Consider the following 243,793-nt stretch of genomic DNA (forward strand, 5'->3'; position numbering starts at 1 on the left):
GCCGCTGAGCTGTTACACAGCTGTTTAACCATCACATAGATCCAGATACTGTTACTGTATGTGCATGAAAAGAATCACAGTCCCTAGGTTTGTTGATACAAACCTGAATGTAGGTAAATAATGACCACTGAACTGAGGATAGGGTGTCATTGATGTGTATGTATGGCATTTTGAGGACAACTCAACATGAAAACGAAAGCATTTACACTCCAATTAGTATTTCAGGGCCCCATCCTGAATGAAAACGCCTTAAACACTGATTTAATGTATGTAATGAGTCTTTGAGCCAGGGCTTTGACTTGACCCACTCTGTCATTGTCTTGTCTACTGAGTGCCTGAGTCACATTCAAATAGCTCCCAGTTCAGAGACATTGATAAAGGCCTGTGTGACGCACAGAGGCTAATTCCAAGAGCTGGTGTAAAGTAGTTCAGTGGCTGTCCATCACCTCCCATGTTTTTGCATTGGCTTTAGCATTAGATCAATGAAAGTTCAAAGTGAGTTTTCCACATGAGTTAGACAAAGCCCTATTTCATTCACTATAGGAGCTGGTTTATACACTGTTTATATATGTTCCTGTAGGAGTAAGTCTTTAGAAATGCAAAATTCTGGACTGTTCCTGTACTGCGTGTTGGTGAAGGGCAAGGCTGGATCCGTGTAGTTTTGGGGGAGTTTGCACATTTTCTTAAATAGAATTAGATTAGATGAACAGATCAAATAATGATTAGTATCTGATATAATTTATAGATATGATGAAAAAGCAATTCTTAGCGCAGGGATAGTCTCTCAAAAACCTACAGGACTATTTGTGAATGTTTTCTTCCTAGCTTTTAAGAAGTTTAGAAATGTTTTTCAGCCTCATCTCTTTTTGTCCATTTCCCCTCCCTCCCTCCTTTGCCTCCATGGTGTTTCTGCATGCACGCTCCCTCAGCTTCACACAGCCTGCCACTGCCTCCCAATGCAACCAGTTCTGGTTGATGATTTACTGCAAAATTGCTTATAAAGGAGTAGACATTTTTTTGCAGACCTGGCAGCTTTCAAGACATTCTCCCATTTGTCACCCAGAATTTATTTTTGTAAATAGTACAGGAATTATTTACCCTACTCTGTGGGAAAGGTTTACAGCAATCATTTATGGAAGATGGGTTTCATCGGAAAACAGCCATACTGGACCAAATAGTTTCATATCCAACTCTTTCTGGATCTCTGTGCTTCCTTATCTGCATATTCGTGTTTATTCTGTTCTTTTTCCAATCCTGGCTCTACTTGTAGAAAACAGACTACCTGGGTAAATGAAGCTTCTTTTAAACAATGTAGAAGCTGAATCAATATCTACAAGATCAGAGTGATCCAAGAATTCTATATAACAGAATCAAATATAATAGCATAGTATAATTTCAAAACACAAAATCACTACTAGAAAGAAACACCACTGCATTCAATTGTGAAGGATCATTCTTCTGCCGATAAAAAACCAAGTCACAACTTGGTAAGCCCTAACCTTTGAATCTCGAGGCATGTTTCTAATTGAGATTTTTAATCAACAGTGTTTAAAGCCAATTTCAGTGCATTGTTTTATTGTTTATGTGTCTTACACTGCAAACATTTACATTTGACAGTGTTACACGTGGCTACAATTGCACACAAATTATGCAATTATTGCTTTCTCTTACTATGGGACTTAAAATGTCTGACAAGGATTGAATTGGCTGAAAGTTGTTTCCATGTGTTTTACAAACAGCAAACTAGATTCCACCACATAGACTGTAAAACAAAGTATTTTTGGAAGAGAAGATGACGATGATGCCAATATATGTTCTTGACTTGACAAACTGGCTTTGACAGCTATAGTTTGAGTAACATTAATGACCAATGAAATGTCCAATGAAATGTCCAATCAGAATCACGTGTGGTTGTTTTCCTGCCATGGAATTCATATTGCGTGTTCTATGGAGGCTGAATGGCTAAAAACAGGAGTAATCTTTTCTTTTTCATAGGTTACCTTGGAGTATACCTTTAATAAAGAGGAAAATACTTTCTGTTCCTACCAGAAGATGTTTTCATCAGCATCACTGCGGTTATACAAATTGCATATTCGCTCACACACAAGTCACTTACTGGGCATGTCTGTGCCCTTTCAAAGGGTAGCAGGAAAACACGAATCACAGACGCATTTTGTTTGTGGCTTTTGATTAACTTAGGCGAGTTAATGCATTTCTTAATAAGCTCAATACACATATTTAATTTAATAATAATAATAATATGTTTTTCCTGTTGTCATATTCCATGTGCTGTGTGTGTTCTGTTATTCAGTCCCTGTTCTCTGCAACAAAAACAGTAATTTCATTGGGTTGTAAATAGGTGGTGTAGAAGAGAGGTGAAAGGACAAGGGGCCAGGACAATGCCCTTTTGGAATGGGGAAATAAAAAAAAGCCAATTAATTGAAGTCCAAGTTAAGTCACAAGTCATGGATGCTTATATCAATGTTGAGTAGATATTTGCAAGTTGCGAAATTTGTTTTGGAACTATCCACAGCTCTGATAGTCAGCATTTAATCCTTATCAGTTAGATGGGAACATGCTTGTAGATGTTCTCGAGTTATACATTGGTGCTATTGAGTAGTTTGCGGTGTTGTTTTGAATTGAGAGCTGTGTTATTCAAATACATTGAAACATGGATACATTGTTTCAGTATTGACCACAAGAGATACAAATGTGTTTTTGTCTTACAGAAACATCATGATATTTTCATTGATTCTGTTCTGTAGAATATTGTGATCATGCTGTGATACTGAAAAGATGGATTCAGCTTTGATCTAAATTAATTAAACAAGCATAATTTGCCTGTAGTCCGTGCTCTAAACATTGGAAAGTTATGGTAATGTGTTTATTTCCCTCTAAAGTCTGACCCAGCAAAAAGAAAAGGTTCACCTTGACCTTGAGCACCTCATCTCCCGCTAGAATTTGCATGTGTACATACGGATGCGCCCAAGTGGGCTCCAGGACCTCTGCTCATTGGTGCTCCGTGAGCCATAGTGGGAGGTGTTTGGGATCAATGGTGGATAATTGGGTCTCCACGCAACATAATCTCACATTAGCAGAGCCAGCTGTGCGGTGAGCGTGCCCACATCCCTGTTTACTGGGGGGAGGGGATAGGGGGTTACACAGCTGAGTATGTTTGTCCACTGCCCAGGTAGGACACACACACACACACACACTAGGTGGATGGAGAGGTGTGTGTGTACGTGTGTATGAGTGTGTCTGGCTGTGTGATTTCATACTGATGGTGTTCTGATGAAGACCTAGTCAGTGACCACATGGAGTCTAGATGACTCATTGGAAACTCCTCATGTTCACACTTAACTGGGTCACGACGGTACCCCGTTTTCTAAAACCTCTGTACTCTATCTAGTTTGGATATTTTAGAATACTGTACAATCTTCCATGTTCCCCCCCGATCTTCATAAATAGATTTTGCACCCATAAGCCCGCCCATACAAAATCACTCATGCCGCCTTTGTAATCAATGCCCACAGAAATGGGATTCCTTTCGGCCGCCGGCAATTAATACATTTTTGTCCTTTTTTAACACTAGTGAGCTGAGCTTGAAATGACTAGTGACTGGCTTCAGCTCATTTGCATATTTATTGCAGCGGATGAGGGGCGGGAGGGTGGAAGGATGTGGAGGGGAGAAACTGGGGGCGAATGATTGATGTGGAGCTCGCCTCCTGCATCCAAAACACACCATTATTATAGAGAGAGAGAGAGAGAGAGAGAGAGAGCGAGAAAGAGAGAGAGAGAAAGAAAGAGGGAGAAAGTGAGAGGCCAACATACAGCTGATTAAAGTTGAAGACAGTAGCGTCAATTGGCGATGGAGGTTTTTGTTTCCCCTTCACCTCCCTCCTGCATTTCTGCTCCATATCTTTTAAAGATGGGCGCCGGGTCCTGAGAATTAAAAACATACTTTAATAGATGTTGACAAGAAGTGGACCAACAAAAGCCAAAGCAAAGGATTTGCTTGAAAAGATTAAATCAAACGTGTTTTGCCGGGATTAATTGCAGGCTGAGGTGGAGTGGTTGGGGGAGGAGGTGTGGGGTGAAGGATGCGGCAGAGGTGTGAATGAGTGTGATTGTTTCGGGGGTCACCCCCAGTGCCTCCCTCTGTCATTTTGAGCGATAGTTCGAAAATGTCCTTTGAATGATGCTAAAGAGCGAGCCCCTCCCCCTCCCTTCGAATTATGAGTATTATTTGCAGGAGGTGGTGGGATGTGGCGGCCAATGGGACAAGTCTAAACTGGTTTGATTGTATGTGCCCGCTTCCTCCTCCTTTACCAAACCTAAGCTACTGAGAGTACGAGTGATGACTGGTGTGTGGATGTGTGTGTATGCATTCGTGTATGAGTACAGACAAGCGTGCCCTACGCCAGTTAGGACTCAAAATGACCTCAAAACCTCACACCCAAAAAACTATAGGTGACGTACATACAACGTTTGACAATTTGGTTGAGCTGCTGCCCTTTGCCTACGAGGCAGGATCCCGGTATCTTCTTTTGGCAGGTGTACCCTTGGGCAACCCGCTGTAACGTACCACCAGACTGCCACATTCCGTGAGGGTGACACGGGTGACATGGCTGCTGTGTTAATGGGGGGTGGGGGGGGGGGGGGGGTGGTGTTTGGTGGGGTGCGTAGATGGGAAGCTTTAGCAGACTGGGACAAATGCCCCTCCCCCGAACACGGCTCTCCACCTCTCAAACGTAAACTTCCTCAAAAGTGAGCCACAAAGTCGGCTTTGGCGGAAGGAGTGCGCACGCAGCAAATTGGCAGCTCCATCAAATTATTCCGGCATTAAGGGGGGCCGTTAGGCATAATCCTCCCACCCCCGAAGCTAGCCAGCCCCTCCCTCCGACGTGTAACTTTTGTCGACGTGAACACCGCATTTCATGCTCTGCCATTAATCTGTCGGATTACAGGATGGTAGCGGTTCGTTGAGGGGGGGGGGGGTGGGGGTGAAGGGGGGGGGGGGTTTAGATTTGTAATTAATTCCTCCCATCTTTGCTTAACTCTGGGGTGGGTATACCCCACCCATCACCAGGTTAGTGAGACAGGACCTCCCCCACCCCCCACCCCCCATTTTGGGTGGGTTGTCATGAGACCTCACTCTCATGGGGGGAGCGGGTGTTGGAGGGAGGCTGACTGTGAAGCTAGCACACACCGAGCGATTGATCTAACTCCCGGGGAGTTGGAGAGACTTTGAAGGGTTGTCACCGAGGGGTACTGGTCTCCTTCTCCCTGGGAAAGGGGAAGGATTGGAGAGGATGTGTGACTGTCTGCCAGAGGACCATCTCTGTCCCACCAGGGGTCTGGTCTCACTCCTTGGGGGCTGGAGGTACACGAGAGGCTGTCATACAGCCAGGACAGCTCCCTATCTCTCCCCTTCTTTCTCCCTGCTCTTCTCTCTCTCTCTGACTGTCTCCTGGGGAGGTTGCACTGAGTCTGAGGGTTGTCATGCTGTGGGACTGTCTCTCTTCGCGGTGCTGACGTCCCGTTCCTGATGTCGAGATGCACCCATGCTCGGGGAATGAATTGAACGTCTCGGAGAACGGCGTTTATAAAAACAAGACAAATAATGAATGACCCTGCTCGTCCAAGTTCCCTCCCTCTGCACTCCCCACCATCCTACCCATTTTCTATCTCCCCCCAAACCCCCCACCCCTCCCCCCCGTCGTGCTCCCCATCTTCTGTCTTCAATGTCTCTATTATTCTCTGCCTTTCTCCATCGCTCTCTTTCCTTTCCGGTCTCTCTCTGTCTTCCCTCCCTCTCCATTTCCTGCTATCTATGCACAGATGTGTGTTCCTCTTTCATGCCTGAACCCGCGCACTCCTCTTTATCTTGGTGCTGTCACTGTGAACAGGATGCTCCTGCTCCCTCCCAACTGTTATTAGGTGGCGAAAACACTCATTCCCCTGGCTGGAGATGTATAATCTTCTGCTGCTCCGTGTCAGTGGGGACCAGACCTCTATCTCCCTACTGTAATACCTGTATATTGTCTTTCTGTGACTGGATTGTTGGAGCTGCAGAAAGATTGTTAGGGCAAATTAGGGTATGGACAGCGTCTACATGGAATTCAAACGGAGGTAATGGGTTTGTCAATAACGTAGGTTTTCTAATAGCATGACGCCGACTGTTATCGGGGTGGTTGACGAGGTGCGGAGAGGAGGGAAGCTCTGCTCCACATCTGGAAGGTTTCAGGAAGAAGGAGGTCAGAAATGACAGGGGTTTGCTTTGCATTAAGTCCGACAGCAACATGAAAACGGTAATGTCATGAAACAGATGACTTTAGAGAAAAAGGTTTGTCCAAACCTGAACCATGAAATGTTGTCTGTCGAACAAAAATTCTCCCTCCCTGTGTGGCTTTATCTGTTTGTTTAGATTTTCTTTGATGGTGTTGATGCACATTATGGGGCAATTGTGATATAATGAGGTCATTTTGTGTTCAGAATAGAAGAATGAAATAAATTGCATTAAAAAATAAATGATAGAGGTTAGGGTTAGGGTACTGAATGAAACAGGGAACTCAAGTCCATAAGACACCATTGTCCTTTCCCATCTGTAGCCAATGTACTGTATAACTGTTAAACTTCATCTACAATAATATATTACAGTATATTATATATATATTATTATTCATAGTAAGAAACATAGATTGGCAGACCTTTGTTCCTTCAAGAAATGTTTGTCATTGTCACCTCCTAACAAACATTCCATGCTTTTTCAAGGACATCCTGTATTTCTTGGGGATTCCTATTTTTCCCAGGAACGTTGTTCAAGTTGTTGAAGCCTTGTGTCGAAGCTCTGAAGATCCATGGCCATTCTCGCTGGGAGCACGGAACTCAACACGGAGGGAAAGTAAAGTAGGGCCTCCGGCCCTGGATAGTGAATTTGCATGCATGGAACAAGTCCTGGCTACTTAAATCCCCTTTGATCTCTGTTTCCTGAAGAGGGGATTGTCTGCTTGGTCCTGTGGTTAGACTTTTGTCAGAGTCAGTGCTCCGTACATCATCCTCCCTGTGAACAACTCAGGCTTTGCCTTTTTTCCTCCCTCTTCTCTCTATCCCTATCTGTCCCCTTTGACTTGGTACGGCCTCTAATTCCCTTTCTTCAAGGACAAGCATCTGCAGCACATCATCTGAATAAGACGCAGAGTCTGTGGCCTCCCAGGGCTTAATTCCACAGAGCCCTTCCCTCCACAGATCCACTTTTCAAATTCCTGTTCTAACACCAGGCTGCCACTGTAAATACACAGTGTATTAGCATACAGAGGGAAGAAGATAGTCTTGTCACGTGTCTATGCGAACGGCTCTCTGGGGACCCGGCGAGGCGGTCGTTGTGATGCGGACCAAGTTCGCAATGACAACTCTCTGCGTTAGTCTTGTTGTAACAAGGATAGCGAACACACATGACGTCACGGCTCCAGTTGCCTTTAACACTCACGCAGGCACAATATACAAATGAATGTATAGCCGATGAAAGGTTTGAGGAGAAATGAAGCCAGCAGTAAGCTGTGGTCCCCAGGATCAAGCTAAGGAGATACCCTCCTCTACAGTGTTCTGCCTAGCCCCTGTCATAGCAGCAGCAGCGTAATCAGCAACAGCGGCAGGGCTAGGATTGTCCCTCTCCTTCCCTGGTTTCCAGCTCAGCTCCACCCCTAAACCCAGATTCATTACCAGCAGTTGCAGGGGTATTAAGATACGGCTGCATTAACAAAGTTGTCCTGTATCTTAATTGAATCTACCCCCGGAGAGCAGAATCTGGATTATGTTTACCTGAAATATAAGCAGCTCGCTTTGCGCTGGAACATGGTCCTACTGATAAAACACTAGGTTATTCCTCCCAATCCTAATCCCAACTGTAATTTGTTCCCCCCGATGGATGTGGCCAGCGCGATGGAAAGCCGAGATTGGGATTCCAAAACTGGTAAGCTTTTCTGGTAGATGAATGTATTACAAAGTAATGAGCAGGAAAAGGAATGTGGCTATACAGTCTATTTGTCCGCTGAGTTAGGAAATGCCACCTTGACCAGACAGGCAGGGTTTATCATTGCATTTTTCTAAATGAACTCTGTGTGTTTTCACTAGAGACGACCTGCTTTTACTTGCTGTGATGCAATTCACTGTTTCTACAGGTCTAAGATATTTGCCTATCCAGTGGACAGGTGCTCTGTGCAAGTCCAGTTTGTCAGATCTGAAAGGATGCCAAAAAGTTACTTTTAACAAAACCAAAAAATTATATCTGAAAATATTTGGACACCCACTTTCAGTTAAGTTACGAATCTCACGAATACATACGTCTTGTCAGCTGTTTTGTCCAAATGTAACCTGTATAAATGTGTTCTTGAACCAGTACAAAAATGTATGGATGCATTTCCACGTCATCTTAAAAGCCGAGCTTACTAGAATGGCTGTAGCCAAATGCTGTAACCATTTAATCAGAAACACACGGAATTCTACTGTCTATGCTGTTGTATTTCCAATAGTAAGAATTTGGGGCTGAGGGGATGCATTGCAGTTGAAGCACCTTGCTCAAGGGCATACCCCACCTAGGGTATGTTCCCTCACCTGTCACCCCTCACCCCAGCCAGTGCCCAGACCCTCTGCTCTGAGACTCTGGTACCCAGCCAGACTGTGCAGGGAGCTGGAGGGTTAGGTGGGGTTAGGTCAGGGACAATCCTGAAGGATGGTATATGAGGGATGGCTCTGTGTGAAGACAGGAGGCAGGGGTCCAGGTCCCCAACCCTTCTGTCCTTCACAGGACATCGTACCCTTCCACACCCTGCCACAGTTTCACCGCTCAACTTTCGGTATGGTCATCACTAGCTTCTGCAGCCACAAAGCCATTATCGCTAATCTATTTCTCCCTAAATGTTGCTTTGGAATCCTAACCAAACCTTAAACCCAACCACAACTTGTCTCTTACCATAAAATTAAACAAATACAAAAAATAAAAAACGTGTCTCCAAAAAATCTGTCTTCATAAATGTTTCCAATCTAGCCAATTATGACGTAGCTGTTGAATCTAATGTCACCCTGGAGGGAGGAAGGGAGAAGACGTGGATGAAAGGGAGGACAACAGCGTAGTGAGTTAACAGTGTGGTGTGTGTGTGTGTGTGTCCCACTAGTGTGCATGAGGGATTTGAGAGGCTAAAATGCTTGTGTAGGGCTGTGGGAGGTCTAGGGTGAAACACTCCAAACACCAGATTCAGAGGAGCCAGGCTGAACAAATATACCGCCCCATTTGTCCAGGGCAGGTCTACGGTACTGTACCTGTCTACCAGCCTAGGAGTGAGAATGAGAGGACAGCTGCAGTAACAGGCTCTCCCTCCTCCACCGTGGTGCCTCCGGGCTACAAAACCCACCAGGTTCTGGACCTCTTCTCCTGTATCTGGAGAAGGGAGGCTTAAGATATAAACCACAGTATAATTATCACCATCTCACAATCTCCCTCGCACCCCACCGTCTCTCCCCCCCCCCCCCCCCCCCCCCCCCCCCCCCCCCCGCTGACCCGGGCTGAGCCATCTGGAGCAGTGCTCAGGGAGAACGTACCAAGAGAAAGCCTCCCCTCGGGGCCGCATGGAGAGCCTGGCACAGTCGGCGTGAGCTCAGTGTGATGTCCGCGTCTCTCCCTCTCTCCAGTGACAAGGAATCCGGTGATGCCGTCTGCAGTCCCGCTGCGCCCCACTCTCCTCGCTTGGCTCGCTCCGCCCCAGCCCGGTCCCCTGGAACAGATGCTGGGAGTGCTGCGCGGACCTGCAAGGGGGAGGAGGGTTAATTGGGGTAGTAGTGGGGGTTAATTTAAATTAAAATTTCAACTAATAGAGGTCAGGGAAGCATCTGCAAATACCTGACTAAAACAAATGGTCCTGCCTGTCAAAACTTTATCTTGGTCAGCCCCCAGCGGAGTGTCCGTGGGGAGAGAAAAGAGAAAGACTGGGGGCGTGGAGGAAAAGAGGATATGACTAATGCGGAAGGAGGGGGGCACTTGTTAGTGTAGCGATTTCAGGAAGAAGAGAGGGTTAATAATGTCCTTATCCATCTCCATCTGTGTGTGTACAGTTGAGGGGAGTAACTACTGTTATCCTTGCAGGAACTGAGGCTTGCTGCGCCACCCCGCTGCTACTCTGCTCCGCTACGAGTGCCACCGCAGTGCCCAACATCTGGCGCGGGCCCTCCAGGAAAGCGCTGGGGCCCCTGGGGCCCCGCCGCGGCTAAATACGGCACGGGGTTATGCTATGTGTCCCTAATCACTTAGCCGCTCCATGGCAGCCGCCACATGGCCGCTCCCTCTCTCTCTTGGACTCCCCCTGCCGTATGCTGCTGCCTTCCTGCCTCGTACATCACCAGCAGACATCTGCAGGCCCGCCAGGCATCTCTCTTTCTTTCCTCACTCCATCGCTTTCTTGTTCTACTGCCTCTCTCCCCCTCTGTTTCTTACCAGCTTCCCTTCTCCCTCTTTCTTCCATCACCTCTCCCTTTCCCTGATTATTCTGTTCCTTAGTTGCTCAGTCGCTCTTTCCACTCTCTCTTCATCTCTCCCTCACTTGCATAACTGCTTTCTGACTCGGTTTTTTATTTCTGCCTTTCACTCCCTGTCTTTCTTTTCTTTCCATCTCCCTCGCATTGTTTTCCTGACCCTCCTCTGCTCCATGTCTCCTCTCCTCTCCCTCTCTCCTCCTTCTCCCTTTCTCTTCCCATCTAACTCCCTCCTCCCATGTACTGTGCTCCTGTCTCCTCTCTGTTTGAATACAATGGCCCGTAAAAATGACTTGACTACCTCGTTGTATGGTAGTAATTGTTGGTACTCTGTCTGAGACAGTGGTTAGCCTGTCACCTGAGAGATTGTCCCTTCAGATGGGCTGCCGTCACATGGAGGCTCACAGGATTACATTACCCTGTGGAAAGTCCAAGGTGTAATAGATTTTCATATTAACATGGTTCTCTGCCTAGCAACCATTACGATTTACATGATTGTACACAGAAACACATACAATTTATGTTTTACCACCCAAACAAATATCCCCTTTCAACTTGTTCTCTAACCACTTTCCCTTACCCCCCAAATATAACCTCAACCTAACCATGACCCTTATTTTACCCCTTTCACAACCTGTAGATGTACCTAAAACCCAAAGCTGAAAATGTTCCTGTTCCCTTACGGGGGCTGGTTTTAACATCCCACTAAAACAGTGTAGTAAAACCTGTGCACACAAACACATCCACACCAACACGTTGCACCACGGCCCCAGCGGTGCCCACTAAACCAGGGCTCTCCATGAGAAGCAGCAGCTTTGTAGAGCTTGGCCCCAGGCAGCCCCTGTTAACCCCATACACACGGCTCGCCCACGCTTTACAACACCACAGACGTGTATGTGTGTCCGCATGTGTGTGTGTGCGCGGGATTTGGAGGCTTGTATTTAGCTGCCAGGAGTGACGGTGATGAAGTAGCAGTGATAAACTGATAGATGGGCTGCCAACGCCATTTTGGAGGGAAGGAGGGGGAGTGGGGGTCAGATAAACATGGCAGCGGAAAAGGCTCGCTGTGTTCTGGCGATAAAAAACTTGTCGTTCGCCGTCGACTGCATTACACTCCAGACCTGAGAAAATTCCAGAAGAGAGGGACAGAGACACACACACACAACCTGAGTCACCTCCTATCCACTCCTCCATTCATTTAGTTTTTATTTTCATGGAAATGTATGGGGTGCAATTTATTTCAACATTTGGTGTCTGCCACAATCCATGCTCATGTTTAATACAAAGCTGTGAATATATAAAAACATTTCCCTAAATCTGTACAAATAATCCACACGTATTTACCATGCTGAAATTAAATTGAGGGTTCCCTAAATCTATGTATACATATTTTTTTTTATAATTAATTTGATAATCTGTACACCATATTCTAAACAACAACAAATTAGGTCAACTTCCCTCAAAATCAGTTTGATATAATTTCTTGTTGAAAAAAAAAACTATGTTTTTAGTCTCTTAGGTCTAGTTAAAGAAAGGAATTAGGCAGAGGGCCTTGTAACCCCAAAGGGTGTCTTATCCCATGTTACCCTACTAACTATAAATTGGAAGACCCCAGTAGTCACTGATGCTGTGACAGTACCTTTCTTCAGTTGTAGTGTAAATGCTGGTTATGTAAGAATTAATGCTACAAACATGGTTGTGATGACAAATGTTTTATTAGAAGTCTCTCTCTTCTGAATGAATCAACAAGCACCAATATCTTCTTTATGGTCTTCTGGGAAAGAGTGGGCACTTTTTGTATAATTCACAGAAAGGTATGCTACAAAAAGCTTTGTTTTTACATTCGATTTCCAAACACAACAAACATGGGTAATATGTCTTCATCTACCTTGGTTAGGTTCATAGGTTTACACAATAAGGATGCATATTGGTTTAGTTCCAATTATCCATATTGGAGCAAGTATACTTTACCTGCTCATATTCAGTCTTGGAGATGACCAACATTAAACCACATTGAAGTGAACATCTGATAGAAGTCACATTTTAAAATATCCGACGACTTAGGTCCCGGAGACAAAACGTTTGTTTACCAAAAGGAAGACACATAGTTACAAAGTTTTGAGTCTCTAAGTCCAAGCTGGCAATGGGTATGTGCATTTAAATAAGAATGTTTATAACAGCGCCACCTATAGCCCAACTGTCATTCTGTTTGACTAGGTCAGTCATGAGCCACTTTCAGGCTGTAAACCCAGCAAAGTGCAGTGCTTTGCTAATTTTAAAATAGTATTGTTAAACTAGTGCTGTACCTTGAAGCCACCTTGGAGCGATGCCCTGATAAAAGTCAATAAAGAGGGCCTTATTCTTTTTCTATGAGAATGTTAAGTCATTTTTTATATTAATGACTTTGTTTTCTCCTTTTGAGTCCTTTCCAATTATTGTGTCAAACAGAGGATGGATGACCTAATGATGGTATGATCTGTGCTGAAATCAGCTAAATATGCATATTTATTGAAAATTACATTGTATTTTTAGCTTTAAAGAGGTCTCTTCTGACACCAAATGCTATAGCAAGAGTTAGTTTTAGGTTCACTATGTGCTTTAAAAGTTTAGTGTATCACTGAAGTGCGTTTTGAATATATAATATAATCTGATTCTATTGAATTTTCTAATCCTGTCCATGTCAACATGCAGTAATAATTTCTATTAAAAGACTGAAACAATCTGTAAAAATATGTATTAATTCTAGATGTATTGTGAATAAATGTATTCTACAGTTATAAGAACATTCTATGTTCTTATAACTACAGACCTTATTCTATTAGGTCTGTGGTTCAACAAAATGTCCTCTTTGAACTCCTGGGTTAGATCAAATTCATGGAAGTGTTGGGGGTCACAGAAAGCTGGGGACACAAAGTGGTGAACATGTTCTTTCACCGAGCAATACAAACCTGATTATGAGATTATTTCAATGAACTGTGTAGTCATTCTGCTAAATATTCCCCCTTGTGGTCTGCTTTACGACACTTGACCAGTGGGGAATAGGGTCCACAAGCAGCTGGTCAGTGGTAAAATAGGCCAAGACAGATTAGGGTTCTAAGCGAACTTAAAATTGACAGCTCTTGGGGAACAGCGGAAGTAGAAAAACAATGTTGAGGTAGGTGTCACCTGGCTAGCATGCTAATAACAGGTTATTTTTTGGGGTGGGGGCGGTGGATGGGGGTGGCACTGGTAGCATGTGTTTGCAAGCTATCCGCTCATCAGAGTGTTCATCTGTGCAAGCAATGCCACCTGATATAACGGGTTGGTAGGTGGGTGAAAAAGGGCTACTGGCTCCAGGCCTCCCTGCGCACTCCTGCCAGTCTCCTCAGTGTTCATGCCTCTGCCTCACGGTGCCTCATGTGTTGGCACAGGTGGCACTCTGTGTGTGTGTGTGTGTGTATACCCTCATCCCTACCTCCCTGTGTTTGACAACACTTGGTTCAATGGTACATAACCGCGTGTGTCCTCACCTCTAAATCTGTACAGTCATATATGCTCCTTCCACCCATGCAAGTGGCTGTTTCTGTCTGTCTGTGTCCACGAGCTGCTCGGTGTCAGGTGGCTCCCGTCCCACACACTGCACCGCTGAGCACTGGGGGCCCGGGGGGCCTGGCCATCTGCCACTGTGTGACTGGGGCCACAGGCAGAGACAGGAGCCTTGCGGACCCCCTGTGGTCTAGTGACACACAACACACTGTGCCTGTGTGTGTATAGAGGGTGGGGGGTGGCGGTGGTGGGGTATCTACTGAACAAACCTGCGAGTCGGTCCACGCAAAGCACGTTCAGTGTATTTATACATAACTATGAGCTACGTGCCCCTGAGACAAAGCTGATAGTTAAATATTTATTGCAAGACAGCTATCTTGCAGTACTATCGTACATTGACACGTGTACTAATGTGCATTGGAGCCTGTGGACATTTGTTAAATATCTCCTGTGACATATGAACATATGAACACTGTGGCTTGACTCTATTAGATCAGGTGGTTATCAGTCTCATACAGTATACAGTAGCCAATGCTGTACTTACTGCCCTCATGTGATTGGCTCTTAAATGTCACCCATGCGGGCTGTTCATTCATTCCACAAAACCCATTCTGTACAGACTGAGTATAAGTGTATTTAAAAGGCACAAGCATCCAGAAAGAACCTTATTATCCTCCTGTTTCTGTTCCCAGGAGCAAGAGGTGCTCTTTTAATGTCCCTTCCAGAAAGGTCAGACACTGTGTTTTCCCTCTCTGCCTTAATTGATTCTTTAAATGCAGTGTGCAGAGTGATGGGGAGACTGGGGAGAAAAGGGTGAGATGGGGAGGGGGAGAAGGGGGTGAGATGGGGAGGGGGAGAAGGGGGTGATGGGCGGATGAGGAGGAACATTTGGGATTTAGGTAGAGGAAGTTAAGAAGTTCGACATAACCCCCTTCAGCTATGGTAAAAGCCCTTTAAAACTGGAAAGGCCCAATATTAATTTAATCTAAAGTTGAAATATCTGTGCCATTTTAAGAAGTCAGGCTCCCTCTGTCCTTGACCTTTCCTAATTAAATCTGTTAAACATGTTCCATTTTTGATTTCTTTAACATCATTAGTGTTTTAAGCTGTTTATCAAGGAAATCAAAAAGTCATAATTTTTCTGTTGCACATTCAAATTTATTTTTCATCAGATGGCATCCGCTCTGCAGACTTTACCACCCTCTGGAGGGACTTGCGGTCTGCAGCGGAGCAGCTGCCATACCAGGCAGTAATGCAGCCTGAGTGGATGCTTTACATGGTGCACCTGTAGAAGTTGGTGAGGGTTTTTGTAGACATGCCAAATGTCTTGAGTCTCCTCAGGAAGTATAGTCGTTTTTGGGCAGTTTCCACTGCCGAGTTTGCTTGTCTGGACCAGTTGAGGTCAACCTTAGGGAGAAACCTGAATTCGGAGACTCTCTCTACTTCAGCTCCATCAATGTGTCTGCAGGTCCCTCTGCTGCTTCCTGAAATCCACGATCATCTCTTTAGTCTTGCAGACGTTGAGAGAGAGGTTGTTGTCCTGGTACCATGTAGCCAGGTTCCTTACCTCTTCTCTGTAAGCGGTCTCATCGTTGTTGGAGATGAGACCCAGGATGGTGGAGACATCCGCGAATTTGAGGATGATGTTGGAGCTGTTTGTGGCCACGCAGTCGTGTGAACAGGGAGCACAGGAGGGGACTGAGTACGCAGCACTGTGGGGTCAGTGTAGAGGAGGGGAGGATGCCCATTCTCTTCTCTAACCGTCAGGAAGTACAGGATCCAATTGCAGAGGGAGGTGTTAAGTCCCAGAGACCTGAGCTTAGGAACAAGCTTGGCGGGCACAATAGAGTTGAATGCACAAACAGCATCCTCACGTGTTACCCTTTTCCAGGTGGGAGAGTGCAATGTGTGTCGTCAGGGCGATGGCATCATCCGTAGATCTATTGGGGCGGTATTCAAATTGAAAAGGGTCTAAAGTGTCAGGAAGGGTTGAGCAGATGTGTGTTCTGACCAGCCGCTCAAAGCACTTGTTGGTCAGTGCTACAGGGCGGTAGTCGTTCAGGCAGGTGATGGAAGGTTTCTTCGGTACAGGGACGATGGTGGTCAGTGTGAAGCAGGTGGGGACTACAGACAGAGACAGGGAGAGGTTGAATATGGAGGTGAAAACCTCAGCTAGTTGGTCCGCGCATCCCCTGAGGACCTGGAATGCCTTCTGGCCCTGGTGACTTCCGAGGGTTCACTTTTTAAAAAACTCTTCTCACGTCAGCCGTGGTTAAGGACAGAGTGTAGTCGTCCTGATCCTCAGCAAGCCTCAATTGTGTTTGTCGCCTCAAACCGTGCATAGATGGAGTTAAGCTTGTCAGGGTGCCAGGCGGTGGGACGTGCATGATTGTTGTTTCTCCCTTTGTATTCTGTGATGTGTCACAGTCCCCCCCCACATGCATCTGGGGTCAGACGTGATCATTTGACTGCAATCTATTCTTGTATTCTCTTTTTCCATTCCTGATAGTCAGCCAATGATTATATCTGGATCTCCTCAAGGCCTCCAGGTCCTCAGAGCTATAGGCAGAGGACCATGCTGGTGGTATTTTGGTAAAACTTTCCTCATATCTGCTCTATTAAAATTGCCAACAACAATAGCAGCTTCCTCAGGGTGGACATCCTCTGGTCCATTTAGTACTCCATATAAGACTTCCAGTGAACACGTTTCATCTGCCTTTTGGTGTATATAGACTGCTGTGATAATAGCTGAGCTGAATTCCTGCGGAAGGTAGAAGGGCTGTTTCTTTATAGACAATAGCACTGCAACATCCGTTCCCCAGCGAGTGTTAACCATAATGCAGACCCCTCTGCCCAAAGTTTTACCTGACTCCGATGTTCTGTCCTGCCGGTGGATAGAAAAGCCAGCAGGGGTGACGCATGAGTCTGGCAACCGAAGGATCCAGCCATGATTCCACGAATGCAGCAGTTTGCAATATCCCGTTGAATGTGACTCCGTGCTTGTACTTTGTCCATTTTATTGTCCAGGGAATGAACATTCGTGGGTAGAATGGTCGGTAATGGTGGATTGCATTATCTCATCCGAGATCGACATAGGACACCGACATGTTGGCCCCTCTTCTTTCTCTTCCGTCGACGTATTGGTAAACTGATCAGCGGCTGAACAAAGTAACTGCAGCAGTCGCACCAGTGAGCAGTGTAAAAGTCTGTGTTCAATGTCGAACAATTATCCAAAAGTGCATGTTGATCATACTGTATGAGCGACGGTGCAGCATGAACAAAAATAAAAACAATAACAACAATAGTAAGCAAAACATTACTTAGTAAATGTGGAGCCATTGTCAGTGCGACCTTACTCTCTGGTGCACTGGAAGTTCCCAGACAGATGCAGAGCCAATCCAGATAGAGATGGATGGAAGGGGATTCTTCAATAAATGCATGGTTTCAATTGACAGTTTTGTCATCTGCTGCCTTCCTAGTAATGCCTGTCATGGTCTCCTCTAGCCTCAGACTATGGCCTCTACGAAATTATATTTCAGCCATTAATCCCAAGAGGGAGGTGGGATGGCATTTCCTGATGTCCACCACCACCACCACCTCTACAGTTCTGTCTGCGTTACATTCCAGCCGGACAACAAATCCACGGTACACGGATTTGTCTGTGGCTACGTAGCCCTATACGCAACAAACTGCAGTGCACTGTGTTTCCCACACCTTTCTATCAGTGCCAGCATTACGTTTTTCTTTCAGCAATTTGAGCTACAGTAGCTCATCTGTTGGATCAGACTACAGGTCTAACCTTCGCTCCCCACATGCATCAATGACAGGTCTTTTGATAGGTACTGACTGGGAACACCCCAGAAGGGCTGCAGTTTTGGAGATGCTCTGACCCAGTCGTCTAGCCATCATGGTGGGAGGGGTCAAGAGGGGTTAAGCGCAAACATCGCTGCAACATCTTTCAGGGATTGTGTCCAAAATGTGCATTTGGTGTTGGTCAGGAAGTCAGTGATCCACAGACAGTTGACACATTCTGCTGGGAGAGTTTTTTCACATATCTTCATGGCCAGGAAACTGTGCAGAGGCGACTGTGCAGAGGCGCCAGGAAACTGTGCTGATGCTGGCCTTCACTGTTGACGTTGAGACTGGTGTTTTGCGGGTACTGTTTAATTATGCTGCCAGTTGAGGACCTGTGAAACTAGAAAATCTAAAGTATTTGTCCTCTTGCTCAGTTGTGCACTGAGTCCTCCCACTCCTCTTTCTATTCTGGTTAGAGACAGTTTGTGCTGTTCTGTGAAAGGAGTAGCAGAGATAGGCAAAAATACATCAAAATGTATTATAAAATTGATTAAGCAGACAATGTTTGATTGCAATAGCTTTCTCTGCCTAATGAGTCATGCAATAAACTGACATATTCACATATCTCTGTGATCACCCAGATGATGGTTGGTTTTAAAGTAACCAAAAGTTTAATGTTTAACTAGCAGTTTGCTAATAACTCTGATCGCAACTGATGGCACACTTATTCATAGCAACAAAAAACTGTATAGAATAGTTCAGTATCTTCATCAGCGTTTGTGGGTTTGATTACAGGCTCAAAATGGCCAGAAACAAAGAACTTTCTTCTGAAACTTGTCAGTCTATTCTTATTCTGAGAAATGAGTCTATTACATGTGAGAAACTGCCAAGATATTTGTACAATGATGTGTACTACTGGGCAGTATTTATGATACATCTATTAAAAATATGTATTTCAAATAAATAAAAATGAGAATAGCCAGCTACTTGTCTAAACTCACCCTGGTAATGTTTTCCGATTACAGTACTACTAGCTGGGCTAGTAAACACAGCAAATAGCATGAACAGACGGCTACAGCTGGTAAGCTGCCGAAATGCAGCTAACATTGTCCTTGCTGGCAAGCTGACATTATTAGAAGCTGGTTGTAGCAAAACTTGCAAACAATGTCTGTTGGATAGATGTAGATTTAACAGACGAATCGCCACATCAGTGTTGACGTTTATAGCATTTTGTTCCATGAGTTCCATCCATCATGGATAGGCAGCTGCACCAACGTTCACTCCGAACGGCCTATATCTGCCTCTCTTTTACCAGATTTGCTTTCTTTTGAACTAAACCCTATTTCCTTAGGAATCGTTAGATTCTGAACTTCTTAAATTGTTTATAAAATTTGCTAGCCTCTCTCACTCCTTGATCCACAAAATGAGAGTAGCCACTTCCTTATTTTGTTCAGCCTCAGCTCTTTGTTTGATGCATCAAACGCATCACTTCCTGTTTGCAGGATAAAACATTGCGAGAGCCGACTACTTTTTTACTTACGAGCAGTGCACCATATACAGAGGTTTTTCAGATGTGGGCCTGGGACCATCTGATATGGTAGGAATTCATCCACGATCCCGATTAATAGAATAGCGATGTGTTAATGGAACACATGTACGTACTTCAGCTTTAAGATTTTGTTGATTGTGCACGAAGATACGAGAGAGGGTACGAGATTGTACCCTAATTGAAGTAGCTGTTTAGTAGAAAAATGGTTTTGCATACGATTGCATGAATGTATGCCTGACACATAATTGATTATTATATTTATGATTAACAATAAAATGATTAATTACTTAGAAAAACATTACCAGGGTGAGTTTAGACAAGTAGCTGGCTATTCTCAGTTTTGTAATCTGACGTCACACCAGCGACAGCCGAGATTTTTGGGAAAATGAGGCAGAAATACATGTTTTGAAACGTACGTCCTTCAGCTTTAACATAGGTAGAAAGTAGCAAGCTAACTTTAACTGTGAGGGCTGCAGCTCGGGTCAAATAGTTAGCTAGAACACGAGTTTGCCTAACCTATTCAAATGAAAAACAAAACTTAACATGAACAGTAAAACATTTTTTTAAATGTATGCTAAAAAGCTGGCAACATATATGTTTCTCATATTGACCTTCTTATTCTGGTATGGATTCATTTTCTGTTCTGATTCATCAACCCTATTTTGTATTTGAAATACATATTTTTAATAGATGTATCATAAATACTGTACACATCATTGTATAAATATCTTGGCAGTTTCTCACATGGAATAGACTCATTTCTCAGAATAAGAATATACTGACAAGTTTCAGAAGAAAGTTCTTTGTTTCTGGCCATTTTGAGCCTGTAATCAAACCCACAAACGCTGATGAAGATACTGAACTATTCTATAGAAGACCAGTTTTATTACTTATTTAATCTTCACAACAGTTTTCAGCTGTGCTAATATAATCACAAAAGGGTTTTCTAATGATCAGTTAGCCTTTTAAAATTATGAACTTGGATTAGCAAACACAGCGTGCCATTGGACATTTTTCTAGCAACAATAGTCATTTACAACATTAACAATGTACACACTATATTTATGATCAATTTTATGTTGTTTTAATGGACACAAATTAGCTTGTTCTTTAAAAAACAAGGACATTTCTGAATTACCCAAACTTTGCATTGGTACTGTAGTGTTCAGGGATGATGGTGTTGAACACAGAGCTTAAGTCCATGAATATCATCTCTGCATAGGTCTTTGGGTTGCTGAGGTGTTGGATGATGTAGTGGAGGCACACATTGATAGTATTGTCTTCTTAAGACTTGTATTCACTATAGACAAACTGGAGTGGGTTAATGGATGTGTCTGTACAATTTATTTTATAGGGTTCTAATTCAACAGCTATTTTCACAAAAATAATTATGGGCAAAACATGTATTGTTTTTCAGCAAGATTATTGGGTTTTGATGAAGAAATGTTTTAAGTCAAGTCAAGAATTGGCCCCTCACTGGCCAGTCAAGGTACCAATCACATTTTTAAGGGCACACCTCAAAAAATTATGCCCCTACCACCTGAGCTGAAATTAAACAGGTAAATTATCGTCCTCGCACAACAGTTAGAAATTAGACTAGCACTGGCTTTAACAACCTAGCGCTGTCTTAATGGCTGCCAAAAACTGAGCTTTTAATCTGTTTGACATGATTGTGAACACTACAGAACAGTTTGGAAGTGGAAAAGGATTGATCTGTATATCTACAAGGACTCTCTCTATGATGTACAGTGCACTTTGTCCAACATTACTTCCTTTGTTGTGCTCAGTCTGAACAGCTTCTGTCTCCATCTGTTCGCAGCTCACCAAATGTTTGTGAATTGTAATGGCTATTAATTTGGCTTTTACTGCATCTCTGTGCATAAGAGAAGCATCTGGAGCGCTCAGTCATACCAATAAAATGCGAGGTAGACAATGTGTCCCTCAAATATTGCAATAAAGTGCTTCTTTGTGGACGATGCGCTAGCTGGGTAGTCAAATACAGCCAAACCGAGATGAGTTGGCCATGAAACAACTGTCTATTGCCTTCTGCCAGGCATATAATTGTCTTTTCCCCCCCTCGCTTCCATACAACTCTATTCCTCTACTTCCATAATAGAACGCTACAGTTAACAGTGATAGGGCATTACATCTGACTTTCTTTCTACTCTTCTGTCTCTACATCTATCTGTCTTTCTCTCTCTGACTTCCTTCCTACTCTTCAATCTCTGTCTCTCTCTGTAAGTCTGTCTGTCTTTCTCTCGCTGACTTCCCTCCTACTTTCTCACTGTGTCTCTCTCCATCTCTCTCTTTTCTTTCTCTGCCATTCATCCTGTCTCTCTCTCTCTCCAACCCCATTGCCCCTTCCATAGGCTCCACCTACTCGCATGGTAAGTTGGCGAGTGTTGTAGCACCTATTGACCAGGGTTCTGTGTGAATGATGACATGTGCCAGCTAACAGATTAATAACGTTCATCAAGTGTTCTCCACCCGCTGCCACATTCTGGTATTGACCCGTTCTCCATCTCCCCTCCGACCCATCCCCCTCCATCTCCCCTTATCAGATAAACATTTGTCTCGTGCATCGGCCAAAATGCCAAATATTCCCATTGCACCTCCAGATCTGGTGCGTTCATCTACACACACACACATATGCCACAGTAATTACTGTCCCTCCAATGAACACCTCTATAGACAAGTGAAAAGTGTATACAAAATGTATCATAGAAAAAAAGAAATTGTCTGATATGCTTGAATAACATTATTGCCTCCATTATAGTGTAGCATTATAGCATATAGTATAGCAATTCACTATATGTTACCTCCACTGGTCTCCGATCAGTCTGTGTCTGAAATATGAATCAGCTGTTCCATTTTAGAATTTCCTCTCTGACACTGAGTAGACTACTAGTCGACTGCTGTCTCAGTCAGTCTCAGTGTCTGCCCAGAAGAACACACAGTCCTCCACAGGCCAACTTTCCCCAACAAACATGATATACTGCATACAAATGAGGCCTGTAATATATTCATAAATCATGGCTATTGCCTGGGCTGTCTTTAATTGTCTTTGATTAACAGTGACACGTGTTGGAGATAGGGGGATCTTCCTTTGTCTTGGATAGTTCACATTCACTTCCCAGGGAAATCAAGCATGAGAGCATAGCACTAGCGTTAGGGTAGTCACACACACACACACACACACACACACACACACACACACACAAACACACACTTGCATACACATACACTCCATATAGAGTATGTATACACACAATCATAAATAGTATGACATCCAAACACATCCATGTCTCATATTTGCAAAGAAACACAAACACCTCAAGCTCTATTTACAGAACGATGAGGACAGCAGAACCATTTACAGTGTTACACTGTCATACACGATCAAACACTCATCAAGCCATTCATCAATAAGATCGCATAACAATATGTATGCACTCTTTCAATCTGGCTGCTGTGCCAACCTATGCGTGTCCACTCAAGTACACCTTTGTCTTTCAAGCACCTCTCATTACTCTTTTGGTGCTATTCAGAGTGTAGTACATTGTTTGTGTGTGTGTGTGTGTGTCTGTCGACACAGCTTCCTGTCTTCATCAGTCCATCACATCAAAGCCAATATGAGTGTGGGCAGATGGATTAGCAAACAATGCACTCTATCGATCAAGTGTGTCTGCCACAAGTGTGTGTGTGTTAGTGTGTCTGTATGAAGTGCTATATTTATTATTATGAATTGGTTGGTTTGAACCCTGAATGCTGATTGGAAGAAAGCTTAGTTTTGACACTGTATACCATGGGTACGATAAAATAAATGTAAATAATTTTAACGGGTTTATAATAGCACCCTGAGGATTGTTTGCAATAATGCACCATGAGAAAATACCACAGCTAAGGGTTGTATCAAGGCACTATGCGTTGTGTTCTGAAAAAATTACATCCTCTGTACCCCACTCACTAGGGCGTTAGTTTTGTAAGTGCTGAAGGCCACAATAAAGCTGAAATATATGTTAATATATGTAATATATTATTGCTCTTTCTCTCCCATTGTACAGAAATATTACTGACACATTGTGCAGTCCAAAAACACATGGATATCAAAGCAAATCCTCCTTCACTAACCAGCCCATGAGTTAAGCGCTGGACTAAAATGCCTACATCTAATCACATTAATGAACATATTTTACTTGGTAGTTAAGTTTTACAGATTAAAAACAAAGTTTGGACTGGGCTTACAGTAGTTAACTTTAGTGACTGTGGATATGGGCAGAGCCCAGAAATCACTCCAGCCATCCCTATTGATGACATTGTCAAATCACTTTATCTGTACATAAGGTTGTAGGCACAGCTGGTGATGACAGTTGGAGATTTCCATCCAGGAAACTGCAAAATGTTTTTTTTTAAATCTGAAATCTATTTAGTAACAGAAACGCAATACCATCAATGCAAGCTATAAAACCACTACCAAAATGAAACACATCAACCATTAGCTATCAGTTTATTTCAAGTAATCATTTTATATTTGCAAATATCTATTGGACTACTAAAGGTAATTCAGTCATAAAGGTAAGATCTAATTTAATTCAAACAGACAAATAAGACATGTCATATAATTATCCCTATCAACTTTTGGAGTTGCAAGCAGCCTGCCTCCATAGCAGCCTAACTGTTGAAATTATACTATCAGGACATTCCTTGCATACATTTGTTTGTTGAGATTTTTCTATCCAGCTCTCCTTTGTCCCGCCTCCAGAGATCAATCAAGTGCTATACACCAAGCATGGGCTGATTCACGGACCTGTGAGGAGAAACATGCAATATGTAATATGATTCTTTTTACATGGAGACCATGCCTGTTGTCTATTTTTTGTAACACATTCTACAGTATCTAAAGATACGCTGGTTTGTGCATCTCAAAGAATAAATTCAATTATCAATTTGAGGAGGTGACAAACATGTTGTTTGATCAGTGTAAGCACGTTTTCCATTGAACCACTCATCTTGAGAGAGCATTGCTAAGGCACTTCTCTCTCATTACATCCCTATATTGATGACCAGAATGGGATTATTTCGATGAGACATTCAGGCTTTGGCACACAAACGCTCCTAGAGAGGGGAGGACGTTGTACTTGAGGTTTTTGTTGGGAATCGCCACAGGATACATGAGGGAAATCAGCAAACTTGTTTTACCTGCCGGTTCCTGCTTGATAATACTAGAATAAAAGTGTTTCCAGTTGAGCAGAGTCAGTTTTAGTCTTCAGATCAGGTCAAACGTTTGGCAGTATGGCTTTCAGATAGAAACTCTCTGAGCCTATATGCTTCAATACAGATATTAAAGTATATGTTCATACCCAGGATTTTGTTAAAGCTCTAATTTCTGGACTGCAACTTTGCAAGCTTATCCCCACTACAGCATTTATGTCTCCATCTACAGACACTGAATGGTAGGTTATGCTATTTTATATACTTAGAATGCTGCTTAAGGCACCTTTGCTATTTGTCATAACACCCTGTAGAAGAAATGGTGAAATACTATTAGTGATGGTTGTCTGTGTTAGAATATACATGCATGAAACATACATTATGGAAAGCATAACTCACTCTCAGTAAAAGAATGGACTGACAAACTTTCAGAAGGTAAGTAGGAAAGTCCATAATTGACTCCATCCAAATACATTAACATGCACTGAACATTTAGTATTTATAATCAAACATGTCTTTTTTATCATTCGATATACTATACCAATGTATCTAAAATGTTACTTGTGATACACCATGGCATTGGCTGACATTTGAGAATTCATCTGGTTTAGAAACTCTTATTTTGGTTTACCGCAGAGCACATCGCAGACCAACAGTTTTTAGAATTAATTGTATTGCATGACAGGCTATATTTGTAGGTTACCTCATGTACAGACTGAATGCAAAGCTGAACGCTTTTATTTGTGTTTCAACACAAATTATATGATTGAATCAGCTGTACAGTCAAGTCAAAAAAGTTACAAGGTTTTAATTTTTTTACAGAGAGATGGCCAATAAACCACTAACTTCCTGAGCAGGCATGGAGCTGGCTAAGCTACTCAACAGTAACATTGGCTAGCTTGAAATACTGTACATTGGCTAAATGGTCAATGGATTTACCTCTTCTGATAATTTGTGACAATTTACATTGCAACATGCTGCTTATTTCAAATGCACTGGAAAACAGATGTTTCTATAATTCATTATTTTTTAGTTAAAATTAGCGGCTAGCTGTTTCTGATCACACACAGAAAGCAACTTGCATAATAAGTCTGAAGGAGGCCTTTGGCTATGTGCCTGAGTGAAAAAAGAAATCTGTGAAATTGTTCAAGAGATGAAGGTTTCATGAATACAGGCGCTTCTGAGCTCCATCAGTAACAAATGTGCATGCAACAAATCGTAGTGCCTCAGATTAATTAATTCTACTAATCAAACATATACACACTGAATTGTTTTATATCAAAATATCGATCTTGTATTGCTTGAAGACAGCGTTTCGAGATGCATATAAAATCAAGCTTAAAAGAAGCCAGAAGAGAACCCCTCCTATATATACATTGGATGTGTCCCATGAGATGATGTTGTGTTATTAATGTATCAGTTTACTGCCCTTTAGACCAGAGCTCACTGAATGTAAGGTGTTAGAAATCCATGACGTGCATAAAATCACCTGGATTAATGCCATAATGACACAGTAAATAGAAGGGCAAGTTCAAAGAGTAATATATTAACCAGAGTTTTCTGTATCTTTTCAACCGCTACATATTTTATGTTTGTAGCTATGAATACTCTCATAAATAAATCACCCCGATTAGCAAACTTATTTCATTTGAAACTTCACATTTCTCCATAGGCTACTTATTGTAACGAACAGCCAAATGTCTTTGATAAGTGGCCTGCATGATTGACGTTGTTCATTTCGTTTTATGGTTCCAGCTCTACCACGCATCCCGCAGCCCTTCCTTTGCATGCAGACGAGAAGGGGCTCAACCCTGGAGCATAACCCTTCCCTCAGCCGCCCAGGGCCGGGTGGCTCATCTTCATAGGGATCAATAGACTACAGTAATAACGGTGATCTATGGAGACAACATCAAAGACAGCCGGTGACCTATCCAGGGGAGGGCCACATCCACTGACCTTAAGGAGTGTGATTGGAATACACGCTTTGTTGGAGGAAATCCCTCCTACATCATTTCCTTACCCCCCCCCCCCCCCCACCCCAGTGTGGATGTATATATACACACACACACTCCCACACTCTCTCCCTCATCAGCCCTCCCCGGGCTCTCCGGATCCCAACCTCCCCCAGTTCAGGCCTGTCCCTCTGGGGTCTTTATGTGCTCTGACATGGCCCACTGGCCCCATCCATGCATGTTAATGCCCAGCGGAGGGAGCCAGGGGACAGGAGGGGACTATGGTGAAGCACAGGTGCAGACAAATTCATGCACGCACACATATACACACACACACAGTCCTGCGATCATGTCTGGGATCTTTAGTCCTGATAGCACTCCGCCACTGGGCTCTGCTAAGATCCACATTCAGACTTAGGACATGTCCATCTTTCCTAAACACACCTTTAATATCCACATGTCAGTAATTGTTTTTTTGAATTATTGTATGCAGTTGCATTACCGGTTGAAAAAAAAAATGTAATGAAAAGATTTCCAAATATTCTACAAACGTGTAACGGTTAAAATTGTCATTTAAAAAGAGTATCTTGCTTAAATATTTCATGAAAAGAACAACACGGGGAACATGAATTGATTTGTTAAATCTTGCTGAGAGATGGTAATTGATTGCAATGTATAGCACATATGTTCCTGTAGGAGGAGCGTGCGGCAAGCTTCTTTCATTAAATTTTTGACTCGAAAAAGTTCCACAATCTGTGTTGTGGACATTTACTGTACAATTGTATTGCCCTCTCAGGTATACTACAAAATTTAAAGTTTTTTGATTGTACTGTATGTATGTTTACTGCTTATCATGGTCACTTCATATGTCAATCTTTTAATGACAATGTTAAACACTTATTTTAGTTTAGATTTGAGTGTCAACGTACTTCATAAGTTTTTGCCAGTTGAGCCATAGCCATGCAAGTACATAGCTAGTCCAGTCAGATGGAACATGTTTATCTGAACAAATGGCTAATTTTCAATTGTTCCAAAAGAGAGAAAGCACTTTGTTCATTAATGTCATATGTAGCACTAAACAGATATTGCTGAGAATTTCATTGAGAATGTAATACATGATAGCATGTTTATTTGTGAATATTTCTACTAATATGTGAACAAGCACAAGTTTAGTTTGTTTCTATTATGTTGCAATAAATATGGGATTTGTTAACCATAGAATGTGCCCATTAAGTACAAAAAATGAAAATGTGGTAACTTCAGACAAAGAGCATATAAATAGTTATTTAAAGAATACTGTAAGATGTTTATTTATAAAGCCAGTGCTTAATAAGTGGATGACCTATTATTTTATACAAGGAATCGACAAAGGTCTAAATTACCGATGGATGTGACTTTTTTGTAAGAAGAGGATCATTTTATGGAAACATGCTTTCATTACATTTTTGAGTTGAAAAAGACAGCTCTGTGTTCTGGTTATTTATTGTACATTTATCTTAACCTCTCAAGGGGACATTTAAAATACATTTAATTCAACTGCTGAAAACCCTTCTGCCTTGCTGACCTAACTCTCGAGCTTTCAGTGAATACGGTTTACTGTATTCTTATATATACATTTAATTTGTATTTTGTCTTAAGAATCACTGCGCTTATCAGAAGATTAATTTATTTTTTGGTAAGTGTCAATGAATCACAAAATGATGTGTGAAAATGTTTTCAAAATGATGTGTGAAAAAATATTTTCACTCATCATTGAGTATATACAGTATATCATTGATGATACAAAAAAATATATATAGTGGGTTCAATCGTCCTGAAAGTTGTGATATTGAATAGTTCAATTATTAAAAAATTGGAAAGTAAGAAAATATTACAACAGGGGTTGAATTTGGTCTGACGAGTCAACTGTAATTCTTGCCAATTATTGAAAATCTAATGAAAACATGCCAATGGGGAAAGTGTGCCAGTGTGTGATCAAGACACAATGAAGTGCAGAAACATGACCCTGGTATGGTTCAGTTTCCTTAGTGGCCTGCTCAGTACCCTGCATCTTGGGAATATATAGACACAGTGCATTACGAAGGTATTCAGACCCCTTCACGTCTTCAACATGTTGTTAAGGCGTTATTCCACAATGGATTGAATTTCATTTTCATGTTCTGCTGGCAAATGTATATAAAAATAACAATCAGAAATATTACATTTACATAAGTATTCAGACCATTTGCTATGACACAGAAAATTAAGCTCAGATGCATCCTGTTTCCATTGATCATCTTTGAGATGTTTTTACAATTTGATTAGTGTCCATCTGTGGTAAATTCAATTGTTTGGGCATGATTTGGAGAGGCACATATCTGTCTATATAGGGTTCCACAGTTAACAGAGCATGTCAGAGCAAAAACCAAGCCTTGATGTCAAAGGAATTGTCCGTATAGCTCAGAGACAGGATTATGTTAAGACAGATATGGGGAAGAGTACCCAGACAAACTCTGCAGCATTGAAGTTACAGTTAGAAACTACAAACACTTGTCCTAGAGCTGGCTGCCTGATGAAATTGAGCAATCAGGGGAGTAGAGCCTTGGTCAGAGAAGTGAAGAAGAACCCAGTCATTCTGACAAAGCTCAAGTGTTCCTGTGTGGAGATAGAAGAACCTTTCAGATGGACAACCATCTCTGCAGCACTCCACCAATAAGGCTTTTAAAGTACAGTGGCCAAATGAAAGCCACTCCTCAGTAAAAGGCACATGGCAGCTCGCTTGGAGTTTGCTAAAAGGCACCTAAAGGACTCACAGACCATGAGAAACAAGATTCTCTGGTCTGATGAAACCAAGACCTACCTAACACTTTGCCAAGAATGCCAATTGCAAAATCTGGATGAAACCAGGTACTGTTCATCAATAGTGAATGCCATCCATACAGTTAAGCAAATAGTGGTGGCAGCATAATACTGTGGGGATGTTTTGCACTGGCCGGGACTGATAGATAAGTCAGGATTGAGGGAAAGATAAATGGCGCAATGTGCAGAAATATCCTTCATGAAATCCTGCTCCAAAGTGCTCAGACTGGGCGAAGGTTCAACTACCAACAGGACAAATACCATAAGCACGCAGCCAAGACTTCTGGACATGTCTATGAATGTCCTAGTGTGGCCCAGCTTGAAAAGACCTGAAAATGGCTGTGCAGCGACATTACCCATCCAACCTGCCAGAGCTTGAGAGGATCTGTGGCGAAGAACACAAGAAACTCCCCACATCCTGGTGTGTCAAGCCTGCAGTATCATATCTAAGAATTAGGCTGTAATTGTAGCCAAAGGTGCTTCAAGAAAGTGAGGGACTACACGCACAATTTAAAAAAGAATTCGAATACATTTTAAAACATTTCTAAAATGCAGGTTTTGCCTTGTCAGTGTGGGGTTTTGTGTGTGGATTGAGAAGGAAAATAATCAATGTAATCGATTTTGGAATAAGTCTTAAAATGAACATGAGAAAATTAGGAAAATGTGAAGCGGTCTGAATACATTCTAATGCATGGTCTGTGTTTATATAAATGTAAATGGTATGAATCAAATAATTAGGTTAGGCAGTACAGAAAATTATAAGGACATACAAATTATTTGAGCATGCAATAATTATGTGATTTTCACACTGCTTTGATTTGTGGTTTCCTTGCACATAAAGGCAATGGAATTATCTGGGAATCAAGACAAATTCTGAAAAATGCTGTTGACACTTCTGTCTATTCCATCCAACACTATTCCATTTCTGTGATCTCGTTTTAAATGTTTGTCTTTAAGCAGACACTTTCATATATTCATCTTAACATAGCTTAGTAAGACAATCACATCATTCAGCCGTAGTAACACTCAGATGTCTTATATGTTATGTTCTTTGAAGAGGCATGTTTTCAGATGTCTCTGAAAGATGTGCAGGGACTCTACTGGTAATAGAACAGAGTTGTCCTCAAACATTTTGCAGCTGACTATCATATATGCTTATCAATGCTTAAGTTCAGTGTCGGAATACACATACAGAGAAAGGTGAATGAAAAAGTACGTTCCATGTATTTGGGAATATCCTCCAAACACCCACATACAAAGAGAGATGGGAAGCATTTCTCTACGGCCCCTTCACCCCTCTATCCTCCTCCTCAACCTTCACTCATCTACCCTCTCACACCTCTCCTCCTTTTAATCCTTTTCTCCTCCTTATCTTCCTCTTCTCATCCCTCTTTCCTGCCTCATCCCTCTCTCCCTATTCTCATATTTCCTCTTTGATCCCACCGTAGCTTGCCCTCTCCCCTTTCCTCTCTCTGCCCTCACTCTCCCCCATTTTCTCTCCGCCCTCACTCTCTTCTGTCATCATTCTGCCCTCATTCTCTCTCTCTGTCTCCCTCTCTCGTTGGGTATTCTGGGTGCGAGGGGAGCTTGGCGTTCCATTGGAATAAGAATGCATGCATTATTTGATAATCAGAGAGTATTGTAATCCTTGACCCTGGCCCTGCATCTCAAATAAGGATTGGGGATTAGACTGGGGACGGCGCTGCTGGCTAGTCTATCTGCTCTCTGACAGGCTGTCTGAGTCTCCTGCCTGTCTGTCTCTAGTATGTCTACCTGTCTGTCTGCCTCCTACAGGGGCCTGGATACGTTTCTGTCACAGAGCGGAGGACATGCTGTGGTGTGTAGCTGACTGTGCATGGCTGTGTGTTGGGCTGGCTGAGGGAGGTATGTGGGTGTGAGGGGCTGTTATGTAAAGCAAAACCATAATGGTTCCTGGATTTGATTGTACATGGAGCGCATCAGCTTGCCCCCTGATACACACGTGTCTATATTAGAGAGAGGAAGAGTCACAGCTACTGCTTTGTGTGTGCGTGTGTGTGTGTGTGTGTGTATATATGTGATGATTGTGCATAGCCCTTGAGCTGACCCTTGTGATGCAGAAAGAGGGAGGGGAGGTGGGAGAGAAAAAAGACAAAGGGAGGGAGAATTCAAGAGGAAAGCATATAAGCACCCCCAAATGATCAGCCATTCTGGATAAAGCAACAGCATGTACGTACATGTAAATTCAGTGAAGCGGATGTGAGGCCAAGTCTGGTCTCAGGATTCTTTTTAATATCCATCCCAGAAAATCAAGCCTTCCCAATAACTCTGACAGCGGTCCATTGATGTGTGCAGAGAGAAAGGGATAAGACTGAATGTGCTGCCCAAATGAACGGCTTGAAATAAAATGACGTACATCTCGTCAGGAGGGTTTAGCCAATGAATTATACCAAATTGTACTACTTCAATATGGAGATGGGCTCAGTGATGCTTCGCTGATACTGGAGCTCGTTGCTAAAGTGCTGACGTACCGTTGTCATTCCTTAGAGAGAGCAGTGGACGTGCGGACTGCTCAGCTTGATATCTACATTTGAGTTTAAAAATAAAATTGAAGCTAGGTTTATTTTGTTTTTTTGTGTATTTCTTTGTAATACACAAATTGGAGTAAACCAAGCTTACACTTTGGGTTCTGATGCGTACAACAGCTGAATTAATCTCATGATGCAAGTTATGTTCTCCAACAGTTAATAAAAAAAGATGTAACGGTGCCATCCTGTATCACCCCTTGGGTTATATCTCTGTTTCACACACCAATACATCTACATGCAGACCTATCTCTCGCTGAAACACACGCGTCTAACATCGCCATCTAGTGGCACTTTTCAACGACTTGCCAGACCAAACTATAGATGAACCCTATACAAACCTTCTTCTCAGACGCTCACTTTGGATGTGAATTTTGAGCTTTCAAGGACATTTATTAAATAGAGAAACATTGTGCAAAGACCATGTTTGTTGGTATGTGTGTTTTTGTAAAGCATTTATTCTGTGTCTGTCAGGAGCCTGTGAAAGTACGGAATGTACATCTTTCCCGTCATTGCTGCAAAAGCGAGACACACAGGATTCTTGCCAGAACACAGCTCATCTCAGATGGACACAGTGCAGGTTGAATTAAAGATGGACACAGTGCAGGTTGAATTAAAGATGGACACATAGCAGGTTCAATTAAAGATGGACACAGTGCAAGTTCAATTAAAGATGGACACAGTGCAGGTTCAATTAAAGATGGACACAGTGCAGGTTCAATTAAAGATGGACACAGTGCAGGTTCAATGAAAGGAAAATTGCACTATTTTGATGTGGGGTTGTTCCGCACCCTGAAAAGTAGTATGTGTCAGCAGAATGTGTAGTCTATGGTTCAGTTTTCTTAGAACAACCATTACAAACTTTATTTTACTTTAGCCACTGTTAGCTGAAAATCACTTAAGTTAGCATGTTATGTAAATATGTGTATTTATTTAAATGAGGTCAGTAATTTGTTGGATATTCCTTGAAGGTTATTTGGCAAAAGGTGTCTCTTGACTTAGTGCAGGTGACTGGCTTGCATGTATACAGTGTATACTGGCTTGCGATGTCTATCAATGTAGCACATCATGGCATTATATCATACTAGTTTGCAAATTACATTTAGCAAAAAAAGCTTGGTGTTCTAAAGCATGCGGTCACTCTCCCATTGTATTGTTGTTTAGGATGAGTAAGGCACCTTCCTAATGCAGCTGTTCCAGCCTCATTCCCTGCAATACTGCTGAAGGGGGATAGTCAGACGGCAGCCCTTGTTGATTTTCTCTGGTGGCGCGCAATTGGCTCCATCTGGTTGGCACAAGCTCAAGGGGTTTGGCTGGATGACGGAATTCCTTAGCAGAACCTCAACTGCAGTGCATTCTGTGAGTTCTACTTAGCCTTTAGCCCCCTTTGGTGCTGTCATACATACATTAGCGGTGCCGGCCCAAAAAGTTTCATTGACACTGAAAAGTCGACATGTAATGTTCAGTAACTTTCCCCTGTCCCATGGATTACTCTTTGACGTTTTGTAACTATCTAACATTAACCTGCATAAATGTTCTCCTTTTATTTATTTTATTTTTTGAGTGACTTGTTCAATTTGATAATTTGTCTGAATTGCTGGCAGCAATTATTTCTTCAACAGGATTACTGGTAGTACTCATATGCGGGCCTGTGACTCAGTGCTTCGACCAACAACTATTTGTTTCACATGCACACATGAAATAGATCGAGCTGCAGGCGGCATTAGAGCAGACATGTTTAGAACAGATGATTGGATGTTCTGAGCCAGAAAGAAGGCTGTCTAGAAACCTCACAGCACACAGAGCCTTCACTCGACAGTATGAGAACAGTATACACACATCGACCTCACAGCATTTAAGCAAATGCAGTTCACATTCAAATCCTTTTTCAGCCACAACTAGACCTAATTTAAAACATGTCAAGGAATTCTCTATATTTGTATTCCTAGCAGTCACAAATGTGGACTCTATTTTCTATTTTCCCAATCATAAAGCATTTTTAGCTAAGCACTTCATGGTAATTATCTGTTCCCTTTGCCACTCTGATCTATAACACCAAAGTCAATGTATAAAATGTATGTCTGTAGAGCCAATTTTCCCATTCATAAAGCATTTAGAAAACTTGTTTTTTTTTAAATGACATGAATGTGCTATGAGTTCTGCTTAATAATGCAGACAGAGTGATGAACATAAAGAACACCTGGCATTGAACAAGCCCTTGCCATGATTAGGTGATTAGATGAAGCTAATTTACCAATATTTCTGAAATTATATTATAATGTTTAAGTACACAGAACTCGGGCCTAAAGTGTTTTTCTTGTGTTTCATATGGTGTTCTACTAGATGTACAGTCTGATTTTATTGTACTGTTTCTCCAATTAAAAAAGGACAAAACTTTACTGCTACCATGATCCACAGTCCTGGTGTTATTATTGTCCCTGTACATACTATGTGTTGGTTCTTAGTTAGTTTGTTTGTTTGTAGTCCTAAAATGCATGGGACTACACATGTTTACTGTGGCCTTGTTTATATAGAAATTCGGTAAACACCCAAATTAAATACATGAAGCCATAAACGAGCTATACCGTGTCTGTTTGTCATTGTCTTTGGTGTCTACAGCAATAACAGGATATGGAACATGTGTGTCTACACTGCCTGTCTGCCTACCTGCTTGCCTCACAGTCAGCCAGCCACCTTGCATGCCTGCTGCCTGTGGTATTTTCCTCATATTTAAAGGGCACAGAAGATCAAGCTCCTGAGAGACACTTTAATTTACTTACTGGCCTTTAAAAAGAACCTCCGATTTGATTTGGCGTAGTAATACATTTAATGGTGTATATCTGTTAAATGGCAATCGTACGCTCGAGTATCGATCATCTCCAAGAGGGCACCTGACAGCGCAAGCAGGACATTATCCTTTTGCCACAAGAGCTGAAGAGCTTTATTTGAGTTTTCCACAGTCTGAAAGCATGTTTGGTAAATGGAAACCCATATGGTATGCCCCTTTATATTATTTCTATAGATGTAAAATACAAAAAGATGTATTCTAGGACTACATGCGTGACCTAGAGTTAGACAGCATTATTTGGAGGCCATTTTCCTATTGAGCTGCAGGCCCCACCTGTATGTGGTGAATTAACTGCAACCACGTTATGTTCATTTACTTACTGTGCCTTCAGAGATTACTCAGACCCCTTCACTTTCTTTACCTGTTGGAGTGTTGTGTCACTAGAACTTGATTGGAGTCCACCTGTGGCAAATTCTATTGATTGGACGTGATTTACTAAGGCACACGTCATGTTTGGAACAGACACACAGACCCGCCAGACAGACAGACAGAGCATACAGACAGACAGCTGGCCATTCAGCCAAACGAAGTAACTGGGCAAGAAGCGCCTTGGTCAGGGAGGTGACCTTGAACCAGATGTGCACTTGAACAGAGCATCAGAGTTTCTCTTTAGGGATGGGAGAAGTTGCAAGATGGACACCCATCTCTGCAGAACTCCAACAGTCAGGACTTTATGGAAGCATGAGGAAATGTATTCCCTGGTCGATTAGACCAAAACCGAACTATATTCCTGAAATCCAAGTGAATATCAAGCATAAAAAAGGCACCGGTCATGAACTGGCTTATACCATATCTACGGTGAAGCAGGATGGTGGAGTATCATGCATTTGGGATGTTTCTCAGCGGCAGGGACTAGTCAGAATTATGGAAAGGATGGATGGAGCAAAAAACAGAGAAGTCCTTGGAGAAAACCTGATCCAGAGTGCACAGGATCTCAGCCAACTGGCTACGAGATAAGTCTGTGATTGTCCTTGAGTGGCCCAGCCAAAGCCTGGACTTGAACCCTATTGAACATCTGTGGGTAGACTGGAAGAGACCATCCAATCTCACAGAGCTTAAAGAGGATCTACAAGGAATAATGTGAGAAAGTGCACAAATAAAAGAGGCATACCCAAGAAGACAAACAAAGTACTAAATAAAAGGGTCTGAATGCTTTCCAAAGGAATAGTATTGTATGGCATATTGTATGGTAAATTCACATGCAGACCTAAATACAAACAGCAAAACAACCAGGCAGACAAACAGAGAAAGAGCAGCAAAGTGTACACCTGGAAATCCTCAACTGAAATGCAGTGTAGAGACACACACAGATTGTACTAATAGCTGGACCAACCAGAAAGATAGACAGACTGTGTAGACAGACAGACAAACAGACCAACCAGTCAGATAAACAAGGCATACAGACAGACAAACAGACCAACCAATCAGATAGACAGACCGTACAGACAGATAAACAGACCAACCAGACAGATAGACAGACCGTACAGACAGACAAACAGACCAACCAATCAGATAGACAGACCGTACAGACAGACAAACAGACCAACCAGTCAGATAGACAGACTGTACAGACAGATAAACAGACCAACCAGTCAGATAGACAGACCGTACACACAGACAAACAGACCAACCAATCAGATAGACAGACCGTACAGACAGACAAACAGACCAACCAGTCAGATAGACGGGCCGTGCAGACAGACAAATCAACCAGACATATGGACAGACCGTACAGACAGACAGACCAACCAGTCAGATAGACAGACCGTGCAGACGGATAAATCAACCAGACAGATGGACAGACCGGACCGACAGACAAATCAACCAGACAGACACTGTTTTCCCGGGAACATGCAGTCTCAGACTCATCTACCTTCTTCCCCTGGAAAACATGCCTTCACACCTAACTGTCTCCTTCACACCCCTCCCTGATTAAAATAACTCAGCCTGCTGAGAACGAGTTGAGGTATTTAGAAATATTCCCCGGGCTAGCAGAGAGGCATGTTGGACTGACACACAGACAGACATGCAGAAGGATGGACGGAGAGACAGAGGAACAGAATGATGCACAGCTGTGGCCCAGGCCAGGCCTTATCTACCTCTCCCTTTTCCCTGCTCTTTATCACAGCCTCACACTTGTGCTCCGCTGGTAATCAGAGAGCCCTGGCCTCTTCCAGAGAGCCACGACTGCATTCTAATCTCAACTGTTGCATACTGTATCTAATACTAATTGGAATCCTGCAACTGGGTCACTGTCATTGTTTTTCAAGTACTGTCAAGGCAAGGGAAACATATGAAGCTGAAATTATACCCCTGCCCCGTGCAGGAGTGCCTTGATTGGATTCTCTCTCTGTCTGTCTGTCTTTTTCCCTCTCTCTCTCTCTCTCTCTCTCTCTCCCTCTAGATACTATCTGCAATCTGCCCTCCGATGACTGAAGGGGGCAAGCAGAGAGAGGGCAGATGATGGCCAGGCCTGCATGTGTGTCTGGCGGGTGTCTGGGTGTGTGTTGTCGGGTAGAAAAGATGTAAAATGATCTCAGAGATTAGTGTTAGGATCTACAAGATTAGTGTTAGGATGAATGATTTAGGGAAATATTGTTGATGTCCCCATTCGCATTGCTAGGTTTGACATGTGTGTGCATTGTCAGTGAGCTTGTGTGTCCATCTCCTCTCCATGGAATGCAGATGCAGTGCTTGTCCTTGAGCCTATACAGTGAGCTACAGGGTGATGGCAGTGTGTGTGTGTGTGTGTGTGTACAATATTGGCCCATATGTCTCGCTGTGACTTCATTTCTAATCTTGCCTGTACAGCAAAGACATTTTGGGGTCACATTTATAATGTTTGTTTATATCTTTAAAGTGCACAACTCACCCCCCAAAAGCAATCAGATTAGGCTATCATTCTGTTCTAAACCCTAACCCTTAGCACATCTACCATCTACTGCGTATGTTCAGATGGAATGTCTTTTGACTAGTCTTAGCTGTGCTAACTTAATGCGCTGGTGGAACATCGCCTGAAAGATGCTGAGAAGATACATAGAGATAGGGGATTATGCCTTGACGAGTGCAGATCCAAATTAACGTTCAATCCGTCACTCGGCCAAACCATACGGGGATCCTTGTTAGAAAGAAGGCTGGGCGGTTTGTGACTGCTCTCTTCATTAACGTTCAACACCCTCCTGATTGGCAGGGACAGTGTTGATATGACCGCTTGGTCAATTTGGCCACTAATTCCTACAGCAATACGGCAGGATCATCTCCCACGTCAGATTTTGTGTTCCCTTTTCTCTTCCTCTGTCTTTCCTTCCCCATTCCCTCCCTCTCTCTGTAATAGTTCATCTGCATATTCACATGAAACGCAGGACGGTGTTTAAGTTAACTATGAGGTGTTGTGTTTGATGTAAACATACAACTTTCATAATGAATGTGCAATTATGTTGGCTGAGTGCCGTTATGTTTCCTTTGATGTCTTTTTTTATTGAGTCAGATTAAAAGTGTATTAGTTCTGAAGGAAGGGCACCTCAAAGTGCGTTTGAATCTGGTTAGAGTTTGAATGTGTGTTAATGTGTTTTACATTACTAAATGTGAAGATTGCATGTTGACTGTGTAAACGACTGGCTATATTCAAATCCATTGTTAACTGATAACTAAGATGTTCTGTCACCCACTGTCTCCGCCTCTTTCAAAAAGGACACACCTCTTTGATGCTATCTTTACACAAAAAATGCATTATTGCAATTTCAAAACAAAGCAGAAAAACCATTTGACCACACATTTCCTTCCGTGTCAATTCTTTGGTTTTTCTTTTCTTTTCTGTCTATCTCAGCACGATTCTCTTCACTGTCTTGCGACTGGAAATGGTATTTGGGAGACAAACAACTTCATTCTGCCGTGCGTCAGTAATTAGCTGTGGAATTAGCGGGCTTGACGTGCCTCTACAGATCAGCCGGGCCCTCCAGGGATGCCTGCGGGTCCGGGCAAGCCGCATTTCCAATTATTGTGTTGAATTGCTAATTTAGTTATTGTGCCTGGCGTAATTGTGATGGGTATTGGGTGTGCGATTCAATTTGTTTTATATTTTTGTGGGCTGGCGGCTTGGTAATAGAGCTGACCTATCTGGTGGCACAGTGCAGTGGGGAGAGTTAGTATATGGAAAACAAAGGGAAGACACTACAAAGTGGCTTTTTTGCCACCCCCCCCCCTCGTCTCCCTCTATCTCTCTCTCCCTCTATCTCTCTCTCTCTTTCATCGCTTTAGTTTGATCTGCCTCATCCCTCTTAAGACTGTTGAAGTTAAAAAGCTTGAAATTTAGAAAAATAGCACTTTGATCATCTTCAGGGTGGAAAGCACAGCGCATTAGACGGCCAGAACATTGAGGGCTTTGGTTAGCAGATAAGCAGGGGAATGCCATTCTTTCCTAAATACTGCAGCAGGAGTATTGTGTACGTGTTGAAGGTATGCTGTGCCCTGGCCGGATTATCATGCCATTTTAGCAGGACTCCATAGACTTTGTCAAACTGCTATAAAGCAGAAGAGTGATGTGTGTCTTCCTAAAGACTACGTGGGCAACTTGACAAAGACATCTTCATAGTTGTAGTATTAGTTTACATTATTAGGTCACCAAGATTCAGTGACACTGGGGAAATGAATGTCTTGAAAGGACATACATTTTTTGAAGTGTTTGGCCTCTAGCGCTATGAAAGGTACTGTATTAATACAGTCTACAGACATACATATGTAAAGCGTTCTTTATTAACTTTGTTGCCTGAAAGTTTTGTCTCTTGACTGTAGTGAGGAAAAACATTCCTGCATTTTTCCACAATGATTACATAATTACAGACAAGACAATTGCACTTTTATGTTCTTAATCATATTATCTGCTGTGGCTTACTGCAGGTGTTTCGATGCATATGCTGGCGTGTTTTGCAAGTGTAACTTTTTCTCATGATCCCGCTGTATGTCTCTCCACATGCTATCCAATCAAGATGAGTCAGGCTTTCTGGGGGATGTAGCTTCCCAGGATCCTGCTAAACTGAATTCTAAATCTGTGCGGGAGAACAATGACATCCGCCAACCTTGCAGGAGTTTACGCCTGGTAAAGTAATCTGCTGTAAGTAATGCTGTAAATAATCTGCTGTCTTCTTTCGAAATAGTGCCAAGACACACGGAACAGCTGTTTGCCCAGTCGATGTCTGCGCTCCTTTGTACATCTCTCAAGCACCTGTTCGAATTTCGACTTGGTCCAAAATAATTTCTCCAAACAGAAAGACTGGGAACCAAGGTGAAAATCTATTTGGTCAACAAACTTATAACCAAACCTAAAATCCCCTTGTGAAATAGAGATTGGCTCTGTACACTCAGGAACTGGTTTTGCCACCTTTTGCTGCAATGACTCCAGCAAATATCTTACTTTAGTAGTTGATCAGTCTCTGGTGATCGCTGTAAAAAGAACTTTGGCCCCCTCTTCCATACAGAGCTGCTTAAACTCAATGGCATTTGTGGGTTACTGAGAACAAACTGCTCTTAAAAGGTCCTGCCACAACATCTTAATTGCATATGGATCTGAAAATTAACTAGGTCACTCCAAAACATAACTTGTTGTGCTTTTCAGGCATTCTGGTATAGACTGTCTTGTCTACTTTGGATTATTATATTTCTGCATGCAACTGGAGGGCTTTGGCTTTATCTAACAGACACCTGAGATGACAACGCCCCTCAGAATTCTCTGAAGAAGGGCATAATTCATGGTTCCTTCAATGACGGCAAGTTGGTTAACTTTGCATTTTGAAAAAAAATACCAGAAAACAATTAAATGAAAAACAGAGAAATCTGTAAAATTCCAGAAAATCTGAAGGGTGTCAATAATTTGTCATATCACTGTACTTGTGAAACTGGTACCACGCCCAGCGTACTCTTCTGAGTCCCAATCAGGGTCCCATTCAAGTGCCCTGCAGGAGCTTTTCGTTAAGCATGTCCAGAATCAAATTACAGCCAGTATGTAGAGTTATGCACCGATTTGCCTATGGGCATCTATCCGGTTTAATTCATAAGTGTATGGTAATATTAACAGTGTCCCTTTCTTATATAGGGAATGTTGTGAATTTGACTAAATCCTCTTCTGTGCCACTATGGACATGCTGGTTGATGTGTCACTAAAAGACTGCAACCCCAGGAGATCTAAAGTCTTACTTTAGCTAATTTAGCGTGGCATTTAGTGTGTACAGGGACACCCAGGGTGAAGTGGATAGCTGGGCCGAGCTCAACACTCAAAGTATCTGGCCATTATTCATGATACAGCATTCAATTAGTGGGGTACCTTGTTTTATGAGTACCAATAGCCTTCTATGTCCATTATTCCTTGGCCGCTCCTTCTGGCGAAAACTGCTGCTAATCTGGATTACTATAATATTGTTATGGATAAGGGATGCCAATCAATATATGTTTTGTAGTCCTTGCTTTACAGTAATTGCTATGTTCATTAGCACTGCTATTCCACTGTTCAGTGAACCACCACAGCCTGTACAACACTCCTGCTTCTTCGGTGAAGGGATTACATGTTCTAGCCCTGCCATCCAAGTAGTCTGAAATCTGAAATTCAAACTGAAACCATTCATTTCGCTAGGAGAATTGTATATGTGTGTGTTATGTATAATGTATTTTTTGTAGAAATAAACACTTACTACTTAAAGTAATACTGTACATCAGGCGAAAGAGGAATCATTTTAGAATTGAACTCCTCCTGGGTGTGAGCCTTTGGCTTTGCAAAATACAAGAAAGTGACATTATTAGCATATGGAGGATTGACTAGGAGTCTGTGTTCTCACACTGAAAACCTGTTTTTGCTAAAAACATGATCTGCTTTTCCAATAAAAACTAGTTTGAAATGTAAAAATGTATTACAGAAAAATGACGTGTCTGGACAATTAACCTTGCTGCCTCGTTGACATTATCAAGACACTGTAGCTATTAGATTGCTAGCTAGCTTCCCAGTGTGACATTTCCACTTTAGCACAGACATTTTGCAGTTAGCAACTTCTGCTTCTGATATAATGTGGGGGCTTTAAAATTTGTCAATGGTTTATTCTAGTTACCTAGCTACTGTACGGTTGTAGTATTAAGCTAGCATGTGTCTGGATATTAAAGTCTGAATTTCAGTATCCAAAGGTCAGCTGTTACATTGAGCTGGCCTCATAACATGATTCAAAATGATTCTCAGTTTAGCTAATTTGGAACTGCAGCAATGAAGGGCTGTGGCTCGTTAATGGTATTGTTTTGCCACTGGTACAGTATCGTTTTTTTCTATAATGATGTTGAGGAATTTTCAGCATCAGCAATATTAACTTGTTTAATTTGGGGAGATCAATGTTTTGGACCTTTATAAATAAATTTCTGAGGCCTTTAACATTTACATAAAAAAAACGCTACTCACTACTACTGTCTCCTGGCATGTGTTAGTATTGTCTTTAGTGCCCACCACTCCATAGCCTCCACATTTTCCTGATATTTTTCCATTCTACTGTTTTTATGAATTCAATCATGACACTAGCAGTGTCATTGTGATACTATTATAATGCAATAAATGGTTAAAGAAGTTGTATTGGGTTTACTGTGCGAATGATAGATTTTGTTTAAATCTCACTGTGTGATAACATGAGCTTTGATCTAACCTCACCTCCAGGCTATTTCACATTATTGCGCATACTGCCATAAGCCTGGTAGAACAACCATTCAAAGTTGGCCTCAGTGTGAGTGACCAAATTATTTTATGTTACTGACCCTACTGAGAAAAGTATGTATCATTATTTGATTATAGCTCAGCACATTACTAACAGACATGTCTCCAAATGGAGGAGTATTTTTGACTTTTAATGAAGCAAATCCAAACATATTACAAAAGAGAAGTTAGCCAGCTACTTGCTTTCAACAATAGCTGCAATGATTCCTGATTTTGATAGAAAGTTCATGTAGCAATTTGCTTAAATTAAGCAGTTAAGTCAGTGCAGTTTACAGTCAGCCACTGTGCTGTAAGTTACAACACACAATTGGTGCTTGAGTGCAGGATGAGAATCGCCTTACCACACTTACACATAGTGAAAATCGGATATGGTGCTGCTAGACAACACATAGGGAACACACCATATCTATGTAAAGTTCACATACAATATGGTGCCGCTTGTTAGTTAACAGTTTGGAGCTGGTTTGTTGTGGTGAGCGTAGTATTCTGAATCTGATGAGGGAAGAAACTCTTCAGGGGGCAGGAGTATTGGGTCAGGATTAACCTGTACTGTCTGTTTTTATAATGTTTTTAAACAGTGGGGTCAAAAGTTTTTACCAAACTTTTATCGCTGCACAGTCGAGAGCACCCGGGACCTTGTTGCACTACTCCCTTTGTACTACTCTGACACTGCCTTGTAAAGTCTGAGAATTTAAGTTTTCAGTTGTTACAGGTACATTTTTCCCTCAGGAACCTCACTGCTGCTATCCCTGCATTTCAGTTGCACATGCACCTTGGACATTCAATTAGCCTCTTTGCACATCTAGAACTGGCATTGTGCTTGTATTTTTACAGTTCTTTAAATATGCATGTCTACTTCAGGACCTCATTGCAGCAATCTCTGCATCCCAGTTGCACATGCTACCTTACTCCTTCAATTTGCCTTGATTGCACATCTAGAACTGCCATCTGTACCCGCACAACTATAATCCCAAAGTGAATTTTCTGCCCTCCTCTATTTGCCTTAATTGCACATTTAGTATTGCCATTTTACTGCATTTGCCTTCAATGCACATCTAATACATTCCACTTGTAATATGCATATACTTATTACTTGTAAACACTTGTACATTTTCTGCCCTCTTCTGTTTGCACTTCTGGTTAGATGCTAACTGCATTTTGTTGTTCTGTACTTCTACTGTTCAATGACAATAAAGTTAGATTTTATCTAAATCTAATCTAATCAATGATGCCTGCTCGGTTCCAAGCCCTACAGCTATGAAGGACCTGAATGGGGCACAGGTGTCTTCAAATGACTATTTGTTTTGCTAAACAGTGTCCTTGCATATCTCTTTGGCTAGTCGGGGTGTCGTAGGATGTAACAGTCCCATGTTGATAAAAATGTCCTTTAACCCGTTTGCTCTGTAGGGCAACTGCCCCGAGTCAAGGGGAGCAAGGGAAGTGAGCGGCTGATTAAGGGGCCAGAGTTGGTTCAGCAGTGCTGGTTCCACATCAGCAGCAGGAGCTTAGATTTGTAGGGTTTATGTTTGCACAACACACGCAGGGAAAGGTGTTTTTAGGGATGATTGGTTGACGGACTAAGCTGATTTAGCCAATGCGGGTCTAGCGGTCATATCAAAGAACTTTCTTATTTGGTAATGAAGGCCAAGTTTGATGGATTGTTCGACCAGACATTTCACACAGTTTGGTTGGAAGAATCTGGGAACAAGACATTCACCAATGAGACATTTACCAATACATTCAAAGAACCAAATGAACGTGACAGTCAAGCCCACTTGACTGTCAATAACAGGGATCCCATCATGTCGCTCACATTATAATCAGTCCAGTGGTGCTGCCTGTCTGGGATTGAATCCCTGTAATCCATGTGTTTAGCCTGATTGTCCCTGTTGTCAACACTAATACCATTAGAGAAAAAGCTACATGATAGGTAATGTTTTGCATGCATGTGTGTGACCTTTGTTAATGTATACAGCAGACAAAACAAACACATTGAAACATTTCTCCATAGCTCCTTTTTATTTCATTTATTCGCAGTAATGTAGGTCTGTATTATTTATACACAGTTTCAAATCATTTTTGGACATTTGTAAGTATACTGTTTGTTTCAACACCGTTGAAAAGGGTTATCAATCTGTCCAGTTAGGAAGCATAAGCAATTGTGAATCAATATCACCTGTTTTGGTGCAAATGAAAGTGACGACAGGTGCACACAAATTGAATAGTTTTGCAGGTAGTGGCCACAGACAATTGCTCTCTCTTTATCCATCCTGACTGATTCTTCTCTAGTTTTGCATTTTGCTAGTGGCCTTGTCACTACTTGTTGCATGAGGCAGTACCTGCAGCCCATTCAGGTTGCACAGGCTGTTCAGCTCCTTCAGGATGACACTTCCATACGTGCTGTCACAAGAATGTTTGCTGTGTCTCCCAGTACAGTCTCAACAGAATGGAGGAGATACCAGGAGATGGTCCGTTACACGAGGAGAGCTGGACAGGGCCGTAGAAGGGCATCAACCCAGCATCAAAGAAACTGAGTGATGTGCTCTGTTCTCTTGGTCCTGGTTAACATTCTAGCAGCAACATTCTGAATGAGCTGCAGCTGTTTTACAGTCTTTTTGGGGAGTCCAGTTAAGAGGCCATTACAGTAGTATACCCTACTAGAGATAAAAGGATGGATGAGCTTCTCTTGGTCTTTTTGGGAGACTAAGCCCTTGATTCTGGCCATATTTTTATGATGATAGACTGCTGTTTTGGTTACCGCTTTGATATGACTGTTAAATGTGAGGTCTGAGTCTATGAGAACACCAAGATTACTCCTTGGTTTTTAGGGCCTGAGGATCCAGCTTTACAAATACTAGTTCTCATATTTTTCTTGCCAAACACAATAATGTCAGTTTTATCTTGGTTTTATTGTAGAACATTTTTGTTCATCCAGGAACTGATGTGCTCTGTACAGTTACACAGTTTTTTTATTGAGCTGTTGTCATACAGTTTGAGAAACATATATTTCTGCACTGCATAGTATTATCTGCATAGCTATGATAGATAATGTTGTTGTTCTGTAGAATTTGGCCCAGAGGTAGCATATAGAGATTAAACAAACAAGCGGTCCGAGAACTGATCCCTGGGGAACTCCCATGTCATAGCCACCCTATCAGATTCATGATTGCCAATGGTGACAAAGTAACTCCGGGCCTCTAGATAAGATCTGAACCAATTAAGGACTGTCCTGGAGAGTCCTACCCAATTTTCCAGCCTGTCTAGAAGTGTTCTATGACCTACAGTGTCAAATGCTGCACTGAGATCTAATAGAACCAGAACTGTTATTTAACCAGAATCGGTATCCAGCTGTATATTTTTTAAACTTTTTTCAGAGCCATTTCAGTACTGTAGTGAGGTTGGAAGCCGGATTGAAATGTGTCCAAGTGACTGCTTCACAAAATTGCTGAGTTGATTGAAGACAACTTTTTCAATGATCTTGGCTATAAAGGGAGATTTGATACAGGTCTATAGTTGTTCAATATAGATGCATCCAGTTTTATATTTTTTAATGGAGGCTTAATTTAATGGCAGCTGTTTTTATAGACATTTGGAAAATGTCTGATTGCAGAGAGCCATTAACTACTTGCTGTAGATCCATTGTTATAGAGTTAAAAATAGTTCTAAAATAGTCAGATGGCAGTGTGTCGAGACAACATGTGGAAGCTTTAAGATGTCAAACTGTTTCTTCTAGGGATTTTGAATCAATTGTATTTCACTTACGTTCTGCTTTCCTACATTCTCTTTTTAGGGTGCTTACCATCATGGTGGTTCTCCATGGTGTTTTCTGTTTGCTCATAGTTTTATTTACCTTTGCCGGGGCAACATGACCCATGACATTCAATATTTTAGCACAAAAATGATCCAGGAGTACATCAGCTGTCTCTGCACTTGTTGTTGGAGAGATAGCTATGGCCTTAATGAGAGTATTTGTACTCTCATTAATGTACCTTTTCTTAACAAAAACAGAGTTTATGTGAACATTACAGGTGATCAGTGATTCAAATAAGACACAGAAATGATCAGACAGGGCCAAGTCTTTAACCATGACAGAGGAAATATCGAGACCTTTGGAGATCTAGAATGTGGCCTCAAGTGTGCATACACACTTTCACATGTTGAGTGAGATCATAAGTGTCAGGTAGTGCAAATAGTTATTTGGCATTATTGTCCGTATTGTTATCTATGTGGATGTTAAAATCCCCTGTTTTAATAAACAAGTTCTAATCCACGGATAAGAGAGCAGGTTCACACTGAGCATGTGACAGAAAAAGTCTGGAGACACCGTGGTGAACGTTATGCTGCCTGCAACATCATCCAGCATGACCGGTTTGGCGGTTGGTCAGTGATGGTCTGGGGAGGCGTATCTTTTCAAGTTCGCACAGACCTCCACTTGCTGGCCAACAATACCCTGACTGTTGTAAGGTACCGGTATGAAATCCTCAGAACCATTGTCAGACCTTATGCTTGGGCCCTGGGATCCTCCTGGTGCAGGACAATGCCCAGCCTCATGTGTAGGCAGTTCCTGGATGACGAAGGCATTGATGCCATTGACCTCATGTTTCCCTGGCCTGAATCTAATTGAGAACCTCTGGGGCTTTATGTATCGGTGCATCCGACACCACCAAGTAGCACCACAGTCTGTCCAGGAACTCATTGATGCCCTGATCCAGGTCTGGGAGGAGATCCTCTGCCGTCTCATCAGAAGCATGCCCTAATGTCAGGAGGGCATACAGGCACATGGGGGCCATACACACTACTGAGTGGCGTTATGAGTTGGAACAGCCTGTGATTTCGGTTGTTTACGTTGAGTTTGAATCCAGCCCTCAATCGGCTGGTGATTTTGGTTTCCACTGACCGTTGTTACGTCATTTTGTTCTCAATGAATTACAACATGTACATTAAAGACTTTGATCTTCAATATATTTATTTAATCGACACCCAATGTGTGATTATGGGTTCCCTTCATTTTGAGCAGTGTATATGAATTGTATGAATGATGACATGTTTACATATCTCATTGGAACTGTCAGGGTGCCGTTGGGCTGTCATCATAGTGCCCCCCCTCCCCCACCACCACCACCCAAATCACAAACTTTTTGTCATTTTTCTCTCTCAAATACTCACACTTGCTCCCACACAAAATGGTTATTTACACCTACCGCTCTTGATAATAAATTAAATGTTACTTGCTTGGGTGATTTAAATCCACTTGAATTGTTTCTCTATACCCAAGTCTGCATGTGATATCATCAGGATCTACAATTTTCATTCTAACATATAATTGATCATTGTCTGTTGCTGTTAAAGGGAGTGACCATGTATCCAAAGGGATTTTTTTTTCATTCATTAGTGACAGATTCCAAAGCTATTTGTGATGACGTTTTCTTTTTACATCTCCTAAGCTCCTGCTTCCCTCACCCTGTGTGTGTGTGTGTGTGTGTGTGTGAGAAATTCTTCGTATCTCTAGCCTGTTCAATAAAAATGTGCTAGCTAGACTTTGTGTGTAACTCTAACAATGTGAGCTACAATGGCAGGAGATTTACTTGCCAAAATTCAGCAATTCTGCCAAATCTTACTGCTAACATAGAGCAGTTATTCAATTAGTAAAAAAAAAAAAAAATAACTCATATGGTCAATTAGAAATAACACTTGGCCTGGAAAGCTTTAGACCCAAGTCATAAGGGCTTAAATTACATAGAACTGGAAGGCCTGATTGTAGAGCTGTTGAATATATAAGCAGTTTGGAAATTCTGTATCCACAATGTTACTATTCACAGCCTCTTGTTCCAATTCTACAAGGCTTTCTTTTATTTTGGGTCAATGGCTAGAAATTCAACTTTGATTGTTCAACTTCATTCACACATGCTGGCATGCATACACACAAACACACAGAACGAGCACACACCAAAACACACACACTGCTTCCAATTCTACGCACAGCACCTGGTGGGGAAGAGGTTAACTGTGGCCACCCCTACAAAGGGACTATGAAATGTCGGAATCAAAAAAGTCAACAAGTTCCACAGTGACAAAACGAACAAACGCCACAGTGATGCCTTTTGGTCTCAACTTGATAGGGCAAAATGCATATTCATGAAGTAAGCAACTTGTGATCCCAAACAAAGTAAAGCTCTGGCTTAGAGAGATTGGCCAAGCCGTAATGACTTCTTCGTTTTAAGCCTGCATAAGAAAGCCATATTCCCCGTGCTTGTAGTCCATGAGAATATTTAATACCGTTATTAATCATTTTTAATCCGTTTGCTTTTAATTAAGAAACAGCATGTTGCTGTCCTATCAGTGCGTGCCAGGGCTCAGATTAATTGTAGCTTAAGATAGCTTGCCTTGATTGGTGTAATGTATTAGCTAACAAGACGCCGGCTTCTAAAGATACTTGTACACTACCTTGGGAACTTGGCATGACTCCAGGGCCCCTCTCTCTCTCTGTCGCTCTCACACACACTCCCTGTCCCCCTCTCGCTCCCTGCTCCCTCTCTATCTCTCCTCCTGTGTGTCTGCCATTTGAAGCTGCAGTCTGGAGTCATAGCGACACCTCTGTCATCTCAGCATGGCGGTTTGTGTGTACCTGCCAGTCCCGGCTCCCCTGATGAGGCAGTGGGTTTTTAAAGGAACCTTCCCCAAACATGCCTCAAGCTCCACACTAAAACAAACGCAGGCCCTCTAACCCTTCCAGCTGGACTACATTTGGTTTTATCTTGTTTTAGCTTGGGGGTTATTCAGACTGAGGCTAGCAGGGAAGGGTGGCATTAGGTAAAATCCAGAAGAGGAGGTTGTGTTTGAGGATCTGGGACTTACTCTAGAAGCTTATAGCGCATGTTGCACTCTGTGAAGTGGCATGGATGAAAGGCTCCAGGGATGGTCAAAATAAAGGAGGCATTTGGGGGTGACAACAAGGGGAAGTTCACTTAAAGACAGGCTGCTCTGCAGGGAGGGGCTTAACCACTGGTGTGTGTGAACTGCTCCAGGGGGCAGGGGTCAGAGGGTATATGTTCCTAGATATAGTGGTGCAGTTACACTGGGTTCGTTGGTAGTTGTACTCATTATTTGACTTTGCACTCCCGAACTGAACCCATGTTTGGCCTGTACAACTGCAGTACATAGGCGAGTTCCTGCAATTCATACTTATAAAAAGCATATATATTGAATATGACCATCACGTTTTTCCTCAGTTGCTGAGTCTCCAATTATTAATTGTTCAATCAAACCAAATAAATTACAGGCAAAGTTTTGTAGCTCAATGAAATTACAATGGTCATGTGGACGAACAATGAAAGCAATGAGAACATGAAAATGTTGATAGTTGTCTTCAGTGAAGGTTTTCTATTAAAAGTATGAATTACAGGACTGCCCCTGAAATACAGCGATTGTAAAAGGAAGTGCAAGTAAAGGATTTTCAGAATTGTATGGGAGCTCAATTTTGATGCTAGCAAATCCAGAGATCAGACGAGAACATGTTGAGGATGCTCTAATGCATTCTATCCAAAGGATGCAAGCATGTCTGTGTTGGTTTGACCTTATAGTCTAGAAGAACATGTATTTTACAAGTACACTGAGCATTAAGAGTAATTTGAGTGAGAGGTGAGAGTGTATGTCTAGCAGCGTGAGCATTTGGTTGATAGCGTGAATGAATAAATAAACATTTATAAAAAACGATTTCATATCTCACATACATCTGCAGCTGTCTGAAAGACCACCTCTCTTTCTCTCGCTCACCTTTTTCTCTTTATATCTCTTTCCACTCTCCCACACAATCTCTCTCTCTCTCTCTCTCTCTCTCTCTGTCTCTCTTTCCCTCTCCGCTGTGAAGAGGTGCCCATTGTGTATGATGAGAGTTTGATTGGATGTGTCTCCAGGGGGGTGCTCTCCATTAGGTAAGGTGATCTAACAGGTAATCAGGAGATAATTAAAAGGCTTCACTTTCTGCAAGTGCTCTGCTTGGAGGGAGGTGTGTGTGTGTGTGTGTGTGTGTGTAAGGGGATGGTGGGTGTTGTGAGTCCTTTCACAAGCGGTTTCATCACGTCATCTCAGAATTGTGGCTTGAAGAGCGGCTAATAGCGGCGATTCAGTAGATATTCAGCACCACTTAAGCGTACAGCGACGTAATCGCCTACATGATCGCTACAGTTCAGCACTGCACGATGGTGGACAGCAGGTATCTCAGCAACTGTCGTTCACCATGGGGAGAATCGCCCAGGGCCTAACCAGGGATTAAGAGGCTTAGAAAGGAGCGACTACTCCTCAAACACTTTGCTAGCCTGCCTCATATAACTTCATGACCAAACTTTTGGAAATGGAAATGATAGGGAATACATAAAAACAGACAAACGAGACTGCGTGCTGTCTTGTTCAGTGACAGGTCAGGTTTTCAGCTTAGCTTGGCAGCGCTGACATATACAAACGCGTACAGCGAAGCAGGCAAGCATGGCCCCCGCACAAACACACACGTAGTGGAATTGTAAGTGCTCTGCTGAGAGCCTGCACACTGAACTCGGCCAAAGAATGTTGCCTGATGGGGCATCCAGCGATTAAGATGATATTAACAAATAGGTCAATGTCTATTTTCTGCTCAATTTAAAGCCTTCAGTAAAGATTGCCTACTCTCTTCTGAGAGCCCACAAAACACAAAAAACGGCAGAACAAATAGTGTGTATGTGTGCTTGTGTGTGTGTCAAACAGAGAAAGATCAATAACCGTCTGTGACGGACTGATTGGAGGTTCTCCTGACGTTTGCGGTAGACAAGCAGCTGTTTGCACACCTACTCGTGCGAACGCTGGCGTTTACATACACATTCCTCTGGACACTCGCAGACATCCTACATAACCCAACAGCAACACAACAAGGAGCATGAATGTTCCCCATAGTGAGTCAGAGTCAAAGTCTTTAAGAGCCCTGTCCAACATGAATCGTAATGAATAAGTACTAAGATGAGAACGGATCTCGATTCATTACGATTCGTATGTGCCTCATGAAAATTAAGCCATTCAGCCTCATGGGAAACTGATCACTGAGCATCCGTCAAAGTAACCAGGAGTCTGCCCACAGGGAACTTGTGTGCCACTATCCAGTCATTTGATTTTAAATACCAGGGAGGAAGACAATAAAAGGGAAACCACTTCAGACTGTGGAGACGCATGCGGCTGCCGTCAGCCTCCACTCCATCCGCCTTTGTTCCAGACTTGTTTTGGCCAACCAACCTCTCCACTGGGTGAGGCTGGCAGAGTCTCTGATCCTAAATGCCCTTAAGCGTTTAATCGGCTCAGTAATTACTAGGGTAGAGAGGAGCAGAGAGAAATGGTGAGTTCAGGGAGTGTGTGTGTCTACCTCTTCCCCCGCCGCCCAATATGCAGTGTTGCTCTCTTCTCCCCAGACTCTGTGCTCATCAGTGAGGAGATTGATCCCTGTCAAATCCAATCTGTCAGTCTCAACACAGATATACCAGCCCACCAGTCAGCTGACTGCAGCTCCAGGCAATCCGACATCTGCCCAGCCCTATGATCCAGTCACTGTTCCCACACTCTCATTCCTAGTCCAGCCCTATGATCCAGTCACTGTTCCCACACTCTCATTCCTAGTCCAGCCCTATGATCCAGCCACTGTTCCCACAATCCCATTCCTAGTCCATTCCTATGATCCAGTCACGGTTCCCACACTCTCATTCCTAGTCCAGCCCCATGATCCAGTCACGGTTCCCACACTCTCATTCCTAGTCCAGCCCTATGATCCAGTCACGGTTCCCACACTCTCATTCCTAGTCCAGCCCTATGATCCAGTCACTGTTCCCACACTTTCATTCCTAGTCCAGCCCTATGATCCAGTCACTGTTCCCACACTTTCATTCCTAGTCCAGCCCTATGATCCAATCACTGTTCCCACACTTTCATTCCTAGTCCAGCCCTATGATCCAGTCACTGTTCCCACACTTTCATTCCTAGTCCAGCCCTATGATCCAGTCACTGTTCCCACACTTTCATTCCTAGTCCAGCCCTATGATCCAATCACTGTTCCCACACTTTCAGTCCTAGTCCAGCCTTATGATCCAATCACTGTTCCCACACTTTCATTCCTAGTCCAGCCCTATGATCCAGTCACTGTTCCCACAGTCCTGTCCCTAGTCCAGCCTTATAATCCAGCCACTCTGCCAACACTCCCATTGGCATCCTAAACAGAAAACCCCATACTTGGCTCACTGCCGACCAACAGATGCCTATTTTCAGCTGTGAATCAAATCAATTGCTGGAGAATGAAAAGCCTAATCAGGCTCTGATTGATCTGTGGGCGCTCAGATTGACATATATCCCCAGGGGATGGAAAAGAAAGGGTTACACACATACATACACACATTCACATAGACACACACACACACACACACACACACACACACACAGACAATACAGTATCTCACAAGTGAGTACACCCCTCACAGTTTTGTAAATATTTGATTATATCTGAAGAAATGACACTTTGCTACAATGTAAAGTAGTGAGTGTTCAGCTTGTATAACAGTGTACATTTGCTGTCCCCTCAAAATAACACAACACACAGCCATTAATGCCTAAACTGCTGGCAACAGAAGTGAGTACACCCCTACGTGAAAATGTCCAAATTGGGCCCAAAGTGTCAATATTTTGTGTGGCCACCATCATTTTCCAGGACAGGCTTAACCCTCTTGAGCATAGAGTTCACCAGAGATTCACAGGTTTGCCACTGGAGTCCTCTTCTACTCCTCCATGACGACATCACAGAGCTGGTGGATGTTAGAGACCTTGCGCTCCCCACCTTCCATTTGAGGATGCCCCACAGACGCTCAATAGGGTTTAGGTCTGGAGACATGCTTGGCCAGTCCATCACCTTTACCTTCAGCTTCTTCAGCAAGGCAGTGGTCGTCTTGGAGGTGTGTTTGGGGTCGTTGTCATGTTGGAATACCAGTCTCCGAAGGGAGGGGATCATGCTCTACTTCCGTATGTCACAGTACATGTTGGCATGGTTCCCTCAATGAACTGTAGCTCCCCTGTGCCGGCAGTACTCATGCAGCCCCAGACCAAGACACCCCCACCACCATGCTTGACTGTAGGCATGACACACTTGTCTTTGTACTCCTCACCTGGTTGCCGCCACACATGCTTGACAGCATCTGTTTGCGGGCTTTCTTGTGCATCATCTTTAGAAGAGGCTTCCTTCTAGGACGACAGCCATGCAGACCAATTTGATGCAGTGTGCGGCGTATGGTCTGAGCACTGACAGGCTCACCCCCACCCCTTCAACCTCTGCAGCAATGCTGGCAACACTCATAAGTCTATTGCCCAAAGACAACCTCTGGATATGACGCTGAGCACGTGCACTCAACTTCTTTGGTCGACCATGGCGAGGCCTGTTCTGAGTGTAACCTGTCCTGTTAAACCGCTGCATGGTCTTGGCCACCTTGCTGCAGCTCAGTTTCAGGGTCTTGGCAATCTTCTTATAGCCTAGGCCATCTTTATGTAGAGCAACAATTCTTTTTTTCAGATCCTCAGAGAGTTCTTTGCCATGAGGTGCCTTGTTGAACTTCCAGTGAGGGAGTGTGAGAGCGATAACACAAAATATAACACACCTGCTCCCCATTCAAACCTGAGACCTTGTAACACTAACGAGTCACATGACACCGGAGAGGGAAAATGGCTAATTGGGCCTAATTTGGACATTTTCACTTAGCGGTGTACTCACTTTTGTTGCCAGTGGTTAAAACATTAATGGCTGTGTGTTGAGTTATTTTGAGGGGACAGCAAATTTACACTGTTAAACAAGCAGTACATTCACTATTTAAATTTCTAGCAAAGTGTCATATAATCAAATATTTACAAAAATGTGAGGGGTGTACTCACTTTTGTGAGATACTGTATATAAATATAGATAGATGTAAATACATACTGCATATTCAGAAACACAGATGTGCATCAAGACAGTTTTCAGGTAGACAGTGTACTAAGCGATTGTTTTACCCGTTCCTTAGCAAAGCGTTCGACATAAGTCATTGTGCTCCCTTTTAACCAGGTTTCGCTCTCGTTTACTAAATAATGGTGTTTTTTATTGATATTTGGGTGTGTTCATGAAAATAATCAGTAGGTGCTTGTGTGTGTGTGTGTGCGTGTTGATGTGCGCATGTCCTTTTTGTCAACACTGTGACAGTGGGCGCGGGATATGCTGCATGGGTGTTGGCCAGTGTCATGTGTGTGGATGAACGTGCGTGGATGAGCTGTGCACGTGTGTGTTTGAGCGTGTGTGTGTGCGTGTGTTTGCGCGTGCATATTGGCGAGGACCACTGTAATGAGTAAGCATTCAGTCGTCGGGACCTGATAAATGGAGGGCCCGGCACTAGTGCAGCAGTCAGCAGGAAGCGAGGCCTGGGGCTTGTTTGTGCCAAATGGAGCTCGCAAAATATCAAAGGCCAGCCATCCAGAAGACGCCCGCGTTTGACAAATTTTAAATTAGCCAGAAAGAGAGAGAGTGAGGGAGAAGACAAGGGCACGGTGGAGGGAGAGAAGAATCGGGATACATTATGCAATCCTTTGTATTGTCCGCTGAAATCCATACTCCACTCCCCTTTCTTTCGTTTTCTTTTTGGTGTTCAAGCAGGTAAGCTGAAATTGTGAACATGTGTGTGTGTGTGTGTGTGCGTGTACAGCACACACACGTAAGCCCAAACACAAACCCCCGGGTACAAAGCTAAACAGACCAGAGTAAAGGCGATTGCAATTTTTGCTTCTCTGTCTCTGTGTCAGTTTGCACACCAGCAGAGAGTGGCGAAGGTGTTTTACACAACACTTGTCATCAGCCATCCCCTGCATTCACAGATCATTTTAAATCCTCGCCATGCCACAGTGTAGATCACAACAGATCATGGGTTGTTTTAACTCCCACAATACCACAGTACAGATCACAACAGGCCAAGGGAAAGTAATAAATAAAACATGTATAAATATCACACATCTAGAAGTCCATTTTCTTTTTTTTTAACTGCTTATTGCTTATCTGCTTATCCTTTAGCCTGAAACATGAATCTATGATTGATTGATTGATTGATTTGCTTGCCATTTATTTGAAATAGTGACACATAAGCACATTCATTTTCTGTGAATCATCCAGGTTTAGACAGTGAAAAGGATTAAGCGTGCCCATTTATGGATGAAATGGTCAAGGTGATTGTCCTAATCAATGACCAGCACAGGCATCAGCTGACCAATTTATCAATGGAAAGGTTACAGCCAGAACTAGGGAAGGCAAGGATCTTGGCTCTGCCAACAAGCATTCAGGTTGTGCTGTAATGACTGTTCATTACTATATTGAGTCATTCTTAGACTATTGTTTTCATTAAAAGTAACAGACAAGAACTAGGCTTCGGTGGCAGCCAGAAACTAATTTCCGAATGGGTGTAGTGGGGTGGCTGAGCCTACGACAACGGGGGTGGGTTTACAGGAACAGCATACCAACGTAACCTGTCCACTTTGTTGTTCATTTAGTTAGTTTAGGTTAGAGGAGAAAATAACTCTCAAATATTAACGAGGGACCCTGGGCCTGAGGAAAAGAAAGGCATTTTATGTGTCTGTACTGTAGGATCAAACATATAATGAGACAAAAGTACATTACTAAAATGATTCTTCAACAATTAAAAGTAGACGAAACTAAGACGGCTCAAAATACTTAAAATGAGTCTGAAACTAAAATGTTATTTGATCAAATGGATGAGGCTATGACAAAATATAAAATAGCTGCCAAAATTAATACTGATGTATTTCAAAATAATGACATTAAATCCTGCATTATGCTCAACCTTTACGTTAGATTTAAACACACTGAATGGGATACTTCGAGACATCACCGTTTTTTTTCTGTCATCCGTGTTCTCTCCCATCCCCCTTTTTTTCCATCATTCTTTTTTACTGCCTAAATTAGAGTCTCGGGCCCGCCCAGTAAAGAGTTTTCTTTTACTAATGTCAATTTACAGCCTAGCAAGAGCTGCCTCTAATCTTTTCCTACTCATTACACACAATTTCCAAGTCGTTTGGCCGCCATGCCGATTGGCTCCTTGTGGTGTGTGCACTGAGGTGTGCCCTGATTGTTTATTATTTGTTTATTTATTTATTTACACCATATTCTCTCTCTTTCTCTTTTGCCTGCTCTCTCTCTCTCTCTCTGTCTCTCTCACACTCTTGTTCTCTTTCTCCCTTGTTCTTCTGCATTTTCCATGAATAATCAAAGTGGTGCTGAAGAAACTAGATCTGCATCCCCACTGACACACCCACTCACACGCACGGACACACACACACAGAGAACATTGTTCTTTCAGTTTTGTCATTTCATTGTTTTTTTATAATTGTGTTTATAATATTTTCAGACTTAGATTTACATTCACATTTTGTTTCTGTGTTTGAAAAATATATACATTTTGTTTATATATTATTTAGTTTTTCGTCTTAGTTTTGGTGTTGGGTTAAAAATGTAGCCAAAACATCGGAGGTTAAGAGCCATTACGTTTTGTAGGCAGTTTTTTTGTTAAGCATGTTACTTCTCAGTAGGGGAAGGTAATAAAGAACAGGATTGTCCAGGTCATGGATTTGGTTAGGTTTAAATAATAAATAAATCCTAATGGGACTTGGATTTTAAAGGATAAGTGCCTAGAATTACCCAAAAAAGGTGTGTTCCAACAGTTGTAGTACCTTTTGTATTGGCACTTTTGTGTGTGTGTGTTTCTGTTCACAGAACATTTTCAGGATCATCGTCAAGACAGCATTCCAGAATGGCTGTCGTTTGGTTTCCCAAGCCTGATGACAGATGATCACAGACTGAGAATATTCCCTCCACAAACGCTTATAATGCAGGGCCAGAAACAAGATCCAGTGCCACAGGGCACAGCTTTAGATGAACAGTGATCCAAATTCCTGCCAGAACCAGAGAGGTGACTCTGTAAACATGCCCCCTTTATCTCTTCCAAGTACTTTCGCAATGCACACAAAGCATTTCATGTCCTGCCAGGTTGATCCCCAGGCTGAACAGTCACCTCAGACACAATCTTCATTGTGAGGAAGTAGTGTGTCTGAATCTCCGTCAGCAAGATGCTCGCTGTGTTCATGGTGCTGGCAACTTCATGATTTGTTGAAATACAAAAGACTCTGCTTCCCTAATCACTGGCTCCTTCATTGTTGAATGAAGTGCCAGAGATGCATTTGGGTCCAAAAGGCAAGTTGCTCTAGGGGTTTATGGAACCAGTTCTGAATAACCTTTAATTAGTGGCCCCAACGCAACGATGATTAGGGTTAGTATCAAGTATTCATTCTAACTGGCCAAGTTAAGACCAATCAAGGCAATGTCAGATTGGATGGGGTGCGTTGTCAACCGCAATCCTCAGGTCTTCCCTCTATGTTCAATAGGGTTCGAGTCCTGGCTGGGCCACTTAAAGACATTCGCAAACTCGTCCTGAAGCCACTTTAGTGTTGCCTTGGCTGTGTGCTTCAGGGCATTGTTTTGCTGAAAAATTTGTTTCTTCAAGGATCTGATTCTTCAAGGATGACCAGTTGCCCAGTGCCTGCCGATGAAAAGCATCCCATAGCATGATGCTTCCACCATTATGCATGGTGTTAGCCAGGTGGCAAGCAGTACTTTTTTGTCGCCAGAGGTAACACTTGGCATTCAGGGGTAATAATTTGACTTTGGTCTCAGACCAGAGAATCTTTTTCCTCATGCTCTCAGTGTCTTTCAGGCAGAATGTCAGAATGTCAATTCAATTGATTGGACATGCACTGTGCATTGTGCGACTTAATATAGACAGATGTTTGCCTAAACCATTTCCACTCAATAGAATTTGCCACAGGTTGTCTCCAGTCAAGTTCTAAAGACATCTCAAGGATGATCAATGGTCACAGGATGCATCTGAGCTTAATTAATTGGCAGAAATGTTTATTGATGTTCGATTGGTCATTATGGGTCAATGTGTGTAAATAGCAAACAAAATGTACTGAATAAATTATGAATTAAGTATGAGGCTAATCTAATAACATCAAGTGAAGGGATCTGCATACTTTCCAAAGGCACTTTACAAAGCCACTGACTCAAAAGCATGCAACTTTAAGTTCACATTCTGCTGTTTTGAAATGAAAAGGAATATGTAAGCCTATGCTCCTTAGGATGGACTCAAGAATAGTTACAGCACACACATAGAACACAGACGAAGCCCAGCTCAAAGTCCTATAACCCTCCCTCAGGAATTTCATTGCTTATTTCTAACCTAAGTCATTGCGGGCCAAGAAGTGTGGATCAATTATGTGTTGTTATACAGTAAATCAGTATAAAACATGTGGTATTATAAATATATACTGTGTTTATCTCTTGCCACTAAGAATGGAAATTCACACACTCAGTTTGTGTATCTCTCAGTAACTGGGCTGTGGTTACCCAGTGGTCCATGACTATCAGAAGCTGAGCTGATGCACAGCTTGCAGTATCATAAATGTCCACCTCAGTCAACCCTTTCAACAGTGCCAAGGATGTTGCTTAGACTGAGCCCTACCCCAAGCTGGCATGGCAAAGCAATGAGCATGCAGAGCCCCTAACTGCTGGCTGAGGAAAGACTATTCTATTTTCTAGATGAATGTGACATATTGACTACTCTCAACAACTAAGTGCTTGTCCGCCGGGATGAGACTTTACAGTGTTCAAGTTTGCATACATTTTTACCAGTTTTATGTGAAATTCAAAAAGGCACTCTTACCTAAGATCAAACGTTAGGTCTCTAAAGGAAATATCAATCAGAAGGAAGGAAAAGAGAAACCAGTGCCTTGTTTTTGCTTATATAACTTTTGGTGATTTTTCTTTAAAGCTCACTGAATTTATTAAAGCTCACTTTTATCACAAAAGTGATATAAGCACTTAGTTGTTGAGAGCAGTCGATATGTCACATTCATTTCAATGTGCTGGTGTGAGGTTTCGGTTTCTTGTCTATTTTGTCATTTTGTCATAGTTCTATGTTCAGTTCGATTAACCTTTAGTCATTACTGTTTATACGTGTCTCGTTAGCTCCCTCTATATTAGTTCAGCGTTTATTTCCCCCCATAGTGAGGTATTGTTGTTCACTTTTCAAATCTTTTCAAACCCGACCAAGCCTGTGAGTACCTGTGTCTGTGTTTAGATTAACTATGTTTAGAACTTTTTTGCCTGCCTTGATAATTCTCTGCCTGCTATCCTTGTGTCTTTTTGCCTGCCTGATCTAGTTTGTATGTTTGTTTTCGAAAAGCTTTGCCCCTTTTTTGGGGAAATCTATGTTTCTACCTCTTTTCCCTGCCTTGCTTTACAAAAATATCCACATTCGCTCTGAGGCTGGGACCTGATAATTGTTTGGAGTAAATCATTATAGCTGATGTATTTTTTCCGTCTGTTTAACACGAACATAAAATAGGAATTAGGCTTGCTGGCTTGCTGGGTGGGTCATCTCCGTGACACAATATTACTCCTGATATGTACCTGAAAATGCAAAAAGTTAGATGTAATTTAGCATTGGAACTTTTGATGGGTACTGCAAGTGTCAAATAATGTTTGTATTTTTATATTTGCCGTGTGGCTGCAATAATAATTAGCATTTGCATTGTAGCCTATATCTAATAAATATGTTGATTCTAGTTATTAAAAACTCAAGAAGTATTGACATGCTTCATGAAACAGAATAAAACTGAATGCAAAAAATAAACCACTCAAACAATGAATCACATTTTGGGTTCAAATATAAAGGGGAGCCATATACTTTCATTATAACACAATCATTTCACAAACACAAAACATTTTATTGAGTAGTACTATTATTCTACAAAAGGTTATTTTTCAAAAGTATTGGCACCCCTACAAACAATATATTGTGACGCCTCTCCAGCAGGGGATAAAAGAACTGTGCCTCTTCCTGTAAAATCTTACAAGGTTGGTGCACTCTTTTGGAGAGATCTGGGACCCCTCCACCATGCAGCACATTTAAAAATCGTTGATAGTCTGAGGTTTGCACTTGTGGACTGCCCTCTTCAATTCTGACCGAAGGTTTTCAATTGGATTTAAGTCTTGAGACTCAGATGTCCATTGTAAAACATTGATTTTGTGGTCTTGCAACCATTTCTGTGTCGATTTTGATGTATGTTTGGGGTCATTATCTCTTTGAAAGGTCTATCCACAACCAAGTCTCAATCTCCTGGCTGAGGCAACCAGGTTTTGGGCTAAACTATCCTGGTACTTAGTGGAATTCATTATGCTATTGATCTTAACAAGAGCCTCTGGACCACTAGTAGCACAACAGCCCCAAAGCATCAATGAACCACCACTATATTTTATTGCGGGTATCCGCTGCTATTCCTTATATTGTATCCCCTTACATTGTGTTCCCTTCCTTATATTGTGTCACCCCAAACATGCCAATGATGTGTATAGACATAATGTTTGTCTCATAATGACCACAGCACACATTTCAAATTGTAGTTCCAATATGCTTGTCAAAATTAAATTGCTGCAATTTGTAGATTGGTCTTAGTAAGGGTTTCTTTCTTACAACCATTCAAAGGGCTTGCTGACATGTCATCTATAACAGTTAATTATGAGTCTGGAACAGAGGCTAACTAAATAGTATAGAATTTCATTACAGACATTACTTTGTTTGATTGTTTTTAAAATTGTATTAAATCAGATAGAATGTCAACCATCTGCATTTAATCTGTCTGAAAACTTACAAGCACTCATGGGATATTTCAAAAATATATTTGGTACTAGAATTCTGTCATACCATTGAAAATATGTACCAATGTGACACCTCCAAGAGTAATAATCTGATGTAATGGCAGTTGCAATTCTCCCATAATTACCATTAGTGCCCCTTGTTCTGCAGACAACCTCAGCACAAGCCCTGGCTGCCTAAATGCAATGACATGATTGCTGATTGCGTTAGCTTTTATCAGACTTCAGATTTAGTTTGGGTTTTTGAATTTAGTTAAGGGAATTTTTTTTGCTGGCAGTAATTTCTTACAAACTGGTAGAAGTTTGCAAAAACAAACATCAAGTCTCCCAAAAGCACCTGGTAAAATGTGTTATGGTCTGATGAAACCAAGGTTGAACTTTTTGGCCATAATTCCAAAAATGTTCGGTGCAAAAACAACACTGCACATCACCCAAAGAACATCATACCCACAGTGAATCATGGTGGTGGCAGCATCATGCTTTGGGGCTGTTTTTCTTCAGCTTTAGTCAGGGTGGAGGGAATTATGAACAGTTACAAATACCAGGCAATTTTGGCACAAAACCTTCAGGAGTCCATTAGAAAGCTGAAGATGAAGAGGAAGTTCACCTTTCAGTACGACACGACCAAAAGTACACATCCAAATCCACAAAAGCATGGCTTCACCAGAAGAAGTTTAACGTTTTGGAGCCCAGCCAGAGCCCAGACCTGAATCCAATTGAACATCTGTGGGGTGATCTGAAGAGGGCTGTGTACAGGAGATGTCCTTGCAATCTGAAAGATTTGGAGCACTTTTCAAAGAAGGGTGGGCAAATATTGCCATGTCAAGATGTGCTAATAGATTCCTAACCAAAAACGACTAAGTGCTGTAATAAAATTAAAAGGTGCTTCAACAAAGTATTAGTGTAAGGGTGTGCACACTTACGCAACCCGGTTATTGTGAGTTTTTATTTTTCCCCCTCAAAGGTTTCAGTTTGTTTTTTAGCTGAATTGTTCACGTTATAGGTCACATTCAAAGAGGAAAAAGTTCTGATATGATTTATCTTTGTCTCATTCTATTACATCACAAGAACCTGGCATTTTAACAAGGGTGTGTAGACTTTTTACATCCACTGTACATTCAAACTATAACATAAAACAGCTTGTAACAAAATATCATTGTTCTTTTATAATATATTTGTATAGAATAGTGGCATCATGTTCCCTAACGGAGCCTCTTTATCCCTATGCAGTACATCTGTGGTGACATATTACCATTTCTAATAACATTCTGCTTTCATTACCAACCACCTGATCAGTCACTGGACACTCCCAAAATCAGGGCCCTCTACTGCAGGCTAACTGTATCCTCAAATTTGGGTGAAAGTCTCTGTGAACAAGGTTTACCGTAGACCGACAAATGGACAGCCCGTTGATTTAATCAGCAATCACTATGATGAAACATTAGTCGACAACCATTCTTTTTCCAGAAAACACTGATGTGCATGAGACAGAATGTCAGAGGAAAATATTGAAAGAAATTCATTTTACATGTGATTAATGGGCATTCAATTAGACATGAAGCTCTGTTTTGTCCAGTCATAAGCTTGCATGCATAGCAGAATATTATACAATCCTCTCATCAGCTGATTAAGTTGAATGAGCTGACTGAGTTGATCCAAGTCTCCCATGTACACAGCTCCCTCATTCAATTCAATCGCTTGTCTCAAACTCCCTGTTGAACTAAATAAGCAGCAAGTATACTTCACCTGACTAACCTCTGCAAATCTAAATATAATATGAATCCAAAATAGTTGCCAAAATTGACAGCAACAGACAGGTAGCCAACCAGATACAGACATTGGACTGATAGTCAGTGGATAGAGGGTAGACAGACAAGCTGATTTTGTCTTCACACACACACACACATTACAACCTCTGCCCATCCCATCTCCAATCAAAGAGTTGCTGGATAATTGGGAGCTTTTTCATTAGCTGTTATATGAGAATCCAGGGAAGAAAAGAGGAAATGGCCTCATCATGTTATCTGTGTGTGTGTGTGTGTGTACTTGTCGGTGCATGTGTGTATTTATGTGTGTGACGAGCGGAATGAAGACGATCCCACTCGCACAAGGGAACAAATTGTCTGACTCTTATAACAGCAGGCCTTATTCCACCATTACCACAGAACATTGGGAGAAGGGACAGAGCCATCCCACAAGCCAAAAAAGATTGCCAGAGAGAGAGAGAGAGAGAGAGAGTTGGAAAGAAGAACAAAAAATAAGACTGGAGATGAGTAGGGGAAAATGAGAAGACGAGCCAAAAGGAGCTGATGATGATGAGGCAATCCGTTCCGTTGGTGAAATCGTCCGGGCCGGGATGAGAATAAGAAATAAGAGAGAAGCACAAATGAAAAGAGAGAGACAGAGAGTGAGGGAAAGAGATGGAGAGAGAAGGTTTCCCTGCATCGAAGGCTATTATATAAAGGGGTGTTTGTCTGAACCAGGCCTGGGCTCTGTGTGAATCAGGCCAGTGAAGCAGGAAGGTGAGAGTTTAGCGAGCGTTAATGGAGTCAGGGAAGTAAGTGGTTTTGTCAAAACAAGGAATATACTTGATGTTTCCAGTCTGTTGTATGTAATGTACATATGTGTCCTGTATATGTTTTGGAATTGTCAAACTGCATATTCAAAGGCTGAATGTCTGTCGCCGGTTGTGGACTGATGACAGTTTGTGTATCTGTGTGTGTGTGTGTGTGTGCGTGATGTGTTATCTCACACTAGGGTCAGGCGGCTGAGACAGGGATTGACGAACACACAAAAGGGCCCTCTCAGCGTTTCTATTTCTTCCATCTCTCCCTCCATCTCAGTCTCTGCAGTGTGAGCACAACAGTTCCAGAGGTTACCATTCAATTAAGCATCGGTGCTCATCTAGTCGGGGCTAGACAAAGACTCCACTCTTCCTTCTCTCTTCCCTCTATCCCTCCCTCCCTCTCTCTCTCTCTCTTTCCTCCACCAAACTTGTAATTACAATGTTCAACACTCTGCTCCTGCATGACCCACTGTAAAATATGACCATCAATTTGAACCTTATCCTTTCATCAGGCTGGCTTGGCCGATGCTGGGTGATTCTGGGTAGGCCCCCGTCCGTGCCCGACGTCAGGATGAGGAATATCGCTGGCCACTATCTCCGGTAATGAATTACTTTCACTTTTCACCTCGCCTAGATATCCGCTTGAACTTATCGCCGCAAATCATCCGTTTTTTCCCCCCCTCCACCCTCACTTTTAACCGTGTACACTAAATTAAAATATGAAGTCACTCCATTTAGAAGTTGCTGCAGCAAGCATTTTTTGTGATGGGCGATGTAGATGGATAAAGATGACCTGAAATAAAAAAGAAAGATGATTAAAAAAGAAAAATATAGATCTTTTAAAAACACAGAAAACTCCCCCTCTAATTTGAGCTCTGTAGATTGGAGGAGCTGTTAATGTGGCCGGACCGTCTCCAGCCAAAGAGAACATAAATCACACTGTGTGTGTGTGTGTGTGAGTGAGAGAGAGAGAGAGAGAGAGAGAGAGAGAGAGAGTGTCAGAGCAAGCAAGAAAGAGAGAGAGAGAGAGAGAGAGAGAGAGACTGAACAGGAGATGTACTTATACAGTAGAGTAAGGGTATAGTTTATGTCAGTGAGTGAGTGTGTGTGTGTGTGTGTAGTTATGTAGTCTGCAGGTGTATAGTTATTTATGGTTCTATTTACGTGTATGTGAAATTATTTGTTGAGGTATTTTTTCTTAGATTAATTCTATTACATTTGATCTGATCTGGTGATCTGGCTAGTGACCCTGGTCAAACTCAGTTCTATGACAAGTGACCTTAAGGCAACCAACCACAACCTCAGTCACATACCTCATTCTCCAGGACAATGCTTCTCATGGACACCTTCAGTGTGCAGGGCCTAAATCAGACTTAATGTATTTACTAAAGTGCTAAATGAACGTGGAATTACTAAACCTCTGAATCCATGCCTATTTCTTCTTTTTCTAGATACACTTCTCTTCCCTTAAATGATCGAAAACATTCTAAAAATGTTTTGAATTCTTTTTCAGAAATGTAAACTCAGTCCTGTTCAGTTTCTGGTTTCCTCTTTATAGGAGGACAGCCATGCTAAAAGCTGGACGTGTGTGTCCTTCACAACGTGTTTGGTAACAGGTCACATTTACACGTTGTACTTTGCTATAGAAATGGGGACATTCCTAACCCTAAAAACAACCAATCTAATCTTAACCAAGCCATTTCCACCTTTTTTCATTGCTATCCCCCAATCAGGGACGAATTTAGACGTGGCACACCAGGTGAGTGCAATTAAGGATAGAGGTAGAACAGAAAAACAGCAGGCTCCCGATACTGTAGTTTCAGAGTTGAATACCATTGCCCTAAACTTAACCCCTAACTCGAATTCTGTAATGTGGACCTAAGTCTTGTACAACCCCGTTTCCCAAAAAGTTGGGGTGCTGCTTAAAATGCAAATAAAAACAGAATGCAATGATGTGCAAATTATTTAATCCTTTAAATAAGAAATAGTACAAAGACAACACATCAAATGTTGAACAAGAGAAATTTTATTTTTTTTTAAAATGCATGACCATTTAAAATTTGATGCCAGCAACACTTTTCAAAAAAGTTGGGACGGGGCATGTTTAATATTGTGTTTATTATTACTCTTCTTTTAACAAGGCTCTGTAAGCATTAGGGAACTGAGACCAACTGCTGTTATTCTGAAAGTGAAATGTTTTCCTATTTTTGCTTGACACAGGATTTCAGCTGCTGAACAGTTCAGGGTCGTGCCGATTGTTTTCAATGGGTGACAGGTTTGGACTGAGGCAGGCCAGTTTAGCACCCACTCTCTTTTGTTACGGAGCCATGCTGTTGCAATACGGGCAGAATATGGTTTGGCATAAGCCATGGCTTCCCTGAAAAAAATATTGTCTGGATAGCAGCATGGTGCTCCAAAATCTGTAGCCCTACTGTATGTATTATTCAACATTAATGGTGCCTTCACAGATGTGCAAGTCACCCATGCCATGTGCACTAATGCACCCCCATACCATCAGGGATGCTGGCTTTTGAACTGTGCCCTGATTACAAGCCGGATAGTCCCTTTCCTTTTTAGCCTGACGGATGCGGCGTCCATGATCCCCAAAAATCTTTCCAAATTTGTTCCAGAGCCCATGCAGTGACTTCCACTAAAGAATTGTGTCTGTTTTTAATGCAGTGCCGCCTGTGGGCCTGAAGATCATGGCCATCCTATAGTGGCATTCGACTTTGTCCTTTGCGTACAGAGATTTCTCTGGTTTCTCTTTTAATGATATTATGTACCGTAGATGATGAGATCCCCAAACTCTTTGCAATTTTAAGTTGAGGAATGTTATTCTTATATATAATTGTTGCACTTCTTGCCAGCGCTGTCTTTCACAGAGTGGTGAACCCCTCCACATCCTCACTTCTGACAGACTCATCCTCTCTGGAATGATCATTTAATACCCAATCATGTTACTGTTGTCAATTAACCTAATTAGTTGTGTGATATTTCACCAGGTTTAGCTTTTTAGCATTACACAACTTTTCCAGTCATTAACCTCTGTCCGAACTGAACATGTTCCTGGCATCAAATTCAAAGTGGGCATACATTTTTCGAGGAACAATGAAATGTCTAATATGTTGTCGTTGTACTATTTTCTATTGAATATAGGGTTTAAATGATTTGCACACCATTGCATTCTGTTTCTATTTCCATTTTACACATCATCCCAACTTGTTTGGAAACGGGGTTATACATTCTGAGGTACAATATATTTATTAGTTGCATTTTCCTTGTTTAATATAATTACATTAAGCATACTAAACCTGTTGAAACACACACACAAACACACACACACACACACACATACACACACAAAGACAGAATATACAGTACATTTGTATGCACACACACTTAGTCATATGATCTGTTCTCAACCACACCCTCCCTGTTCCCCACTGCCGCCGCCTCTGATAACAGTAGTGACTGCCTCTGATGATACCAATTCACCAAGGCCCATTTTCATCTCTGCTGTGGAGCCCAGAACCACTGATAGTAGGGCTGTCAGGGCCCCTGCATCCCCCAACCCTCCTAATACACACTCACACTTTGTGTTAGTGGACAGTATGTGAAGCAGAGGAACGCTATGTGATGATAGACAGCAGGGAAGGGGTCTCGATGGGATGAGACTGGACCACACACACATACACAAGCCCACCCTGAGCACAGAGCAGTGGGCCAAAAATGCCAGCATTCAATCAGGTCAAATCAGGGAGTGAGGTTGACTTGGCATCTGGTTTGCTTTTGTGACATTTATGTTGTAAACAACAGAGACTAGAATGAAAGGTGAAATATTTTGGTGTCCACTGTAGTTTGCCCCCAGAGCTGTCCCCTAGCCTCAAAGTTGCATTAGTGCATCATGGTTTTGGAAACATTCACAATCGCCAAATTCTTTGTTGATTCCCACTTCTTTCTATGTGCACAGTTTCATCCTCTAAAATATACTATCTTCCTCCATCCTCCAGCCTACACTATTTTCCGCCATCTTCCAGTGTCTTCCTCCATTTTTCCATTCTACAGTATACTAAAACCTCTGTCTACAGCATCCTCCTCTATTCTTTCTACAATATCCTCCTTTATCCTCTGTCTACAGTATCCTCCTTTATACTCTGTCTACAGTATCCTCCTTAATACTCTGTTTACAGTATCCTCCTTTATACTCTGTCTACAGTATCCTCCTTTATATTTTGTCTACAGTATCCTCCTTAATCCTCTGAGTACAGCATCCTCCTTTATCCTCTTTCTACAGCATCTTCCTCTATCCTCTGTCTACAATATCCTCCTTTATACTATGTGTACAGCATCCTCCTTTATCCTCTTTCTACAGCATCCTCCTCTATCCTCTGTCTACAGTATCCTCCTTTATACTCTTTCTACAGCATCATCCTCTATCCTCTGTCTACAGTATCCTCCTTTATATTCTGTTTACAGTATCCTCCTTAATCCTCTGAGTACAGCATCCTCCTTTATCCTCTTTCTACAACATCCTCCTCTATCCTCTGTCTACAGTATCCTCCTCTATCCTCTGTCTACATTATCGTCCTATATCCTCTGTCTACAGTATCGTCCTTTGTACTCTGTCCACAGCATCCTCCTTTATCCTCTGTCTACAGCTTCCTCCTTTATTCTGTCTACAGAACCCTCCTTTATCCTCTTTTTACAGCATCCTCCTTAATCCTATGTCTACAGTACCCTCCTTTATCCTCTGTCTATAGTATCCTCCTTTATCCTCTGTCTAGAGCTTCCTCCTTTATCTTGTCTACGGTACCCTCCTATATCCTCTGTCTACAGTATCCTCCTGCATTCTATGTCTTTAGTGTCCTCCTATATCCTCTGTCTACAGTATCCTCCTATATCCTCTGTCTACAGCATCCTCCTATATCCTCTATCTACAGTATATTCCTAGATTCTCTGTCTACAGTGTCCTCCTATATCCTCTGTCTACAGCATCCTCCTCCATTCATTGTCTGTAGTGTCCTCCTATATCCTCTGTCCACAGTATCCTCCTCTATCCTCTGTCTACAGTATCCTCCTATTTCCTCTGTCTACAGCATCCTCCTCTATCCTCTGTCTACAGCATCCTCCTCTATCCTCTGTCTACAGCATCCTCCTATATTCTCTGTCTACAGTGTCCTCCTATATCCTCTGTCTACAGTGTCCTCCTCTATCCACTGTCTACAGCATCCTCCTCCATTTTTTGTAGTGTCCTCCTCCACCTCAGCATCCGTCCCTACGCTTCTCCTTTTCCCCACCTCCCTCTAATCCATTACTCCACAGGTCTAAAGAGAAGAAGAAGCAGTGTAGTAGTGTTGGTGGTCGGTCGTCTCCGTGTTGTCCTCCACTAGTGAGGCTTCCATCTGGCCCGGCATGTAATGGCCCTCGTAATCTGCCCATTATGGGTCAGGAACGAGGAACGTGTCACCAGGGGGGGTCCGAGTCCCCAAGCCCAGGGACCCCTGGATCAATAAAGGCCCCCAGAGGGACTCCCGCCTCGGGGGGACGTCAATACAGTCGATTGGGTATTAAAGAGCGGTCCGTCAAGCCGCCGTCACACCAGGTTCTGTGAGGGGGAAGGGGTGGGGGGGGGGGGTTCCTCTCCCCTAAGGGAGGCCTCGGTAACCTCCAGTGTGTATTTACACCCCAGGGGCTCCCCGTTGACATGTCATCCCTCCTGGGTATCGACAGGTCGAGTGACAAAGAGCCTCCGCTGAGACCTGGTTCTCCTCCGCACTGCGGCGCGAAGAAGCCCACATCTTTCCCTCCCGACCTATGCTCTGTCAGCCGACACAGCCACGGAAAGACCAGCAATTTCTACGATGACTTTCAGCGGGGCTTCTCTTCACCGAACCCTGCCCTCACACACAACACACCCCGCCTCAGTCCGAGCGATGCGCCGCCGCATGCAAGCTGTGCCCCTACCCGCTGGCGCCTCCCTGCCCCTCTGCCCCCCCCCGCTTGGCCGCCGCCATCTGCTCCCTGGCACCGTGCTCTGCTCTGCTGTCTCATGCAGGGCGCTGACCACCGAGCTGACACCCCTGTCGCCACGCCACCTCTCACCGGGCAGGAAGCCCACACACGCTCCTCACCTGCTGGGAGCTGTAAGCCATCCGGCCTAAACAGGAACCTTGTGCAGTCGCAGCGGAGATGACACAAATGAACAAAGAACATTAGGTGTGTGTGTGTGTGTGTGTGCCCGCGGGCGTGTGCAGAAGTGTGAACATCACATGAAGGACGGCTTCGGGGCCACTGAACTCATTTTGGTTTCTCCCACTACACCCCTGAACTCTAACCCCTAGGTCTCATTCAAACACCCGCCACCCCCTTCCCGTCAAGGTGTTCAGTGGCGGACCAGAAGAGGAGGGGGGGGATTGGAGGGACAGAAGAGGAGGAAGGAGTGGGGGCAGAAGCTCTTTGGCTAAAGGGCGAGGTGGCGGTGTCACAGACTTACCGCCTCACCCTCTTCTGTTGTAACCTCTTTACCCATCATTCCTGTTTTTTATGGCCTTCGTGGGTTAAAGCGGCGAGCTACAAATCTTGGGCATGCACCTAAAGCTGTCAGGTCTGCCCTGTGCCCCAGGCAGAAAGCGCGGTCACCTTGGACAGGAGACGCATACAGCCTCACACACACGCAGGGCCCCAGGATACACGTACACACACACACACACACACACATTCCTCTCCCTTTTCTTTCCGGAGGCTAGTTAATATTCCACAGACCCGGGGTGCTGTAAGGATTTCCTTCCTTCTCCTCTCCCTCTGTCTTTCTCTCCCACTCCTCTTCTGTTCTCCTTTCATTTGCCGTGGTAATGGCGTTGGCGGCTCAGTTGACTGGCCCTGTGGTTAATTAGGTGAATGCTTCCCTGGGCTGTGGAGGGGTGAAGTCCATGTGCTGTCGACACCCCTGCGAGGTGTGGGCAGGGCGGGGTACCCACCTCTCTGTCTGGTCTGGCCCTCTGCTCAGAGGCAGCTGGGAGCTACAGTATTTACAGAGGGGCAGGCCTTAGTTTTATGAAACCTTCGTGGACCCTGAACTCAGTCTCTCTTTCAGTCCCCTTGCGACTTCAGGTGTGCGTGTGTGACAGGGCTTAACGGCATCGCTGGGCTCTGTCGATGCAAGTGGGTCAGGGAGGTAGTGCTGGCACATTCCCTGGCAACCACGCCACACGCCCTGTCCGAGCACATCAACGGAGAGGGCACTCAAACAGCACCAGCCCAGTGCCCCAGCCCACTGCCAGCCATCCCCTGCTACCGCCACGCAGAGCCAAGTAGCACAGTGGCGAAAGTCACACCAACTCAACCAAGGGCAGCAGTTTAGGGAGGAAATGAGGACCTACTGTTATTATGGGCTTACAAATGCATTGAGGGATCGTAAATACACCGAATTCATAAGGTACTGTATACTACTAGTTAGATTACAAAAAAAGTATTAACTGTGAATACAAATATTTTTTTAAAGACAAAAAATAGCATATTTAAGGAATAACCCCTGAGATGCCTTTATGTAATTAATAACTGTTACCAAAGCAACTAGAGCAGTAAAAAGTGAGGTGATTTCATATTCCACAGCTATCAGCCAATCAACATTTGGGATACAAAACAACCAGTTTATCTTTGTTAATGTCCTATATGAAACTGGTGAAGTAGTATACAATGTGTGCAGTAGTAAAAAGCAGGAATCCGTTTTGGATGGTAAGCGTCATTGTCATAACTACTGGCAGACATGACAGAACTCCACAGCAGTTTTAAGGGGATATCCAAAATGTTTTCTTTAAACTTTCTTTTTCACTTTTTTTGTACTGCACCACACACTATTAGTGGTCCAAGTTCCATTCCTGAGCTATTTTGTCTGGCTTGGCTCTCATAAGCGATACTAGCAGCAATAGTAGAGAGATGAATAAACAAACACAGAAATGTGCTTCAAAACATCCCAATAACAAACTCTACAGCCGTCTCAGCTCTTTGTGGTCTATACATACATGCTAATATCAACCCTCTTTGGTATTTTCATTATTACAGACATTAAGGTAGATCACTTGAACTGTGTTTACATTATGTTTTGCTCTTATTAATGAACATTCCAGTTGTGAAGTACAACCTAAATCTAACTTCATGTAAAGTTTGTGTTTTATTGACTTCTGACCAATTTAAGTCTACGTATCTTGTGTCTGAATCCAGTACAGATACTGTACTGGGAATACAAATACAGTCCCATGTAATAATGAGACCTGACTGTGACAGACACTAGAGGAGGCCTACAGACACACACACACACACACACATACATCATAACCTGGTACCAGCGCAACACAAATCAAACTGCACACACCCACACTGGCCTCTAAAAGCAAATTGAAATTGACATGCTAGTGAGTGGTGTGGTTCATGCAGCGATTTGAGATGTGTCATCTAATTTCAAATCGAGCCAGGCAAATTCACTGAAAGAGAAAGGAGACGATAGGGAGGGATGGAGACTGGGAAGGGAGATGGGGAGGGACGGTGACTTGGAGGAGAGACTGGGGAGGGGGATGAGGACGGGGGAGAGGAGGGAGGGAGGGAGGAAGGAAGGGGAGTGTTGAGAAGGAGAGGGAGAAAAAAATTCAGTCTCAGCAAAAGTTTTCATTAAAATTTTAGACAAATGATCTCTGTGTCCTTCTCCCATGCTGCCTCGGGCCTCATGCTATTTCTATGCAAATAACAACCTCACGCCTTACCTCCTATTATTTCTACTGGAGCTACTACTACATGACCCGAGAGGGAGAACGGGAGGAGGAGAGAGAGCACCGCTGAGAGAGAGAGCACCACACACTAACCAGTGAGTGAGGAGAGACACAGGAAGAGAGGAAGAGAAGCAGAGAGGGAGTGTGTGTGGTGGATTCACTGAGGTGTGAAAATATATAACAGCAAGAGTGTGAGAGACAAGAACAACACAAAGACATGGCCATAATTTGTCTCTGGCTGCCTCCCATTTAATATATGACACCTCTCCACTGGCGTTTCAGTGAATCCCAGGGCACTGCTGTTTAACCGTTCTCTCACAACCACATCAAACCCTCTGTATGTCTCTCACACTCTTTCAGAATACCACATTGCACCTTCCCATAGTCTATTACAATTACAATGTTCTATAATCACATAGACTACTACAAATACCACACCGTACTTTCCCATTGTCTACCATAAATACCACACTGCACCTTCCCATTGTCTACAAATAATACCACACTGCACCTTCCCATTGTCTACAACAAATACCACACTGCACCTTCCCATTGTCTACAACAAATACCACACTGCACCTCCCCATTGTCTACAACAAATACCACACTGCACCTTCCCATTGTCTACAACAAATACCACACTGCACCTTCCCATTGTCTACAACAAATACCACACTGCACCTTCCCATTGTCTACAACAAATACCACACTGCACCTTCCCATTGTCTACAACAAATACCACACTGCACCTTCCCATTGTCTACAACAAATACCACACTGCACTTTCCCATAGTCTATTACAATTACAATGCTCTCTAATCACATAGACTACTACAAATACCACACTGCACTTTCCCATAGTTTACTACAAATACTTTACTGCACCTGCCCATAGTCTACTACAAATATCACACTGCACCTTTCCATAATCTACTACAAAAACCACACTGCACCTTCCCATTGTCTACAAATAATACCACACCGTACCTTCCCATTGTCTACAACAAATACCACACTGCACCTTCCCATTGTCTACAAACATATACCACACTGCACTTTCCCATAGTCTATTACAATTACAATGCTCTCTAATCACATAGACTACTACAAATACCACACTGCACTTTCCCATAGTTTACTACAAATACTTCACTGCACCTGCCCATAGTCTACTACAAATACCACACTGCACTTTCCCATAGTCTACTACAAATACCTCAATGCACCTGCCCATAGTCTACTACAAATATCACACTGCACCTTTCCATAATCTACTACAAATACCACACTGCACCATCCTATAGTATACTACAAATACTACATTGCACCTTCCCATAGTCAACTACAAATACCACACTGCACCTGCCCATGGTGTACTACAAATACCACACTGCACCTGCCCATGGTGTACTACAAATACCACACTGCACCTGCCCATGGTGTACTACAAATACCACACTGCACCTTCAGATAGTCTACTACAAATACCACGCTGCCTAATCTCATATTCATCTATGTATACGACTCTAACCTTGCCCATAGTCAACTACAAATACTCCACTACACCTCCCCATACTCTACTACAAATACCATGCTGTCTAATCCCATAGTCTACTACAAATGTTATGCTGTCTAATCCCATAGTCTACTACAAATACAGCACTGTCAGATCTTATAGTCTACTACTAGTATACCATACTGCCTAATTCCATGGTCTAGTACAAGTACCACACAGCCTAATCCCATACTCTATTACAAATACTGCACTACACCTTCTGATTGTTATCTAAAAATACCACACTGCTCCATTCTACAGTCAAATGCCACACTCCATCATCTCAGAATCAACTACAAATACCACACTGCATCGTCCCATTGTCTACTACAAATACCAGACTGCTTTTTCCCCAATCAGTGTTAACTCCAAATAAAAACTAATATGAAAGTGCATACAACCTCTTTAGCAAAATTCCACCAAAAATACAGGTATTTGCTGTGGGATATTCTTCAGTGCCATACTATATAAATATGAAACTCATTTGCAAATACACAATTCCCAGCACTAATTTCAACCAAATTTACAAAAGCCACTATTTATGTAATTAGTGTTGTCGTCTAGGGCAGTGGAAGGGACATTGCCCTGTTCAGGGGACCATCTTCTGGGTGTGATGTTTAAACAGGTGTCCTGACTCCCTATGGTCACATTTAATAAACATAAGGGTGTTACACATAGTATCCATCAAAACATGGCACTATTCCTATTCTTGGACCCCTAATCATCCCCCTCATTCCTAATTGGCATATATCGATCCTCAGCTGTCCACCTCGTAGTTGTTGTGTGTTGTGTGGGTGAGTGTTCTGGCACAAATCATTTGCTGTGCATCAGCTGGGTAGTTGTGACAAATTGGTGTTGGAGGAGGTAAGATTCCCCCTTACTATAAAAAGCCCTTTGAGTATCTCAGTTGCTAGAAAGGCACCAGACATCATCATAATAATCATCATCATCATACTGAATATCCAATATTAATAAACTGTTCAATATGGTATGTTATAATAATGAAGATGAATAAAACACATTTATCTCAAGGAATGAAATTGCTTGTTTGCAAAGACATATTTCTCTTTAAAAAGACAGTATACAGTGCCTTTAGACGTTATTCCCACCCATTCAATTTCCACATACCTTAATGTGTTACAGACTTAATTCATAATTGGTTTAATTATTTTGCAATCAATGTATACACAAAACCCCATAAAACAACCAAAGTATTTCGTCCCATCATTCAGTACTTTGTAGAAAAGCCTTTGGCAGCGATCACTGTGTCAATCTTCTTTGGTATGCTTTTCTACCAGCTTTGCATACCTGTATTTGGGTAATGTTTGTTTGGGCGCTGGTGTCCAAGTGAGCATTCTACTCTACAATGATGCACTGATGATGATTTGGTTTACTGAGGCTTGAAAACACTATAAGATCTCTTAGGAAGACAAATAGTTAGTAGCTAAACCATTTGTCATAATTTTAGATGCCACATAAATTAAATAGCCAGCTCAGATTGAGGAGAGTCTATTGATAACAACGTTTGCATTGCTAGCTATTTTTTTACTAGCTAATGACAATTTATCTAAAATTAATGTAATGACATGATGATGGCAAGATTGTTTTCAACTAAATATATTACTATTATACCAAAATCATAATATTTCCAAGCCTGTATTCTGTAGTGTAATTTAGATAAAACCATAAAAAGCCATTCATTTGACACTTGACACTTAATATGGCTTTAGAATGTTGCTAACAATTGCAGTGAAGCGAGCAAATTCTTGAACCAGACATCATATCATATCTAAGTGATCAGACGTAAAAAAAAAAAAAAAAAAAAAACATTATTCACCAGAAGGTATGAAAGGTAGCTAAAACGTTCTAGTAACCACTTGAGAGAAGCCTGTGATCTGTCATTTGTAATACAAATAAAATGAAATAAAATGTTACTGAACAAAATAGGTGGCCGATAACAGGCCGGGAGGTTGTATTTCTTAGCCACGTTGGTAACCAATGAGATGAAAATATTAATATTTCCACTGACATTTCAGAAATGCTAATTAATGACATGCAAGTTAACATTTGTATGTCACTAATAACCACTAAACATTGACAACTTGATCAAATGATTACTCGGTACAAGAAGATATATTTTAAAACTGCTGTTGGCTATGCCGATAACAGCGGGTTTCACGCTACATTTTGTTTAGACCTTGTTCCGTTATTGTTACCTGTGTGATCTTGGCTGTTTCCTAATAGTAGATGGCTCTTACTCTACCTATCTCTTTATTACTCTATAATGCTTGACAGTGGTATTTTGTCCAATAACAGGACATTATATAGGGACTGATATGCCCACATTTATATATGACCGAAAAAGCATTTCTTTGCTTAAATTCTATATCCTCTATATTATTTTCCCCTTTCCTCTATCTCTTTTGGTTTTATTGCCCTCTATTTTAACACTCTTTCAATCTCTTTGTGTATTTCTCTTACTGTGTCTTTCACTCTCTTTTTCTCTCACACAGTGTTAGAATTCACACTAGCCAGTGTTTAAAATGACAGTCACATATCCACTCAACTGGCAGAACCGATTAATTTGCTCCAGTGTTGTTATCAGGTGGAGGGGGACAAGTGGAGAAGGGGGAGGTTAAGGGGCAGGAGGGGTGACTGCGCAGACGCATCTCCACCTGCACAAGCGTAAACACCTCACCTGCTGCTCTGTAGGGGGCAGCTAGCTACCAAACCGGAACTGAACTGCAAAACAACTGCCGTCAAAACAACACGCTCGTTAGCCACTAATTGTGCATGTCTCCATATGGTGTGGGTTGACCCCGATACGTTCAAAGATTAAATGCACATGTGTCTTTGTGATAGAGACCCCACTAATCTAAGTGTTGGCAAAATAAATCAAAGCTCAACATCAGTGATGATACATTTAGCCGTTATTAAAAACAGAGGCAACCTTTGATTGACTTCTCACACAAACCCAATCCACACCCCTCCATTCCGTCCCTGTTTTCCCAAAGTGTACCCCCTAGTGTCACCCCGAAGGCTGTCCCCACCCCACCCCCCACCCCCTCCTTTAAGATTCTGTCGGAGTAAGGCGAAGGCACTCAATCCATCTGCTCCACATTTCATTTGCATTTCATGCCTCCCGGCTTTTTTTTGAAGTGGCAATACTTTGATGCAGTCAGAGGGACACATTATCATTATTTCAATTTCCATGGCGAGGTGTTGTGTTGGGAAATAGAGGGGACGGAGGGAGGGAGGGAGAGCGAGATAGGGAGATAGAGTCTCGGTTGGTGCATATGGGCTGGGTAGCTACGCTGTCAACCTGTCCCTGGGTCAGTGACATTTTTCTTTTTTTTTACTGCAACTGCAAATTAAGGATAAAATCTGCATTGTGTTGTGTCTATATTTCATGTTTTTGTTCTCACAAAGAAGGTTATCAATGGATTTTAATCATGAAATGATTTCTACCATGATCTAAATATTTTTCTGTTTGACGGTAAGAGATGTGATATGCTCTAGGAAATAAAATTTCATCACAATAAAACTCACAAACATTCTCATGGAAGAAGCGGGAACATTGCCTCGCTGAGTCACTAAAAGTCCTGTTGCGGACAATCCCATTAATCGAAATATAGTTTCCTCGACTCGTCATGCTCTATTGACTCCTTGTGGTGAGTTGGACACCCATGAGCTCAATCAACGCAGAAGACCTGGGAACATGTTCCCCACGGTGCATAAGGATGGTGGTCTAGACTAGGCAGGTACGTGTGCAGCGTAATAAAAACCAGAACAGATGTGTGGATGTGCATCGGAGGACACGTATTTCAACATTGACTGTCCTGGGCCTGATGCAGTGAAACAGGAACTTCGTCACAGTTCGGATGTCACAAAACTTGTGTGAAAAATAAAAGAATTAAAAAAGCTTTCCTTTCTAGATGAGATTATCATTGCGTCTCCAACTGCACCGAAAAGAATAACTTAATATGACTTGAAAAATCAGTTGACACGGTCTGACCTCTGACACCGAAAATCGACACGTCATATCAACCTGACAACCTTCCAGTGTGCTTGTGCCGTGTGGTAGAAAGAGTATCGGAGACGGAGAGATGGACAGAAAGAAGGCGATAGAAAGCAGAACAACAGAGAGAGGAAAAGAGAGGGAAAAGATGATCGAGAGGAGTGCTGTGAATTTTCCGATGGTCGTCTGTAAGCCTCTCCTACAGCGATATGCTTTTGTGCTTTGTGACGTGCCTTTATCTCTAATTCCTCCCACCCTCATTCTCCCTCCTCACTCCATCTATTCCTGAACAATGACACTGCCAGGCTAGCTCTGCAGAGAAACGCTCGCAGCACAACATCCTAAATCCCTCTAACCGCTGGACTCTACATCTCATGAAAAACAGAGAAATTAGAGCGGCTCTTTTTCAACCCAGTGTAGAATCATAAGCCTATTTAATTCTAGGTGTCCTATTTTCCAAGTGATTTGAACGTTGGCCCCACAATTTGTATTCGTATGTGTTGTGCAATAACAGACAGCCATCAGAGAAAAAACACAGAAAAAATTGGGTCGGTGGGAGAGGGAGAGGCAGACAGAGAAAAAGGAGAGGAAAGAAAGAGGAATAGACTCAATCCACAGCAGGTATGAAAAGGTAGGACACATGTTCTGATTCGGGCAAAAAATAAAAAATACACCACAATCTCTGTGGCGGCGTTCCACATAAATCCCCTCCTCTCACTCCGTAAATCCACTGTGGAAAAATGAGAACGACCGACCCTCCACCCCGCTACCAGCCCTCTGTCCCTCCCCCGTCTCCAAGGGCCAGGTGGGCACGGTGACTGGCTCTGCCTGGCCGGCCGGCTGGCTCGTCTGTGTCTGTTTCTCCGTGGGCTTAATTTAAAAGCGAGCCAGCAGGGAGCCCGTGGTAGGGAGTTGAGCAGAGTAACCATCTCTTTCTCAGTCCCAGCCTCCCACTGAGCTGGGGTGCCCCCTACTCATGTCCCAGTCCGTAACACGGCCCCAGAGGGGAGGCTCCAGAGGGCTCTAATCACGATGGAGGTCTGTGGGATGATGTGGAACCTGCGGGGGATCCCTTCAGCCAGGCCACTGTAATGTCATGTACCGTAATGCACTGCATGTCAGGATATTGGAGATGGAGCTGAAAGTATGGCCGCCGCCGCCGCCCCCCCTCCTCCCCAGAGTGCGACCGACCAAGAGGGATTTTGTTCCAGTCCTGCTCTAACGTACCTGTTTCAGCCCGTCTAAGTTGTCGTGGGTTAGAGAGGGGCCGGAGCAAAAGCCTGCGTGCGCATTCACTCGCCTGGAGCAAGCCTGGCTGCCCCTTTACACGGATTTGAGCACATTCTAGATTGGACCCTTCTTTTGCCTGGCCAGTAAAGTGTCATCATATGAACAATGTCCCACTCAGTGTGGTCATTGTCATTGCCAAGGAATAAAGTAACATTGGATTTGTATTTTCATATGCCTGGTCAAAAGTGTTTGGCATGAATTAAATAGTACACAGATACTGGGAAAATCTATGCAAACTTGACTTTTATTATATAAAATGTGTATTTAACCTAATGGGATATCATAGACATTAATGTACTGTTCATGTACTGATTCACAGATTTACAGTTATAGCACATACGTCGATGTAGAAGCAGGGCGATGAGCAAAGAATTTTGGGCGCAGTACATTGTCGCTGTTACAGGTAACAGTTTGTCCTCGGCTTGATCACAGCTCCAGTGTTTCCCAGGAGTTGATATCTCTCAGTGGACTGGCCTGGGATTGGTTGTTATTTACTGGGAATGCTGGGATCCATTAAAGAGCAAGGATTAACCCTCTGCCTTCAGCTCTCGCTGTCTGGGGTTAATGTTAATGACGGCCATAAAACGCCAGCGTTCAATCTTCCGTCACTTCCCTCTGGGTGAATGCCTTCCATACGGAATACATTACAAAAATCCCAGTGTGTGGGGCTGGCTAGAATTGTCCAGAGAGGGCTGGAGCTATCACCACGCACCCGTTTACACAAACACACTTTGTCACATCAACATTCAGCTCAAGTCCTATTTCCAAATCTCCATGTTACTGTACAGCCCAACACTATAATCCACCTGTGCTCCCGATCTTGCCGGCAAATTCCAAGGAAGTCACTAGGTGGATTTAAACAAAAGCACTTGAGACTGGCCTAGCACGCCAAAGAGGTTACAGATTTTCTTTTAAGTAGCCACAGTCTGGCAAACACGTTCACACACGTGCGCACACACGCAAGCATGCATCCACACGCATGCGCACATACGCACACACACACACGCACACGCGGTCATTTGGTCACTCTCCAAGTGCAGTGCAGAAATTTGTTTCAAGGCAAAAGCTCAGCCAGAACAAGTGCATTGGAAACTGATTTCTGAAGAAAAAGAGGGACACCTGTTGGTCAAAATCAAGAACTGCATGTCGTAGATTCTTCTTTTTTAAAACTGTTACATTTGCTTCAGTACATTCTCAGTCAGAAAAAACGAGTTTGTTATGATCACACCAAGAATGCAGAGGAAATGACAAATAATCACAGTGTTCTTTAGGAAATTTGATTTGAATGTGTTGTGTTGGAAATTACTCTCTTCCTCCATTCAGCATTCTCAGTATTTTCTAGTCTAATACATAAATTCAAACATGATTAAATGACAGGGTCTTTCAGCCACAGGACAGGTGTGGCAAATTGTTTCGCCACAGCGTCAGTCTTGCCTTGATAACTGTTAAAAAAGCCATGTGCTCTCATATGGTAACAATACGGTGGGATTTGGAACAGCGTAGGCAGTGACTGTCTGGGTCAAACACACTTAAAAGCACATAGCACGTTATAGCTTTACTTTCACATAGCACCAACTATGCAGATATAACGTCCACTGGTTGGCCTCCCCATTTTTCTGAATGAAAGAGTCCACTACCCTTAACCAATGAACTATTCCCTTATAAGTGTTCAATAAAGAAAGTTCATACAATGGGTTTTTAACTGGGTCCTTGTGAAATACTGCCTCTCTAAATATTGTAGGAATAGAGGAATTGAATACTTCCATACAGTCAGTTTGTAGTCACTATTGAAGACACTTTTCAGTTTGTTTGAACTAAAAATGCTACAAGTTTTCTCAGTCACGTCTATGCATAAACTGTACCCGATCAATGAATGATTGCATATCTGAGGCCCGACTTTTTTAGAACTAATCAACTGTTATCACTGAATAGTAAAGTGTTCACTGTAAAGTGTTTTGTTTTAAGAATATCTACACATGGTTTTCATTAGCAGAATTGTTTTGAGTAAATACTGCTGCACACGATTGTATATGGATTTATCAGCAGTAGAGATGTAGAGAGCACAGATGTGATCATCGTTGTCACATTTCATTACAGAGCTTTGCTTTCATCTGGAATGAGCTTTTAATCAGCTGTTTCACTTTATTCACCTTATTTTGGAGGATTATGTTTTTCCTTGCTCGGAAAGACTTGTGAAGTACTGAATACATGGAATTCGATTTTGCTGATTCTGATTATTGAATTTTGTACTGTGTTATGTATCTATTTGGATTTTGTCTGGAACACGTGAAATATTTCATTTCATGTGTATGAAATATGTATAAAAGGCTTTTATGATGATGTGTCCAACAGATATGTATGATTTGGCAGTTGACGATTGGTATTGCTGTACATGTTGGTCATCATGTCTACATTTCTGTACTGACCCCTTTGCCTAAAGTTATTGTACAGTTTGTTGGCGTTGTTGTTTTGCAAACACGTTCTCCTTCTGATTTTATTCTCAGTTCTTCATGGTTCATATAGCTTTGATGGAGGCACTTATGTTTTTTGAAAATGCAGATGCTGTTTGCAAATGTCACAAAGCTCTGTGTTTAAAATTGTCATTTACAACAGAGAAATGGATTGTACGCATTTTAGAAAAACTGTCATACATTCATTTTCCTTTAATGGTTGTATTGTCAATGTACTTATAAATATGCAAATAAGGCAATACTTTGAAAGTTATGAATGTCTCAAATAGATTTGTTAAAGCAGTTACAAAGCTGTAGTTTTTACAAACTAAGTCCTATATGCATTATTGCAAAGCATTTAGTTTAAATGTGTTTAATCTAAGGACCAACAAGCCCAACAATAACTATCTAATTAAAATTAGAATATCTGGGTAGCCAAAAATATGTATTAGCAATGTTATGAAACATTTAGCTTTCATGTATTAAAAATTACATTGTTATGTTTTCTTTAACTACTATTATTCCTGTGGGTTAATCATTATAAGGAGCAGATTGAAAATGTATTTTGGTTATAATGCACTTTATTTTGTTTGTTTCAATTATAAATGCACGCAAGTCAGTTAAGCCTGTAAGAAACGTAGTGGCAGTGCTACATTCAAACGCACTTGTAACAGGAACCCCAGGGATCTCCCTCCAGCCTACAGCTTAAAGAAGGACGCAGGTCCAACTAGGTTTGGGAAATACGCGTTCCTCTTCCAATCAAGCATTCAGAACAACTATTTTTCTGAGACAACTGCTTTAACTGTTCCTCAATGTGAAGAAAAGGAGAAGGCTATCAACTGCTTGAAGGATAAGGAGTTTAATAGAGATAGAGGGATGGCTGCCGGTTAGTGACTCTGGCTAAGTAAATGCTATAAAAGGCAATCACTGCTCTTAATGGGTGCCATTTCTCTGAGGGGGGGGTGAAAGTAATTATAAAGTTCATTACGTAATGAAGCTGGCATCTTTTGAGGAGCCATTGCTTGGCCTGGTCTGGCCTGTACAGAACACAAGGCCACCGTCGATCAGGACATCAGGATTGGACAGAGAGAATGACGGTGGACAGAGAGACAGAGAGACACACAGAGGACAGACAGACAAGGAGGGCATAGCAGGAGACAGACATAGAGGCAAGCAGGAGACTGAATGGGCACAAACAAGGAGGCATGCAGGAGACAGACATAGAGGCAAGCAGGAGACAGAATGGGCACAAACAAGGAGGCATGCAGGAGACAAACATACAGGAAAGCAGGAGACAGAATGGGCACAAACAAGGAGGCATGCAGGAGACAAACATAGAGGCAAGCAGGAGACAGAATGGGCACAAACAAGGAGGCATGCAGGAGACAAACATAGAGGCAAGCAGGAGACAGAATGGGCACAAACAAGGAGGCATGCAGGAGACAGAATGGGCACAAACAAGGAGGCATGCAGGAGACAAACAAGGAGACATGCAGGAGGCAGAATGGGGACAGACAAGGAGGCATGCAGGAGACATACATAGAGGCAAGTAGGAGACAGAATGGGCACAAACAAGGAGGCATGCAGGAGACAGAATGGGCACAAACAAGGAGGCATGCAGGAGACAGAATGGGCACAAACAAGGAGGCATGCAGGAGACAAACATAGAGGCAAGCAGGAGACAGAATGGGCACAAACAAGGAGGCATGCAGGAGACAGAATGGGCACAAACAAGGAGGCATGCAAGAGACAAACATGGAGGCATGCAGGAGACAGAATGGGGACAGACAAGGGACTCCTCAAAAATAACTCTTGTTACCTGTAGTATTCTACATGGTTCAGAAATGTGAGACACTTCAATAGAAATTTGACATTTATCAACAATATGAAATATCAGGTTGAATGTTCCAGGGCAGGGATATAGTATACAATCAAGTCATGGCTCTCTAGTGTCTCTTGTCTGCACTTCCCTAAATGATGGTTGTACATTGAGTTTCCTGAGTACTCTGGACACGTAGAGAGACTGCTTTATACAAACACACCACACAACTGTTATTTCAGCCAGACACCTCCTGTGTGATGGAGAGAAGACAGAATCGATCCAATGCTGTCTTACATGCAAAGCAGCCCGCTGAAGAAGACAGCAGAAAGAAGTGGGGGGAGGGTGGGAGAGAGAAAGAGATGTGAGGATAGAGAAGGGAGAGAGCAATGGGTAAGGATACAAAGAGAGGAGAGGAGAGGAGAGGAGGAGAGGAGGAGAGGGATGGGTGGGTGGGAATAGAAAGTGAGGGGAGAGGGATAGGGGAAGACGGAGACAGGAAACAGGAAAAACCAAGGGTCCGGTACAAAAAAGTCCCCAGGGATAACTCCAAACTGCGAAATTAACTAAAATGTAAATGTAAAAATGTAAATATAAAGATTCTGCAGTCGGAGAACTTTCTGCTGGTTCTTTCTAAATCAACTATTCCTTGGTTAAATGTACTTGCAAATTAGTTAACGTACTCACACCAACCGCCTCTTGTATTAGGTCAAGTCAATCTGAAATAGGGCCAGAGTGGTGGAGGGGTTCTGTGTCGGCCTTGTGTGCCTCGACAACAGGCTCCCACTGGGCACTAATCTGATCAGTGTTGTGAAAACAATCCCGATGTTGCCCTGGAATTATCCCGTCGAGGCCCCCCGCTAACCAGGAGATTGGAGAGTGATCGGGGAGAGACCTCCCCTAATGACATTGCTAACTATCCGGCAAGCCTGGGAAATTGGGTGCCTGTTACTTGGGGAGCGTTTAATGATAAACGCATCGTGAGTCAATTAGCAACTGTAAATACTGTACAGGCCGGGGGGCTTGAAATAAGTTTTTGTTCGAGCATCACAAAGTGATGTTACACGATGTTTCAATTGAAGTTGGTAACGTTAAAGTTGGTAACCAATCTCTTTTCCATCTAGAGAAATCACCGGAAGAAGAAACATGTGTAACGTAATAACTGTGGTCACCATTTATGAAATACAGTTTGATAAATGTAACACCTGCATAGTGGACTTAGATACTTAACTTTTTTCGCATTAAAATCCATAAGATACAGTATACTGTTGATTTTACTATAGTGAGTAAACTATTACATAAACGGACAGGAAGTCAATGAAAACCCAGACAGTATTCTTATCTAATTTTTCTTCTGTAAAATGAAGCATGGCAACCTTTTTAAAATTCATATTGCGATTTTGTGTTTTGATTGTATAATAATATTGAGAAAAAAAAACACAAATTTACAGATACATATGGGCATAATTTCATAAATAAGCATGAAATTATTTTCTATTTAATTAAGGTACCTCCCCCGAAAATAGATGTACTGTAGTTTCTCCCTCGAAATCTCCCATGAAACATTATTATTCATGATTGATGTCATCTAGAAAATTAAACATAAGGCAAAAATGGATTGGACCAAAAAAGCACCCTCCGATTGTACACATCCACTTATCATGTTCTATATTTATCCAATGCATATTTATTTGTCAATTTAAGAAATGTAAAAAATTGGCCTTTTGTTGACAAATAGGTTGTCTTCTTACAGTCAAATTATGCTCATAAGACACGCATTTTTAGATGGGTGTGGCTTGTGCATGCTAATCTAAGGTGGCTGTGGGAAGTGATGGGAAGTATTGCTGCTGTCTGATAAAGTCTGATGGGAAGTGTAGTCCCTAGACAACTGTCTGCAAGTTTCACAGACGTGATTGGTCTAGTGCAACGATAGTGCATCATATCAGTAGAGATGCAATTGATCTCCTACTGTATAGACACAGTAAGAGGACTGTTCAAAAACATTGTACGATCAAATGTTTCACATTTGAGTTGTTTTTTGTTTATTGCCCTTTTAGGCCCTCCATTCCATTGAGCCCATTCTGGTGGCTCCGACTATCCCCAAACTGTCTGTGCAGATGCTTCCTCTGCCTGTGTCACATGCTTTGTGCACGCCACCAAACACACATCGCATCGCCCAATGTTCGTTCCTCTTGCCGCATAAATACGGGAGCATATTTTTTTCATTGCGACACATGCCCCTCGAAAGTTGTGTGCACGGCCCTGCTTATGGGTGTTCAAACTATATATATTTTAAAAATGTATGGATTATAAATGTTTTTTGAGAAAACCCATTGGTATGTAATATTCTGAACTGCTCATTTATTTGAGGCTACAATAAAGAGTGTAAAGAGTGCTACAATACTTTGTTTTAGTTTTCCAGTTTTTCTGAAATGAAATTAAGTGATGGATTCCAAACAAATACTGTACATGTCTGTCATCTAGCAACCCCATGCCATGGATGTGCCATGACATTAAAACATGGTTGTCTGATTCACACATTCTTTAAACTGTGGGATAAAGCTAGTGTTATATTTCCAAACACATATATAGCATTTTGGAATGAAACTTCGTGTTGACCTACAGCAGGCCACTAAGATATTATTAGCAGCATTCACTGCTCACCATGTTCTGATTTGGCAGTGTCATCGTCATTGGCTACACTGCCATTTTCATTTCTGGATGGCCAGCTGTTTTACACCGTTGCACCTAGCCATTTGTATTTACAATTCAGCCAAGTGTGCCTGTCTGTGTGGACGTGTGTTCCGCATGTGTGTGTGTGTGTGTGTGTGTGTGTGTGTGCGCGCGCACACATGCCCACGAATATTCATGACTTGATTGCATACAGTCCTGTTCCGATTCGTGCATATGACTATGCGAGCGTGTGTGCATGTGTGTGTGTGTGTGTGTGTGTGTGTGTGTTTGTGGGGCTATACCATGCATCAGTGCCTCACGAAAACACCCATCTCCACTCTCTCCTCCCCTCCACCCCCCATTTGGCAGGCAAAGCATGTAGGGGGGAGTGAGTGAGTCATAATCCACTTTCCGCTGCTCTCCTCTCCTTGGATCCACACAGCCAGGGACTCTTTAAACAGAAAACAAAGCATCTATGAGAGAGCGAATAATCATTTAATAGGATTTTTATCGAGCATTGGTGGTGGGGGAGGGAGACACGGAGCCAAGCCAACGGAAGAGCGAGCCATGGCACCTCCTGCGTGAGACAGGAGCACCTGACAATTAGAGTAGGGGAAAGGAGGAGACACATGACGAGGGTGATTGCCTCCCAGGGCCAGGAAACAAACAGGACCGGGTGCAATCAAGGCACTGCCTTGTCTAATCAAATGATGCTGCAGGGCACTATAATCCTGGAATATTAGGAGGACATGAAGTCCTGTTTGTCATATAGCCACAGTCACAGTGAGAGGGGTTGGGGAGTTAAGGGTTGAAGGGTTTGTACACGTTGACACACACACACACACACACACACACAGTATATACGCTTATGCAATACTGTCATAAGTAAACCAGCTGTATGTGGTGTAAATCTGCACTTTCAATTAAAGGTGCTACATAGAAAAAATGGAAAGATGCGTGTGCTGTCTTCCCTAGTTGAGCCAGTGGAAACTGTTTTCCATAGTTGAGACAGTGGAGGCTGGTTTACATAGTTGAGACAGTTGAGGCTGGTTTACATAGTTGAGACAGTGGAGGCTGGTTTACATAGTTGAGACAGTGGAGGCTGGTTTACATAGTTGAGACAGTGGAGGCTGGTTTACATAGTTGAGACAGTGGAGGCTGATTTACATAGTTGAGACAGTGGAGGCTGGTTTACATAGTTGAGACAGTGGAGGCTGATTTACATAGTTGAGACAGTGGAGGCTGTCTGCCATAGTTGAGACAGTGGAGGCTGGTTTACATAGTTGAGACAGTGGAGGTTGGTTTACATAGTTGAGACAGTGGAGGCTGGTTTACATAGTTGAGACAGTGGAGGCTGGTTTACATAGTTGAGACAGTGGAGGCTGGTTTACATAATTGAGACAGTGGAGGCTGGTTTACAAAGTTGAGACAGTGGAGGCTGTCTGCCATAGTTGAGACAGTGGAGGCTGGTTTAGATAGTTGAGACAGTGGAGGTTGGTTTACATAGTTGAGACAGTGGAGGCTGGTTTACATAGTTGAGACAGTGGAGGCTGGTTTACATAGTTGATACAGTGGAGGCTGTTTGCCATAGTTGAGACAGTTGAGGCTGGTTTACAAAGTTGAGACAGTGGAGACTGGTTTACATAGTTGAGACAGTGGAGGCTGTCTGCCATAGTTGAGACAGAGGAGGCTGGTTTACACAGTTGATACAGTGGAGGCTGGTTTACAAAGTTGAGACAGTGGAGGCTGGTTTACATAGTTGACAGAGTGGTGGCTGGTTTACAAAGTTGAGACACTGGAGGCTGGTTTACATAGCTGATTCATGGAGGCTGTTTGCCATAGTTGTGACAGTGGAAATGGTTTTTCTATTTTGGCTGTTTTGGCTGTTTACCAAAATATAAGTCACAATTAAATAAAATCCATCAGAGAGATATTAGGAGTGGGCAAAACAAAAGGTTGGTACATTCTGGGGGGAAAAGAATGCACGGATGAGCTCTGCAACACAAAAAGGACTGGACATCCACGGAAGACAACAGTGGTGGATGATTGTAGGATCCTTTCCAAGGTAAAGAAAAACCCTTCACAACATCCCGTCAAGTGAAGAACACTCTCCATGAGGTAGGCATATCATTATCCAAGTCTACCATGAAGAGAACACTTCACGAAAGCAAATACAAAAGGGTCACCACAAGGTGCAAACCATTCATAAGCCTCAAGAATATAAAGGCCAGATTTGACTTTGCCAAAAAACATCTAAACAAGCCAGCCCAGTTCTGGAACAGCATTCTTTGGACAGATAAAACTAAGATCAACCAGTACCAGAATGATGGGAAGGAAAAAGTATTGAGAAGGCTTGGAAGTATTGAGAAGAATACCACATCATCTGTAAAACACTGTGAAGGCAGTGTGATGGTATGGGCGTGCATGACTTCCAATGGCACAGGGTCACTTCTGTTTATTGATGATGTGACAGAAGACAGAAGCTGCCGGATGAATTCTGAAATGTATAGGGATATATTGTCTGCTCTGATTCATCCAAATTCTGTGAAGTTGATTGGATAGCACTTCACTTTACAGATGGAAAGTGACCCAAAACATAATGCAAAAGCAACCCAGGAGTTATTTAAAGCAAAGTAGTGGAATATTCTGCAATGGCCGAGTCAATCATCTGATGTCAATCTGTTGCTGAAGACAAAACTGAAAGGCAGAGAGACAGAAAAACCAACAACAACAACTGACAGATGTAGTAAAGGCCTGGCAAAGCATCACAAAGGAGAAAACCCAGGGTTTGGTGATGTCCATGCAAAGGATTCTCAACAAATTATCATTTGTCTAATTACATTTGAGCCCCTGAAATTAGGGGACTGTGTATGAAAACCCTTTGAATTAAAGCTGAAAGTCTGCACTTCAACTGCATTTCAGTTGTTTCTTTTCAAATCCATTGTGGTGGTGTACAGAGCCAAAATTATGAAAATTATGTCTGTGTCCAAATATTTCTAACCGATACCTAACTGTATCTTTGATGTATCAGCGTGGTTAAATATGTCGTCCACAGCATTAACTTGTTTGAACACATACTGAAAGTCTGATTTGTCACAGTGACCCAACTAATCACTACATGTCTTTATAACACTTTTCTTCCTGGTCGTCTTAGTGGAACGTGTGCTTAACAATTTTCATGCATGGCTGAGGGAACTCACAGATGTTGTTCGTGTGGGGGACAGAGGAAGGGGTAAACATTTAAAAAAATAAACAAAAATGATTTCACCCAGATTGTGTCAATGTAACACATGTAGGATTGCCCAAAGCGAAGCTGAATACCAGTGCGATTATTTTAACTGAGTGAGTTTTCTTAGTGTGTAACATATGTTGATTTTGGCCCTGTGTGATATAACAGTCGAGTGCACCACAGTGACATTGTCCACTGACCACACCTGCACCGTAATGGAAGAAAAGACTGAGAGGAAAGAATACACCAGGAGAGGGAGGAAAAGACACTGAGAGAGATGGAGAGAGAGGAAAGAGAGAGACTGAGGGGTATTGAGAGGAAGAAAGAGGGGTCCCTCTCCAGCCTGTAGTTCACAGTTAGACAGGGACAATCTGCCTCCGAGTGTCAGATCATGAGGGGTGCTAGGGCCCCGGCTCTCCTATCCTACTGTTATCAGCCAGACAGTAGCCCTGCTGAATCAGGCAGGCGGCGTGTGTGAAGCAGGTTATCAGGGGCCGGATTAGGTCGTCCGTTACATGCACCACCTCCATCAGATCTCGCCACTGACACCAATGTTCCGGCAGTCACTCATAGAGAGACATTATCCTAATTTCCACAAAGAAACACAGTGAGGCCAGGCTAGGCTGTCTCGTGAGGCCTTGGCGTTTGAGCTCTTTCTTTCTCCTTCACGCCATCGCGCCGCTCACGCGCTACCGAGCGCATCGGCCCAGCGACTTCCCATTTTCCCATTATCATATTTTACTTCCACCTCTTCCGCTAGTCTGAGTGGCCCACTTTCTCCAGCGAGCAGGACACTTAAAAAGGAGTTTACAACCTCTCCCACAGCAGCACTGGACACAGACATCAAATAAAGCCAGAGATGTCTCACAAGTGAACGCATGGGAGAGTCTACCGGCAGACAAAACACACCACGGCACTGAGAGGTCTAAATCTGCTTTACCCTGCCTATAAATATAAAACAGCCACTGCCACATAATCATAATCAAAGTGTTCTACAGGCAGATAGTTGCTCATGTATCATAAAGCTCCAACATGGCCCGGCTACACCGGGAGGAATCAGCCCAGGCAGCCCCAGAGATCACAGCATTTGAATAATGCGAGTTGAAGGTACCTTTTCACCAGCGGAAGAGATTAAAAATGTGAAACGTGTAAACGTGGTTTAAGTAGCTGGGGCCTGGCGATAAAGCATGATGTGCTGCTTCTGAGGGAGAGAAGGAGGCGGGCAAGGCGATAGGAAAGGAGGGAAACACGTGGACTTTGGTAAATGTGGTCTCTTCAGGATGTTCTGGGCTGGGTTATACCTTCACTTTGACTGCTCCTCCTTTCTGCTTCAGCCTGTAAGCCTTCAATTAAGTGATGGCTACCTTTTTCAAGTCACTAATCCTCTTAACTCAGAGCATGTACCCTTTGCCATGCATGGCAAAGAGAAGAAAATTTCAGAGAGTAGAGTTACTCCTCTTCGGTCTCTCTATCACTGAAGTTTTCTGTACCGTTATTTTACCTTTTTTTGACCAAAGTCGGGTTTTGACCAAGCTCTCTTTTGTGAATGAGCCCTGCAGAATACATGCATCAATCCGCACATCAAAGACTAAATGCTGTGAAATGCACAGAATTTGGGTCCAGTTGGTGTGAAGCTTGGTGTGTTTCATGGTGAAAAAGACTTGGAAGGCTGCTTGGAGTGATGGGAAGTGTTGTCTTTCCAAAAGCATTTCGTTACAGTAGTTCCTAAAATAAACTCCTATTAGCTGTCAGTGGCCCCGTCAACCCTTGATCTCTCAGATAAGACAGTGAAGTCAGTGCATAATAAGTCAGTGCTTTATAATAAGACAAAAGGTCAAAGATGGAGCATTAGGTTCAGCTGCCGCGATTCTACACTTCCTAATGTCCTAGTTTTGTATCTATTCTTGAATCCAAAATCCTCACCAAAGGCCACTGAACTACATATATACTATATTGCATTGATTTTTTCTGAGGCATAATGAATTTGAGGAGGTGGTATATGAACCAGAATGAACTTCCTCAGGACTGCCAAAAAAAGAAAATGAAACACTTAACAATGGTAATTTTCCTTGGCCAAATTGGTTAAATTGCAGACGATGGGAAATTATGGGGAAGGTAATTTTGCGGGCAATGACAAAGTGCCAAAGCTCAGAATAGGCTGCATCATTCAGGTTTACATCCTATTTAGTTAAAGCAGCAAAGTAGGAGCAGGAAGGTTGGTATTGGACAGACAGGAGACAAAGGTGGCAGAGTTTCTGAGGACAGGTTTTACAGAGCACCTGATATGTGTCCCAGTGGTCATTCTACTGATGTGTTGTGTAGGCTAAAGTACTGTAAAAAACATGGGACCTAAAGTCTACAGTCTTAGAAAAAAAGGGTTCCGAAAAGGTTATTTGCTGTCCCCATAGGAGAAAGTAGTTCCTTTATGGAACTATTTTTAGATTCCAAGTAGAACCTTCCATGTAGAATCCTACTTGGAAAGGGTTCCACATGGAACCCGAAAATGGTTGTAACTAGAATCAAAAAGGATTCTCACAAGGAAACAGCTTAAAAACATTCGGAGCACTTTTATTTCTAAGAGTGCAAGTTGACTCAAATGGGCTCCACCCCAGACTAGACATTTACATCACAGAACAGTCATTTGTGTTTATATGCATCTAGGTTTTTATTGTGTTTCTAGTCCTCATGTTGTCTTATGACTCACAGAGCACACATGGAGAGCTGGGATTCAGTGGCTTTATTGATTGGTGTTGTGAACAATACCTCTTTAAGAGAGGGGGCGTTCCCACTATAATCAGACAACGTTACCTATTGATTTGCTAGTGGCAGACAAACAGAGGAAAACACAGTCACAGAGTCATGGGCAATTAATGGTCTCCGTGTGATCTCCAAGGTCTACTCTTTCTGTCTTTTTTTCTCACTCTCTCAGGCAATTAAATATTCCATTCAAGCTGGTTTATTGACATGGTAAATATGTATCTACACTTCCAGCGTGTGGGGGAGCATACATATTAGCAAACACACAAGACTGGATTGTGATGGCAAAACAAATAGAAGTGTTTCCCACTGTTCCTAAATGTCTGGTAAATCTAGATGGACAGTGGCAAGTTTTGTTGTGATGTACCTGTGCACACATAGCAGCCAACCCCCACACGGCAACACATACAAGGCATAAATAAGCTCATCCAAGAAAACATTGTCAACACAGGACAATGGAGACAGACTGGTAATGAAAATTAGGGCTCTGTAATGACCAATCAAGGCAAAGGGAAAAGCCATTATCTGTCAATATCCTCTAAGCTGCCCACCCTTCTCAGAATAGAAAATCTGCCTGCAACACGGTCAGATATCCAATATTAACACCGAGCAATACTTTTTTCTGCTTTATTACTAATGTAAACCTCTTTTGTCAATGAATCAGCTACTAAAGCTAGAATAAATCAAGAATATTTTATTCCTGTCAGAATTACTATGAAAAAGACTCATTGCTCCTGTGTTCCTGAAAGAGAGAAAAGAATGAGAACACGGAAAAGTAAAAGAATGATTGTTGTGCCATTCTTTATCTTGCTACTTACAAATGTTCCTGGTTCAAACTTTGCTGGTATAAACTATTATCTCTTGTTGTATTGTCTCAAAATGCTATATATTTAAGAAATTAAGTGTGATAGGAGATTCAATTTCTAAAAGAGTCTCTGCCAGATTTTAGTCATGGAGAGAAAAAACACAGTCCTGTTTGTGGTAGTAACATGTGTCGTTACCTTTACTCGTCAGCCAGCAAACCAAACAAAATAAATATAGATAAAAAAATGTAAATGCCAAAAAGTATCTGAAATACAAAACATTTAAATATATGTAATTAATTTAATGTCCACCCTACTGGTGTTTTACTGGAAATTAACTTCTTTAGTATTTTATCAACATTTCCCTACATTTAAGTAAATTTAAATAATCAAAATAAAGATACGTTTTGGGGATATTACAGTGCTTTTTTTGTACAGTACAAATTTTGGCTTTTAATGGTAGTAAAAGTCACACAGATAATTATATAATTGAAATAAAATTGTTAGTATATTTCGATGACCACTGTCTATAACACTTCCAAACGTAGTTCCTCTCAGCTCTCATTAGAATAAAAAAAAAAAAACACATGCCTCAAAGTGCCGCTACATCAATTAGCATCAATTAACACCGGCCCATGGAGCACCTGCGCAGCGCGCACTAGCATGTGGGCCATCTTAGCAGGAGTGTGCAGTGTGGTCTAACGCAGAGTGGCCCCAGGTGGACCCTGGCTGCTCTGCTGGTCCTTGTCTCAGCTCGCCTATCTCTCAGAGGGAAGGAACAGCCACCAGCCAGGGGTGCAAAGGACTGTGGTTTGGATGGGGCAGCATAAACAAACAAACGCGACAGAAAACTCTGGTGTGGATGTGGTAGTATAAATACCCAAATGGGACAGACACAGTTGTCTGCTAATAGTTTACAGTTTTTTTCAATTGCTTACAAGCATCGGTCAATACTGAAACCACAATAACAAGACTCTTCACACAGTGTGCATTACCAACATGCATCGTTGCAGAACAGTTAATCTCACCCCCAAAACTCACTAAAACCACCAAAACACTTCATACATGTCTCAAAACAAGCTTGTTCCACCAAAACACAGGCAACAATTCTCACTCAGAAACACACATTGTCACTCATAACACACTGACCTAAAAAACAGTAACAACAGGGAGCATTACATAAATGACAAAGTTTTATCTTGTAGGTTTTTAAAATAATTTTTCACATAACTCAGTATTTGATCATAGAATAAGAAAAACACCTCACTTTATAGTTTTTCTCGACTGCTTACAAGCATTGGTCAATACTGAAACCAAAATAACAAGACTCTTCACAGAGTGTGCATTACGAACATGCATCATTGCAAAACAGTTAATCTCACCCCCAAAACTCACTAAAACCACCAAAACACTTCATACATGTCTCAAAACAAGCTTGTTCCACCAAAACACAGGCAACCATTCTCACTCAGAAACACACACTGTCAATCATAACACACTGACCTAAAAAACAGTAACAACAGGGAGCATTACATAAATGACGTTTTAAATCATTATTTGATCATAGAATAAGAAAAACACCTCACTTTACTGTATCGACTGTACTAATGTAAATGGAACAAGAATGAATTAGAAATGCGCAATTTGAAGGAATATCCTTTATTCTTTCTATATCTTTGCATATAGTAAATTATACTTTTGAAAAATAAAAAGTTCTAACAGAAACTTGTTTCCCCAAAGTCCAGGGCAGCAATAATAACAAACAAACATCAAAAAGCCTCTCTGTATTGTAGGGGCCAATGAGTGGTTTGTGTTACAGCAAACCATCATTGACAGTGCTGCACATATTGTGATGTTAGCTCCTTTCTGGCCAGGGACATCCAGGCCAGAGACTCTTTAACCAATCACATTTGGTGACTCTTTAACCAATCATATTTCTTCCCTGGATTTTTGCAAGGTTGAATCCAGCTTCATCCACAAAGATAAATCCATAGGTTTACAGTACTTTACATTATCTGTAAATGTGTAAATACCCTGTTTGGTTATTGAACAGACATCTTACCTGGATATATTGAAACCGGAGTTCATTGGGGAATGTGTTCATTGAATGCATTTTGTGTGAAAGCAATATGAAATTATTCACAGTTTGGCTCGCATGCACTTCCATTTTGCTGACTGTGTGAAGAGTTTTGTTACTGTAACTTCTGCATTGTTCGATGCTTGTAAGCAATCGGGAAAAATTGTAAGTCCTCAGTGCAATATGGCAAAGATGGATGGGGTGGTTGATTGATGCCTATCAAATTGATTATGCCCATTCTATTTCTTTCTATATCTATTACAGCTGTCACTTCTATATCTGCCAAATCCTCCATTCGTCCAGATCAGTCCACATTTCTTTCTTTTCACTACAGCAGAAGTAATGAAAGTGCAGGGTCTGGGTCCGGGTGGAAGGAGAGACGGAGGGGGTTGAGGTTGGGGGAGGCGGGGTGGGGGGGCAGATAGGACTAGATGAAAGAAACAGCTGTATACAAATGACAGACATGCAGCACGCCCCTTCACAACCCTCCCGTGGTGAAATGCCCTGTGCGGTCATCAAGCAGCTTCAAAGAGACAGGCAGGCAACCGCTATAGAATCCTTATAGAGCCAGCCTCCATCAGACAACTGCAATCTCCTCTGTACACACACACACACACACACAAATACCCCTTCTTCACACACTGAGAGAATGTGTGTGTGTGTCTGTCTGTCTGTATGTGTGTGTCTGTATGTGTGTGTGTGTGTGTGTGTGACAGTATCCACGCAGGAACACTCACTACCAAAGCAAATGACTTAACTGAAAGTTAAGAACTTCTTGTCCTCTTTTCCCCCCAAGATATCATCCAGTGATCAACAGCCCTTTTGGAATGTGTGCACTTGGGATACGTTATGGTCAGGCGGGATGTGAGCTAAACATGGTGCTGAAGAAGTAGAGGTAACGGGGAATGCATGTGGTTGCATTATGACACCTACCTGAATGGTTGTACAACCTTCTTCTTATCGAGGCCGGACCTGAACCCTACCTTCACAGAGCTGAGCTCTGAAAAGAAAGGAAACAAATGACCCCTCTTTTTGAGAGGTTGTTTTGAAGGTATTTTTTAGGTTGATTTTATATACAGTTATTGCTCACTTGGAAACCTACCTAGTTCTCTTCATCCTTCTTGTAATTCTGCTAGGCCACAAAAGATCATGGAATGTGCAATTTCTGACATGAATCAAAAATCCTGTAGCCAACATTATAGGCCGGCTATTTGAAACACGGCCTTGATGGAGACTATGAACATCATGTTTACCCATTTATGGTGCATTGTGTTCTGTTGGATATTTCCCAAGGAAAAGCAATATCAAACATGCCAACATGACAAGCATAACCTCTTAATGTAATAGGTCTGTATCCTATCAATCAGTTTCCACAAACCATAGATGCAGTGACCTTTCAGGCCCCTCTCCCATGCCTACTGGAAATGTGAGCAGTGTGCTAATGTTAAACAGCGCTAACAAAGGACTTGACGACAGCAAACTGAACAGAACACAATCCAAGTGAATTTAAACTATCGTACTGTTGTTACAAAGGCTGAAAGTGTATGAACGGAAAGACAGTGTGTTCCATAGTTTAGCAGACTACAGTGTGTTCATATATTACCATAGTTTAGCAGACTACAGTGTGTTCATATATTACCATAGTTTAGCAGACTACAGTGTGTTCATATATTACCATAGTTTAGCAGACTACAGTGTGTTCATATATTACCATAGTTTAGCAGACTACAGTGTGTTCATATATTACCATAGTTTAGCAGACTACAGTGTGTTCATATATTACCATAGTTTAGCAGACTACAGTGTGTTCATATATTACCATAGTTTAGCAGACTACAGTGTGTTCATATATTACCATAGTTTAGCAGACTAATCGAGTGCATACATTGCCATACATAAATTGCACTGTTCCCTCAAGGTAATCAAACCCACAGCCCTGGCCTTGCAAGCGCCACGCAATGCCAACCGAGCCGTACAGGACCTGTGCATGCAGGACCTGTGGGTGGGTGTTTCACGGGGGGTCTCACTTGAGGATCATCCATGGTCAGTGTCTGACTTGGGGGCTGGTGGGGGGGTGCTTGTATAGGGGTTGGAGGGGGGTTGGTAAGGTGTGTGTGTGTGTGGGGGGGCAAGTTAGGGGGTGGTGTTACCAGGCAAAGGGATCACACCTCCACGCCAGCCCCCCCATAGTAATTACACACTCCAGTGGCTGGACTGGGAGGGAAATTGAAGGCCTGGGCAAGGAGGCCCCAGCTGCCTTCCTCTCCCTCGCCATTAGCAGAGTGGTGATTGAACCTGGCTAACACACACACGGCAAACACACACACACAGCACAGACGCACACGCGGCACACACACACACACACTCTCTCTCTCTCATACACACACATACACACACACACACACATACACACACGCTGACACACACTGAATCCTCAGAGGAAATGCTGCTTTGTGTTGCGGTAATGAGATTCTCACACACCCTGTCTTATTTACCAGCCCAGAAGGGTGAGGAGGACAGAGAGAGGAAAGTAGACAGACAGAAAAAGAGAGGGACACAGGCCAAGAAGGAGCGAGATGGAGCGAGATGGAGAAAGGAGATGGAGGGAGAGAGGGAAGGAGAGAGGGAAGGAAGGATGGAGAAAGGGAAGGAGGGGAAAGGAGACAGAATGAGATTGGATGAGAAAGCTGTGGGAAGGAGAGAGCAGGGGGACAAGGTAGACCATAGCCTGCCAGCTTCACTTCTCAAATCAAAACATCAGCCCTATCATCAAGAGAGAAAGGGCTCAGAACGAGAGCTCTGGTACAATGTTTCCTAAACAGGCCTGTTTTGACTTGGACCTCTTCTCATCGATGTGTTTATATAAAACGACAAGGGACAAATTAATATTCCTAATATCTTTGGGGTTTTTCTGTAGACCCCAAACATTAAATGACCAGTGTGTCTCCTCAGCATGGGAGGGTGGTGTGTATGTGCGTTCAAGAATGTAGCCAAGCACGTCTGTGCCCTGTGTCACCCTTGTCCTCCCTAAGCCCAGTGGGGGAACATAGTCACCATCAAGCCCTGGGACACACACACACACACACACACACAATTAAACACGTCAGCGTGAGCTAACCTACCCACACCTGCAGGGGGTGAAGACAGCAACGCCTAGGAAATACCAGACACACACACACACACACACACACAGCAGTGGAGGGGACAGGATGATTAAGAAGTAACCTGAAAAATAGCAACAAACAAAGTATAGCTTTGACCACTGCCCTCTCTGCCCATCCACTCAATACACAGTGAAGAAAATAAATCTAGATAACATTAGCACATTGCAAAAATGCCATAAATATTAACGATGTATTTTCTTATTACTTTTTTGTCCATCAAAACATTCACTAAAGATTCTGTTATGTACTAGGTTGACATACATAACCGACTGTTTGTGTTATCTGATCATTTCCTAACAGGAAATAGTAAAATCTGTACAGTTAAGGGAAGTGTTACTATACAAATGTTAATGAAAACAGGTGTTACAGTTGTTGGACTAAAAGTCCAAAGTAGTTTGCAAGTCAGTGTTTGCTTTTAGCAACAAATTGCACAAGCAGTGCTATTCTTGTTTGCTTTAGTGGCAAAGACAGAATTACCTCGATTATGTACCAAAAAAGTCAATTAAATTAACTGTGAAAGGCTATTTATTTTAACCCGAGGATATGTGTTTTTGTTGTTTTTTTCTCTTTCATAGGCATTAGAGGGGGGGAAACGCACAACACAAATATTGGCAGGAGAACAAAGAAACAATGACTTTACTGTGAGTAGCTGAGTCACACTGCCATCATATGGTCAAACAGAAGTACTGCCTGACTTCTGATTAGTTGGTGTAGGCTTACTGCATAAACCATATTATTTATCTATTAATTCCTACGAAACCCTACAGAGGCACATATTTGTGCTAGCTCAGCTATAATACAGTACATTAGACTTAGCAAAGGAGACAGTCAAACAACACCTGTGACATTGGCCACTTCTGGGCTACAAGAATGTGGAGAACTTCAGTCTGAGGTTCCACTTTATCAGCTTGGAAAGCACTTTCTCCAAACAGATACAAAGCTAAGATACAGATGCAATGTCTCCTTCCACTCTTGAATTGTAGTATCTAGTCTATAAGGAAATACAGCACATTTCTTGTAACACACAGGCCTACATACACTTTCACATACATGAGTGCAACAAATCGATTTCTGTTCCACAACTTTTTACTGCTCTTGAGTTGAATTGCCAAGTCAGCTATGCAGTAGGTCTGAAGTACCTGAAGTAAATCTATTTAGCACAAACACACACACACACACACACATACATAGAAGCAAACACACACACGAACATACAGGCAAAAACACACACAAACTCTCAGAGAGTGATACATGATCAATCAATCAAATGTATTAATAAAGCCCTTTTTACAACAGCAGTTGTCACAAAGTGTTTTTACAGAGACACCCGGCCTAAAACCCCAAGGAGCAAACAACAGTAGTGTTGAATTTCAGTGGCTAAGAAAAACTCCCTAAGAAGGCCGAATTTTAGGAAGAAACCTAGAGAGGACCCAGGCTCAGAGGGGTGACCAGTCCTCTTCTGGCTGTGCCGGGTGAGATATGAAGAGTCCAATTGGAATAATTAATAAATGCATCTGGGCTAAATCCAGAGTCTATATAAATTTAGACTAGGTCAGAAGTATGACCAGATAGACAAGGACAGGGACAGCAACGGCCCCCCAAACCAGGTACTCCGCAGGTGTGGTCCAGGACCTCATGTCCTTCTAAAGTTTAAAACGGGAGACTGGGAAAATTCAGAACGTGCATTCCTCATATCAACAACGATTTATAGTGGAGAAGGAGAACTTAGTGGGGAAGGAGAACTGACCCAATCCATCAAAATAGTATTGCAGCGTAAGACCTTGGAACTGAGACGGGGGGGTCCGGCAACACTGTGGCCCTACCCGGGGGAGGCCCCGGACAGGGCCCAACAGGCAGGAAATCAATCCACCCACAATGCCAGGCATCAACCAAAGGGACACCCACCAATCGCAACCACCCTGAATGAGGGCCGAGTATTGCCAGCAGCGTACAGCCCAATTGCACAATTGCGCAACAGAGAGACAACAACAAGCCAGTGACTCTTCCCCCGAAAGGCATTGGAGGGAGGGCATCCCAGTGGCAACGAGAGCCCACATGGCAAGACAGCAAGGGTGGACAGTATCAAGCCTACTGGCCTACATGAGAAGGAAATAAACAAAGAAATTCCTGTTGATAGACTGTGGGACTCTTTCCATCTCATTGAGTTTGAATAAATTCCCTGATCAAATGGAGAGTAATTACACACCGCCTCATGTTGAATGGTTGTTGTTGTCAGCGTGTGTGTCCTGGAATATGTACATAAGCAGATGGAGTATTAGCAATGTAGTCACTTTATTTACACATAGGTATACATACAAGCTGTTACTTTGTCGTCTGGTCACAAGGCCTTTAAGGTTGGCAATTAGTCTGTGGAAGGGACAGACATCCCACATTACAGACTAAGGACTGAACATTATAATGCAACTGACAGCTGGCTTTAGGGAGGGAGCTAAAGATCCCTGTTTTTCCACTGCTGCCATTCTGGTAAGGCGTCACCTACTCATAAGTATTCAAGCCACAGTCATAATAGGTTATCACTTGGAAATCTAGATAGAACCAAAACTACTCTCTAAGTACTCAATGGAATCTCAACATTGTATATACTAACTACCACTTATGTTTGATTTACCAGTCCAAGTCTCACCAACTTCTACACATCCTGATCAGGCCAGTGAAACGCAAGCAGCATCCAATGGGTTAACTGCCACCTCTGAAACAGTGGTTGTCAGGTGGCACTATGGAAATGAGCTTTACTTCCGTTCAAGCATGTTAATGTGGCTAATCTCCGGATTACGGGCCCATTTTAAAGGTACTATTACATCACCAAGTGTGAGGATCACCATAATAACGGCCCCTCGCTGACATTTCCACCTAATCCTGAAGCATTTTATTATCAAACCAGGTGGGATGTGGTGCCTGATCAGGAATTATGCAGGCCTTAAGGCTCTTTGTCCCCAACACAAAGAAATGGATGAAAAGCATAGCAGAATGCATAGTGCTTTTTGACACTGACATAAGACATAAGAGCTGTCTAAAACGGTGCCCTGTTACGGTAGGTCATGCTCCCATCGGGAGAACATGGCTGTGTCTCAGACTCGTGGGTGCCTCTTGTTTTGACGCTGTACTGTACCGTCATGTACAGGATGAATGACCAAACTATAGGACACAGAGATCAATTCTGTAGCACTGAGTGAACAAATAACACGACACTGTTAGACATACATCATTTATATCATGAATTAAGTTATGCAACATCCACCCCCTTACACTAAAGACCTCTTTGATCAGTCTCTCCTTTTAACTCATCTACATTTGTATAGAGAGATGAGGGTCAAGAAACAAGTTCTGGGGGACCCCAATAGTAAGAGCCAGCGGGGCAGAACAATGTAGATCCGCTTCATGTCATCTTGTATGACCAGTCCATCATGTAGGAAGGGGAGGTTTTGATGGTTCTCAGTGTTAAATGAAGAAGATCTAGTAGGATGAGAACAGAGGCTAGGTAGTCAGCTTGGGTCGGGTGAAGTTCCTGAGTGAAACAGGGGAGAGCAGTGTTGTTTAAATGACCTATCTTAAGCCTGACAGGTTAGGGCTGAGGAGATTTTCCTGAAAGAGAGAGAAATTGTTTGATTCAAGTAATATATCTGAGACACATTTCTTAATGTGTTAATATCATGATGCTATTCTTAATCTCTCTGTTGGGTATAACCTAGTGGCAACAAAAGGAATAGCAGGAACAATGTGTTTACGGTATAGAAGCTATCTACATGAAATTCCAGCAAACTTTATAGCCTATCCTGCCCATGGTGTAACTATAGCCAAGCAAACAAATGTTTTTTGTTGGTGTCCCAACTCTTGTGTAGAGAGTGACACTGGACAGAGAGATCAAAACATAGCTAAGTATAGCCTTAGCAGATAACTAGATAACAGCTTGCTAGCTTGGCAATCAAGCTAGCGGTAAATAACGTGTGGTATGAATAAATAAATGTTTTATCTATCCTGCATCTGCTATATATTTATAACCAAGCAAAAAACACATTTTGTGTGTGTCCTAAACTAGTGGTGCTGGACAGATTGATAGATGCTTAGTAGCTTGCTACTTCAAAGTGGATTTACAGTGTAGCTTAGCTGTCGAGGAGAAATATGTTCTACTCAGTCGCTTATAAAGTCCATATCAGTGGTCAATACCTGTGTATTAGTTATTGCTAGAAATTGACATGTATTTATTAAAATTCTCTCCAGGGGGTGTCGCCTCATAACACCTAAACCAAAATATGCACGACAAAATCTTTGGGGAGACGCAGAATCTACTGACCATAAATACACAGATCATTCCAAACCATTAGTAAAGTAATTAATTTCAAATAACATCTTTCCCCAATACCTTTTGTAATATAATGAGAATTTGAATGCTTTATGGTGGAAATCTTACAAATGGCTCCTTTAAAGAGGAATATCACCATCATAAAATACTTACTAATCCGATCAAAAGTTTGGACCCACCTACTCATTCAAGTGGGTTGTTTTTTGTAAAGATGTGTTTTTACATATACTGAGTTTTTCATAATCTCAGATGAATAGGTTGACAATTGAGGTAATGGATGTATCTATGAATATGGGGATTTTACGAAAAAAGGAACACTATTAAGGAAACATTTCAACAGCATTTACTTTCCCCAGCTGAAATTGTGAGAATTGTATTTGCTTTAAACACAGATGAATATTGTATTGTAACTCTAATCCCAAAGTATGTAAATTCACAGGGTGAGAGCTTGAAAGGCAACTCCTAGATTTTCCACCTCTGTACTATTTCAGCTTTACTAGTCAAAGTTGATTTGTTACTAGTATTCCATGATTGTATACAATAGATAACTAGTAACTACATGTTTCTACCAGTCAATGATCAACCTGATTCATGACTAGTGGACATAGCATTGCAGACATCCACAACTTAAGTAATTACATGTAAAATAGATAACTTTAAAACTGACAAAATCCACTAATCTCCTAAATATTCAAAACAGCATGTATTTAAAAATAACTGCTAGTTACAATATCTAAAATGACAAGCAACATTGGTAATCTGTTGTTGCTAGTCAATGTTTAATAGAAACTTTAGTAACATTTTAGATTTTGACAAGTAAGAGTTTAAATTGAACTGTCAACAAGTAATTTTGACTAGTCATCAGTAATGATATGTAAAATGTACTGATTAATAAGACAAATATTCTGATTCGTTTTTTGGAGATTGCACAACAATCATTTTACAGATCTTGGTGTTAGGTTCTGCTCCTCTTGAGTAACACACTGCCATAACATGATTGTGTACATAATATCACTAAGAAAGATATCAATACCATAATATAATTACTAGCAATCATCATAGCCAATGAGCAGGGTACAAAGTACTGATGCCCCGCATGAACAGAGGAGAGAACACCAAACATGTGGAGGAGGCAGGGGTGGTGGGAGGGTTTGCACCTGCATGCTAATGCGACCAGCGTACATCAGTACTGAGTGAGTAACCTGATGATTAAATAGTCAGTATGAAATCTGATACTGTGATAGGAGCGATCCCTGACATCAGCTGATACATCACTGACCAATGACCACTCAGGTTTCCTGTCCCCATACACATCGATGGAGCTGAAGTGGAGAGAGTCTATGATTTCAAGTTTCTAAGTGTGTTCATCAAGGATGACCTCACCTGGTCCAGACAAGCAAACTCGGCAGTGAAAACTGCCCAAAAACGACTAGACTCAAGAAGTTTGGCATGTCTGCTAAAACCCTCACCAACTTCTACAGGTGCACCATTGAGAGCATCCTCTAAGGCTGCATTACTGTCTGGTCTGGCAGCTGCTCTGCTGCACATCGCAAGTCCCTCCAGAGAGTGGTAACGTCTGCGGAGCGTGTCATCAGCTGCCATCTGCCCTCCGTGCAAGGCATCTACCATACACGTTACCTGAGTAAAGCACCAAACATCATCAAAGATCACAGCCACTCAGGCTATGGTCTGTTCACACTGCTGCCGTCTGGTAAATGCTACCTAAGCACAGGGACACAAACTTCCAGACTCAAAAAGAGTTTCATCCCTCAAGCCATAAGGCTCCTCAACCAGCAACACTGATCCATGATCATACTGATCACCAGAGATGGGCAAAGATACATCACAATGTATTTTTAAATAAGATACCAAATACTTTCATTTTAAGTGTATAAAAATAAACAAAATACAGGAGCCACACCAACGACTGTATTTTGTTATTTTAAAAATACTAAAAAGGCTTTTACAAGGGAGCATGAAATCACTTCGCAAACCTTCCATCCATCAGCCTTTTTGATCTGTCCCTTCACCAGTACACAGACTCAGTTGATTAAGTAGACAAAGTTTGATAGCAACAGACTTTCTCTGCCATACAAGTCATGCGATAAATCTGACATATGCAACCAGTTAACAGATCGAATATTTTCAAATCCCTGTGATCACCCAGATGAAGTTTAGTTTTTAAGTATCCAACAGTTTAATGTTTAACTAACAGTTTGCTAATGACTCATAACTAATTTAGTAACTTGGTGTTTGGTAATGCAAGGCCTACTTGCCATCAGCAACAATGACTCAATGACAGACAAGTCATTCATAAGAAGACAATTGATGGCACCTTTATTCATAGCAACTCATTTCTAAGTAATGAATCATTTGATTGTTAATCATAAAAATAATAATAAATTATGTGCGAGGCATTCATTCATGCAATGGTATGCAAAATCATGATCCTACAAAACAGCTAATTCAATTAGGGTACAACCATTTAGCAATCAATTATTTATTCATCAATCATTGATCACCTATTTGGAAGTTGAAAACTAATATTTTAGCACTTTGGCAACAATTATTAAATGATCGATGTTTTTATTTTAAATGTAGCCAGAAACATAATCAGAAAATAGCAACAGAACTTGTCAAGGGGTATTAAGCCAACTCAATCCACTGAATCTATTGAGAGAAGCAAAATATAGATATAGAGGACACATATGACTGTATCACCTCGCATCTCCAAATGGGACTCCTAAATGTTAGATTCCTCGCTCCAAAGGCAGTTGCAGTAAATTAATTAATCTCTGATCATAAACCAAATGTTATTGGTTTACGTGAAACGTGGCTAAAGCCTGATGAATTATTTGCCTTAAATGAGGCCTCTCCTCCATGGCTATACTAGTGGTCATATCCCTCGTGCATCCCGAAAAGGAGGGGGTGTTGCTAATATTTATGACAGTAAATATACATTTACTCTCAAACATATCACTGAGTTTCATTCTTTTGAAGTTTTACTCATGAAAGTTAACCAGGCCGATAAATCGTTTTACATAGCTACTATTTATAGGCCCCCTGGGCCATACACAATGTTCCTCAGTGAGTTTCCAGAATTCTTGTCTAACCTTGTAGTCATGGCAGATAGAATTCGAATTTTTGGCGATTTCAATATTCATATGGAAAAGTCCAAAGATCCTCTTCAAAAAGCCTTTGAAGCCATAGTTGACTCAATGGGTTTTATCCAACATGTATCAGGTCCAACACATTTGCCACAATCACACCTTAGATTTAGTCCTGTCACGAGAAATAGATATTGTAGATCTAATAATTTCCCCCCAAAATCCTGGATTATCGGATCACTGTCTTATTACATTTACCGTTAAAACAAGAAATCCACTTGAGTTTCAAAAGCCGTACTATAAAGTCTCGCACTACAAATAAATTCCTTGACATACTTCAAGTTCGCTCATTAACGACAGAGTAAATAAATCTGTAAACTATCAAATCGAGGATCTAAACTCAACACTGCGAAATACATTAGACACAGTTGCACCACTAAAAACAAAAGAAATACGAAGAAACTTGCTCCCTGGTACACAGAGCACTTAAGCAAGCCTCCGCCAAATTGGAAGTATTCAGACTAGCCTGGATAGACAGTAAACCACAATACCGAAAATCACTCACGTCTGCTCGATCAGCTTATTTCTCTTTGATTCAGTTGCAAAGTTAACAAAAAAGCAAAGCTCAACAAGTGAAGTAGCTGTAATGATTATATGAACTACTTTGATGAAATCATCACCATTAAAAAAACAAATAACTGTCCTCAAAATCTTAGTTGTCCTGAACCTCCCTGACCAGGTGTCAATGGGGACACTTGAATTTTTTGATACCGTATCGCACGACACATTTACTAAATTTGTAATGAGTTCTAAACCCACAAAATGTCAGCTAGACCTGATTCCAACAAAATTACTTAAGGAGCTATTTCCTGTGCTAGGTCAGCCAATGCTGAACATAATAAATTGATCCCTTTCCTCCGGATGTGTACCAAACTCACAAAAAATTGCGGAAATTAAGCCTCTTCTAAAAAAATCTAATCTGGATCCCGACATATTAAACAATTATAGGCCAATTTCGAACCTCCCGTTCTTCTCAAAAATCTAAGAAAATGTGTTTCCCAACACCTGATTGCCTTCCTGAAGACAAATAACATTTATGAAATGCTCCAGTCCAGATCCCATCATAGTACTGAGACTGCACTTGTGAAGGTAACAAATTACCTTCTAATGGCCTCAGACAAAGGTTCCGCATCTGTCCTGCTGCTTCTTGATCTTAGTGCTGCTTTTGACACTATTGATCACTCCCTTCTCTTAGAGAGACTGGAAACCCGTGGGCTACATGGACATGTTCTAGCCTGGTTTAAATCTTATTTATCTGAAAGATATCAGTTTGTTAGTGTGGATGGCATCCTCTGACAAGTCAAAGGTATGCTTTGGTGTTCCTCAAGGCTCGGTTCTGGGCGATGTAATCCAAAATCACAATACAGTACATTTTCACTGTTTTGCTGATGACATACAGTTATTTATTTCAATGAAGCATGGAGAAAACCCAAAATTAGCTACTTTGGAAGTATGAGTTTCAGATATTAGGAAGTGGATGACCGAGAACTTCTTGCTCTTAAACTCAAGAAAAACAGAAATGCTCGTTTTAGGACCCAAGAAACAAAGTGTTGTTAGCAGATCTCACTGTGAACCTCGACGGCTGCATGGTCGTATCCCAAAAAACTGTAAAAAACCTTGGCGTTACCCTTGACCCTGACCTCTCATTTGAAGAACAAATAAAATATGTCTCAAGAGTTGCTTATTTTCGTCTTCGAAACATTGCAAAAATCTGAAACTTTCTATCAAAAACTGATGCAGAAAAATGTATCCATGCTTTTGTTACTTCTAGACTAGATTACTGCAATGCTCTTCTATCCGGCTACCCTGACAAATCAATAAATAAACTTAAATTAGTGCTGCACACGGCTGCTAGAATCCTAACTAGAACAAAAACATTTGAACACATTACTCCCGTACTAGCATCCTTACATTGGCTGCCTGTTAGGGTTAGGGCTGATTTTAAGGTTTTATTGTTAACCTATAAATCAATATCAAGTTCAAGTTCATTTATTTATATAGCACATTTAAACAGCCACTAGACAGAACAAAGGGCTTTACAGAACAAGCATATAAAAAATAAAAGCAGCAAAACAACCCATAAACTTATAGAGAACATCTAGACTAAGATTAACTTTAAAACAAAGACACAAATGTAAAATAGTAAAAACAGCCCAAGAAAAATCATCAATATGCTAAAGAGAACAGGTATGTTTTAACCAAAGACTTAAAAGCAGAGAGGTTTGGAGCTGTTCTGATCTCTAGAGGTAGGGTGTTCCACAGACGAGGCCCTGCCACCACAAAAGCACGCTCCCCTCTACGCTTTAGTCTGACCCGAGGGACTACCAGCAGTGCCTGGTCGTGGGATCTGAGACTTCTGGACGGAATGTACGGATGAATAAGTTCAGAGAGATAAACCGGAGCTATGTTGTGTAAAGATTTGTAGACAAAGAGGAGGATTTTAAAATCTATTCTCTGCCGAACTGGTAGCCAGTGTAAAGATCTGAGGATAGGAGAGATATGATCATATTTGCGACAGTTAAGGATAAGTCTGGCCGCAGCATTTTGGACTAACTGAAGACGGGAATTTTGAGAATCTGATATACCGCAATATAGTGAGTTGCAATAGTCCAACCGACACGTGAAAGCATGAACCGCCATTTCCAGAGTTATTGGAGTGAGAAAGCTTTTGATTTTAGATAGTAAACGAAGTTGGTAGAAACCGGAACTGATTACAGATGAGATGTGTTTATCAAACTTTATCAAACTAAGGACTGGTCAACAAGAACACCTAAGTTCCGCACTCCGGTAGATTTAAAAGGAGATAGACTCTCCTAGTCTGGGCTTGTACACTGGGACCTCTCACTCGGGCTGAAAACTAATTTTGAGCCAATATCAAAAATAGCCAAAATCAATATATGGACTTGCTCCTACTTACCTTGCCATACATACCTACACGTAACCTACGATCGCAAGATGCAGGCCTTTTAATTGTACCTAGAATTTCTAAACAAACAGCCGGAGGCAGGGCCTTTTCTCATAGAGCTCCACTACTGTGGAATGATCTGCCAATTAAGGTTAGAAATGCAAACTCAGTGCAATCTTAAAAGGGTCTACTAAACACTCATCTCTACAGCACGGTTTATAATTAGGTGTTGCCTGGCCCGGGGGCGTGAAGGTGACCAGAAGGCTTGATACTGTCCACCCCTGCTGTCTTGCCAGGTGGGCTCTCGTCGCCACTGGCTTGTTGTTGTCTCTCTGTTGCGCACTTGTGCAATTGGGCTGTACTCTGCTGGCAATACTTGGCCCTCATTCAGGGTGGTTGCGGTTGGTGGGTGTCCCTTTGGTTGATGCCTGGCAATGTGGGTGGATTGATTTCCTGCCTGTTGGGCCCTGTCCGGGGCCTTCCCCGGGTAGGGCCACAGTGTCGCCGGACCCCCCCGTCTCAGTTCCAAGGTCTTACACTGCTATACTATTGTGCTGGGGGATTGGGTCAGTCCTTCCTCAGTCCTTCCTCTTTAAATAGACTCTGGATTTAGCCCAGATAAATGTATTAATTATTCCAATTGGATTCATATCTCATCCGGCACACCCAGAAGAGGACTGGTCACCCCTCTGAGCCTGGGTCCACTCTAGGTTTCTTCCTAAAATTCAGCCTTCTTAGGGAGTTTTTCCTAGCCACTGAAATTCAACACTATGTAATAAACACCGAGACCGGAGTGGTGTGGATCCAATTGCAGAAGTGCAACTGTCGATTTATTGTTGCACAGTGGATCAGGCAGGAGCAAGAACTGTAAAGACGGGCAGGTAGTTTCAGTAACCAGGAGATCAGTCCTTGAAGGCGAAGGCTCAGGCAGGAATTGACAGAGAGGAGAAAACCAAAAGCAGGCAGGCCGGTCAGGATTCCGGGTGATCAGTCCGCGAAGGCAACAATACAGGCAGGGTTAGGCAGGAGGAGAATCCAAGGGGCAGGTAGAACAGGTCAGGACGCAGGTTTCTGGATAAGGAGAATGAGAAGGAAGAAAACAACAGGCTGGGAGTCAAGAAGGCAAATACCGCGAGTTCTACAAAGGCTTGGCAGGTCCACTACGAACAATACCTCACATTGGAATGGAGGCAGAGCACAGGAAAACTGGACACAGGTGTTTAGTATTCGGGTGATTGGGATCTGGATTGCTGGATGCGTTCATGCGTATCGGGGAGTGGGAGCGTAACGGTGGTAGGTGAGGAGCGTGACGGGGAGGAGTTGGAACCGGAATGGCGTGAGACCCTCACCCACTACTGTTGTTTGCTCTTTGGGGTTTAAGGCCGGGTGTTTCTGTAAAAGAACAACTGCTGTTGTAAAAAGGGCTTTATAAATAAATTTGATTAAATTTGATTGACATACTTCATACACATAATACTACAGTATCTTTTAACTACAAAATACAAAATAATAAAGTATTTTGATAGAAAATATGAAGCCACTTTCATCAACCCTATCAAATACAAATGACAAAATTCTAAATTGTATTTTAAATATGTATTTTAAATACATAAATACTGCCCATCACTGTTTGATCTGATGTCCGTTCAGGTACCTTTAATGGGAATTAGAATATACCTTTGCATGTATCATTCATAAGCATATTACACTCATATGTATCTATAATACTCAGTACTTCCACCATACGGTTCATACTCCCATCTTACTCTTTCAAAATGTATGCTAGTTTACATTGTTATGTATATTATTGCCATACATGCCATATCTATAATTTCAATACCACTACCAATATTGCTGCTAGTTTACAGTACTCTTTTTAAACTGCTAGTGTACAGTGCTATGTATATAATAAATGTATCTGTATTTTTGCTGTGCATATTTCTTCTTCATTCTCACTATGTAGTTGTAGTGTGCTATGCCACCATTCATAAGCATATTACAGTCAATATTAAATAATTCTACCAATTGCTGCTAGTTAACACTGTTGTGTATATTACTGCCATACATGCCCTATCTATATGTTCAATAATACTGACCTTATTGCTGCTAGTTTAAAATACTATTTTTTTTAAACTGCTGCTAGTGTATTTACAATGGGGAGAACAAGTATTTGATACACTGCTGATTTTGCAGGTTTTCCCACTTACAAAGCATGTAGAAGTCTGTAATTTTTATCATAGGTACTCTTCAACTGCGAGTGACGGAATCTACAACAAAAATCCCCAAAATCACATTGTATGATTTCGAAGTAATTAATTAGCATTTTTTTGCATGACATAAGTATTTGATACATCAGAAAAGCAGAACTTAATATTTGGTACAGAAACATTTGTTTGCAATTACAGAGATCATACGTTTCCTGTAGTTCTTGACCAGGTTTGCACACACTGCAGCAGGGATTTTGGTCCACTCCTCCATATAGACCTTCTCCAGATTCTTCAGGTTTCGGGGCTGTCGCTGGGCAATATGGACTTTCAGCTCCCTCCAAAGATGTTCTATTGGATTCAGGTCTGGACACTGGCTAAGCCACTCCAGGACCTTGAGATGCTTCTTATGGAGCCACTCCTTAGTTGCCCTGGCTGTGTGTTTCGGATGGTTGTCATGCTGGAAGACCCAGCCACGACCCATCATCAATGCTCTTACTGAGGGAAGGAGGTTGTTGGCCAAGATCTTGTGATACATGACCCCATCCATCCTCCCCTCAATACGGTGCAGTCGTCCTGTCCCCTTTGCAGAAAAGCATCCCCAAAGAATGATGTTTCCACCTCCATGCTTCATGGTTAGGATGTTGTTCTTGGGGTTGTACTCATCCTTCTTCTTCCTCCAAACACGGCGAGTGGAGTTTAGACCAAAAAGCTCTATTTTCGTTTCATCAGACCACATGAACTTCTTCCATTTCTCCTCTGGATCATCCAGATGGTCATTGGCAAACTTCAGACAGGCCTGGACATGCGCTGGCTTGAGCAGGGGGACCTTGCGTGCACTGCAGGATTTTAATCCATGACGGCATAGTGTGTTACTAATGGTTTTCTTTGAGACCATTAGAAACACAGCTCTCTTCAGGTCATTGATCAGGTCCTGCCGTGTAGTTCTGGGCTGATCCCTCACCTTCCTCATGATCATTGATGCCCCACGAGGTGAGATCTTGCATGGAGCCCCAGACCGAGGGAGATTGACCGTCATCTTGAACTTCTTCCATTTTCTAATAATTGCGCCAACAGTTGTTGCCTTCTCACTAAGCTGCTTGCCTATTGTCCTGCAGCCCATCCCAGCCTTGTGCAGGTCTACAATTGTATCCCTGATGTCCTTACACAGCTCTCTGGTCTTGGCCATTGTGGAGAGGTTAGAGTCTGTTTGTTTGATTGAGTGTGTGGACAGGTGTCTTTTATACAGGTAATGAGTTCAAACAGGTGTCGTTAATACAGGTAATGAGTGGAGAACAGGAGGGCTTTTTAAAGAAAAACGAACAGGTCTGTGAGAGCCGGAATTCTTACTGGTTGGTAGGTGATCAAATACTTATGCCATGCAATAAAAAGCAAATTAATTATTTAAAAATCATACAATGTGATTTTCTGGAGTTTTGTTTTAGATTCCTTCTCTCACAGTTGAAGTGTACCTATGATAAAAATGACAGACCTCTACATGCTTTGTAAGTAGGAAAACCGGCAAAATCCGCAGTGTATCAAATACTTGTTCTCCCCACTGTATATTGTTGCTTTATTTATTTTTTGTCTGGCTATATTTTTGCTTAAATATTCTACTTCTTAACTCTCACTACGTAGTTGTTGGGTGCCATATCACAAGAATTTCATTGTGCAGGATGACGCTGTGTTGTTCAGTGCATTTGACGAATAAACCTTGAAACTTGAAACGTGTAAGTGTTGATTCACCAGTCATTTTATTAGTAAAAGTGAAAACGTTACTTGTAACAATTGGAATACTTACCAGTAACTAATGAATGTGTTGTTTAAATTGTTAGCCAGTTCCAAGGAATACATGCTGTTAAAATAACTTGCCATAATGTACATCCACCTCCATGATCAAACCCCAGAATGAGTTTACAAAATAATGCCATGTCATACCTGAATATATCCACTAGGGGGTAATGTGTACAAAGGAAAAGAAGAATGGTTCACTATTTTCTACTCCTGCTCTTACTGCTACTGCTGTAACTACATTCGTACCATCAACTAGTCAAACTGCTGTCACTGTACCTGGTACTAAAATATTAGAAGGATCTAAACATGGAATACATGGGTACACTTGTTATGCAGGACACAATGTTATGCAATGTTATAGGGTTCATGGACTGGCCTTCTATGCAATCAAAATAACATCAAAATCAACATTACAATCAGGTTCTGGCTAAAAATACTCCAGTCATAGAACCCATTCTCCTCTAACCTTGTCCCCAGGCTATTGCAAAAACATTTGGGCAGAAGTGCCTGAGTAGAAAATTACGACTCTATGGAGATAATTGGGAATATACCCAATAATTTTTCAGATTTAAATAAAAGCGGTTGCATTTCACAACCACCTAGAAAAGAAACCATTTTATATTGTAAGTAATTATAATTCCATTTTAATAGAAAGGCTTGACTATATATACAGACTCAGTCAGCATAGCTTTGCTGTTAGGGGAGGCTGCCAAAGGCATACCTGCCTCTCAAGAGAACACAGGCTATGGGCCTATTTACCTTTGATAGTTTCATTTACAACCCTATATCCAAAAAAGTTGGGATGCTGTGTAAAATGCAAATAAAAAAGAATGCAATGATGTGCAAATCTTTTATCTCTCTATTTAATTGAAAATAGTACAAAGACAACACAACAAATGTCAAAACTGAGAAATGTTATTGTCTTTGGGAAAATATATGCCAATTTTGGATTTGAAGCCAGCAACACATTTCATAAAAGTTGGGACAGGCGCATGTTTACCACTGTGTTGCATCGCCTCTTCTTTTCTGTACCCTCTCTTTTTCCCCTTATTTTCCTTTTCCCTAATACATAATTTCACACTCAATCACACAAACTCACACAAAAAAGACACAAAATACAGACAGATGAACACAATACTATGTAAGTGTTGCGTCGTTCCTTGCTTTTATATCCGGGAGACTTGTGGGCCCACACTCCAGGAAAACTACAACAAAAAATAATATATCCATTCTTTATTGACATAGGATTTAAGTCATATTTTTTGTTTCATAATGCGCCAAATGTTTTCAGTGGGTGACAGGTCTGGACTGCAGGCAGTTTAGCACCCATACTCTTTTACTACGGAGTCATGTTGTTGTAATACGTGCAGAATGTAGTTTGGCATTGTCTTGCTGAAATAAGCAATGGCCTTCCCTGAAAAAGACGTGGTATAGATGGCAGCATATGTTGCTCCAAAACCTTTATATATTGTTCAGCATTAATGGTGCCTTCACAGATGTGCAAGTCACCTATGCCATGTGCACTAACGCACCCCCATACCATCCCAGATTCTGGCTTTGCCCTAATAAGATTCTGCACTGTGCCCTAATAACAAGCTGGATGGCCCCTCTCCTCTTTAGTCCGGAGGACGCAGAGTCCATGATTCCCAAAAATAAATTATAATTTATATTGATCAGACCACAGGACAGTTTTCCACTTTGCCTCAGTCCATTTTAAATGAGCTCAGGCCCAGAGAAGGTGGCTGTGGTTCTGGATCTTTCTTTCTTTGCATGGTAGATATTTAACTTGCATTTCTAGATGCAGTGACATACTGTGGTCATTGGAAGCGTATGGTTTTTGGAAGTGTTCCTGAGACCATTCAGTGATGTCCACTTCAGAATCGTGTCTGTCTTTAATGCAGTGCCCACCTGAGAGCTCGAAGGTCACAGCCATCCAAAATTACAACATTATAATATATTATGTATTTATTGATTAATAGTCTGGCTGTCTGTCAGCATGTTTTCTTTGGAATATCTTTTTTTATCAGCTGTACTTGTTGCAGCAACTTCCGGGAGGAGGCAAATCCAAATTCATGAAAACATACGTTAGCTAATCAAGCTTTTTACTAACTTAGCTAGATGTGAGTGGATCATATTGAACAATGTGTGAGCTGTGCTGGTATCCCTAACACTATTCCCTTCGACCGGCTTACTCAGCTACATCATCAGCTAGCATGCTATCTTTCATGACTGTCTGTAAACAAACAAAATGCAGTTCATTGCTGTTGACAAAACACTATAGCTATGGAACTGTGTTTGGGTATTTGCATGTGAAAATGAACATTTCTAATAAAATTATTTCACATATCAAATAAGCTTTTCATTTGCAATGTCAAGTACCAAAACAATAGGCTGTGCGCAGTAAACCTAGGACTGCTTGCTTTAGCTTGGTACCAGCCTGAAAAATTAGCCAGTAACTGCGGTCATGTTCAATATTCTTAGGAATAATTTTGATATCCACGTGACTACAGTGAAACTAAGTCATTTCAGTTTCACATTCGATATGTGCTAGTTTGCTCCTTAAAAGCTCCTGCAAAGAAGCTTCTATAGGAACAAGACTCATTTATATCAAATCAGTTGAAGTTAGAGAGTTAGCTAAACAAATGGATTTTACCTATAATTTCTATTTTGTTTAGAAGAGCCCAAAAGATGCACTATACAGATTTAGGGTGCATCTGTGGTTTAGGGATCGTGGTTATTCTGATGATTGGTGCAATTATGTGTCAACCTTTTTGTGCTTTCCCCTCCAAATGAGGAACATTTCAATTAATTTGGCCATGCCATGATAATACCTCCACCATACTTCACAGATGGGGTGGTATGCTTTGGATCATCTGCAGTTCCTGTTTCCTCCACATTTTTACCTTTCCTATCACTTTAATAAATGTGCACCTTTGTCTCATCATCTATCTATAAACACTGTTCCAAACCATCCTAGCTGCTCAACTTGTTAGCATTTCTAATCTGGCCTTTCACTTTGTGCATCTCATCAAAGGTTTGTATTCTGCTGTGTAGCCTTGGTAATTCTGCTGCCGAAATCTTCTGCGAACAGAAGATTATGACACTTTCACCCCAACATTCTGGTGGTTGTTGCTGATTTCACTGACATTTATTTTAGGGTTGGATTTCACAGCTCTGGTCATTTATCTGTTATCAGTGGTGGTTGTTTTCATTGGCCGACCTGGTTGCCAATTGCTGAAGATTCCAGTGGTTTCTTTCTTTTTCATGACATTCTAAAATGTTGCCAACTTTTGTGCTATGGTTCTAATTGAGTTCCTCTTTTCTTTTAGGATTTAAATCGCTTGCTTTTCTTTCATAGACAGCGCCAAAGTCATCATGTTTGATTATTCATATTAGCACCAAATGCAGATAGAACTGAAACTACTCAATTACGGGTTAGGATTCTTTATCTTCTAGATTACTAAAATGTAAATATAAATGCTGTACTTAAGTCACTGGCCGTCCTTTTGTATTTATTTAATTTTACATTAATATATCCATCTTTTTGTCTACTTTTCAACGCTCACAATCCATATGAGCTGGAGATCGGTTGCAGACGTTTGTTCATTTACCCCCCTTTCAGAGGAACAGCTCTTATTTTGAAAATGCATTCAGTTAATTTATATATAAATGTTTGTCTTATTCCTGACCTGTCACTTAGTTCTCTGTCACTTCTCAACGCTGTACTTTGGACAATGGAAGCACTTACGAAAGTAGTTGCTTTATAGGTCTTTTGGATCTACACGTTTTATTTTATTTTTCCATGTATTTGTATTAAATATTGAATGGTGTGCATTTATATATGTGGTGCAACTAAATGCTAGTTGGCATAACAACTCGATATCATTTTATTTTAATTAAGATGATTGGTTTTTGCGATTCCAATTTTAAGGTTTTCCTCATTTAATGTAACGTATTTTTTTCCTCATTTAATGTAACGTATTTTTTTATATATAATGCTACGAAACGCATTCGTTTTATGGTTGCCAACAAAAAAATGTTGTTTAATTAACAGTTTAATTATTTCTCTATTAATTAACATTGGGAAAAAAATACTAGCGTATTTACGAAACCATGGAACTATGTCTTTGTGGCGGAAGATGTTGCATGTTGACGTAGTCCGCGGAGGGATATGGTATAAATGCCTGTAAATGCACCTTTATCGGCATTTGGTCTGTATTGCTACTGCTGTTAAGTAACATAGTAAACTAGATAAAACAGTACTTGGCCAACGTGATAATAAGGTGTAACGCAAAATAGTTAACGTTAAACCAAAACATTTTTGCATATTACCTTTATTAACCAAGATACATTTATTCTCGTACTGTAAAGATTAACATGATCAGTTGCTATGCAAGTGACCTAAGGATTTTCGCTCTGGCTGAGATTTGACGACGAACGCCGGCGAGTTTCGGATGAGAAGCCAGCGATTTGAATGACGTTAGTGTTAGATGTCATTTGGATTACATTGAAGAGAACTGCAAAAACGCCGATGTTTTCCAAGAGAAGAGACGTCTTCTGGAAAGAACATCTTGCCACAGATCACTATTATGACAGCTAGCTAGCTGTGACTGGTTCAAAACATATTACTATACTGCTGTTCAGGCAAATACTGTATCTATGCCTGCATTCTTTGCTTGCAATCGTATGACCATTTCTCAAATAAATTGTTATTCGATTTAGTTAGCGAGTAACATCAAGCTAACTTTAAAGCTAGTGGAGTACTGTCCCTACAAAATGTTATTCGCTAGCTAGCTAAACGATAGTGTTAGCATGGTTGTCTGTCAGGATCATACGATGCGATGGGAAACATGGAGCTTGTCACTTCATGTCACTCTCTGTTAGATAGTTGAAATGTCTGTGGGTTTTTGAAGCTTGCGATCTATTTATCCAGAATGCTTGGCATCATGTAGAATGTCAAGCGAAGCAGTTTTGAGCTAACGTAGCGTGTTTGCCAGCTAAAAACCACATCTAGCTAGCCAGGTTGAAACGCTAGCTAACTCCTCTGGTCTGGGTCAGAAAATGACAGCTGGCGGCAGGGACTGATAATTGTGTACCTTGCAGTTGTTATCCATTCTGAAAACTGACTGCCGTGTCAGATTGGGAGTTAGGGACTTGATTTAAAAATTCCACAATCTGTTGTAATTAGTAGTTGGATAACGTTAATAACAGTGAATAATTATTCCAGTACCGTACATTCGCATCTTAAACGTGATCAATTGCATCATCACCTGGCTGTTTCTGGCCATTATCAAAGGTGGACTAGAATGCAAGTGAGCGGGTCCCTGCCTTGTGTAAACTCCATAATCATCCGCTACTTAGACTAGTAATGCAACTTCTGTGTGGATACGTGGTTGTACCAGTGTTCTGATATCAAGAAAGCACTCTTCACTGTGCATCACCGAAGAAATAAACATTTTTGACGCCTACATTTGGAAGTTGCTTCTGCGATGGAGACGGTTGGAGACTTTGAGTACAGCAGAAAGGACCTGGTGGGACATGGGGCTTTCGCTGTGGTGTTCAAAGGAAGGCACAGAAAGGTAGATATTTAGGTATCTATATTTTGATAACAAACGTATTAAAAAATAATTAAACATAAATGCATTTACGTTAGTTCAGATAACCTTATTTACTGATTTGATCGTGCATGTTATTTTGCATTGTATGTATGATGTTGTGCAATATTGTGTTATGGTCTGGGACTGGGTGCATGGATGCGAGCCGTTCATTCATGGAACGGGTGACAAACAGCAGTGAATTGCTCGCTGACGTAGCCAGCTTATACATGGTGGAGAGAAAGGAGTCCGCTTGTTTTTGTCCTGTTGGTACTAGCTAGAGGTCTATATGTCTCCATCTGTGGCCACAGTGTGATCAATAATAGTTAATACATTTAATATAATGGATTGTATATCTACAATGGAAGAAGATGGTACAGTGTTCATCATATTCCCTTGATTGGTCACGTAGTGAGGAAAAAAAGCCTTTTCGCTGACCAATGCTCTCAGACCATCCAGGATGGGATTGTGAACAAAACAGTGCTCTGTTTGTATGGGGCAGTTGACCAAGGCACAGCTGAAGGACAGAGAGGAGAGAATGTGACTGAGCCTGCCCCACATCTCGCTCACTGTGTTAGGTAGCCAGGGAGAATGTTACCCTGCTGCACTGCAGACTGCGGTATGAGAGCTTTTCCCACTGTGAAGGTGTTTTCACCATACAAAAAGATGGACAGATTTATCATGGACATCTACAGTAAAGTGTTATCTGGCCTGTCATTTCTCATGTTGAGATCATATGGGCTGTAATTTTGCTATATTTGTACAGTACTTATCCCTATGAGATGTGGTTTAGCTATATTTGTACAGTGTCTAGCCCTATGAGATGTGGTTTAGCTATATTTGCACAGTACCTAGCCTTATATGCTGGTGTTTAGCTATAATTGTACAGTACATATCTAGCCCTATGAGATGGGGTGTAGCTATATTGGTACAGTACCTATCTAGCCCTATGAGATGGGGTGTAGCTATAATGGTACTGTACCTATCTAGCCCTATGAGATGGGGTTTAGCTATATTTGTGCAGTACCTATCTAGCCCTATATGCGGTTGTTTAGCTATGTGTGTACAGATTTAGCCCCTATAAGTTGTTGTTTAGCTATGTTTGTACAGTATCTAGCCCTATAAGCTGTTCTTAAGCTATATTTGTACAGTACCTATCTAGCCCTATAAGCTATTGTTTAGCTATGTTTGTACAGTACCTATCTAGCCCTATAAGCTATTGTTTAGCTATGTTTGTACAGTACCTATCTAGCCCTATAAGCTATTGTTTAGCTATGTTTGAACAGTACCTACCTAGCCCTATAAGCTGTTGTTTAGCTATGTTTGTACAGTACCTTGGCCTATGTACTAGTGTTCGGAGTAGTACTACCAAGCTTGTGGTCCAATCCATGTTTGGATGCACAGGATATGGAAATGGCAATTGTCCATGTATCGCCAACAGACTGTTTTAGTAGCTTGTATCCTGCCGCGTTAGAAGGCCTGTGAACGGCTGCCACCCCTGTCAAACCGAATCAAACCAAACGTTTTCCATGCCGTGTCTCTTATCGTGCGCACCTGTCTGTTTCATTTGAATTTGCCTACTTATTTAGCCTTCGAAATAGCCTCTGTTCTACAGAAAGTGTACGCGCAAACATCCACGTTTGTTCATTGTTTAAATGGAGGTTTGGGCGTACAAACACGAGCTTGAATATTGCCTCGGTTACTACTCGCAGGTACAAACTATGCCCATTTCATCACAACCATCAACCACACCAACAGTGTAGTCTACCGCGTGCAATGTTCTGATGTGCGGTTAAAGCAGCGCATGGTGGCACACAACAAAGCTGTTGCTAGCCAACGCCAGTAGGTCGTCGTTCTGTGAATGAAATGGATTCTACGGATTAATGAAAAAGTCTCGTTCTAGGGTTGTGATCAGAGCAGCGGCGCAGGCTACGATGTACCTTGAAGCTTTCATCATGTGCTGTCAGTGTGTCGGTCGCGTTTGTGTGACTTAATGTCCTTTCTACCGTTTGTTGAACAGGCGTGCACCAGGCATCACGGGAACAGAATATTTTTAACCCTGCATCTGCATGCCTTCTATTTATAGGATTCTTTCCACCTAGATGCAGGAGAAACGACAGGGAGGTTATTGGTGCTTGCCACGGGGCTGATGGATTGCTTCATCCTTTAAGCACTGTCAGGTGACACTGTCAGAGGCAGCCTAATGTAACCTCCTAATATAGTCACTGATGCAGTTAGCTAGGGATAGGAAGCCAAGCCCGGTGAAGAGCTAGAGTATGCTATCAAGACTGTTTTACTAAGGTATAATTACATGGATCCTCACGTTAGTTACACTTGTTTTTCAAGATACATTTCTGCTGACACGTTGACACCAATTGCCTCTCATCCATGACGTTATGGTCAAGGCCATGCATCATCCCGGTGTCATCGTGTTATCATCTGTTGTTGTCCGTGTTTTAAGGAGGTCTGTTCTTTCTCAGGCGTGTTACTCCAGTGTAAGGTGCTTATTCGGCACTAAGTTTGTCTCTCACTGTCATTATGTGTCATAATGGCAAAGATACTGGTCATGAATGAAAACAATTTGGCGAAAAACTATCTCCAGTCCCCCTGTGCTCAGCATTACAGCATCGGCCGACGTTCTCATTCTGCTGTGTGGGGAGACTGCTGCACTGCCTTGCTCCCTGTCATGGTTGGCTGTGCGTGCTGTCAGAGTGGGGATGGATACGGCTGTGCTGGCGCACACTTCCCTCTCTGCCTGCTTGCGTGCTGCCTCCCTGCGCCAGTGCCAGGCCAGCCCTGCCCTGCGGCTGAGTGAGGTGCAGCACAGAACGAGGATGCCTATTAACCTAGATACATGTGGGAAGCGGCCGTCATTGTATTCACAGAAGGTCTCTGCAGATCTCCATTGCAATGTGCCATCCATTCCACTTAGCCAAAGGAAGCCTTTTATTTTAGCTTGAGTTGTGGTCAATATAGAAACATTTTCTCTGTTGCACGAGGGGGACACTTTTATAATTTGGCTCTGATGCCTTTTTGTGCCATGTCCTTTACTGTAGGATCTTATGTCTCTAAGCAATTCACTGAAAGCCTTTTGAGGATAGAAAATTGGTCTCTTGTTTAGTTGTTAGTTGGTGTAGGCAACTCTTTCTCTTTTGGCAGATTTTTCATTCGGTGTCACACCTATTTTTTTTAAAAATACAACCAACTTGTTGGTTGGATTTCTCTTCCTGTGCGTCTCATTCTCTCACGTCTCACTCTCACAGTGATGCAAATAACACATTTAAAGGCTATTAAAGGACACACGGTAGTTTTTTTGTTTTTTTCCTTGTTGGCACCTGACCTTAACCTAACCCGAACCTCAGTTACCTGACATTTATGCCTAAACTTAACCTAGCCCTAATGCCTAACCCTAAAACCTTAAAGTAACCAACATTCTGGCCAACACTGGCCCTTTTTCTAAATTTGACCCTAAACCCAACCCTATGCCGGGAAATGTACTTGTTTTAAAAAGATCCTGATAGGGGTATTGTTTTCATGTTTCTTTTTTTATTTTGGTACCAATTCACTATGTTAAAACAAAACACACACACTCATATTAATGCCCCTGTGAGTGATGGGTGACCGAACATGTTTAAAGGGGCCTTTACTAATTGTTCCTTTATTTCCCTCCTTCCTCCATCCGTTTGCAGAAGACTGACTGGGAGGTGGCCATCAAGAGCATTAACAAGAAAAACCTCTCCAAGTCCCAGATCCTGCTTGGCAAGGAAATCAAAATACTTAAGGTGAATAGCATACTTAGGATAATTTCCTCTCTTATCATGAAAACATATTCAAACAGTGAGTTGACATTGCTCCTCCATTATTCCTCGGGTACCTGAAAGGCCTTGTTGTAATTATCAATAGGTGTCAGTTGTCATGCCAACGATACAGTCGCTAATGTTATTCATGCTTGTTTTCTCCATACCTTTCCCAGGAACTCCAACACGAGAACATTGTGGCGCTTTATGATGTCCAGGTAAGTCCTTATCTGGTGTTCCATTTACATAAGGGAAAGTTCATCTGATTGCATGCACACTGTGATTGTGTCTGCCGTCAAAATATTAAGGCTGTTGGGAAATGGTGCCACGTTATCAGGCCAGGTCACGAGTATCAACCCTTTGTTTGGGCATTGAGTTAGCCCAGCGTCACAGAAGCTAAGGGGGTGCTGATCTCCTCATACTCTTATCCGTAATCTTTTGTGTTTCTCACACTTTATACTCCTCGAATATATTTATGACCTGGAAGTGCATTTCATGGCAAACGCACATTCAGGGATCGACAATAACGATGGCCAGTAAAAAGTCAAGTCGGACTAATAAGCAAGTCACTGTCCCGATCGGGCCACCGCAAAATAAAAAATGAGATTGAAAAAAATTATAATTGGAATATACACTCAACATCCTCCAGTTGTTTTGTAATCTGGAACACGCACAAATAACTACCTTGCAACTCTCTGCGCACGCTGTTGACCAGTCAAGAGCAGTAATGACGCATGGCTGTTTGGTATTATTTTTCAATAAGATATTTAAAAACTTGCGCGAGTCACTCAAGTGAAGAAGGCGGCGAAGGATAAAAACGAGCTCAAACGAAAGCGAATATTTTTACCTGAGTGCAAAAAATAATGTACCTGTTTCGATTTAGATGGACTTCAGATGCACTGTCTCGTCTGTCGTGAGTTTCCCGCAAGAGCGGACAAATGTGGGTCTTTTGACGAAGGTATTGACAACTTTTGCAAACAGTCCTTGATGAGCGATGCTAATAGCAAACAGCACCTGGTATGCATGACAGCCATGTGGGTGGCTGACAATCCGTCTTTAGGGCCCTTGATGGTACTGGTCAGGAATTTAAATGCAGATACCCGTTAGGTGATTGCACGCCTTATAACAACCGCATACCTAGTAACTAAGACGGACCAGCCGTCACCTTGTTCCGCCACTGATGAATGAGTTAGTGTTTTGTTTAAAAGTCAAATGTTTTGTTGACTGTTATCTGTTATACATTTTTATAATTTGAAATGTGATTAAATTATTTTTTGTTTTATATATCCAGAATGCACTTCATAAAGAGTTAAACATGTTAAGTAACAAATGTATTAAAATATATGTTGTTACGCTGAAAAATTACAGATTTTGGAAGGAGGGACAGCAAAAAAATTTGGGGGACAGTAAGTTTCAAACTCACTGGCCCCAGGGTTCAATGTTAAAATTCCCTGACATTACTTATTTTCATTACCTTTATATTAACAAAACACGCTAATATGCATGGAGGCCAGCTACTTATAGTTCACAGACGGTAGGCTGTCTTGACTAAGACGGGTATAATGCTTCTCTTCTAACACTTATTCTATGCCACAACATTTGTAGAAACCTTTATTTTGTCTTCTAATTAACAGGTTGTTCAGAACACAAACCGGATTCTTAATAAACAGACTTCAACAGTTGTCTTTATAAGCTCATATCACAACCAAAAGTAGACGCTTCGTCAGCCATCGGACCGCCCACAACACAATGTCAAATAGACAAAGAAACCATATCATGGTGAAATAAGATAGCTGACTAACTACAGATTGTCGTTCCCATATGTTTGCACATGGAGAAAAATGTTTCGGTGCCCGGAGTTGCTACCTGCTGTTATTTGGTGGTCACAGCTGATTGTCATTAACCAGGAATTAAACGGTCAGCTCATACCCTGACTGGCTGGACATGTCAATTATTAACCTGGTGGGACTGTTACAGTGGTGCTTCTCAGTACATTTCCTGACAAACACAGAGCACAGTCACAGGACAACCCATGACTGGCCCTGGCTACACCAGCAGCCCACATGGTACCGGTGTGTACTTGTCCAAGACTTGTCCTGTTGCTTTGGTTCAGAGTGGAAATCACTCTAATTCTGGATCCTATTCACTGCCTAATACAAGTAGTTGAATGTCAGTAGCAATTTCAGAAAGGGGGAGTGACGGATGTAGGTGGGAGGGATATGACAGAGAGAGGGTGAGAGATGGGGTGGGGGCTGGGGAGAGATGGAACGGGGAGGAAGGGAGGGAGAGAGACATGGTGAGAAGGGTCGAGCGGGAGACTGAGGAGGTGGGGGAGGGGGAGAGAGAGAGATGGGGGAGGGGGAGAGGGCAACATAGGAAGAGATGTGGAGAGAGTGCTTTTAAAGTGCCCACACAGTGAGACACTTCCTGTATTAATGTAGCCTCACATCAAGACCCTGCTGTTCTCCCCATCTGGCCCTCCCTTCATGTAGTCCCCACCTATAGAGTCAGCCTCATTTAGTTGGTAATGTATTTAAAAATCCCTGCTTACTGGGCTGTCTGTAGGGGGTGTTAATTTCCCTATTACAGACTGTTTTCATGCTTCATGTTTATGTTTATTATTGGGGGGCCAGTGGATCTGATCCTAGTTATGTGGAAGGGAAAGGGGTAACCTCTACCTGGGAGTGAATAGCAATGACACAGAATCAGCTGCCTTAACTGAAGGCACTAGGGCATGGTCACCGGGTGAACCAGGAGCAGGGAAGTGGCAGTGTGGTCACCGGGTGAACCAGGAGCAGGGAAGTGGCAGTGTGGTCACCGGGTGAACCAGGAGCAGGGAAGTGGCAGTGTGGTCACCGGGTGAACCGGGAGCAGGGAAGTGGCAGTGTGGTCACCGGGTGAACCGGGAGCAGGGAAGTGGCAGTGTGGTCACCGGGTGAACCAGGAGCAGGGAAGTGGCAGTGTGGTCACCGGGTGAACCGGGAGCAGGGAAGTGGCAGTGTGGTCACAGGGTGAACCAGGAGCAGGGAAGTGGCAGTGTGGTCACAGGGTGAACCAGGAGCAGGGAAGTGGCAGTGTGGTCACAGGGTGAACCAGGAGCAGGGAAGTGGCAGTGTGGTCACAGGGTGAACCAGGAGCAGGGAAGTGGCAGTGTGGTCACAGGGTGAACCAGGAGCAGGGAAGTGGCAGTGTGGTCACAGGGTGAACCAGGAGCAGGGAAGTGGCAGTGTGGTCACAGGGTGAACCAGGAGCAGGGAAGTGGCAGTGTGGTCACAGGGTGAACCGGGAGCAGGCAAGTGGCAGTGTGGTCACAGAGTGGAGTCAGACCCAGTTAAGAGTTTAGCACTAGCTACTGGAATAGCCACTTACTCTTCACTACCCATTTGTAGAACCCACTTGGTTGATTAGACAGCAGTCAAGAGGGCCCTAGAGGGAGGTAAAGTTAGTCAACGATGAGTTCAAATTGTGGAATAAATGTTAAAGCTATTGTGGCTCACCTCAAAGTCAAGCACATTTATATGGCAGCATATCCTCTAAGAACAGGGCTGGGCACCCCGTTGCTGGAGATCCACCGTCTGAATGTTTTCTGCACCAGTTGTGGCTGACCTCATTTCAGTTCTTCATCTGGCTTATTATTGGAATCAAGTGTGAGTAATTGCCATTGCTGTGAACCCACCGGACTGTAGCTCTAGAGGAACGGGGTTGGGCAGCCCTGTTCAAGAACTAGCCTTCTGTAGGGCAGGTTACTTCATGGCTAAAACTTACCCTGAATGGAATGACTGGGATGTGGGTGGAGGAACAATTTAAGAAGACTCTGTATGTCTGGCAAATATTCACTACATTCAATAAATATTTGTATACTTACGATTTAGGCATGTCTAAGGACAGCCCTTAGCCCTGGCATATACCACACACTCCCATACCTTTTCACTTTAGTATAAAAATATTTCCTGAATGTACAGGAGCTCTGTAGTTAGTCTGCCACTGAAGCCCATTTTATGTCCGTCTGACAGGCTATTTCAGTCAATGAAATGGCCAAGTATCTCAACCAGTCTCAGACACCGTCAGTCTGTCCCAGTCAGAACTGTGGTCAGTTCTAGTTGGTCATTTGAGGACAGGGATTCATTGCTCTCTTGTTGTCGTTGGTTTATGTTGTATTCTAAACCAATGATTTGTTTGGATGGTGGGACTTTTCAGATTTCCCTTCTGAAGTCAGTCTCTCTGTGCTCTACCCATTGGCAGAGCAGTACTCTCTCTGGGCCTCTGTTTGCTGGCCCATTTCTCCCCTCTGCAGCTGTCGCGCTTGGCAGACAGGCAGTGGGGCTTAGAGATGCGGTCTGGAAGAGAAAAGAGGAGAGACTGCAGCTTTTGGGAGATTAAGTTAGTACTGTTGTGTTTTGGATGGGTGTTAGCCCTCTATGACCCCTTTTCTTTCTAGGCTTTCTTCTCCCTCCTTTTCTAGCTTCTTCCTTGCTACTCTCCACCAGTCTTTATCTTACCATGATGCCCCTTAATTGTAGGGGAGTCTCTCTAGTCCCAAGTTACATTCTTGGCCTTTCTCTCTGTTTGGTTGTTAGGTTATTTTGTTGTTAATTCTCCTTTCTTTGACCATCTGATTCTTATAGACAAGATGGGGTGAACACTGGCTTCTGGCCTGGTCTATTTTTTCCTCTCTTTTTCAATGAGTTTTTGTATGTATTCCTTTCCTCTCTGATCATACTCTTCTCTCACTTTTGGGCTCTCTCTTTTCTCCGTCAATTCTTTCCCTCTCCTCTCCATCTGGGCCTCTGCCCAGCCTCATCAGCTGTTCTGGCTGGCACCATGTGCTCAGTGTCACTGCGTTTACCCAGAAAGCTGTAAAGTACAGTGCTTGTGCAACAACGACCAGACACAGCTACAGAAGTGTCAAGACTGGGGCATTGGGACATTGCCCCCTCCCTTTTTGTTTCGTTACCTTTCTGTTATACAAATGCTTCTGTATTGCCGCCGTCTTTTCAGTAGATGATAGCAGGTGCTCTTGGATAATTTCCCTTAATCTGAATTCATGTTATTTAGGCATAGATGTCTGGATTTCGGTAAAACTCAAGTGTTCTTTAACTTTTCAGGCATGGGAGCTTCTGTTAACTGCAATGTTGCAAGCTATATGTACATGTTTTTGCTTTCAAAGGGCACAATCTTATCTTCTCTCCTGAGCAAATGTTTCCTATGTCCTGGGTGTACTTGGTGAAATAAGGATAATAAATTACTCAGTTATAGAATAAGTTGTTTTGTTCCAAGTTTGGATTGATTTGTAGTGGAAAAAAATAATGATTAAATCACATCAGAAGGCCTTTTTTTTAGGTTTGAAAGAAACCAGTACCTACATTTTTCTTTGCTTTAATAAGTGCATTTGCCTTATTTTCTCACAAGATGCCTGCAACTTTTCCCTGAACTTGTCTCCTTACAATACTGACTGTTGGGACCAAGCCGTTTGGGTTTCAAAACAACTAACCACCTTCAGAATAAAGCTTTTCAAACATCTGTGATGTACACTAGCTTCAGAAGAGCCACTGAAGGTAGCATGTACTGTGGTGTATCACTGCATGTGTTAAATTACTGATAAAAGCTTGAAAATAGGAACATTGTCAAACATTTAGATAATAATAAATCCAATAACTTTCAGAGATGGGATAGACTTCAACACCTTAATATTAAATGTCTGGTTAATTATTAAATTCATAAATATTTTTCTGCAATGCATAGCTGTAAAGACAATTACATTTTTAAATAATTGTACTAAGACCTTCAGAATTGTCTCCCAAGCTGCTCATGAATGTGCTGCAAGCAACTGATATCTGGTGGTTGCTCTGTTCCAAAACCCCTGCCCTAGATATAAGCTTAGCCTCCTTTTCTGGTGGTGGGCCACTAGAAGAGGTCTGTTTAGGGTTGATGATTATTAGGTGACTAGCAGATGTTCGTGGAAGGGTGCATTGGTGCCTCGTTAGGGAACGCTGACGAGGAACAAAGACCTTTTTAAGTCCCACTGCATGGTGAGGATGTACTTCAGATGTTAATGTGGGCTAAACCTAGCTTACAGACACACGTCCCATATGGTGTGATCTCAATCATTCATGTGCAGTATACAGTACACACTGTGTGGGCTATAAAATACATGTTTTTTTCTTCTTTATTTAATGCTAATCGCTGTGGAAACAATATATGACAAAATACAGCTTAAATCATTAGTTTCTCCAGAAGGTAATGGTGTTCCTAAAGCCAGGGGTGTTAGAGTAGAGCTGCCTGTCAGGTAGGCTGCAGGGCTTATTCAGGGCCTGAAGTGTCATAATTACAGGCTGGCCCTGCACCAGCTTGGTACTAGGCTACGTCTGGCCTGGTTCTTTATGGAGCTCTTCATACTTAGTAGGAGGGAGGCAGCCGTGCAATGCGGAGGACCCTAATCCCAGGGAAGACAATGTGTCTCTTTTTCTCATTTCTACATTGTACTGTACAATATAGCTCAGTACATCCCTGTTTTTCATGAAAGGAACTCTGTGAGAGAGTTGGCGAGAAAACCCCTGAATTCCATACAGCGTTTTAATGGATTGGAGTCAAATGGAGCTGGCTCCACCTGAACGATTTGTTTCCCCGTGCTGAGGCCCTCAGCAACTGGCCATCTGTCCTACCAAAACTAACAAGAATATGTTCTCCTTATCAAGCCACCTCCAAACAGCTGCAATATACTACATTCAAATCTGTGTTTGTCTCCCTGCTTGTACATAGATGTACTGTTCATCTGTTAAAGTAGCTGTAGACTGTTGTTCTCATTGTTCATATGCCATTATTATATACTTACCAACCGTTGCATGTGGTTGTATTTCAGCTTTGCGTAGATGTTGTGTATTCTGTGCCTATATGTTGCCAACCAGTAGCAGTGACATTTGCACCTAATAAATAGAACCACAGAATACACAACATAGAGAAAGACATTAACAACTTTAACGATTGCCCACTTGTATTGGGAGATGTTTTTGTCGACCTGCTCTGTTGCAGTCCACCATGTAAAACCATTAATGGCTGCTGACGAAAAAAGAATGCTGCTTGTGTTTGAGCGATATGATTTGACATTTATTCAAACACCACCATGCCCCGATACAACTTCTCCATCTGTATATGCCTGAGTTTATGCCTTTACACTAAATGAGAGATGTTCAGAGGATTTTGCAGCAGCCATCAATCTATTTGACTGAGCTTATGTATTTTAGGTCTTCAATAATGAATGTATGAGATACAGTCTGCAAAAGTTACAAACGCTACCTAGCATTCCTCCTGGCTAGCCAGTCTCATTTGAATCATTCCTCCTAGTTGGTTCCTGACCCGTTATTAGCTGACCAACAAAGTAAAAGATTAATTCAGGTGTTCTTTAGAAACCAATATCAATACACTTAATACGGAACAATGCAGTTAAATATGGCTAGGTTATTAATATTGTAATAAGCTAAAGTTGTCTAATAATACTTGAAAATTGCGAATGCATGCTAACCTAGGCCCTGCATGACCACAATGTGATTAAAAGGTCCAGATTAGTGTAAATTATGTTTAGGCCAGTAGATTTTAGGCAGTGGCTAGTAAGATTTCTTTTTTGTTTTGACATTGGATCCCAAAAAGGAAAGTTAGGAGACTGGTTTGTTTATGAACGTGAATGTGCATGTGTTGTAATTTTCCAAAACAAAACCTGAACTTCCGTTGATAGAACACTGTGTCCTAGCAGCAAAGAGGGGCCTCTTTGTGTGTGTATGCGCCAGTTGAAGTTGTTCTTTCTACATGTGGGAGCTTTCAGGAATCATTTAGATTTTTCCTAGAAATGAAACCGTCTGGCCCTCTACATGCATTCCTTCATCAAGCTTTTCTCTGCACCCAATCATACAAGTCAGAACAGAAACCCAGATTAATATACTATTTCAATTCTAGGAGTTAAGTGACCCAGCACACTAAATCTCCTATAGGGCACTGTAGGTTTTGAGAACACACTGGGATTGTTTCAGAACTGTTCTCTGAGAACAACAGTTGAAAACTGGGGTCATTGTTGGTTGTACTGGGGTGGCTTCTTAAGCTGCCTGGCAAGCTGCAACCTTTCTTTACTGGCCTGAGGAGAGAAGAGGAGCAGGACAATGCGTGCGACCTCCGGACAGACCGTGTGGAATAAAAATAACTGCACATCCTGTGCCGCCGATTAAATGTCTGTTTCCTGCCTGGCCTAAAGTTCACCCTGTCTCTGAGCCACACTAACAGGTTGATCTCTATCAGCACTGTAAAATCATCATTGTCATCACAGGATAACATGTTGTAATGGCCCGTTTCTATCCGTTTTGTACTGAGAGCACAGATCATCTTAGACTAGATTCCGGATTAGTTTGCTTGGTGCATGCATGCTGGGAGGATTTCTACGTATGACATATGACACCCCCACCCTCCTTATGTAACCATAGACCCACGGATACAACCATATGATGCAACAAGCAGGGGTGAGAAAAACACTGTTTTGGCCCAATGCTGGTGTTGACGTTCTGAACATTTCAGTGAAGGGCTGAATCAGTGGGAGATTGTGCTTGTTTACGTCGTATTGCTGGAATGCCTGGTGACTCAGTGGTTGTCCGTCTAACTAGTGGATGGGAATGAAATGCTTTTATTATTAGACTATGACTGACTGTGTGTGAGGGGGTTGGTGACGTTAGATTGCTGGTGTTGTTTTTTGGCGTTAGCAGGTCCTGTGTGACTTGAGCGTCTCCTTTCTGTAACTCCTAGCCTAATGAATGCTGTCCACTGCTGACACATCGGGTGTCTTCTCCCATTTGGTTGATGATAACTGTTCTTATTGGCCACTTAATACCACAGAAAATACATAGCCCAGATGTTGGATTTTTCACTAGGACAGCACTGAAAGTTCCTTGTCACACTGAAGAATAGCATTTAAAGGGGGGATGTTTTTTGTTAATTGGACCTCCGGTACCCTCCCCCTTAAGGCCAGTGTCCATCCAACTCCCTTCTTTTCCAGTTCTCCTTGTGGCCATCCCCCTCTTCAGGGAGCATACCAACAGGGCCTGGCAGTTGCTGGTTATGTCATCTTTACTGTATCTTGTTTGAAACCAGCCACACACAGACTTCAGGGTTTGTTGTTGGATGGGCCCCCCTCCACTGCTCCTCTCACCCATTGCCACAACCCAACAGCAGCATGAACCCTAGCCTAGCGGATGGGAGTTGCCTGGGAGGATGGCTTGTACTGCAGGCTGCAGTCAGGTGACAGGGAGGAGGTGAGGTGGAGTTAATGGGTGTCTGGTTTCTGGAAAGCAGTCAGTGGTGGAGGCTCTCTGACCTGGAGACCTTGGCTGAGAGATCATTAGATCCAGTAATGCAGTCCACTAACTGATGACTCTTGGTAGTACAGGAATAGATTCTTCTGAGGCCTGGAAAATAATGGCATTTCATTTTTTTGAATATGCTCCTTTGAAAGGACAAGAAACATTTCGTGCACATTTCTTTCACACCCAGAATCATGATAAATCATTTTTTCTCGGTCATGTCGCATGTTCAAAATCCATTCTGCATCCTATTATGGATAACCTTCTTAGAATGGTGCTGATGGGTTTGAAAATGACCTTTATGTTGCTTGTGGTTGTTTTGTTTGGAATTTGATTCACGGGTCAGATGCTTAATCTGCCATATGCTGCCGAATCTAACCCTAACATGCACATTTAACCAGCAGCATTTTTATTTGAGTATTGACCGGACCAATTAGACGTGTAACCTGATCTACCCACAATGCTCGGAATGACCAAATGTACTTTTAGAGTAATTAATCTTAACAGGGCATGTAACTCCTTTATATTCACATACCTTTGGAGTTGACCGGAGAACACCGTTCTGAGCAGCGGACCTGATGTGAGCAAAGCAGCTCTAACTCTCTCTGAAAATGAAAACTGTAAAAAGCATTGAAGCTGATGACACTGATTAGAAACATGATTTTAAATGGATTATAAACTGTTATTTCTTCACATTATATGCCCAGAAATGGGCAAACAGCAGTATCAATTAAGTGGCAGTGTTTCTTTATGCACTGAGAAATTAGTTCTGAAAAGCATGAACCACAAATGGATGGGAGTGATTTCATCTGAGAAAAGGGTTTACATCAACTAGCAGGTTTCTAATATGACTCGTACGTTGCCTTAGGCTACTGGAGAGTAAAAACATAAGTTTGTTTAAATAGCTTTAAAAATCTGAATGCCTCTGGTCAGGTGAGTGATATTGTGGTGTGGCCGGATGTCCAAAATTTGTGACTGAAGCAAGGTAGGCAGCATAATGAATTTCTATCAGCCAAAAGCCAGCATTCACAAGCTAACGGAAGCCCTGACAAACACGCGTGCTTTAAACATCCTCCCAAACACTCCCCCAGATGCATTTGCTTGCTTTACCCGGGGGCCTACTTGTCTGTCTTGGCTCTTGTCCAACGTCTTCTTACCCAAGCCAAAAAAAGCTGCATATTTAAAGAGAATCTGTTTGGAACTACTTCAGTTGTGAACTAAATAGGATTTAAATAGGATTTAAGTACTATGTAGATACTCAAGTATAATAGTGATATATGTATATTGTGATACTTCTGTTAAAATGGACCTGCTCAATTCCTGCTTAAGTATATGATTGGAAATGGCATTTTAATACGCTCAAAAGATACTTCAGAATTTATTTCAACTATATGATATCTTTGAAATACATCAGAATAATATTTTGATTGAAGGACATCTTTGCTCAAAGGAAGAATTTCTGAAGCCCTGATGGCTGTCTGCCTGGCTTCTCTTCACAACACACACGTCATGAGGACCGCAGTCATGCAAACGGGCGATCTTTAATCCTTTACGATTTAGTTTTGTCACTTCCCCCCTTCCATACGTTGATGACCCCGGTTCACAATGCTATACTGAGTGTGGGCCATGCAGCAGAAAATGTGTTCTATGTGTTCGTTGTTACATTACATTAAGTAACAACAAATGCCTTGGTAAGCCTTGTTTCCCTTCAAATGTCATTTCTTTGCTGTTCGTCTATGTAGTTGATGTGACACTAAACCCATGTTTTCTCTTCTCTTCCAGGAAACGCCCAACTCAGTGTTCCTGGTCATGGAGGTACATGGAGTAGCACACTGCACTGCATGTGACATGTTGTACCTAGCTCCCTATACCTGTTTCTTTCCTTATTCCCTCTCCTCTCCAGTCTCCCTCTCACCTGAAGTGGCCCCCTGTCAAAACACTCTAAAGTACATCCACACCCTGATTTCAAGGAACTTTCTTTCCAAGAGCAAAGCCTTGTTTGCCTTATGCAATACTTAATCTGCCCCTGCCCGTGTTGGTCCTGTTAACGGTGACCAGCTGGGGTGTGTGGAGCTGTACCTTCCTGGATAGGGTGTCAGGGGATCTGATACCTTGGCATGCCTCGGTGGGGGGTGGGTGGGTGGGGCTCGCCCTGTTATTCTGCGGCCCTGACACAAAGGACGGCCCATGAGTCTCTGAACACAGAACATCATATGGTCCTATTGCTAGGAGCCTGCTGTCAATGCCACACCTCCATTCGGTTTCGAGATGATCAATCTGCCGATGGCATTGGTTCGTACGATGCCCCTCGATTTGACGTCACCCGAACCGCCGCGATGGTCAAGGTCTCCGCCCGTAATATGTAGCGACCGATAGTGCCGTTTGAGATTTATGTTTGAGTCTTGATGCAGTTACACACCAGCGTTTTGGCACCTATTGAAACACACGGTGGAGGCATTTTCAGGGTCCCCCCCGCTCGGCCGTCCAGCTCCATTGACTGTATGCAGCAAGGTGCTCTATTTAGTGCTGTGTAAGGCCCGCCCCTACCCGTGCTTTGATGAGAGGACGCTCTGGTAACCTATATAATTAAATTGCTGGCTCATCTGACAAGTGTAGATCATGGCGGGCATGCCGTCATAGACTGGGTAGCTATGAGGTCACCTTTCTCCCGTTCTGTCTTCCCTGCTCACTCACACTGCCACGCTTAATCTCCCGTTTGACTTCAAACAGTCCCATCTGCTGCACTTTCCTCCCTGTTCCCCATGTCTAGACCAATGTGCCAGGAGGCTAACCGTACAGATAGACCACGTTCATTAGATTACTAGCCGTGCCCCATTGTTATCTGGGCTTTGTGGGAACACGCGCTATCGAGAGATGTCCTCCGCTCCGTAGCGTACATCTGCCTTGTGCCTACACAGCCTGCTGATGGAGTGGCCTTGTTCCTCTTCTCTCCACAGTACTGCAACGGTGGTGATCTGGCGGACTATCTGCAAGGTAAGCATGGTGCTGGTCTCCACACTCGTCGGGTATTATACATCCAAACAAAGTAACTGGTGGTGGGGTGCCAGCAAGTCTGTCTCCGGCTGCCGTCTGTGTGTGTGTGTGTGTGCACGTGTTTGTTCGTTCGTGTCGTGTGTTCCAATACTGCGTGTAGGAGTCTCTGCTGGTTTTCACACAATGTGTCCCTTCTTAAGAACTGAAGCCAACGCAGCTCTGACGCCGGTCCAGTAGCGAGGTGACTCAAAGGTCACTAATTTCCCATAGTGTTTCCCACGGAACAACCCAGCACTGGACGTCATCGTGCTCTGATTGTGTTTATAGGAGACTGATATGGAGGTCATCTGCATGTGAGGTTTAGTATTGTGCAACAAAACGTGGTGCCATTGACTGTCAGTTGATAGCATGGTTACGTAAAACACTCACTGGTGATTTTCTAAAACACTGGTCACGTTTGGGTATGTACATGTGACAGTCAAGAACTGTCATGGAGAAAAGTGGGAACACCCCCTGGAAAGCTGTGAAGTGAAACATTTGCTGTTTTGTTTGTTTACCAGTGATTGTGGCTGGAATTGGTTGGATTGTTTCTGGAGACCTGTCTATTACCGTGTGGGTGTGTGTTGTTCCTTGTCCATCTTGTCATGCTTTTGACCTGGATTAGGTTTTATAGACTGTGGATGCAGCCCTCATGCATTTAATTATTATTACAATTTGTACTCTTAAAATGTTCCCCTGGCACAGCCAGACGAGGACTGGTCAACACTCCGAGCCTGGTTCCTCTCTAGGTTTCTTCCTAAATTTTGGTCCCTTCTGATTTTTGTGTGTTTTCCAAGCCTCAGCACTGTTGTTGCTTGCTCCTTGGGGTTTCAGGCTGGGTGTTTTGTAAAAGCACTTTTTGACAACTGCTAATGTAGAAAGGGCTTTGAATAAATGTGATATAATTTTTTGTGTGTGTATATATATATTTATAAACTTTTCTTTATATTTACTTTTTCATGACTGGAGTTTAATGATTGGTCAGTCCCTGGCTGTTCCGGGATGGGTCAGTCCCAGCGTAGCTACATTTGTGTAACAAGGACGTCATCATGACCCTGTAAGGGTGTCAAGGGAGTCTCTAAACATACGGAGAACAACACGTACCAGTGCATCTGCTTCAATTTCTATACAGAGGAAAGCAGTTTTCACTCTGGACTCTGGCCTCCATGTCCTTTCCATTTGTTATCAGGAGAACCTTTTTATGTTGTTTTGGACACATCCTCAGCCATTGGTAGACTGTGTCTGTAGAATGTACACAGTCTATCTCTCTTTCTCTCTGTCTGTGGTGCTTTTTTTCAGTCTGTTTTTATATGCCCTCCCTCTGTCTCTCTCTGTCTCTGTCTCTCTCTCTGTAACTTGCCCTCTCTAAACCTCCTTATGTAATATCCTCACTCAACAATGTTAATTACACAACCGTGTTAGTTAAAAGAAGTGTTGTACTTCAGGCAGCGTTGTTAATCCCTGATTTAATGTGTGGAAGGCCGGTTAGATCCATACAGGATCCATTGTGATCTTAATGGTTTGTTTTACTCTTTAGAGACCTAGGAATCCTCTTAGCTAGCATTTCACTGGATTATCTCATGTGGTTGATGTTTCACTGCAGCCGTGGCCCAGGCACAATATGACTTCACTACCAAACCTGCCACGCTGATTAACATTCGCTCACTTAACGCTACATACAACAACATCCGGTTACACGGAGACTGCTCTCTCACCACGGTAACACACTAAAACGAAGGGAAGCGACATGCACTAAAGGTTTCTACTGGAAGTAGCCTAGCTATATCTTCTACGCAGACCCAACTGATTAGAGAAGTATTAGTTTGAACACCAGTGACCAAAGTAAGACGAAGGCTAATGCATTCCTCCCTTTGATATCCTAATCACTCCAATATATTCTAAGGCAGTTACCGGTCTCTGTTAATGTGGCACATCGGGGAGATGGACGCAAATGTGTGAAACTGTTGCCAAGTGTTATGAATGGAAAGGGTGTAGTTGTTGGGAAATGTAGTTTAAAGAGGGAAATGTCTGCAGCCTGGGTGAAATCGCTTTTTTCTGTGGATACATGTGGTTTGTCAGAGTGGGTGTAGTAGTCGTTTCCCCACTGCGTCCCTGCCAGACTGTTTGTTGTGCATGTTGAAGTACGGGCTGTGGACAGCGTTGTCTGCTTTCCTCTCCCAAGCCAAGGGGACGCTGCGGGAAGACACTCTTCGGGTGTTCCTGCAGCAGATCGCCGCGGCCATGAGGATCCTCAACAGTAAAGGCATCATCCACCGAGACCTCAAGCCACAGAACATCCTGCTGTCGTACACCGGCCGGAAGAGATCCAGCATCAACAGTATCCGCGTCAAAATAGGTGACGGACCAGCTCAGCCCCCTTACCCGTCAGACACAACACACAGCTCAGAATAGGCCCCCTAAACGTCACCAACATCAAGCTTATCTCATCTCTTATCTCTACACCGTGATCTGTCCTTCATAATGTTTATGGTACACAGATATAGTTGTTACAGACGTGGCTTGACTATGACCTTTTTGAGCCGTCGAGTGACTGCATCGTCTAAGCGGTGTCACACTTCTATCAAGTGTTGTGTACCGCGACCCTCCGCAGTGATGGCTTGGATCACAGGGAGTTGTTTTGACACCCACAGTTATATTTAGTTTGCTACATTGCCATTCCCGGACGGTTTGTTGTTGCAGTAGTGTCTGAGAGACTTGGAACTGGTGACTCTCGAGACAATGGTGTTGTGTTGCCGTTAGTAACCCTTTCACATGTTCCCCTGCAGCTGACTTCGGCTTTGCACGATACCTCCAGAGTAACATGATGGCCGCCACGCTGTGTGGCTCTCCCATGTACATGGTGAGTGGGCGCACGTCTGGGTTGGTTTTATGTGCCTCTGCATGTCTTGGGGTTCTGTTGTCGACGATCGCTTGTTCTTACGTGACGACAGCTCTGCTCCCTCCTCAACCTGAAACCGGAGCGGCCCTTTGAGGGCGAGCCTCTAACCGTTGTCATCTGATCTCTAACTGTAACCAGGCCCCGGAAGTGATCATGTCTCAGAACTATGATGCTAAGGCTGACCTCTGGAGCATCGGTACGGTCATCTACCAGTGTCTTGTAGGCAAGCCTCCTTTCCAGGTATGATCGATGGTGTTGATATGGGGTTACTCCTTACCCAGCGGTCTAATATCATTAGGCTGGTGGATGACAATGTGTCGATTATCTACACACTCGCCCCTTTACTTTTACACTACAGGCTACTCTGGCCAGGTTAAAAAAGTTAGTTCAGAGTTTAAAAGCTAAATATCTTTTGTTCTGGAGATGACGACTAAAGTAGCCTCAATAGTTTTACAAAATACCTTATGCAATAGAAATGTCCACTGTGGTGTGTGTTCATGAGCCTTTGTGTGTGTTTAGGCCAACAGTCCCCAAGACCTGAGGATGTTCTATGAAAAGAACAAGTCACTGCTGCCCATGTAGGTCAACAGGAATGGTTAACTATCTGTTGTAGCCATCTGGGATGAAACGTTGCGTTTTTAACAAACACATGGCGTTTGTGTGCGCTTCTGTTACCCAGCATCCCGAGGGAGACGTCTCCTCCTCTTGGCGACCTGCTACTAGGCCTGCTGCAGAGGAACCAGAAAGACCGAATGGACTTTGGTGAGTTCTGAAATAACTTCCTGTTCAGAACTTACTTTAAGAATCAATATTTACGATAACGATAAGAGTTTTCTTATCCTTACATATGACATTACTTCTCTACCAATCATGCCTACGTCTTGCTTTTGCTGCAGATGCATTCTTCAGCCATCCTTTCCTAGATCCAGCCTCTGCCATCAAAAAATGTGAGTAGAATGTTCTTCGCTAAGCAGGGACTAAGTGGTTACCTCCAGAATGATTAGCACGCTTTATAATGATGAGCCAGAAGAGGCTGTATGAAATAAACCTCACAGGTAATGAGCTATATTGTAATATAGGAACAGTACTCTTTTGAGGAATGTGGCACTGAGCATTTTCCTAGAAATCTTTGAGATTGAAGTTATATACATTCGTCATTATAGTTATAAGAATTTCTAGGTCCTTCAAATCCTTTGTTCGGTGCTTATGAACTACATTATTTTCAATTTAGAACAGAAGGTTGTTAGTGGGTTTCACATCTGCAGACTGTGATGGCCGTTGCAGAATTTTGACATAGGAACATGCAACAGCTTCCTGGCAGAAGGTTTGAGCCAATAATGTACTTGAAAGATTTCATGATGCAGTTGACTGTAACAAGTCCCCATTACCAGTAAACGCAAACCAGACCCATAATTTCAAAGATCCACAACCATATTGTACTGCAGATATTAGGTTCTTTTCAGCATACTCATTTGACGCAAATCCCACCCTGGTGTGGGTGTTCAAAGAGCCCTATTCTTATTTGATCTGGCCAAACTTCTTTAAAAGGTTCAATGTTAGAACTAATAAAACAATTTTGAATTTATATGTAAGAATTTTTAGCTTTGCTAATATTTTTTGAGGATAAAAAAAAAAGAAGACATTCTTACAGTTGGGTCCGGAAGTATTTGGACACTGACACAATGTTGGCCCTATCCACCACGTCAATGGATGTGAAAGGAAACAACCGGGATGCAGTTGAAGTGCTGATTTTCAGCTTTAATTCAAAGGGTTTAAAAAAAAAACGTTTAGGAATTGCAACCGTTTTTATACACGGCCCCCTTATTTCAGGTGCTCAAATTTAATTAGAGAAATTTAAAAATCATAAATAAAATCATTTTTAATACTTTGTTGAGAATCCTTTGCAGGCAATGACTGCTTGAAGTCTGAAACGCATGGACGTCACCAAACACTGGGTTTCCTCTTTTGTGATGCTTTGCCAGGCCTTTACTGCAGCTGTCTTCAGTTGTTGTTTGTTCAGCAAGTGTCTTCAGCAAGTGAAATGCATGCTCAATCGGCTTGAGATTACGTGATTGACTCGGCCATTGCAGAATATTCCACTCTTTGTCTTAAAAAACTCCTGAGTTGCTTTCGCAGTACATTTTGGTTCATTAACCATCTGTAAAGTCAAGCGCCGTCCAATCAACTTCCCTGAATTTGGCTGAATCTACGCTGGCAATATATCTCTATACACTTCAGAATTCATCTGGCAGCTTCTGTCTTCTGTCACATCATCAATAAACACCCAGTGCCATTGGAAGTCATGCACGCCCATACCATCACACTGCCTTCACCATGTTTTACAGATTATGTGGTATGCTTTGGATCATGAGCCGTTCCAAGCCTTCTCCATACTTTTTCCTTCCCATCATTCTGGTACAGGTTGATCTTACTTTCATCTGTCCAAATAATGTTGTTCCAGAACTGGGCTGGCTTTTTTAGATCTATTTTTGAGGCTTTTTTAGATCTTTTTTAGATCTAATCTGGCCTTTCTATTCTTGAGGCTTATGAATGATTTGCACCTTGTGGTGAACCTTTTGTATTTGCTATTGTGGAGTCTTTTCTTCATGGTAGACTTGGATAATGATATACCTACCTCCTGGAGAGTGTTCTTCACTTGGCTGGATGTTGTGAACTGATTTTCTTTACCATGGAAAGGTTCCTACGATCATCTACCATTGTTGTCTTCTGTGGACGTCCAGGCCTTTTTATGTAGTAAAGCTCACCAGTGCATTTTTTTTTTCTCAGAATGTGCCAAACTGTTGATTTGGCGATTCCTAATGTTCCTGCTGTCTCTCTGATGGAAGTGAAAGAGGATGGCCTGTTTCAATTGAGAGTTGCTTTGACCGCATGTTGTGGGTTCACTGCAACAGCTTCCAAATGTGAATGCCACACCTGGAATCAACTCCAGACCTTTTACCTGCTTAATTGATGAAGAAATAATGAAGGAATAGCCCACACCTGTCCATGAAACAGCTTTTGAGTCAATTCTCCAATTACTTTTGGTCCCTTGAAAAAGAGGTGGCTACATATTAAAGAACTGTAATTCCTAAACCCTTCCACCACTTTAGATGTGAATTCTCTCAAATTAAAACAGAGATTGCACTTTAAGGCCATATTCATTATTCAACTGTAATATATTTTGGTAAACAGCCAAAATAACAAAACCTGTGTCAGTGTCCAGTTATTTCCTGACCTATCTGTATTTAAAAACAAGCCATTGCATGACTGTAAAGTAGTATTTTTCCAATATGTTTTTTTTTGCGTGAACTGTAGGTTAATTTTTGGCTTGGCTCCTTAACTATATCAAGGGTGTCATTCATTGTGTGGGTGAGCATGTTGCAGTATCAGGACTATATTGTGAGATGGCATTGAGGTTGAGAGCTCTTTGGTGAAAATGTATACTTTTTACCAGCATGCCCTGTTCCAGTACCCAACTGCCCCAGCGCAGTGACTGACAGCACCTGTGGCAGTTCGCCCTCTGTTCGCTACAACTCTCCTCCGGTATGTTCACGTTCACTTCCTAATAATTCCATACTGTAGTTTCCACAACATGTGGGTTTGTCAGTACAGCAAGTCACAGCACCTTAATACTGGGCACACAGGAATCCAGACTTTGTCTGATGGCTTAGTGGGAAAACGGACGAGCATCGTTTCCCAGACCATGATTGCATTATTCAGCCAGGCTACATAGCCCAGTCTTGCTATAATTAAATTGTACAGACCAAGCCCTCTGTCTCTGAGATTTGATGCTTTGGTCCTGGTCTTTTTTTCTTGCCCTCCACTCCTAACACACCCACGCTTCCTTGTTCTTGCTTCAACTCACGTACGCGTTCCTTTCTGTAGTCTCTCCCAGACATGCAGATGTTACCTGAGGACTGTCTGTCGTCGCCACCCATGGGCCCCCCCAACTACCTGCAACTCTCTAAGGAGTCTGGAGGCAGCACCAGCAGCAAGAACTCCTCCTGCGACACGGATGACTTTGTGCTGGTGCCACACCTCTCCACAGAGTCCTGTGAGTGTTGAAACCAACACCCGTCGGTCCCATGGTGGAAGCCTGGTTCAGACAGTTCAGCCCTCGTGTCCCTGGTCACAGCTTCCCTCAAATGATAATGGAAAGGGAATCTCATTTTGAATATGCTCAAGTCATATCGTTTTGTATTCTATAACTGTATCTGTTATCAAATTGAGGTCTGATTTGTGTTTGTTTGAGCCAGCAATTTGAATTTCAAGCTACGAATACAAGGCAGGCAAATGCCAAATTCAACACGGGCTAACGGAACAACAACTGCACGCGTGGAGTGTCCTTTCTTAAATGGAAAAATACATTATGTTGGGTGCCAAGTACTACAAACAGTCGCTTACACCAATGAAGCAAAAACGATGTGTCTGTAATAATGGTGATGTGAATGCATAGAAAGTTTCTTCAGCTAGCTCGAGGCCACGTGAGCAGGCTGTGTCCCTCTATCTGCTTTAATCCACAATCAACGTCCCCACGTTGTGCAGCTCAAAGATCGAGGCCTGTATTTGTCATTGATGAAGATCAGATTGGAATAGCCTTTACAAGTGTTTACGGCTCTGGCTTCCCACATTCTGGAAAGTTCTCCTACATTAATCACGTGTTATGACCCACAAATACACTGAGCACCTGCTTGCAAGTGGTTGACAAAATGGTCACATAACAGCTATTCAGCAGGTGTTTTGAGTGGCAGTATAAGTAGTCTGTTAATTTGCTGATGTGCCATCTTGGCCTTTACTCTTGTAACTGACTTCCCTCTCCCTCCCCTTCCCCAGATGACCAGCCAATGGGAGCAGTAGGGCGTCGGGCGTCCGGCGAGTGGGCTGGAGGGTGAGTGTATCTGCTTCAGCTCTTAACATATGCGCATATGCATTAGAAAGGAGTATGTAAAGGTACCCCAACTGTTTCTTGTCTTTGTTAAAGCAGCCTAAGACCTGTTTTTGCCCCGCTTCTATTTACTAGTGGATAACCGAACACAAAATAACTCACTTTAGTAAAAACTCCATGACCTGGCTTCTCTGAGTCCCGTGGGGCTTAACTGTGTTATACTCTTCTCAGTGTACATCTCACTTTCACTGTCTAGTTGTTGTGGAAATGTATTTTGTCACACATTTAATGAGTCCAAAAAGTACTTGTCAAACACTTGTCACAAAATGCTTTTCAACAAACATGTCAACACAGTGGCTGTCTCAGCATGGCTGGTGACCAAACTGATAGAGAAAACATGCTCCTAATCTGACTGAATAGCTGGTGGAGATCTGAACCAGATCTGTTGTGTAATATGTTTTTTGGATTCACATACAGTATTTAGTGTGTGTGTGTGTGTGTGTGTGTGTGTGTGTGTGTGTGTGTGTGTGTGTGAGTGTGGTGGGCGTTAGTCAGGTGGGTGTGAAGAAGCTTTTTGTCAGGATACTGTCTACTCTAGAGGTCCTCGCGTATTCTGTTGTTTATGTCCTAGCCAGATTGAATCTGTGAAGTCCCCATACACACGCACAGACCCAGCCTCCTTTGTGTTTTGTTCGTCAGTGACATCCAATCTAAAATATGTACCTGGACACAGAAAGCTGTTGCAATAGGCCTGTTTCACCTGTGTCTGGTCATTTGGTTAGCCCCTGCTCATAAACACCACCCTGTTCATGTCTGAATGTCTTCCAGGTGTAACAAGCCATTTTGTTCATATTGTCTCTCAAAAGAACTGCTGCTGTGTTAACATCAGTGAGGCCATATCCCAGACTAGGCAGGCCCGTGGTATCAAAATAAATCCCTCTCGTGCGCTCACACACACACACACAGGAAATCACACTGGGCAAACATGACGGTTGTTATTGCGGCATCTCAAGTGACAGTCTCACTAATGCAAACGTACACACACACACACACACACACACACACACACCACACACACACACACACAAGAGGCAGTCACCACTCATCCCCAAATCCCCTCATTATCAACCCCACATTTTGTCTCATTCATTTGGTAAATAACCTGCAGCCTGACCAAGTCCACACCCTCATCTATGGCCTATGTTCCTCTTCCCTCTTTCTGTCTTTGTTTATCCGTTTGTAATTGCCACCAGCAATGCTGTTTGATATCAAATTCCGTTCCCTTTCATAGTTTTTTAGTTTTTTCTTTTTCTTTTCTATTTTGATTTGGTGCCCCCCCCTGTCAGTGTCTCCTCAGTCATGTTGAACCACTGCTTTCCTGCTTTGTCACTCTCTCCATGTTGATGTTTGGGGTGAAGGTTTCTCTTTGTGCCTTAACTCTGCCTCTCTTCCTTAACCCGTAGCCTGGACCTGGCCTTTCCGTTTGTTAGAGATAGCCTACCTGAATCCACTCATCAACTAATCATCAAGCCCTTGGCTACTTGATTTGGGTGGGCTAGATCAGGGCTACAAACAAATGCTGAGACCTCTGGGAGTTCATAGGAGAGGTTTGAGAAACTGGTCTTTGTGATCTGTCTCTCTGCTGCGCTAAAGTACTCTGTAAAACGTATAACTGTATCCCTATAATGGGCTTACTTGGGGGGGGGTACTTTTTTTGCTAGAACATTGCTTGGGTGATTACCCTGTACACCGCACATATGAAAAGATGGCCAAACCTTTTCTGTCTCCATCTTTATACTACTACAAACACACAAGGGTTGTGGAAACTGCAGAAAGCACAGTGCAAAGACTTGTCTCACTGGACTGTACTTACATTATCCTACTAAATGAGTGTAGATTAAACTGATTCCTGAGTCAGAGAATGGAAGGGGAGGGAGTGAGGAGAGAGGAGAGAGGAGAGAGGAGAGCCACTGCTAATGATACATATGGAGGGAGGGAGGGAGTTAGAGAGAGAGAGAGAGCAGCTGCTTAAGATGAATAAAGAGAGGGCACCGAGTGCACACAAAGCAAATGGCAAATGGGGAGTATTTAGAGAGTGAAAGGAAGAGTCCACTGACAGAAGGAGAGGGAAAAGACAGTGTTGTGTTTACTATATACCCAGAGGGGAATGGAAAGAAACAGGTCACCAGAAACGCAGTAATAGTTAACAGATTCTCATTCTTCTCAAAGAAACAGCTCATGTCTGACCTACAAACTGCCTTTTCCGCGAGTAAATCTACTGTCTCCATTAGCTGCTGTAAGAGCACATCAGCTTTTTACGAAACGCTCAAATGAACGTCTTCGAACGTTACTTGGTTTCTTCTCCTTTTTTTAAAATGCCACCAATGTGCCGTTCTGGCAAAAGCTATGCCGACGTGTGCGCTGTAAAAATGTCTCTGGCAGTGGAAAGCAAAACAAAGAAAGCCCTCTGTCTTTATCCTGCTGCGGCTGTATATCACAGACGGAAGGTGGTGTGCCTCACGTGTGTCTCTGTGTGTAGACCCTCCCCCACTAACCGCGTCATTACATAATGCTGCTAAGTCTGCCTAGTTCTCCGCCATCTCTGTTCCTTTTCCCTTCCTCTTCTTTCCCCTTTTCAAACCCCCTACCGTTGACCCATGTATGACTTCTGATCAGGGAACATGTTGTGCCCCCGCCCCCCCCCCCTCATACCCCTCTGTGTCTGTTTGGAAGGAGGCGTGCTCCGCGCGTGTTATTGGCTGAGGCCACGAACTAGTGTCTTAAGGCTCACCCATAACTCCTCCTGTTTGCACAGGCGGCTTCCCACTGATTGGTCCAACAGTGTGTTTTCGCAGTATCCCCACGCCCCCTAAGTTGGGCCAGCCCACTTCCAGCAGGGCTGAACTTTATTTCCTTATCCAGGCTCAGTTGAAAATGCTGTGTGTGTGTGTAAAAGTAAACAAAGGACTCTTGGAGGCTTAGCCTAACGACACGCTTCGTCACCAGGTGTTGAAGTGTTTTTGACATTGTGTTCTACGACCACCAGCATTAGAGAGCTGCTAACAGCCCACCCCCGTTTCCCCCCTCCAGGCAGCCGCAGACCACCGGTCAGACCCCCGTGGTTTCCCCCCGGGCAGAGACCACCCCCATCCCTGTGCCCACCCAGGTGCGGAACTACCAGCGCATCAAGCAGAACCTTTCCAGCAGCCCCACCACCACGCTGTACGGCTCTCCCAGGTAGGTGACGCTTTGGCTGGGGAAGAGGGTTTGGGTGGCGACCCGGTGCTGGGTGGTTCTCCTGATTTTAAGATTATATTCACGGGGATTGTTTGACTGTTGGGATAGACTGTTTTGTTGTTGGATCTGTGGTGACTAATCTTTGGGTGGGAACCGTGAAGTTCATCTACACCTGTCACTCAGTGAAGTTTCACTAAGTTTCATCAGCTCAGTGAGAATAATGCTTGTTCCTCGTGTTGTGGTGAGGGGAAGTGTTTCAGACCGAGGGGAGGGGATAGGAAGACTTTCATTTCACTTTGAGTTGTGTTGTTATGCTTCTGTTGACTGTTGAAGAGATTAAAATATTGCCTCAGGGAATGTGAGTTCCTTGTTCATGGCTTTGTGTAAAGTGCTAGCCAGCTGGTGCTTCATGGATTAGTGTGATGTTCCTGGAGTAGCCAAACTCCATGGTTTCCACACTGGGCCCCAAAGCCCGGGCAGCCAGTTTTCTTTTCTGCTGGATCTCACGGCCTTTGTTCACCCTGTCTCTTTAACTCAACCTGGGCTAGTTAATGCTCAGAGTCAGCTTTTTTGAAATCTAGGAATGCAGAGCTAGTATAGCAGTCGAGTGCAGACTCTCAAACTTTGTCACTCTTCCACATTTGTTGTGGAAGAGTACTCTCTGCTAACACAAAGCTTGCTTAATATTCCGACATGCTTGTTTTGTTGTGGGGATGGGCTAACAGCTGTGTTTGACGTCCTGTGCTCGCAGCATGAACAGGTTTTCTTGGCAGCAAACTGCCGGTCACTGAATAGCTCACTGAAATTAGAATTAAAAAGCACTGGTTGGATGCTGAGGTGAGGGAATGGCATCCAGCATAGTTCAATGCCAAATGGGTTTTTAAATATATCGGGCCTAATGCTTACAGATGTTTTGAAAGTTATACATTTGATTTGTCCAGGAACATGAAGTATGGACTCTAATGAAAAAGGGTTGTGGTGGTGTGGATTTTGCTCAGTTAACATCGAATATGGTTGCAGAAAAGGCTGTTTGTGTGTGTTTTTGTTTGTGTGTGTTTGTACGTCCTGGATATTTAGAATGTGTAATCCTCTGTCGTATGTGCTTGTTGTGTCTGTAGGTCTGGTACAGTAAGGCGGTCCAACACCAGTCCCATGGGTTTCCCTAAGGTGGGCTCTGGGTCCCCGAGTTCTGCAGACTGCAGCCCTCAGATGACGGGCAGACGTCTCTCCATAGGAAGCTCCCGCCCTTACTCCCCCTCACCCCTGGGTGAGAACATGTCCCAGCATGTCCTCCTCTTATTCACTACATCTGGCACCATGGCCATTTTTCATCTGATGCTTCCCGTTGACGCCTGATGCGTGTTAACGTGCCTCTGTGTTCCTCTTCTAGTGGGCACCATCCCAGAGCAGCTGGGTCACTGTTGCTGTGGACACCCTCAGGGTCATGAGTCCCGAAGCCGCAGCTCCTCAGGAGGTCAGTTCAGGACAAACGGGCGGGCAGGGCTACTTTCAAAGAGAAACGGACAAAAGGGGTCTACAGAAACGGGTTTACATTTTCTTTCCTCGTCTCCCTCTCCTGAGGCAGGCGTTTGCCATCGTTGAAAGCTGGAGTTTTAGTTTTATAACAGGTGTTCACTAGCCCTCCAGGAGGGAGGATGTGTTTATGGAAGTTGAAACCTTCCACCCACCCATACACGCAATTCTCCCAAGTGTGTCACTGTTTGTGTCAAGGGGCCTGTGTCCATGGCAACAATGGTGTCATGAGCGACTTACCTTGGGCAAAACAATGCAGATTTCTTCAGGCCTTTGGAAAACGACACATGCGTTTTGACCTAGTAAAGCAAAAACATCTTCCCAAACCTCTTGGCAGCGATACTGTGAATGAGCATTCTCATAGAAACATAACATGAACCTTTCTCTATGCTGCTATTTTTGTCTTGGATTTTCAATGGAAAAATACACAAGATTACACAAGAAAATATACCAGATTTCAGGACGGAAGTGCCATCTAGTGGTGAATATTTTTTTTTTTTAATGAATAGCAGACAACTACACTTAACATTGTTCTAATGCAACCAATGATTGCAACAACAAAAGACTGTTTTTGTATTTTGTACTTCTGGAAGCAATAAAGAAAATGCTTTTATGTCCAATAGGTTCTCCGGTGCCGTCTTCCCAGTTACTCGGTGCTCGTCTGCAAAGTGCCCCCACCCTGACAGAGGTCTACCAGACCAGACAGAAGCTCCACAAGCAGCTGTCAGACCCTATCCAGCCCACCACCTCCAACTACCCCCCCAGCCACTCTCCCCAGCTGGGTCGCCCGGGCAACCTGGGCACCTCACCCACTAAACACCTGGGCTCGTCCCCTCGCTCGTCCGACTGGCTCATGAAGTCCCCCCTGCCCACAATCATTGGCTCCCCCACAAAGGTCAGCTGACACATTTTTGTTCCAATCCGGATTCTGTTTTGCTCCTGCGTCCCCGGTAATCGTTGACCTCTGTCCATGTTCAGACCATCTCGGCCCCGTTCAAGATCCCGAAGACTCAGGCCTCGTGTAACCTGATGGCCCTGGCCGACGGTCCCACGCCCACGAAGACCTTGGCCGACACGCGGGACCTCTGTGCCCACCACTGCACCCCGTACCCCAGCGGGCGCCAGTCCGCCCCCGAGGCCAGCAGGACCACCTTTGGCAGGTGATGGTGACGGCACGGTCGCTCTCTGCTCGTAACCTCCATCCGGGGTCAAATTCTGTCTCAACCCCGTGTGTCTCTCTCTCCCCCCAGGTCTGTCAGTACTGGTCGGCTGTCCGAACAGCCAGTCAGGATCACTCTGGGGGGACAGCCTTACCAGGGCAGCACGGACAGCCTGAACACAGAGCGGCCCATGGATACAGGTAAACCCAGGCCCGGTCCTGTGTGTTGTCCTCATCGGAAACAGGCTTTTTAAACGTCCGTTAGAAAACGTGGGGAAACTCCAACAATGACTTAGCAGATACGTCTTGGACCTCCCGAAGGGCCAAACAAACACCGTAGAAACGTCGCTGGCCCCTCTGCTTCGTGGCCTCTCACCCTTGCATGAGCTACTCGTTGTTGGCTGCTTTGACCGCCGCTGTTTGTGCACTAGAGAGCTTGACCGCTGCCCTCCCCTTCCTTCCCAGCCCCGGCGGGACCTTTGGGGCTGTCTCAGCCTCAGGGCGGGGCGGCGAGCCCCCGGGCCGTTCTCTTCACCGTGGGCTCACCCCCGAACAGCAGCACCCCGCCAACCTGCAGCCACCTGGGTACCCGGCCGCGGACCACTTCAGGTGAGCCCCCTCGCTGTGTCAGCGGCTCGCCCTCTAGGCTAACCGCTCGCTGAATCCGACACACCAGGGCTAAACACTCCAAGCTAACCTGCTAATTCTAGCCGCTACGACTTCAGTAATACCTGCCTGAATTGAAGAGCTAACTGGATGATTGTTGTCCCAATGTCAAGGCCCAACGGTGCATAACTGCTGTTTACCAGTTCATCTCCTTGAGTCTCCTACTACTGTCAATAATTGCAGTTCTGTGTTTATGGAGCTGCGTTATGTCCTCTAAAATGTTTAAGACATCCCGTTATCTTGAATATTTTAGTTCCCCGAAACTCCACGTTAACCACTGAAAGTTGCAGTACAAATGTTGTGGAAGTGCGTGTGTTTTTAAATAAACAGCAAATAATAATGAATAATGACCCTTATTTACAATGTGTTTCTCATCGCTCCGCCACTCCCTCAGTGGGCTCCAACAGTTCGGCGGGGTCCCTGTGCTCCACCAGTGGTCGGGTGTATGTGGGCTCGCCTCCGGGTATGGCCATTGGGGCGTCTCCACCGGGCAGTGCCGGGGCTGAGGCGGGCCCCAGCAGCCTGCGTTACGTCCCCTACGGAACCTCCCCCCCCAGCCTGGATGGATTCATCACATTCGAGGCCCCGGAGCTGCCTGAGGAAACGCTGATGGAGGTGAGCTTGTGTGCGGGCCCATATTTGTTGGATGCCCAAATCACGTTTAATTCTTAACGGAATAGAAATTAGCCTGTGAAGTTGTGATAAAATGAAGGATGATGATGTTATCAGCCAAACCTCTGTTATATGTCATATATTTCAACTCGTCCTCCTTCACATCAGTCAGGAAATGGGTTTTGTTTTGTTCTGTACTGCTGCAGGTGCAAATGTTTGCAGATCTGTTATTGTTCCCATCCTGAATTTTGAAATGTGTTTTTTCTCTTATCTTGGGGGTTTTGTACATGAAGTTGGTTGATAGGCTACCTGTCTAGAGATCATTAGTAGGCCTGGTGAAGTGAAGATCACAACAGTTTTCTCCCACTAGACCGGCTGCAGAAATACAGCATATGTATCTTATCTAAGTTGCTTACAATGTAACTTGCAAATGCACTGTGGTGCAGTCAATTCTTTTTTTGCCAAGAGAAATTAGGCCACTGGCAAAAATCTTTAAAGAATGTTCATATATACTTTCAGGACAGATTCATTTCATTTTATATACCAGGCTGTATATACTGTAAATGACACATGTACTATCACTTTATGAAGGCCATTTGGTAAGGCACCTTCATGACAAGGATGGCTAAGTCCACTGTCACTTTTCTGTCAGACTATTTATCTGCTGTCCCTTGGATTTCCAGATTTTCCATTTATTTTGTCGGCCTTGTTGTCTGTCTGCATACGTGTGTGTGCTGACATTTCTATTTGTGTGTGTGACTACAGCGGGAGCACACAGACACTCTGATGCACCTGCGGATGATGCTGTCCTTCACTGACTGTGTGCTGGAGATCGCAGCGTTGCGTGCAGGAGGGGCAGACCTGGGCCAATCAGCTGCCTCCCTCTACCCCCCCCAAGAGAGCGTGGTGGTGGACCAGATCAGCCAGCTTAGCAAGGAGTGGGGGTAAGGGACAATCGTCATGGTATATTTAGTACTTGAATGATGAAGTAAATGCAACCGATCTACCATCCAACGCTATTTTTGCTATTAATGTATCTGACCAGAGTTAGGCATAGTAGGGAATATGCTGTGTCGCTTATACAAAATTAGCCTTTCGAAACAACTGTTTAGTTGTTTCGAAAACTATACTGGCGGTCCATAGTGTAGTAACGGTCAGCCGTTCATCAGTTTTAGTGAAGTAATGTGAGTAAATCACTTATGGATATTTTGGACTGGTCAGTTATGACTCGCTTATGTGAAGGAGGGGGGCGAAATGTATATAAATCCATTGTTAGAGGTAAGAGCTGTGGTGTCCTTTCCAGGCAGGTGGAGCAGCTGGTGCTGTACATGAAGGCTGCTCAGCTGTTGGCCTCATCCCTCCACCTTGCTAAGGCTCAGATAAAATCAGCCAAGCTCAACCCCTCCAGCGCTGTCAAGCAGGGTAAGACCCCAGGCCAGAACAATGTACTACGGTACTGATGGAGGAACGACAAATGAGGAAAAACCGCACCCTCCCTTAACACTTTAAAAATGAATAGCGTCCGTCCATAAATGGATGATTATAAAATGGCCCTGTGTCATTGTCCCTGTGCTTTTCCTCCATTTCCCCAGTGGTGAAGAGTCTGAACGAGCGCTACAAGAGCTGCATCTCCCTGTGTCGGCGGCTCACGGACAAACTGAACCACTTCTTCTCCGACAAGCAGCGCTTCGTGGATGAGATCAACAGCGTGACCGCGGAGAAGCTCATCTACAACCACGCGGTGGAGATGGTGCAGTCCGCGGCGCTGGACGAGATGTTCCAGCAGACGGAGGACATTGCCTACCGCTACAACAAGGCTGCCATGCTACTGGAAGGCCTGTCCAAGATCCTCCAGGACCCTGCAGACATCCAAAATGTGGCCAAGTGTGAGTATTCCCCCGTCGTCCCCAACAGTAGATTGGATACCTGTCTGTTACGGCCGCTCCGTTTCTATGACGTCCGTGGCCACAGCAGAAATCCACCTGATAGTCGTTCTCTCCTGGTGACGTGGTATGCGCGTCAGGTCTCAAAATGCCGGTGAATTGCCGGTGGCATCCAGCTGCAGCCATTCAAACGTTTTTCGTTTTTTGGAAAGGCCATGAAAACCCGCTTCAGTGCGACAAGCGTGTATTTCATCTATGGGAACGAGGACAGGCCGGTGGTTTTGGCTTCGCTGTCATTCAGTACACCGCTTCACAGAGGACAGCGTGTCTCTAGCTGAAGTCATGCCCCTTCTACTATATCACACATTGGCAACTCTGTGTTCTGTGTTATCAGCTGAACCCTAGCATGTTTTATGTTAGTCATGAGAGTCTATTTTGGGGATTGCTAATAAAGGGAGGATTTGTGTGCGTTTCCTAATACTCCCCACCCCTCCTGCCGCTCCTCAGCGAGATGCTCCACCAAACAAAAAGGTGTTTGAAAACAGCTGCTCTTTCTGGCCGACTAGGCTGTAGGCGTTGTGTTAAAAATAATCACCATCATGAACTCAACATCTTCAGGATTAATCCATTTAGTATCAGTTCTCATAAATAGCAATATTATTGCTGTATTTATAATGTTAGATACCCCCCCCCCCCCTTACAGGTTTACTTCTGGCTCTGCGCTGCTTTCCAACAAGGTTTGGGCTGCACCATGGTTCTCAGAGTCCTTTGGCGGGGCAGCCACGGTTTGATGACATTGGACAGTATCTCCAATCACTATCCCCTTAACTCTGGGTTTGTTTATCCTCAACAGATAAGGCCAGTGTGGACCGGAGAATCTCTGCCCTCTGCTACTGCACTGTCACACTGTACGAGTAGCAGACCACACACACACACGTGCGCACACACACACACGGACGGGCAGCTGTGACCTTCCTGTCACCCATCTCATCCCAGAGGGACCACATTCTACGCACTTGAGTGAGATTCTAACAATAGAATCTCTGGGACAAGCATGGAACCCATGTTCCCTCACGTAGCAGTCCAAGCACTTTTCCGTTTTTACTCCTTTCTTGTTCGACATCACAGCAGATAGTGTTAACCTTCTTTGGCATTGCAGACTGGACGCTGGAGTGTCTGAGACTAGATGCAGACATTCAATACCAAAGATGATCCAACGTTCTTGGGTCTGAGACAATAGTGGGGCCTGAATAAGACCCAGGCATCTTCTTGAACTGCCTGTCAACTGACTTAGCGCATGGCACTCACCATGTGATCAAACAAACTCTGACTTAGCGCATGGCACTCACCATGTGATCAAACAAACTCAACCCCGCTTTTGGTTTTCAACTTTCAGGACTTTTTATTTTGTTACCAGAAAGATTTCACACGAGGATAACTTTTTTGCCGCGTTCACTTGCTGGCTGGAACTAGAAAAATTTACTTATTTTCGGTTGTCGTTGAATGCTGCACGTGATCAATTAAAATCAATCAGCAAGTCTGAAATGTCAGTTTCCTGGTTCTGACAAGCATGTGAATGTGTGCATACTGTGGGCCCAGAGTCACTCCTGAGTCAGCTTTTAATCAGATCACAGTTATTATAATGTAAAGGGTTTTACTGTATTACAGTTGCTGTTGTGACTATTTATTGGTGTGGGATAGGAGACACTCTGGATGTCCTGGTATCCTCTTTAGTATTGAAGTGGAAGAAGTAATAGATTAGTACATGCAAAGGCAGTCGGTCTGGCCAACACTGTAACAAATACACACTCAAACGCACAATAACATTCTGAACAACACAGCAGGGGCGGGCCACTGTGCTCCTAGAGTTCTGCAGGCACTTCATTTTTGTCGTCTTTAACTTTTCGGTCAATCACTGAACTGTTCAGTTTACTCAGTTGGTCAGACGTGTAGTGCCTGGTGGCAAAACGGTATGACCTTTGCAATACATGTACATACAATAACACACACACACGCAGTTGTTACACACACGGTGGATGGAAGCCCGAAGAGCAAAGTAACCTGTCAGTTTGTAATTAGATATATTTGCTTTTGTTCATTTTATTTTATTTTTTTGCTGATGCACTTTATTGTCCAAAGTGGGGGGGGGGGACACTTTGACCTGACAGGTTTGAAAGAGGATGTGAAGGCTGCGACCCGTAGCTCAGGTGGATTACAAGGATTGGGGATGGGGGGGGGGCTCTCACCCCCCTTAGCCCAAAACCCCAACTGCCCTGCCTCAGCTCTTCCTCTCATTGCTAGGCAACCTGCTTGCATGCTCTGACTCTAACGTTTGCCGGCGGTGTTAGAGGTCATAAATGCCTGGTCTGTACCCGTCTCTACACCACGGACGGACTGTTAGAACAATAGGGCAAGACAGGAGAATATAACTACAATGGATGTTTGCTCTCCCTGTTTTTGGGATGACAGGATGGCAGGACAGGCACCTGGGGAGGAAGGGAGGGCCCCCCCCTCTAGGGTGAAATAAGAAAACAAAATCTCTAATTACTTGAGTAGTTACCTTCAGTATCATATACCTAATACAGAAACAAGTTTGTTTTTTTTATGTTCATATATGAATAACTGTACCTAATTGTCGAGGAAGTTGATGTTTTCAAAAGTAGAAATATTTGTATGTTGTGCATGTGATTTTGTTTCTTTTGTTTTCTTTCCTGAATGTGTGTGTGTGTGTGTGTGTGTGTGTGTGTGTGTGTGTGTGTGTGTGTGTGTGTGTGTGTGTGTGTGTGTGTGTGTGTGTGTGTATGTGTGTGTGTGTGTGTATGTGTGTGTGTGTGTGTGTGTGTGTGTGTGTGTGTGTGTGTGTGTGTGTGTGTGTGTGTGTGTGTGTGTGTGTGTGTGTGTGTGTGTGTGTGTGTGTGTGTGTGTGTGTGTGTGTGTGTGTGAGTGTGTGAGAGCACAGCGAGTGAGTGGGAAGTTCAGTAAATGAGACGCCACTGGATGCCCTGTCTTTCAAAGAGCACAAACCTTTTTATGTACATAAAGATTTGATAAGTCCTTTTACCAATGTCTGCCATGGGTTCAGTTCTCCCTACCTCCACTAGAGGTCCCCGGCACAGAGGAAGTAACCAACAAGGCAGCTGCTCTTAAAACAACTTCCTCTTCATTTAAAGACTGTTCATATCCTATACAGGATGGATATTTGGGAAGAGATATAATCTTCTGTGTATTGGAAGCGACAAAGGCACTGCCTAGCATCCACTCAAGTCTGCTCCATTCACTCGCCAAGCATCCGCTGTGCTCTTAATACAGGAGTGTTTGGGTATCTGCACTCGTCAAGCGTGCAAAAGACCAGTGATCATAGAACGTCCATAACAGACGAGGAGCTGCCTTATAAGCCTGTTTCAGTGGGCAGGCTCCTTTGATTTCCTGTTGTACATGTGTGAATAGACTCGTGTAAATGCATACATTTGCAAATGGTGGCCGCTAGGCCTTTTAATGATGTACTGTTGTTGTTTTTTTTCTAGACATATCTAAGTTTTGTGTGATTTTGGTCTGTTGTTCTTGGCCCTTCCGCGCCTGCTCGTGAGCACTCCGCACCACAAAAAGCCTTTACCGCAAACAGCGTGGAGGGAGAAATAAATCCACGCATTAGTCATAAACCTCAACGTACCAAATCCATGCATCATCTATATAGCTGTCGTTTTTGGCCACACTCCCTCACTATTATTGGACTAACTATGGACTGTTTTAGAGACAAGGTGTTGGTTTTAAGCACATGTTATGCCCTGTGAAGTTGTAGAGCGACTGTAATTACTCTTTCATTTGAACCTAGCTCGAGCTGAATGGATAGCCCCCCCCCCCAACCAACCGACCATGAAAATGCAACTGATTTACCACGCACCTATTTTTCAATGAGAAATGTTGATGTTTTACCAAGGGCATCTGTTTATGGATCCTCTACAAATGCAGCCTTTGTTAATTAAAAAGAAAAATTGAAACTACATTCCATGTCTGTGTTGCTCCATGAAAAGAAGTATAACAAAGAAATCATGTGATGTTATAACAGTAAAAGCCAGTAAGAACCAATATACAGCTTGAACAATATAAAATTAAATGTTTATCTAATGGACTGTCAGGCACTAGTGAAGATGGTTGTATGGGGTACTTACACTTTTTCAGCCCCATATACAGTGGGGAGAACAACTATTTGATACGCTACTGATTTTGCAGGTTTTCCTACTTACAAAGCATGTAGAGCTCTGTAATTCTTATCATAGGTACACTTCAACTGTGGGAGACGTAATCTAAATCAGAAATCCAGAAAATCACATTGTATCATTTTTTATAATTTTCATTTTATTGCATGGCATAAAATGAAAATGTTATGTATTTGATCAACTACCAACCAGTAAGAATTCCAGCTCTCACAGACCTGTTAGTTTTTTCTTTAAGAAGCCCTCCTGTTCTCTACTCAGTACCTGTATTAACTGTACCTGTTTGAACACGTTACCTGTATAAAAGACACCTGTCCACACACTCAATCAAACAGACTCCACAATGGCCAAGACCAGAGAGCTGTGTAAGGACATCAGGGATAAAATTGTAGACCTGCACAAGGCTGGGATGGGCTACAGGACAATAGGCAAGCAGCTTGGTGAGAAGGCAACAACTGTTGTCGCAATTATTAGAAAATGGAAGAAGTTCAAGATGACGGTCAATCTCCCTCGGTCTGGGGCTCCATGCAAGATCTCTCCTCGTGGGGCATCAATGATCATGAGGAAGGTGAGGGATCAGCCCAGAACTATACAGTAGGACCTGGTCAATGACCTGAAGAGAGCTGGGACCACAGTCTCAAAGAAAACCACTACGCCGTCATGGATTAAAATCCTGCAGCGCACGCAAGGTCCCCCTGCTCAAGCCAGCGCATGTCCAGGCCCATCTGTAGTTTGCCAATGACCATCTGGATGATCCAGAGGAGGAATGGGAGAAGGTCATGTGGTCTGATGAGACAAAAATAGAACTCCACTCGCCATGTTTGGAGGAAGAAGAAGGATGAGTACAACCCCAAGAATACCATCCCAACCGTGAAGCATGGAGGTGGAAACATCATTCTACACACACTGTCCGGCCTCATGTGGCCAGAGTGTGTAGGCAGTTCCTGGATGACGAAGGCTTTGATGCCATTGACTGGCCCTCATGTTCCCCAGACATGAATCCAATTGAGAACCTCTGGGATGTTATATATCGGTGCATCCGACGCCAAGTAGTGCCACAGATTGTCCAGGAATTCACTGATGCCCTGATCCAGGTCTGGGAGGAGATCCCTCTGGACACCATCCACTGTCTCATCAGGAGCATGCCCAGAGGTTGTAAGTAGTGCATACAGGCATGTGGGGGCCATACACACTACTGAGTCATTATGAGTTGCTGTGATGAAATGCATGCATGTTGGAACAGCCTGTGATTTCAATTTTCTGTGAGATTTTGGTTTCCACTGACTGTTGTTACGTACTTTTGTTCTCAACGAATTACACAATGTGCATTAAAGATTTTTTATCTTTAATACATTTCCTTCATCGAGACCTGATGTATGATTTCAGTGTCCCCTTAATTTTTGAGCAGTGTATACAGATAATTATTTAGCCAGTAGGCTACTTAAGATTTCATCCACAGCCCTAAATATCCCTACCCAGTTCTGCAAAAGTATAACCCCATTGTGTCTGAGGAGAAATTGTATAACTATAACTTTGTTTCCATCCAATTGATGGTAGATTATCAAGAATACTAAAATATGCATGAAGTAGTCAACTCAGTAAGGTGGTCGTCTTTTTGTCGGTAACAGGCTTCCCATAAAAATGCAGTCTAGGGCTTTCCAGTTAACAAAATAATGGTTTAAACCTACCATTTTCAGCAGGATGTACATTACCTTTCAAGTTTGGCGTCCTTGTTTTTGAAAGAGAAGTACAGTTTGTCCATTAAAATAACAGACTTGCAAAGAACAAGCCATATCTCATACTGGCCAATAAAAACTAAAGATTAAGATGGGCAAAAGAACACAGACACTTGACAGAGTAAAAAAGGAAGAACTCTGCCTAGAAGGCCAGCATCCCAGAGTTGCCTTTAGTGTTTTGCAGGTACTATTTATTGAAGCTGCCAGTTAAAGACCTGTGAGTCTGTTTCTCAAACTAGACACTCTAATGTACAGTATCTCACAGAAGCGAGTACGCCCCTCACATTTTTGCAAATATTTGATTGTATCTTTTCATGTGACAACACTGAGGAAAGGACACTTTGCTACAATGTAAAGTAGTGAGTGTACAGCTTGTATAACAGTGTATATTTGCTGTCCCCTCAAAATAACTCAACACGCAGCCATTAATGTTTTAACCGCTGGCAACAAAAGTGAGTAAACCCATAAGTGAAAATGTCCAAATTTGCCCCAATAAGCCATTTTCCCTCCCTGGTGTCATGTGACTTGTTAGAGTTACAAGGTCTCAGGTGTGAATGGGTGTGTTAAATTTGGTGTCATCGCTCTCACACTCTCTCATACTGGTCACTGGAAGTTCAACAGGGCACCTCATGGCAAAGGACTCGCTGAGGATCTGAAAAAAAGAATTGTTGCTCCACATAAAGATGGCCTAAGCTATAAGAAGATTGCCAAGACCCTGAAACTGAGCTGCAGCACGGTGGCCAAGACCATACAACGGTTTAACAGGACAGGTTACACTCAGAACAGGCCTCGCCATGGTCGACCAAAGAAGTTGAGTGCACGTGCTCAGCGTCATATCCAGAGGTAGTCTTTGGGCAATAGACTTATGAGTGCTCCCAGCATTGCTGCAGAGGTTGAAGGGGTGGGAGGTCAGCCTGTCAGTGCTCAGACCATACGCCGCACACTGCATCAAATTGGTCTGCATGGCTGTCATCCCAGAAGGAAGCCTCTTCTAAAGATGATGCACAAGAAAGTCTGCAAACAGTTTGCTGGAGAAAAGCAGACTAAGGAAACAGATTACTGGAACCATGTCCTGTGGTATGATGAGACCAAAATAAACGTATTTGGTTCAGATGGTGTCAAGCGTGTATGGTGGCAACCAGGTGAGGAGTACAAAGACAAGTGTGTCTTGCCTACAGTTAAGCATGGTGGTGGGAGTGTCATAGTCTGGGGCTGCAAGAGTGCTGCAGGCACTGGTGAGCTACAGTTCATTGAGGAAACCATGAATTCCAACATGTACTGTGACATACTGAAGCAGAGCATGATCCCCTCCCTTCAGAGACTGGGCTGCAGGGCAGTATTCCAACACGATAACGACCCCAAACACACCTCCAAGACGACCACTGCCTTGCTAAAGAAGCTGAGAGTAAAGGTGATGGACTGGCCAATCATGTCTCCAGACCTAAACCATATTGAGCATCTGTGGGGCATCCTCAAACAGAAGGTGGAGGAGCGCAAGGTCTCTAACATCCACCAGCTCTGTGATGTCGTCATGGAGGAGTGGAAGAGGACCCCAGTGGCAACCTGTGAAGCTCTGGTGAACTCCATGCCCAAGAGAGTTAAGGCAGTGCTGGAAAATAATGGTGGCCACACAAAATATTGACACTTTGGGCCCAATTTGGAAACGTTCACTTGTGGGGTGTACTCACTTTTGTGAGATACTCTATTTGTCCTCTTGCTCAGTTGTGCACCGGAGCCTCCCACTCCTCTTTATATTCTGCTTAGAGCCAGTTTGCACTGTTCTGTGGAGTAGTACACAGCTTTGTACAAGATCTTCCGTTTCTTTGCAAATTCTCACATGGAATATGCTTCATTTCTCAGAACAAGAATAGACTGATTAGTATCAGAAGAAAGTTATTTGTGTCTGACCATTTTGAGCCTGTAATCAAACCCACAAATGAAATTATGAACTTGGATTAGCAAACACAATGTGCCATTGGAACACAGAAGTGATGATTACTGATAATGGGCCTCTGTACATCTAGGTAGATATTCCACTTTTAAATCCAGTTGGTACATGACATAGTACACTATTTTTGGGGACCCTTTTTGGCTCGCCAGCACCACTTTTCAACTTATGGTCAAATTATTTTGTTTTTTAATTGGTTGATTTTTGTCATGTTTAAAAAAAAAACACACTACTCATTATGTGACAGTTTGTATTTGGATCTGTTATAATTGGAACTTTGAAGGGAAACAGCCGATTCCACACCAGTGGTTTTCATGGCTCAAAGGTTTATTTCACCACCCTTTGAGTTCTTACAGCTAACCTTTTTAAGCTTTATCTGATACAGTAGATGTCAAATCTTTCCTTAGAGTATGGGTTGGAAAACTAAGGCCCGTGGGCTGAATCCGGCCGCAAGGCAATTCCATCCGGCCCGCAGTATGTAATAAAATAGTTTTGAGGGGAAGTAAAATAAATATATAATGCGCCCATTCTTATACATCTGAATATGTATTTAAATTATTTAGATGTTTATAATGGACCTACTGTATAAATGTTTTAATTATTGCCCTTTTTTGGCCCTGCAAATTTATGATTAACAAATTACAAAACAAATGTGGCCCTCGATCCATGTAACCTTTAAATCCTGATGTAGCCCCTGAGCCAAAAATATTGCCCTGCCCTGCCTTAGGGACTCAAATTTCCAGTTTCTGTTGTAGCTCTGAACTAGCAATCCTGATTCATCTATGCAAGGCCTTATGTGGATTAGTTGACAAATTACATCAAGTATGCTGGACTACCTCTGGAATCGATCAAATGGGCCTGCACGAGGTCCAGGGGGAGGGGTTAGAAAACCTCAACTCCTAGCTTTCCAGAGAAGTAGTGAGAGGACCACATAATAATCATCTGACTCGATGGGATGGTCATTCTATCAAATGTGCTTATGGAATTTCCACCCAAATGTCCCAGATAATATATTGTACTCAGACAAAATAATGATTGTACAAAAGTAGGCCTTATTACTCGCACAAAAGCTGAATGGAAACGTAGTTAATACAAAACACTTAATTGCAATGCTGCTAGGACCAGTCCGGCCACGAGAGGGCGCATCGTTCCTCTATTCTGTACAAAGTTGCAAAAGCTCACAAGCTATTGGAAAAAGCTGAAGGGTGTTAGCGGAAAACCCGTGACTTCAGTGATCCGCTAAAAAAAAGTAGGTGATTTTTGTCTAGCCATCAAGACAGAATAGGTCGCATCACAGACAGCGAAAGTACCCACGAGAACTCTAACTTGTGTTAACTGCACAATGATATGGAATTTACAGCAATGGGGGCGGAGGATTGCAGCATTCCTTGGCGATGTAAAGTAGGATACACTGGATTGTCCGGGCGAGCCAACTCTCAACATTTCTATTTGATGACAAAGGTATGTTTAAAATGTGTATACGTGTAAAACTTATCTGATTACGGCATTTTCAACTTTCTTTGCATTTAAAGCCTGTGCACGAACTCAAGTGATTAGATCATTTATAAAACTTGTCATAGATAGTATATTTTAGGTTAAGTATTTAAATATATAAGTTTACAGATATTTTATATTGAAAACTCTGACACGCTTTACCAATTCACAGACCTAATCCATCAAACATGTTTGATGGATGAGCATCAGAGAAAGTGGCCATGTTCGAGACGAGAGCAGCAGTACGAGTGCGGACTGATAGATTTACAAATGTACTTTAATTGCGTTATAAATAACTACTCATTATGCGCAGTCGTTCAGTCACAATTTACCCATAATACACTGCGTTTTTATCAACTTGAACACAGACGTGACAAGTAGAGTTAAAGAGGCAGTTTGGCACTTTGACAAACTATAAACCTCCCATTTTGGGCTGGGTGTGTAACATTTTTTTAATAATATGTACATCTATAAGTACACTGACTATCATATCTCAGTTAGCAATGAAATTCCATGTTTTGACGACATGGGGTATAAATCGGCACGTACATGACATAGTACCGCATAGTACACGACATAGTACACAGGTGATCTCCGTTGATTCGACAGCGCCACTATTACAACCAGCGGGCAAATATCCCAGAATGGAGGATCAGTGCAGGATCAGTCAAGTCTACTACAGTAGATGGTGCCTATCAGATTTTATTCTCAGGTACCACATGAATAAGCTTGGCAGTCAAAAACATTGATTCCTTCAGCTTGCCTAGTGAGTTATAAAAAAAATTATCTACATTTACAGTGTTTGCATAGAAAGTTAATAAGACAATTAGCTGTCATGGTGTGTTTCCATTGAACTGTCTTGTGTTAATTAATAGTAATATTTTTGGAGATCAAATCCGCAGTGTTTTATGGGTAATTGTGAATGACTGTTCTAACAATGTTACTGAGTCATCTTTTACAATGCATGATGATTTGTAGATCATTCAGTCGTTTTTTGATCGTTATTTAGTCCAATGCTTGGCCCTTAAAAAGCTTTGGACTGAATAAAATAACACTTTATTGCAAAGACACAGAATGTGTATTAAAAAGTACTTCCATTATTGATTGTAGCACATACTGTATGTCATGTCGAGCTATCTGTTTCATATCTCAGAAAGCAATAATTGACAAATACTTGCAGTATTATAACTACTAGCCTATATCACCACATCAGTGTCATGCTAGAACTTGTACTCCTAGGTCTTACAGATCTAAAACCGTGTTTTGATATACAGTAATAGGGTTGGTTAGGTTTCCACTTGTCACTACACATGTGGAATTAAAGTTCAGTATTTTTATTGGATTGTTTAGTGCCAATAAGGTGCATTTGTTATTGGATGGTTTAGTGCCAATAAGGGGCATTGTTATTGGCCCCGCTGGGAGATAGGGGGTGATCATGAATGTCTGAATTTTGCAATGCTAGCAGTACATCACTTTCCAAAATACTGCTTTATGTTTTTTGTTTTGCAGTTTGTACAAGTTTATTATGTACATTTTCTGACGTGTGTATGTATATATATTTATTATACATACACAATATCTGTTAAGGACTCAGTGTTTTTCATATGTATCTTACATTCATGTATTAGAGTGTTATCTAGCATGATCAATTGTAATGGTCACGTTGATTCTGCTAAAATACGGTTTCCGTGCTACAGATTTATGTCCACATCCATCAACACGTTGCTCTGCACATGTGTGCGTGCGTAATAAAATCTTTAACATGTGATATGTGACAAATGATGCCTTCATGTATCAAGAAAAAATCCCAGTGGGCCTCCCTGTTCTATGTGAAATGTTTTGTTGTTACCTACTGTATGGTACAATGTTGTCTTTGAGTACACCCCAACACAGTCTATTGCCTCTGGATATACCCCAACATACATACGTGTATGATTTTTACTCCTGTAGGCCCATGTAGATGTCATCAATCTTTGGAACACTTCTTGTCAAACCCTTTTGTCCAATTAGCCAATGAAAAGGTCAATGAAAACATGCTGGCTGAAGAATGGTAGGCTACTAAACCAAACGGAGGGTTAGGTTTGCCACAGCTGCAGGAAATCTGACCCAGAACAAAGTCACGTTGCTGACTTTTCGCTCACAAAGTCCAAGACCCTCCAGTTTATGGCATGTTGCAAGTTATTACAGTTTTCATAGACAGTGTACATTTAAATTGCCTTTGAATTAGTTCTCTGAATATTTCTTTAATGGATGCAACACATTGTAGAGCAAATTAAATTGCTATACAATCATGAATATCATGCCATATTTATTTAGCAAGATGACAGCACCAACTAAAATTACATTATTGCTTATACTTTTTGTTTATTTGAGATAAGACAACTCTGTTGGTGTTCTGATGTAGCCTAGCCTATTCTCTTTTTTGTACTAATACTTATATTAAACCTGGTTCTTCTTAATATCAGGAATCAATTTAGCTGAAATGAATTAACATGCCCACAACTAAATCCTAATTAGATTGTTAGTGGGCATTAACATCGGAAGCAGTTTGGTAAGATATTTTCTATAACATGGTGAACACTTCTGTACATTTATAGATGTTTTATTCCAGCACTTTTGATTTTAAATTATTAACTCACTGAATGGGTTAAAAAGCAGTCTGTCAGCTTTAATTTGAGAGGATTTTTTTTCCCATATAAGATTATCCATTTCTGTATTATACCACATTTTGGATTCTCAGACTGTAGTGTGTCTGGTGAAGTTAGGAAGATCTTGAAAGATGAGCTCCTAAAAGTGTGATCCTAAATGTTATTTGGTGCCTACAGTTTCTGCTGAGATGAGGCACGGACAGACGTTAGTGTCAAGTAATTATTGTGGTTAGCGTTGGTCTGATTTGACATCTTGGGTAACAGCAGTTTACAGTATTTATTGGTGAAAAGATGAAAGCAACATCTGGTGTGGAAAGTTCACAGGACCCAGTAAAACAGCAGCAGACGCCTGGATGGACAACGTATCTAACAACTCCAGAAGAGGGAGAGGGGAAGACACTAATTAGCACCAATGTGGTAAACTAGACTTTTTTTTTGTCACCGTCTCTACTGTTTGGCTTTATACTCTCACTTGCTTTCTAAAGAAGCCTGTCATTCTGGCGGTTTGGTCCGTGTGTAGGGAGGATACAGGCTTGTAAGAGAAGGGTAAAGGACAGATCCCTAACTATTTTTAGGGGGAATTAAGGTAGTAAAGGTAATCCAGTGTTATAAAAAACATGCATCATAATTCGTAAACATTGATGTTTGATATATATATTCTTTATTGACAAGTAAAGGGTATACAAAATAAACAGAATAAATCTGCCTCTTCTCTTGTCAGAACACAGCAGAAGGTATTAAGGCTTGCAGTCAACAAATCCAGACAAATCAAACAGTGATACATATACACACACACAGATTTTACATACCTGTGGGACACCAAAGAATTTTCCGATTCATAGTTATATTTTCCCTATTCATATTTTACACTAATCCCAATTTTAAACTAACCCTAAGAATTACCCCAAAAACCTTACCTTAACCCTAAAACGAATTCCTGACACTAAACATAACCCTCAACTATTAACACAGAGGCAAAACTGAGTAGACCTTATATGCAAATACAAGTTAGGTCTTTCTAGAGATATGTTTAGCATTTTACTTAACTTTGGGTTGCCTAACTGAATCTTTTCTTTCTATTTGTGTCTACGGAGTTTCAATGCAGACCTTCCACGTGTCTTTGACTTTCAAATTTAACCTTTCCTATAGGTACCTTCGCTATTAAAAGTTATTTACGGACCTTTTCCTGTCCGAAGACCACTGCTCAGTATTATTGTATTGTATTATTACATAAGATCATTTAGTAGCCTTTCTAGGCAAGGTAGAAATAACTTACAGTTAGGACTGTAATAATTATGGTACCCCTATAATAACACATACTGAGATAAATTGCTCTCTTAAAATTCTTCCAGAATAACAGTAATAATATTAGAGAACATTCTATCCTGTAACCCTAATCCTCTCAGGCTCCTTCCCAACCACCCAGATCTGCTTCTTTTCAAAGTGACTTTGCTCTGGTGACCCTGCTACTGTTCTGGAAATCATATAAAAAATGAAAACGTCCAGGGGCCCTTTTGACCCTATTCCAACATCACTGTTTAAAAAATGCTCAGCCACTATTCAAGATGGTAGCCATCTCCCCCTTGCTCAAGAAATCGTCCCTTGACCCAGACAGCCTTTCAAACTACAGGGCTATATCCAAACTCCCATTCTTATCTAAAGTACTAGAGAAGATTGTGCCACCTCAGCTTCACTCACACCTCAGTGCTAACCAACTTGATGAGGTTTTCCAGTCTGGCTTCATGCCAATGCATAGTACTGAGACAGCTTTGGATGCAGAATGTCCTCCAACTCAAAAGTAGCAAGACCGAGACAATGCATATTGGCACCCTACAGTAAATCATCAACTCCTACAGCATCTGCCCTGCCACATCATTCCCCTATCCTCAGTCATCACCAATCTGGGTGTGAAATTTGACCCTATGCTGTTTTTCCTACTTACTCAGAATTTGGGATGTGCATTGGACAAGATTTTACTATCCGAATAGTACAGTGAATATAAAAAGTGTGCACACCTCTTAAAATGCCAGGTTTTTGTGACGTTCAAGAATGAGACAAAGATAAATAATGTCAGAACTTTTTAAATTTTTAATGTGACCTATAATGTGAACAATTCAATTGAAATTGAAAAAATCTAAAACTCACAATAACCTGGTTGCATAAGTGTGCACACCCTTAAACTAATACTTTGTTGAAGCACCTTCTGATTTTAATACAACACTCAGTCTTTTTGGATAGGAGTCTATTAGCATGGCACATCTTGACGTGGCAACATTTGCCCACTCTTCTTTGCAAAAGCGCTCCAAATCTGTCAGATTGCGTCTTGCCAACCTACCCCATAGCCCATTCTTATGTCTCATTCTTTTACATCACAAGAACCTGGCATTTTTAACAGGGGTGTGTAGACTTTTTATATCCACTGTATTTGTTATTATTCAAATAGTATTTGGTTAACCGAAATACATGTTTTTAAAAACTACCTTTACAACATCAGTGCTACTACATAACATACAAAGGAGTGGGTGTAGTTCCCATGAACATTGGCTTAATGGCCATTTGGGTGACAAAAGAGCGAATATGCATATGGAGAAAGCAGTGTGGTAGACATGCAAAACTCGGCTACAGAACTAAAAGACAGTATTTATCAACACATAACATTGTGTATATTGGATGGAGGAGTCTAAAATAGCTAGTTAGCTAAGCTAGCCAGCTATATGCTATTTGCTTAACTCACCGTTTTCTGCACTCTCAACCGCCTTAGGTTCCACAGCCTAACTTTACGTAGCGTTTTGTAGCCAAATAATTTTTCCGGGGGTAACATTCATTCCGTAAAAATACTCCATCTTCCCTCGAAATGGTTACTTTTCATCCACTTGCTTATAGTAGCCTATGCAGTGTTTATTGGGTCATTATGACTGACTGGACCGCTTTGATTAATGATCGTAAACAACAAACAGGTTTGAAGCAGCCCATGTTATTAAAACAACGTAAAGAATTATATATTTTTTTTAATGTTGTGATATATCAGCACATGTAAACATTTGAGAATGGAATGTTAATAGTACTTAGAAAAATAATATTCGATCTGTGTATTTCAACCCAAAAAATACATACAGTGGGGAGAACAAGTATTTGATACACTGCCAATTTTGCAGGTTTTCCTACTTACAAAGCATGTAGAGGTCTGTAATTTTCAATCATAGGAACATGTCAACTGTGAGAGACGGAATCTAAAACAAAAATCCAGATAATCCCATTGTATGATTTTTAAATAATTAATTTGCATTTTATTGCATGATATAAGTATTTGATCCATCAGAAAAGCAGAACTTAATATTTGGTACAGAAATCTTTGTGTGCAGTTAGAGATCATACGTTTCCTGTAGTTCTTGACCAAGTTTGCACACACTGCAGCAGGGATTTTGGCCCACTCCTCCATACAGACCTTTTCCAGATCCTTCAGGTTTTGGGGCTGTCACTGGGCAATACAGATTTCAGCACCCTCCAAAGAAAATGTGGCAAAACTGAATACAGACACAAGTACTCTAATACTAAATGAATTTAGGATATTCGACTATCTGTACCCATCCCTACTCCAAATGAGTTTCATTCCAGCCAAATTCCATTGACAAATCAAATTACATTTGGCTGACTCCACACACTGACCTTTTATGTTTTAATGAGAGTACAGGCTTTCTTCTGGCATAACTAGAAATGGCTTGTTGGCATGGAGGTGAAGTAAAATTGTAGTTTTGGAGACTTGGTGACTGCTAGATTCTACAAATTTATGCAATTCTCCAGCTGTTTTCCTTGTATAATTGTTTACCTCTCAAACCATATTCCCTGTGCATGGGGGCAAAATACACTTGTCCTTTTCCAGACAGGTTTATCACCACGTTGATTTACACTTTTATTATTGCCCTAATATTGGCGATAGGAATTTCAGTCGTGTAGCTTTTTTAATTGCCATTGTGTAATTCATGAAAAGCTTTTTGTTTACATTTGTATGTTCTTTCACCAGTTCCATGTTAATAGATGATTAAGCGAATCTGTGAAATTTGTCACCTCATCTGTGCAACTATTCCCCAATATAAACTACTCCCCTTATATCTACTCCCCCCATATCAACACATTTACATCACTTCCTTTTGGCACAATGTAACAAACGACCGGCTATCACATGTTTACATTAACACAATTAGCACATCTCTTTGTTTAGACATTTGGTCTGGTTTCTCTGTAAGATTGTAATGTGCTGTATCGGTTCGAAGAGCCAGACACCTCTTCACACCTTCCTCTAAAAACACAATTGTATTTAACTACTGTGATAAACAATAATTGACTTTTTCTATGGAACTGCTTTGCTCATCTTTACCTAATGAGGAAATTAGGGATTTAAATGGAACTACTTTATTTAATTTATTATTTGTTTATTAATGAACATGAATAACTATGACATTGAATTCCCTTTCAGTGGGGAATCCAAACACTTACCATCAAAACCTAATGATATAACCTGCAGAGAGTTCACCAAAGTAAAAAGTTATGACCACATGTTTACAATCCAAGTCTAGGGCCACTGAAATGCAGTGGGATTCATGCAAATTGTGCTTTTGTGTTAAAAGTATAAGTAGGGTCAAACAACCTTCTCACCCTCTTAATGTTGTTTCAGTGTCAATAGTGATTTTAATTTTGATCCTACAGGCTCAGTAGGTTGAAGATTAAAAATGGGGTCCCATTACAGTGCCCCATAGAGATTAAAAGGACTATGCTTGTCCCATCAATACACATCCCAGTGTTTGGGACTGCTATTAAAACAGCTGTAGTATACAACACAATACTAATCCCAAAAGACTGACCATCCTACTACATAGATTGATCAAGATCTAAGGATGGGTGGTATAGACGGTATAAGTTATACAATGGTAGAAATAGTAGGTCAATTTAGTTGATTTTAGTGTATCTTTAACACCAAATGTTTACCAATTTATTGTCTGTCCAGTTTTCAGGTTACTTTTTGAAATAATTTCAAGCTTAAAGCCATGATTTATCATAACATCTATCATGTGTAAATAAACATGCTTTAGTGTAATATATCAAGATAATATTATTAGATTATTATTAACAATATAACAATATATCAATCCATCCCAATCACAAGTTTTTCACAATTATAGGTAAAGAAGGCATGGGTAATTACGATCATGCAGTGCCATATCTGTCCCCTGGAAAATAAACATTTTTATTAGTATAAAATAGTGAAAATGTGAATTGTAGGTTTTTGAGGGCAGGTGCTCTAAACCATAAAAACACAAAAATATTGAAGTTGAAAGGGAATTATATGCATTTTTAACTCAATGTTTGTGGGTGGTTGACTTTTATTTATTTTTTACTTTTTTTATTCACAGATTTGTTGTAATAGTGCCTAAAATTATCATATGGTGTGACATGAAAGTTATTGTATATTAAATGAAAATGGGGTATACCTTTCTTAAGGAACTCTATCATAATTCTTTATCATGATAGCATGACAAATGTTGTAGGCATAGTCTCCTTCAATGGGTGCTAATGTAAAATAATAGGCTACATTGACTGTGAGAGGTCAGCTGAAAGAAGAAAATTAAGAACACTTGGATTAACAAGGAGTTCATGGCCACCCCATCTATAAAACTAGGCTTCAACCTAATTCACTTTTTTTTCATGTCAGGATTGAAAACATGCAGTGGCTATAACCAAGTTGCTATACAATGTTTCACACCTTTTATGTGATTATTCTTAGCTGTTAGTCATAAAATACAAGAATAGATTGTTATCACATATGAATAATTTTTCGGTGTGTAGGAAGATACAGTTCATATATGGTGTGACGAATAGATCATATGAAGTGACAAGTGTGACAAGCACCTGTCACAAAATGTGATGTATTGTGACACCATATAAGGTTTCATGCACTAAACACAAGATTGGGCCTTGTGGTTATGCGCTAGCATCCTAGCAGCATATCCACTGCAACATGGTAACAGATCTAAAATTAATAATGACAAAAAAGGCAGTCATCTTTGGCATTTTTCTGTGAAAAAAATCACACTAAAAGACACTGGAAGTGTACTGATGTGGGAGTGCCAAAAAGATTTGACTCAATGGAAAAATGATAAGCGAGAACTCACCTTGTAACCCCTCCATGTCCTAATGTTTTCAGTAGTTCCTAGTTGAACAAGGACCCCTCCTCCCCATGGGTCTACAAACAATAGCCTGTTTACATATCAAAGTATAGTGTCACACCATATGAAATCCATTTCTGGGATAAATCTTTTTTGATCAGAGCTCCAAATATCATGCCTGCACTTTGAAAATATCAGACTCACAATAGACTTCTGTGTTAACATTCTGTACTTTATTGGTATATTTATTTTCCTTAGTTTTATTCAAGTTTAAACTTTGTCAAACGTGCTTGGGACAGTTACACCATATTAACTTTTTCATGTTTGGTTGAACATTTCTGAAAAAGTAAGTGATGAATTGCATGAATATTCAGTATGTTCACATGAAGCAGCATTTTCTTAACAATGTATATTGAAATTACACTTATTTGTGTTGGATGCTCTGAACCACAAAAAGGCAATGTGACGTCAACCACCCATGTACAATGGGTATAGAAAATCCCCACCCCCTTTAAAAAATGTCATGTTTTGTTGCCTTACAGCCTGAAATGACAACACATAGAATCAGTCTTTCTACCGGCTTTATTCACACACAGTACCTCACAATAAGGGAAAATAAAATCCCAAAACATTTATCAAAATTCAAACAGTTAAAATGTCAGGCGACACATAATAGCTTGAATTTAGTTTTTGAATCTTGCAAACCAGGCGATTATAAGCCATCATGGTAAAAATATTACCAGAATGCACCAGTGTTGCAGTCTTTTTTCCGGAGATGGGGTCTGTCTGGAGTTAACGGTGGAGGTGGTCTTGTCTTACAGGTATTCGCCATGACCAAATTAACTCCATTTGAATCAGCAGAGTTTGTGAAACACTTGGATGTGTTTAGTTTTGCTGTAAGATTTTATCAAAAGCCATGCAAAGGAGTCAATGGAAAATCACCCTCATCAGGGGCACAATTAATTCCTCAAAAATGATCTGTTGGAGCTTAAAAAAAACTATGAGCGTATGCATTAAGTTGTGTGAGCCATTGGTGTGATGGAAGTGGGAGTAATGGGTGAAATTTGAACTTCTTTATGCGTGCTTAAAAGTTTGTGGATTGTTTCTGTAAGTGTGATCGACATGTTAGCTGTGGGTTGGCCATTGCCTGACATTGTGTTTTGGAAAGATCCCACTACCACCACCACGCTTCACCTTTTGATATTGGAACAGTCCTGTGGAATACCGTGTTTTGGTTTTTGTCATTTGGGTCTATAACGTATTATTTGCAAAATACTTGATCTAATTGTTATGTATTTATTCATTCATGTATGTATTTTTTCTCATCTGTATCAATCATTTTTGATCTTACTTTCCCTGATAACCCTTCATTTTATGTGAATTCAACCTGCAACAGACTACTATGCTTGGCTCACTGCACATATTAATGATCAATCACTGTTCTGCTGGGTCATGCTTGAGTGTACTTTTAGGACTGGTGAGCGTGTACCCACTTGTTATGCAACTACACCTGCTAACCTCTGTCCAACTTCCATGTGTACTTTTTGTGTGTGCTCTGCTCATTATATGTGTTTTGTTGCCAAGTCCACTAAGGTTTAAGAGCAGATCATTTACATGCATAAAATACACAGGTTTGGCTGGTTCAGGAACTAAAGTCCATTGAACCACTAGGATTCTTAAGTCAGATAGCTGGCAGGTAGGAGAGGAAGGTATCAGATTTGAAGAAATCAGAGAGAATAACAACATATAAAGGTACATTGTGCATTTTTTGTTTTGTTTACTTGGTTAAGGGTTTGCTTTTTTTGGTTAAGTGTTTGCAATGTTTTTGAAGGAATTTTAGAAATTATTATTATCAGTGGCAACACAATGCTTTGTTGAAACACGATTTCAGTAGTTATCAATGTGTGGCAAGTGTGTGCTAAATGGCTTAGATGTAAATGTATAAAGGAAGGTGTGATGGAATGTACATATGAACCTGCGCAATTTGTGTTATTAACTTTGAATAAAACAGCTCAAAACTATTGGAAAAATAGGTATATTAGGACTGTTTGTCTTTTTTTAAGGTAACTTGAAATGTATTCTGAAGCAAGTGTTACAACAGCTGAATTGGCTTAAAAATTTGAACGTGTTTCTTTATTCTAAAACTGCTATGTTTGTTGTAATTGCTGCTAAACAATGTGAGTATGCAACTTGAGGAAAATATAGTTTAAAATATTGGTGATCATTAACACATTATTGGTCATAATGACTTTGTATTTAATGTGTGTTGATGTATGCATGTGTTTGCTAACTAAATATTTTTATAGCTCTGTAACATATCCTTGTAATGGTGTGCATATACACTCACCTAAAGGACTATTAGGAACAACTGTTCAATTTCTCATTAATGTAATTATCTAATCAACCAATCACATGGCAGTTGCTTCAATGCATTTAGGGGTGTGGTCCTGGTCAAGACAATCTCCTGAACTCCAAACTGAATGTCACAATGGGAAAGAAAGGTGATTTAAGCAATTTTGAGCGTGGCAGGGTTGTTGGTGCTAGACGGGCCGGTCTGAGTATTTCACAATCTGCTCAGTTACTGGGATTTTCACGCACAACCATTTCTAGGGTTTACAAAGAATGATGTGAAAAGGGAAAAACATCCAGTATGCAGCAGTCCTGTGGGCGAAAATGCCTTTTTGATGCTAGAGGTCAGAGGAGAATGGGCCGACTGATTCAAGCTGATAGAAGAGCAACTTTGACTGAAATAACCACTCGTTACAACCGAGGTATGCCGCAAAGCATTTGTGAAGCCACAACACGCACAACCTTGAGGCGGATGGGCTACAACAGCAGAAGACCCCACCGAGTACCACCCATCTCCACTACAAATAGGAAAAAGAGGCTACAATTTGCACGAGCTCACCAAAATTGGACAGTTGAAGACTGGAAGAATGTTGCCTGGTCTGATGAGTCTCGATTTCTGTTGAGACATTCAGATGGTAGAGTCAGAATTTGGCGTAAACAGAATGAGAACATGGATCCATCATACCTTGTTACCACTGTGCAGGCTGGTGGTGGTGATGTAATGGTGTGGGGGATGTTTTCTTGGCACACTTTAAGTCCCTTAGTGCCAATTGGGCATTGTTTAAATGCCACGGCCTACCTGAGCATTGTTTCTGACCATGTCCATCCCTTTATGACCACCATGTACTCATCCTCTGATGGCTACTTCCAGCAGGATAATGCACCATGTCACAAAGCTCGAAATCATTTCAAATTGGTTTCTTGAACATGACAATGAGTTCACTGTACTGAAATGGCCCCCACAGTCACCAGATCTCAACCCAATAGAGCATCTTTGGGATGTGGTGGAACAGGAGCTTCGTGCCCTTGATGTGCATCCCACAAATCTCCATCAACTGCAAGATGCTATCCTATCAATATGGGCCAACTTTTCTAAAGAATGCTTTCAGCACCTTGTTGAATCAATGCCACGTAGAATTAAAGCAGTTCTGAAGGCGAAAGGGGGTCAATGTTCCTAATAATCCTTTAGGTGAGTGTATAAGGTGTGCATATATATCATAGCTTGAACATTACCCAGTGATATCCCAAAACGCTTAAAGCTGTTACGCATGTCTATCATTGTGTCGGAGCTGAATTGTAAAGCAAGCAATGTTTTATTTAATTTTTGTACAAGTATTTCTCAACAAAAAAAAGTTTGTGAGTTTGTGTTTTAAAATAAAATTTGAAATTGAATCTACCATTCAACGCACCATTTGTAATTCAGTGTGAATACTTTTGCAAGACACTGTATGTAAAGTAACATTATTCTTTTTTATTTCCATTCTTTTAGAGGATGATGGCCTTCCTCATGTGTTTTGGCCTGTGGATGATGCTGGCTGCCCACGGCCAGGCTGGAAACGTGAAGAACTGCCACCCGAGCTGCAACTGTGAAGTGGAGAACTTCGGCCTGTTCGACAGCTTCAGCCTGACCAGGGTGCAGTGCAGGGGAGTGGGCCATAGCACCAACCCTATCCCTATCCCTCTGGACACGGCCCACTTGGACCTGTCCTCCAACTCCTTGTCTGTGCTGACCGATGTCATGCTCTCTGGGCCTGGCTACACCACCTTGGTCAGCCTGGACCTCAGCAACAACTTCATCTCCAGGGTCAGCCCCAAGGCCCTGTCCAGGCTACGTTATCTGGAGACTCTAGACCTCAGCCACAACTCCCTGGAGAGCCTGGCCGAAGGCTGCTTCTCTGGCCTCCCCCTTACAGAGGTGGATCTCAGCCACAATCTCTTCCGTGAGTTTGACCTGGATGTTTTCATCACCAAAGGACACGGAGAGCCAATAACCGTGGATCTGTCCCACAACCGGCTCACGGTGGTCTCTAGAAGTTCGTCTAGGAGCCCCTTGTTACATGTCCAGAGCCTGACTCTAGCAGCCAACCAGCTAAGAGCCGTACCCAAGCTTACAGGCATCCCACTGAGGGACCTAAGCCTGGATGGGAACTTAATCTCCCGCATTGATGAGGGGGCTTTTGAAGACCTCAAGGGCCTAGTTCATCTGTCCCTCAGTGGGCTTCCTGAGCTCTCTGACATCCAGCCTAACAGTTTCAGAGGGCTACAGAGCCTTCAGGTCTTGGACCTCTCCGACAACAACAAGCTACGAACACTGAGTCCAGTTGTGTTCAGTGGACTTGTGTCTTTACAGGAGCTCAATCTCTCCAACTCTGGAGTTACATCATTGCCAAATAACATGCTAAGTCACTTGCCTAATATCAAGAGTATTACCCTGGACAAGAATATCCATTGTTGGAGGACTCGAAAGCAGGGCCAGTTTCACAGGCAGCTTGAACCTGAACATATACATGACATGGTGCTAACCTGTGATGTTAGTTGAATTGTGTTGGGATTGTGTTTGGATTGTTGCCTTCACTATGGACATCTAACTGGTATATTATTGCTACAAATCTGCCTTAGAACAGTTTATATGCAAGTAACCTTTTTCTGCCAAACTTTGCCATTACTATTTGAGCAGTTGTGTTAACATTTAAATTAACAATTTGTATTTAGCTTTTATTCCAAAGGGCTCTTCTATTTATAATGATAATGATAAATTATAACATAACGCTTGCCATGCCTAGACTAAATCATTTCTTTCAACTGCAGTACCAAGCTAATAGTTGCAATGATGGATAACATCTTACAATTTTTCAGCCTTCCCTCTTTACATTTCAAAGGAGAAAATAAAATATTCTCATCATCCACAACACTGTAGGGGGAAAAATGTATTCAATGTATAGCAACCATCTACAAAAGGATTTGTGATTTAGGGCATGTAGAGTAGCTAAATCAACATACAGTGTCAAGATAAACTTTGTTACCTTAGAACTAAAGGTTGAGTGAATATATAATTGAAGTAGATAAGTTTCCAGTTTCAGAATAATACAGGCATCACAGCATTATTGTATAGGACATCAGACCAGGCCTAGCTGTTGGTTAGGTTTAGCTAATGTACTTGCTCTTGCAGTAATAACTAATATTAAAGTATGATACTTACAATATACTTTCAAAGTGAAAATGCTTCAAATGAAACTAAACAAATGTAATATTGCAATGTTTTGACAGTTTAGCGATCTCTATTGTTGGAGCTGTTTGTGTACGTCCATTGGCATGATAACAACAAGCCCAAGATCTTTAGGTCTAGTTAGACCCAGCCACAGTGGTCTGAAACACCTGGTTACTGGCCACATCAACATTTGGCCACAGCATCCAAGTCACATTATGCTTGGTTGCAAAGCTATGTGAGTGAGGATGTACTTTTTTTTTTTTTTTACTTTTAATCACCCAGAATCTGCATTTCGACTGGTGGTAGGGGTGATTAATTATTTGGCTTCTTAAGTCCCTCTGACTCAAACTCAGTTCTGCTGAGTTTGAGTCAGTGATTGATTTTAATCAGTGATTGATTTAGATCTGGGAAAACTATCTGGTGGGTGCAATAAACTATCAGGTAGAACTCAAACCAGCAAGATTTATACCTGATCTAAATAATATAAACTGTAACAGCAATATCAGTAACAGGTGTGGTATTTTGAGTTACTAACAGTGTGGATTTCTTAAAAAAAGATTATTCAACCAATGAAAGCACATGCAAAAATGCTGCTATTGAAAGAAATATTTCTCAAAACTATATTTGCTAAGTGTGTGCTGAGAAATATCATAATGATGATGATGGGCATGGTTTTTACATGTTTTTAGCAAACTATTCAAGCAGTTTGTTAATTTTTGTCAGCTTAATGGTGTAGGAAATATTTGTATTGTTTGAAGTATTCATGTTGTAAGGACTGTTTCTGTAGTTATCATTTCGAATAGATATCAATGGTCTATCTTGTCCTGTCTATCTTGTTCTGTTACATTTATGTGGTTGAAATATGATCTGTAAAAATCCATTCATAAACAAATGCTTGAATGTCACCCAAGATTGTGTTCCCTGCTCCATTATGAAATCAGTTTCCCATGATCATTTGTCTCCCTTTACTTAAGACAGGGACATGTTTTGTCCTGTATTTTCATATCTCTTACAAAGAAGTATGTGTTTTAACACACCATATAATTTAATGCATTGCCATTTTTACCCTCTTTCAAATTGTTTATTGTACTGGTATAACTGTGAATCTCCACGGGCAAAAGTGTATTGATATTCTGTGTGAAAATTGAATGTTTAAACACCAGCCTTGGTTACTATTCCTGTGGTATAATATGGACTAAAAGAGACAATCAGTCTGATTCCACATGGTGTTATGTAATGTTAAACGTGTATAAAATGTAATATTTGTCTACCAATAGTGTATAATGTATAAATCTACAATAAATGTATTATTATCAAACTGACAGCTAAAAAGTTTTATACAATACCCTGTCCTCAACACCCTGTAGTCTTCCAAGACTGATACAGTAGGTGTGTAGGCTTATAAAAATACAGTGTGTGTTTCAAATACACTATCCAATTCCCAAGTCTTTCATCAAGCTCTATTCATGTGATTTAGTTATCTGACTCACAGGGTGTGTCCAGTGACAATAGTGTATGTCTTCATTAGTGTCTAGCACAGAACTTGATTTGTTTTTTGCATTCTGCCTAACTCGACCCACCTATTTTTTTATTAACTTCACCCACCTTCACTAACATGTACACACTACGCACTGGTCTCAAGATAGCCCGCCAGTTAGATACAACTAGTTTCGGGCAGGGCATCATACAACTGCAAACTGATGCCTTAAACTGGATGAGGGAATAGTGAGAAGAGGGAGAGCAGCCTGACGTTGTGTAGGGACAGCTGGCCGTTACTCCACAGATCTCTCTGAGAGTGAGTGTTTCATTGTGGGCTCCTCAGAAACAAAGAGAGCATTCAGATATTCCCTCAGCCCCTTGTAGTATTGGCCAAAGCACAGTTCTCTTAAATTCAAAGAGACCCATGCAAAAGAAAAAAGCATACTCCACAACAGAAGGTTTACTCCTGATTCATCTCCTATATTACAATATTCGGCTCTATAAAAGTATGGTTTTTTTAAGAGTCTATTCTATTATCACATACGCAGGATATTTCCCTCAGTGATTGTTCTTCAGTTTAAACATTGTTTTCCCAGACAGGAAGAAAGAACACAAAAAGAGAAAGTGAGTGAGAGTAAGTAAAAAAAGCAAAAAGAGTGAAAAGGAATTTCTAAGAGTTCGGCCCATTGCGGATTACCCCATTAATGAACCAGTTCCAGATGTCTGGCTCATTTCTACATCTGGAGAGCAGGCATTACCTCGCATCTCAAAATGGAACTCCTTCATGTTAGATTCCTTGCTCCAAAGGCAATTGCAGTAAATGAATTGATCATTGATCATAAACTAGATGTTATTGGCTTGTGTGAAACATGGCCTGATGAATTTACTGCCCGAAATGAGGCCTCTCCTTCTGGCTACACTAGTGATCATATCCCCATGCATCCTGAAATGCGGGGGGTGTTGCTAATATATATGACAGTAAATATACATTTACTCTTAAACACATCACTGGTTTTCATTCTTTTGAAGTTTTACTCATGAAAGCAAACCAGGCTGATAAATCGTTTTTCATAGCTACTATTTACAGGACCCCCGGGCCATACACAATGTTCCTCAGTGAGTTTCTTGAATACTTCTCTAACCTTGTAGTCATGGCAGATAGTATTCACATTTTTGGCTATTTCAATATTCATATTCATCTTCAAAAAGCTTTTAAAGCCATATTTGACTCACTGGGCTTTATCCAACATGTCTCAGGTCCAACGAACTGCCACAATCATACCTTAGATTTAATCCTGTCCCACCCTCCAATGCCATTCGGGGGTGGTGTCACTGGCTTGTTGTTGTCTCTGTTGCGCCTATCGTGCAATTGGGTTGAACTCTGCTGGCAATTCTCTGCCCTCTTTTCAAGGTGGTTGCGGTCGGTCGGTGTCCCTTTTGCTGATGCTTGGCAATGTTGGTGGATTGATTTCATGTCTGTTGGGCCCTGTCCAGGGCCTCCCCTGGATAGGGCCACAGTGTCAGTGGACCCCCGGTCTCACCCCCAGTTCTCCTTCTCCACTGCAAATCCTTGTAGATCTAAGGAATGCACTTCCTACATTTTCCCTGTCTCCTGCCCTGTTGTGCCCCCCCCCCCCCCCCCCCCGGGGGTTGTGCCTGTCCTTGTCCATTCGGTTATGCTTCAGACTCTTTTTTTATTATTACAACTTGTACTCTTAAAATTCACCCGGCACAGCCAGAAGAAGACTGGTCACCCCTCTGAGCTATGGTTCCTCTCTAGGTTTCTTCCTAAATTTCAGCCTTATTAGGTAGTATTCTACCTAATAAGAGTTTTTCCCTAATTCAAAACTGTTGTTGTTTGCACCTTGGGGTTTCAGGCTGGGTGTTTTGTTAAAGCACTTTGTGACAACTGCTGTTGTAAAAAGGGCTTTATAAATACATTTGATTGATTGATTGGAGTCAAAGGGTGGAGGGCCGTCAATCACAGCTACCTTCCTCTGATAAGCCAGCTACGAAGAACCTAAACAGTGTTGAATTGCATGAAAACAATTCAGGGTGGTGAATTAAGATGCGATTATGTTGTAAGCTTTTTAGGGAGTAACATTTGGAATTTGAAATTGTTTTGAATTATTGGTATTGAAATGTATATATAAATATAAAAAAATTAGACGATTCATCCTTTTCTTTGCTATTTATTGATCTGTTTGAAATCCAGGGCTTAATCTACTCAGAAGGCTATAAAGTTATATGTGGTTTGAGAATATAGTTTTAGCAACACTTTTCTCCACTCTAAGTTTCAGATCATAAGGAGATTATGTGGTCGGACATCAGTTTTCAAAGTTTCCCCATAAATTGTAAAGTTTTAGTGTTTCAAATATTTAAATTAAACAAGTGAAGCTGAGTGGCAAGAATCTAGGAAAGAAGGCGGGAAGAGCCCAGGACAAGCTACAGAGACCCTGTTGGAGAATATTGCCATGTTCTAGTTTCTGAGCTTGTTCATGAGAACATGATTTGGAAAGAAATATGTAGATTCAAACCAATAAACCGAGTATATACAAATAAATACAACATTGTTAAGTCAATAACAGAAAAAAAAGTTTGACTGAAGGATTTGACTGATCCTTTGCAAGCGGTGAGCCCAGTTGATGGCATCATGTTCACCGTAGGCCTCTAGTGACCTGTAAGGAAGGAGTACACTGACCTCCTGGGGAACTGGGCGAAGGTGAATATCTTGGTGTGATCTTGCTTGCCATTACATTCTGACCTACTGAACAGTTTACAGGGCCAAAAGTTCAACTCTCCTGAGATAATATATGGGAGAAGTTTATTGCTTTAAACCTTCTGGAGACAGGTTCAACGCACTAAAAACGCATGTGCACACACCCACACACACATGCAAGCATGAACAAATTCCTGGCTATGAGTTCACACTGAATGATGGATTCAGTGAGAATCAATGAAAATTGCTTTTATTCACTAAATAAATAGCTACAATCCACAATTTCTGACCAACCACTCTTTTGCCGTGCAGCAAATGTGTTGAATCTTTCTATTTGTGACACAATATTTTTAGGTGTACCCACAAACTATCCTTGCATGCGTTCTTTTGATCTGCGTTTCACAATAATACAGCTACAACATGGTGGGAACAATAAAAAATAGAAGGGAAGGTATAATGAGGGAGGGATGAAACAAGTTGCAAATAATACTCCTCCGTCACACAGACTGTGGAAATGATAGATTGGTTTCTTTGCACAACTTCTTCCACCTCCCTCCTGAGTATAGTACTTTATTATAGAGTAAGGTCGGTTATTATTCTTATTGGTTATTTGGGTTGATTGAAATCGGACAGAGAGAGAGGCCCACAGTGGTTTGGCTCTGAAATGTAATTGCTACAAAGGGAGGGAGCTTTTGAAGTGTGTAATTTGTTCAGGCATGCAGGAACAGGGTGTCTTTATTAACTTCTCCACGCCTGCTTGAACTGTCAGACAGATGTCATCTGGTCTTAAAACGGACAGAGCGTCTAAAGTAGAGAGTGACTGAAGCAGCTAATTCATTTAGCTCATAGACTGTTGCTCCATGTTTTTATGAAAACTGCAGGATTTCTATAGCCTTAGGGGATTGCTGCAGTTGAATATATATATATATATATATATATATTTATTTATTTTTTCTTCATATAAAGCTTGAGTTTGAAATAACATTTTCTTTAACTCAATACAGGCTATACTGATATTGTTTCTTGCAAGGCAACACAGCACACACCCTTTGTGTTCGTGGGTTAACATGATGCTAAGGTAGGGTGACCACATTTTCAAACTCCCAAACCCGGACCCTTGTGTAACCACATGTTAATACACACGCACAAGTATGCGTTTACGCATGCATGTTGGTCATCATGCGTGCTTCTGGTTGGTGGAGCAGGGAACGCTTTGAGCTTTGATGGTAACTGTTGCATTGCCACGCAGTTCTACGCAGTTGTTTGTTTGGCTCTGACTCCTATGTGGAAACATTAAAGTATTGTGGGGAACTAATTGTGGTAAAAACCAGGACAATTTGGTAGTGAATGTTGGAAACCAAGGTATTTTAGTGTTTTATAGATATTTGTCATGATCCAGGACACCCAGCTTGAAACCGGGACAATCCCGGGCAAACCAGGACATCTAGTCACCCTATGCTAAGGTCTTCTATGCAGTCTCAACTTCAATAATCTAATTTAAAGTCATGCAATATATATGTAAGACTTTAAATTAGATTATTAAAGTTAACAAATGACTTAATCTTAATTATTACATTACTGTGCAGCTGCTAGCTGTAGTGTAGCAATGCAAATGCAGTACATTTTTGCAATGTACTGCAAAGTAACGTTACCGTTGTGAATGTTTTTTTCCAAGAGCACTAACATGGTTTGATGAGCCAAGAAGGAAATCACTACATTATCACTACTCCTAAAATGTTATTTACTTTTTTATGAAAGGAGCCATTTGTAATATTTCCACCATTCAGAAAAACAAAAGTTATAATTACATTATGAAAGGTATTCATAACTAGATTGTTATTGTCATTGTATTAACATAGATTTAATGTCTTGCTGATTATTTTCTGTTGTTTATTTTGGTCTGGCCATTGTGTAGGGTTGCCAATCTTTACAGTACTGTATGTGCTGTTTCTCTTTGCTGTGTTTAATAAAAAAAAGTGTAAATATCTTTAAGTTGTTGAATTCATATAAACTATATTATATTTCCCATGAAGGAAATTTATGTTTTTTGACTGTACACACAACAGCATGAAGACAATGCCACATACAAAAAAGTGTTCTGTGTGTTATGCCATTTGTTGGAATTGGTTTGTTGCTTATAAATTCCTTGTTCCCCTTTGAAAAAAATCTAGGCCAGTAGCACCTTTTCTACTCATTCCCAAAACATTAATTCCCACCAACTGTACTGTTTGGGAGGAAATGTGTTGAAGTTTGCATCGCTCTGTAATGGTGATCTGATATGTGAGTTTTCCTAAGAAAATTTTAAATATCCCGAGATTCCCTCTCTTTTGTTCTTTCTTATTCCCTCACATCTGGTTTCCATCAGAGGTGCCAAGACTCAAGACTCGGGTTGACTCTACAGAAGGATACCACCAGCCAACAATATAAATTGTCTCAGATGGAACAATCAGGGAGTTAACAAGGAAATCAGAAGACAACATGCCTGTAATTCCTGAAAAAAATTATGAACTCAAAAACTGAAACTGTCAGATTTTTGGTTAATGACAGCATCACCACAATTATTAAAAAATATTATATTTTTTATACAAATGTTTGTGTTTGTTGTAATTTTTTAGTGTGTCAGCAAACCATAAAAACGTCTTTCCAGACATCTGCGTAACATTGAGACTGATCATATGATCTACAAAGTCAGGTCAGTAACTGTGAAAATACTCTCATCTCCTAAGGATATTAAAGATACAGGCTGGGGCTTTCGCCAATAACAAACAGTTTTTTAAACCATTTCTCAGGATGGATGTGTAAAATGTTGTTTATATGTGCATAATCTAAGTATAATTACCTAACATCAGTTATGAAATCCCAAGTTTGAAAGCAAGTGGTTTTTATAACTTGTGGCTAGGGCTGTCACAATATCAGATTTTCACTAAACGATTATCGTGGCCAAAATAATTCCCGGTAACGATATTATCGCAGTATCTATCGAAAGAATAAAAATACAAATGCTTTCAGTCAAATTAATGTTCAACTTTGTTTAATGTTTTTTTTCCCCTCTTTTTTGACAAATGAATAACACTCAAAATACAAGTGTATGGAGGTGGAGGGAGTCTGTAACCATAACTGTACCAATACAAAAATAAAAGCTTACAAAAAGAACAATGACATTTCATTGATAGTGAAAAGGCAACCAGATGAACTGATAGACAAAAGATCTACAAGGCCTAACATCGAGAAGAGTTTTCTGGAAATTACAAAACATTTTTGCCTAGTGAATAGGCTACGAAAAGGTGTTAATTCAAACACTAGTGTAAAGGTCAGGACTTTACAAGAATAAGCAATAGAATAACCGAGAGGAGTTTTTGAAAAAATACTTTGTGGATCTTTCCCAGGGATTCTACTGGGGCTAATGAGTTGATTTCAACATCAGTGCATAGGTCCAGTCTCCTTGTTTAAGCACATGCATCGTTTGTCTATAGGTGACATGAATACGTTTATTGGAAAAATACTACCTCAGTTTCGCCTAGTGAATACGATATTATCATATGTGTATTATTAACATGATATCAATATTTCATTTTTTAAATATCACGGTTATCGTCAAGGACACCCTAGGCCGCAGGTCGATGATCGACTTTGTTGTCGTCTCATCTGACCTGCGGCCGTATGTCTTGGACACTCGGGTGAAGAGAGGGGCGGAGCTGTCAACTGATCACCACCTGGTGGTGAGTTGGATCCGATGGCGGGGGAGGAAGCTGGACAGACTCGGCAGGCCCAAGCGTACTGTAAGGGTCTGCTGGGAACGTCTGGCCGAGTCTCCTGTCAGAGAGATCTTTAACTCCCACCTCCGGCAGAGCTTCGACTGGATCCCGAGGGAGGCTGGAGATATTGAGTCCGAGTGGACCATGTTCTCCACCGCCATTGTCGAAGCGGCCGCTCGGAGCTGTGGCCGTAAGGTCTCCGGTGCCTGTCGAGGCGGCAATCCCCCAACCCGGTGGTGGACACCGGAAGTAAGGGATGCCGTCAAGCTGAAGAAGGAGTCCTATCAGGCCTGGTTGGCTTGTGGGACTCCTGAGGCAGCTGACGGGTACCGACAGGCCAAGCGGGCTGCAGCCCAGGTGGTTGTGGCAGCAAAAACTCGGGCCTGGGAGGAGTTCGATGAGTCCATGGAGAAGGACTATCGGCTGGCCTCGAAGAGATTCTGACAAACCATCCGGAGCCTCAGGAGAGAGAAACAGTCTCCCTACCAATGCTGTTTACAGTAGAGGTGGGCAGCTGTTGACCTCAACTGAGGATGTCGTCGGGCGGTGGAAAGAGTACTTCGAGGATCTCCTCAATCCCGCTGTCACGTCTTCCATTGAGGAAGCAGAGGATGAGGGCTCAGAGGTGGACTCGTCCATCACCCGGGCTGAACTCACAGAGGTGGTCAAGAAACTCCTCGGTGGCAAGGCACCGGGGGTGGATGAGATCCGCCCTGAGTACCTCAAGTCTCTGGATGTTGTGGGGCTGTCTTGGTTGATGGCAGACCGGGATGGCAGACCGGGGTGGTGGTCCCTCTTTTTAAGAAGGGGGACCGGAGGGTGTGTTCCAACTATAGGGGGATCACACTTCTCAGCCTCCCCGGGAAAGTCTATGCCAGGGTTCTGGAGAGGAGAATACGGCTGATAGTAGAACCTCGGATTCAGGAGGAACAGTGTGGTTTTCGTCCGGGCCGTGGAACACTGGACCAGCTCTATACCCTCTACGGGGTGTTGGAGGGTTCATGGGAGTTTGCCCAACCAATCCACATGTGTTTTGTGGATTTGGAGAAGGCATTCGACTGTGTCCCTCACGGCATCTTGTAGAGGGTGCTTCGGGAATATGGGGTCCTGTGTCCTTTGCTAAGGGCTGTCAGATCCCTGTACAACCGAAGCAGGAGCTTGGTCCGCATTGCCGGCAGTAAGTCAGACTTGTTCCCAGTGCATGTTGGACTCCGGCAGGGCTGCCCTTTGTCGCCGGTTCTGTTCGTAATTTTTATGGACAGAATTTCTAGGCGCAGCCAGGGGCCGGAGGGTGTCAGGTTTGGGGACCACACAATTTCATCTCTGCTCTTTGCAGATGATGTTGTTGTGTTGGCCCCTTCTAACCAGGACCTTCAGCATGCACTGGGATGGTTTGCAGCCGAGTGTGAAGCGGTGGGGATGAGAATCAGCACCTCCAAATCCGAGGCCATGGTCCTCAGTCGGAAAAGGTTGGCTTGCCCACTTCAGGTTGGTGGAGAGTGCCTGCCTCAAGTGGAGGAGTTTAAGTATCTAGGGGTCTTGTTCACGAGTGAGGGAAGGATGGAACGGGAGATTGACAGACAGATCGGTGCAGCTTCTGCAGTAATGCAGTCGATGTATCGGTCTGTCGTGGTGAAGAAAGAGCTGAGCCGCAAGGCGAAGCTCTCGATTTACGGGTCAATCTATGTTCCTACTCTCACCTATGGTCATGAGCTTTGGGACATGACCGAAAGGACAAGATCCCGGATACAGGCGGCCGAAATGAGCTTTCTCCGCAGGGTGGCTGGGCGATCCCTTAGAGATAGGGTGAGAAGCTCGGTCACCCGGGAGGAGCTCAGAGTAGAGCCGCTGCTCCTCCACATCGAGAGGGGTCAGCTGAGGTGGCTTGGGCATCTGTTTCGGAAGAGCTAGAGGAAGTGTCTGGGGAGAGGGAAGTCTGGGCATCCCTGCTTAGACTGCTGTCCTCGCGACCCGGCCCCGGATAAGCGGAAGAAGATGGATGGATGGTTATCGTCAATAACGATATATCGCGACACCCCTACTTGTGGCACCACTTTTACGACCAGCGGCCATAAATCCACAAATTCATCTTTAAAGGGGCATTTCACCCTGGGGGGACCTTAGGTGGTGTGTAACTTGCTTGAAAGATTTCTAGAGCAGTGAAATGGGTTTCACACATAATTGGCCAGAGGGAACAAGGAATTATTTTTGCACAACAAATACCCCACACTATTACATCTCCTTCGCATAGAGTTGATCAGGTTGTTGATTGTGGCCTGTGGAATCTTGGTCCACTCCTCTTCAATGGCTGTGCGAAGTTGCTAGATATTGGCTGGACCTGGATCTGTGGCTAATAATATACTGTTAATTGTGTAGCCTACTCTTTTTACATATGGCTAGTTACTGTCATCATAAAACATTGGTTGATTAGAGACTTGCTTATTGAAAACCATGCCTGTGGGAATCAACAGTCGAAATCTGTGGCTAGTAATCTACTGAAAAATGTATAGCCAATGCTTTACAGATATGGCTAGTAACTGTTGGTAACTGATTTGAGCAATATGTAGAACATTTAGTAGCCTACAACAGTGGTGTCTTTCATAAAACCATCAGTTCTATTGGAATGTTGAGAAAGTATTTTTAGTTATTTCATTAGCACACATAATTTGTAGTATTTTTGCCAACTGTAATGGGATATAAAACCAAGGTATATTCATGTGTAGCTAGTTAAAACAGATTTTACCCAGTTGATTTGAGTCTCATTTATTGAAAACCCTGCCTGTGGGGTTTTCAATAAATGGCAATTATTCACTAGCAATTGAAAGGCAATAGAACACCATATGGATGTGATCAACATTGGTGTTTCTAAAGTAGCTACTGTTTGAAAAAGTTTATTTTTTGTCTTCTGAAACGTATTCACATTTTCTGATCACTATTTTGTTTGGACGGGGAATCTGTGTTAGCCATGAATTTTGGAACCTGTGGTATTTTATGAACACACCAAATACAAAGGAAGTAGATTCCTACCTTTCAGGTGCCAAGCCCATAGGTTTCCAGGTCGTGTCACCATGGAGACGGATACTGCGCCTCACATCTTCTTGGTTCAAAATAATAATGAGTTATAGGAGCGCAGCGTGGGGCCCACACTAATATATGGCCATATACATTAAAATACTTAACATATATATTTATATACATGATTATATATGTTAATTGCATATTTCAATTGTAAATTCTTGTATATTTTGACATATGTGTACAAATATGTACATATGTGTTGGTCAAAACAAATATTTATTTGCAAGATATATGCTCATTAAAGACATATAAGTTGCAAACATATATTGCCATATATTACATTTCCATATGGGTGGGATCAGGTCCAATAGTGAAAATACATACAAAATCTCCCCCCAAGAAATACAGCTGACATTTCTTTCTTTTGATGTGTAAATATGTATACAGGTCTTGTTGAACAGTTCCTAAAGGTTCCCTAGACAGTTGATAGGTAACATGAAACAACCTAAAACAACTTAAATTGTGCACTGCCCCATATTATTTTTGTGGGCCATGGTCAAAAGTGACAGGGACAGGAAGCCCCATTTGGCAGTTAACACTCACAATGACAATCCTGATTTCAGTCACTACCAGTACATGCTGGTCTAACACTTTTGGTCAGAAATGATTTTGCAATGGGAAGATTTCTAGGAGCTCCTAGTGATTCATTTGCAGGATGTTCTGCCTCACAAACCACACAACCCAAGTCACAGTGCTCCCCACCCCCTGAGAAAAGTAACTGCCATGACCACCATCTGAGATGGCTCTGCCTATCACAGCACGCTGCGGGACTAGCTGTGGGTCCCTCCACAGGGCCCTGGGGCACAACGCTAAGGACCCAAGTAGCCAACGTAGGTGGTTAGAGGCGCCTCCCATGCACACATACAAGACGAAGTGTGCACCCAAGTATGCTTCAGCTTTTTGACAAAATCAGGAAATATGAGATTAGATAAAGAAGCCAGGAATGGTGGGCAGATTGCTGAATCTTGACTGCCTATTTTAGGGAGGAAATGGCCAGCACAAGTCAACACACAATGGTGGATCAGTAGGGGATTCCCAGCCATTTGCTGACCGAGACAGCTCAAATTTTACTTCCTCTCATGTCTGTAACCATGTACAAGCTGAAGTTGAGAGGAAAGCAGTGACATTCCTGACGATCATCTACTTTTGGAATTGGCAACAAAAGTTGAAGGAACTTTTACCCGAACAGTGATTATATCACCAGGAATACAATAGGCCCTGTTCATTAATATTATATAGTAACGTCAGTTATGCATGTGTGTACCCCCATAATGTGTCTTACGAAATGGATTGACTCATAGCATATTCATAATCATACTGAGTCATATCCTTGGTAAATCTTCTAGCTACACCATAAATTGAAGCCTATGGAATTAGGAGGACCTCTTCAGTTTAGAACATCCCCCAATTAAGATATTCTCAGAATAGGTCAAAATCACCAGTAAATTGAAATCGGTGGGAGGACTGAGACTTCCAAATGTTTTGTCTTACCATTGGGCTACTGTCCAGGCTGGGATGTAAAGGGCTTAGAAAGCATGACGTTAGTCACCCCTATTGTATTGATGCAGTGATAATGTCAATTTTTGCATTGAGAAATCACTTTACATTCAGAATCACATTACACCTAGGACAATCCTTACTGTAAGCAAATTAAGGTGTATCTGTGACATGGTGTGGATGAGGAAGGAGCCAGGCGCACGATAATGAGAGTTTGGTCTTTTTAATGTATGCGCCGAACAATCGCTAAATGCGATTTCAAACAGTAGAATAATATCTACAAATTAGATATAAAAAAATAAATGCTGATATAGTCCCGGAACACCTGAACAAGCTTTCAATATGTAAAAGACATGGACCAAAACACAGGTAACATCAATAACTCTCAAGGACTACGGCAGCATTGGGAACTGATATACGCTTGGTAATGATGGTGAATAAGGATCAGGTGTGTCGTCGGTGACAGGACAGTCTGTGGGGCGTACAAGACAAACGGTATTGTGAGGTGTTGGGAACCCGGTGGCGACACCAGGGGAACAGTGGCGTCTAGAAAACTGTTCGGAACCTCCCCGGACCAGGGGAGGAGGCAGTCAAGGAGGGAGACGTGACAACATTTAAGTTTTGATCATGTGGTAAGGAAGTGGGCTCTTTTCTGCATGTGGCCTTGTGGTAGGGAAGCAGGCTCTTTTTGCATGTGACCATGTATGTAAACACAAGATTTGAAACAAACGGTGAAATGCAATATTGGGGTTGGTCTTATATGGATAACAAGTTTTACCGAACCCTGTGCATGTGCGTTGAATTCCATTTTGTTTGTCCATGTGCCAGTCCAAAGTGAAATGAACAGATCTAGCGCCTGAAACTTTATCAGTTATTATTTTTGTTCATGCTTTATTTAAGGTAAAATGTCACCTTTTATTAACTTGAGGTTGCTTTATACCGCCATTACAAACTTTAGCTTGTAATAGTTATTCAAAGGTGATTAGGATATTGAAAAAATAAAAAGTAAGACATTCACGTTACCTGATTATTTCCACTGAGTTTTAGCTAGAAAGCTGAATATTGTAATGGCTGTTACAAAAGAAAACGGAATTATGGATTACAGTTTATTTTTTGCACTTTCAACATTCCGTTAGATTTAAAACTATTTAAAAGTGGATAAGACAAATCATCCATCATGTAATAAACATTATTTTGTAAGAAGTATATGTATTCAAAGTGTGAAAAACCTTAATTTACATAAAGACATTTTTTTATGTTTTTGAACATGTTCTGTGCCAGTAGAATAAGTATCACAGAAACATGGACCAGTCTACAGCTTCCAAGCTTTGTGTGGATCAAAGGGTTTACTAGTCTATTATTCATGGCTCTCTCTACACTTACTTTTATCCTGGTATAACATATATTTCTCCAACACTGCCACCCCAACATTTCTTTCCCTGTCAAGATTTGTGAGGATTTCTGTTCTGCAACATTTGCTTAAACTATTGAAGTATTTGCTGTGCTAGACCTTAGGCATAATTTCTGCTTTTAAAATTTTGTTCAATGTTCTGAATAAAAAAAAACAGAACATTATATGTAGTGACGTGTTTTGCATATTTGAATAATCACATAATATCTAAGGTCTTTACACTGTTTTTTTTGGTCTGACAGTTAACGTGAATACAGTTAATTAAAAATGTATTGCTGATTCTTTGATCATCAAGATATAACAAACTAGGACACTGATAGTTGACGTAGCTGAGCTGAGAATTCTAGTATGTGGCTCTGTGGCTGCATCTCCACACACAGACCTATTGGTGTAGAATCAATGTATTTTATAAGTTACACGTGTTACTGAGAGTTTCCCATTATAGTACGACCACCTTTCAAGCTGAGCTCACAGGAAACTGTGTCAATGTAGGTAGGTCCCTCTTGTGGTGTAAACATAGAACTGCTGTTTGTCTATCTAATAAAAAATGCAAGGATGTAAAAGCAAGCAGCTGCATACAGAAGAAGGTCAGAGATATGCCAATTCAGCTAGCAAGAAATTCCTGTAACAGTAATGATGATAAAGAATACAGATTTTGTTGTATTTTGACCATTGTAGCTGGATTCTCGGTAAGTGGAATGTGGCGACACACTAGTCTTTTTGTGGCCCTAAGTTGTACTGCCAAAAATTGCCCTATTTGTTACAGTGAGAATGGGAAGGATTTTGCACCAGTTCTTTTTTTACTGACGACTTATAGAAATATGATAAGAAGACTATGTCTTCTTCAGTAATGTGTATGCCATAGTCTTACCAACATAATTACTATAGCCCTGTACACAAATATAAAGGTTCACTATTATTGAGTGTTATTTATTATGTTGAAGTAAATAACTAATCTCCTAAACCCAAACATTTGAAATGTTAAGCTATAATATTCACTTTCCCAGCTTAACATGAACATCTTATCACACACACAACTTTAAGTAGCATAATTGAATTACTCTTATTATAAAACAATAGCCTGTAATTTTATTTGAAATACAACAAATAAACACAATTTAGTTGCACAATAAATATTCCACCTGAAGTCTTTAGTCTACAAGTATTTTAGATGCAACCTTCCTGTATCCTTTAAGACAAGATAGAAAAGTAGCATTATAAGCAGGTGTCCAGCACAAATTACATTGGCTACATATCTGACCAAATAAAGAGAGTTTTCAACCAATGGATCAGCAGTAGAGAAAAGAATTTGTCCTCACAATCTGAATGACCTTTCTTGCATTGTAGCTGTATTCAAATTTTGTATGTTCATGGAAGAAATGCAAATATCCTGCAAGGAGAAAGGGTGCCTTTGTTACTTAGAGCTATATACTATATAATAATTGCAAAAGAAACAGAAACTACATACAAACAATTATATAGAGAAATGTAATGGATTTTGAAATACCATATTGATATACAGCAGCATCCACCTCCTCTGCCATTCCGGGGAAATCCATCTCAATGGATCTTGGGAAACCACTGTCCATTGTGCTATTCTTCTCATCATAACTGTGAATAAGACAGAATTAATGTAAGAACTAAAATGTAAATATATGTAAAATTGACCATAGACAGTTAAACATAATTGTTTAACATAACTTTGACAGATATGTCAGTGATAGAGACTAAACAAAGATACCCCATGCCTATGATAGTAATTAATTTTGCTTATTTATCCTCAAACTGATAAACATTGCAAATTTCAAAAAGATGTTGCCTTAAAATTTGACTACATGCTTAGCCCCCATCCCAATGGTCTATAACTCATCCGCCTTTGTTTGCTGTATATGTTGGGATGACAACTGGAAACTATGGATGTCTCAGCCTGGCTGGCGCCATGCCAGCTGTCGGAAATGGAAAGTGGTATTTGTAAACCCTTATTTTATTAACTTTACACTTCCATTTACACATACCTATCATTTCTTTTACATTTTTCTATTGCACTTGTACTGCAATTGAATACCACCGGCTTGCATTTTGGTGAGATTTTAGATTCATCATTGACTTAATGGAGCTACCTCAGACAGTATGCTACAAATGTAGTCTTTTTTCCCTAGGTGTTTTTTTTATGCGAGGTTGAACCATGCCCCTCTAAGTATTGGCTTGATAACGTTGTTTTGTTATTTTTATTTTAGGGAATATTTTCTGGGATGGGCGGGGAAAAACCCATGAGTGAGGATGAGTAATTCAGCTTAGGCAGGAGGACACACATTTTTGTTGGAACAAGCTAGAATGACTCACATATTTGAATCTAATTTATTTGGGTCATGATTGTTTGTTCCTGTATTTTCTGTTTGATTTGTCAATGATAAGAAATATAAATGAAAACTCTTACACCTATAGCACCAGGTCACTAGAACTGGCCTCCATGCAGAGTTGTTAACAAATATCCAACAAATTAGAATGAGAAATAAAAACATTCTCTTCTGAACTTTTTTACTGCACATTTGTCACATGTTTAAACCTAGTGGGCAGGCTTTTAATAAACAAAATAATAAAATAAACAAAGTGGATGAATTAATAGATTTTCGTAGATTTTTCTAATGTGGCATCTATCTAAATCCACAGCTCGTGGTTTTGGAACACATATTTCCTTTAAAGGGTGGAATCAATCAAACCTTAACGAACCATAACATTGTAATATTCAAAATACTGTATAAAGCACCAAAATGCTTTTGCCTTTTTAGGCATTGAAACTATTTAGATTTTGGCATTGAACTAGGGTGTGGCAACTCAACCTGTCCGTAAATGTAAACTCTAAACATCATCAGCTATGAATCCAGTCCCCTAATACCTCCAGTAATCCTCCTCAGTGAACAGCAAGGTCTTTCCAGTGTCTGGGATGTACACAGCCGCATCCACGTTCCGCACGCTCTTGGGGAGGCCCAGTTTGTGGATGTATTTCGGGTAGCCCTCCACCAGGTTATAACTGTTCAGGGCCCACATTCTGATACCTGGATGATGGGAAAATGTGTAAACATAAAGATTCTACACATCTTTAGATTCGTTATGGCAACCACCATTAGATGTCTAGGGTGTACAAGGAAAATAGCATTTCTATACTGCAACTGGATATTTAGAGGACTATTTGAGATAAGTGTTGCCAGCAACTCACCGCTGAAGATGAAGATCAGGTCTTTCTCAGGGTTCTCATAGGCGGCATCAACTTTGTTGGGGAGGGAGGGCCAGGTGGATTTGATTAAGTTTTGTTCAGGCTCTGCAAACTGGGGATGAAGACGCCAGTAGAACCTAGCATCAAATACAGTTAAGTATATTAAACCAAAACATATAGACTTCGTCCAATGTGCCCTTTTTCAGAAAGCTATACCTGTCTTTGAATATTATTGTTTCCCCTCTGAGCTCAGTAACAGCATCAAAACTAAGCATGGGGTCACATTTATCTGGAGCATCAGGCTTTGGCTTGACTTTCTTGTGGTCAGGGTTTGGACCTATAGGATTGGACCACAGAAGGATAGCTTGACAACATGACAATATTGGAGACAGATAAATAATATGATATTATAGTAACCATCCCTATGTGGGTTAACGTATAGAATACCTACCATAAAGAGCTTGAATGCCGGCAATATCATCCTCAGACAGGGGATAACCCTCGCCATATGTGTAGATGGGATACATCAGAGCACCAGGATCAGTTGAATGGGCCAAACCAAGGGCATGGCCAAACTCATGAGTGGCCACCAAAAATAGATTGTATGCTACAGGGGAAGCAAGGTGACAATTTACAATCAGTGAATACATTTCATACATTTTCACTGACTTTCCACAAAAAGGTAAACTTCAGAAGTATTTGGATTTTTTTTTAATCTCTTTATTCTGCTCTGGATTTGAAACTATACAATAGCTATGGGTTTAGTACAGACTGTCATCATTTCAGAGCATTTTTATCCATTTTGGATTTACTATTACGAAATGGCAGCTTGTTGTCTACATGTCTAGGCAGTCCATCAACTGTAGTGACTTCTTTATTAGCTTCATGGCTTTTTCTTATTAGGTTGTTCTGTTTGTTTGCATAATCTCTTCATGCGCAAGAAAGACGTCAAACTCTCACAGATTTGTGTTAAACATTACCACTTTATTGTACGGAATTTTGGTCTGTCTGACATACCATAGAATGGAGGGACCATGTAGAAACCTGCGGATATTTCTAAATGTCTGAACAAATATGGACAAAAATACCCTCAAATTAAAGGTGAATGTCTGACAAACCCATAGTATTGGTATCATTTGAAATCCTACATTCTGTAACGCAGAGACAAAAAACAATGTGTCACTGTCTTACATTTTTTTGTGTTCACTAAATGTTCCTAATATTTACCGTCTGAGTCTTTTGACCAATGTTCATCTTCATCAAAATGAGTGTCTCCTCCGATGCCCTGGCCAGGTGGATAGGCATGGGCTAGCAGACCATCAGGGCCATCAAACGGGTTGAAGTCTCCATGTTCTAAAAATCAGGAAAAAAATAGGGAAACTAATGTCTCAGGATGCGTTCAGTAAATCCATGATCATGAATACAAAACAAAAATAGCTCTAATATCAGATGAGTCAAGATATTTCTACACATGTTCTTCGTAATCTTCCTAAAAAAACATTATAAACTGTATGCAAGAAAAAAGAAATAGGGAAACCTTTTCTCCCAAAGGCTATCATAATGTCAGCAATGCCTTCATGTAGTTTCTTAAAGGTCAAAGGAGTGACACCAGCCCAGATGTTCAGCGCTCTATGTATAGCTCTGTCTACATCAGACTTCTTCAAATCAGGAGTATAATTCACTATTCTGGAAAGAAAATGCAAGGGAGAGGGAACATCCATTCATGAGAGACAGTTTTACTTTAATGTATAGGGATAACATATACATTGTTAAACCAATCCCATACATATTCAGTGTATTACAGGATGTAAAGCACTGTACCCAGAGGGTTTAAAAAACAACAAATCTCACCTGAAAGTCACATCGTTTTTTAACCATTTGAGGTTTCGGGGGAAGAGGTTATATTCCCCCACATCAGGGACACCACACCTGGCCATGCTCATCACCTCCAGGGTATCAGCATCCAGATGCCCCGTCACCTGGAGCTTGAAGAATGACTGCATCTCCCTGATCTGTGTCTCCATTGCGTCTGACGACCTCTGGTTCTGGTTTCCCCGAAGTCCAGCCAAGTCAAGGTTGTAGTACCTTCTGAGATATTTCTGAAGAGAAAAGCAAAAAGAGCAATAATAACATATGTATCTATGCTTGAGCATAGTCCAGTGGAAAAAATGTTCATCGAAAACGTTTTCATTGGTGGGGAATAATGGCAAATAATGAGAATGTGTAAAAGTTCATAAATCTATGCAAGTCATTTTTGGGCTGCTGGTATAAGTTTGCATCTGTCTCACTCAGGGAAAGTGGGGTTGACTACTGTTAGAGCTATGTCACAGTGATATTGCTCGCCATTTCGCTTAAGCCCTCAATCTTTATGGATTATCATAAATCTAAGGGCAGAATTATTTTTTTCGACAGTGAAATACACATTTGAGGAACCCCAATTTATTTTATTTGATATCATTCAGTGGCAGGTTTGCTAAATGTATTTTTCTGACATCCATCCCAAGATGAGTGAACAGAAGACTGTGGGGTGACTGCAAGCGGTGCCAGAGTAAGCTGACTACATTCAAAACATCAACATTCAGGACGGCCAAATTATTTTGTCAGACACTCGCTGAACTGTTTAGTTTAAAGAACAAAACTGTGGCAAAACGTCCACCTGTCGGTCACTGAAAGAGTGCATTAATGTGCAGATGCTGTAACCTACTATTATACAGTAGCTTAGCAAAACATGATTCGCCCTCCCGAGACCAGATAAATACCCATCTCCACCCTTTATTTCTGTGTATCCACTTCACCTGTTTCTCTCTATTTCCTACTGTCAATAAAAGCCTTGAAAACATATTAAAAAATTAAATGCAACCTAAGCTTCAATTTGACGGGTGTCAACATCGCTTATTCAGTACTATAAATGAGATAATGTATCCATATTTTAAAAATACACATTACACATTACAATTAATGTAATACAAATATCAATATTCAGTGAAGCAAACAGACATTGACCAATAAAAGGATATCTCTGAGAAATGTGACTTACCTCAGCTAAGAGCCTCTTATCCTTCTCCTTTTGCGATAACAAAGGCAAGGCAAATGAGTGAGACACCATCACTAGCAACAGCCAACCTGTGACTTCCATGTCTTGAGTCTTGATTTGGATGTGTCTTGTCCAGTATCTGACTGGGATCCACTGTATTTATAGTGTTTTTCTGGTGTGTCTGTGATTCATGTAAAAGTACCAAGCCACTTCCTTTTCAAAGACTGCAACTTTTTCCTCACAGACGGCCTAAAACTGCTAGTAGGTCCAAAAAACTGTTTTTGTTTTTGTGGGTTAGCAATGCTTTGAACTTGCCCAAAATTGTTTTTGCCATATGGTAATGGCTGTTTTTTCTTACTCATTGTAAACATGACAAGTCAACTAACAGTTCTTGGAACTAGATTTTCTAGTTCTACTCTTTTTATTATTCTTTAATGTAACTGCCTACAACAAATCTCAGTTTTAAGTAAATATTTGGTTTACTTTCACCCAAGAAATTTGTTGCCATAGCTTAAAGAAAAAAAAAACATAAAATAGCCTACCTCAAAGTAATTTCTCAAACAGAGCATTTGAAAGGTGGACACACTCAGAAATTGTCAGTCTAGAGGATAATCAGTTGTCAATTTACATTAATATTATGCTTGAGACAGCAATGACTGAGATATTCTTCTGTGTTATTCTAAGCAAGACAGAGGATGACAGTACGATGTCCATATGAAGTACTTCCGTTGAAGTCAGCTGGACATCTGACAGAGTCAGTTAAACTTATGTCAGACTCAGCTGGACTTGTGCATGTGTCAGCTGGACTTGGTTCAAAGTAAGCTAGACTTTTTTTCAGGGTCATCTGAACTTGTATCAGTGTCATCTGGACTTGTATCAGTGTCAGCTGGTCAAAAAGGCAATGAAAGATTATTTCATTGTTGTTCATCAGGTTGATCTTGCATTTAAAATATGAGATATCAGAATTTGGGGTTCGTATCCTACATTTCTCTTGCATTTCCAGGTAGAATTTTATTTAACCATGCTTCCATTGTAATATGTTAGATGAATAAGGTGATAAAGATGCACTAAATGTAAAAAGATGCGCTAAATGTTGTTCACATTTAACAACAAAACAGTGGTGTTTCCATTGAAAATGTTTTAGAAAATGTTATCAGGACTCAATCTTGTGTAGGGTTGATTAGTTAACGACGCTGTGCACTAACTTAGGATTGTTGAACAACTTTCTACTTCAAGTGCTAAATAAGGTTTCTAGTAGTGATCGATGTTTGAATGCATTGCACATAGGCATCGGAGAACTGTGGAAACCGACATTTTGCCACAAACACTTTGAAAGAGTTACTAATAACTAGGCTAACCATAAAAAAAAGATCTCAACGTTAATTCTCACAAATGTCTCTCTGTGGTTCTCTCCATACATTAAAAGTTGTTGGTATATATAACACTGAACCTACACAGGTCTTGTTTAAATATGATGTGACAATATATTTTTAGACCACGTGACCAAAAGTGTTTCAGAACATTGTTTCCGATGCCTCAAGTGTCAAAAAGATCAGAACACTATCAAATTTGTGGACCAAGCAGAGCATCACTACTCTGAACATTGTTCCAATGCAGTGAGTGTCAAAAAGATCGGAACAGCCCATCACCGCTTTCCAGTATGCTTTCATTTAACAATGCATCCATTTTAATGCTTTGGATGAAAAAGGCAGAGTCAAAGATGCACTAAATGAAAGGAGTGATTTAAAAACCATACATTGTGGTGTTTAAATAGAAAATGTTTCAGAGAGTTTTATTGTAGGAGTGCAAAGAAGTCCATGACACTACCCACTGCTGAGAAACACTTGACAACGTCTGTACTGCTACGAAAGGAGTGATTTAAAAACCATACATTGTGGTGTTTAAATAGAAAATGTTTCAGAGAGTTTTATTGTAGGAGTGCGAAGAAGTCCATGACACTACCCACTGCTGAGAAACACTTGACAACGTCTGTACTGCTACGAAAGGAATATAAACATCATTGTAAGTGGATGGTTGTATATATATGATTGTATATATGCATCCTTACATTTTTTATCATGTGTCGGCAGTAACATCTAACATTTAACATATAGGTTCTATGAGTTGCTGAGTTATGCTGCTCTTTTCAACAATCACACAGTATATTTAGTCTACTTTGACCAGGCCTTGCAAAGTAATCTTTGCTGTTACAGCGAATTCAAACAATGTTCTATACAGCTGATAAATCTACAGGATGCTTTAGAATTTGTGTTTTTTTCGTTTCAACATACAGCCTACATCAAAACAACACATAAAAGAAATGAAAGAAATACAACCATCCACTTTCTGAAAATAAAGGCAGATGCATGAGATGCTTTGCATATCAGTTAATCAGAGAATTGTAATAATTGAATAATTGAAATAAAAACAAACTTATTTTTTGGTGCTGCAACTCAAAGTTTATCTCATTATAACAGGATAGTGTCTTGGAAAAAAATTGTAGAAACTTTTTTTTGCAACCAAGCTCAGAACCAATGTGCCTAAAGGGCCATACACGAACAGCAATGAGCTCAACAAAACTGAAGGCCACAACGAAGCGGAAAAAGACACATTTTTAAGGATACAGATCCATTCTATGACAACAAGCTTAATAGATAAGCATGGACACACTGACACTCGTCACCATCTACATCAATCGATCCAGCACAAAAATATGACCAATTGCACGGACCAGCACCACAAAGGCAAGATGATAAAATATGCTTTCACTGATCAAGGCTGAGGGCTCATTTGAAGAGAAAGGTGGCACGGCGGTTCTTCCTCTGGGCAAACTTTTCGATGACTTTTCGATGACCTCTTCAAGGTGTGAAAGTTCCTCTCTCACTCAGTTGTCGTCATAGGTGTTGTTATTATAATTTTCAGCAGAGTGACAGTCTCAGCAAAAGCCTCCTCTAGGTTGTTCTCATGGATGGATCTTAACAGGGACAGGGCCGTCTTACACTGAGTGTGAAGCTGTGTGGCGGTACAGAGTGGTCACCTCAGACTGTAGAGAATGACAGGACAAATTGTGGGAAGAGTGAGCTGTCAACCAGCTTGGCAGTGATCAGGTGGTCCATCCATCCACCCATCATCTTCCGCTTATCCGGGGCCGGGTCGCGGGGGCAGCAGTCTAAGCAGGGATGCCCAGACTTCCCTCTCCCCAGACCCTTCCTCTAGCTCTTCCGTGGGTACACTGAGGCATTCCCAGGCCAGCTGGGAGACATAGTCCCTCCAGCGTGTCCTAGGTCTTCCCCGGGGTCTCCTCCCGGTGGGACGGGACCAGAACACCTTCCCAGGAAGGCGTTCCGGAGGCATCCGAAACAGATGCCCAAGCCACCTCAGCTGACCCCTCTCGATGTGGAGGAGCAGCGGCTCTACTCTGAGCTCCTCCCGGGTGACCGAGCTTCTCACCCTATCTCTAAGGGATTGCCCAGCCACCCTGCGGAGAAAGCTCATTTCGGCTGCCTGTATCCGGGATCTTGTCCTTTCGGTCATGACCCAAAGCTCATGACCATAGGTGAGAGTAGGAACATAGATTGACCGGTAAATCGAGAGCTTCGCCTTGCGGCTCAGCTCTTTCTTCACCACGACAGACCGATACATCGACTGCATTACTGCAGAAGCTGCATCGATCCGTCTGTCAATCTCCCGTTCCATCCTTCCCTCACTCGTGAACAAGACCCCTAGATACTTAAACTCCTCCACTTGAGGCAGGCACTCTCCACCAACCTGAAGTGGGCAAGCCACCCTTTTCCGACTGAGGACCATGGCCTCGGATTTGGAGGTACTGATTTTCATCCCCACCGCTTCACACTCGGCTGCAAACCGTCCCAGTGCATGCTGAAGGTCCTGGTTTGAAGGGGCCAACACGACAACATCATCCGCAAAGAGCAGAGACTAAATTGTGTGGTCCCCAAACCTGACACCCTGCGGCCCCTGTGCCTAGAAATTCTGTCCATAAAAATTACGAACAGAACCAGCGACACAGGGCAGCCCTGCCGGAGTCCAACATGCACTGGGAACAAGTCTGACTTACTGCCGGCAATGCAGACCAAGCTCCTGCTTCGGTCGTACAGGGACCTGACAGCCCTTAGCAAAGGACCCAGGACCCCATATTCCCGAAGCACTCTCGATCAGGTGGTCACTTTGTGAAAACCTCTGCTCCACCTGGGAGATGACTGTGTCGCATGCCTCCTTCATCACCGGCGCTGTGTTGGTTACTCGTCGGCCTGGTTTGTCTGTTCCATCTTGAACCATGGCAGCCCATTCAGCAGTTTGCTTCTGCATATTCTGGACCTTCTCCTTGAAACAAAGTGCACTGCTCTTCCCACATGCATCAATGCTCCGCTTTTGCATAGTGTTGTATAAAACATCAACTTCTGGTTCTCTGTGTATGGTGGAAGATTTATTTTTATTACAATGTAATTTTTTTTGACAAGCTATATGCCTCACTTATGGTGGCTTCATCCCATCCTGGTTGTGTGCGTATGTCCTCCATACACAGGAGCAGTGCAGCGCTGCTTTCCCAAACTGCATAGACAGTTCTACTTTTAAGGTTCCATCATACAGCAGGTGGCCTTGGAATGCGTCTCTGTGTTGCCTCGGCAAGTGCCGCAACACGTTTTGGAACGCCAGAGAAAAATGTGGTAAAAGACACCTTCAGAATGCTCTTCCTTGTTGAACAAAGTTGCTGCAAGGTCAGGTTCAGCTGGTGAGCATAGCAGTGAACAAACTGGGCTTGTGGGCATGTGGGTATGTCTCTTTCAGTAGCGTCTGTACCCCTCTGACGTTTCCACTCATTACAGCCGCACCATCATAAGTCTGAGCGATCAGCTTTTCTCCCAGCTTCAGTGGTTCCAGCACACCCTTGATGATATTAGAGAGGCCGAGTCCAGTTTTATCTTTGACTTCCACAAACTCCAAAAACCTCTCTGTCACTGTATTGTCAGGCAACATGTATCGCACCACAACCACCATTTGTGATTTACAGGAGCCAAAATTTGTCTCATCTGCCTTTATGGCAAAAAATTATGTCTCGTCCACTTGCTTGGCTATCTCCTCCCTGTACACTTCATACATTAAGTCTAACAGTTCGTTTTGTACAGTGCTAGTTGTCCCTTTGAAGATGGGCTGAGCATCATAGTGCCTCTGAAGTCTCGAATTGCCCTCACACATAGTGTCCACCGACTCCCCCCGTCCACCGACTTGTCGTGCCCCTGCAGTGCGGTTTCACATTTTCCACCCAGTTTAATACATGTTATGACCCGACTGAGAACGTACATGTTTTCCTCCACCTGTTTGTTATGCTGCTCAATGGAGCGCCTGTATGCACTGTCAACTTGGGCTGCGATATTTACCCTTCCAAGAGAGCCCAATTTCACAGCATTGTCCAGATGACTCCTACTGCTCTCATGTTTTGCAATCCTCTCAGAGAGATGTTTCAAATCTTTGTAACCCGTCCTCGACAAAGTACCATCTCCACCAAATAGCAGACATGGAAAACAGAAGAGTGCATTATTTTGCATGCTAACCGTTAGCCACTTTTTCTACAAAAACCACTCCACGTTAAACCACGGTTACTTTTACCAGCAGTTTGAGTGATGACAATATTCTGTGTCTGATGGGCACCAAGTCGCTTTACTTCAAGTTTCTCCGGTGCTCGAGTATGAAATACACTTTATTCATTTTCTCTGTTATCTGGTGTTTGTGAAGCTAACAAGCTAGCTAAGACAATCTACGCTCCTCGCTCTTCATGCCGACTATTGATGGCGCCAGAGAGACAGACAGCGAATCAGGTCTGAAATACGAAATTACACTGTAGTGGGGCTTCCGGCTGTCAGCCCCACTTGGCATCAAATTTGTGTGATCTACATTGATCACACTAACATTGTGCCCCACATTCACGCTTAGCACATTGTGCCCCACATTAGCCCCACATTCACGCTTAGCACATTGTGCCCCACATTAGCCCCACATACACGCTTAGCACATTGTGCCCCACATTAGCCCCACATTCACACTTAGCCTATGGCCTACTACTGCGAACTCCAATCGACAGAATGCAGTCTGAAGCAGCAAGGCAGGGAACAATGAAAATGAAATAAAATCCTAACACAAATTATATGCAATTTAGGAAGATGCTATATTCATAGATAATAAATTATAGGAAGTAATCTTCGAGAAATAAAAATAACAATTTTGTTGCTGTTCTTTCTGTTGACATGAACCAGTTGCCTATGAATGTACCCGGGGTAGGTCAAGGCATGTCTTGTCACTTTGTCTGCTGCCTCTGTGTGTGAGTATAAATCACACATCGTGTGGTTGTCAGTTGCTGCTGTGACAATGGAATTCCTGAACCCGGATAGCCATAAAAGGTATTTCCACAAATAACAGGCGACTCTGCTCTTTATAGGTGTTTCTCATTGCCAGACCAAGCAACTATCATTAAGATAACATTACTAGATACAGGTATGTATCAATAGCAGTTCCCCCAGACCGTAATGACTAAGTGATGGGAAGGTGTTAGACAAGCAAAATCAGTTATAGCATGAAAAGCCTGTAATGGAGGCAGCAAATTAGCAATGAACCCCAAGCATAGCTCCACACACTGACCATCAGGCGATGGATATGTGTGTGTGTGTAAACTTAAGTTGGCACTATGTGAGATAGATTGACGAGTGTGATCGATGTAATATCAGGTGATGCTAATATGTGTGGTACCTCAGGTACTGTCAGAAGTGAAATTGCATTATTAAACTCGACATGTCTGACAATTAATGGATTTAAAAGCATGTCTTACACACAATTCAACGTGAGATACTGAGATTGTCTAGTGTTGGTATTTGTGAATTTTGTGGAAAATGTAAATTAACCTTTATGTCTTAGACTGTAACAGAAGATATATTTAAATGAGTATGACCAGGTTAACTATAAATGGGGTTCATACAGTTTGGCAACTGAGCAGCTGAGCTGAATCATACTGAGGGGAAGTTGACTGGGGGATTTTTGTTTTTAAATTTCCATGCTTCCGCACATTCACAAATATTATCTCAAACACACAAAAGTACACAACACATACTGTGCCTTTGCACAAAGTGAGCTGGCAATAGATAAACAAATAATGACTGTGTGAATTTAACAGACCAATCTTTCCTTCATTCAGGGCTTGCCCTAGCCTTCAGGGGGCCATAGGCCATGGCTTGGTTGGGCCGGCCATCTAGTATGTTAGTGTCTGTCCTCTTGAATGCAAATATAACAAACCTGCATCCATTTCATACAACTCTCAAATTCAGCTCTGGAACTCAAAGCCAGTTCCACTTGGTTTTCTCACTGCAACCTTCTAATCAGGGACAAATGTAGACCTGGAACACCAGGTGGGTGCAATCAAGGATGAAGTAGAACAGAAAACCTGCAGTCCACATGGTAAGAGTCGAATACCCCTGCCGTACAATATGTGGTGTCAAGCCAGATGTTAATGGGGCACAACACATAGTTACCTTGAAGGCAGCTCGCTAGCCACTCAATATGCACCAGACTGGTGCCAGTCAGCTGCTAATAGGCTGAAACGCTCAGCATGAACAGTAGCACCAGCTTCTAGTCATGATCAAGTTGCCTTGAACAGCCACCTACAACACCTGTTGTTAGTATTATCCAAGTGGCCTTGAACACAGGCTTCTAGTAGACTATTACTTGTTCCTAATCAGCTTTACTCAATCTCCTTAACAATATGTTCAGCCATTTAGACTGAACTTTCAATTATCTTGTTATCCTCTACTCTTTTTGTATTGCCTTTACTCAACCAGACTCCTGGGTCCTTCATCTGCATCTCTCAGCCTTATATGGTCTTTTTTTATCTCCACCTCCTGAATTCTAATTTCCAAACATGACTTTCCTCTAAACCATTTGATAGCTGTCTGTGCTTTATACCTGCAACTGTTTTTCAACACTGCCAGAACAAGGTAGCAGTCTTATTTTTTTGCGAGACACTATAACAGCTTCTTCTGGATTTCTCTCTCATTTGACATTTCTGTGTGAGGCTGGAGACAGCATAGGTATAGGTAGACACGCATCTGAGGAAGGCAGTAGAGCTCTGCTCAGTAGTGACATCACCCAGACAAGGTATAATGTTTTGAGATCTATATGTTTCTAAGAACCTGGTAAGAGTGTGGTTGACATGTTAACTTTACATACCACCTTCATAGAACTTTCTGTGAATGGTGAAGGATAGTTGTCTTTAACTGTCATACCTTCAGGATCAAAGTTGGGATTTTAAATACTTTGACATTGTATTTTGTAGTTCCACATAAGTATTTTTAATTTGTAGATTCAGAATGAAATTGTAAAAAAATTACAGTATTGTTATTTGTATTATTATTGGACCTGTTCCATGTTCAAATAAATGGTGGTTATTGAAATGCAGACAAAAAGGGTCTTTGAAAATGGTTTACTATGTCATATGTTTGCAGATTTGTGCCCCTTGTCATCAAAACCACTCACTTTCAAAGTTGGAACTGGTTAACTGAGGTGCAGTGGTGATTTTTCTTAGAAATTACACATATACAGTATAAACAACATATTGCACATTCAGCCCAATATGGGAGGTTGTTAGAAGAAATGTTGTAAAGACATTTAGAGAAACTGGCCGATGTCGAAACACAAATGGCACCATAAGAAAAAGTCTCACAAGAAAATCTTTCAGCACTAAAATGACCCGAACCCCATGACTCGTAAGGCCTACATGGAGTTGATGTCTGCGGATGGAACATTTACAGTATCAGAGCCTCGGAGCCTAACCCTAACCCCTAACCCTAACCTAACCCCAACCCTAACCCTAATTAAAGTATCACACTGACCTCGGAGCCTAACCCTAACGCAAACCCTAAGCTGTGTGGGATCCCTTGGAAAAGGTTTAGAACAAGTACAGCAGGAATGCACTGATATTTTGGCTTATGTTTGCCTTTCTGGATAACTTTGGGAACTGAAAACACATCCTTCTTTAATTCAACTTTTTTCCTCATGAGTTCTTATCATTTTGTTCTTCTGGAGCTAGAGGGGAGGATGGGAACAACATCACAACGTTGAAAGCAGTGTTTTCTTATTTGAACTTGACTCGCTCCACTGGAGTCTGTTGTACGACTACAGCACTGTGCCAATATGTCAGTGCATCCCCATCAAAAATGAATGGCGGTTAACCAAAGCAAAATGCCTCAGGTTTGTTCTCTAGTGGAGGCCAGACAAAATATTGACTTGTTGTAAAAACACGGGAGGTTTTTCTTAAATGCATTTGAATCAACATAAATTCGATCTTGATGAAATGTAATAGCATTAGTGTTGCGATAGGTGCTCTATAAATTACAAACATTATTAGACCTGTTAGTAATCACCCATATGTTTGTAAGCCTATTCGAACATTAATTTATGCCACATGACTGTGACGTCTCAACTTCACTAACTGTAAGTTGCTACAAACATTAAATTAGTAGAATTAGAAGAATTAGTAGTAGAATTTCAACATCTCTTATCCTTCAATTTCCTGAGCCATTGTTTGGGACAGGATTGTTTGAATGGATGTATTTGTAGGCAGGTTCTCCGCATTTAAAGGTACTCAGCCCATGAAACTGGTACATGATATTCTTCAATCAATCAAATGTATTTATTGAGCCCTTTTTACATCAGCAGTTGTCACAAAGTGGTTTTACAAAACACTTGGCCTTAATATGTTTAGCAAGCAGTTTTACATTTTCATAGACTATCCTAACTTACCCACAACTGAATTGTTCCATCTGTGGTTGGGTTTGAGACTCCTGCCAGAAAGCCTGCAGTAGCCTGCTTGGTGCCATGGCAAATTAAGGCTACAATTAGGCTAAAACGGATGTTTCTGAGCTGTGCTTTGTAGCATCAGTAAAAAAAGGCAACATATAAATTCATGTAGATTTTTGTCAGCCCTCTGTGGCACAGAGTTATGATTTATGCTATGGTTGGGTTTTATTTATTTGTATTTATTTTACAAAAATGTAAGAAATGACCTTATTGCTAAATGTAGTTCCTTTGGGTAACATACAATGCCTTGCAAAAGTATTCAAACCCCTGACTTGTCAGGTCCTGGCTATGAGGAGGCCTCTAGCCATCTCTGCACTGGTCTGGGGGCCATAGTCAGGGCGTTTTGTTTCAGGTGTCCCCAATCAGAGGAAGCTGGCCTGCGTTGCCTCTGATTGGGGATCAGTCTTTCAGTTGCTCTTTCCATCCTTGTGTTGTTGGTTATTGTTTGTCCTGAGGACACTGGTCGTTTGTGTGCTGTTTTCTCTGTTGGTTTGAATAAACGTTCTTGTTTTGAACCGTCACCCTGCCTGCGCCTACCTCCACTACCCGCAGAACATTACAAGACTGACTCTTTGATTCCAATGAATTATAAATGGTTCATTGAAATGTCCGTCCGTTTGACGTTTTAAAATATTGACACTCAAAATCCAGTTATTGTTGGGTCATTTTTGTTGCTTTTATGTGGGAAATACTGTCTTTCTAAGAAAGAAAATGTTAATCTGATGTGTTCCTTTTTTCTTTTGTAAATGACGCTTTGACCACAACAATGGAAGCATATATACTTCATCTGGGGGTAAGAGTTTAGAGTGAACATGAGGTTTCCCTGGGGATAAGAGTTTAGAGTGAACATGAGGTTTCCCTAGGGATAAGAGTTTAGAGTGAACATGAGGTTTCCCTGGGGGTAAGAGTTTAGAGTGAACATGAGGTTTCCCTGGGGATAAGAGTTTAGAGTGAACATGAGGTTTCCCTGGGGATAAGAGTTTAGAGTGAACATGAGGTTTCCCATGATCTGCCGGGGACAATGTGATTGGACAGTGATTCTATATTACTGTCGTAGAAACCTAAGTGACCTTGAACTGTAATGCATATGCAGTGTTTATGCATCAGACAAGAGGCACACAGACTGGCTACATGTGTCTACACAATCACAATGTTTGTTCCACTAAGGGATTTCCCAATTCGTAGCCAGAAGCAAATGATCCACATTGGACATGCAATCACCCAACAAGCACACTGCTTGAATTGCACAACACAGACCCACAAGAGCTTACAGTAAACCATCAAAAACAACATGTCAACACAATAAATTACGACACTATCAACGTACTATCAACAAACAATTCTATTGGTTTTATCATATTGTAATCATTACAAGCAGTATGTACATTTAATAAGAAATCCTTTGTTGGTAAAATTTTGTCTGGGTGAATAACTGTAGTTATGTACAAAATATTGTTGAAAACATTCAAAAAAATATATATATATAATTATTGAAATGCTTAAATGTATTCAAATTAATGATATTAATGGTATTGATGAATTGGGGCACTACCTCGTGGAACCATCCTTTCAACATCATTAGCCATTTTCACTGTAAGTGTAATTGTTTTAAAAGCCGTATAGAGTAAACAAAGTCACAATAATTATGGCATTTTAGTTTAGGATGTAAGGACTTAAAGTTTGTACCTAAGAATTACAAATTAGCATGTAAACATTGAATATTAAAACAGGCAAGTATCCCCCACCAAAGAGTCAGCGTAAATTCTACATCATGTAAAAAGTTAAAGGTGAACAAGAATAGAAATAGTACACAATAATTTACATCTCTGTGAGACAGAGAGTGGACGTATAAATATACAGATATTTATGTAAACAAATGACAAGAAACGATAACTGTTATACATTATATTATTATATACTGCTTGGATTACAGTCATGATTTCCATTAAATCTCCACTGAATTAAGGTAGACCGTACGATTCAGCTTTCTTTGGACTTAAGTTTATTTATGTGGCTGAAAACATAAACTTTAAGGAAATAATGATGGTAAAAACTTGCAAAGCAAGTTTGTGCATGTGCTTGTGTGGTGATGATATAAGCTTGCAAAAGATTCATTCTTTTCAAGCAACTTGACTTACTCAACAGTAACAAATCCTTTTTAGTGACTTGTTCAATTGTATTGTTCATTCGAATGGCTGGCAGCATGTTTTTAGGCAATTTACATCCGTTGGCATAGAGTGTTTTCCATTAGGACCAATGGAGGGAGTGGGTTCAATTGTGCTGCTAGTTATACCATCTATATTACCCCATGGACCCACATGATTTCTACACCCTGGTGAGTATTTCTCGAATGCCATGCTCCACTTTACATAGTGTAGTGTATTGTTTTCTATACATTTGTCATTTTGGTCCGTGCTCCTTGAAAGGTCTGTAAAGGGCCCTTCTGAAAGGTCTGTGAAGGTTTGTGAAGGGCCCAGGTGAAAGGTCTGTGAAGGTTTGTGAAGGGCCCTACTGAAAGGTCCGGGAAGGTCCGTGAAGGGCCCAGATGAAAGGTCTGTGAAGGTTTGTGAAGGGCCCTACTGAAAGGTCTGTGAAGGTTTGTGAAGGGCCCTACTGAAAGGTCTGGGAAGGTCTGTGAAGGGCCCTGCTGAAAGGTATGTGAAGGTCTGTGAAGCACAATGGTAATCTCAACCAAAACTAATACCTACTAGGTTGAGTGGACCTTAACCTGTATTACTGGAAAACATGCTTATCCAACATTCAGATTCTATTCCATCACTATATCCTGGTCCTTTGCAGAAAATCGTAATGACATCAGACCCTCCATTAAGTGCCGTGCATTGCAAATGTTTGGCCCTCAAATATCATTTCAGAATAATTAATTTGATCATTATCATTTATCCAGCCAACTTACTGAACCTGTACCGTGGTGTCGCTTTGAGTATACAAACTCTGTATTTCTTTGCCATTTCTATTAAGTAGTAATTCATTTTATCATCAAGTCATTGCTAGTAGGAAGATACTCTTTCATATATGTTCTAACTGATTAACTGGACAAGAAGTTACAAGTTGACCAGTGATTGTAACTTGTTAGATCTGGAATCAGTTGAAATATCAGATGAAATATAAATAGATGTTTGACAGATCTTTACTGAATAGAAGTTTGCAGGGATTTTCTTTTTCTCATTGACATTTGAAAACATTTCATATTATTAGACATTCACAGGCTAATTTTGAAAACAAACATGTTTTGCTCACCAATGCAGCAGTTTCATAATTTATTGGGTCATCCCTGGGTTTAGCACTTATTTCACAAACTGTTGATGGAAACTTGGGTCATACAGACTTACCCAAATCACAACATCAGCACAACACACGGACAGCTTGAGAGACAATTTGAGTAAGAACCAGGCATGAATTGATTAAAAATGCACCATTTATATACATTTGAATGGTCATAGGAGTAACACATATTACCTGATTATATAAAAAGGGTATATAAAATTATGAATGATATGCTTTGCGATGCTTTTTGTCTTGCCCTTTGCTCTTAACCCCTCCCTAATTCCATTCTACAGTATGAAGCTTCCTTGGCTTTAGAGTCAGTATGACTCACAAAAAAACAGTTAAAAGGCATTCACATTAACCAGGACTTGCTACTTTATGCAAACTAGCCCCACTTGATTCCTGAATTCTAATTATAAAAATGCATCTTATGTTCTGTTGGACCTGTATTCTGGTCTTGATTTTGCCTGGTCCAAACTCTACAGGGACTATATCTATTCCAGAGGAGGATGTCACTCCAGGACAGACCCAGAATGACCTAAAACTAGCCACAGTAAGTTGGTTTCATTATCATATAAAGTGTGTTTGATAACAAAATGGCAGCCACAATACAGTGACTGCATGTTACATTTTATATAGTATACAAAAACATCCATGTAAACATTATTCTGAACTAATTAACGTTGAGGCAAAAAGGCTGCCTAATTTGTATGGTGTATATGCAGTGGGCAAGACATTTTGTGGGTGGGGGACGGAGGTAAACACAAGTACATGTACCTCAGTATGAATGGTCGCTCAAAATCAAATCCACTACATGCTCCAAAAGGAGTGCTAAAGAAATATTGTTAATATGCTAACATGTCCCCAGTGGAACCCTCAGCAACATATCATTTTAATGTTGCGTCTGAAGTAAGCCATTAACTATTTAATTAATTTAGGCAAACAATTAATTATTGCTGAGTGTAAATTATTTTTTAACATCTTGTAACACCCTGCCCTCCCCCTGCTGCATTCGGTGGCACCTGCCTAATTCCATTTCTGTTTTCCCATCAGCTCCATTCCACTAAAGGTACTCACTGTCCGTCAATTCTGTCACACTCAGCTGGACTCAAGCACAATAATCAACCTGGACTATCTGAATCCCTTGGTTCACATGTGTCTTGTGAAGTATTGTATCGTCAGGGTCATTTTTGTCCTTGTGGTCCTGATGTGCAGTTCTTGTTGTTTTGTTTTACTCTCATCCAGTTCTTGTACTCTATGCTTTAACCCAAGCCTGGTTTGTACATTCATCTGTGCATTCATCTGTGCATTCATCTGTGTCCTGTCTCTCTCCCTAGACAGTGACAGGTCTTCTATTTCTGTGAAGCTCCAGTGAAGCTCCTGGAATCACATACATTTGAAAGAAATGGAATTGGGAATATAATTCAAACCCTTTGTTTCTAATTTCCAACAGTTCATCCTTGATATGTTTCTGTGTAGTGTTGCCAAGAACTTGTAAAAAAGTGATTTAGTAAATGCTCAGAATGTAAATGTAGTGTAACTGCATTTATTTATTTTGCTTGATGTATTGTATATATTGAGAGTGTGCTGTATGTATTGTATGTATTGAGAGTGTGCTGGATGTATTGAGAATAGTCCCCATAGTATCTACGGACCGATGGCCACAGCATTGCGACAGCCACAGCATTTTCTACGCATTACCAAATTGAGGCACATCAGAAGCTTTCATCTGTTTTCAGGAGTACCTCCTGCGCTATTACACCCTGAAGAAAGAGCACCCGTTCGGTCGGAGCAAGAGGTACTCACTCTCCTTCACCTCAAAGGTGAAGGACATGCAGAGATTCTTTGGCCTGAACACCACGGGCGCTCTGGATCCGGAGACCCTCGAGGTGATGAGCAGCCCTCGCTGTGGGGTGTCCGATGTGGAGGACTACAGCCACAGAAGCCAAGCCAACCGCTGGACGAGGAACCTCATCACCTACAGGTAACTCAAGGCAACCGGCAAGGCATTAAATCACGGTTATAACATTACCTGACTGGCGCCTGCGTGTGTTGTTTTATATGGCAGCATTAGCAAGTACACAAGTGATTTGCCTCGCAACACGGTGGACCATCTGATCGAGTCAGCGTTCAACGTCTGGGCCAGCGCCTCCCCTCTGACCTTCGTCCGGTCGAACTCGTTGACGGCAGACATCATGGTGGCCTTTCAAAGCTATGGTGGGTGAAACCTTCCGCTGCACTGTCGACACCAACCACATCCACCAACGTACAGACGTGTTACGAATGTCTCCGGTCTCTGAGTTACTCTGTGTTCCCTGGTTCATGGTGAATAAAGACCACGGTGACGCGTTCCCGTTTGATGGGACTGGGGGGACACTGGCACATGCCTTCGGCCCTGGAGAGGGCATCGGAGGAGATATTCACTTCGATGATTCTGAAACTTGGACTGCGGGATCTAAGGGTACAGTTCATTCAGTAGAATGGTGTCACTATTTGGATGCACGTGTCATGCTCACCGGTTTAATGTATTAACATATGATATGCTCGTATTCAATCAATTCCAGGCTTCAACCTACTTCTAGTGGCAGCCCATGAGTTGGGTCATTCTTTGGGCATGAGGCACTCCCAAAACCGAGAATCACTCATGTATCCAACTTACAAATCCAGTCATAGTACACATAGCCTGCTTTCCAAAGAGGACATAGCAGGCATCACCTCACTTTATGGTAAGGTGGAAAGCATTTAACATCGCATTGCACCAGTTTGAATGTGAGATAAAACAGTAAGGGCCCATGGCCACTGGTAAGCATATTAAACCATGAATAATAGCAATATCAGTCGCAGACTTAATCGTTTTTTTTCCCCAATATGCCGTAGGTACCAAAAACAGTTTTTCATATTACTACCCCAGACTTGACTTAAATGTCTTCTACAACCCCTGGTTCCTGGGCTTCCCTCTGATGATGCAGGACAAATGTGACCCTGATTTGTCCTTTGACGCTGTGTCAACCTTGGGGGACGCCACCTACTTTTTCAAAGACAAGTTGGTCCCACCACCCTGTAAAAATGCTAATTGAGGAGTGAAAAGCAAACAAATCTGTGCATTCAAACCTCACCTTCATTTACATGTTTCTGTCTATCCTGAAGGTATCTATGGATCAAAGACAACAAGAAATATTATATAAAAGAGGGCCCTATCAACAACTTTTTGCCAAAGATTGAATCCAAAATTGATGCAGCCTTCTGGGTCCCTCGAGAATCCACTGCTTACCTGATTCATGGTGACGACATTTTCATACTGTGCTGTCCTGAGTTTTCTGTGGAATCGATCCTTTTCAGAGCAGGCCTATGATCTCGGTATGAGCCATCCTCTGTGTGTTCCAGGATCCAAGTACTGGACAGTGAAGAGGTCCATTTTCAAAGGCAAACCTAAACCCATCAGCAACTTTGGTATACCACAATGGGTGCAGGAAGTAGACGCAGCTGTACACATTGCCAAAACAGGACGCACCCTGTTCTTCATTCACAACTTTTATTACAGGTAATCTTACCATTCTTAAACATGAAAGAAGACTGAATATATTTGGAGACACTGGATTTTGAATTGTGTTGTGGATGTTGTCCCCCAGCTTTAGTAAAAGACAAAGAGTAATGGATGCTATATACCCAAAACACATCAGTGACGACTTCCCAGGGCTAAACAGAACAATTGACGCAGCGGTCTACAAAGATGGTGAGTTACTATTTCATAACATCAAAAAAGGCAATGCAACCACTATTTCAACAATTACAGTGTTAGTAAAACTCAGTTTTCCATTTGTTTATCCTAGACTTGATATACTTCTTCGTTGGACCAGAAGTGTACAAGTATAATTATACCCAGAAGCAAGTTGTTGGAACTGAGAAGGCAAATATCTGGATTGGATGCTGAATGATTTCATACTGAGTGACCAACATGTCACTTAATATGAACAGAATAGCGGAAATTAAGTGTTATTCCACATTTAAATAAAAGCTATGCAAATCTGCGCTTAACTGCGGGCATATTCTTAAATTGCATTTAGTCTAACATATTCAGTTGCCTTAGGAATTGTTTTAACAGTAATTAATCAAAATTGTGAGAAAGTGAATGTGTTACATAACTCCAAATTGCTACCAGCTCGTTGAACAGATACTTGGTGGGATTTGTTCATATTGTCTAAATCACATAGTTCATGGTGTTACATTTGACATATTACGAGGGGAAAACCATAATGCCTGTTTTACACACAAAGCCAACCAGCTATAGCACTCAAACATAATTAATTCAACTACACCAAATAAGCCTCTTCATTTTATTTTTAAAGCAAGGCCAGAACAAGGCCATCTATCACTTGATACATACACATTAGGCAACAAATGTGTAAATAGGTGTGCAGTTGTACAGGAAGTAATGTACTTGGTAGCCGAAGTAACCATCCCTCAGTCTACAAGGTGACTACACCGCATTCTTTTCATGATTGTTCACACTCATTAGACCTGAATGGGGGTAAACAAAATGTAGTACAGCTTACCATAGTGCAATCATTCTTAGCACACACCTCATGGTAATTGCTGCAAGTAGAAATACTGTAACTGCAGGATTCAGGGCTTAGAAACCACATGAATCACCGGAGACCTTAAGCACGCTCATATCTATAAAGCCACAGGTTCAATGAAAAGAGCGTGTTAATTTCACAATGGAGTTGTTGTGGCCCGGGATCCAAGTGCTGTGCTTCCTGGTGCTCACGGATCGGTCAAAGACTTCACCCATCTCTGAGGAACAGTGGCCAAGGCCTGAAGACATTGAACTGGCAGAGGTTGGTGTCATAATTCGCTTCTTTCATTCAATTTCTTCACAAAAAGAATCCACTCCAACAGTATTTGGGTAATGTATAATGTTTTTACTAATAGTTCAGACATTTTATTAATTCTTAATGAGGTGCACTTTAGGACTAAAAAGCGAACGCTTGATAAGGTCCCATACAAACCATTGGTAAGCAGTTTGTAAAGAGTTTACATTAATGTATTAAATATTATTTGTTGTATAAATAGTACTTAATGTACTTATTAACACTTCTTTATATATATATATATAATTGATATAAAGCAAAAGCTGTGTTGTCTTCTAGTCAACATAGTAATATTTTGACTACTTTAGGACAAATGAGACATAATTGTAATAAGAATAGTGACCTTGTTTCAGTCAGTTCAGGGACTAATCTGCTGAGTGATAGCGTTACCTTAGGAAATTCTTCCACCTGAGCCACAGCAGTGGCCCCCGCAATAGGAGGGCCACCTTATCCTCAGCTTTGGAAGAGAAAATTAGAGACATGCAGGACTTCTTCAGTCTGAAGCAAACTGGAACACTGGATCTCCAAACGCTCAGTGTGATGAGGAAGGACAGGTGTGGAGTACCTGATGTAGACAACTACAGCTTTTACCCAGACCAGCCCAAGTGGAGGAATCATACTATTACATACAGGTGCATACGACTCTACAATAGTTTCATCTGATTATTGAACACAATGTCTCCTTTTTTCTTCTGGCTTTTTGCATTGATATTTAAAGGTGTTCATCTTAACCTCACTGATTTGTTCCATCTCTGAATTGTATCAATTAACCTTAGTCATCTGCTGATAGATTATCAGCTCACTGAAAATCAATTTGTCCAAGGAGCTTCATGTTTTTTGTATTGTCTGTGTGCCAATGTCCTGCAGGATTGCTAACTACACCCCTGACCTTACAAAGGAGGAGGTGGAAACCTCATTGCATTTGGCATTGAAGATCTGGAGTGACATGGCCCCACTGAAGTTCATCAAGGTCAATCACATCAAGGCAGACATCGTTTTCTCCTTTGCAAGAAAAAGTATTCTGACCTTTAACCTTTATTTGTTACGTTTTTAGAGGTGGGAGAGATTGTGTAGGGCATGTCAGGTTTTAACCTCACTGTTATATATATATATATTATACAGTTGCAAAAAACATTAAGAGACCACTGCACCTTTTTTTTCCTTTCCAAAAAAGTCGAAAGGAAGGTTTTGAGTGAGGAACAGACAGGTTAAAATTAAAAGACCACTGCAAATTAAACGCTTCTGTTCCTCACTCAAAACCTTCCTTTTCAACTTTTTTGGTAAGGAAAGAAAAAGGTGCAGTGGTCTCTTAATTCTTTCTGGAGCTGTATTTGTGACAGTTGGGGGGGCATCTGAACGTACAACACAACATTCTAAACATAGACACCCCTATTGCTCAGTATTAGCCAGCATTTAATTGGCTAAATCAATGTAAAAATAAACTGAACCACCTTAACAGTATAAGTTGTTTTTTAGGCACTCTAAGGTGGTGTAGCGGTCTTTGAAAGCTAAAAGCTGATCACCACAGACTAGGCACAGACTTTCACTAAGCCACTAGCAGACAACTAGCTTTGGAAGCCCTGTGGGTCAACAAGCATTGCTCAGGCATTGTAAGCAACTCTTCTGAATCCAGTGGGAGTTGTTGCAATTAGTCAAGTTAGTAGAAACAACTGGTATGAAGAAACTGGGAAAGATAGCAAAAGGGGGGGAAACATACATTCGAAAAACTGGTAGCAAACGAGCACATTTGCCCATGTGTTCTGTTAACAGTAATGTTAGCCAGCTAGAAACATTTGCCAACTCAAAACCCTGTATAAAATGTATACTAATTTAATAATTATGGTAACTGTACCCTTTTCCCCTCCATTTACATTGTACATTGCAAGCTAATATAACACTCCTTCTAAAATTGATTTAATGATTGATCATCACAAAATATTGTTTAATTTGCTTGCCAGTGTGATGACAGTAACTGAAACTGGGCATAGAATTAATGATTTGAAACTGCAAATGTCCACGATTGGAATCCATGGTAAATTTCTGTTGGGTAGATGCAAGTCGCTTATGTTCAAACCAAGATGTCGTATGTGACATAGTGTGAGTCAGTGAAAGACAATGATGGATCTTGCATTCTCCCACAAATAAAGGACATTTTCCTTTGTAACTATATTCATAGTGGTGGTAACATATGACAAACCTGTTTCCAAAAGAGTTGGGATGCTGCGTAAAATGCAAATAAAACAGAATGCAATGATGCAAAGACAACATAGCAAATGTTGAAACTGAGAAATGTAATTGTTTTCAGAAAAATACAGGCCCATTTGGAATTTCATGCCAGCAACCACGTTTCAAAAAAGTTGGGACATGGGGCATGTTTACCACTGTGTTGCATCACCTCTTTTTTTTAACAATACTGTGTTTGGGAACTGAGGAGACCAATTGCTGTAGTTTTGAAAGTGAAATGTATTCCCATTCATGCTTCATATAAGATTTCAGCTGCTCAACAGTTCGGGGACTCCAATTTCCTATTTTCTGTTTCATAATGTGCCCAAATGTTTTTATGGATGACAGGTCTGGACTGCAGGGAGGCCAGTTTAGCACCCAGACTATTTTGCTATGGAGCCATGCTGATGTGATACCTGCAGAAATTGGTTTGGCACTGTCTTGCTTAAATAAGCAAGGTCATCCCTGAAAAAGACGTTGTCTGGATGGCAGCATATGTTGCTCCAAAATCTGTATATATAGTTCAATATTAATGGTGCCTTCAAAGATGTGCATGTCACCCATGCCGTGTGCACTAATGCACCCCCATACCATCACGGATGCTGGCTTTTGAACTGTGCACTGATAACAAGCCAGATGGTCCCTCTCCTCTTTAGCCCAGAGGATATAGTGTCCATGATTCCCGAAAATAATCTCAAATTTGAATTTGTCAGACCACAGGACAATTTTCCACTTCAGACTGTATTCAATGAGCTCGGGCCGAAAGAAGGTGGCGGCATTTCTGGATCTTGTTCATAAATGGTTTCTTCTTTGCATGGTAGAGTTTTAACTTGACTTTGTGGATGCAGCGACATACTGTGTTCACAGAGAGTAGTTTTCAGAAGTGTTCCTGGGCCCATGCAATGATTTCCACTACGGAATTGTGTCTGTTTATAATGCAATGCCGCCTGAAGGCCTGATTTTGGAAACAGGGTTGTACTTTTGTTCGGCTACACCAACAGTACAAAAGGTGGGCCACAACACATCTGGAAAAGATAGACAGGGAGGGGTATAGACATGTTTTTAATGTGAGCAAGATTGTTTAATGTTAGCACACTACCAACAGACTTAAAGATCACAAGATTATGCAGACAATTTGAATAATACGGGTTCTCCCGCGATGTTAAGACTTTATATAGTCATGTAATATATGCACAGCTGTAGATTTCAGTCAGACTAACAACTCTACCAAGGATTTAGACTCAAAATATAGGCTTCTTGCCAATGTCAGCTCTCTAAAAAAGCCTAATCGGGGCAAAGTAAGATAGGTTAAATGAGATTAGTTAGCTGAGTTAAGATGTTTTCTATGCTAACATTAAATGTCAAATAAACATACTACCCTCACTAGATGATTTTAGGAACTGGTCATAAAGTTATACAGTATGCTTGATTTAACTATGAAGAGCTTAAAGTGTGTGATGGTTTTGTATAGAATAATCAGAAATTTGTAGATCTGATGTGTGCTGTGATTTAACTTGTATTTTTACGTTTTATTCGAAAATCCATCCTGAACTACATCCTGAAATACACATAAGACATGACGAGGAGTGTCTCTATGTAGACACGATGTAGAACATTTCTTGAGACCTAAGATATAGTACTGACATTTGAAAACAAATCAAGATTTTAGTTTGTCTAGCCCTGGGGAAAATTGACCTTAACACAGAAAGAAATATGGATATGGAATTATGTTTCTCAGAAGAGACAGGTGGGCTTGTTGAAATTTGTGGGAAAACTAAAAAAGTGTACCCTGTTTCTGGTGGATGCATTTCATCACACTTGTCACAAACTTTTTCTATGTGTTTTTCATCATATCACTATAAAGACACCATAACTGTGATCTCGACACCAGCAACCTCTAGTCTTTTTGATCTGAATGTACTACTTTCATCTATAATCTCGACTCATCAAATTTTGTTTTTTGTGTTTGAACTGAGAGACAGGCCTCTTTTTCCTCCAGAAAGCAAATCAGACTTTGTGCAACCCATTGTGACGTTTTAGTGAAAACAACTTCCCTAAGCTGTTTCTCCTTGTTTGTCCATCTCTCCAACTTGTAGCTCATGAAGACTTCTTTCCCTTTGATGGCCCTAACGGTGTTCTGGCCCATGCCTTCAAGCCAGGAGAAGGTATGGGGGGAGACGTGCACTTTGATGAGGATGAAATCTGGACGATGGGCCAAAGCAAGCCAGGTAGGGCTCCTGTTCCAAACATCAAGATCTGATAATAGACCAGGAAACATTTTCTCATTGGATGCTGTTTTAGGTTGCAACCTGTTCACCGTTGCTGCACATGAGATAGGTCACTCGCTGGGACTCTCCCATTCCAAAGACCCTTTGTCTCTTATGTATCCCGACTACAAGTATTACAACAGTTCCAAGTACACACTGCCACAAGATGACATGCTGGGCATCCAGGCACTGTATGGTGAGTTGAAACCCGCTATTACATAACTCTCAATGGTACAATGGTACATTGAGAGTACAATGGTACAATGTTACACAATCTCTGTCTAAACGTTACGTTTATTTTCAAGGCAAACCAGTCCAAAAACAATATCCACTGACCATTTCTAATAAGTGTGACCCCAAATCCTCTGTTGATGCTGTGACACTGATCGGGAAGGAGATTGTTATCTTTAAAAGCAGGTACATTCATTTTAGATTATCCATGGAATATTTCTATAGTACAAGTTATTATTGGACCCAGCATGCTGGTTTGTTTCCATCCAGGTATATGTGGTTGAGGCCAACATGGACACCATACTGGAACCCTCTAAGAGAGGGTCCAATCAACACTTATCTCCCATGCATCAACTCTCCTGTGGACGCTGCCTATCACATCCCAGCCATAGGCATGTCATACATCTTCACTGGTAATGCACAGTCTGACCTCACCACAAAGACACATTTGAAATAGAAGACTGTAACAAAGACCCGCTGGAACACTGAATGTTGGATTTTGTAACATAATAAGACCGATAATAAGCACTAAGCTCTGTTGACAAAGTGTAGGTTTTTTCGCAGCAACTTTGGAACATTTTACATCTTGGTGTCATAGATTTCCAGGTTGTTTCTGTGGGTTGCAAAAAGCTAAATCCACATAACACAAACTGAATGAAAACCTTAATGGTTTTGAAAAGAAAGAGCTTGGTGTAATCACATAGTTTGCATTACATTTCACAGAGATACACTTGTTTTTAAATGCTTCAAAAAGAAATGTAAGTAATATGAACACTGTATCCAAAAATAAATGCAGTTAATGTCATCTGTCAAAATCAATACCTATCTTACCTCTACTATATTAAAGTAATGAGCTCTCCAGCCTAGCAAATGTCATCGAGCCATACATTATACAGTAGTATGAGAGCTAATATTTCAAAGCCATTGGGTTTGTAAAGTCACCAATTGTGTAAAATGTATTGCTGTAAATGATAAAGACACATTTGGATAACATTTCTAATTAAATGTAAAAAATGTAAGACTCCATTGATTTTATCATACTTATGTTGGCCATCCTACAAGGGTAAAAACCAAATAACCTTTAAATGGATATTGATATAGTGGCCTAAAAAACTTTGCTAATAAGCAAATTGCTGCAGTTCTTTGCCATCAAGGTACTATTTGCCTTTTTTATTGGACATTCTACAACTACTGACAGAGTTAATCGCATCTGTGGTATGTTCATGCTTTACATAGGGTTCCAAATACGTTAACAGTGCACTGTGTTTCATAGGGTTCCAAATGTGGTAACACTGTGTTTCATAGGGTTCCAAATGCGGTAGCTCTGTGTTTCATAGGGTTCCAAATGCGGTAACACTGTGTTTCATAATGTTCCAAATGTGGTAACACTGTGTTTCATAGGGTTCCAAATGTAGTAACACTGTGTTTCATAGGGTTCCAAATGCGGTAACACTGTGTTTCTTAGGGTTCCAAATGTGGTAACGCTGTGTTTCATAGGGTTCCAAATGTATTAACACTGTGTTTCATAGGGTTCCAAATGTATTAACACTGTGTTTCATAGGGTTCCAAATGTATTAACATTGTGTTTCATAGGGTTCCAAATGTGGTAACACTGTGTTTCATAGGGTTCCAAATATGGTAACACTGTGTTTCACAGGGTTCCAAATGTGGTAACACTGTGTTTCACAGGATTCCAAATGTGGTAACACTGTGTTTCATAGGGTTCCAAATGCGGTAACACTGTGTTTCATAATGTTCCAAATGCAGTAACACTGTGTTTCATAGGGTTCCAAATGTGGTAACACTGTGTTTCATAGGGTTCCAAATGTAGTAACACTGTGTTTCATAGGGTTCCAAATGTGGTAACACTGTTTCATAGGGTTCCAAATGCAGTAACAATGTACTGTATTTCAGGTCGTAAGTGCTGGGTGGTTCAGATGCTTAAGATGACATGCCACTTTGGTTCCATATATGAATATGGATTCCCTGCCAAAGTTAGGAAAATTGACGCTGCTGTTCACATCAGTGAATATGGAAAAACCTTCTTCTTTACTGGACAATTATACTACAGGTAAATACTCACACCCCCACAAAAACAATGGATGTGTTAAATAACAAAAAAATTTATAGTTTACTGAATAACAACAAATATTTATATTTATGAAAAATGCATTGTTTTCAAAGTCCACTGACTTGGTAAAAGCAGTATGTTATGATGAATAGGCATTCTAGCTCCTGAAACCTTAAGGCAAAGCCTGCCATCTAGTGTTGAACCATGAACCATTCTCAACATCCTTCATTCATAATAATTTACATATTTGTAATCCGTTGTATAGATTTGATGAATACAGACGTAGGATGGATCCAGGATTTCCAAGAATCATCCAAGAAGACTGGCAGGGAATTGGGAAGACAGTTGATGCTGCCTTTCAGTTACAAGGTAGCCTAAAACACACTTCTCCAAGTATGTTCTCAAGTTCACTAAACACTAATGAAACAATGTGATGTTTTGTCCACAACAGGTACTTTGCATCTCTTCAGTGAAGCACAGGCATACCACTTTGACTACAGACAGAACCTGGTGCTAAATACAATCCCAGCAAATGCATGGCTGGGTTGCTAACATAATAGCGAAAGAAACTCATCCTCCTTTGTGGAAATGAATACTACCGACAGTTGTTACATTGTGTGTTACCTACCTAACACAACTATGTGTACCTGTTCAAACTATTGAACATATCCTGATGTACAGTGTATATTGAGTTGGGTATGATATATAGTATCTTAGGTACTCAGCACAGCTTAACTGTTTATATGAATGTCACAACATTTTTTATTTGAATCATCAAGTCAGTCATCAAGTCAACCATCCTCTACGCTATATAACAAAAATCCAGTGATCTCTTGTGTTTAAAAAGAACATGCAATACAAATTGATAAATTTTTCCTTACTGAAAAACCACACGAACGTGACATTTTCTAAATGACATGGTTTCATGTGATTTTATGGGAAGTCAGTGTGATCAAATTAGACAAAATTGCATGAAACTCTATGTAAAAATGTACATAAACAAATACATTTTTACATAATTTGTCCAGATTTTAATGGGAAATGTTTATTTCCAATAATGCTGTTTTCTGTAAGAGGTATTATGTACAAACCTGATTCCAAAAAAGTTGGGACACTGTACAAATTGTGAGTAAAAAAGGAATGGAATAATTTACAAATCTCATAAACTTATATTTAATTCACAATAGAATATAGATAACATATCGAATGTTGAAAGTGAGACATTTTGTAATGTCATGCCAAATATTGGCTCAATTTGAATTTCATGAGAGCTACACATTCCAAAAAAGTTGGGACAGGTAGCAATAAGAGGCCGGAAAATGTACAGATAAGGAACAGCTGGAGGACCAATTTGCAACTTATTATGTCAATTGGCAACATGATTGGGTATAAAAAGAGCCTCTCAGAGTGGCAGTGTCTCACAGAAGTCAAGATGGGCAGAGGATCACCAATTCCCCCAATGCTGCGGCGAAAAATAGTGGAACAATATCAGAAAGGAGTTTCTCAGAGAAAAATTGCAAAGAGTTTGAAGTTATCATCATCTACAGTGCATAATATCATCCAAAGATTCAGAGAATCTGGAACAATCTCAGTGCGTAAGGGTCAAGGCCGGAAAACCATACTGGATGCCCGTGATCTTCGGGCCCTCAGACGGCACTGCATCACATACAGGAATGATACTGTAATGGAAATCACAACATGGGCTCAGGAATACTTCCAGAAAACATTGTCGGTGAACACAATCCACCGTGCCATTCGCCGTTGCCAGCTAAAATTATATAGGTCAAAAAAGAAGCCGTATCTAAACAGGATCCAGAAGCGCAGACGTTTTCTCTGGGCCAAGGATCATTTAAAATGGACTATGGCAAAGTGGAAAAGTGTCCTGTGGTCAGACTAATCAAAATTTGAAGTTCATTTTGGAAAACTGGGACGCCATGTCATCTGGACTAAAGAGGACAAGGACAACCCAAGTTGTTATCAGCGCTAAGTTCAGAAGCCTGCATCTCTGATGGTATGGGGTTGCATGAGTGCGTGTGGCATGGGCAGCCTACACATCTGGAAAGGCACCATCAATGCTGACAGTTATATCCAAGTTCTAGAACAACATATGCTCCCATCCAGACGTCGTCTCTTTCAGGGAAGACCTTGCATTTTCCAACATGACAATGCCAGACCACATACTGCATCAATTACAATGTCATGGCTGCATAGAAGAAGGATCTGGGTACTGAAATGGCCAGCCTGCAGTCCAGATCTATCACCCATAGAAAACATTTAGCGCATCATAAAGAGGAAGGTGCAACAAAGAAGACCTAAGACAGTTGAGCAACTAGAAGCCTGTATTAGACAAGATTGGTACAACATTCCTATTCATAAACTTGAGCAACTTGTCTCAAGTTTATGAGGGGATGCCACACAGTGGTAAACATGGCCTTGTCCCAACTTTTTTGAGATGTGTTGATGCCATGAAATTTAAAATTAACTTATTTTTCCCTTAAAGTGATACATTTTCTCAGTTTAAACATTTGATATGTCATCTATGTTGTATTCTGAATAAAATATTGAAATTTGAAACTTCCACATCATTGCATTTTGTTTTTATTCACAATTGTACAGTGTCCCAACTTATTTGGAATCCGGTTTGTATACAGGTGCTGGTCATTATATTAGAATATCATCAAAAAGTTGATTTATTTCAGTAATTCCATTCAAAAAGTGAAACTTGTATAATGTATACATTCATTCCCCACAGACTGATATATTTCAAGTGTTTATTTCTTTTAATTTTTATGATTATAACTGACAACTAATGAAAACCCCAAATTCAGTATCTATGGGGTATTGTGAAGAGGAAGATGTGATACGCCAGACCCAACAATGCCGAAGAGCTGAAGGCCACTATCAGAGCAACCTGGGCTCTCATAACACCTGAGCAGTACCACAGACTGATCGACTCCATGCCACGCCGCATTGCTGCAGTAATTCAGGCAAAAGGAGCCCCAACTAAGTATTGAGTGCTGTACATTCTCATACTTTTCATGTTCATACTTTTCAGTTGGCCAACATTTCTAAAAATATTTTAAGTCTTAAGTAATATTCAAATTTTCTGAGATACTGAATTTGGGGTTTTCATTAGTTGTCAGTTGTAATCATCACAATTAAAATAAATAAACATTTGAAATATATCAGTCTTATTGTAATGAATGAATATAATATACAAGTTTCACTTTTTGAATGGAATTACTGAAATAAATCAACTTTTTGATGATATTCTAATTTTATGACCAGCACCTGTATGTGCCATACTTTTCAAAAGAAAGTATTTAGAATTTTGATTGTTAGTCATTGTACTTCCATTGACTGATAAAAAACATGAAAAAATAACTGTTTTAACCTGACAATATAAACTCATGTACCTACCGTATTCAGTGTACGTTTTGTCTCTGGTGTTTGTATTCCTTCATTTAGGGTTGATATCAATCAATGCATTCTCTATGGGGGTTGATGAGAATATGGTCTAAAGTGCTTTACTGAAACTTGAAAACAAAATATTATCTCTAAAGACAGCCAGTAATTAGTAGCCAAATCTTTTGCCATCATTTTATGTCACCAGATTCTCCATGTCATTTTAGCCCACAAACGTTAGCACTGCTATCCATTTCTGACTGACTTTACTTTTGAAAACACTGCCATCTGTCAAAATAGATTTGATGATATGATGATGATGATGGCCATGTTGTTTTCTACTTCTGATAATATATATGCCTGGGGCATCTATAGAGAATGGTAATGATCTGGGCAACGACGTGACCAAGTGATGGAGGTGTAATCCATGAATACCTACAGTATATCTTACTCAAATGATTACCTCAGTCCCTTTATACCAATTCCCCAATTGTATGATCAGGGGCAGGATTCCTCTTTCTTGAACCTGGGAATGTCTTAACAGTTAGGGATATATACCAGTTAGGGAGTTTAAAGCCTACCTTGGATCTCATTGAAGTTTTGAATTTAACCATGTGCCCCTTGATTCTCCAGCATATAATCACTAGTCTCCTGAACATTTCCAACAATACATTCCCTAAGGTGTATAGAATAGTTTTTTCTGTATTGCGCAATATGTATTTTATATCCATTGAGTTATATTGTGGCCAATGGTATGGGCAGAGCAAAATGAAAGCAACAATTGCAAATACATATAGTCCCTTGATATTATTTAGCATATTATCACCCTATACAGTCTCATGAACATTTTCTAAAATACATTTACTGCGACGTATAGAATAGTATTTTTATAGATTTTTTTAGGTGTACATGTACAGTCTATTATAGTGTTTTGCATTGGGGGCTAAAGAGGGTGTGTAACAGTGTTGCTAGATTTAACACGCCATTTCCCATGATTAGACAGGTTTGTCTTACTTGACACACTCCAGAACATTTCCTACATTGCTTTCACTGTGGCAAAATCAATAGTATTTGAGCTATGATGCAATATGTATTCCATATTCTGTCATTGGGCATTGTCTGAATTTTGCCCATGGAACGTGTTTTAATATGATCATATTTGAACTGTTGTCAATGTTTTGAGAGGTACATGTTCTCAAACAAGGAATAAACTCAAGTTTTGAAGTAATACGTTGGGCTCTTTTATTTTGAAAATGTCCTAATTTTCGTGACCCGGAAGTATTTCTTTAATGTTGCTCACAAGACCCTAATGATCTAATCTGATTCCCACAAATGGTTCCTACAATTAAATACATTTGACACTTCAACGCAATGGATTTTTATCATAGTAGTTGGTTGAGATTAGACGTACTCTGCTAAATTAACTACCGCATCTGCTGCACTGTAACGTTTCGTTATGTAAACAATGCAATGGACGAGAGCGAAGACGTGCTTCAGGGTTCCCCTATGATTCACGGAAAAGAGAAAGCACGATCACGAATGGACAGGACTGGGGTAAGAATCTAATGAATATAACAAATATTCTTACACGTTCGTGCTTATAAAGCGACTAAGTAATCTAGTTGACATAATGGAAGTTTACGCCTCATCGGACACTCGTAGGTACTGCCGCGATTAAATACATTCTCAGCTGGAAATTGCTCTTGGGCCGCGTTGAAAACAATTTTGGAACTCAAACCTGCAATGTACAATTGGTAAATTTAGAATGGCTAACTGATTTACAAATGATGATGGATTGTTAGTTCTGATGCAAGGTTTAGTTGAACTACCGAAACAAAAGCTCAAGCAGCGTTTAAATAGTAGCAGCACAATGTTATTGTTGACGTTGGAATGTTTGGATGTTACACAACCATCGAAGAAGTGGAACTGATGGTTTGAAAAAAGTGGCGCTTTATATGTCCCCAATTACAATCACGTTACCCAAAACTGTAAACCTACGCGCACACACAATTTTACACTTCCCTTTGCCCGTTCTGATTTATGCACATAATCATAATAATTATAATATTGTTTAGCAATGTTCATTACGAATAGTGATGGGAATTTCGACTCACTTTATGGTTCCGGATCTTTTCGAATCGTTTAGTGAAAAAAACGAATCTTTCGACTAATTTCGTTAATTTGAGTCAACCCCCGTCCCGGTTTTTTGAGGGAAGTCTTGCACTCCCTCAAATAACCTTCTAAGTTCGGCTACACTTGTTATAAAGATGTGAATAGGAAGGGACCGTAGTATTTTAACTCCGAGTCAATGCTGCGCCATATCATGCTTTACAGCCAACACCCAAATCATGTCATTTGTGTATTATTAGAATATTTAAAAAACTATTCTTGTACAAAAGATGCACAAGCGCAACTCACTGTCCAGAGTCAAAGTCAAGATCAAGGATCAATTTAGCTCGAAAGAAATCCATTAGAAAATAGTAATAAAAGTTAATTTTAAACGTAATTATATTTCCCTATCATTATGTACTAATACTACTATTTTAATAGATGATAATAGACCAAATACCTTTTTTGTCTATTTGGCTGATAATAAATGAGAGACTCAGAGATCCAAAAGATTAAAATACTTTTGCTATCTTCTCCTTAGTCATTGTCGTTCTACCCAGTGATCGCTGATGAAAAGGACCATTAGTTTATTAATAAATCTGATCAGTTTAATTGAGTCCTGACTGATACAGTATAACCAATAGACTTGTACATAACAATCAATTGACAGCTCAATAACAGCCTACAGTCCTAATATTTATTGTAGCTAACGTTTCTGTTGGAACATTAAGGATGATAATGAGATTCTTGGAGATCAGAAAGTTTGAAAGACTTATTTCCTCATTAGTCGTTCGCCTTCCATCTTTCTCAGGTGATCCAAAGTGCCTAAAGATCGATGGATCATCGTTTGTTTCGTTCATCGTTTGAAGATCTGTGGATCATAGTTCATCATTCCTAGTTCATAGTTCATCATTCCGGTGAACAAGATTCGAAGATCCGAAAGAGCCATGAATCACAGATCATTTAGTTTATCGTACCTTCCGGTGAACGAGATTTGAAGATCCTAAAGAACCATGGATCACCTGTCATTTCATTCATCGTTCCTTCCGGTGAACGAGATTTGAAGATCCTACTGAGATGAATCATGAGTCACAATTCACCAAGAAGATTTGTTCAAAAAGAACTGCGAATGACCCATCACTTATTACGAATCTAATTAGTGAACCTCAAAATCCTTTTAAAACAATGTAGAGTTCTGTCAGTGGCAGGGTCTTAACTTGATGGTTTTTCCACAGTTGGCATAGTGTTTAGGGTAGTTCAGAAATGTAGGACAGTTGATGGTACAGGTAGGCAGCATCATCACTCAGATAGACATGCTTGGAGCTCCACTACACCGACCTAGGTTATGCCCTTGAATGAGTAGGTGTGTTCACTTTTGACTGGTTCTTTATGTCCAAATCTAACTTGAGTTACCATAGTGTGAGCTTTTCTTTGGAGTTGCCAGGTGTTCTGAAAGCACTGTAATGTGTGGGAGATTTTGTTGTTTCCAGTTCAGAGTTTGACTGCAGCATTCAATTTCCTACTGGGAAAATGCATGTGATCAGCTGTCCAAATCTATTTACAACTCTGGTATAATTTCTCTATTAGATCTGTCAGACAAATTCTGATACCATGCACCACTAAAATGGCAACAAGCCAGGCCACAATTCTAAACAATATATCTTCTTTTTAAAGAAAACCTTTAAGAGGTTTAATGCGATGTGGCCTTGTTTGTATTTTATATAGGACTACTTAGTTTATCTATATTTAGTGTCTTGCATTTCTTCCCAGCTCCTGAGTGTTGCTCCAAATTAGATCCCCCAATTCCCTCCCATGCTTAATCCGATAGCATAAATGCAGCAATACTCTTGTCTGTGAGCTGGTCCATTACTTTGATACAGCAGCTCGCCGCACAAGAGGCTATGCCGTTCATGATTCTATATCCAAACATCAGTGATGCCTTGTCCTCTTTTCCTAGGCAGTAACTGTGTTCGTCAGTCCAGCTAGATGACTTGGATGTGTCTTTTCATTTATTTCCAGCCCTCTACGAGTAGCAGTCAGACAACAGGGACCCCCCCTCTCACCTATGGACCCACTGAACACATTGTCTAACTTTGAGTCAGAGATGGAGCCAGACGGACAGGGAAACTACTCTCTCTTCCCTGCCTTGGATAACATGGCCAGCCTGGCCGGAGCTACAGAGGTGCTAGAGACGTAAGCAATTCCAAATGAAGAATAGATACTCCTACTTCAATATTTCCTATGTAGTCTATCTTAATATGAATACATCTCTTCTCTTTCTACAGTGAACCACCCAGTGATGTTGCAGACAAGCCTAATCTCACATGGCTTGATGCCGCTCAGGTAGCGTTTGTATGAGAATGCATATGTTGACCTAAGTCCTGTTGTTCTATCAGACAGCTAGCTGTGTACTCTTTTTCAGATTGTGCTTGAGGAGGCTGGACGTCCAATGCACATCAAGGAGATCAAACAGCGGATTGTTGACAGGGGATTGGTTCAGTCCAAGTACAGCACAACATTTACTAGTTCACAAACAAACTACTAATAGTAGCGGACTCTGACTTAATTACCGAATTTTCATGACTGATTCGACTTGGATGCGCCTTCTCTTGGTGAATTGAACCACTCTTGGACTCATTGACATTGATATGAATTATAGGGATGATTAGTGTTTGTGGCACTAGATGCTCAGGGTAGTTGTGGTCAGAAGTTTCCAGTGCACCAGCCACGCGCAGTCAACATCAGCTGGAGCTACTGAGCTGCCTCCAATCATACACATTGTACAGGTGACTCTTGTTTCGACTCGCATAGGTGACTCTCAAATTCGACTCAGACCTTGCCATAGGGACTTACGACTCAAGGTGTAGTGATTCGAATACATGACTTCTACCTATTTCAGTTTTTAAAAAGCATATAAAATGTATTTCTTTAGGAAAACAAATTAATTCCTGATTTTCCTTAACTCTTAATCATACCTTTTTATCCTCTTTTTGGACAGTGCGAAGTCAAGCCTTGAAGCTGTTATGTACCGTGAGGTAAGAATGAAGTGTGAAACAGAAAGGGACTAAGTGATTGGCCCAAAGCTCTCTATTTTCTTTGCTGTGCCTTGATGGTCTTTACACCATGGGCACCAGGAAATGTGAACATTTCTCTTTATTTTTACAGCTTGTGCTTTGCATAATTAAAGTTGATATTTCATGGTTAGAAATCATGTTTTTGGCTTCCATCATATCATTATTCTTTCACTTTTTTTCTTTCTGTTTGTTATTGTTAGATTTCAGTTGAACGTAGTACAATTCACAGGCTAGTGCTTTAAACCTGAGCAAATGTAACAGTGCTTACTATGCTTCAGTGTTCCAGGGCTCGGATATTAATATGATGCTCTCTAATTAGCGGTTAACACACTAACTGTATTTTTGCATTAGTGATTCCTTACGAAACTCAGATAAATTAATACAATGATTTGGGAGATTTTCAAAAAACATTATACAACCTGTTTCCAAAAAAATTGGGATGCTGTGTAAAATGGAAATAAAAACAGAATGCATTCATTCATTCATCTTCATCTGCTTATCCGGTATCGGGTCGCGGGGGCAGCAGCTCCAGCAGGGGACCCCAAGCTTCCCTTTCCCGAGCCGCATTTGCCAGCTCTGACTGGGGGATCCCGAGGCGTTCCCAGGCCAGTGAAATATAATCTCTCCACCTAGTCCTGGGCCTACCCTGAGGTCTCCTCCCAGCTGGACATGCCTGGAACACCTCCCTAGGGAGACGTCCTGGGGGCATCCTTACCAGATGCCGAACCACCTCCACTGGCTTCTTTCGACGCAAAGGAGCAGCGGCTCTACTCCGAGTTCCTCACGGATGACTGAGCTTCTCACCCTATCCCTAAGGGAGAAGCTAGCCACCCTTCTGAGAGAACCTATTTCAGCCGCTTGTACTCGTGATCAAGTTCTTTCGGTCATGACCCAGCCTTCATGACCATAGGTGAGGGTAGGAACAAAAATTGACCGGTATATCGAGAGCTTTGCCTTCCGGCTCAGCTCTCTTTTCGTCACATTGGTGTGGTAAAGCGAATGCAATACCGCCCCCCGCTGCTCCGATTCTTCGGCCAATCTCCCGGTCCGTTGTCCCCTCACTCACGAACAACAGAATGCAATGATTTGCAAATCAGTTAACCCCTATATTTAATAGAAAATAGTACAAAGACAAAATATGGAATGTTGAAACTTGGAAATGTTACTGTTTCTTGAAAAAGAAATGCCCACTTTGAATATGATGCCAGCTATATTTCAAAAAGGCTGGGACAAGGGCAACAAAAGACTGGGAAACTTATGTAATGCAAATTAAAACTGTTGGAACATCTCACAACTAATTAGGTTAGTTGGCAACAGGTCAGTAACAGGATTAGGCATAAAAAGAGCATACCAGAGTGGATGAGTCTTTTGAAGTAAAGATGGGGAGGGGCTCACCACTCTGTGAAAGACTGTGCAAGCAAATAATGCAACAATTTACGAATAACATTTCTCAATGTAAAATTACAAAGCATTTGGGGATCTCATCATTTATGGTATGTCACAGCATTAAAAGATTCAGAGTATCCGGAGAAATCTCTGTATATAAGGGACAAGGGCGCTCATGGCCCTCAGACCGTCACTGCAGTAAAAACAGGCACAATTCTGTAGTGAAAATCAGTGCATGGGCTCAGAAACACCTTCGAAAACCATTGTCTGTGAACACAGTACGTCACTGCATCCACAAATACAAGTTAAAACTACCATGCAATGAAGAAACCATAGACAAACAACATCCAGAAACACCAGCGCCTTCTCTGGACCTGAGCCTATTTTAGGTGGACTGAGGTGGAAAACTGTCCTCTGGTCTGACAAATAAAAATTTGAGATTATTTTCGGGAATCAAGACACTACGTCCTCCGGGCTAAAGAGGAGAGGGACCATCCGGCTTGTTATCAGGGCACAGTTCAAAAGCCAGTGTCTGTGATTTATGGGCTGCATTAGTGCACATGGCATGGGTGACTTGCACATCTGTGAATTAATGCTGAACAATACAGACAGTTTTGGAGCAACATATGCTGCCATCCAGATGACGTATTTCTCAAGGATGGCCTTGCTTATTTCAGCAAGACAATGCTAAACCACATTCTACACGTATTAAAACAGCATGGCTCCGTAGTAAAAGAGTCTGGGTGCTTAACTGGCCTGCCTGCAGTCCAGACCTGTCATTCTTTGAAAACATTTGGCACATTATGAAACGAAAAGTACAGCAAAGGAGAACCTGAACTGTTGAGCAGCTGAAATCCTATATCAAGCAAGAATAGAAAAATTTGAAAGTGAAATGTTCCCAAATGTCTCCTCAAATGTATTTTTGTTCCCAAATGTCTCCTCAGTTCCCAAATGCTTAGAGTACTGTTAAAATATAAAACATTTGATATGTTGTCTTTGTACTATATACAATTAAATATTGGGATAAATGATTTGTACCAAACATTTTTGGAAACGAGTTGTACATAGAGTAGTCCTTTTGGAGGAAAGATTGTTCACAAATTGGACATTTTGGAGTAATGGGTATAGTTGGCCTTAAGTTAAATCATGTTTTATTTTACATTATCTTTATTGATCAGTATCACACCACTGGCCCATAAATGGTGACCTGCTTCACTCCGCAGTAAATAGATGCATTGACACATGCTCAATTCAGTCTCTGAAGAAAATACATCATTTCGACTGGTCCATCTGAAAAATCTCAGTTGAGCAACACCCTATCGACCAGTCGACTAAATGGGATTAGCCATAATTATATTAGATACCATAAAACAGTGGAAAGCATTGCTTTTTCCAAGTTAAACTAGATTGAATGCCCTGTGCAGTCCCCAGACCTGAACCCTATGGAGCATCTTTGGAATGACATGGAACAGGCTGTTTGTGGAATGAAAAAAAGTCCCGTTTTGCTATGGCTTTGTGAGGAATTACTAATGCAAGGTTACGAAGATGTTATACAGTCCCACCCTTAAAAAATTTGTAAGTTTCCCCACGTAAGCCTTGGCTTCAGTATCCCACTATGTTCCAGACACAGAAAGGGAGCAGGAGATTCAAGAGGATTGAGAACAGAAATGGCGTCTTTGCACTGTTGGTAAGTTATTATGCAAAGGATGTCAGAAGAAATCCCTTTAGTTAAATTCTACGACTATCTGACAAAGACATTTAGAAGAATACGCCTGAAGATTAATGGGTTTGGACCATTTAAAAATTTTTTTTTTTTAGCAATGATACTTTTATTTAGTTTTCATTTTTGAGTTGCATCCGTTACTTTGCCAGATATTATGTACCTCATCCACATAACATCGTCATGCATTATATTCAGAATACTATGATGTGGTCAGGAGTGTAGATTGCCCTATACTTTCACTAGTATTTGGATGAGTTGCAATGCCAACTGATTTTGCTCTCTCCATCCACAGAACGACGACGAGCGACAGCAGGCTCTACAGTCCTTCACCCCCCAGTCTTTCCTAGGGTCTCCACCTCAGTCAAACTTCTCCAGCTCAGGCTCTGCTGCCTCTCTACCCACCTTCCCCTCCCCGACGGGCCTGTCTGAGACCAGGCTTAAGGCCAAGAAAGGCCCACGCAAGAACCAGAATGAAAAGTACAGATTGAAGTATCTCCGATTACGCAAAGCAGCACAGGCCATGATATTTGTGAGTAGGGTCCAGATAATACTGATTGAAGTGTCTACATGATCAGACATTTATCTCTTAGCCCCATGTCTTCAGGTGCTACATAAAAGCGGTTGTGAATTCAAGTATATACGACATACTATTAACACATGCTATTAATGTTTGAAATGCATGAATGAGTAACAGAAAATAAGTAAATCAAGGGGCAGTATGGTGTGAGACGGGTAAGACTAGCTCCTCAATAAGAACTGGACGACAGGATTGAATTGGTACTCTCATCACATAAAATGGCAAAGATGTGTTTTGGGTGTACCAAAACAAGTGCAAATGATTATAAGATCTTTACAGTGTAAATTGAAAAGGTCCAGTAATAATAAGAACATGTCAGTCTTAAGATCAAAAGACCTATCTTAGGCCACCAGAAGAAACATTCTTCATGCCAGTGGGTCTGGGAGGGGTTCCAGAGTCAATTCCCAACAATTTAATGTACATATTTCCCTTGTTTGATGGATCATCTACAAATGGAGAAAAGTCCAGACCACTGGAAATCTACATAATATAGTTTGATCCACCAAATTCAGCTCAAGAGCTGACCAAAGAAATGCACATAGAAATCTCTAAGAACCCCAGGGTGCCATCAGGGGATCCACAGGTCATTCTTCCCACAATCAATGTCAAAGTGCACGAGTCACCTATCAGAAGAGACTAAACACACTTGGCCTACATGGGATGCCAGGAAGAAGCTCCTGCTTTCAAAAAAGGATATCAAGTTTATACTTACTTTTTCACATCACTGTACACTTTTGTTCAGAAAGCCCAGCAGCACCTCTTCTATCTTAGGCAGCTGAAAAAAACTCATATCCAGACCCTGACAAAGATCTGCAGATACACCAGAGAGAATCCTGTCAGACTGAATCACTGCAGGGTTCTGAAGCAGCCCAGCCTGCAATGTCCGCCGACTAGCAGTAGCACAAACAGCCCATGGCTTTAGTGTCTGGGTTCTATACTCTGGCCTTTCTGTGGCCATGTGGGTAGAAAAAATATATTCTCACAGAATGTAAAGCTAACTGCCTATCTTCCCTGCACCCTGATCTGCACTTTAAGGCTCTTTCGCACACATTCAGTCACCTCCACACACACACCCATCATGAACATACTCAGTCACACACACACACCATGAAGACACTCAGCCACACACTCAGACACTCTACCCCTTGTTCGGTTATACTAAATATACATTTGTTTTTTAAATAAATAGATAACCATTTAAAAATGATTTGAAAATAGAAAGGTCACGATACGTTTACTGCTCTGTTAACATCTTTAAGTGATACAATTTGTATACAAATACAAAAACCGCACAGGTGATGCAATTGGGATGCAATTTTTTGCCTCAGTTGATTGAGTCACCAACCTTCTGCCAGTACTTCAAGGGGCAAATCTGAAGTAACCATTTAACAGATTATGATGCAGACACAAGACTTCAACACTTTCTTACACATTGATCTACAAGGGTATTATTTTACGGTATTGGCTGAAAAGTTTTTGTTTGGATGCCCTAAATCTAAGGGCTGAAGTCACTAACAGAAGTCACCTGGTATGTAACCCACAGGAAAATGCTGCTCTTTGTGATGAAGTTGCCCACTTGGAGGATAAATTTGTACGAGCAAAGGAGGAGCGCAGGTGAGTATAATGGTGGCAATGCGACCAAGCAATGTGACCCAACACCTTTCCTCAAACTGTTATGTGAATGTGAAACAATATGCCTCTTTCTGCCACAACTTGAAAAGTAACAGATTACTGATTCCAACCTCTTGTTTTATTGTGCAGGTTCTTACTAAAGTCACTGTTGCAGTATCAGTCTGTGTCAGAGGGGGAGTTGCTCACTGCTGGCAGTACCAACTCTCACTCCCCTGTGACCTTCAGCTCTGGGCCAGCAGGAGCATCAGCCCCACCCGGGAGTCATAACCTGTCCTCTGGGGCAGAGGAGGGCCTGTCCAAGAGGCCTAAGAAAGAACGAAAGGAACGAGGGAGGGAAAACGGAAAAGAATGCAGTGGGTGTATCCTACATTTATACCATGCTGCCTGTGGATTAGATTGTATTGTCATTACAGAACAAGACTATGTCTTCTGGTACCTTTTCACATTGTAAAATTAATTTCCCTTAGGTCCTAAGAAGATGTCAAAAAAGCGTAAGCTTGCTGTGGGAGGGTCTCGGAAGCTGGTTCAGCCAATCGCTCTGGACTCCTCAGGACGCCCTGTCTTTCCCATAGTTCTTGGGGGTCTGACTGTGTATAGTCTAGGGGAGGTATGTGTCTCAAATCTCTTTCTTTTATCGCTTTGGTGCAGTTTTCCCAAGTCGCTCCTTGTTATAGCTTGGCGCTTGTGAGCTCAATCAAGGTAGAAAGCCAGATAATACATTCCTTCTGGACCATAAGCTTTCTGGTGTAGATATCCTGGTTGAGCAAGCATTGTGATAAGACCCAGAACAGCATTGGATGTGCTTTGGAAGATGCATATCTTGACATCCTGAGTCCACTGGGAGTTTCTGTAAAATCCATTTATATGTCATTTCGTAGCAGGCACTTCTACCCAGTGTGAGAACAGTGACAAACAACATTCACACATCTTAGTGTGTGAACCCACTGGGAAACAAACCCACAACGTGGTGTTGCAAGTGTGGTGTTTTGAAGAACCGAGCCACACAAGACCACAAATATGTAACAATTTATAAAATGTGGAAGGTGTACTGTATTATTGACATGAGACAAAAGTTTGGCAAGTTCCCCACATAGTTGCGAAAATAATGCCTCATATTTCCTGTACAAAAATGTGTAGATGATCTTACATGGTTCCCCTTCTACTATTACTACACCGGACTGATGGCGAGGAGGCTAGTTCTCTAACCAGGTTTCTCAGATTAGTGCTTAGAGAAGAGATTAGGGAAGTGGTGGATGATGCCTCTCCGTGTCCCAGATCATCACAGACAGGATGCTGTTCCATGACCAGTGTGCCATCTACCCAGTGGGATTCTGCAGCACCCGTTTCTTCGCCAGCATGAAGAGTCCTGATCAGCAATGCCTCTACACCTGCCAGATCAAAGACGGGGGTGTTGGCCCACAGGTACACTTGTGTGCTGTCAGACAACTCATCAAATGCGCCCGCGAGGTGCGTTTTCCTTATCAAAGCGTCCGTTTCCCCACCAGTTTGAGATAGTGCCTGAGGAAGACCCTCAGAACGCCATAGTCGCCTCCTCTGCACTCACCTGCCATACCAACCTGCTTAAGGCCATTGCTGCACAAAGGTACGTTCATGTGGTACAGCCTGACTTATAGTCAATGGATGTATTTCACTGGATTATTTTTCTCTTCATCATACATCTGCACCCCCACAGGTCTAAACCAGTGGCCCACATTTTGCCGTCGGGTGCAGACTTCTTTGGCTTCTCTCACCCCACCATCCAGAACCTCATCCAGAGCTGCCCGGGCGCACGCAAGTGCAGCAAGTATGTCTCTCAGACTGACATTAAAGGAAATGAATGAAACATTTAGCAAAAATCTTTGTACAGATTGAAATGTGTTTATTTCCAAAAGAAAAAAAGGAATATCATGTGTTGGATATTATGTCTGTCTACAGTTATCAGTGGATCCGTTTTGAGGTGTGTCGCCCGGGGGATGGCCAGGTTCCACACAGCTTGTCTGAGGACGATGCCTCTGTCAACTTCGAGGCCTACCAGAGACTCCAGGGCTTTGAGGACAGCATCAAGGTGGAACACAATCTAGTAGGTGAGGCGTGTGAGTCACAGGCTTTACCGACCTGTACCCGCTTACTAAGAGCCGCTTCATCATTGTTGTCAAAATGTGTGTGCTAGTGAGCTAGCAGTGGTAGAAGTTAGAGCTACTCAAGATCTAATTTCAACCTGTCTTTCTCTCACCAGGTCTGACTCCACAAACCCATGGCTCCCCTCACCAGCATCTACTGAACCCATCCACCTTGCAGCCTTCTACGTCCACATCTTACTTTAGTCCCTGATCCACAACTCACTGACCGGTGATCTTGACTTGTTGTGAATAAAATAATGAGCTCTGTGTTTCCAGTTCATTTTTCAATAATAGGTGGGCAAATGCTTGTGGAAAGTACATTAAATGGTGCATACATTTTCTCTCCAATGTATAATTATGTATACATAATGTATAATTACGTATATATAATTATACATTCCTCCCTGAACATTATTAATGCGACTTATGTTACAGGGTAGCATTTGATACTGACTGACATTCAGCTGTGAAAAACAGTTGGCCGTGCTGCACTCTACAGGTCTCTGTGTAGAGTACCTTCAAGTTGGCACCTATCGCACTTTTTAGATCAGGGAGTTTCACTTACTCCACCATGTCTTGGGAGCAGATTTGCCTAGGAGGGTGAAATAAATCTGATGAATTGACTCAATACAGGGGATGGGGATTACATTTCAATCAGGCTGAATGCTTTAAGTTGGCATTTGACCAAGGTTAGTGTTTGTCACCTACCCTAAGCGCTAACCTTGACTTCCACCCTTTTCCTTAATACTTACCCTAACCATTTTAGAATTACACTGAAATGTTGAGATTTGAGTTGAAATGTAAGCTCTGCCTTCTCCACTGAGTCAGCCAAACACATTAATTTCTGCATTCAAGACATTTAAGTAAAACTCCCTATTCCAAATTGTGGCTCATTCAATCTGGCTCATGGGACATTTTAGTACACTTCTAAAACTTGATAGGTTAATTATAATTACTGCATACTTCCTATTTATAACTGGCATCATTGATCATCAGATAACAAAAGTTAATAACCTGTTTGGTAGTCTTTATTTATATCATTCAAAAACATTTCCCACTCCATTACAAGTAAACTGATTATATAGAACTGTATTCATCTTCAGGGCAATTGTAAACAAGACAGGTTGTTTTTTTTGTAGATACTTATTTTTACATTCTGGAATGATTTTTGGCCACTGGTTGTAAAAGTGGCACTGTGGAGCCAAAACAGGCCCCTGAAAATGTTCATGTGCTCATATTTGCTCCATGTCATCAAAACCACCCACATTCAAATGTGGAATTTCATAGGGATTCTGCTTCAAGTTTTGGCACATATAAACAACATATTATACCCCAAGCCCAAAATGGGAAATGTAATTCATAAAAATAATTAAAGGATTCAAAGAGGCACACCCTTAAAGACCCACTATGTCAGTGATGACTCAAGAGGAGACATTTAATTTCCCCTCTTGGCGCTAGTGCATCTTGTAGACCAGTGACCACCACACCTAATTTCAGTAGTGCATTGCATTCTTAGGAGATCAAGTTCTCTAATTCTCAGTGTCTTGCCAGTGGTTGAGTGAAAGGGGGTGCAGGTAGAACTCCATCAGCACTGTAAACAGGACATGCCTTCAAGTCACATGGCCAGTCCCTCCATGCATAGCGCAGGCCGGCTACATTGTCTCTAGAGCTGCACTTGGTAGTTGACACTAGAACAGAGCTCAGTCCCCACTGCAATATAGGAGCTGGGACCCATGAGGACAAGGAGTCACCGGGAGCCTTAACCATTAGGCAGAAGATCTAGAGAGAAATGGGGAGTTTGGTTAAGAAATGTTTTCCCCCAACAATAATGTTACTCGTGCAATAGCCTACAATGCAATGAGACGAGCTGCTACTGATTTAAAGCATCTACATACTGTGCCGTTATTTAGCCACCACTGTGCTTTAAAATAACAAGGCAGTTAAAGTAGTGTGGTTTTGGATTTTTTTTTTTTCACAAACTATAGGTTTGTATATCCCTTTGAGTTTTTTGCAGTTTTACATTAGTGTCCTGTTGTATATACCAAGAATATACTTTTTTTTTTTCTGTATCCTCAGTTTTCTATCAAAACTCACCAACAGTGCCATGGAAAGGTAGTCATTTAAAAATGTGTTCACTGCACCCACAATAGAAATGCTGCATCTGAGGTCAGCAACATTTTTCGTATTGAATATAGTGACCAAAAAGCTTTTCTCTCTTTTTTTTACCTGAAATGAGCTACTGAATTTTAAAGACCAGCCAGTAATTCAAGGACATCACTATACTGTAGCTTCTGACCAGGAATCTATTTTCGTCCACTGGAAATGTTATTATTCACCTTGCACTTTCTGCTTAGTCATTTTAGCTAGAGTTTACATTGGTGGAAAGAAGAAAATGAATTCTACACTAAACATCATGGGGGATCATTTTAACCGCACAAGAATGATTGTTATGGGTAATATTAGCTTAGCAACCTGAATGCAGTTAGTCAACAGTCAATTTGGCCCGAGTGTTACAGTATACGTTTCTCCATTACTTTTACCACTGTTTCATATTTCCTGTTAATATCTCTTTCAGACTTACATAGCAACCAGATAAACAAAAAACTGATTTTCAAAGACAAATATCCTTTTTCCAAGACAAAGAGTTGTGCCTTTGTAGACAATGACAGCCATTAGACTTACCTCAAATATATCTTGGGATTGAGTCACAGAGACTCTCTGGTCATAAGTCACGTTGATATGGTTGTCATTGACCAGGACCGAATTAGGGAAAGGTCCCTGGAATGCGAGGCTCTTCTCCCCATAAGCCACAGCTCTTGCCCCTAGAGATAGTCTGTAGGCCACATCCTGCTTGTCCCGGGGATGGATACTGGAACACAAAGTCACTATTAAATCTCCCTTAACATTCAGCTAGACACACGCCTTAGAATTACATGCATCATCCTATACTGGAGCATAGCCATGCGTTTGCTCAGTATTCATATGCAAACCTCCGAGGAGTACACGCTCATCAAATAGTGATCTACCGTTCTATGACTGTTACCTGCCGTAAGGAGACATTTCATCTCCTAAGTCCATAGCGACAGCCATGAAAGTGTTCTTCATACGCAAGTTGGGTGCAAAGCCATAGTCTGCAGTCTGGTGCCAGCGCACATTTGGAAATCCATCATATACAGATGACTTAATATACGTAGAGAGCTGGTGACAAATACACAGACAGGGTCCACATGAGAGCATAAGCAGCCGTTTAACACACATTCACTAGGCAGAGGTTGTTTTACATGGTTAGTACCTGCACAAATCCAAAGGGGAAATCCACTGCCGTCTGCCCACCTGAGCTCTGGTGGAAAGCCATCCTCCAGTCATCAATCATGGAGGGAAAGGTACAGGAGTACTTTTTCTGATTGTACTCTGTATTTGATTCACCTGTGACAGGAGCCAGGTCAGACAGGAGGAATGTTGATACTTCTGGTTCTATGCCATTATGACTCCAATCTTTTACCTTGGTACCAGATGGCTCCTTTGAGGGTCATGTTTAGAAGCGGATAGATCATGGCATTCCACAACACTGAGTTAGTCCACCCAGCTGAAATCATTGAAGTTATAGATGACATAGGTAACCTGGGTAATAAGAATAGGACATCTGCTATCAGTTTAGAGGACTTCAGCATCTTAGCTGTGTCTTTCTGTAACCTCACATGTTAAAGGACACATTTGGTTCTTAATCCTGATTGAGTGTATTTTTGTATGTTGATGACCATATTTTAACCCTTATTAAAACGCATAGGCATATTATTCATGTGTTTCTATATTTTCCTCTTCTTGTAGGTATACTGTACACTCCTCCTTGGGAGTTCAGGAGAATTTTGTATTAGCCAAAACTATTTAATTGTCCCGCTGGCACGTTCTTTGTTAGATGTTACATTCCAGAAACCTCCATCACATGCTTGTTATTTTTATTTGTCAGTTTTCTAGACCGGCACACATTTTTGGGGGGAATTGTTCCTTAGACTAGATCGCCATATTGCAGAAAACAAAAGTCTGTACAAAATTGGCATAGATCATAATGTTGAGATTAATTTTTTGGAGGGAAAAACCATAGATTTCCTGGCCATCCTCACACACTGTTGCACTAAACACACAACTCCAGTGAGCACGACTGGCGGCCCACCCACTGCAAGGCAATTCACTGGTTCTCATGTCACTAGTTGGCTCTAACACCACAACATCCCTTTCCTGAATAATGTACCACTACAGTTTGCTTCTCATACATTGTCTGAATAAAGATCTAGGGTCCCCGTACACTCACTTGTTAGTCCTGTCCAGGCCACAGTTTCGGAGTGCTCGTGGTGAGGACCATGCCTCTACAGGGGTGCCACCCCAGCAGGACTCCACTAGGCCGATGGGGTACCTCAGTGTCTTGTACAGGAGGCGCCCAAACATCCAGCACACTGCAGAGTAGTGCTTAAAATCCCCACCGCCCAACAGCTCTGCAGAGAAGGGAGAAAATGTATACCCATAAAAAAAACAACAGAACACAAAATATGATATACAGCTCCGGAAAGAATTAAGAGACCACTGCACCATTTTCTTTCCTTTTTTTAAAAATTATGTTATATATATATATATATATATATATATATACACATCTAGTCAAAATACCACTTATTTATGTGGACATTACATCTTAAAAAGCATGGGAATGGTCCATTATCGATAAGTGTATATTTCTGTTTCATGCAATAGACAGCATAAAAGACCATAACAATAACCAATTGAAATATTAGTTTGGAGATTATGGGGAAATTATAAGACCAAGAATTGAATCCAAAAGTTACACTGTAGATTTTCTATGCATTTTACATGTAATGTACTTTCTGATTGTATTATTATTGTATAAAACTCATTTAAATATGTTAAGGAACAAGAGAACAAGAGAACTGTGTTTAGATTATTTTTTAGGAAGTCACACTCTGTCAACCCCTGGAACATGTGACTGACCAATGGGCTTGGGGTTGTCGCGGTAGATTGGCTTGTGGGCCATTAAATGTAAATGCATTGTTCTAGGTAGACAACTATCTTGTATATATCTGTGAGAACAACCATCTAATCATGAGATGACTTATGAAACATTCATGAAAACAACAATGCTGCAATTCCAATAATGTATCTCTCCCATGACTTGACCGGGTAATCTATCCACTACACTGTACATAACTGTTAGCTCTAAAAACCTTTTGCAGATTTTTGTTGATAACATCTAAAAATAACCTGGATACTGTCAGAAATAAGATAAGACATTCCTGAAACTTGCAGGTTGTGTGCAACATAGTAAAATAAAATTAGAAAGGTTTCAGTGAGAGTTGTTTTAATTTTAAACCGTACTGGCTAATTAGAAAATACAAATCTTACAGAGTTGGGCAGAGAACAGATGGTAATTTTGATTTAACAGTGCTGTGAAGTGCAGAGCCTGATCTCTGTCATTATGCATAGAATGTTACTGTACAGTTTCTACTTTCCAAAATTAAACAATTTTCAGTCTCTTTTTCCAACAGTCAAACGGATTCAAGTGCAGGCAGCAACAAAAATGCAGAGGAACGTCCATACCTCCAGTAGGGACAGACCAGGGCACCTCTAGACCAGCCAGGTCAATCAACTCAGTGTGGCTCTGTTCTAAGGAAGCCATAAAAATCCGCACATGAGGGAACTCGGAGGCCAGAGCCATCTCCTCTGACGCATTGAATACCTTGAACACAAGACAACCCTGGTTAATATGTCACAAGGCAGTACAGCGAGTGGTAATCTTTGGAGTCATTTAATACTCACCTGAGAAGTAGTAAAAGCCATGTTGCTTTGTCCCCCACACAGCCAGACATCACCAAAGAGCACATCTGTGAGAGTGATACTCTGGTTCTGGAAGACTGCAGTGACATTGTAAGGGCCACCAGCTTGTACTGGAACAAGGGTCACCCTCCATATCCCTGAAAAAAATAAAACACATTACAGAAAAAGTGTTACATCTTTAAAAGTATATTTATGATTTTTTGCCTAATTTGCATGTACTTTATATTACTTCCTTATCGAAACAGATGTAACTGTAATATAGTTACAATAAATTGGGTTTAGGGTTTTATGAACTCTCTTTTATGATTACAAACGTTATGGTAACCCCAACCTGAAATTCATGAAATGAGTGGACATAGAATTGCTAATATTAGGGCCATTTTGGGATCAATAATCTCACCAGCGAACACACTGACAGCAGGTGCTGCAGCCTGTCCTGATAAATAGATTGTGACCTTAGCATCATCCGGCCCAAAGCCCCACAACACAGCTCTCTCTGGGGCCTTCTGCAAAACCATGTGATCCCCATAATAGGAGGCAAAACGGAACTCTCCATCTAGAAACAAAAACAATTATATTTCTCACACATTCAAGGTCTTTTAAACAAAGATAATATATTCACATCTAGATTAATAGTCTAATCCATTTGGAAAAATATGCATAAATCATAATGAAATATCTTGACACATTACCTCGTTCACAGTAGCCTGCAGATTGAAATAAAATGTACATGCAATGATAGACACATACACCAATCCGCTGGCTTTGTTAATTATGTTGAGAGTTATTCACTCCATGTGTAGCTACTTGACAGCTGATGCTGCGTGCTGACAACGACCAGAAAATGAGTAATAACTAAACACTCACCAGAGAATCTTAAAATGCCGAGAAGGTAAACACATATTGCTGTCAGCCGCATTGTCTACTTTTGACAAGAGTAGTTAGGAAAATTACTATCCTACACTAACGATGAAAAGAAAATGAGCTCCGCGGGACAGGAACTACTGCAGTTAATGCAAACTGAGACACTATTTATTCCTATTTTCATCTGGAACCTTAAAACACTCCTATCTCAAGGTAAATTTGATACAGATCAAAGTTGTGTAGAAACGGACCATACCGAAGCATCGACGCAATTTTCTTATGTGTCTGAGCCAAGGTAAAAGTATTTTATGTTTCAAAAACAAATAGCATGTGATCGATGACGTTGCACGTTTCGGACGTCACACAAGATTATCTTCTGTTTTTATTCGTTCACACAACCATCTTGCAGTTTGTCAGTTCATAGATAAAGATAAGGAAGTTAGATAAAGTAGCTGGCTTCCCTTACTAAAAAGACCTGTCTTCGCCCACGACTGAAATTGTTTACATAAAAAAAAACAGAAAAATATATATTTTAAATATTTTCCAACAAATCAAAAGACCTGTTCAATTTCTCATTAATGCAATTATCTAATCAACCAATCACATGGCAGTTGCTTCAATGCATTTAGGGGTGTGGTCCTGGTCAAGACAATCTCCTGAACTCCAAACTGAATGTCAGAATGGGAAATACATTTTGAGCAGGTTGTTGGTGCCAGACGGGCCGGTCTGAGTATTTCACAATCTGCTCAGTTACTGGAATTTTCACGGACAACCATTTCTAGGGTTT

At 41.7% G+C, this 243,793-nt stretch overlaps 7 protein-coding genes across 20 annotated transcripts; 5 read left to right on the forward strand and 2 right to left on the reverse strand.

The window, feature by feature from the left end:
• The first annotated feature begins 117,091 nt into the window (after positions 1 to 117,091).
• ulk2 (unc-51 like autophagy activating kinase 2) lies at positions 117,092 to 153,059 on the forward strand. 3 transcript variants are annotated; one of them, XM_010893263.3, is made up of 26 exons: positions 117,092 to 118,467; positions 122,172 to 122,264; positions 122,456 to 122,497; positions 133,397 to 133,429; positions 134,572 to 134,608; positions 136,830 to 137,003; positions 137,434 to 137,507; positions 137,685 to 137,786; positions 138,066 to 138,124; positions 138,226 to 138,308; positions 138,443 to 138,493; positions 141,001 to 141,089; positions 141,432 to 141,600; positions 142,380 to 142,434; positions 145,522 to 145,668; positions 146,787 to 146,935; positions 147,059 to 147,142; positions 147,825 to 148,096; positions 148,180 to 148,361; positions 148,452 to 148,561; positions 148,826 to 148,969; positions 149,421 to 149,641; positions 150,404 to 150,582; positions 150,942 to 151,060; positions 151,231 to 151,524; positions 152,375 to 153,059. In XM_010893263.3, exons 1-26 carry the CDS (start codon positions 118,378 to 118,380, stop codon positions 152,437 to 152,439), a joined length of 3,117 nt encoding a protein of 1,038 aa, XP_010891565.1. In that variant the 5' UTR covers positions 117,092 to 118,377; the 3' UTR covers positions 152,440 to 153,059. The 3 variants fall into 3 exon arrangements, with proteins under 3 accessions (XP_010891565.1, XP_010891567.1, XP_034145659.1); XM_034289768.1 differs by having other exon boundaries at positions 118,464 to 118,479; XM_010893265.3 differs by lacking the exon at positions 148,826 to 148,969.
• Positions 153,060 to 160,616: 7,557 nt separating this feature from the next.
• Positions 160,617 to 176,596, forward strand: tsku (tsukushi small leucine rich proteoglycan homolog (Xenopus laevis)). Its single transcript, XM_010893267.3, has 2 exons — positions 160,617 to 160,880; positions 173,561 to 176,596. The coding sequence occupies exons 1-2, from the start codon at positions 160,767 to 160,769 to the stop codon at positions 174,608 to 174,610; spliced, it is 1,164 nt and encodes a 387-aa protein (XP_010891569.1). The 5' UTR covers positions 160,617 to 160,766; the 3' UTR covers positions 174,611 to 176,596.
• A 13,675-nt stretch (positions 176,597 to 190,271) lies between these two features.
• On the reverse strand, positions 190,272 to 205,350 carry mmp13b (matrix metallopeptidase 13b). Of its 2 annotated transcripts, none has more exons than XM_010893270.3 (11): positions 205,268 to 205,350; positions 194,284 to 194,531; positions 193,970 to 194,118; positions 193,660 to 193,785; positions 192,884 to 193,039; positions 192,649 to 192,769; positions 192,436 to 192,569; positions 192,115 to 192,274; positions 190,726 to 190,829; positions 190,538 to 190,608; positions 190,272 to 190,407 (listed from the first exon to the last, which is right to left on the reverse strand). In XM_010893270.3, exons 2-11 carry the CDS (start codon positions 194,454 to 194,456, stop codon positions 190,375 to 190,377), a joined length of 1,227 nt encoding a protein of 408 aa, XP_010891572.1. In that variant the 5' UTR covers positions 194,457 to 194,531; positions 205,268 to 205,350; the 3' UTR covers positions 190,272 to 190,374. The 2 variants fall into 2 exon arrangements, with proteins under 2 accessions (XP_010891572.1, XP_010891571.1); XM_010893269.2 differs by lacking the exon at positions 205,268 to 205,350 and adding an exon at positions 195,470 to 195,582.
• A 2,166-nt stretch (positions 205,351 to 207,516) lies between these two features.
• Positions 207,517 to 212,634, forward strand: mmp20b (matrix metallopeptidase 20b (enamelysin)). 5 transcript variants are annotated; one of them, XM_020055223.2, is made up of 11 exons: positions 207,517 to 207,659; positions 209,095 to 209,162; positions 209,663 to 210,593; positions 210,678 to 210,826; positions 210,945 to 211,070; positions 211,174 to 211,335; positions 211,487 to 211,652; positions 211,757 to 211,890; positions 211,994 to 212,150; positions 212,239 to 212,342; positions 212,440 to 212,634. In XM_020055223.2, exons 3-11 carry the CDS (start codon positions 210,442 to 210,444, stop codon positions 212,538 to 212,540), a joined length of 1,251 nt encoding a protein of 416 aa, XP_019910782.2. In that variant the 5' UTR covers positions 207,517 to 207,659; positions 209,095 to 209,162; positions 209,663 to 210,441; the 3' UTR covers positions 212,541 to 212,634. The 5 variants fall into 5 exon arrangements, with proteins under 5 accessions (XP_019910782.2, XP_010891573.3, XP_012989268.2 ...); XM_010893271.4 differs by having other exon boundaries at positions 207,648 to 207,659; positions 210,349 to 210,593; XM_013133814.3 differs by lacking the exon at positions 207,517 to 207,659 and adding an exon at positions 208,656 to 208,724 and having other exon boundaries at positions 210,349 to 210,593.
• A 36-nt stretch (positions 212,635 to 212,670) lies between these two features.
• On the forward strand, positions 212,671 to 221,375 carry mmp20a (matrix metallopeptidase 20a (enamelysin)). 2 transcript variants are annotated; one of them, XM_010893272.3, is made up of 10 exons: positions 212,671 to 213,447; positions 213,865 to 214,112; positions 214,348 to 214,496; positions 217,800 to 217,931; positions 218,005 to 218,166; positions 218,276 to 218,387; positions 218,472 to 218,614; positions 220,116 to 220,272; positions 220,538 to 220,641; positions 220,724 to 221,375. In XM_010893272.3, exons 1-10 carry the CDS (start codon positions 213,328 to 213,330, stop codon positions 220,822 to 220,824), a joined length of 1,428 nt encoding a protein of 475 aa, XP_010891574.2. In that variant the 5' UTR covers positions 212,671 to 213,327; the 3' UTR covers positions 220,825 to 221,375. The 2 variants fall into 2 exon arrangements, with proteins under 2 accessions (XP_010891574.2, XP_010891575.2); XM_010893273.3 differs by having other exon boundaries at positions 213,380 to 213,447; positions 213,834 to 214,112.
• A 3,586-nt stretch (positions 221,376 to 224,961) lies between these two features.
• tbrg1 (transforming growth factor beta regulator 1) lies at positions 224,962 to 236,567 on the forward strand. Of its 5 annotated transcripts, none has more exons than XM_010893276.4 (15): positions 224,962 to 225,231; positions 227,806 to 227,979; positions 228,072 to 228,129; positions 228,209 to 228,291; positions 228,785 to 228,821; positions 231,871 to 231,933; positions 232,262 to 232,498; positions 234,090 to 234,160; positions 234,308 to 234,531; positions 234,646 to 234,785; positions 235,454 to 235,600; positions 235,684 to 235,781; positions 235,872 to 235,982; positions 236,114 to 236,262; positions 236,415 to 236,567. In XM_010893276.4, the coding sequence occupies exons 2-15, from the start codon at positions 227,852 to 227,854 to the stop codon at positions 236,507 to 236,509; spliced, it is 1,641 nt and encodes a 546-aa protein (XP_010891578.2). In that variant the 5' UTR covers positions 224,962 to 225,231; positions 227,806 to 227,851; the 3' UTR covers positions 236,510 to 236,567. The 5 variants fall into 5 exon arrangements, with proteins under 5 accessions (XP_010891578.2, XP_034148529.1, XP_019903622.2 ...); XM_020048063.2 differs by lacking the exon at positions 224,962 to 225,231 and adding an exon at positions 226,991 to 227,149; XM_034292639.1 differs by lacking the exon at positions 224,962 to 225,231 and adding an exon at positions 226,991 to 227,149 and having other exon boundaries at positions 236,114 to 236,258; positions 236,415 to 236,547.
• A 737-nt stretch (positions 236,568 to 237,304) lies between these two features.
• On the reverse strand, positions 237,305 to 243,341 carry siae (sialic acid acetylesterase). 2 transcript variants are annotated; one of them, XM_010893280.3, is made up of 10 exons: positions 243,010 to 243,341; positions 242,543 to 242,698; positions 242,125 to 242,279; positions 241,906 to 242,044; positions 240,608 to 240,788; positions 239,801 to 239,919; positions 239,591 to 239,724; positions 239,342 to 239,496; positions 238,981 to 239,167; positions 237,305 to 238,077 (listed from the first exon to the last, which is right to left on the reverse strand). In XM_010893280.3, the coding sequence occupies exons 1-10, from the start codon at positions 243,059 to 243,061 to the stop codon at positions 237,835 to 237,837; spliced, it is 1,521 nt and encodes a 506-aa protein (XP_010891582.2). In that variant the 5' UTR covers positions 243,062 to 243,341; the 3' UTR covers positions 237,305 to 237,834. The 2 variants fall into 2 exon arrangements, with proteins under 2 accessions (XP_010891582.2, XP_010891583.2); XM_010893281.3 differs by lacking the exon at positions 243,010 to 243,341 and adding an exon at positions 242,835 to 243,003.
• Between the last annotated feature and the right edge of the window lie 452 nt (positions 243,342 to 243,793).

The sequence above is a fragment of the Esox lucius genome, chromosome 1 (assembly GCF_011004845.1).
Source record: "Esox lucius isolate fEsoLuc1 chromosome 1, fEsoLuc1.pri, whole genome shotgun sequence".
Classification (NCBI taxonomy): domain Eukaryota; kingdom Metazoa; phylum Chordata; class Actinopteri; order Esociformes; family Esocidae; genus Esox; species Esox lucius.

What these genes read in the sequence shown, in the direction of transcription:
- mmp20a (XM_010893272.3), top strand. Translation starts at nt 213,328, where the DNA reads ATGGAGTTGTTGTGGCCCGGGATCCAAGTGCTGTGCTTCCTGGTGCTC. An exon ending in ATTGTTATCTTTAAAAGCAG is followed by an intron (nt 218,388 to 218,471) that starts GTACATTCATTT and finishes GTTTCCATCCAG; the next exon opens with GTATATGTGGTTGAGGCCAA. An exon ending in ACTGGACAATTATACTACAG is followed by an intron (nt 220,273 to 220,537) that starts GTAAATACTCAC and finishes TCCGTTGTATAG; the next exon opens with ATTTGATGAATACAGACGTA.
- tbrg1 (XM_020048063.2), top strand. An exon ending in AAGCTGTTATGTACCGTGAG is followed by an intron (nt 228,822 to 231,870) that starts GTAAGAATGAAG and finishes ACTATGTTCCAG; the next exon opens with ACACAGAAAGGGAGCAGGAG. An exon ending in CTGTGTATAGTCTAGGGGAG is followed by an intron (nt 234,786 to 235,453) that starts GTATGTGTCTCA and finishes TCCGTGTCCCAG; the next exon opens with ATCATCACAGACAGGATGCT.
- mmp13b (XM_010893269.2), bottom strand. Translation starts at nt 195,568, where the DNA reads ATGGAAGTCACAGGTTGGCTGTTGCTAGTGATGGTGTCTCACTCATTT. An exon ending in ACTGAGGAGGATTACTGGAG is followed by an intron (nt 190,830 to 192,114) that starts GTATTAGGGGAC and finishes TCTTATTCACAG; the next exon opens with TTATGATGAGAAGAATAGCA. An exon ending in TGCTGCTGTATATCAATATG is followed by an intron (nt 190,609 to 190,725) that starts GTATTTCAAAAT and finishes TTCTCCTTGCAG; the next exon opens with GATATTTGCATTTCTTCCAT.
- mmp20b (XM_013133811.3), top strand. Translation starts at nt 209,031, where the DNA reads ATGCATCTTATGTTCTGTTGGACCTGTATTCTGGTCTTGATTTTGCCT. An exon ending in TTGGACTGCGGGATCTAAGG is followed by an intron (nt 211,071 to 211,173) that starts GTACAGTTCATT and finishes AATCAATTCCAG; the next exon opens with GCTTCAACCTACTTCTAGTG. An exon ending in CGCAGCGGTCTACAAAGATG is followed by an intron (nt 212,343 to 212,439) that starts GTGAGTTACTAT and finishes TGTTTATCCTAG; the next exon opens with ACTTGATATACTTCTTCGTT.
- siae (XM_010893280.3), bottom strand. Translation starts at nt 243,061, where the DNA reads ATGCGGCTGACAGCAATATGTGTTTACCTTCTCGGCATTTTAAGATTC. An exon ending in CTGGTCTGTCCCTACTGGAG is followed by an intron (nt 240,789 to 241,905) that starts GTATGGACGTTC and finishes CCTTCTCTGCAG; the next exon opens with AGCTGTTGGGCGGTGGGGAT. An exon ending in AATCCCAAGATATATTTGAG is followed by an intron (nt 238,078 to 238,980) that starts GTAAGTCTAATG and finishes ATTTCTCTCTAG; the next exon opens with ATCTTCTGCCTAATGGTTAA.
- ulk2 (XM_010893263.3), top strand. Translation starts at nt 118,378, where the DNA reads ATGGAGACGGTTGGAGACTTTGAGTACAGCAGAAAGGACCTGGTGGGA. An exon ending in GAAAGACCGAATGGACTTTG is followed by an intron (nt 138,309 to 138,442) that starts GTGAGTTCTGAA and finishes CTTTTGCTGCAG; the next exon opens with ATGCATTCTTCAGCCATCCT. An exon ending in TCCGGCGAGTGGGCTGGAGG is followed by an intron (nt 142,435 to 145,521) that starts GTGAGTGTATCT and finishes TCCCCCCTCCAG; the next exon opens with GCAGCCGCAGACCACCGGTC.
- tsku (XM_010893267.3), top strand. Translation starts at nt 160,767, where the DNA reads ATGGAATTTACAGCAATGGGGGCGGAGGATTGCAGCATTCCTTGGCGA. An exon ending in ATTTCTATTTGATGACAAAG is followed by an intron (nt 160,881 to 173,560) that starts GTATGTTTAAAA and finishes CCATTCTTTTAG; the next exon opens with AGGATGATGGCCTTCCTCAT.